Raw genomic sequence first — 278,683 nt, 5'->3', positions numbered from 1 at the left:
AAGGAGCAGAAGGAAATGTTGAGACCTGCTGGAAAATTTGGAGGTGAAGCTCTCGACACCGGCAGCTTGTGCCGCTGTGTTGCAGGAGTGCGGCTGTACGCAGGAGCAGGTCTGCAAGGAAGGCGCTTGAGATGCAAGACTCTAGGAGAGAGGGTCCGGAGAAACCTCTGATCCTCTTGATCCAAAATTACCCATGCAATTCTCTCTTCTGGAATTGTCTGAAAGGCTCCAGCATGGAGGAGGTGAAACCAGGAAAGTTCTCATAAAGAGGATTTTTGTTTTCCCTTTGGCTAAGAATTGTTGCTAGGGGTAGGGCAGCCCTAAAATAACAGATCAGCTCTGCACCAGGGAGCTGGGTGAAGCCCTGAAAAATTATTTGTCTTGCATGGAGGAATCCTCTGAGATCAAGAAATTGGACCGAAAGCCTTTCTCCAGCAGTGGCTTCCTGGGTGCACGCAGGAAGCTGGTCCCGAGGAAAACATCCTCTCTGCTTGCTGGGTGGGCAAAACTTCCACCTGAAACAGAGAAATGCAGAGCACAGTGAATATTTATGGCTCGGGAGCGGGAAGGAGTTATTTTTAGGTTTGTTTTAGATTCCTGTAGCAGCAAATGCTTTCTCAGACAAAAAATATTGTGGATGAAAGTAGGAAAACATCTTTTTTTTGTGAGCGAAATCAGAAAACCAGTGCTTCTCACTAGTCAGAAACAGAAGAAAACTTTTGAACAAAGCAAAAGAGAATTTCTGGCTTCATTTTGGCTTTGCAGCCTGCGGTCCCTGCGGTTCTTGTTTTCTCTTCGCTGATCCCCACACCTGCCACCGGCTTTTGCCGGGTGATTTGTGCTGGGGATTTGCAGCCTCAGCTCCTGGGGTGTGCGAGCTCCCCGAGCCCCCATGGGTACCCACTGCAGGGCCAGGGGCTGCCAGGGGGAGACGCAGATGCCCTGGGGACCGACGCTAGTCCCAGCACAGCCAAACCCCCGGGGACTTCATGGGGGATTTAGCTTGAACTGGGATTTGAGCCCAGGGGAAGAAAGGAGAAACAGGGAGGGGTGGGAGATCCCGGGCGGGGGAATAAGGAGGCAGGGTTAGTACCAAAGCCCCGACTCCGCCACAGCACCTCCAAGCAAAGCTGAAAAGACGGGCTCGGGAGAATAAAAGCCCTCTGCAATGCAAGGGGAAGGTCCAAGCGGTGCTCCCCCCATCTAATCCACTTCCCTACTCCCATCACCCTCCCCTCGCCCCTGGAAAAAACAAAAATATCAAGACCCTCACCCCCTTACACACCCCACCACCCCTTAATCCCCGTGCAGGGGTGGGGGTCTGCGCCACTGCAGCTGTGGAGCAACACCCAAGGGCAGCGTCCCCCCCATTTCGTGCTCAGCCCCTCGTGCCGTGCTGCCCCGCTGCCTGGCGTGGGCACGGGCGTACTGGGGAGCACACCGCAGCCGCCTGTGCTGGCATGTGTGTGCCTGCTTCCCGCGGTTCCCTGCCCCCTCTCCTCCTATTTTTCTCCGCTGAGCAGGCTCAAAAAGCAAAGCTGGTGCCTTTGTAACGCCGCAACATCGTTAGGGCCCTCCTGAAACTGGGCTGGGGAGGGGGGAGAGACCGGCTCATTAGCTGGACTCTTTGAAGTGGGCTCTGTTTGGGGTTCATTTGTATGCCGGCAGAAGGGAAACCTCTGTGTTTCAAGGATGTTTTTCTGGAGGGGCTTCCTGGAAACATAACAAACATGACCCCGAGGAGCGCTCCCCCAGCCCACATAGGCAGCCCAGCCGGGCGGGAGATGGAATGCGGGGCCGTGTTCAGCGCGGCACAAAGACAGCCCGGCCCCGGCAGCAGCCTGGCCAAGTTTCCTTGTAGAAGACCAAAGCTGGTGCCGAGTGAGGCTGTTTGTTGCAGTGGTCCAAGGCATCAGGATCCCGCAGCTCAGCCCCACGTCCTCCTGTCTCGCCTGTTCCCAAAGAGCAGCTGAGAAGCGGGACCCGGCTGTTTGTCCCCAGGGGTCAAACAGAATCACAGAATGTTCGGAGTTGGAAGGGACCTCTGTGGATCACCTAGTCCAACCCTCCTGCCGAAGCAGGGTCACCTACAGCAGGCTGCACAGGACCTCTTCCAGGCGGGTCTTGAATATCTCCAGAGAAGGAGACTCCACAACCTCCCTGGGCAGCCTGGGCCAGTGCTCTGTCACCCTCAGAGGGAAGAAGTTCTTCCTCACGTTCAGACGGAACTTCCTCTGCTTCAGTTTGTGCCCATTGCCCCTTGTCCTGTCGCTGGGCACCACTGGAAAGAGTTTGGCCCCATCCTCCCGACACCCACCTTTGAGATATTTATAAGCATATATTAGGTCCCCTAAACAGGCAGCATGGCAGATCTGATGCCACCATGGCTTCACCAGGGTCTGCCCCACTCTCACCCCATTTGCTGTGGTTGGATGCCAGGAAGCAGAAATCAAAGCATGACTCTATTCAGATCAATATAAAAAGGTGCAAAGTTGGGTTTCCCCTCTGTGCCGCAGCTCTCCGACCTACCAAGCAGTGCCGGCGCTGGTGGGCCTCACTCCTAAAGGGGCCATGACTCCTCCTGCGCCACTGCCTCAAAGTAACTAAAATCCTGAACTTTATGGTGTTTGGAGGGACCTTAAAACACCTCCCCGAGATGCTCTGCCTACTTGTGGCCCTTCTGCTCCTCGCTTTGGGACAAGAAACGGGCACCTCCATCCCTCCCTGGCCAGCAGCTGGGACGTGGCTGGTGGGACTTTCTAGGAAAGGAAGAAGAAACCCTCAACAAATAGAGCCTGGATGGCTCTACCTCCATCACCTTGTCTCTCTCCCCCTTCCCTTCAGCAGTCTCTTTCGCTGCCTGCCTTTCCCTGGTTCCCTCTGACTCTGCCTCCACTTCTCCCCCCATATCTCCCGCAACGCTGCCAGTGACAGGGAACGCTCGGGGAAAGACGAATTGAAATGACACGCGAGCTCCAGCGTGACTGCTGGCGTGATGCATGGGGAGCCGTCACTTGGTGCTCGTCGCGAGTGGTACAGATGAGGGACTGACCTTCTCTGCCAAGGGGTCAAGGACTTTTGAAGGGCACAGCAGCTAGAGCCGGGGGCAGAGCAGGGAGGAAAATAGTCTCTTCTCTTCTGTCCATGCTACTGCCAGCACTCTGGACCACCTCAATGGCATTTTAAAGCAGGTGACTTCCCAGCACTGTTTCTCCATGCAAAGTTTCTCATTTTCTGCCAATGAGAGTGGCAAAGAGTCAGTCCAAATCCCCTGCATCCCACACCGATGTTCCTGAGGGAGTGCTGGAGATGTGACAAGGTGCTGCTAGCACCAGCATCCCAAATCCTGCTTTGTTCCAAGTGGATTTGCATTAGCATCGAAGCAGAGGTGGGACTTACACAGCAGAGCTTTGCAAGTGTCAGGCAAAACCCGGGGCTGACAGTGGTGAAGACGTCTTCCATCATCTGCATCCCTTCTCCCCATCTCAGCCCTGAAGTCCACCTCTGCAACCTTCACCGAGCTGAGGTGTCTCAGGGGCAGCCTTGCAGCAGAACAAGCCCCACCGGAGCTGCTAAATCCCCAGGCTGGAGCAAGTTTGCTGATCCCTACTCAGCCGGGAACCTGGACCTGCTGGGCCATCACAAAGGACCATGCTGGACTTGACCCCGTGGAATCAACTGAACTTGTGGGGAAATATTTTTGTCATTGGCTTACAGGGAGGTGAGCCTGGGAGACGCCTCTGAGGATCACCTACCTTCAGCTGCTCCCAGGCAAACCTGACAGAAGTCTTCAGCTTCGCCTCGGGTTACTCTGTAGCACCATGTTTGTAGGATGAAAGCTAATCCCTCTTGGACATTGTCCTGTCCTTCGGGTTGAAGATCCAGTGGACTCCAGCCTGGAAAAAATTGTTAGGCAAATCCATCATTCTTCAAAATGCCGTCTCAGGGTGGCTGGGAAATTCAACTCAAAGCCACAAATTCCTGACAAATTTGGCAAACCTGCTTGCCTAAATAAACGTGATTCTAACAGAGATATCATGCTGGAAAAGTTGGATCATTTCATATTGATGTTTTTATCTGAAGCAAAACAAATTTGGATGTTTCATTTGCTTTGGTGAAGGAGGAAAAATAGATATTAAATAAATAGTATGAGGTATTTTATTTTTAGCCTAACATTTCAGCTGGCTCAAGAGAAAAAGAAAAAACCCTTTCTGGTGTGGGGAGAAAATTGGTTTAGTCCATTGAGTAAAAACAAAACGAAAATCATCTCCCCAGTAAGCCACCCAACATGAGCCCAGATATGGGAGTCGCTCACGCCAAGGAGTCTCACAGAGAGGGTTTGAAGAGAACCCCAGGAGCTGGGCTGAACCCTCAGCAGGATCACCACCGCATAGCTTGCTTTGCTTCATCAAAATCCCACTGACTTTATTTATTATTTTGGTGAGAGGGATCAGCCAGGAAGGTCCCGTTGCTCCCAAGGGAGCGCAGGAGGGGTAAGAGGGTGACAGCCCCATCTGTGCCGCCCCGGGGCAGGGGATGACAGCCCAGCCATGGCCATAAACCCAAGGCAGTGTGTCGAGCGAGCAGGTTGTCCGAGGCGTCTCTGCCTCCTCCCCAGGCTGTACGCTTGCCAAGAGAAGCGGTTGGAAAAGAGCAAGAAAGAAAAGGCTATCGCAAGGCTGGACAGATGCAGCCAGTTGGCACCAGCCGCTAAATTACCAGCCAATTTCCAGCATACAACCTGGGGACCTGGGCTTTCAGCTGAGCACATTAAGGTTGGTGCCCCTTTTAATTGCTGTAGATCTTGACATGTGTCCCTCAACCTTGGTGTCTCTGACAGCCCGGACAAAGACAGCTCTCGAAGTGGGGAAAATGCTGTTACCTGATTTATTCAGGATCTTGCTGGCATGTTCTGGACTCGGTGCCAGTGCAGTTGGTGTGAGCAGATTCAGGCGCTGGGGCTGATTTCTCTCTTATCCCAGTGCGGAGAGCAGGAAGGAGCACCATCCCTATGATTTCCCACTCTGTAGATGCCAAAAGTTGGCAAGTCAAATGTTGACCGAGGTAGGAGGATGGGGACTGGCGAAGAGGCACAGGGATGCGATGACCCTGCGGACACGTCGCTGGAACTCGATTGCTCTGAGACACAAGACAGGGAGTGGAGAAAGCTGTGAGACCCTTAGCAGGTCCTGTCAGAGTTATTCACACGTTATCAGATGGGGGAAGCCCAAAGGGCTGCAAGGGAGGTAATTAATCTTGGTCTCGAGCAGAAAGGCTCTTGGAGAGGAGGGGGGGAGGTCAAAATGAAGCACTGTCTGAGGAGAGATGGGAACTCTGCAAATGCTCGAATGATTTTTTTTGCCCTTAATGTGAAGCCTACCTCAAACTTAAACACATCTTTGTACTTCCCCCCCAGTTTAATTTGGATTTTTATTTAGGATCATCAGTTTCTCCTCACCATAAAACACATCATCATCACTGTAAAGCACTTTTATGACACCTTTATCCGATTATCTGAAAGCATTTAATCAGCATTAACTCATTAAGCTTCCCATGGCCATAGCGGGAGGAGGCAGGGGTTGGTGCCAGCTTCGAGAGCAGCCCCATGCACGGGGATGGTTTGGGCTGCAGCTGGGGTCAGAGCCATGAGCATCGCCTGGTCCCCAGCTCTGCAAGCGCTGCCATCGGGAACTCACCGCTTTTCCTCTGTGGAGCAAGGCCAAGCTGGATAGACATGAGGTTTTTCTGGTAGGTGGATCCACACCCTCTTTCAGGGGTCAAAGGAAAAGCACCTCGCACAGACTCTCAGCATCCCCAAAGAGGTGCTAGGGCTGCATCACTTAGTCCTTGGGATGGGATTGCTGTGTTTTACCCGCTTGCCACCTGTCATAATACAATATGTGGGGTCTTACAAAATAATACATGGTGTCTCATAACATAATAAGTGGAGTCTTAGCCCACTCTGACTGTGAAGCAGGACAGACTTGTTTAAACCACCTTCCCAACTCAGGTCTTTTATGGCAAAGAAGAACAAGTCCAAATCCCAAAGCTCTCAGCAAAGAACAATTCCCACTGACCGAGATGCGGTGGCTTGCTGAGCCCTGGTAACCCCCAACTGCCTGTCTCCGAGCCTCCGCTCCAAATCTGGCCCTGAGAATAAAGCAAAGAGCAGCCCCGACCCAACGGGCTTGCCGTGTGGCAGCATCGCGCTGCATCCAGCACGGGGGATGGCTGTGCCAGGCAGAGGAAGGGGGGATGCACCTGACCAAGGTGGATGTGGGATGCTGCCGGCTCCCCCTCCGCATGGACGCCCCCAGGGTCTCCTCCAGCAACATGCCGGGACAAGGCGAGACCCCATCCGCAGCGGCAACGCTCCGTTATTCAGGGATGGCCGTTCTCCTGGCTGTGGTGGCAAATTAGACCCCAGGAAAGGGGTGGTAGGCAGGGTTGCCCATCTGCTCCTGTTTTTGTCCATCAATTAGGCCTCATTTCCAGCGTGCTCACTGTGGTTCATTGGTTTCCGCTTCACGTTCCTCGTGCTTTTCAGACACCATCGCAGAACAGCTCTGTGCTGTCTCCGGAGAGCTCTTGCCTTTGGACTCACGCCATTTTGGGTTTTTCCCCTTTTCTTCCCCCTCCTCCATCTTTTTGCCCCCCAAGCTCATTCAAACTGTGCTCACCTGGGCCAGCTCAAAGAGTAGACCCTGGCCAGCCATGCTGGGGCACACACCGGGTGCCAGGGGATGCCCAGAATGGCCACCAGCACCCACCCATCATTTCATCTGCTGGTCTGTCCTCAGACAGTTCAAAACCTCTCTACAGAACTTCCCCTGCCTCCTGTCTCGCTGGAAGAGCGGCTCTGCATCCACACCCCCCAGGGTGGCAAAGCCACACGTCCTCAGCAATATTTCCTCCTGATGTGAATCATTTCTCACTCAGCCTGCTTACCTCCATCAATCCTACCACCTGGGGACGGGGATCGCCAGCGCAGAGCACGTGGAACAGGTCCTTGCCCGTGCACAGGGCTGGTGTCATGGCCGCATGGATCATCACGGTGGTTGAGCTGCCCTGGGGGTCCTTTCCCAGAGCCAGCTCGCTGAAGTCCTCCACCCTTTTGGCCAGAAGAAACTTGATGCTCTGGGCTGTGTAAACATCTCTCTTCAAACCCAGGGCAGCAGGGCTGAGGGGACAACGCTGGTAGGAATGAGACAGAAGGGACCCAGAGCCAAGAGAGGTTAGAGGGTTTGTGCTAAGGAGAAGGGATAAAGTTTAGCTGTTTCTAACACTACTTCAGCACTGTGAGCTGGAGGTGAAAAACTTTCACCTCTGGGCTCGGAAAAGTGGCTGTTTCTTTGACTTTTGGCCAAAAAAAATAGTGCCTAACTGGGTAACATGGGTGGTGTGGGTTTGGGACTGGATTAGAGGTCCGGCTTTCACATCCTGGGTAACCCTCTCTGAGTTTGGGGGGCAAAAACCTGGCGCTAGATGGGGAAAAAACTGATGCTGATGTCGGTGCTGGAGGGACTTGGGGTGCATGGCTGGGACTCCCCTGCCCCCATCCCACCCAAGGGTGTAGGGTGCCAGGTACCCCACTTGCCCCAGGCACCTTGTGTTGGGAACGGCCCCTGGGTGGGCTCAGGGACTAAGTGCAGGGGTCTCCCACACAGCCCCAGCCACCACAGCTGGTGTGGGGCACCCCGGGGCAGGGGCTCAGGAGACTGGTCTGGGGGCTCTGCCCTCCGTGGTTTACTGCCCCTGGGGTCTTAGGTGCCATGTAGGGATCTAGTTACCCGCCACACAAACCTCAGACAGAATCGAAGCATCACTTTGTATTCCCAAATTAAAACAATCAGCAACTCTGGCAAAGAGAAAAATATAAAATAAATGCACAGGAGACCTTGGCATGTGTGTGGGTTAAGTCCGTGTTAGTGTCACCAGGTGACAGAAGCATGGAGACTCCTCCTTCATACCCGAGCCTATCCTGACCTTTCCTTCGCTGTCTGGATGGCGGTGCTGCTGCATCTGATCCATCCATTTTTACCTCCAAAAGATATTATTATTTAATTCCCTTTGCAGCTGCCTGCAGCTCCTGATGGCCAAGCACTTCTTCGGCTGATAAAAAAGTTCAGCATCAGTCAGTAAATCAGTGGCAATAGAAGTGCTGAATCATTAAATCTTCTGCTGTAATCTATTTTCGCTGGGTTTAGGAGCGCGTTGCTGGGAGAGCACACACGCATGCACACGCTGCCATCGGTATTGGAACAGGAATGCCCCCAGGAGGAAGGCAGCATCTCTCTCTGGAGAACCTCAGCACCCTTTTCTCTCCTCCCTCCACCCATTTTTGCAGGCTTTGGCTAGATTTGCACTCAAACTCAACTAAACTGGTAGTGCTAGAGGGCTGTACACCTCGGAGCAGCTCCCCACCTTAGCCCATGTCTGGGTTTGCAGCTTGGGGTTCATTTGGGGGAGGTATCTGTGCTCATGCTCCAGGGCTGCCCAAGTCAGAGAGGGGATCTGAGACCCCGGAGCAGTGAAAGGGATGACCACCCTTCGTTGTCTCTGACACTCTGCTGCCTTATTCCTTCCCCTCCTGCCCAAGACAGAAAAACGCCACCAAATCATCTCCCCAGCAGCCGGAGCTCAGGGTGGCTCTGCCCATCAAAGCCCCTGCTGCTCATGAGACCAGCTTCTAGCCTTGCCAGGCTGGCATGTCCCATGGGAGCACACGTACCTTACTGCATCCCTCCACGTAGATCCAGCATTGTGGATGCAGTCAACAGGCTTTAAAGGCAAAACCAAAATAAAACACCCAAAGCAAAGCAGAGCAATCCCTGATTTTCCTGGTTGTGGCCAAGGTGGCTCCAGCCCATTTCAGTCCCTGTCTGAAGGGAAAAACCCTTTCCCCTGTGAAGAACTGTGTATTTTGACTTTGTCTGGAGTGAAGACTAAAAAAAGAATCCTCATTTTTTGAAAAATGGGGATTTCTACATCAGTGCCAGCTCTGATGGGAATAATGCAAATAATTCAGAGCCGCTTTCTGAGCCCTGGCTGCACCTCAGGGTCAAGCAGGTCTGAGCATGAGCCACCACTTAGTGTAATCCTACTTTGCCAACACGGAGAGATGTAGGTCGGATACCTGGGCTTGGCACAGAGCCTACCTGCAGGCGCTCGTCCTCCCCATCCCATCCCTCTCCCAGTCTCACGTCTCATGAATGGACACCAATGAGGGGGTCTTATCTGGGGAGGGGGGGGAGAGCGAGGGAAAGCTCAGCGCTGGGAAACAGCATCTGCTCTTTCACAATGAACAGGCTGCTTTCTTCCTCCCTCCTTACTAGATGGAGAAATGAGTTTCTAAAAGATGCCAGGCAAAAGATCCCAGAGCCTCGCCCAGAGCAGTTGTAGCCCAGGGAAGCTGCTGGATCCAGGCATCACTATCAGCTATTTGCACTCTTGTTTTAGTATCTCGCCAATCCCGTCTACCCAGCATGGCACCCACAAACCCGTCTGCGTCCCAGCAAACAGGATAGGGGTAAGACAAAAGTGGAGGCAACCCTCAGCAATCTTCAAGGAGATGATGATGCTCTCAGCACCTGAACACCCAGATGCCACATGGCCATGGCCAGAGGCTCTTGTCCCACAGACCAGCCTTCAGGAAGAGGACCTGCAGAGATGCCTTCTCCCCAGAGCAAACCACCCAGCGCAGAGCTGACTGGCTCATCTCAGGGTTCGGACCTCTCCCACCCACTCCCCTTCCCCAGATTTTCCCTTTAGAGTGCCACCTCAAGTGCAGTGAGGCTAAACCCAACCAGGACCTGCTGCTTGTTTTCAGACCAGCCTCACGACGTGCTAGAGGGCCTTCATTGCACCAGCTGCAACACCAGCCTCCCATCCAGCCATTGGAAAGCAGCCTCCCACATGGAAATGCTGCTCCACCAAAGCCACTTTTATCCCAGACCAGATGGTTTCTTGCCCTTCGTGGGTGATTTCTGCTTGCTCTCCAGTGAGGTGACCATTTGCTTCCCTCATTTTTCCTCTTCCTTGTGGGCAGCAGAGTAGAAGAGCAAAGGGCAGAGCCTCACAGAACACAAAGCGTTTGCAACCAGCCCCACACTTGGGGTGGCCAGATCTTGCTGGGCACAGCAGCACAATGAACGCATATCTCCAGCTTCTGCAGGACCCTCTGCCCAGACTTGTTTCCACTGCTGTCACCTTGAGGAGCTGCACAGAACTGTTAGCTGCTACAAGGGATCAGCAGTGAAGGAAAGGTCTCAGTCCTGCCCTGGTACCTCCCAGGGGAGCACAGTGACGTTCAGCCTCTTCCAGTTCAGATCCAACCTCAAACCTGGATAAGGAGGTCTCACTCCTGCAGTAGTTTCTTCACAGCAGTGAGTTTTTATTGACCAAGCCTAATTCTTGAGTTTTTTTGGTGTTTCGGAGAGGGAAAGTACTGGAGGCTCCATGAGATCCTTTGGGCATCTTCCTCCTGTTAAGTACTGCAGATTCTCAAGGACCACACAACTGGGTGTTCGCATCAAACCCTGAAATCAGAGGCACAAGTGGATGAGCAGAGGGACAAATGGGTGTTAGATGGCAGAGAGAAGATAAACAGAGGGATGAAGAGCTGGGTGGGAGGAATGTTAAACAGATACAAACAGGGATGGATGGAGGGATGGAAGGCAGGTAGGGGAACCATGGGATGTCTCTGCAGGCAGACACCTGGCTGAAGGATTCAACAGACAAGAAGAGACACGTCAGTACATTGCTTCCTCCTCTTCCTCCTCCGCGGAGCAGAGGAGAGGATGGCGAGCCCTGGGGACATGCAGGGCTGCCCCAGCACAGCCTGGCAGCAACCAGGGGCATCAGGCAGTGGCAGGGCTCTGTCCCACTGCCCGAGGACAGGCGGGCTGTCAGGGTGCCACCGCTCAGCGGGGTGTCCGTCCGGCCTGAGCGTCTGTTCCCTTTGAAGCTGGTGACTTGCAGAGCCACTGCCGGAGAGGATTTGGCAGGACAGCACTTCTGCTCTGCGGCGGGCCTCATAACAAGAGGATTGGCTTCCCTCCCTCCAGCACATGGCTCTCCCTCCCCTCTGCGCTCCCTGTTGAACCGCAGCCCAGCCGGCAAGCCCCGACAATCTCCCGTCCCCCCCAGCCCAACCTCATTGTCCCTGGGAGATGCCTCCTTCCCCCCTCCCCACCTCTCCCTTCTCTTCCTGGCAAATTCTCCCCCTCCTCCTGGATCCAGCCGCTCTCATAATAGCATCCTTTTCATGGAGACAAATTGTCCAGCCGGGGGCTGCACCTGAGGGCTTTCACCCTTTAACAAATAGCCTTTTAATTTTCTGCCAGAAGGGCATGGAAGGAGGGGGGGGGGGGAAGGGGGGGCTGGAGAGGGGGCTGCACAGAGGAGAGAGAATCAATCAGACATCCATCTTCATCATTGCTGCCAAGGGACCATTTGCACTGGCTGGATGCCCCCGGGGGAAGGTGGGGTGAAAAAGAGAAGGGGTTGGGGTGAGGGGGAGGAAGGAGGCAGTGAGGGGATGGGGGGGGGGGAGGATCTCAGAGCTACGGATGCCCTCCAGCAAAACAGCAAGCCTTGGAGCCCAGGGAGGAGAACAGAGGGTCATTTTCCTGCTCTTACTTTGCTCTCCAAAGAGGCTGGGTCAAATCCAGAAGAGTCAGTAGCCCCAGCACAGGGCAGCGCAGCAGCCCAGCAGAGCCAGGCTGGCTGGGAAGGCTGCAGGAGATCCCCGTCCCTGTCCCTCTGGAAGCAGGGAACTTCCCAGGTGAGACAAAGAACAAAGAAGCACAGGGAGAAAGCCAGCCAGCACCTTCTCCTCCCACGGTGGGGGCATCATGGACATGACACATGGTTTCCACTGCAAGGCAGAGGGGCTAGAAGACCTTGAAATTTTCCTCTTCCTGATACCTGGACAGCAAGGAGGGAGCCGGCAGGTGAAAGAACCAAATCACTTTCCTCCCCTCCCCTCCAGATCCTCTCCTACAAGGGGACACTAAGCCACAGTGCCAGCTTTGGCTGGAATCTGTCGCCTTTCCCAACAAAAAAAAAATAAGCAAAGAGGTTAATTAGATGTTTGCAATCCAATTTACATTTTGTTTGTGAAACCAGCATTTCAGCTGTAACCTAGCCTGGGAGCCCCCGTGCCCTCACTCTTCTGCTAAATTTATTTCACAGCTTCGCAGGACTGGCTCGGCCGGGTCAGAACTCTTCCATTATCATTTTATCGCTGCCTCTTACTCTGTAATTACAAGCTGCTTCCCTCGCCCCCTCCTCCTCTTCTTCCCCAGCCCCCTCCAAGCACAAGGTGGGAGATGCTGGTCTTGCTTTAAGCTTCTTCTACGATTTGTCTCACCCACTGAGGCCGGGAACGTTTTGGCCCTGGTTTGAGCAGATAAGCAAGGGAAGGTGGCCGGGAAAGCGGGAGGGCAAGCTGTTCTCCAACCCCCCTCCCCAGGGATTAAAATATTCAGATGCACTGATGAATAGCAATGAGCTCTGAAAATTAAGGCCTGGAAACTGAGCGTTGAAGCTGTTGGAGTCAACCTGGCTGGAAGGAGAGGAGCTGCAGAGCCTTGGATGTCTATGCCATGGCCCCTCGCATGTCCTGTGCCCTACCTTGACCTGTGCCCAGGCACTGACTGGGGGAGTACTGGTTAGCATGGGCCAAAATTTACACCAGGATACACTCACAGAGGCTGGCAACACTCTTCTGTACCCTGTGGAAGTACACAGGAGGGCTCTGTGAGCCACACTGGCCAATACCCCCAGCAAACTCTGGTGGGAGGGAAGGGTCCTTGGGGCGCGTTTCAGAGCCACACCTCGAAGAGCCAGGGACCAGCATCTCCCTGGGCTGCCAGCACCTCCTCTACTCACAAAGGGCAGAGCCAGTGATGGGGACTCGGGTCCCAGTCTGGCGTTGCAGCCAGAGGACAGTCCCCAGCTGGTGCGGTGGCTCAGTGCTGGGCTCCTCTTGTAGACCCAGGACACGAGGAGCAGCAGCGCTGACCCCCACACCAAGCACCCTCTCTCTCCCAGCCCCAATCTCCTCCACCTCCAGCAGGGAAGGGGCCACATCCTCACCTGGTCCATGTACCGGGGAAGGAGCATGTTCCTCTACCCAAGCTCAGCCTGAAGAACCTTCCCTGGGAACACAAATGGAGAGGAGGTGACAGGTAGAGGAGGTGACAGGTAGAAGGATGCCCACATCTTTGTGGCTCTGTAATATCTTGGCCACAGGGACTCAATAACAGAGTTTGGGGGGAAGTGGCCACTGTTGCTGCCCTGGGAGAAAGAGCTGCTACCTCGCTGGGTGGACAGGGCCTGGATGCAGCTGGAAGAACTTCTTCCCTCTGAGGGTGACGGAGCACTGGAACAGGCTGCCCAGGGAGGTTGTGGAGTCTCCTTCTCTGGAGATATTCAAGACCCGCCTGGACAAGGTCCTGTGCAGCCTGCTGTAGGTAACCCTGCTTCGGCAGGGGGGTTGGACTAGATGACCCACAGAGGTCCCTTCCAACCCCTACTATTCTGTGATTCTGTGACACAGCCAGCAGCACCCTGCTTTGTTGCAAAATTTGGCTTTGTTTCAGTCACCTGTGAGCACGAATCGGACAAGAACTTGCAGGCAGTGTGAATACGCACATACACAGCCAGCTCAATTGCCCATGAGAAGGTTCATATAATTAACAGGCAGCCGTCTTTCATGTGGCAAAGAAAGGAGGGGCAGGGGGTATTTTCTGGGCCCATCCCCTGCGAGGAGGTTTCTGCAGGACAGCTCACAGGAGCAGGGACCACAACATAGCCTGTGAACAGGACCCCAGGGACAAGGAGGGATGGACCAGAGGCCCCTTTGCCCAGCCCTGCTGCCACTCGGTGTGCAAGCTGGGTCCCTTCCCATCCTTGGGGAGAGGGGAAAAAAAAAAAAAAAAAGCTTTTTCCCTGCTAAATCCACAGTGCAGGGAGCCTCTCTTTGCTGGAAATGGTGTCAGGGTGGATCTTGCTGCTCCTTGGGCCGAGCAGCCTGATGCAGGACCTGTGCCGTGCTCTCACCCCCTGCTCTGTGCAACCCCCACCATGTGCTGGGAGCCCCACAATATCACTGGGGACAGCGTTTAATGCTGGTGTCCGTCACGCACCGTGCCATGAGCACTGGAGTACGATCCCCAACCCCAGATCACGCCTGGCTCTGCCTGTCTTGTTCAACCCACACACGCCATGGGCTCTGCAGACACACGTACAGCACCAAGCACAAAGACGCCTTGATCCCTCCCAACAACAAAGATCAAAGCCTCTGCTCCGCACCACGCCGGCTCGGAGCTGAGGATACCACCCGCTCTCTCTGCTGCTGGAGGAACATTAAAACCCCATTAACCTGGGGTTGTTATCAATCATGCAACATTACCCGGTGGGGACAGCCCTGACGTCTGAGTGCCCAGGCTCCCGCCAGCTCCCCCGGCCCGGCTCCAGGTGACACAGGCGCAGAGAAGGTAGGATTCGGTTATAACCGTGCAAGAGCGCCAGCTCCAGATAATGAATTTCCTCCATGAGGCAAAGGAAGAAAGCTTCACCAAGATTGGAAATAATCACCCTGAGGCAAGGCAGGGACCGGACTCCGGACGCCTCTCACCCCTGCGGATGATAATCCCCTTTGCGCCTGGGTTAAGGGCAAGGCGAGGAAACCATGATTCATCATCTGCTTGAACCGCATCCATCCTCTGGAAGATTTCCAGCCGTACCGCAGAGCACACCCAACGAGAGGCAGAGATCCCAGGCTGAAATCAACCCCACAGCTCGGGAAATGTTGGCTTTGGAGGCCTCCTAAGGACACAGAAGGGACATCTTCGGCGTGCGCCAAACAGGTTAATGTCACAAGAGTGAAGCCTCTGCCTGCACGCGTGTAGGCTTAAGCGCCATCAAGCCCTCACAGTTCCGTGATATTAAAGCTTTCCCCTCATGCATAGAAGCAAGCAGGGGGGCTAATTGCTTCTTATGACACTATAATGGTAGGACTATTTACAGTAGATTAAAATCCAATTCATAATGAGGTGTAATAACTTTGCAAATGCCAGGATTCGTCAAAGGGTGAGGAGCACCGCCGAGACACGGAACTGAGCAGCCTTGGACTTGGGGTCTGAGCCTTCAGCGTGGGAGGAAAGGGCCCTGGCAAGAGCCAGGGGGAAGAGGGGGGTTGTTGGATTCTCCCTCTTTGGTTGCTCCTCCCATAGGGTAAGGACAGGGGATGCAGAAAGGAAGTGTGGAGATGGACTGGCACAGCCCTGGAATAGCTTCAGACCCAAGAGGGTGAGAGGACTGCCATGGGAGGAACGGTGCATGAGGAGGGACGCAAAGTGCTTAGAAGGGATTAGCTATGTGTGGCCAAGCAGGTGGACACCTCCACAGAAGTGCCTGGGTTTTACCTGCTGTGCCAGAAACAGACCTCCTTCCCCAGGGGAGTTTTGCCCCAGATGCAAATAGTCATAAATCCTCCGGCCACACTGAAACCCGCTGGGTACCAAAGGTGTTGAGGCAGCATCTGGACCAGGATCCAGCAGAAGAAAATTCTCAAGTATTGGATGTCACACAACATCAGACCCCTCAGAATCCCTTCCTCTCTGCCCAATGACATGGCCCTTTCCTGTACATCCCCAGACTGTCCCATTCAGCCACCCACCAAGGACATGAGTAGAGACAGGCACCCAGCACTGTCATCTCCCCAGGCTCTGGCCCGTGTTTGCTGGGTATTTCTGCGGCAGGGGGGATTTCTGTCCTGCAGAAAATCAAGGGCTGAGATTGGATCCAGTCTGGATTTTCTTCCTGCCTCCATCACATATTTACGGGTGTGACCTTGAAGGAGCCCAGCAACGCATCACTCCTGACTCGTTCAAAGGAAGTATTTATTTATTCCCTGCCAATGACATGGCCTGATGGTGCCCTCTGAATTTCAAATAGGACTCAGGTCTATTTTGATAGTCTGGGTGGCTATGCTAGAAATCAGACAGAGAAGAAAGAGCCCAAAAAGCTGAGAACTGATTTCTTCATTTGGAAAGGGAACATTGCTCCCCACATCCAAGGGCTCTGTGCAATTCCTGGACCCCACTGAGCATGCTCAGCATGGTGCTGGCTCCTCGCACAGGGGCTTAAGCGAAGTACCTCAAATCTCCAGCGATCACCAAGGTCCTCTTCTAAATACCATCACTAGGGGCTGCTCCAAAGGACTTATCACAGGTGGAACCGCAGAAGATAAAGAGGCATCAGGCTAGATGGAGATGTAGGGGATTCTTGGGTTACCGTGAGCCCCGCTGTGCTGACATGGCTCGCTCTCCCAGTGTCACCAGGTTCTTCCCACTGCCTTCCCACATCTCCACACCTGATTATGTTCAAAACCAGATGTCTGCTAGAAAAAAAGCAGATAGCAAACCCTCCAGAAACCTAGTTATTCAGTACATAATGCTGTGAATTTATCACTCATCCTAATGGACACTCGGTGCTCCCAACTTGTGTCTGCTGAGTCCCACACACTAAGGACATAGAAATCATAGAATCATAGAAAGTTATGGGTGGAAGGGACCCCTGGAGGTCATCTAGTCCAACCCCCCTGCAGCGAGCAGGGACACCGCTAACGAGATCAGGTTGCTCAGAGCCCTGTCCACCCTGATCTTGAATGTTTCCAGGGATGGGGCCTCCACTACCTCTCTGGGCAACCCGTTCCAGTGTTTCACCACCCTCATTGTAAAGAATTTCTTCCTTATATCCAGCCTAAACCTACCCTGTGTTAGTTTAAAACCATTACCCCTCGTCCTGTCACTGCTGTCTCTACTATAAAGATTGTCCCCATCTTTCCTATAGGCTCCCTTTAAGCACTGAAAGGCTGCAATCAGGTCTCCCCGCAGCCTTCTCTTCTCCAGGCTTCTCCTTCGCCTTTTCCCTTTCCAGTTTAGTTGGATTTTGAGCTTGTGTTGTGAAGTTGAAGTCGCGCTCCCTCTGTGCTGCACGCGTTGGTGACAGAAGCACCAGAGTAACTGAGCGCTCGTGCCCCATTTTGCCTTTTTTTTTTTTTTTTTTTTTTAGACAAAGAGGCCTAGAAGTAATATTTGATTTCCTAAAGGGTCAAACCCTCTCCTCTGTACAGATGTTGCCTCAATGGGATCACTTAAACAGCTGCCCCACGCAAGGGAACCAAAGGGAAGCGCTGGATTGTAAAAGCAGCAATAACCTGAATGCTCTTTGTGCTTAGAAGAGTATCAGCTGAGCTTCAAATACAGAAAAGATAAACTCAGTTGTGCCAAACTCACGTTCACATCAGCAAAGGGCTCTCCCTGGTGTCTGAGCTGAGGGTGTCCCAATACCAGGGCACAACAAGCCCCATCCCATCCTCTCCAAGCAGGGTGAGCCCTGGGGTGGCAGCCAGGGCCAGCCGAGAGTCCACATCCGCAGCAGCTCTATGGTAACGAGGCAGGTTTGTCATCAAGCTCGAAACACACATCTGGGTCAAGTCCAGCAGCACAGGCCAGTGATCACCAGACAGGGCCATGGTGACAAGATCAGCCCATATCAGAAAGTCAGCCCGTGGGTTGGGGTCTACATCAAGAGGGCCCATAGCCAGGCATGGACAAAGCTGGAGCAGGTACACCTACAGCAAAGCTCAAGAAACAAGCAAAGACCTAGGCCTGAGCTTAAATAGACCTCCCACCATGGGCAGAAGATGTGGGTGGAGGCCCCAGGTGAGGCTGGTCGGGGTCATTAAGGCTTATCAGTGTCCACAGGGCACCCATTGCCCTCAGGGCTGAGAGACTTGTCTCAATGGTATGGGTGCACCAAAGCAGAAACGTTCTTACTTCTTGAACTGGGAGTTTGCCCAGCATCCTAGTGAAATTAAGAAGTGTTATTTGGTGTGAATAAAGGCAGTGGATCTCAGGTGGGCTTCGACCCTTTTGGTGAGATTCAAGCCTGGACAATTTGCCTATGGCAGCTCCTGGCGGTGGCAGAGCCAAGTGAGTTTCAGTAGCCACAGGACTGGCCAAGATACCTCTCTCAGTGGAGGGCATGAACCAGTTGCAAGGTCCGGGGCTCTACAGGTTTACAAGGTGTACAGGGAGAGGATAGAGGAGCATCCCTCAGGCAGGGACATATTTACCTGCTCACCACCACTGTGTAACACAACACTCCCCAGCAGACCCCGCCTAGAGATGGGGCTGTCGGGTTTGAAGGCCAGCACAGTGCCTCCTCGAAGCAGAGCTGCGAGGACCAGCCACGGGCATGCGCTTGGCTTGCAGAGTTTCCTGCTGGCATCCCTGGAGTAGAGGCTGGCACAGCAGCACACCGCAGCCGCCACACCACAGGACTCCTCACACACTTTTACAGGCAAATCCTTCCTAGCGGGAGACAGAAGATGCTCATAAAGTCAACCTTCAGCAGAACACATGTATGTTGGATGAATCAATATGTTCAAGCTGTAAAGAAGGAGACGTCCAGGAGCCCAGCATCTCCAGCACGACAGATGGAACGGGGCCCAGCAACACCTCCGACCGCATGGCACCTCCTAGCATCGCTCCAGGAGGGGACGAGGCTTCTTGGCCGGAGTCTGAACCAATTATCTTCTGGCAAACGTGATGCTCTTCAATTCACTAGCACTGAGAAGAAAAACATGATTTTCCCCTTTTCTATTTTTGTTTGAATGCGAGATGGAGAGCGAGCTGGAGCAGGCGACCGAGCAGAAAGGGATTGAGAGGATGGCATTGCATCCCGATTGGAAAGAGCCAGTGGCCACTGCCCAAGTGAGATTCCAACTTTATGACATAATGGGCTTTTTCTAACCAGCGCTTGCTATTAACTTCGGCACTGGCTTAAACCCCCTGGCCTCAGGCAGAAGCAAAGCAGAGCTCATATACTGTAAATGTTAATACTGCTTTAGCACTGTAATAAGCTAAAAGGTGGATGCAAGATCTGGCACATTAATTCCTTTTTTCGTCTTTTTAGCACATTTCAGGGTAATATGAATAATAAATATTTGAGCTCGTGAAGGTTAACGGGTGGGTAGCCCTGGAGACTGGGACTCTCCGGGTGGGAAGGCAGCAGCTCCCTTCGACATATCAGTGTCTCCAGCAGAGATCCAGGGAACTGGCCGCCTCCAGAGAAGTCAGAGGTGCTTCTTGGCAGGGAAACGTCTGATGCAAAAACCTGTTGCCTGGCATACTTGTTGACACTTCAAATAAGAGCATTTGGGCTGGTGAACAAGTAGAGGTGGATGGTACCAAGCATCACAGGGAAAAGCTATGGACTGAGGAGAGCCTACTCCATCCCAGCATGAGCTCTCAGTCTCCATTGAACAAGAGCCAGGCTTGGTCAGCAATGGTCCTCTGGCCTCAAAGTTCTTTAGGCATCTAATTCCTACTGCAACTAGGTATAGATTCATTGGGACTGAGATGCTTGGTGGTGGAGCAAGGCAGCTGAGCATACACCTCCAGAGTTTTCACCTCCAGTTGACTCTCCTCTCATTGAGGGAATGGTCTAGAGGCAGAAGCACTGGGTGGATCTGACCCAGATGTCTTCAGCAGCCCTGAGGCTCCTGGCCTGGCCTTGTTTTGCAGGTGCTAGGTCTAATTTAAAGGACTTCTGCTGTCTGTCTGTCAGGCTGCACCCAAACTACACCTCAAGGACAACATCTGGGGACGCTAAGCATGGCAAAGGCCTGACTATTGGGAGAGCTGGGTGTAAAACCTTGCTGGAGCTGGCATAGCTCTGTACGTCACCTCTGGACTATGAAAGTACCACCACATGGACAACAGGACTTGGGGAGAAAGTCACACAGCTTTGGCATTCAGTCAGGCTCCACAAGAGAGCCCCAGCTCACCCCAGAACCATGTGGGTTTGCAAGGAAGAAGTCTAGAGGGGATGTGGAAAACCTTCTAATCCAGCCTCCTGCTCTACAGCAAGACAGGGATCCAGACCCCAAACAAGGACCATGCCAGGAGAGAAAAGGTAGTTCTAGGAAAGGATTTGAACCCTGTGCTGGGAGACCAGCCACTGCAGCATGTGGATTCCCATTGCTCGCCTATCGCAGAGATCTGGCAGATCAAATCTTGCCCAGATTTGATCTATCAGACCTTCATGGTGGGCACTTTGTCTTCTCGAGTAGTACGAATGCCCTCCTGTGACTGCCACTTCTGATAAACATGACCCCTTGCTGGGAAATCCCCAATGCTACAGCAGAAGCTGTACTGCCACTCTTCTCCATGGTCCAAGGCTGGTGGACACCAGCGCTGTGGAACACCCAGAGCATGTCCCTTCTCCTGGTAGTCGGTGGTGGGATGGGTGAAGGAGGCATGATCTGCTGTCATGATGTGTCACTGGAGGTTCAGGCGCAGGAGGAAGGTCTTGAGTGTGCAACCAACCTGTGGCAGGGACACAGTCCCCTTCCTGCCCCTGATGGGGTGGTCCAGGAGCTGCAGGGGCTGGTGGGGGCAGAGATGCTGCATTCCCCCCGCAGATGCTCCCATCCTGACCGGTGCTGCAGGAAGCTGGGATAGACAAGGAGCACTGGGCTTGTGCCGCTCCGGGAGGGCAGTCAGGGAGACGGAGCAGTTGTGGGCCTGGCAGGGGACATGGCAAGGGCAGGCTGGAGAAGCACCGCTCATTGGAGCAGGGTGCTCAGCAGGGAGCTACGTACCCAGGGCTGGGTATTGTGGGCCAAGGGATGACCGCTGTGGATCTCCAGGACCCTCAGCAGGGAGCAGCCCCTGCCAGCATACGGCCAGGGAGCACCGGTGGCCGGGAGATTGGGTCCTCCTCACCCAGTGACCATGCCCAACTATGTGTACGCACGCAAGTCGCACACAACGCGCGTTGGCTGCCATCGCCTCCGTACCCTGACTTGGGGAGGGGGCCGAGCTGCCCGCCGCTGTCTGGGGGTGCGTGCCTGGATGCTGCTCAAGGGGAGCGACGCGCCCCTGCACTCCAGCCCCCCGTGTTTGCCGTTCGCTTCGCTCACTCTGCGTGACGGCAGAGCCCCCCTCCTTCCCTGGCAATCCTTGGGGGATATCAAGGGCAAGCAAGAGAAGGGTTACCTGGAGGAAAGGGTTGCTAAGCAACCCCCCCCCCGACCCCCCCCCAAGCACCGCAAACCCAAAACTCGTTCCAGGCCTGCAACCAGATTAGCATATTAATGAGGCTGTAATTTCCCCGGAATTGTCTGCACGTCTATGCCCGCTCACAGCACACTGGCCCAGGAGTTTGCTATGCAAATAAACTGGTTTTACAGGCTGTGGCTTAATTAACTCATCAAGTTCATCTTCCTAACAAAAAAGGCAGACTAACTGCGGATTAATGGACCTGTGTTTGCTCTTCTCTCTCTCTCTCCCTCTCGCCGGCTCCCCAAGGCAATGCCTCCCTCCAGACCCTTCCATCCCCGGCCAGGCCAGCCTCAGCGCTGGGTGGATCCTCCATCCTCGCAAGGAGATAAATCCTGGGAAAACAGATGGGGGGGGGGGGATCTTAATACTGCTTCCAGCAGAGTCTGGGAGGTTTCCTCCTCGACTTCAAGGGGAATAAGATGGATCAGGCCTCAAGGATGGTAATTACGCCTCCAGTTGAAGCTGGCAGGTGACCACTTATGCGGAGGAGGTGGCACATCATGACACTGTCTCTTTAAAATGGCTGGCTCTGTGCAGGGCAGGGGTCGGGGGTTTTGGGGAGGGGGATTAAGGCACCGTTTCTAGGTGAGCTCCGGCAATCCTGCTCCATCCCTAACGCGCAGGGTCAGAGCAGGCCACAGGAATGCTCTCCCTCCTGGGTTAATTAGAAAGGCTCTTCTTGCCTGCATCCCATGCTCAGAAACATTATGTGTTTTGAAAATGACCCCAAAAAAAGCAAGTATAAGGATTTGCAGAGTCACTGGGGGAAAGTTCATACAGCCAAAAGTCTGTATTCAACAGCAATTCCCTGGACGATTGCTTTCTTTGAACACTAACATCGTTAGGAATTTATCTCCCTTTCCCTTCCGTACTTCTTCTGTTCCTCCTTTCCTTCCCTGGGAAGAGGGAAGAAGTTTTCTGTAGGACCTGGATAGCTCTTTGCCAGTATTTGGGTAGAGATGCCCCCCCATTGCCCCCGTGTCGGTGGGGGTTTGGAAGCACAGGGAGCTGGGCAGAGAGCGCCTCAGCCCCGAGGCTGTGTGTAAGGTGACTCTGCTCGGAGATTAAATGTTTGAGCATATCTGTTTTCCTGCTTTTTCCTTCCAGCTGTATTGTTAGTTAATTGTAGCTTGACCTCCAGGAAATTTTTCCACAGCTGGGAAGGTGGCCTAGGATACTGAATCCGGAGCCTAGGGTGGGAATGGTTTATTTGGCGTTCATAGCATGAAATGAGCTGGCCCGACACACAGAGCCTGGAGGAGCTGAGAGCCCAGACAGCCAAAAAGGCAAAGGGAAACTGAGGAATGGAGCTGCTGAGAAGTGCCCAAGGTGGCCCCATGGCCATCCAGCTTGGCCCTCAGCTTCCAAACCGTGCAAGCCACAGCAGATCAGCTGTCCATCACTCCATAGCACCACTACACACAGCCCCATGCTCTCGCACCCCTGGGACCTGCACCATGCAGTGACCCCTGGCTTTGCTGATGGGGAGGGGAAGGGGCTGGCTCGCCAGCCAGCTGAGCTATCAAAGACCACCCGGCATCTCCACAAGCTCAGCTCTGCAATGTCTCCTCAGGAAACCTCGGCAGGGTCCATGCCTCCCTTGGAAGAAAGTTTAGGAGCATTCAAATCACACTCCGCTCAGAATCACCCCTCTGCCAGCTACGGCTGCCTTGGAATGGACTTCAGTTGAAGCTTTCTTGCTAAAGTTGGTTTAGGCTGGGCAAGGTCCTTGAAAAATCTAACCGTACTCAGAAGCTTTTCTGCATTCACAGGGGAATGGACTGGCTGACCTGAAAGGTCTTTTCCATCTCTAATTTCTGTGGTTGTGTGATTCATCCCTCTTCTTTGAAAGCGTTTCCTACATGAAACGTCTAGTAGAAGGAAAAAAATGATACTAAATAATCTTTTTTCATTTCCTCTCATCATTGTCAGAGATTATGAGAGGTGAGGGATATGTCTGCTGTGACATTAGCCGAGCAATGGAACAGAAAAGGCAAGCCAGGATTCAGCTTTGCAGTCAAGAAAGAAGCTATTCACGCAAGGTGGGATAGGAGGAGACATGCTGGAGACATCCTTTCCAGGAAAGCAACTGTTCCTTACTTTCTCTGGTCTTGAGAAAATACCGAGTTGGAGGAAAACAAAACATCTTATAGGAACAGAGGTGTGGCCACATCCCAGCCAAGGAAAGAACCTCGCTCAGACTGCTGTCCCCAGGTGGGACAAGGAGCCATCATCTGGGGAAGAGCAGCAGAGCAGGGCAAGCATATGTAACAGTTCCATGGGATGCTCTTGAGGACCACTAGAGCCAGCTGTGGGTTCAATGTTCTTAGTGTCCTTCAAGGAATTTCTCTCCTAAGAGCTTGTCCAATTTCCTCTTAATCCACTGAGCTCCTGCAGCAAGGAGTTCCACAGATAACTCATTGCAAGTAGTGGGGTTTAACTTAAATCTTGCATCTACCACCTTCACCTGAGGATATGGAAGATTTTTTAGTTTCATGTCAGTCTCCCACTCGTTGTTTCATGTAGGAAATGCCATCAAAGGTGTCACATAGTCTCAGAAAGGAGACAAAAAACTCCCGAGGTCAGCCAAGATGTTCCCCTGGGAATGCAGAGGGGCATCTTTCCATCTTGAAGCAGCCCTGCATGGGGAGGGACTGGGAGTTACCCTGAATGAGGGCACAGGAGAGATCCCTTGGCTTGTAACCACCAGTTCACTTCTCATCTCCCCACGCCAGCTCCCTGTCCCAGTCCCCGAGCTGCTCCCCCAGTCCCCTATGACCCCACGAAAGCTGCCCCACCCCTGCAGGCTCCGTGTCCACCCCTGCATCCCTCCACTCTCCAGACTTCTGAAGCCTCAGTGGTGAGGTTGTCTCTTCTCCCATGGCTGCCAGCTGACTTTGGCTCATAGCGTTAGCATCAACTCAAGACTTCTTACAAGGAACAAACCGAAGATCATCAAATTATGCCTTTTTTCTTGTTGGGTAATGCCTTTCAAACCACCCCATTTGCTAATCCATCCTTTCCCGTATGCTCAGCAGCACAGGCAGGGCGACGTCGCTGGATAAGAGCCCCTTTCATCTAGTTTCTGCTTTGAAAGTTGAGTGTGAGGTCGGACGCATGCTCACCTCCGATAATTTCCAGAAAGGCTGGGGAGCCAAAGCGTTTCAGGGGCAGCTTGCGCAGACAGCCTGGCACCGCACTTGCAGCCACTGATCTGGCGGTGCCAGGACGGAAAGGCAACGGGGCACGGAGCTGCTGTCCCCGAAAAGAAGGGGAAATGGGGAGGGACCAACGGGACAAACCCCTGTAGGAAGGCAAACTCCGCAGCTGATCCCAGGTCATGTACCAGGTCGTGTGTCAGTGATTTGGGGATCAGAGGTGGCTTGAATGAGAATTACCCGTCTTCAGCTGTCACCCAGGAGGTGTTTATTTGAAAAATTTCTGTGACCATTATATAGGACTTTCAGCTCTTTTTATTGCATTGATGGAGTAGATTTTCATTCTCTTTTTTTCTTGCATTTTCTGGGAGCAAGAGAAGTAATATAAACCAAAGCCTCTCTCCAGCATCACTCCTTTGCTGCGAAATGCATTTATACAGATGTTCTTTTTAAACAAAGACTCAAGGTTTGTTATGTGGTTACGGTCAAGTAACAACCCCAAAAGTGAGCACTTGCCAGACACCATTCCCTCCCATAAGAAGCACCAATCCTTTTTCAGATGACATTCCAGGACACAGATTTCTTCTTTTCTTTTCTCCTATGTAGTCACTACGTCAGCAAAAAGGTGAAAGGCATTTTTCTGGTACATGGAGAAGTGGGAGAGAAGGGGGAGCACCCAAGAGGACCAAGCGGTGGAAAGCCGGATCTACGCGAGCAGCGCCTTGAAATTAAAAATCGTCCTTTTATGATTAAAGAGGAGAGCGATGAAAGAAGGGGATAAATTTACGGAGGGAGACAGCAACTCCTCCATCGCCAGCGGTCCCTGAGGCGGCTGCCTTTAGCGGGGGAGGCTGCTGCGTAGCCACAAGTCGTGGGGCAGGACGCAGAAATTACCGGGCGCGTCTCTGTGGCTGGCGCTCCGTGGGAGGTCAGACTGCCTGATCGTCGGGGTCCCTTCTGGCCCTAAAATCTATGAATCTATTGATGCTCTGAGGCTTAAAAAGCAGCAGCTGCTCCTATGCAGCACCTAGTTCTCATAAGCATTTGGAATAATGGATCCATATTGTGCCAATGCATACTAATGTTAATATACATTTTCGGCACACAATGTGATGGCTTTGGAGACACCCAGGTGTCAGATTGAATCAGTGTCAGTGACACACCGTACCAGGACTCCGCGGCAGGTCTCTGTCGGCTGCTCCGGAGGGAAGATTGCGCTTCTTTGAAATTATTGTGTTTATCCCTTATGTTTCTGGAAGGAAAAAAAAAAAAAATGAAAAAAATTGTACCAGGCCCACCGCAGGACTGGTGTCCGCAGTTTGCAGCCAGCCAAAGCCTGGTTTCCACGGGGTTAGAGATGTGGATGCGAGGGAAAACAAAGAAAGATGCTGCACGAGGAGTGACCAAAGAGTGCAGAGGTGCAGCCTTCTGCTCTCTCCGTTAATCTCCTCTCATGCACCAGTGCAAAGAAATTAAGCGCCAGGGCCAGGGGCTGCTCTCAGCTCTGTACATGCTGCCCCTGCTGAAGTCCAGAGAAGTTGCACAAAGCGTTTGTGAGCCAGAGACCTGAGCCTGCCTCTGCCGGATTTAATCCCCCCTGGCTTTCAAGTGCAGAACCAGGCTCAGATTCTGCAAAGAGAAAATGGCCTTTTTAATTGCTGCCTTGGGTGGGGATGGGGGGGGCACAGGAGGAACACGCGCACACCTCCGGCCCCGCTCCCTCTGCACCCATGACCCACCCGTGTGAGCATGCGTGGGCGTGTGCGTGGAGAGAAGCGCCCTGGGCCACGTGAGCAGAGCGTGGGGTGTCGGGGGAAGGTTTGCACCCCGGGCTTGACCTGTGTAGTTTGTGAGGGTGCGGATACATGTGCATACATGTGCAATACCTTCGCATTTATATACACGTATGTAGATACCTTGTCTCTTCATAACGAACAAGCCTGCATCGACCTCGTCTATGTTCTCTGCCTAAATTCACTCGTCAAGCTGCACGAGCCCATATGGGAAGCTGCCCAAAACATCGTTTGTTTACGGTAACACAAGAAAGCAGCACGCTGCCCAGCAAGTCCTCGCTTGTTTGGATGCTCGTTATTCCCTTCGCTAATCCAACGAATCGTCCCCAGTGCCGGGGACCAGGGGGCTTTGTCCCCACCCACACGGGGTGCCTGCCCCTGTGCCGGGACTCACCTGCAGCAAGGCCTGGGTGGATGGAGGGCTCTTCGGGAGCACCTCTGCCCCACAGTGTGTCTTCAGGGCTCGATCCCATGCGCCGTCTGAGGTGAGGAGCCCTTCCGAGGCTGACACTTGTCCATCCCCACCTCCAGCTGTGAGGACTCACTTCCAGTGGGAGAGCTAAACCTATATTCCCCCATGCTGGATTTTTACTTTGCTCAAAAAAAAAAAAAAAAAAAAAAAAAAGATCAGAAGCATTTAAAGAAAAACAGAAAGAAGCCAACAGCTTCCCAAGCCCACAGGGACTCCACTCCACTTTAAACCCCCCACCTCACTTCACAGCCCCACTTGGTACTCTGCTGCCAGATCTTCTCTCCTGGCCCTTGGTCACCTTGGGAAGCCCAAGATACCCAGGTATGGATGGGAGACCCCCCCTGACCAGCGCAGGTGGGGCTGCTTTGTGGTCCTGACCACGGCTGGGTGAGGCAGGTTGGGTATTTCTAGTCTCAGCAGAAGGAAGTGGGGATGGAGGAGAGGGGAAGGCAGGAGAAAAAAAGCAAAGTGGTCATGTGCCCAGGTGACGGTGACAGTCCAAGTATGCTCACTGGAAGTGCAAGTTAGGCAGCTGATGAAGTTAGAGGTCCCATGTGCAGTCTCCCCCTTCCCTGAGGTGATGGAGATGTTTTTCACACCCAGCATGAGGTGCTTCTGCCCTGGCTTCTCACCCAGGTTGTGAGCCAGGCATTGGAGAGGTCTAGGCCAAAGACGCAGCCCCACTCCTGGCCCCAAGGCAACCCCAGGAAGGGCTCTCTGCTCTGGCCCACACAGAGAGAAAAACCTCGTCTCCTGGTGTAAAAAGATGAGGCTGAGGAATAGTGTTGGCTCCACAGAGCCTGCGTATTTCAGAGAAGGCAAGGCCACTGGGATGGGTGTTGCAGGGGGAATGTGGATGTCTGAGGGCTGGTTTCGTGTGTGTGCGAGTGTGTGCTAAGGCAGGCGGGTGGGTGCACATAACATGTCAAAAGGGTGAGCCATGGAGGTGTGGGGAAGAGGGATTGGGTGCTTGCGGGGCAGCGTGTGCGCGTAGGGCACGCGCACACACGTGGACACACATGAAGGAACATGCAGGTTGGGCGACACATTCAGGGAAGGGGTGTGCGTGTGTGCAGGGGAGGACGAGGCAGACCAAGGGCCATGCAGGTGGGCAGGGGCAGACCCCGGGCCCCTCACCGGGGTGTCGGGGAAGCCAGGCGAGCCCCCCTGTCGGGGACTCCAGACCAGTGGTCCCGGGGAGCAGCTGGTGGCCTGGCCGGTTCGCTGTCCCAGGGGCGATGCGGGATGCGTGCATGCAAGGGCAGGAGTGTTCATGCAAGAGGAGAGGTGGGACGTGTCCAAGCATGGCCTCTCCATGATACTCGGGGTTCACCACTTCTTCTCCTCGGCCACCCGGGTCCCCCCGCAGGCGTGGGGCCGAGCCGTGGGGATTCCCCCGCGCTGCTATGTCTCGGGGCGGGCAGGCACCCCCAGTCTGGGTTTTGGATTTAATCACAGCCACTGTAAGAGCAAGAAAATCGCGTTGAGATCGCGCCAGTGCCTGCCCCGGCAGCGGGAACCCGGCTCCAGTGGGATGGAGCAGTCAATGTTTGCACAGTGCTGTGGGGGGGGAGGTTGGCGGGGGTGGAGGGGGGGGGGGGCCTCCGGTGAGTCTCTGCTGATTACATCGTCGTGTTTGCAGAATTTCCAGTCTTTCCGGCAAACGCAGCTTTCTGTGGGAGGAGAGAGAGGAACGGGAAAGGAGAGGAAAAAAGAGAAACAGAGAGATCGGTGTTGAATGTGTGTGGAAGGAGAGGGGGAGACGAGAAATAGTCAGAGGAAAGGGAGAGAGGGAGAAAGAGGGAGGGAGAAAGAGAAAGAAAGTGAGAAAGAGGAGAGAGAGAGAAAAGGAGAGAGACAGGAGGAAAAGAGAGAGAAAGAAAGAGAAAGAATCACAGAATCACAGAATGGTAGGGATTGGAAGGGACCTCTGTGGGTAGAGGGCGAGAAAGAGGGAGAAAGAGGGAGAGGGAGAAAGAGAGAGAGGGAGAAGAGAGAGAGAGGAAGAAAGAAAGAGAGAAAGAGAGAAAGAGAGAGAAAGAGAGAGAGAAAGAGAAAGAGAGAAAGAGAGGGGAAGAGAGAGGAAGAGAGAGGAAGAGAGAGGAAGAGAAACAGAAAGAGAAAAAGAATCTAGTGAGAAAAGGAAAAGGAAAAAAAACCAAAAAAAAAAGAAAAGGAGAAAAACAGAACAGACAGCAAAATAGAAAAATAAAATTAAAAAAAAAAAAAGGTAGAAAACCAGAAAGGAAAAAAAAAAAAAAAGAGAAAAAAAATTAAAAAAAAGAAAAATGAGAAAAACGGAAAGGAGAAGAGCGAGCGAGCGAGGACGAACGGAAAGAAGCAGGAGGGGAAGCGTGGAGGGGGCAGCCGTGCCCGGTGCCCGCGGGGCGAGGCGGGGACGGCGGGAAGGGACGGGACGGGACGAGGCCTTGGGGCCGCGTGGTTCAGCACCCTGGAGAGCTCCGCGCCGCCGGCGGGCGGGACACGGGGCACCGGGGGACACGGGGAGGGGGGACACGGGGGGGACACGGGGCGGGGGGGACGACACTGGGGTGCCAGGGCCAGGCAGGGCTCGGGGGTCCCGGCAGGTCCCGGCAGGACCCGGCGCGGCTCGGGGCCGGGATCCCGGCGGGGTTGCTCCGTCCCCGGGCTCGGCCGAAGGCACCGCTGTCGGACCCGCGCCGGAGGGGGGCTCCGCGCCCACCCGGGACGTGGGAGGAGAGAGCAGCGGCCCTGCAAACCGCCCTCCCCTTACTGACCCCTTGTTCTCTACACGCGTGGTTTTGGGGAGCTCTCAGCCCACCCCGGTGCCCGTTAGCAGGAAGGTGGGGACGCGGTGACCCGGCCCCTCACCCCGCCCGCAGGTGCGGGCAGTGTGCTCCCCCCTCCCTATTTCCCAAGAAAATCCAAGGGGGGGGGGGAAGCACAGCCCTGCGGGGACACCCAGCGCCCCTGCAGCTTCGGGTTCCCCCTGTGCGGGGGATGCTGGAGGTGACCCCCCCGCGCCAGCCCCGTTCCCATCCCCGACCCCCGACGGGAGCACCGGGGCGGGCTCCCTTCCCCTCCCCGCCTTGCAAACAGCACCAAACCCCCAGCTGCAGCCCTACCCCGCCTCATCCCCGTGGGTGTCCCCCCCCCACCCCCGCCCCGCCCCGCTCCGGGGGGGCTCTTGCCCCGCCAAAACGGCCTCCCCACGCACCGGCTCGCTCCGTCCCGCCGCTGCTATACGGAGCTCCGCGGCTGCCGCCGGCTTTTCTCATGCAGATTCCCCCTTTCACACCTCCCAAACAAAGGCAAACGGGGGCATCGCCTCGCCGTGTCAACACACACGCTCATTAGCGGGAAGGCGGGGGGGGGGAGCGGGGGGGAACGGCCCGAGCAGCCCCTCCTGGGGTGAGGGGGAGCGGGGGGGGCGGTCGCATCGACGGGAGGTTGCAGTGGGCCGGGGGAATCACCCGGGGAAAATTTGGAGGGAGTTTTTCCGACTCGCGGAGTTGCCGAAGCTGCCGGGTTTGGCTGACTCCGGTGGCACGGTGCTGGCAGCCGGGCTTTGCCCACCCGTGATTCGGTGTCGCGGGGGGGGGGGGGGGGGCAGCCACAGGCCCCCAGCCCGGGGAGGGAGAGCCGAGGGAGGGGGGGTGCTTAGACCCGGGGAACCGTCGGGGCGATGGGAAAGGGGTCCCGGGAGCGTGCTGGAGCTCGGAGGGGCTCGGGGAAAGGGGGGGGGCAATTAAAGCTTTGCCAATTACCACCGCCCACGGGGAAAAAAAAAAATTAAAAAGAAATTATTAAAGCAAGTGTGGGGAGGGTGGGGGAAGCGATACCGGGGAATCCCGGCCGGGGAAGGGGCGAGGGGAGAAACGGCATCAAAACCGGGCACGGGGAGCCCGGGGGCTCCGGGCCGGGGTCGCCCCGCCGCGGTACCGGGAGGGGGTCGGGGGGCTGCGGGGGGGGCCGCGCTCCGCGCCGGGGCTGGCACCGACGGGCAGCCGAGCTCCGCGGCCCCGCGCCTGAGTTTTTTGTGTTTTCATTTTAATTTGGGATTTTTTTTTTTTGCCCTTTTTTTTTTTTTTGGTGCGTGAGTGTTCTCTTTTTTTTTTTTTCGTTTATTTGTTTTTGTTTATTTTTTTTCTTTCAAGCTGCCTGGGCAGAGCCCGATCCCGCAGTCGTTCCGCCTCTCTGGGGGCTTCACCCCGCCGCCGCCAGCGTTTCGTGCCGCTTCTTCCTCCGAAACCCTGGGCTGGAGCTCGGCGGGAAGGGAACGAGGAATTCGTTAAAAATAAGAAAAGAGGAATAAAAATTTAAAAATAAACAAAACCAAAAAAAAAACCAACGAACAAACCCCAAATATTTCTTCATTTGCATTTGGGCCGCGATGGGGTTGGGGCTTTTTTTTTGTTTTCTTTTTCAACGCCCCCTCCCTTGCCGTTTACAGAAATCCCCGGGGGGGGCAAAGAGCCACCCCGGGCTGAGGCACCCCCCTCTCCCCAGCGCCTGGGGAGGGGGGGACCGAGACCCCGGCCCTTCCTCGGGACCCCCATTGCGGGGAGGGAAGCTAAGGAGCGGCGGGGCGGGGGGCTGCGGGGCGGGGGTACCGCATTGTTTGCCGGCGGGAGGAACACGCACGCTCGCAGAACACCCACCCCACCCACCCCCACGGAAATTTCCACCTCCCCTTTTAACCTTGGTATTAATTTAGGACGGACCTTTTTATGCGGCCTTGTAATGCATTCAGGCGCTGCTGGAGGTTTATCGCTTTTTTTTTTTTCCCTTTTTTTGTACCGTGGGTTATATTTACACCCAAAACAAAATAATTACACTTTTGTTGGGGAGAGAAAGCTGGTGATTAGGCTGGGGCTCTTTGCGGCGAACCCTTTCTCAGTGGTACACCAGGACAATTTTTCACGGCTGGGTGAAATCAGAGGCGGGAGGTAATGAATCCTGCGAGCTATTTAAATTTACAATTTGTAACGCAGTCACTCAGAAACGCCGATGGCCCGGCGAGGAGCCGCTCGCTGGGTTTGTTTAATGTTAAAACCTGCTCCGCGTGTCCCCCCCCCCAGTAAGGGGGGGGGAGGAGAAGCCCCGCCGACCCCCGGCCGCTCTCCCGCCGGCAGCAGCCCCGCGGAGCAGAGCGGAGAGGAGCGGAACCGCCGCTTCCCAGCGCGCCCGGGCTCGGGGAGAGCCGCGGATCCCGGGCTGGGCTCCTCCGCGCCCCTCTGCGCCCCTCCGAGCCCCTCCGCGCTCCTCCCGTTCCCCCCCGAAATAAAAAAGAGTCGGGAACCCGCACCAAGTCGGTTCGGAGCGTCCTCCCCGCGAGCTAATTAATTACAAAGCGCAGGGGGACCCCGCAGACCGCGCGTTACAAATTCTACAGGGCTTAACTGATTGGAAACAGATTATTATCTTGTTTGTCTTTTGTCTGTTTCGCTTATCCCTCTGCCGTCTGCCGCGCTGCGAGCTGATGCTCTTGGTTCTGCGAAGGGGGGATCTCATTTTGTTGTTGTTGTTGTTTTTAATACCGCAAATTCCACCGGCGTCTGGTGCAGGCGCAGGTCTGCCCCGCGCATCGCCCTGCTGAAACACAACCGGTTGATTCGTTACACGCGGGCGGGTATTGCGGTGCCTGGGTTACCGCAAGGGAAATGGGTGGGCTGCTGGGGGGGGGGGGGGGGGTGATTATTCCCTCCCCTTCCCCTCGGCTTTGTTTATTCCTTTACTTTTAAACGAAAAAGGGAGCAGGGACACACACACCCCCCCCGCATCGCCTCCCCGCCCCACAGGGGATAGCGTGGGATGGGGGGGGTCCCGGGTGCGGGGGTGTGCGAGGCCGTGGGAGCGAGGTGCGCAAGCCCGCGGAAGAGGTGTGCGTGGGCGCAGGAAAACGCGTGGGGGCCGCTCCCGCACCATTCGCGGATCACCCGGTGCGGACCAGGTCACCCACGCGAGCCCGCTGCACGCGCAGACACACCGCAACTCCACGCCGCTCCCTGCCCGGCAGCCGCCCGCGTCTCTCCGCGGGAATCCAAAGTGTGCGGGGCGCGGGGCGGGCGGGCAGGGCCGCGGGGCACACGGACACGCGTGTGCGCGCACAGACGTGCGTGTGATTGCCGCGGGTGTACGCCCACGGACCTCCCGCACCGCATCGGGGAGATGACTGCGGGGAGCGGGGCCGGGACTCCGGGGGTGCTGCACCCCCCCACCCCATCCCGTCCTTGCAGCGGGGCCCTGGGTGCGGGGGCTGCTGCGGGAGCCACCGCGCCGCCGGACCGGGCTCCGCACAGCCCCGCACCGCCCCAAAAATCCCCAGAAAAGGCTGAAAAAGCGGGCAGAGCCGCGGGTGAGCGCGGACGAGCCGGCGGCCCGGTCACTCCTCCTCCTCCTTCCTTCGCCTTCCTCGCCCGTTTCTTCCCCTTTATTTTATTCCCCTTTTTATTATTATTATTTCTTTCCTTCTCTCTTCCCGTTCTTTTTTTCCTTCCGTCTTTGTTTTCTTTCTTTTCCCTCCTCTTTCTTGCTCGCCCGCTCCGGCGCTTTCCTTTCACGCTTTCCGTTTCGTTCCCTTTCTTGTCCATTCTCGGAATTATTGCTTTTTATTTCTTTCCTCCGTTCGTTTTTCCTTTTCCCCCTTTTTTCCTTCTTTTTTTTTTCCCCGTCTTCTTCCTTGCCTTCTGTCTTTTCATTTGATTTTTCTTTCGTTCCTTCATACCATCGTTCTTTCCTTCTTTTTTCTTCTCTTCTTTTTTCTTTTTCTTTTGTTTTTCCTTCTGCTTCTCCTTCTTTCCTTCGTTTTTTTCGTTTTCTTCCTTTATTTCGTTTCCCTCAATTTATTTTTCTCACTCTCCCCCCTTTTCTCCGCTTTCTCCCTCTTTTCCTTTTTCCTTCTCTGTTTCTTTTTTTCCTCACGCGCTTTCTCCCTTTCCTCCTGCTTTTTTTTTCTCCTTATGTCCCTTTCCTTCCACTCTCTTTTCCCGTAGTCTCTTCTCCCGATAGTTTTTTTTTATTTCGATTATCGCCCTTTCCACCGTCACCCCTACCCGAGGGCACACAAAACCGCTTCCTCGCCGACCTCCTTGTGCCGCCGCGGGGTTGGGGTTTTTGTGTTTGTTGGGGGTTTTTTTGCCGCTACCGGGAGCGTTTCCGCGCCCCGGTGCGGAGCCGGCGGCGGGATGCTGGGCGGGATCCTGGGAGCGGGCTGCGGCCAAGCCCGGGGAAAAAAAAAAAAAAAAAAAAAAAAAAAAAAAAAAACCAAACAAACAAACAACAAAAACCAAAATTATTAATTTAGTAGAGCTTTTTGGCTGGAGAATCGGCCGGCCTTCACCTGCTCAGCCGCCTTCCTCCTCCTCCCCGTAGGGCCGGACCCCAGGGCCGCCCCGTCCCCTCCCCAAATCCCGGGGAAACGGCAGCGGCCCCCCAGCCCCAGACAGAATAACCCTCCCCCGAACCCCCCTCCCCCGAACGCTCGGTCCCCCCCCAGCACCGCCGGTCGGTTACAGTTCCGCCGCACCTGGAATTAAAGAGAAAAAAACCGTGTCCGAGGGGGCAGCGCCCGCCGCTCCCCCCCGGCCGCCCCCTTTCCCCCCGGGGGTCGTCAGCGCGGAGTGGGGGGCCGGGGGGGCTGGGGGGCCGCACGCCTCCGCGCAGCGCGCTGCCGGGGGGAACTTCCCATCCCGTCAAGACGGAGGAGCCGGCCCCCCCCCAGGCCCCCTCCCAACCCACCCCCCCCCCCCCGCTTGTTGCTCCACCAGACAAAAGCAAAAAAAAACCCAAAACCCAGAAACCAGCCCCAGCGCCAGGTGACGCCCTCCGCCAGCCCAACTCGGGACCCCCCCTCAACCCTCCCCGAGAGCCTCTCGGAGAGAAAGCGGTAAAAATCAAAGGGGAATTAGGGGGGAAACGGGGTTTTTCGGCAGCGTGGCCCCCCCGGCCCCCCAGCCAGGTGCATACTCACTCGGCGGCACAGGTACGAGCCACCCCCAACAATAGAGCCGCGTTGTTTTTTTCCCCTCTGTGCCAAGCGCAAGGCTGGAGCCAATTTAGATATGCTATAAATTAAGAGGTTGCCATGGTTACCGGCCTCCCATTGGCCGCCGCCGGGCCGACGCGACCCCCGACGTCACTAAATCTGAATAAGGATGCGCGAATTACTAAGGCGGGGGACAAAGCTGGCGATGGGGACAGCATGAGAGTGGCGGCGCGGCGGAGCCCAGCGAGGCACCGGGGCTGCCGGCTGCAGGGGGGGGGTTCATGCGCCCCTCCCGCCGCGCCCGCTGCCGCAGAGCCCGCCAGCACCGCGGCCGCCGCTCCGGAGGGACCGGCGGGGGGGACCGGGGGGGGGTTTAGCTCCGAGATCCTGCTTCTTTCTCCAGGGTGGTTTGGGTTTTTTTGGGGTGTTTTTTTTTTGGGGGGGGGGGGGCGGCGGTTTTTTGCCGCTCCCGCCGCCGAGGCTCCGGAGAGAAGAACTTGACAGCTGCCCCGCTCCCCTCCCCTGAATTTTTCGTTATTCCCTCATCGCTTTAATTTGTATCTTGAATTTATATTTTTATTATTATTTTTATTTTTTTTTATTTTTTATTTTTGCTTTTTATTTTTTGTTAGTTTTCATTTTAATTTTTGTTTTTTTCTTTTTTGATTTTTTCTTTTTCTTAATTTTTATTTTTATATTTTTATTTTTATTTCTTTTTCTTTTTCTTTTTTATTTTTATTTTTTTATTTTTTATTTTTATTTTTGCATTTTTATTTTTACTTTTTTTTTACTTTTTGATTTTTACTTTTTTAATTTTTACTTTTAATTTTTTATTTTTATTTTTTCATTATTTTATTTTTCCCTTTTAACTTCTAACTTTCACATTTATATTTTTCCATTTTACACTTTACCTTTCACATTTTTACAATTTGATTTTATTCATATCCCCCCCCCCGCCCCGCGCTTTCGAGCCGCCGCCGCCGCGGGCCGGCGCGGGCCGCCTCCCCCTCCCCGGCGCGTCCCCGTGCCCCGGCGGAGGTGATGATGGTGCATTGCGCGGGCTGCGAGCGGCCGATTTTGGACCGGTTCCTGCTGAACGTCTTGGACAGGGCCTGGCACATCAAATGCGTCCAGTGCTGCGAGTGCAAGTGCAACCTGACCGAGAAATGCTTCTCCAGGGAAGGGAAACTCTACTGCAAAAATGACTTTTTCAGGTGAGTCCCTCTGCCCCCCCTCAGCCAACGGGGACGGGAGGGTGCAGAGGTTCACACCGGTCTCTGGTGCCTCCCCGGGGTCTCCTCCCGGAGCTTTTTTTTGGGGGGGGGGGGAGGGTCCTCTCTTTCTCTCTCACCCCTCTCGCCCGGGCATCGGCACGGAGCCTGCCCCATCGTCCCGGCGGGGATGCAGCCCCCCACCCCGGGGGATCCCCGGGGAGGGGGGGCCCGGTGGCTCCGCTACGGCTGCTGCTGCAGCCCGAGGTGGGGGCGGCGAGGCTGTGCCCCCCCCCCCCCCCCTTTCTCCCGTCCCAGCTCTCCCAGTGACCTTGCACCGGGCCCCGCTCCGGTACCGCCGCCCGCCCCGTCGCGGCGGGGCCGGGTGGGCGTCGAGGCGGCAGCCGTGTGTGTATCCCCCCCGTGTCCAACCCCCCGGGGCCCGGCCTGGCGCTCCTCGCCCCCCCCAGTGACGGCAGGCCCCTGTGAAGCCGATGGCCAACCCCCTACCCCCCCCCGCCGGCGGGGCCCCCCGCTCCGTCGTTGCTTAAATGCCCCTAATGACTGCGATAAGGGGCCGATGAGGAAATTAGGGGCCGGGGGGGTAAGGGGGGGGCGATGACTTATGGCTCCTAATGCCCTCACTACATCAACGTCACGGGGAGCAGCCGCGGAGGCAGAAGTTGTGCCGCGGCCGGAGGGGAAAAAAGGGGGGTACCCCGCGTCCGCACCCCCGGGCCTGGTAGCCCCCGCTCTCGGCTGCTGGGGTTTTTTTTTATGTCTGCGTGTCGTTTTCTGTTTGCTTTATTTTGGGGGGGAGGGGGGGGTTGGTTTTTGTCTTTTTTTTTTTTCTCTTTTTTTGTTTGTTTTGGATTTGCGGGTTTGGGATTTATTTTTTATTTTATTTTCTGTTCTTTTTTTTTTTTCCTTCCTTGGGGAGACCCTTTCCAGCCGATTCGGATTCCCCGTAAAAAAACAAAATCATTTTAAAAAGGGAAAAAAACCCCGCTCTGCCTCCAGCAAAAGGAAGAAAAATCGGAGATTCCTAAAGGGCTGCTTCCAACCGGGAAAAATCCGCTCCCCCCCTCCCCCGGCGCCGGGCTGGGGACCCCCAGAGCTCCCCCCGCCGCCGCCCCTCGTTGTTCCGGGTGCTCGGGGCTCTCCGCACCCGCCGCTCCCTTTTTTTTCCCTCCTTCTGACCCAAATTTTCCCGGTTTCTCCCCGGGATTTTCAGGCCGGCGCCGGGAGGCAGCGGCTGAAACGAAATCCAACCCCCCCCCCCCGCGGAACCCCCGCCGCCCCCCACTCTCCCCCGGCCCAAATCCCGTCGAGGATGCTCCTGTGTGGTGTGTGTCCCCCCCAAAAAAACCCGAGTTCTCTTCGCAGTCCACCCCACCTGCACGGGGATGAAGGCTCTCCTCCTCCTCTCCCCAAAAAGGGGACAGGGGGTGCGAATCGCCTGTTTCCCCCCAAATCTCCCAGCGGGAGATGCTGGAGGCTCCAGCGGTGGGATTTGGGGGAGGGGGGGGTCAGTATAAACGACCCCCCTCCGCAGCCCTGTGCTGCCGGGGCTCCCAGCTGGAGATGCTGGAGGCTCGATCCCCCGCGGTGGGATTTTGGGGAGGGGGGGTCCATACAAACGACCCCCCCCGGATTGCCCATCGCTGCCGGGGCTCCCAGCTGGAGATGCCGGAGGCTTGAGCCCCCGCGGTGGGTTTTTGGGGAGGGGAGATCAGTAGAAAGGTGGCCCCCCAGCTTGCCCACCACTGCCGGGGCTCCCAGCTCTTGCTTTCCCCCCGCACCCCAGGAGGTTTGGAACCAAATGCGCCGGCTGCTCCCAAGGCATCTCCCCCAGCGACCTGGTCCGCAAAGCCCGGAATAAAGTCTTTCACCTGAACTGCTTCACCTGCATGGTCTGCAACAAGCAGCTCTCCACGGGCGAGGAGCTCTACATCATCGACGAGAACAAATTCGTTTGCAAAGAGGATTATCTGAACTCTCCCACGCTGAAGGAAAGCGGCCTCAACTCAGGTACGAGCGGCTCGGCCCGGGGACTCAGCCCTGCCCGCCGGTACTCAGGGAGGGGGCTTCGCTTCCCGGGGTGAGGGGCTGCACCCCGTAGCCAGCCTGAGGCACACCCCCCGCCGTAGGTCTGCGGGGAGAGGGGGGGATTTGGGGTGAAAGGCTTTGGAGAGGGTGGGAGGGTTTGTGACCCCCCCCACCAACGCGTGGGTCGAGAACGCAGCGTTGCTCACTCCCTCCCCGGCCCCTATGGCCGTGGGGATGGGGGGCTGTGGGGAGCAGGGAAACCCACCCCCACCCCCCGGGACTGGCACAGGACCGCGGGCCTGATCCTTCGCCTCCTTTCACCCAGAGGCAAAGCTCCCATTTGACTTCCTTGGAAGCTGTCTCTGCGTCAGGAGAGCAGGATCAGGCCCAGTCCTGCTGTCGCAGCCGTGCCCGGCGCCTCTGCTCACCCCCTTCCGTGGGCTCTCTCTCCGTCCAGCGCCCGGGGCCGGATCCTGCCACGCCAGTCAGTGGGGCCGCTGCTGTGAGCGAGGCGAGTAGAGCTTGGCCTTGGGTGGGGGGGTGCTGGCACCAGGGTCCCCCGGGAAGGGGTGGCTGGAGGGGAGGGGGCTTAGCCAGGCTCAAGGCAGTGACTGGAGACCCCCCCCAGACCTCCTCAGACACCCCCAGATCCCGGCTGCATTTTTTTTCCGCTTTCCCGGTGTGAAAGGCTCGGGGGGAGGGGGGGGGGGGGGAAGAGGGGCAGCGCTGGGGCCTGCGGGGGGCCTGGGGGCTCGCCCCCTCCCCGGCTCCCCTCGGCCGGCGCAACGCGGTGCACGGGGCTGGATCGGGCGACGCTTGCCTGGAGCTCTGCGTGATGTTGGGGGGAAGATGCTTTCGGGGTACAGGGGGGAGAAGGGGGGGCAGAGGCAATCTGCACCCCTCGCTGCTCTCCGTCACCCCCCAACCACTCTCCTGGAAAGCAGCCTGGGCCGGGGAGGGCAAAGGAAAAGGGGGGGGGGTTGATCTGTCCCCTAAGTCACCCGCCGCCCCCCCCCCCCCCTTTCCTCTCTGGGTCTCCTTTACAGTGTCCTCATGTACAGACAGGAGTTTGTCCCCGGATCTCCAGGACCCCATGCAGGACGACACCAAGGAGACAGACAACTCGACCTCCTCGGACAAGGAGACCACCAACAACGAGAACGAGGAGCAGAACTCGGGCACCAAGCGGAGGGGGCCCCGCACCACCATTAAAGCCAAGCAGCTGGAGACCCTCAAAGCTGCCTTCGCCGCCACCCCCAAGCCCACCCGCCACATCCGCGAGCAGCTGGCCCAGGAGACCGGCCTCAACATGAGAGTCATCCAGGTAGGGCAGCCCCGGCTCGCCCCCCACCCCGACCTCGCCGTGGCCCTCCCCACCCCACAGCATGATGTCACGGGACCGGTGGGTGACATCACTCCTATGACAGCAGACCATCGGGGGGGTGATTTCCCCTCGCGGGGAGCGGAGACCAGGGACGGACCCGGTGGGGAGGGAAGGAGCAGGGGTGCTGGGGGGAACCCAGACGCTTCGAGGCCGTGATGGTCTCCTCTGGGTACTGGCGAGGGGCTGGGACACTGAGGCAGAGGAGGAGACAAGGCAGGCAAACCCCATCCTTCCCACGCCAGCGTCACCCCAGGGCCAGCCAGCACCCACCCTACTCTCCCGTGGGTTAGCGGGGACCCCCCTCACCCCATGCCTTAACGCACCGACCCCATGGGAAGAGATGAAAACCAGCCCCAAACCTCGAGCCGGCCGGGCTCCTCCGCGGCCTCGCTGGTGTGGCAGCAGGGTCCCCCGATGTCCCCGGCGAGGGGGACGCTTCGGCCTGGCGAAAGCACGGCGAAGCCCTCGCGTGTCCGCGGGCAGCCTGACGCTTTCCCACCATGCTGCCTGCGTGCGGAAAATCCCTGCGGAAACGTCGGGATTAATGGGCTTTAATAGAGGCATTAATAGGGGAGGACTCTCTGGCTTTGCCGGTAGCCGAGCCGCGAGTCCCAGCGGAGGGGAGCAGGAGAAGTCCCCGGAGGGATGCGACGTCCACGGGGAACACGGGTGGGCACCCGCCACAGCGGGGGGAAGGCACGCAGGGGGGTGAGGCCGTGGAGTTTGGACGAGGCGATGCCCCGTAGAGAGGCAGCCACGTCTTCCTCCCCTTCCATCTCCATCCTCATCCTTCCGACCCCCCACCCGCCGCGGCAGGTGCCCGTCTCCCTGCTCCCCGCTTTCCGCCCACCTCCGCCGCAATCTGGAGTTCCTCCCCCCCCGCCTCCTTTTCCTTCCCTCTTTTCCTCCTTTCTTCCCCCCCCCCCTAAAGGAAATATCTCCCTCCTTGTATTTTCTGGCTGCCCTCTTGCTGGTAGGGACAGACAGGCTGAGGATGCGCATGGCGGGGTGCAGCCAGGATTTTAATCACCCTTATTATTTGGCGTGTGCCCCCCCCCCCCCCCCCAATCCCCTCATGCAACTGTTGGGGTGATCGGCAGCACGCAGCGGGGTTGGTGTTTGCCATTAAAAACCACCCAGCGATGGGAAACCCCTTCCCCTCCCAGGCAGGAGCAAGATTTCCATCCCCTTCCTCACCACCCCCAGACTTTGGGGTGGGGTGGGGGAATTCCAAGCGGGTGGCGGGGGTCCGCGGTGTGTCCGGTGGGTGCTGACATCGGCCCGGCCGTAGGTCTGGTTCCAGAACCGTCGGTCCAAGGAGCGGCGGATGAAGCAGCTGAGCGCGCTGGGGGCCCGCCGGCACGCCTTCTTCCGCAGCCCGCGCAGGATGCGGCCCCTCGGCGGCCGCCTCGACGAGTCCGAGATGCTCGGCTCGACTCCCTACACCTACTACGGAGGTGAGGGACCGTCCGCGGGGACCCTGCCCCTCCACACCCCCCCTTCACCCCCCACCCCCCGTTCCTTCCCCTTCTCCTCCCCGTTCCCTTTGTTCCTCCCCCACGGGTTTTTTCCTTCCCCCGCTCCCTGTCCCCTCCGCGGGAGCGGACCCCCGACGGGACGGGCATCGGGGGAGGGCGGGGGGCGTTGGGGGGGCCCCCTCTCCCTCGAACAAAGCCTCAGCTGCGGGGCTTTTGTTCCAATCCCCGCCCGGGCCCGCAGCATATGGCGGGTCACCGCCGCCCCGACGGGACGGGATGGGCGCAGCGGGGCGGCCCCAACGCCTCGCCCCCCTCCCCCCCCCCCCCCCCCCCCCCGTAAGCTGCATTTTCAAAGACTGAAAATGGCACCCTTCGGTGCCCCGCAGTTTAGTTTCTAGATCCCCTCCAGGCTGCTAAACATATATATAATTTCCCCATTATGTATATATATTTTTCCCTCTATACATATATATTTTTTCCCCATTATATATACACTTTTACCCAATTATATATATATACACTTTTACCCATTTTTATACATATATATACTTTTCCCCAAATGTATACACATGTATACTTTTTCCCCCAATGTATACACATGTATACTTTTCCCCAATATATATATGTATATACTTTTTCCCCAATGTATACAGATATACTTTTCCCCCTAACATATACATATATATACTTTTTCCCCCAATGTATACATATATATACTTTTCCCTCAATGTATACATATATATACTTTCCCCTTCAATATATATATACACTTTTCCCTCAATATATACATATATATACTTTTCCCCCAATATATACATATATATACTTTTCCCCCATATTAGATACTTGTATATACTTTTCCCCATTTTATATACATATTTTTTTTCTCCATTGTATGTATACACTGTTTTTTCCCCATTATACATATCATTTGTCCCCCTTCCCTTTAGATATATAGTTGTCCCCCTTCCTTTTGTATATATAAATTTTCCCCATTCCTCTTCTATATACACCATTTGCCCCCCCCCCCTCCATTAACTAAGAATTAAACTGAGCCCATCCTCCCCCCCCAGCCGCCCCAGCCCCGGGGTCCCTGCCTCCTGCACCCCCTCCTTCCCCCCGGCCAGGCAGGGAGCGAGGTGCTGAGCTCCGCAGCCCTCGGGACAGGCTCCTTTCTCCCTCTGGGCTCAGATTTGCCGCGTTGGGCCGCGCACCCCAGCAGAATATTTCGGAGGGGGGCCACCAGGCTGGGCCAGCAGGGAGGACAAGCCTGGGGTCAGGGCAGGGTGGGATTTTGGAAGGTTTTTGGTCCCGGGGGACCAGCTCCATCCTTTCCTCCCCCCCCCCCGCAGATTACCAAGGTGACTACTACGGACCGGGAGGCAACTATGACTTTTTCCCCCACGGGCCGCCCTCCCCAAGCCCAGTCCCCGGCCGACCCCAGCTACCTTCAGAACTCAGGACCCGGCTCCACGCCCCTGGGACCCTTGGAGCCCCCCCTAAGCGGACACCACTCCTCAGAAAACCAAAGGTACACGGATATGATCTCGCATCCCGACACCCCAGCCCCGAGCCGGGGATGACCGGTTCGCTGCACCCCATCCCGGGGGAGGTCTTCAGCGGGGGCCCAGCCCCCCCTTCTCCATGTCCAGCAATAGCGGCTACAGCGGGGGTCTCTCGCACCCCAATCCGGAGCTCAGCGAGGCGGCGGTGTGGTAGGCCCGGCGCGGGCACGCGTGCGTGTGTGGAGGGGGAAAACACTCCCACATTCCCCCAGCCCACGCGTGTCCCCCCCCCCTCCAACCCCCAGACCGGGGTGCGTCACGTTGCCGGATAAAGACCCCCCCCCTCCGATGCCAAAACGCATCCCCGCATCCTCCACCCCTCCCCATCACTGCAGAACCCCCCCTCTGGGACCTTGGGGCCACCCCGCTACCTCCCCCTCCCGCCACCTTCCCCCCAACACTGGGGTGGGGGCAATGAATGGTGCCCAGCCCCGAAGAACACCCCCCCAGCCGGCGTCGGGACCACTGCCCCTCGGACCAAAGCTGAACTCGCCTGGACGCAGGTCCCACCGCCCTGGCAGTGCCTGGGGAGAGGGGGCTGCAGCAGGGCTCCCCCTTGCTAATTAGCATCCTTTTTAATTATGGGGGGGGGCAGGGAATGGGGAATAGCAGGAATAACACACACACGCCCCCACCCCCGCCTCTAGTTTTTGTTGTTCCCATTTTTCCCCAAGGAGAAGGTGGGTTTGGACCCGGATTTTGGCGCTGGGTAGCGGGGTGGGGTGGGGGGTGGGGGGGCCATGCCCAGGGCTGCCCCAGTGACTGGCTCAGATTGGGCACCCACGCGGCGGAGAAGGCACCGGAAAGAGGCAGAAACAGGAAAAAACATGACAAAAGCCCCCCCCCCAGTAAACAAAAACCCAACCCCCGAACCAAACCACGGCGACGGCAGAAACTCACCTCGCGCCTCGACGCCGAGTCCCACCCCGACGCTCCGCCGAGTTAAGGATGTATTATAGTTTTTGCTTCTAGTTTCTTTATTTTGTATAAAGGAGAAACAAATAAAGTATGTTTTTGTGTTTACTGATTATTTATTGTACTTTAGTCATCGGAGGCTCCGAATTTTTCTATTTTGAAGGCGGGGAACGGGGCAGCGCCGGGGACGGGGGTGAGAGGATTGGGGGGGGGGGGGGGGGAAAGGAGGGAAGGAAGGAGAATGGAAAAGGAAAGAAATAAAGTTGTTTTCTGAAAGCGTCGTGGGTTTCCTGTCCCGCTGCCTCTTGCGGAGGCTGTTAGTGTGAATGGCTCTTGTTGTTCAATGTGAATAAAAAACCTTTTAGCTACCTACTGTTCCTCACCTGGTCCCTTTCATTTTATTTTTTTTAATATATATATATATATATTTTATTTTTTTTAAGACAAGACTATGAGAGTTGCTGGGGGGACTGCCCTGCTCCCCGCTGTCCCCCGCCCCTGCGTGGGGTCTGGAGGAGCAGTCCCCTCGGTCCCCTGGGTGGGTGGGAGCCGCAGCCCCTGCGCCAGACAATGCTGCTGCATCCCCCACCTGGTACCCCAGGCCCCCCCCCCCCATCACCCTGGCTCTCCAGCGCTGAGGGGGCACATTAGCCTGCTCAGCACCTTCCCCACACCCAGCAGACAGCCCAGAGCATCACCTCTTCCTACGGGGCGGGGGGGGAATATTGTGTGTGTATCCCAAGATATCCCCCCCCCCAGCCCTGCTGGCAGAGCATCCCCATGGGGCAGCCACGGGAGGGGGCAGCAGGGCTGCTGGGCGGGTGTCCGTGAACACCATCAGCAGCTTTTGCCCCATCTGCCCCAGGGGGGGACCGAGGGCAGGCAGGAGCGGGGTAACGCCCTGAGCACCCCAGCCCACCCCCTCCTCTCTCCTGCTTTCCCTCTCTTGTTTTGTGAGGTACAAAAATAAATAAAGTCCCAGGCAGGCTGCAGCTCTGAGCTAATATTTAAAATGCAAAATCATGGCAGAGGTTTTTTTCTCCCCCCCCAGTCTTGCAGTAAAAAGATATAAACAGAATAAATTACCTTCCCTCGCCAGCTTACGAGAGTCCCTCTCTCCTGACCTGAATTTTAAGTCCTGGCTTGGTTGTAGCACGGAGCACCGATGATTTATGAAAAGCCAACCACTTCTCTGCATATTTTCTCTGTTCAGCCAAGTGGTGGAATTTATCCTTCCTATACCATTACCAGCATTAATAACAGGGTGGCAAACGAGCCAGGCCAGACCCCAAGGGACCCTCAGCCGGGAGCTGGGGCCATCACAAAGACGATGGGCTCTCGCCACCCACCGAGCAAAGCACCTTCTCCCCTTCCAACAGGTAGGGAAACTGAGGCAGGAGGGCAGCCCGCCACTCCACCTCTCCCAGGCCATTTGGGTTATCAGGTAACGAGTGCTGCTCATAAGGGCAGGGTGATGTGTTGTTAAACAACTCCCTCCTGGCATTGCTTTGAGCATTAGAAAATGGAGCACAAGGTCATTTTGCTAGGTGAATGCCGGCTGCTATCTTCATTATTATTATTATCAGTATTTTTATTATTACTATCAGTGTTATGATAACTGAACCCAAGGCGTACGTAGCCTGAGGGCTGCTTGCAGGCTGCTGGGGCACCCTGTCCCCAGGGTGGGACAGGCTGCAGGAGGTGTTCTGGATGGTGCTGGGGTGCTCTGAGCTGCCAGCTCCCATGCGGGGGCCGGGGGGCTCAGTGGGAGCAGCTGTCCCAGCAGGGACACCCCCCCCAGTACGGAGGAGCTTTACCGGTTGGGCCCCGCCGCTCGGAGCGGAGTGCGGAGCCAAATGTCCCCCCGGGACACCGGCTGGGGGCTGCTGCCACGCTGGGCTTGCCCATCCCAGTGAAGGGCAGCAGGGACCTGATGGCTGGGGGGGTCACAGCGGCCGGATCCTGGGGGACGCAGAGCCGGCCTGGCAGGGAGCAGCTGGGATCAGCCCGCTGGGTATCCCAGCCCCCGACCGCAGCCAGGTGTGGGGTCCCCATTGCAACCAGGGTCGGGGTCCCCATCACAACCAGGGTCGGGGTACAGCGTCCCAGTTGAGATCGGGGTCCCCACCGCAGCTGAGGTGAGGTCCCTGTCACCCCATCCATCCCAGGAAGGCGCTGGCACGAGGGTTCCTGCCTGCCTCCAGCCACAGGGCAACCGCAGGTGACCCCCACCAGCCGGGGTGTCCCCCAGGTAACCTGCACCCCCTTTGCCAGGGACAACCCAAACCCCAATCCCCCCCCAGCCGGCACCCAAAGCCCAAGCGCTCCCTCACCCAGGCAAGGAGGGGGCAAAGCTCCCCTTGGGGGGCTCAGGGAGTCACCTCAAGCCCCCCATGCCACCCCCAGCAATAACCCCTGCGGGACCATGCTGGGGGAACTCCACTGCGAGCTCCCGGCCCCCCCGAGCCCTGGTAGAGCAGCTTCTGTCCTGGGAACAAACTTCTTTCCCAAAGCCGCTGGACAAACAATGCTACATTTTATTTTTTTTCCTGACCTTTTTCCCTTTTTTTTTCCAGAAGGGGAAGGTCTGCAGAAGGTGGAAAATAATCAGGTTTTGGACCTGGCATAAAAAATTGCTGGAGTAGGTTGGGCTGACTCCTTATAATTAATAGTGTGCCTCGTAATAGGATTCTCCAGCCTTCGGTGCTCCCTGGAAACACCTTTTTACATAAGATATTGCCCGCGACGGAGCGGCAGGGTTGTGATTTATGGGGTTTTGGTCTCCAAGCAGCACCCGGGGATTCTGGCCTGGCCGGTGGGACATACTGGGGGAGAGGGGGAAAGGGCCGCGGGCAGGGAGGGTGCTTCTGCGGGGCTGGCAGCCGGGTCGCGCGGCAGGCGCCCGGCCAGGGGAAGGGGCTTCGTGGGGGCAGCCAGCGATCCGGGGGCTGAGCTGGTCCTGGGGCTGAGCGCCCTCTGCTCCGAAGGGGAGGAGGAGGAGGCTGAGGAAGGTTTTGGGACGGGAAAGGGTTTGTCTCCCTGCCCGATGTCACTGGGTGATGCTTGGGGCACGGGCTCAGCTGGGGAACCAGGGAGCAGTCGGGGCTGGGGTGCCCCAGTGGGAGCAAGACCCCCCCCATTGCCAGGCGATGGGAGGAAGGAGGGGGGAGAAGCGACTTTGGGGGGGGACACGAAGAACCCCAGGAGGTGCGACAGCAAAGGGCTAAAAGCAAACGCAGCACTCGAGAGTGGGAACGAGGAGAGCAGGAAAGCCTGGAGGAAAAGGGAGAATGGGAAAAAGAGTGGGAAGGGGGGGCGAAAGGGGATTGGGGGGCTGCGGAAGGGGGTATGTGCTCACAGGCGCGTGAGTCGGCGCGCCTCGGAGCCCGTGGGTGTCAAACACGGCCGCGGAGCTCCACCAATAAATCAGCGTAACCAGCGGGCCCGTCTGTGTCGTTCCCTTCCGACCGCAGACAGCGCGGCAGGAACGGGAGAAGACTGTAATAATTAATAATCATTAGAATAATAACGCATAAAGACAGCAGCAAAGTAATTAGTCAGCGAGGGAGCGCTCGCTAATCGAGGCGGGGAGCCGTGGTCCGAACAGCCCGGGGAGGAGCACGTGAGGGGACACCGAGGGTGGGGTGCCGCGGAGGAGGGTGCCCGTCCCATCCAGGGAGCGGAGCGGGGTCCCCCCAGCCCTGCCACGGGGTGGGCAGGGGAGGCACAGGCGGGACCCCGGCTCCGTCACTGCCTGCGGCGCGAGCCCCCATCTCGTCCGCCCCGCGTGCCTCAGTTTCCCCATCCCTACGTAGGGGCTGCGGGGCGAGGCCGGCACCGCGCCCGCCAGGCAGCGCAGCTTCATTTCGGTTATTTCGGAGGGAAAGCGAGCCGAGGGTGCTGGCAGGGCCCCGCGGGTCCCCTCCTCGGGGTGGGTGTCACTCCAGCCCCAGCTGGCTCTTCAGGGCCTGCAGCTGGGCTGCCTGCATGCTGCCCCCCCCGCAGACCACCACCACGACGGAGCCCAGGGGGGTCCGCAGCTGCCCCTCGCCCTGCAGCCGCCGCAGCCGCCCCGAGTAGAGCATGGCCAAGGCGGCCCCGCACGCCGGCTGCACCAGCATCCGCTCGTCATCTGCGGGGACGAGAGCGGGGGGACAGCAGCTCAGCAGCCCACCCCACCCCATCCCCACCGGCCCCCCGATGCCGGCTCGACCCGGCGGTGGTCCTGCCACCCCCGCCATGCCCGGCTCACCCAGGAACCGCTCCACGGCTCGCACAGCCTCCGCGTCCTCCACCACCTGGGAGATGACCTGGCACTCCCGGGCACACTCCAGCGCCCGCGCCGACACCGTCTTGGCTCCCAGGCACTTGGCCACGCTGGGACAGGAGGGGACGAACGTGGTTGGGGTGGTCCCAGGATGCTTCGGCGAGCCCGGCTGAGACCCGCCAACTCGTTGCACGCATGGGCGCTCCGGCAAAGCCCAGCTCACCTGGTGATGTCGGGCAGTGAGACGAGCTGGCCGGCCGCCAGCGCTGCGTGGAAGCTGTGAGCCCCCCGGGTCTCGGCGGCGATGATGGGGACATCCTGCCAGCCCACCCGGCGCAGGCCTGCCACGACGCCCGCCAGCAGCCCCCCCCCACCCACCGCCAGCAGGACGGCGTCCGGTTTGGTCTCCAGCGAGTCCTTCAGCTCCAGGACCAGGCTGGCGTGACCCTCCCTGTGAGACGAGGGGGGACGGGGCGGGGGGTGCCTCCCAGGGGCACCCCGAGCCAGCCCGGACCCCGGGGGGCAGGAGCTGAGCCCTGGCAGCACTCACCACACCAAGGGGTGGTCGAAGGGGTGGATGCTGACCCAGCCCTCGGTCTCCGCCAGCTCCAGGGCTCTCCCGTTGGCTTCATCCCACACCTGGGAGTGGGCAGCAGGGGCTCAGCAGGGGCCACATCCAGCCGTCGCGCCCCACAGATGGGTCCCTCGTCACTGCGGGGGACACCAGGAACCCCCCGGGGCACGGGGCTGAAGCGGGGGTCCCCGGGGCAACCCTGCCGCAATGCCGGGTGCAGGTGATGCAAGAGGGGGGACATTTCGGGATGGAGTTTGCCACAGACATCCCCGGCATCGCAGAGCGGGCTGAGCTCCAGCTCAGCACCCCCCCCCTCCCCTGGTCCCCCCCCAGACCCCAGTTTTAGCGGGGTGCCGTGGGGGTACCTGGCCAAAGACCTCCACCTCCGCGCCCAGCTCCTCCAGCTTGCGCACGGTGCTGGGGCCGGTGGTGCTGGGGACCACGACGGTGACCGGCACCCCCAGTTTCTTGGCCGCGTACGCCGCTGCCAGACCTGCGTTCCCCCCTGCGGAAAATGGGGTTCAGCCAGGGCTTGGCCCCCTCCGGACCCCCCCATATTACTCACCAGCATCCCCCCTAGCTCAGCCCCATCCCAGCTTGGGACCCAATTACCTGAGGAGCAAACGAAGTGCCGGCAGCCCTTCTTGGCAGCCTGAAAGGCAGGAGGGGAGGAGGGAGGGAGACGACTGCGTCCCCGCGCCGTGCCCCCCGTCAGGGCACAGGCAGCCCCCTGCCCGCGCTCACCTCCTGGCAGAGGTGGCCGATGCCGCGGATCTTGAAGGAGCCTGTGGGCTGGACGTTCTCCAGCTTCATGTAGACCTTGGTGCCCGCTGCCCTGGACAGGGCCAGGCTCTCCAGGACGGGCGAGGAGATGTGGAAGGGCTTCTGGTCCTTGCCGGGCTGGGCTGCCATGGCCCCGGTGACGGATGCTCTGCCAACGAGAGGCGGGGGGGACACGAAGAACCCCAGGAGGTGCGACAGCAAAGGGCTAAAAGCAAAGGCAGCACTCGAGAGTGGGAACGGGGGAGAGCAGGAAAGCCTGGAGGAAAAGGGAGAATGGGAAAAAGAGTGAGGAGGGGGGAAAAATGGGGATCAAGGGGTCCCCCCCGCAGCCCCGCTGCCCACCCCAGGCTTGGTACTGGGCACCAGGCTGTCCCCAGTGTACCCTCCCAGCTCCGGGATGCAGCAGCGCTGAGCCCCGACGCGCAGCGATGGGTCATCCCTCCCAGAGCCCCAAGACAAGCTGGGCCACCTCCTCGGCCACCCTCCCGGTCCCCAAGCCCCTCCGTGTCCCCAGCCGTTGCCTGCACAGGGCCACCCCACGATGGGGTTACCTGGTGTCCCGCAGGCCCTCGCCGCCTGTCCCCAGCTCCTTGCCCACAGCCAAGTTGGGGGGACAGAGGAGGGACAGGTGACCTCGGAGGGGCCGTGCCGGTGTCCCCACGTCCCCGTGTCCGGCAGTGCAGCGGGGCGAGGGACAGCGGTTAAACATTGCCCTGTCCCCAACTGTTTGCTCAGCACTGGGTGGGTTTTGCCAACCACGGGGTTGGATCTGTGCCGAAATCGCCCAGGCACGGTGCCGGGTGTCCCACGGGGACAGCCACGTGTGGCCCCAGCAGCCAAACCACGGGGGCCTTCGCGTGCCCAGGGAACGGGACGTGGGCGCCCAGGAGACAAGGAGGAGCAGTGGCAGCTCCCAGGTGACTTTTGGGGGTCCCCAAGGGTTTTCCCCCGCCAGCTGGGCACAAGCACCAAGGGGTCCAGCCAGAAACAGGTCCCAGCAGACCACAGGACTTTGCCCATTTGACCTGCACCTGTGCCCCCCAAACCCCGGTGGGCAGCTGAGACCCCCCCAAACGAGCCATCGCACCCCGATGCCCGCCCTGCCAAGCCCCCTGCCCTGCAGCAGCCCTGCACCCCTCTCCGAACCGCATGTCCCCGGGGGGTGTCAGCCCTCCCAGATGGGTAAGCCCCCGGGACGAGCCCCCCCCCAGCTCCCGGCTGGGCACCCCAGAGGGGTCTGGGTGGGGGGGACGGACCCCGCACCGCTGCACCCCACGAGCATCCCTTGGAGATGGGGCTGCCCCAAGGGACCCAGAGCCCGGCTGAGCCCCGAGGTCCAGCAGCACCTGAGCCCCCTCCTTCCTCCAGGACACCCCAAAGCTCCTTCTTGTCACCCAGCCCCAGTGACACACCGCAGGGTTGGGGTCCCCCTGGCACGTGCCCTATCTCTGCGCAGAGGGGCCGGCTCCGTCCTGGGCAGGCGAGGAGAAGGATGGTGGGAGCTGGAGGAAGGCTTGGCCCTGGCTCCGCGCCCCGCGGCCGCAGAGGATTTCTCCCTGCCAGTGTCTCGAAGCAGAGCCCACTTTGGCACAAGGTCCCTCCCGTCCCCTTCCGTGGCGGCTTCACGGGGTCCCGAGGGGGGGCTGCCACGCACACAGGACACAGCCACCACACCACCAAAAGGGGTGCACTGGCAACCCCCCCCCCAATCCCCCCAAGTGAAACGGGCCTCAGAATACCAGATTTCAGTCCCCTGCCCCAAACAGTGCTGCAAAGCCCCCCCGAGAGCATGACTGGTGACAGGCATAGAGCAGGGCACGAGCTCCAAGATGGAGCTGGCCATTGGTGGCGATGAATTAACTAACCCCCTGGTGCTCACACCATCATTAGGCTTCAGAGTGAACAGCACATACAGCGCAGAGCTGCTGCCTGAAGCGAGCAGGGTTCTCTGCACCGAGCCACGGTGCTCTTGGGAGACGGCGGACTGGAAACGCGGGCGATGGGGAGAATTTCTTGAATGGGGGCACCAAGGGCGGGGGGCCCATGGCGTGATCCCCCCATCCCACAGCAGGCAGAGGGGCTGGAAGTGCTCCCCTGGGGACAGGTGCTGGGGAATGGGTGCAAGGAGCCCCCCCAACTCACAGGGAAGAGGCCGGGGAACCCCTCGGTGAGGGCACCATGCTTCGGCTCAGCCCCGGGGTGCTCCGGGGTCCTTTCCCACCCCGCGACCCCCTTGGCTCCATCCCTGCACTGGGGAGGGCGATGCCAGGCTGGCACCTGGTGACACCCCCCAGCCAGGGCCCCTGGGGACACGGCCTCCCACCGGGGAAACTGAGGCACGGGGACCCCCCCGAGCAGCACCCCCGGAGCCCCCACACCATGGGGACATGGGGGGACGCAGGCACAGGCTCTGCCACCCACCCACCTTACCTGAAACCCCCTCGCCCCCCCCCAGCACAGCGGGTTTTGGACACCCTTCCCTGCCCAGGTCACCCACCCCAGCAGCTTTTGGGGTGCCAGCACCCCGACAGCCCTGAGCTGCTCCAAGCCAGCCCCACGCAGCCCCCCGGGAGCTGCAGGGCCCCCCAGCAGCCCCCAGCCCCGGTGGGAACCTGCCGCCTTCAAAGCGCTGCCGGGACCAGCTCATTAATCCCCCAGTAATGACCTCGTTATTCCTAACGAGGCGGAGCGGATCAAGGGAGCTGCAGTAAGAGGATTTTGCAACGGGGGTTTCAGGGCTGGGAGGGGGGGACACAGGTGGCAGAGGAGGGGAAGACAAAAGGGACGAGGACGGTCACCCCATCCTGGGGGGCCACCAGCGGGTCCCCCCCCTGCCAGCCCACAGCCCAGGCTCCCCCATTTCAGCAGCTCTGCCCCACAGCAGGTACCCAGCCTGAGGCAGCAGTAGAGAAACCTCAGCAGCCCGCGCCCCAAAAGAGCCCAGCCTGGCCGGCTTCTCACCCTCCCGCTGGGGCCGGGAGAGGGGGGAGAAGCAGGGAGCACCCCCCTCAATTTGGGGGGAGCGGACCACTGTGTAAGCCCAATCCTTCTACAAGACACCAGAGAATCTCGGCGCAGCGCAAAGCCTCGGCCGCACGCAGATCGCTTTATTCCTCACAGCCGAACCAGCTTCCTCCCCATGGGCGAGCCCCAGCCTCCGAGCCCCCCCCTTTTCTGTGAAGAGCCCCCCCAGAGCAGGGGCTGGAGCCCCTCGGCGCAGGGGGACGCGGCAGCGAGAGGCAGAAAGAGCCCGGGGGGGCAGGGGACCCCCGCCTTGCACCCACAGCCAGTCCCCTGGGGAGAGTGGGTAGCTCTGCCCCCCCCCGAAGGGGTCCCCGCGCAGGACGGACAGACGGACAGGCTCAGTCCCAGCGGACCTTGACAGGGGGGAAGGTCCAGAGGTCGGGGTGGCCCATGTGGAGCAGGCCCGCGCAGGGTGATGTGCTCCAGTGGAAGGGGGGGACGTCCCCCCAGACGGGGCCGCTGGCGGCCACCAGCCCCATGGCAGGGGCCATCGCCGACGAGGTGACCTGCCGCCGCGGGGGGAGAGAAACAGGGCAGTGAGTCAACGCGGGGTGTGGGGGGGTGCACCCCCAAAGAGGGGACCCCCCCGACCCCCCACCTTCATGTCGGTGCCGCCGTGGCAGCGCTGGCGCAGGGCCGGGAAGGGGTAGGTGCCGTTGGCAGGGTTGAGGTCGGAACGGGCGGAGACGGCGTTCTCGGCGTTCTGGGGGGGGTCGCAGCCCCCGCACCGCGACAGCGGGTCCCGCAGGTAGTCGTTGGACCTGCAAAGCGGCCAAGGCCGGGGGGGGAAATACAGATAAATTCATAGCAATAAAAAATCATCCCCAAAGGTTGCAAACCAGCAGGCTGTGCTGCCATTCAGCGAGACCTGGACAGGCTGAGAGCTGGGCAGAGGACCCTGATGAGGTTCAACCAGGGCAAGGGCAGGGTCCTGCACCTGGGGAGGAACAACCCCAGGCACCAGTGCAGGCTGGGGCGGACCTGCTGGAGAGCAGCTCTGTGGAGAGGGACTGGGAGTGCTGGGGGACGACAGGGTGACCATGAGCCAGCAGCGTGCCCTGGCTGCCAAGAAAGCCAATGGGATCCTGGGGTGCATGAGGAGGAGTGTGAGCAGCAGGGCGAGGGAGGTTCTCCTCCCCCTCTACACTGCCCTAGTGAGGCCCCAACTGGAGTCCTCTGTCCAGTTCTGGGCTCCCCAGTTCAAGAAAGATGAGGAGCTACTGGAGAGAGTCCAGCGGAGGGCTACGAGGATGAGGAGGGGACTGGAGCATCTCTCCTACGAGGTAAGGCTGAGGCAGCTGGGCTTGTTCAGCCTGGAGAAGAGAAGGCTGCGAGGGGACCTTAGAAATGCCTCTAAATATCTGCAGGGTGGGGGTCAGGAGGACGGGGCCAGACTCTTTCCAGTGGTGCCCAGCGACAGGACAAGGGGCAATGGGCACAAACTGAGGCACAGGAAGTTTCGTCTGAACATGAGGAAGAACTTCTTCCCTCTGAGGGTGACGGAGCCCTGGCCCAGGCTGCCCAGGGAGGCTGTGGAGTCTCCATCTCTGGAGATATTCATGCCCCGCCTGGACGCGGTGCTGTGCAGCCTGCTCTGGGTGACCCTGCTTGGGCAGGGGGTTGGGCTGGGTGACCCACAGAGGTCCCTGCCAACCCCCACCATTCTGTGATTCTGTGAATCCCCGAGGGGGTGGACACCCATAGCCCGGTCTCGGGGGTGTCCCCAGCACCCACCGCATCAGGCGGACCATGGAGTCCAGGTCACGGACCAGCGTCTGGTCCCGGCGGAAGATGCGGGCGCGCGGGTTCTTGTCGTAGGTGAACCAGTCACCGTATTTCTTCACCAGCTCCGGGATCCCACTGGCGTTGAAGATCTCCTCGAAGTACCTGGGGCGGAGGGGAGGAACTCAATGAGTCTGCACCCAACGTGGGGGTTGGTTGCCCCCCTTTGTGGGGCATCACTGGGGCAGGATGGAGCTCACGGAAGGTTGTAGCTGGCCCAGTAGCCCTGCTGGTACAGCAGCTCCGTCCGATCGGCCGCCATCACCAGGCCCCTGCGGCGGGAGGAAGAGCGTTGGTCAGAGCAGGCAGTGAAATCGAGCCGGGATGAGGGGTGGTCGTGCTGGGAAGGGGGGTGGCCCTGCTGGAGGTCCTGCTGGGCACCCACCACCCGCATACGAGCACCCCTGGAGCTCGGCTGCTCCTCCCTGCGCTTGCGTCCCCAGCGCCCAACTCCCACCCGTCACACCGGGGCAGACAGGACCCTCCCGGATCCGTGGGGAGGGGTAGACAGGACCCTTCTGGATCCGTGGGGAGGGGCAGACGGGACCCTCCCAAATCCGTGGGGAGGGGCAGACGGGACCCTCCCGAATCCGTTGGGCTGGGGCAGACGGGACCCTCCCAGATCTGTGGGGAGGGGCAGACGGGACCCTCCTGAATCCGTGGGGAGGGGTAGACAGGACCCTCCTGAATCCGTGGGGAGGGGCAGACGGGACCCTCACAGATCCGTGGGGAGGGGCAGACAGGACCCTCCTGAATCCATGGGGAGGGGTAGACGGGACCCTCCCCGGATCTGTGGGGAGGGACAGACGGGACCCTCCCGGATCCGTGGGGAGGGTGCTGCAGGGGCAACGCTTCCACCGCAGCTCAGTGAGGCTGGGAACTCACGGGATCTGCTCCAGCACGGTCAGCACGCCTGGCGGTGGGCGCGCGCTCCCCGGCGTGAAGGCCTTGTAGTCCACCACCATCCACTGGTTGTTGTAACTGGGACGGAGAAGTGGAAAGCATCCCTCCGGCAGCCGGTCCCCGGGCGGACGCCCCCCCTGAGCACCCCTCCGTCCGCTCCCCGCGTCCCACAAGGAGGGGGGGGTGTTCTCACGTGCCGCTGTTGAAGCGTCGGAAGACGGCCGCCCACTCGGGCCCGCTGCGGGCCAGGCGGTTGGCCACCACGTTGCGCAGCCACTCCAGGACGCTGCCCCGCGGGGCCAGGTACTTCCACCGCGCCGGGTCGTTGTTCCCGATGGTGGTCTCCAGCGCTACCTGCGGGGGGGGGGAAAGGTGGGGAGGGCAGCGGGGCTTGGGGAGGGGTCCCCCAGGACCCAGAACCCCCCCCCTTACTCACCAAGCCGCTGCTGAGGATGTAGAAGTCATCCCCGGAGAAGATGGTGCCGGGGTAGGAGGAAAACACCTGGATGCTGCCAGGGATCGGAGAACTGCCTGGAGGGGGGGATGGAAAAGCAGGGGAGCGTCAGGAGTGGGGGGCCAGGCGCAGCCCCCCCCCCAGCCCAGCCCACGCACCGCCGGCCGAGGTGCGGAAGGGCAGCGTGTACTTCTTGATGACGCGCAGCATGGACTGGTAGGAGGTCCAGGTGTCGTGGGCCACCAGCAGATCCTGCCGGCCCGGCAGCAGCTTGAGGAGGGCAGAGCAGGAGCCCGAGCCCAGGACACGCCGGGGGGACGAGCGGTTCAGGGCGGACTCCAGGTCCTCCAGGTCACCCCCCAACTGCAGCAAGCTGGGGGGACGCGCGACACGGGGTATCAGGAGCTGAGCTGTCCGTCTGTCCGGACCAGAGGGTGTTTCTCTGCTCCACCCCGGCGCAGGCACGAGCACCCCAGGGAGGAAAGGGTGAGCTGGGCGGTGGGGAAACTGAGGCAGGGGTCTGCAGCGGGCCTGGGGAGGGACCCAGCACCCAGCCCGTGGCACCGGTGAGGAGGAGAACCCACCGTGGCTCCATCCTGCCGCAGCAGCAGAAGGCAAGCACCCAGTGAAGGTGGGCGAGGGGGACCGGGAGCAGCACCAGCTGTCCCTGGACACCCAGGAACCGTCCCCACGCCCCGCCCCCCACCCAGCAGGACCCCAAGGAGCTTACAGGAAGCCAAAGGGTGCCAGGGTGAAGCTGCCCCGGGGGAAGTCCAGGCGCCCGTTGTAGCTGTCCTCCAGCCCCTTCAGCTGCAGCAGGGCCAGGCGCACCTGCGGGGACGGGGCACAGGGCTGGCACCCATGGGGCGAGGGGTTTTGGGGTGACGGGCACCCCACTCCCCCCCGGGGGACACAGTGGAGGTGGTGGGCCCCACGCTGCTGCAGAGGCAAGAGGAGGCACAGGGGGGAAGCGTCGCCGCGGCCATGACTTGGCACCGGTGGCCAGGGGGGGTCCCACCCACCCGTGCACCCCGACAGCGGCGGGGAGAAGCTCACCTCCGCAGAGGAAGAACCACGGTGGCCAGATCCGCAGACCCCCACCACCCGCTCACTCCCCTCCTCTTGATTAAAGCCCCAATTAGCCCAAGGGGTGTCGGGGGGGGGTTGACCCCGGGTGGGGGGTACCCCGTCCTCACCTGGTGCCAGTACTCGGGGTCCTCGCCCCTGCTCATCTGCTCCTCCATCCAGGCCAGGTTGGCCTCCAGGTAGCTCCGCAGCTTCTCGCAGTACTCGCTCTCGTACTTGAAGGGGCCGCAGTAGCCCACCATGGTGTTCATCCAGTGCATGTACATCAGCTGCGGGGGGGGGATGGCGGCGGGGCTGTCACCGGCGGGGGACAGCCCGCGGACCACCCCCGTCTTTGGGGGGGGGGGGGGGGGGGTGTCAGCCCTTACCTGCTCGGAGACGGCGGCCTCAGCCAGCCCAGCAGCGTAGGCCTGCAGGCTGTCGCTGTACGAGGCGTTGGTGGTCACCTCCAGAAAGGCCCAGCTGGGGGGACACAGGGGGGGTGGGGGTCACCTCTAGGAAGGCCCAGCTGGGGGGACACGGGGGGGACACACGGCGGGCCCCACACGCCACGGCTCCTCCGAGGCCGCCCCCGCCGCCCCAACCCCGCTCGACTCCGCGGAAGCCCCCGGCCCCCCCCAGCCCCCCTCCCTCACCCGACGGCAGAGATGCGGTCGTCGAGGCTGGCCCAGGCGACGGCGGCGGAGCGGCGCCCGGGCAGGACGCGGAGCCGCCCGGAGCCGGGCTCCAGCAGCACGGAGACGTTGCGGGGCGGCGGGGGGGCGGCGACGGGGCCGAGTGGGGGGGCGGCGGCCCGGGCCATGGCGGCGGCCAGAGCGACCCCAAGCAGGACCCGCAGCGCCGCCATGGCGGGGGGCGGGGGCGGGGCCTCCATGGCGGGGGCGGGGCCTCGGCGGCGGCGGACAGAGGCGGGGGCGGGGTTAAGGGCGGGGCGCGTAGAGGGACACGCCCCCCTGCACCGCCCGCCTGCCTGCACCGCGGGGTTTTGGGGGGGGGGGGGGGGGCGCAGGGTCCCACCGGGGTTCCGGGCCGGGGGGGGGGGGTGACACGCGAGGCGGTGGTCCCCAACCCACGGGGCCTCCCCCAACTCACGGGGCCCCGGCGCTGCCTCAGCCTCAGCCTTGCGCAATCCCGCCCGGCGCCTGTTTACTGCCCTCCCCGCCCCTCCCGCGGGCAAAGTCCCCGAAAGGCGTGGGGTGTCCCGGTGGGGGGGGGTCCACAGGGCTCGGAGCCCCCCACCCGCGGTGGCGAGACCACCGTGGGAGTGCGTAAAGCCCCCGTCGCCTGGCCCTGCGGAGCCCCCAAGCACCCTGATCGGTGGGGCTGGGGGCCCCGGGCCGGCTGCCGGCGGCGCTTCGCGGGGCCGGGGCTTGCGGACAGCGGGTGCCGCCGGCCTTTGGGTGCCGGGCCGGACGGGGGTCCTGTTAGAGACCCCCCAAGCTGGGCCTCGCCTTTGGGTGTTGGTTTTCCTTCCTTTCCCCTCTCCCCGGCCACCCGAGGGAAGCCGCTGCGGTGAGCAAGCGGCCGGGGTGGGAAGCGGACCCCCTAATGCAGTTTGGCTGTTTGGCGCTGAGTCACGTTGTCGTCCCCCCCAAAAAAACCCCCAGCGTGGGGGCTTCTCTGGGGTGGGGCGGGGGTCCTGGAGCAAGGGCGCGGGGGTCTGTGGCAGGACCCTCACCCGTGCCTGTGATGAGCTCGCCCGGTCTCAGAGGGTGACCCCAAAGCGGGGCTGGGTGGGCGCAGCACCCAGGGCGGGGGTCCATCCTCTGCACCGCCGCGGGCACCGGGGATGCGGCCGGACCTGGCAGAGTGGGGGGATGGTGCGGGAGGGGGGGTCGCGGGGCAGAGACCCCCCCCACCACCACCCCAGGCGAAGACCCTGAAGCCACGTGTGAAAAAGCGGCGCTGTCGCTTTAAGAGCGGAGGGTGGCGGCCCCTTTAAGACGGGGGGGGAGGGGGGGGAATCAGCTGCCCGCGCACAGCAGCGGGGCCGCGTCGGCTCGGTGGGTCCGCGGGGCGGGTGGGGTCCCCCGGGTGTCCCCCCCCTCCCAACACCCACCGCGGGGTCCCCCTCCCCTCCCGCATCGGGGGTCTCCCGGCTTGGGGGGCGCCCCGCGTGTCCCCCGGTCCCGCGTGGGCTGGCGGGGTGTCCCCCCCCCCTTCCCCCCCCCTTTGCTCCCCAGGTTTGGGAGCGGCACCGGGGGCTGAGCCCCGCGGCGTGGGCGCGGGGTTTTCACCCTGACCCCCGCCTTTTGGCGTCACTTTTATTATTGGTTTTATTTTTAATGATTTATTTTTAATCCCCCCCTACCCCTGGGAGGCTGGGGAGCTGCGGAATGGGGGTCCAGGAGCTGCCCCCCCTCCCCGGGGGCTGCCGCCAGCATTAGGTTCCCCCCCGGGTCTGCCCCCCCAACCCCTGCCATGGGGCTGGGTGCGGTGGGGCCGGCCGGGACCCTCAGCCTGGCCGGGGTGCTCAGCCTGGCCGGGGTGCTAGCGGGGGACAGCGGGGCACAGCCGGCAGGGACCCCGCTGGAGCTGGGGCGCACGGACCCCCTCGGGGGGAACGCTCTGAGTCACGGCCGGGGCCTGGACGTGAGTGCGGGGGGGACTGCGGTGGGGTGCGGCGGGAGGGCTTGGGGTGCTGGGGTCCCGTCCGTGCTCCGTGGGACAGCACTTCGCCAGGATTTCCTCCGCAGGTGGTTTTCTCCTGCTAAAATCTCACCACTGTCCCACAGCCGGGGTGGGTGGGTGGGGGGTGGCGGGGGTCCCCATGCTGCCGGGGAGAAGGGCTCGCAGCCCCGCTCGTCCTAGCGCAGCCCTTGCCCCACGCACACGTAGTGCAGGTGGGGAAACTGAGGCAGGGGCGACAGTGACCTCCCGACAGTGTCCTGGGGGTGTGGGGTGCCTGACGGCAGCCCGAGCTGGTGGGTGCTCGGGGTGGGGATGGGACTTGGGGTGCCCGACCGAGCCCCCCCGCTCTCTGTCCCGCAGTGCCGGGAGGTGCGGAAACGCAACGGCTCCGAGTGGTGCCGCTTCATCCGGAGCAACCCCGACTGCCGGCTGGACGGCGGCTTCCTCGACTACCTCGAGGGGGTCTTCTGCGTCTTCCCCCCCCGGCTGCTCCCCCTGGCCGTCACCCTCTACGTAAGGATGGCAGCCCTGGTCTGGGGGGGTGCTCAGCTTTGGGGCGTGGGGTGGGGACCCCGCCGACCCCTCTCTCTGCCGCCGCTGGCCTTGCAGGCTCTCTGGCTCCTGTACCTGTTCGTCATCCTCGGTGTGACAGCGGAGAAGTTGTGAGTAGCCCCGCCGAAGAGGGGGGACAGTCCCCGAGGGGAGCCCCGTGGTCCCATCGCGGCCCCGTCGCCCCTCTCCACCTCCTCCTCTGCCCTTCCAGCTTCTGCCCCAACTTATCGGCCATCTCCACCAACCTGAAGCTGTCTCACAACGTGGCAGTATCCTTGGTGGGTCGCAGGGGACCTGGGACGGGATGCGGGGACCGGGCAGAGGGAGGTGGCACCGTGCTGGGGGGAACCGATCTGGAGTGAGAACTGGAGATGGTGGTGGGGTGTCGGCGCCGGGAGGGGGTCCTGTGAGGAGGAGGCCACCGCCAGGTCTTTTCCTTGACGTTCCCCTCTCCATGGTGTCACCTTCTTGGCCTTTGGCAACGGGGCACCGGATGTCTTCAGCGCCGTGGTGGCCTTCTCTGACCCACGGACGGCGGGGCTGGCCATCGGGGCCCTCTTTGGTAAGGAGACCCCCACCGCCAGCTCCCGCCTGGGGAGGAGGGGGACGCATCGCGGGGCCAGGGGATGATGTCCCCCCCGTCTGAGAGGAACCCGTCGTGTCGGCAGGCGCTGGCGTGTTCGTGACGACGGTGGTGGCCGGGGGCATCGCCCTGGTCAAGCCCTTCACGGCAGCCTCCAGGCCCTTCCTCAGGGATGTCATCTTCTACATGGTGGCCGTCTTCCTCACCTTCGTGGTCCTCTACTTCGGCAGGATCACGCTGGGGGAGGCTCTGGGTGAGCGCTGCGGGGTGCTGGGGCTGGGGGGGGTGGTGGGCACAGCCTGGGGATGCTGTAACCTCCCCGTTGCCCCCCCATCCCAGGCTACCTGGGGTTGTACGTCTTCTACGTCTTCACCGTGGTGCTCTGCACCTGGATTCACCGGCGACAGCGGAGGGAAGGGCTGGCCACCCCCGGACCCTGGGAACCAGGTAAGGGCCGATGGGCTGCACCAACGGGACCCCCCGGCGTGGTGGGGTCTCCCTCCGCCGCCCCCCTCCTCTCCTCTCCCCCCCCAGAGATGCCTACGGATGCCGAAGAGCCAGAGTCCTCAGGCACAAACAGCGGGGACTACGGTACGTCATTCCGGTGGGCTGGGGGCTGGCTCTGCTCTATCCTTGGGGGTCCCAGGGACCCCAGGGTGCTGCACGGGTGACTGGGCGCTGCCGGGACAGGGGGATCTCCCTAGGGTCATGCTGGAAGGACGTGGGGGGTCGGGGGGGGAAGTGGGGACCCCCCACTCCGCTCAGCCACCATGGCCCCTCTCAGCTGAGGAGTACCGGCCGCTGCTCCCCTCCCGGGAGACCTCCCTGCGCATCCTCACCGCTGCCCTCAGCCCCTTGGACTACGGCAAGTGGAGGAGGAAGCCCTGGTACTGGCGGCTCTTCAAAGTCTTGAAGGTGATTGGGGGGGACACAAGCCGGGAGGACCCCCTGCACGGGGTGTCCCCCTCCCCGCTGGCCCCTGGGGCTGCGTCACCCCTGGGCTTTGCGATGGGGACGGTGGGAGGGGGAAGGGTGGTGGGGCTCCCTTCTTGGGGGGTCTCCCGTCCCTGCTTACGGCCGTTCCTCCCAGGTGCCCGTGGAGCTGGCGCTGCTGCTCACCGTCCCCGTCGTGGACCCCGACAAGGATGACTTGAACTGGAAGAGACCCCTCAACTGCCTGCACGTCCTCACCAGCCCCCTGCTCTGTGTCCTCACCCTCAAGTCGGGCGCCTGTAAGAGCCCGGGGCAGTCCTGGGCACCTGGGAGGGGATGGGACCGAGATGGTCACCAAAGCCCTGGGGAGGGGAGGACGGCCCACCCAAGAGCCAAGCTTGGGGGCTGGGGGTGGGGGTTTGGGCCCCCCAGCATCCCGATCCTGGGGGGAAAATGGGGCAGGCCTGGCCTGCCTGGGGAAACTGAGGCATGGAGGGGAGCAGCCCCACGAGGGCTGAGGGTAGAGGTGGCTTCACCTCGTACCAGGACCTTGATGGGACCCTCGCCCAGCCCACGGGTTCCTGCGGGGCTGCTCTGATGCCCCCCCTCTCTCTGCCCCGCGCAGATGGGCTGTACCAGATCCAGGGCGTCTTCCCCGTCTGGGGACTGGTCACGCTAGTTGGCTCTGTCCTGGCCATCATCATCTTCATCACCACAAGCAACGAGGAGCCCCCAAAGTACCACTGCGTAAGGTGCCCCCTGGCCCTGAACACCCACCGGGGACCACCGCAGCCTGCTCCAGACTGGGCTGAGGGTCCTGGGAGCAGAGCAGCACCCCCCTCCTCGGTCTCCAGTGCCCCCAGGAGGGACACAGCCGGCTGGAGATGTCCAGGGCCCTGCACGATGCGCCCAGGGACCGGCTTACCCCTCTGCCTGGCAGGTATTTGCCTTCCTCGGCTTTTTGGCCAGTGCCATGTGGATCAACGCGGCGGCCACGGAGCTGGTGAACATCCTCCGGACCCTGGGCATCATCTTCCAGCTGAGCAACACCGTGCTGGGCTTGACGCTGCTGGCCTGGGGCAACAGCATCGGTGGTGAGGGCTCTGCTGCGTCCCGGTGCCGCCCGGGGACCCCCCCGTCCTGCTGGCATCCCCCAAGGTCTCCTCTTCTCCCTCTGCAGACACCTTCTCTGACCTCACCATGGCACGGCAGGGCTACCCCCGCATGGCCTTCTCTGCCTGCTTCGGGGGCATCATCTTCAGTATCCTTTGGGTGCCGGGGAGAGGGGCTGGTGGTACTTGGGACAGGGACCCCCGGGAAGGAGCTGGGCAGGATCCAGCCCAGAGGCTCTGGGACCTTGGCGGGGGGTCTGGCATTGGTGTTTATGAACCAGAGGGATGGAGCCAGCAGCATCCCCCCATCCCCACCGCTGTCCCAGCCCCAGCGGGCTCAGGGGCTTGGGCTGGGGTCTGGCAGATTCGGGATCTGCTGAAGGGAAGGAGGGGAAGAGGCTGTGCCACCCTCCGGGAGGCTTTGCGTGGTCCCCAGAGCAGGCTGCAGCATCTCCTCCTCGACTGCTCCAGGCTCTGTTCGCCCCGAACATGCAACGCTTGGGGCCACCGACGGCCACGGGGCACAGGCAGGGTGGAGGGGGGCCGATGCTGTCCCCGTCCCTGGGGTGGGAGGGACACCCAAGGTCCCCGGCGCTGCATGTCCATCCTGAACGTGCCCCAGACATCCTGGTGGGCGTGGGGCTGGGCTGCCTGCTGCAGATGACCAGCAGCCAGCTGGTGGTGAAGGTAAGGCTGCCGCGGCGTGGTGGCACGGGTCAGGCCGGCAGCAGGACCCTGGCGTCACCCCACGTTGCTCCCCATCTCTCCGGCAGCTGGAGCCTGACAGCCTCCTGGTCTGGATCCTCGCCGGAGCGCTGGGTCTGAGCTTGGTCTTCTCCTTCGTGTCGGTGCCCGCGCAGTGCTTCCAGCTGGGCAAGGCATACGGTGTCTGCCTCCTGCTCTACTACCTGGCTTTCCTCTGCGTGGCTCTGCTGACCGAGTTCAGGGTGATCCGTCTCCCGGTCCTCTGACGCATGCGCCCACCCCGGGGCCTCGCCGTCCCCTCTCCCCGTCCCTGCCAGGGGACCGAGGGCACCTCGACCCCAACCGTGCTGCCGCCACCGTGGGCGAGGGACACCGCGTGCCAGTCCGGCCCTTGACCTTCGCTTTCCGGAGCGGGGTGGGCTGGTTGTGCTTTGGGAAAGGGAGCTGTTAGTCATTAGCTACGTCCTCTCCCCGCTCTAATTAGCAAGGCGGCTCGGAGCAGCAGTGAGGTTAAGACCTCAGCTTCCTCCAGTCCCCGTGGCAGGGGCGGAGGAGAGGGCAGCTCCAGCCCAGGGTCACAACAGGAGAGGTTTCACCTCTCCAACCGCTTGACTTTGCCCTCCCTGTCTCTATCCTGGGTGCTCTGGGCCAGGGCAGTCCCGCTGCCCGGGGTAACGCTGTAAGGGTCTGAGCCCAAGTTTGTGGTTCCAAAGGCCGTGACGTGTTCGCACCATGGGTGTGAAAGAGCAGCCGAGAGGGAGCGAGACAGGGTTACGGTGAGACAGAGCTCCAGGGCAGTGCTCGGTTTTTAATGCCAGCAAAGCTGGAGGAATAAAGAAGCCAGCGACCCCAGGGAGGCTGGCTTCCCCTGCTTTTTTAAGCTATGTTTTTCAATCTGAGTTTCAGATCCTACTTTTCTCCTCCTCCTGGGGTGGACAGAGCTGGGGGAAAGGACATGGAGGTTTCCACACACAGTGTTAGCCTCGGGCAAGACTAGGTTTAGGCACTGTAAGAAAAAAGGCAATAAAAAAAAACCCCGCAAACCCAACCTCAACTTGTTTGCTGTGAGCGTAACGCAACCTTTCCCCAGCACGGGGAGGGGACAGGGAACTCCCGGAGCTGAGCCAGCAGCCCAAGAGCGGCCGGCGGAGCCGTTTTCCCCAGCGGCTCGGCGCGGGGAAGTGGTTTCCTCCGGCTTCGCCAGCGGTTGGTTTCCCAACAGCGGTCACACGCGCCTGACTCGGCCATTTCGGTCACACGGGCAGGAAGGGCAGCGTGGCGGTGGGGTCAGCACGGGCTGTGAGGGCCGTGGCTGGGCTTCCTGGGCTGGGGACGCCGGCCGGGCAGCCTGGGGGACACGGAGCGGGTGGGCTGGCGCGTCTGCTCGCGGTTGGAGGGTCCGCAGGGAAGCAAGCTGCCGTTACAGAGGGAAGGACCCCGCTTCTGCTCCGCGGGGAGAGGGGGACTGTTGTGCAAGGAGCACGACTGCTGGGTCTGGTTGCTGGCGTTATCCGGGGAGACAAGTCCCGCTTCCCTACACCCAGCAGGGCTAACGCAAGCCAAACCACGGCCGACAGAGCAATGCAGACATACAGGGTCCAAAAAACCCCCTTCTAACCTTAAACATTGCACTGGGGTAGCTTTAAAAACCATAAGTTTGAAAGCACTCTTCTACTGTTTAGGGGAAAAACCTGGCAGTGGGGAGGGCCGAAGGGAAGCTGGGCTTTGCCACGTCCAGGAACAAGAATGCAGAGCAGCTCGGCAGGGCACGCGTGCAAAATCGTGCCAGTTGCCAGTGGAGAGGGAGGGCGGGCACCGCTCCTCTTGAAATGCTGCCAAAGCCCTGCTTCTGGAATAACCCGGGAAGGAGGAAAGGAAGCTGCTGCCTTTACAAAGCTGAGGATGCTTTTTATTAGTGTGCTTGGAAAAAAAAAAAAAAAAATCCAGAGAACATCTTTACAGACATGTCCATAAAACCATTTTATAAACAAAACGCCAGCATACAAAATCCTGCCGCGCTTCCTCCCTCGCTCCCTACGCAATGATTGTCTCTGTCATTGGTCTGCATGTCAGGCGGGGGAGAGGAGGATAAATAGAAGGGGATGCCCCGTACTCAAACTCTGTCTCCTTCCACAGTCCTATGGAAGACGTAAACTTCTGCGACCCTCCTTGGTTTACACAGAAATAATTAATACAGCTGTATGCGGGGGCAGATCAACACCTCAGCACGAAACCGCGGAGCAGCACCCACGCCCTGACCCCCAGCCCGAGCGCTCCCGGCTCCGTGACGCGTGAGCCCTGTTATTGCGTGGCGAGCAGGTCAGTGCCCCCCTCAACACAGCTTAAAGCCACGGCTCCTTCCGCCCCCCCAGAAAACACCCGAAAGAACGAGTTACTGACAGCCCTGCACAGAGAAACAGGCTGTAGGGGAACGCGGAGTTTAAACGCAGCCACCTTTGTTTTTTTTCTCCCCCTAACCTTCACGATGCTCGTTCATCCTGCCCCCAGCTTACACCGGAACAGACAACACCTCCTCCAGCCCCAGGCCTAATCCGGATAAATCTCTCAGGCTGCGACTCCACGCAGAGCAACTGCAAGAGCAACAACTGCACTGCTCATTAATTTGTGGTCGAATTTATGGTTTGGAAAACAGCCCTTTAAGGTCCTTCACGGTTCAGCTCCGAAGTAGTTTCATACCTGCAGTACCCAGAAAGGAAACAAAGAGTTGCCCGGAGGCACCTGGGGAATTTGGCAAGGGTTGAGAGCAGGCGCTGGTGCGCGCGCTGCCCGGAAAGCTGCTCACCCGCTCCTTCCATCCCACAGCCCCAGTGCTCCCGCCATGCTGCGCGGGGGCAGATTTTCAGAAGCATCTCTCTCTTGGCCACTATTTTGAAAGTCTCATCCACCCAGGAAACGTTCCCGAGCTGCCCGGGTAGAATCAGTCCTCTCCCCTTGTCCTTGTGCCACCTGGTGAGGCGACCACGGCAGAAACAGGTAGGTGGGACGAAGGGAGCGGGCACGCAGATCTCCCACTGCCTGGTTGATCTGGAGGAAGGAGAAAGCCTCCCCAGCAAGCTCTAGTCTGGCCCTGAGAAAAGATCAAACAGCAAGAGGCGAGGGGAGCCTCCCAGCCGACACATAACTTCTAGCCCTCAGCACTTTCTTTGCTGACAGGGGAAAATAGGGGACTTACAGAGACAGGCTCTCACATTGCAGGCAATGAAACGCGAGCGATGACACAACCTGCCACGATCACGGAATAAACGTGGCAGAGCTGGGAAGGGACCCCTTTCCCCCCTTCCTTCCCATCCCTCAGCTACCACGTCTGGCAGCCTCCTCGCCAACTGCAGAAAAGCAGGCAGGCGAGAAGAATCCTCGTCTTCCACGTTCCTCCTGCATCCAAAAATCAGGGGAACAGTGAAGCTCTTCAGCGGATCTTCCTAGGATCCAACTCAGTCAGCGTTTGCCAGGCTGAGGAATGTTTCCGCGAGGGTGACAGCGAGAGCGGAGCAGCACTGCTGCACTGGGACGCGGGCACCTGTATGAACAAAACAACGACCTGGCTGAGGACTGACCGGCTGTGCTGTCTGATGCCTGTAAGCTCTCCTCAACCCAGCACCAGGCAGAAATAAGTCAGACTTGGAGCTGCAAAACCTTCCCTTTCTTCCTCCTAGTCATCTGTCTGAGCTAAGGACCAGACGGAGATTCGCCATCTACAGAGCAGGTGGCCAAGCGGCAGAGGTCCACAGCCCCCGCCACCCTGCAGAATTCCCCCTCTCCCTGGACAGAGAGAGGAGCTTTGGGGTTTACAAAGGCCCTCCCGATCCCAGGCAGCGCCACGGGCAGAACGGACCAGCGGCGAGGCAGATCTTGGATAGCTACAGCAGAGACAGGGTTCGTCTCCCCAAACTCCCATCCCACCGACGGTCGTAACACGCTGAGATGCTGGCCCTCAGTTTTGCCTCCAGCTGCCACAGAACCGCTCGGGGACAGCTAAATTCAACCACCAGAGCTGGAGCTACTGCAGGGAGTGCATCTAGGTGTGCCAAAAAGGAGGGGAAAGGCAGACTGCTCTTCCAAAAGTGCTGAAGTTTCACACCACCTCCCCTTTCTTTGCATAAGGAAGGTGGGGAAGAAACAAAAACTCACTCCCTGATCTTTTACTCCTAGGTTAAATGGTACCCTTTAAGCAAAACAGATCTTTAAAAAGGGCAAAAGTTTTAATATGAAGCAGGTGGCTTCAGCGCATTTCCTGCTGTTAATGGATTACACGTCCCCTTCCCCAAGGTCTGTTAGTGGTAAGACAAACAGCCAGCTCGAGCCCAGGAAGCGGCTCGGAGGGAGAAGGTCTCTGTTCGGTCCGAGATGCTCACTCTGTGCTGAGCACGGGCTTCATGCTCAATCTGTGTGTAGCAGCTTTACACAGAGTCCCCGGGGCCTCTGTTTTTTCAGCAATTCGCTGCCTAGGGGAAGAGATTTAAGCCCTAAAGCCGAACAGTACACCGGATCTATGTACATCATCCCAATATATACGCTGTGAAGTAATACTCTAGGTTATTGCATAGAAGGCGGCTTGCGTTAGCTAGGCCTAAATGACAGTGTGGGAGCGTTGTCGGAGGCTCAGGGGCTTCAGAGAGCTGTTGGAAGCAGATGCAGGCTCTTGCGACGGCACCTGAGATTCCTCTTTTCTGGAATGCTCCTCATACCACTCCTGCAACAGCAGAACAAACACACCGAGGTCAGGCTCTGCCCCACACTGGCCTCGCAGCCCCCCAGCAGGACCCCCACGGACAGAGCCCTCAGCTGCTCTGCCATGCGAGGACACATTTGCTCAGGCACAGAGGGGCTCTTTCCAAAGCCCTGGATGCAGCCTAAGCTCCGGGAACTTGCCTGCTCTAGGTGACCCTGCTTCGGCAGGAGGGTTGGACTAGATGACCCACAGAGGTCCCTTCCAACCCCTAACGTTCTGTGATTCTGTGTGAATGACTGGCTAACTGCAGCACGCTGCGACGGATGCACCGAGACCTTGCCACGCACAGTCCGAGCAAGAAGTTACCAGCTATGGCCCAGCTACAGTTGGCTGAACTGACAAACCTGGCCAAGGAAGCATCCCTCGCTCAGGATGTCCCTCCTGAATTTCTAGGACTCCAGTACTGATGTCCCCATGGTGTCTGGGATTTGCAGAGCTGCTCGCAGTCCTGGGCAGTGCCCAGGGAGTTACAGGATGTTACATCCCTGAATCAAGCGACCAAGCGGAACAGGCGGGGAGCTTCTCTGCAGTTTTCCACCCAGCTCCATGGCAAATATGTCTATTTTTGTTAGGGGGACTGAAGACTCGTCCCCTGGGCAGCTAGCTTGGGGATAAAGAATGGAATTCAAATGGTTACGAGATTAATTCTTTCAGTACTAATCATTACATTAGCCCGTGACCTTCAACCTGGAGGTGAGTGTCTGGCAGGCACTACAGTGCATAAAGCTCCTGACCACGCAGGGCACTAGCAGGAAAGCTCTAAAAAAAAAAAATATCCAGAGAATCAGCTGATTTAAGGCTTTCCCATCTTAGCCTGCTATTCTGAAGCAAAACCAGGCAGCGTTGCTCGCACCAAGCAGCACAGCCTGGGAGAACACTTGGTTTGTGTCGGACAGATACGCCCAAGCTCAAACACCATCACATTGCAGTGGCTTAACAAACCGGCGCTCAGCAGCCCAGCCCCAGGAACGCACCACGCCTGCGCGGATCACCCCAGCAAACACGTCCAACCTCGGTGAGCGCCGGTAAGCTCAGCCAAGCCGGAGTGCTGAGGCACTCACCGAGCGTGGTTGCTGTCACCCGGCTGACACATGCCGGCACAGCTGGGCACCGGACCCACTGGGGAGGCTCTGACCCGCCCTGTGCTTTAAGAAAGTCCCCGAGTGCAAGAAGGCACCAATCTAAAGCACGCTCTGGCTGCTGCCCGCCCGTCTCGCAGAGCACACAGCGCCTGGGTCTCGGAGGAAAAAGGCCTCCAGTGTTTAAAAGGACAGTTTGTTATTGTAGGCAACATTCTGCTCACCACAGACGCTTGCTGGTATTTCCAACTCCAGCCCACATACCTGTATCTCCTCCTCGTACATCTTCATACTCAAATCACTCTTGGTCCTCGATCTGCGTCCCAGAAACAGTGTTGACATTTGCTGAGGAGTGAGGGGAAGGAAGAGGAAAAAACAAGACAGACATTCGTCAGTCACTGAACAGCTCATAGGATCAGTCCCTGGAACTTCAGTCATCCTTCATGCAGACACCCATCATCCACTGCTGAGCTCAGGCTGTCCCGGGCTCCTTCTCTTGTCATGGGAAAACCGCATTTTAGGGTGCACGTCACCTAAACAAATGCAGGCATCTACTGCAGGCTGAGACAAATCCCGCGGAGCAGATCCCCAAAGGCTACAGAAGGAGCCGTAGCTCGGACGGGCGCGTCTGTCAGCGGTGCTCAGTTTAGTCAGCGGAACATAACATCAGTGCCTGGAACAAGGCTCAAACCCAAACTTCCAGATAAGATCTCATCTAAGAACAATTTCAGGTCTGGCTTGTCCAGACCACACCATTTACTCCACGGGCCTGGACTTCTTAACTTGTGTAAGCAGAGAGCTGAAGCCTGAATTACTCTCTGACCACATGAGTTATATGAACAGGACCGAGAAGCAAAAAAACCTCAGATCTGACATCATCATTCTGCACTCCACTGCAAGGCTGAGGGCAGCATCCTCCTTTGGTTTATTATCTTGAAAACTGCTTCTGATCAGTATCATCATCGCTATTCTGAATTTTGTCTGCATGAACAAGAGCTCAGCCTTTAACTGCCAAGCCAATCAAAGCACATAAAGGTCGCCTAAGAGACTGTAGCGCCTGCACTTTGTAGTGGTGATACAAGAATATAATGGCTATTACTAAAACAACCACTTAAGCTCTTCCCAGATGCATGAGACAACAGTTCTGAGACAAGAGCAGTCACCCAGGTCAGCTCATTTTCCCAACTGTCCATCCTGCTTTAGAATGAAAATTTAAGCAGTGCCATGGAGAACGGGAGCCTGGTGTTTGGAATCGATGCCATCATATTGCTGCATAATGTTTCAGGACTGTCCAAGCCTAAGGGTACGACGGCACAGAGGGAGAGGCAGGAGAATTAGAAGACAGTGGCTTCCTCAGAGAAAAATAAATATGCTTTTTTCCAGTCAGTACTGGGCCAGCACCGCTCTAAGCAAGGTTTGCAGGCAATAGTACCGAGCCTTCGCCACGACAATTCAGAGTGCAGGGGAAATTCAGCTGCTACTTTCCTAGAGCAGCAAAACTTGGTGCCGATGCTGCAGCGTCCCTCCAGTAGCTCAGCTCTCAACACTGCAGACACACACACAGCTTCTCTCTTAAGAGAGCAAAAAGGCATTTGCAGCCCCGGCACGCCTTCCTCCCCTGCAGCTGAGAACTTGCAGTAAGCGTTTCCTCTTACCCCATATTTGTCCATCTGCAAAACGATCTTCTGCAGCTGAGCTGTTTCAGTGGCAGCTGAACTCCGCCTGTACAGCTCGATTATGCCAACCACTTCCTCCTTGGAGATCTCCTTCTCCAGCACAATGCCATTGTCTTCTGGAGAGGCAAGAAAAAAAAGAAAGAGGGGGGGAAAAAAAGAGTCTCCAAGATGAACATTGCTTCATCAGCTGCTGCAACAACCCTGGAAGGCAAACAGCACACAGCACCCAGCCAGATGTTGGGCAGTCTGTACCTACTTTTGCAACTAGAATATGCATGTCCTTGTCCCCCAACAAGGCAGGGAAGAAGTTAACCAGCGTGTAGAGCCAGCAAGCATCTCAGCTTTTCAAAACATCAGGCTCCTCAGTATCTTAAAACAAATATTGCGGCTTTTTGCTTGCCCGTAAATGAACCAGCAAAGCAAATAATCACACAGGACTTGCTGCCTTTTGACCTTCCACTGCCTAACACAGCTCAGGAGTTCGGTGCCTTTCGCTGCACCCTTCAGACTGGGTGCAGGAGGGATCATGATGAAAAGCGTTTCTGTAACTAACAGCGCCTGGCTCCTACGAGCCTGCACCACACAAATTTGATCTTCTGGCACTTCAGGAAAATGAGGGGCTGATCAACACTACTCCCGTGGCTGGGGCCTTCATCACATTTCTGCGGGGAAGAGTCTCTGGTATTAAATGTACGAGTGCAGTAGTATCTCTCCTTTCTGCAGAAAAGTGTAAAGAATTATTAAGATTAGTCTGCACAGAGAATGAATGGAAAAGCCTGGGTGTAGATCACCTGAAGGAATCACAAGAGAAGGGCTGTAAGAGATTAATGTCTTTATGGCACCCAAATCAGCAGGTCATGAAGTTACACGCAGCTTCAGATGCCCAGCTCAGGAGACAAAGGACAGTGAGTAAAACTCGTGCTGACTCACAGGGGCGAGGGGATGGACAGACCAGTCCCTGTCAGTTGCTAAAGGGTACAGAAAGGCATGTCCAAAACCAGCACGTAGTCACCAGTCCAAGTACAACTGGGAGATGTGGAAAGAACTGGACAGGCAGCGTCCGTTGGTTTCCACGTCATGGCAAAGAGTGCTGGCAAACCACCTGGATCCAGCGTTCTGGTGCCTGAATGCTGGACAAGCCACTTGGAGACACATTCTGGTGCCAGTGAGCGTATTCCTGAGGAAGGGAAATTGGTTTAAAAAGAAAAATCACCTTCCCCTCCTGTAAGGTCTCCTGTTCAGCTTTGCTACACCGTTGCTGTAACGTTTCCTAGATGTCTTTCATGAAATGCATGAGGACTTCCTATCTTCAGATAATTTGGCTGAAACGGCTCAAGTAGCTGAAGTTTATAGGGGGGGGGGTGTGTGTGTGTGTGTGTGCGCGCATGCGTGTGTGTGTGTGTGTGTAAAACCCCACATAAATACATAGACACATACATTGTGGGGAGTGCTGGGGGAGAGATGAGGGGCAGAGCAGAAAGGCCAAGTAGAAATATCATGCAAAAATGTAAGAATGAACTTAGGAAGTCAGGCTAGAAAAAAAAATCTGGTCTTTGCTGGCCAACCCTGTTCTCTCCTACAGACATCAGACACCAGGGAGAGAAGACACAACGTTGTAGGTCAACCAGTCCTCAGTTCTGACCTTCTGAATCTTGGTTCTTCCGAGTGTAGTTCATGCGGAAGACGAAAGCATCCAGAATAAAAGCCACGATGATTGTCATCACCACCTGGGAGAGGACAGGAACAGAAGAGCTCAGGAGGCTGCTGCTGGAGGATTCTTCCAGCCCAATTCAACAGGCTGCTGAGCATTTGGTCTGCATTTCAACCCTATTCTCCCCAGTTGCTCCACGGCCGAGGGGATGCACATGTCACTCATCCACTTGCGAGTAAGCTGCTAGCAGTCAGCCACAACCGGGACGGAACAAAACTCTTGTGCTGCCCTTGTCCTGACCCCAGGTCCACATTCGTGCAGCACCAGCTTTGTCAATGCCCATAAATTCAACTTTCTGCAAGTGATGTGGACTCACACCTGTTTCTGGAAGACACTTATGTAGCAGAGCAAAGTTGTTCTCATTCAGGGATGGAAGCTCCCTCTGGAACACAGTAAAAGCTGTCTCCCCTCGTCATTCCCACTATTTGATGCACGAAGCATGTCCAGAAACCTACCATGGTCACAATATAGAAGATCATGAAGTAAAGACGGCTCCAGTGAGTGGTTTGGGATGTCACCCCTTCCTAAAGAGGAGAGGGAAGAAGTCAGCAGTGCAGAAAAGAAGGGAGCGTCTGCCATTAACTGCTTGCCAACAGACATAAAGCAGCATAAACACTATCTATCTCCTATTCCTGGCTCCACAGTTTGCCCCAGGGACTGCCTACACAATGCTCAATGCCCCAGCTGGTCCCTGCAGCTAATCTGCCTCTCAGGCTAAAATGAGAGGTTCCTACATGCAAACACACAGAACATTTAAAGCTTGTGGCTCTAAAAGCCATTGCTGTTATGAGAACACAGCTTGGACAGCAGGGTGACAAGCTGGAACACAGACTGATTTCATTTGTCCAGATTGTGAAACCTGGCCTGAAGGCTGGTCAAGATGCATAAGAAAACATGCCCAGCAGCACGCCAGAGGTCAAATGCCACCCAACGATCAGGACCAAAAGATGCCTGGCAGCAACAAGTGACAATGCTGGGCCCATTTCCAACCACCACGGGAAGAAAGAAGTGGTGCTGTGGAAGATCTAGCTCAACTGGCAAAGAGTCTGTGCTGTCTAGACACACAAGGTAGCTGAGGTTTACTCACCATGATGATGTACCAGTCATTGACGACCGTCAGCTCAAACAGCGTGACTGTATATAAGCGGGAGAATAAACAGACAATTGCTTTATCCATCCTGACCTACTTTACGGTGAGTCTTATCTCCAACAAAGTATTTGACAGGGAAGACTGACACAAGACACCAAAGTTCCGATACAGCCAGCAAATCCAGAGACAGAACGCAGACCCTCATCACTGCAATTACTCCAGACAAAGGGGGTCAGACCCACAGAGCCAGGAGCATGGCTGAATCTATATTTCTTAAAAGAATCAGAAACGGACCTGACTCTTCCCACTAGAGAGCATGGAGACCTCTGACATCTCCAGGAGATAAGCGTCTCTGCTCACACATTAAGAAAAATCATGGAGAGTATCAACACATTCAAATTCTTCTTCCTCAGTGGGTTTAAAGAAATGTATTAGCATCACTATTGGTTCTTGAGAAGGGTAGTGACTTAAAGCCCTCCTTAAACACTTTTGGAAGTCTGGTCTGATTACCAGTCAGAACAGATCTGCTGGCTTCACACTGGCTTTTAAGAGACCTCTGCTTACCTTGCAGAGCAGTCATGGCACAGTTAGCCAGCTGGAGTTCCCTGGACAGAACAAGCAGGACGCTGAGCGTTTGAGGTGCATTAGTAGGACTCTCTGGGGGAGTCCCCCGCTTACAGGAGCACTACAGTCCTGCCATCCCGCTCTGCGGGAACACAGATGCTCTAAGAAATAGTCTTTGCTACAGACAAAACTGCCCTTACCAAAGCTGTTCAAAATGTTGTCAAAGTTGTTGAGATAGTAATAACCTTCTTCCACAACCGTCTTGTTGCCAACTGTGTGATTCACCCAGCGGTAGGAATCTGCGACCGTGCTTGTGCTGGTTGGAGAAACCAGGACAAAGAATGAGAAGAGAACTGGAAAAGCAAGGAAAATCTCAAGGGTTATAAATACCAGAACACTTAGAAGGTGGTGAGCAGGGTGGCAGTTTCTACCTCTTGGCCAACCCTCACCTTTTTCTCTGAAAGAAAGCCTCTCTCCTTCATAGCCCAGCACAAGCCCGGGGAGCACGTGGAGTCTTTCTAATCATTCAGCAAATATTATACCAGAGAAACTGAGTGTTTGAGTTAGACTCCTTAGCTCGGACCCCTAAAGCCTGGCATTTCCAAGTGGTCCGCCATCATTTAAGATGAAAAGGGCACAGGACAGCTTAGCTTCCGTGACCAGGTGAATTTATCTTGGTACAAAGTGAGGCCTAAACAAGTAACACATCTGGCCAAGCAACTCTGGCATCACCAAAGTAAAAATCTGAACGTTGCTCTAGAGCAGATGTTACAAGAGTTTCCAGCCACGGTACCATGAAGAAGCCCTCCCAGTGCAGCTACCTGAGGCAAGTTATAGAGCTCACTAAAACTGGCCAGCCCTACCACAGAAACCTCTCCCTTTCCAAACGCAGTGCAAAAGCCATTTCATCCAGCCTTACCTAGAGACACGAATTGTATCATAGGCTTTTGCAGCCTGTTGCCTTCGCTGCAAACCCCCGTTCAGACCCATCCTCTGGCCCCTTCTCTGCAGGGAGATAGAGCTGCCACAGCTCACTGCTACTGGCTGCGCACCGAAACCGCTGCAGAGGGGCATGGATTTGCGGTACTCACTTGCAGCAGTTCGGGTAGACCACACCAGCAAAGAACTCCATGCCAACAATGGCAAAGCAATAGTAGAAGATCAGCAGGGTTAAACCCAGGCTGCAGGCAAAAACAGAGAGAATACTGTGCTACTGAAGGGTTGCTAAGGCAGGGAAACACCAAGTCACAGGCTGGTTGCTCTGGCAGGAATGTCGGATGGATGGGAAGCAGCACTGAAAACCCCAGACCACCCACCCCGCCGCTGCAGCTCTGCAGTTCTTTGCCTGCTCTCGTTCAAGAGGTCCTTGGACAAGGATCTTGCTGCTTGCTGAAGAGAGAAACTAAAGAGCAGCCTGGATTCGCTCCCAGTCTGCCTTTTTCTGGTAAACAAACGTCTCTCCACAGTTTCTTTAATAAAGAACACCACACACTGCTTCTGCCCTCTCCATGTCCTGGGACGCAGGGACTGTGCCAAGAGCAGGGTTCTCTGCTCCTTCAAGGGAGTAAAGTCTGAGGATGTCCCACTCAAACCCCAAGCTCCTTCTGCCCCACCATTTCGCAATAACGCTCTCAAGTGGCTGTACTAAGGACAGGGAAGCATCTGGGGCTGAGTACATTCACGCCAAAGTTCCTGCCAAATGGGCCTCCCCTCTCATCAGAAGCTGGGATGGGGGAGAAAACTTAAACGACTCTTAGTTCTCCTCCTAACGCAAAAGTAGGAGGTGGCCCAGGGTGCTGGAGTGTTGCTTATCGCACACTGCTCTAAGAATTTGGAAGATTAACAACCCACGGCAGCACACTGCAGAATCAGTAACAATCTGTTGACAGATCAGAGCATAAACAGCTATAGCAGGTCTGACAGGTCCCCAGCCTGACCCCAGTCCCAGACACTAAACCTCCACTCCGCTCTCCTCACCATCACCCAAGGAGAAGCACAGTTAGTACCTGGCCATCCGGGGGAACAACTCAAACATGGTGTCCAGGACATTTCTGTAGCGTTTCTTCAATTTAAATAGCCTGAAAGGAGAAGCCAGTAGTTACCCATGTGCTGCAACTTTCCCGGTGTTGCTGGAAGTAGTTAAAGAGGGCACCACAGTTCTCTGGACCTCCCAGGTCAATGAGCAGCAAGGTTTCCCGACACCATGCTCACAGGATCTGCTCTTGCTCAAGCGGTCTCTGCTCACCTAACAACATCCCGCTGTCCCATCTGAATGTTTATGACACATTCAGCTAAGTGTTCACAGGACTGAGGAATCTCAATGAAAAGTCTACATCGTTCTACAGAGCGTGAAGCAGAGATAGCTATTTAAAAAAAAATAAAAATCATAAGCCCTGTGTACAGGGTAAGGATTCATTACCCCTTTCCTCAGGCACAGGCGTTTCTGTGTTTCTCCCATGACTCAATAAAAATTGATGGAAGAAAACTACATTGTGCCTGCTAATTTAAGATTTGGCAACTCCATCAGCCTTTACAGAGAAAACACAGCTGCCAAACACAGGCTTTGGCAGGGGAGCAACAGAGAAAACATTATTTTTTTTTTCCCCCCTTGAGTGTCACAAAGTGTTCTTTAAATCCTCATTGAAGAGCTAAATTACATTAGCTTGTTTTTCACAAAACAACATTTTGCCTCCAATGCCTGCCTTCCCCTGTGGCTCTCAACACCTCCTGCGAAGGTGGATGTACCTCCATCACAGCCTTGAAACGAGAGGGTTAATCCAACGCATCTGACTGAGCTGCAGAGAGGTTACAGGCCGCAGCCCTGCTCAAAATGGGAGACGCAGTTAGAGCAGGGCTGTGCTTCACCCTAGAAAGCAGCAGCCTTTGAAAACTGTAATTTCTGGTAATTCAATGGAAATTATTAAACTGGCTCAGACTCTCTCACCCTGACAGAAGAGCTTTTCTCTGAACAGCATCAGACAATTTAGAGGAGGTGTAAGAACCCCACGAAGGCAGACAAAGGATAATCTGCCCCCGGTAAATCCCTTGATCTCTATTAGAGATCAGCTTAAGCTCCAAAGCACGGGGTTTCACATCCCATCCCAAGTTTTTGTTATCATTCATTTTGATAACTCGGGCTAATCTCATTACCCCACGCGATTCCTGTTTGCCGTGGTCACGTACCCACAGAGCAATCCTTGCCCTCTCCTGGTAAGGAGCTCGGTCCCCGACGGGACTGATGGATAACAAGCCTGGCTGTTTCCTTCCCCACCTTCCCGGCTCACCTCAGGAGCTGAAGGGGTCGCAAGACCACAATGAAGTAGAATGGCTCCATGTTAAATGCCAGTGCCATGAGCCCCAAAAATGCAAACAGGGTCACTGAGAAGTCAAAGCTGGAAAGAAAAAACAAAAAAAGATATAAGCAATGATTTATCACCAGTGCTTCAGCAGAGAAGATGTACTTGGTGCTGCTCCAGCTGAACAAGATACACAAGGCCAAGGGCAGACAAATAGCCTGCTGATGGCCTTGTCTACAGGCCTAAAAACTCAGCAGTTGGTCTTTCTAACCCAACAATTTTCACCATATCTCTCAAAACCATCAGTGCACACTTACAGATTCCAGCCTGAGGACAGGTACTTGACGGGCCCCAGTCCAGTGGTCTTCAGGAGTAGCTCCACACCATAGACTGTAAAACAAGATGACAGCTACGGTCAGAAATAAGCAGCATCACGAGGACAGCTTATGCAAAGGCTTGCCCTCAAAGATGTGTGCTGCTTCAAGTACAGGAGTTCTGAACACAGGTTTAACAGCCCCCCACCCGTCCTCCCTATTCTTGGTCAGATGCCAAAGAAAGATTTTTCCCTCCAAATCAACACATATTCTTGTATTCATGGTGACTTCTCTCCAGAGCAGTCTACAAAATAATTTGTTGACTACCAAGCTATAAATGTTGAGGCACAAGCTCCTGCAGGAAAGGTCAGGGAGTGGTTCAGGGAATTCAGTCCTGCTGGTTTCTTTCCTTCTGTCTCAGGGGAACGTATCCACATCCCACAGCCCAGCCTTGACCTGCAGGGAGAGATCCTTTCAAAGGGGAGCCATCCACTTTCACCCTCTGTCCTGGCAGCAATCTGTGAGCCTGTACGTTAAAGAACACCATAATAACATGATGATGCCCTGCTTGTCATCCCCAAATCCTTCTTCCCAGGTTCCAAGGAGGGGCAGTGGGGGAGAAGCGAAGAGCTGGATGACAACATCCTCGTGAAAAGAAGTGCTGCAGAGTGCCTCTGCCTTCAAACTTTCGTGACAAGTGTTTTGCAGACTAATGGCCAGGGAAGCACTAGAGCTACCCAGCAGCCAAACAACAGGTTAGCAACCTCTCCCAGGTTCTCCAGAGAACCTCCTGCTGCAGTTTTACACACTATTTTGATTCATTGGAGCTATACTTTGCTTATTCTTGAGCAAGAGACACTGGCAGGAGAAGGGAAGTGAATTCACATCACTGGAGAGTTCCGTGGCAGTGCAATGAACCAGCTCATGAAGATGCAATTGCTTACACTTGGGGTGAAAAGGAAGACTAAGGTACACGTTCAGTGAGGAAACTCAGCCCGTCAGCTAGTTCATCTAGTCCTTTCAGTCTTCTCCTCAGCATGCCCCTGCGCTCTGTACTGCACCAAGACTGCCTCGCTTCATGTGGCCGACAGCCAGCCCGCAGCTGCAATCAGATCAGAGCTGGTAATGCCTCCTGGAATAGCCAGCGCAGATCAACACGAGCAGCCCCACACAGAGCCATCACGAATCTGGAGGAGCTTATCACTCTGCACGCTGTGCCGAACAAACGAGGCCATTCTGCTCCCAGGGCTGAAGCCAGCTTTAAGGGCGATACAGCCACTTTTTCAGACTGTTGTGCCAGAGGCGAGAGGCTCTCCAGACTGCAGCGGCACAGGGAGCTGTGTAACAGCAGCAGTGTTCACACAGGTCTGTGTGGATGCTGACAACCCCGGCCAGGCACAGCATTGTTCTAGATGGAGTCTGTACACCCCTGCCTAAGTTTTAACTTCAGACTGACTACTCTTCTGGGAACAGAGCTGTCTATTGCCCTTCCGACTCCTTATGAAATGACACAGCTCTGTTGGGAGGCATCCACTTACTTGTGAGGAAGACTATGTAGCTCCATGGGACGTTTCTGGAGAAGAAATTCCCTCCTGCAAGACACAAGAAGAACTTTTTCTAGCCTTCCCTTTCTTCAGTCTCCCAGCACCATAGTCAAGAAACAAGCTGCGATGTTTCCTACCTTGCAGCATGAAGGTTTCAACAAGAATCCAAATTCCATTCACAGCCACCACGGTATCTGGAAAACAAAGCAAAAACCCATAGCAAAACCACTCCCGGAGCAGAGGACATCCATTTCCCAGGCTAACAAAAAGAGCACAATACAGCACAAGTGGTAGGGCCATTATTTCCAATTCAAACAAACAAACTGAACTCGTTACTTGGCAGTGTCTTCTACCCTGACTTTTCCCAGGCCTTTAACAAATGCAGTACCTTTATCTTGAGAAGGAAACAAAACTAAAACAAAAAAATGGTCTGCATCATGCTGGATCATTTTTACTTGCAATTGTCTTATGTTCTGCCATGTTATTACCTGCGTATTCCAGCTTCCCCCTAGTTCTGGAGAACCACTGGGGCCCCAACAGTGCAGGGCAAAGCCCCGTCACCTTGGATCTATCGCTGTTCCCCAGCATTCAAATCCTGAGAACTGAAGGTGCAGGACTTCTACTTTTCACTCAGATCTCCTCTCTCCACCCCAGCCAACCCTCTTTAATTTAGCAGCCCAATTTACAAACAGCTTCTCCTCCAACAGTCAGAAAACCCCAAGATTTCTGAGTAGGAACACAACATTTAGAACACAGCAAGTAGCACCAAGAGTAAGCACTCTTTCTCCTCTAGAGGAGAGGAGCACAGATTCACTCTCGCAGTTGCCAAGCAATCCCTCCAGCAGCGAGGATGCTTGCACCTTCTCAAGTGCAGACAGAAGAAGGTGGTTGACTGTCAAGGCAGTTCCTTACCCAGCATCCTTCAGCTGCAAGATAAACACCTCAAGGCTTGTGAAAGCTAACCACCGACCTACCGAAACGCAACAAGCTGGTTCCTACAGAATCAGAGCCACGAAGCAAGGAACCAGTGAGCCTCTCCAGAAGACTCGACACAGCGAGAGCTGCAAGTCCAGGCCGCAGTGGTGGTCGGTACGCATTCCCTCCCTCTGCCAAAACTCCAGAATTTGTACACGATCCACAGCTCAGGCCAAAGACCAGGCCCCACCACTGCCTGGGAGGGGTGGCAGACACAGCGTACCAGACCCAGGGGACCAAGGGAGCCTAGCAGAGAGACGGCTCGCTCCTTCTACTTACACATGGTGTATTGGAACACGCGGGACTTCACAAGGATGTTGATGCCTGCATGAAGGAGAGTATGACAAAACAAATGTTTACGCGATCCTCCATACCTCACTCACAGATTCCTCTGTCTTCTCCTTAGAGACATTTTTCATACCAATCCTCAGCACAGAAGCTAAACAGATTAGCAGATTATTAACTTTTACTTCTCGGGACCAAGTCCAAAATCCCTCTAGAATTTTAGCAGCAATGAACTCACTATCCTTAACCCCTGAGAGGCCTTTTTTCTTTTTTTCCCCTCTATGTACTAGTTCTGTGGTGTGGATATAAGTAAAATGCAGCTGCTGAAGCACTGCCTGTGTTTGGGACAACACACAAGCTGTCAAGGAGGGCTGGGTCCATCGGCAGAGGTATGCGTAGGACTCCTGTGGCAGCTGTGTGTTTGGATCAAGATGGTGTTAACTGTTTCCCACTAGCATACAACACTGCAAAAGAATGGCAGATAAGTTCCTATTTCTGAATGGCTACATGCAGTCGGGAAACTTGGGAGATGGGAGATAAAATGCGTTTGCAAGACTGATTACACTGATGGGTATTTCAGACCTCTTCCCCCTTCCCAAGCCGCTGCACTTGACCCGTACAAGCCCTACAACCACATCTTGGGACTAGGAAGCCTAGCAGCTTTAGTGAAAGCACAAATCCCACGCCACACTTGCCGCCTGGGATATGGAGAAACTCCATAAACTCCACTAGATTCAGCAATCATAAACTCTCACCTAACCTCTCTGCTGAAAAAGGAATAGCCCCCCATGATCTCAGGGTCTGGTTCACTACAAAGCTTCTGCCAAGAAGTCTCTTATTTTAAGGAAGCCAAGGTTTGGGTCAGAGCACGGGGAATATTTACATGACAGAAGTCTTCCTTGGAGACTCCGAGGGCTCTGGCCTTGGAGGCTCTGAATATGCAGTGAGTTTGTTCATAGGCCTTCCCTCAGCTGCTTACCAGGGACATAAGCGAAGGTCCCTTCAGAGGGCCCTGTCTTTGTAAAGGAGCGTTCCTTCTGTTAGTCAAACACATGCCGTCACGAAAACACAGCAGATACCTTTGAAAATAAGGAATGCCGTCCGTGGAAGGTCATCAAACCAGTGCTCGCGATTTCGTTTTGCCTGGAAGCGGAACAGCCACGATCAGAAGTAGCCAATGCCACATCCCTACAAAAACGTGCAGTGATGGAGACCCGCCTTATCCCCATCATCCGCTTCTTTTAGATTGCCTTTGTTTCTTGCTCACCCTCTCTTTAATCACTGGCCTCCTTTGCTCCCCCTCCCACACATCCTTCCCCTCTTCTCCACCCAATAAATACGCACCTTCCATTTTAAGCCAACAACTTCATAGAAATTGTAAAAATCCTTTAGACTGCAAAACAGAAAGAAGCATCCGATCAGAGCCTTGGAGTTGATTAGCTCCTTAATTGTCCTTGTCAGGCATCATCAGCAGAGAGTCCCTGGAAGTTATTAACTCCTTATTAGAACCACAACCACAGCTGATGTAACTCAGCACTGACCTGTTCCCAGCCTGGCAAAGCCTACCTTCTTTCTGTAATGCTACAGCCCTTAGAGGAGACTCTGACTCTTCTGAACTCCAGAATTTTACCACTGAGAGGAAAGACCTGAGGCTTAGACAGCAAACTCCAAGGCAGAGAGATTGTACTACTCTTCATGAAGAAGTCTTGGACTGTCTTAATTACTCGTACAGTCCTTTTCTAATGTCTTTGCACATCTTCTTTTGAAGGTAACAATGAAATCTGAAACAGGACACAAAAGCAAAGAAACTCATACAACACGAGTGCCTGTCTAGCTGCTCAGGGTCAGGCCTAGAACAGCTTTTAGCTGTCTGAAAGCGAAGATGCTGAACTTCTCAGACTCTTACTGGTGTCACTAGGTGCCTAAATTTCAGAACTCAGTCTTTCTCCCTTTGCCATTTTCAATACTTCTCTGTGGCACTTGACTCTGAGCAGAAGCAGCAGCACCAGTTTCATCGGAGATTCACTCTGAGCCTGCCTGTGGCCAGAACAAAGGAAAAAGGAAGGAAGGCCTCCTGCTCTGATTCCCTCTACTGCCATGCTGGCTGGAGTTAGCCGCACCCACCCGCCAGAATGGCAATTCTCTGCCTCATAACACAGAGGATGACAGTCCTGAAACCACCAGCAGAACCAGATTTTAATTAACAAAACCCTGGGGGACACAGCCAGCTGCTGGAAAAAAACAAAAAACTTGTTAAGCTGCGAGGCCGCGCTGTGTGAAGAAATGCTCCTTGCAGGCTCTAACGCCGTTCCTCAATTTCTCGCTCCTGAGTTCTGGCAGGGGAGGTGGAAGCAGAGGCTGCCTGGTGACTGCCAGCAGCTGTATCCACAAGAGGGCACGCAGAACTCCATCACCTCCACAGGAAAACCTCAGCTCTCAGGGTATCCACCCCGCCAAGCTCCCTGCTTCCCACACAGATCCTTTCCATCGCATAACTCTATTCCCACACCCCAGACAAGCTTCCTTCTGTAAACCCAGCCATCCTCTCTCGAGTACAGCCTAGCTTCAGAGAGCAAAGCAACCTCCCTGCTCTGGGCGCAGCAGTAAGACCATCCATCCTACCTGACTAAAGGAGTATTGCTTTGATTCAGTGCTTTGAAAGTGAGATATCGCTCTCTGGCACACATCCGAGGCTTGTAAAACCGCAACAGCCCTTCAAAGTGCTTGAAGGAAATTCCAGACGGCCTCTAGAAACAAGGGAATGTTGTCATAAGCAGCGACATCAGGCAAAAGCACACAGAAGCTAGCGCATTTAATTCTCGCTGTGGATTTGTTTTAAGCAGAATTTCTACATTATCGTAAGATGTCATTATAACTGAGCCCCACAAGTACCCTAAGCTATTACTTTAACGTACTGAGCTTATCCCAGAGCCAGAGCACAGAGATCAGAAAGCTCTCCCAGCAGTTGGTCCCTCCAGCAAATGCAGAGCTGTTTCCCTGTTGCCCTGTCATGTGAAAATTGTCCAGCCAGGCACCCCAAGTGACGGAGTTCAGCCACTCCTCCTGGGAAATTAGTAGACCACCTAACAGATCCCATTACTGGTGCTTTTTTAAGACTATCAGCTATTCCTCAGGACCTGTTCCTATAACGGATGTGCCCTAAACATGAACTCACCTATTAGAAGTGGGTTAGTTATTTTGGGCCTTATTTCTCATTCGGCTCCACAAGTTAAGCAAGAAATCAACACTCTCTCCCAGTGCTCTGTCCCCGTAAAGAGTTATTTGTAGGCAAATTACTCCTGTTTCTGCACTATTTACTCATGCGGTACGCAGCAATGGTACTGTACCTCCACACGTATAATCCACCCCTCCTCTAAGTACTGGTGTTTGAGAAGCAAGTCCTCAAGTGACCCACACTGAACCAGAGAGAAACCAATGATTGCATGCTGTCCAACAAACTTCACTCATTTTACTAAGACACTTCCATAACATTGCACGGCACTGAAATTCAGACTACTTTGGTTTTCCTCCAGAAACAGATACAAACAAGTTACACAAATGAAAAAAAAACCAAAACACATAGTCCTTGGTCAGCATGATTACAATCAACAGACACAAATCATCTTTTCTGCAACACGCTCTTTAAACGCTCCAGACCACTGGTGTTCTCAGAACATGGCTGCCCTCCCCTCCTGCCGCACCCCAGGCTGTTCGGAGCCTCCCTGCAGGGCCCCATACCTGTCTGGTGATCAGCAAGCGGTAGGCGTGCTGGATGGCCGTGCGCTTGTGCAGCAGCAAGGACTTAAACTTCCTCTTCTCGATGTCATTGAAGGTGTCGAACACAACAGCGAGAAGCTGCAGAGAGAAGACAGGAGACACCCTTACACTCTGCGGCTACCTGAGCCAGTGCTTCTCGAACAGGCAGGAACATCGAGACGCCAGGAGAGGCGTCGGCTGCAGGAGGGATTTATTAAGCGCTACGTGGACTGAGGCAGAACGGAGTCAGCGAGGGCCTGTTGGCCATAAGGGATCCCACAAAGGGGTCACCAAGCACACCACACGCACACTGTTCCACTTTTTGGAAGAGGTCCAGGTGTTTCTGGCCTCCTGACACTCACTAGTGGTTTTAAGAGCTAAGGCTAAACCCCACACATGCCAACAGAAAACAGTACCAAAAGCTTTGTTAAAATGCCCTAATCTCTTCCTGGAAAGCAGGTTTTGAGGGCTGCTTTCTGGATTCACCCTTCCATGGGAGCTTTGGCAAACACGTATTAAAACTAACCCTCCATCTAGGACAGCAGTGGTAAAATCCAAGCCCACTACAAGCATCAGATCACTCACCTTGGGCTGCAGAACTCCTCATGTCCTTTGACAATCCCTTTTCCACTCCTCACACCCTCACCTGAGCTGGCCTTGGCCCTGCCCTAGATGCTGCAAGAAGCAGAGCCAGCACAGCAGCCATGCTCTCACACTGCAGTTATCAGCACTCTTCAAGTCCTGCCATACTTGGTAATTCCATCCCCTTCAAACTGATTTACAAAGTATTTTAGGCAAGCCCAGATAATAAAATGCCATTTTATGAGAAATAATTAAGACAGACAAGGACAATAAATTGCATGCAACTGAGTAGGTCACTCCAAGCCTGATATTAATGTGAGAGAAGTTGAAAGATACTCATATCATTCTGTTCCCTGTGATTTAGTTCAACTCTTTGTGGTTAAACATTAAAAGACTCCTATGTGTAGCAACGCTGCCATTTCTAGAAGTATTCTGCCAAAAGATTATTACAGAGGACTCTTGGGAACGGGCAAGACTCCGCTGGGCAATGAACTCCAAAGTCAGGCAGAGAGGAGTCAAGTGCTTCAACAGGGGACTCACCAAGTTCATGATGAAGTACAGCTCAATGGAGAGATACACTATGAAGAAGACACAGGACCAGGGGTTCCGGGCGTAAGATGGCATCATCACATCAGGGAAACTGCACCCGAAAAAGACACAAGTTTAAGCACCAAACAGCTCATGCTACAGTTCCCACTACAAAGGCAAGAGCACAGGACACCGGGGAGGGGTGTGTAAACCCACTTCCATAGATCTGCACATTTCTGCAAATCACGTGGCTGCTCATGACACAGAAGTTTGCACCCAGCAACGAGCAGCAAGAACATGGGGGCATGGTGAACAAAATAAATGTGAAAAGCACATGCCTTGGACATCCCGAAAACCAAATGGGCAAAGGGGATTTGTAATGTGGCTAAGGGTTGTGCTTGCATACTTAGCAACGACAGCAATACAGCCTTGGTGCTAGAGTGTTACAACCTAAGATTTATTCCATCCTTTGCTAATTTCCTAATCCTCAGAGCTCTCCCTGACAGCAGATCAATATTTACCCACTGTTGTTATCCCCCTTTCAGAGCAGATAGGTGAACCAAAGCAGAGGAATAGGAAGTTACTTCACAACAGCAAACTGTTGGCTGACAAAGGAGCACAAACAGAAACTTTCCCTTCTTGGACCAAGGCCTAATAAGGCCGTTTCCCCCCTTATTGCCCTCACAGTGATGAAGTGGTCTGAGTTGCTTAGAGATAACTCTGCATCTGAGGTCACAGTGCCCTAAAACAAAACGAAATACCAGTTCTTCCCATGCAGGCTGACCCAGGAAACCTCTCTCACACGCAGAGGAAAGGGGTCACATTTGAAGACAGAGCATTTCTGCAAATGAACTCTGGGCTCTGCTAGACTTCTCTGGGGACAAAGCGAAAGACTGAGCTAGCAAAGCATGAACTTACTTAGAAGTGGTCAAAAGCACGAAGAGATTCACGAGGCTGTTCTCTAAGGTATTGAAGTACTGAAAGAAAAAACTCCCATGACAAAATGCAAGCAGAATTTCATCATGACGTTTCACTCAGAAAACAACCACCCAACCCACCCACCCACGTAAATACGGGCACTTCTATAATTCCCTGATGCCTCCCCCATAGGGAAAGGTCCTTTCTAAAGGTCCCTGAGAGATGGCGTGTGAAGAGATACAACGATTAAAAGCTCATCTACACATTTTTGCAGTAGCTACTCCCAGCAAGCCACAGACTGGCAGCAGCAGGAACTGGTGGCTGCTGGACTCCGACAGGCACAGCGAGAGGCGGACGAGCTCTCACCCAGACCCCTTCCTCCCCTGGGGACAGTGGCAGGTGGCTCGTTTGACAGAACTAAGACATCAAGAACAAGAAACAATGCCACGAACGTTCCCTTTGGGACATCCTGTCTCTGAGGAAGTTCTCTGCGCTGTCTTCTTTCCAAGCAGGGGGTAAACCAGGGTAACACTGCCAAGGAGCCGCTGACCAGCGAGCATCTGGCCTCCCAGGCCACCACACAGGAATAAGCTGCGTCTACACTGTGAAGTTTGATTCTTAAGCATGTCAAAATGTAACCTTCAGTTGAAAGCATCAGTGATACTCACCGGATCCGAGTGGTTAGGAGAAAACAAGTAAAATCCTAGAGAAGCAGCAGAGAAGGCGGAGTAGGAGAGAAGAAAGGGGGAAAGAACAAACAAAAATAAAGCCTGGTTAATGTTAAGCAGCGGAGTGGTAAGTCTCTCTTCCCAAAGAGAAGGGCACACCGAGAGTAAGCCTTCTCTGACACCATGAAGAGGAGAGTATCCGAAAGGCCTCCTCCATACAGATTTCCCAAGACACATCACTGGCATTTCACCGGTCCTTTCGGAAAACAAACCTTCTGGGGATGGCTTGAGTATCGGACTGTAGGAGGTACACTACAGACACATGCATTCATGGGAACGTAGACTAAAGGAAGACTTTGCAAGACTTGCAAGACTGAGGAATCGTTGGTGGAAACAGAACTTGGAAATCGCAAACACACACACACACGACATACTATTCTCTGGAAGAGGTCAGAAGGACCTTTGTCTCAAAATTGAATACCCAGCTTCTAGATTTTTTAGATCTTTAATTCTGCCCTCCAGATGACTGCAGATAAAGTGGGATAAATTGCAGATCCTGGTAGAACTCTGAATCTGATCAGCTTTATACTCATCCAGGCTGTTTGTGTTGCTTTTGGACATTAACTGGTTAAGAGCATCACTTCATCTTCAATAAATACAACTCACCCAGGATGGCAAAAATCACCATGAAGAAAAGCAGGAGGAGAAGAATGTCAATAAATGGTGGGAGGGACTGGAAGATCTGTCGCAGATTTCTGAAAAATAAGAAAACATTAATAAGCTAAAACTTTAATGTTTTCTCCTCTGGGTTGGCACGAAAAAAAAAACTCAACACCACACCATACTTGAGGACTTTCTTCCCACTCCCTCCAAGGACTAAAAATAGAAAGCTAGGTAAATTAAGATCACAGAATCACAGCATGGTTGGGGTTGGAAGGGACCTCTGTGGGTCATCTAGTCCAACCCCCTGCCCAAGCAGGGTCACCCAGAGCAGGCTGCACAGCACCGTGTCCAGGTGGGTCTGGAATATCTCCAGAGAAGGAGACTCCACAGCCTCCCTGGGCAGCCTGGGCCAGGGCTCCGTCACCCTCAGAGGGAAGGAGTTCTTCCTCAGGTTCAGCTGGAGCTTCCTCTGCTTCAGTTTGTGCCCGTTGCCCCTCGTCCTGTCGCTGGGCACCACTGAAAAGAGTCTGGCCCTGTCCTCCTGACACCCACCCTTAAGATATTTATTGGAATTTATCAGGTCCCCTCTCAGCCTTCTCTTCTTCAGGCTAAACAATCCCAGCTCCCTCAGCCTTTTCTTGTAGGAAAGATCGTTTCCAAGCTACCTATCTGTCCTTTGCAGTTAGCCCTTAGGTGCTGCAAACAATACTAATGTCACCCTGTCAAGGTTCCTTCTCCAGACTAAAGACTAGCTCTGTGATTCATTGTGCAGTTTACAGGCAAACCTAGGAGCCAGAAACAATACAGCCACGTTCACGTGTTGTGCTCTCCGAGGCAGTTGATACAGCTGAGGACAGCACACATAAGCACCGTGTACTGTGAGCACATCCAAAGCTGCTGCCTATGAAGCTTCCCCACACAGGCAAGACTGCTTCAGTCGCAGTTACAAAACACCCCCGAGATCTGAAATGCTCACGAATGACGCTTACTTTCCTGAGATGCCCGCAGGATCAGAGCGCTTTTACTCCACCCCAGTGCCAGGCACGACCGCAGAGCACGCAGCCAGCTGACTGCTCACCTTCTGACAGCACCACAGTAACGGCAGTCCACCAGGAAGATACAGCGCAGGGCTCTTGTTATCCGGACATGCGAGGTCTGCCGCACCAACACCACGATGGCCTCTATGAACTGTACAAACAGCACGCAAGTCTGCAAAAAAGGGGTTTAATGAGAGGCACAGCTGCAGTCTCCTTTTTGGAAAGGCAATGCTTTCACTGACCACCCATTTATCTGGACATTTTAAGGATGGGAGGTGTCTCCGAAAGCTTAGAGATCTCTCATGAATCATTTGGCAGCTGGGACACATGGCTAGGTCATCCCTGCTGTGTTACAAGCCAGCATTTAATCTGGTTCTTCGGTTCCCGAAGAGGCTGAAGGAGGAACACTGACAACCGGACAGACAACTTACCTTCACCATAGTCCTCTTGTGCCTGATAAAGGTTTGGAAGCCCAGCCACCTCATCTTCATCGAGAGTTCAAAGACTACCACAATTAACGCAAACAGCTCCAGGGTTGCATGGACCTGTTACAATACAGCAAAGCTTAAACCAGTGCTTCCGATTACAAGCAGCAGCACATCAGAGGCGACGTTTCTGCCCTTCCTTTTTCAAGAAGCCCATGGGTTTGACAACCGTCCAAGCACAGCTCTGTGACACGCAGGAAAACCCAAGGCCACTCTTACAGCTAGTGCAGCGCTCTGTTTTTCAAAGTTTTTATATTTATTGCTTTGCACTTTTATTAAAGCCCGTAGAATTTACCTCTATTCAGTATCAGCCCTGAATTTCCTGGAAATCCACATCCCTTTTGGACTTGAACAACACATCAAAAAAATGTATTGATACATTTGAAACAAAAGGGCAAGACACCAGCAACTGGAGCAAAAACCTTTTAAAAAAAAAGTTTGAGACTGCAATTTTTTTTAGTGAAACACTGGAAGAAAAGCTGCCGGGCAGCGAGAATTTACACAGAGAAGGGTTTTCTCTTGAAATAAATGTTCTGCCCAACCACAGCCAGGGTCCTGATCAAGCTCTGGAACAGAACGCAGCTCCTGGAAGCGCTGATGGACCCCTCCTCTGCTGGCAGATGCAAAACGCACCACAAAGACGATGACAGGATTTTCTTACGACCTCAGCTTTAGTCACAGCCCTGGCTCATTCTGAGGAACGCTTTGACCCCAAGGTTGTCATGGCTGTTCTACACCCCTGGCACGGTCCTAGGGTGCCATTAACAGCTCCAAAAGCAGATGCAGGTTCTCCCACCAGTAACAGCAGCTCCTAGCGCCGTGCCTGACAGCGGTACCTCTCGAACTGGCCATGGACTGCCAACAGTACACACCAGTTTGTGCATCCCTTCACCCACAAGGTTAGACATAAAAGCTCGAGTCCCTCAAACACATGCACGCATTAAAAAAGACTCCTCACAGCACTGGGGGGAGAGGACAGGAGCAGGTTTAGCAGCCTGTCCCAAGCTGAGATCTGTTTGTGTTCTAGGAACCAGTGATGGTGCTGGGGTAACGGCACCAAGCTGACGATGACTTTAAAACCACCCCGCCAAAGCACACAGATTCTTAGGTTATCTCAAGAAAAAGCAAAAACCACACGCTTCTCAAACAGTTACAAAATTTAAGAACTGCACAAATTGATAATATGAAGTACATGTCACTTTCACCATGATCTAGGCACCTCAGATGAAAAAAGAATGTTTTGCTGGTTGACATATCTGCTGTCGATCAATTTACAGAACAAACCAGGTGTTTTTTTCCTCCTACTGCTACCTTCTTCCTCAACATTTAGCCTTCTTTTTCCTCTTATCCACCCCTGCAAAACAGGCCGAGTTCTTCATTTCGTCCGCAAGTACTTACAAAGATGCCAAGACGGAGCATAGGGACAGCTGGCGCCTCGCAGAGAGACAGCAACAGGAGAAGCAGTGCCGTGCTCAGCTCCATTAGGTAGAAAAGGTGGTTGTGTGCAAAGAGGTAGGCAGAAAGTGCTTTGGCATTTTTGGGGTGAGTGAAGAACTTATCATTATTTTCTCCTTCCTAAGGCAGCAGGAATAAAGAAGAGAACAGCATTAGTGACTCCTGGTACTATAACAGAGCTTTCCACGTGCAGAACGTGGACTTTTATAGGGATTAGATACAATTCCCAACAGACTATTCCCGCTTCGCAGCCTGACATTGATCTGTTGATGGAGAAGTGAACCCTACACACACGGGACGTCCCCTTCTGCTCATAGGCACATTTCAGTAATGAAACTCATTCCCACGCACAAACCCCTGCTTCAGGAACCTTCGAGCCTTTTGAAAATGAGTTTATAAAGGTCAGCAAAGAAACTTTTGTCAACATCCCAACCTAAACACAACACTTCATCTACTTGCAACCACTTCCACATGTTTACAGGCTTATTTGACTCAACTTCTCCAGGAGAGAATACGAAAACACACAGATAAGCTCCAGGGCACCTGGCTGACAGTTGCTCCTCCTTATCTTGGCCATGCAAAACGTCTGGGAGAAAACACTGGAGCACACGCAGTGTTTTCTGCTTCAGGAATGTGAGAAGATAGATTCCATGAAAAATTAACAAGTCTCTATGCTGATTTGTCATTCCCTCTTAACTAGAAAGCTTAATTAACATTAAAAGGTCAGCTACTCCATCTTAACAGTTTGCCTTACAATTGATTTTTAAACAGCCACATCATTAGTATTTTCCCCTCTAGGACAAAACTTAGTTTGGGGAGAATTTAGAGGTTTTTCATGTAGAACCACCTAACAGCTTCTTCCCTTTTTTGACTCACTGGTTTAAGTAAGGGAGCTTTAGTCACTCACGGGAAACTTGCTGCCTCTTGGAAACTGCCATACGAGATCACTTTTCCCTAGCTGAGACACACAGATGCACAAGAAGCTTTTTTTTGTTTATTTTGTTGTTGTTTGTTTTTTGGTTTGTTTTTTGTTTGTTTGTTTGTTTTTTGAAATTAACATCTTCCCAGGTAGGCAATTACTGTAAGGACAGTAAGCTATTAGTGTCGAAGCGGAATCACTGTGATTGCAAATGGGTAACAAGGTCAGGGAACAGGATCTCCTTTAAGAAGTGAAGCATTCTTGAGACTAATTCAGAAGAGGGTTTCAGATGTTTCTCACTTACTCATCTTTCAGGCAAACTCACATTCTATTTAAGAACAAACACACACACACTGCTGGGTCAGCGACCCAGATCGCGAGCAGGACAAAACCCAGCAGCAAGCTCCATCAAACGCAACCCCCTCCTCAAAGAGAGCGCTGGCTTAGATCAGCAGGGCATTCTTATTCACGCCTGACAAAACACACGCGCAGAATGAAAAATAGTCTAAATTCTGCCTCTTGGTAGCCAAGCAATTCAGAACGGTGCTGGACAGCAAAGTCCTCTTACTCAGATAAGACACCCTTGCCTGCAGCTACTGGCTCGAACAAGCAATATGCATGCTCTTTAAGTTATGCCTACTTCATTTCAAGGACGTTGTGGTCATGAGCATTGGTCAAGGCAGCAGCAAGAATAATCTGCATCTGAAGGGCCAAGCCTGCTGCGTACATTAGCATCAGACACTGCAGCAACTCAATGACCCTTTGCAGAGCATCTTCAATAATCAGGAGTTTAAACAAAAGCCCAGGAGGGGTTGGAGCTACCATTATATTGCTAGCTCTGTTCTAGCACACGATGAAGCTGAAGTATTACCAAGGTCCAAGCCCACCCGGTTTTAAAATGTCAGAGAAGCAATACTTCTCAGTCTGGTGGGGTAGGAGCTGGGAGGAACAAATGGTTTCAATCACCTTGCAGTGGCTTAAGCAAAAAACCTAACGGGGTCTGAAGCATCTCAAACTGCAGTGCAGAGCCTTTGAAAGGGAACGAGGAGAAGGAGGAAGGAAGGACAGTAAGGGAACCAGCAACAATATCAGACTGGCCAGCTCTGGGAGAAGCTCAGTTCTGGTAGCTAATTCATCACACCAGACTGTGCAGCGATCTTAAAAATATTACACTTTCGTTGATTTTACGATGGTGTTTCCTGTAACTGGAGCATGGGTGGGGTTGGTTTGTTTGTCTCTGTTGCTTTTTCTTTTTAAATAGGATAAATTTCACTCCTAGGCTGATCTGAATCTCAGCATGCTTTCTTCCACTAGAAATCAAGACCTCTATCTTCTTTCATGTCTTACTTGACCTGCAGGGCTTGACTGATGCTACACGAACATCCCAGGGCCACCCACCAAATGTGCAGCCAAGGCTGGACTAGGACCTGCACCTCCAGCACATGAGACGCCTCCAGGAGAGCGCTGACCATTCCCCCTGGAGCGACTGGAGAGGGAGAACAACGATCTGTGACAAGTACAGAAATCTCCACGGCGAGGCGGCAGAACTGAACGCGTGCTAAATCCCTCAACTAGTACAGGGCTTGGCACTGAGGAAAAGATGGGAGAGGATGGGCAGCTTGTTCAGTTGCTCCCAAATGACTTGCCATAGCTCATCATGAAGCAACCTTCAGGTACTTCCAGCATCCCCCCACTCTTCAAGCAGATTCCTTTGCAAAGCACCAAACTTTTAACCTCAAAATGGAAGCTCGGTGTTTCCTATAACCAAGAACTAGCACAGTTTCAGCAGTCCACTTTCCACACAACACCGCAAAGAGCAGGGCTCACCTGGAGATAGATGGCTGCCTCTTGGTAGTTCATTTCCCAGTTGTGTCGGGCAGAGCCTTGCTGCACACAGCAGTCCCCCGCCGCAGGGCTGGATGCGTCGCTAATAACGTCATAGCTACCTCCATCTGCACCAGTACAACAAGAGAAACACTGATTTACAATTAAGTGAGCTGAGATTGATCAGGAGGCACGCAAACCAGCCAGGCACTGGGACGAGCATCAAGAGGTGGCAGAGCACCCAGGAAACCGGCAGCTTGCACGCAGACAAACGTACTGCTCCCACCTTCTAGCTCCCACCAGAGCTAGAAGTCTCTGAGGATGTCCAACCCACAAAACAAAAGTGGGCTTGCTAAAGGAACACCGCCTGTTTGCATTTAATGGGAGGAGAAACCACGGAAGAATAGAGTACAGGACAACCACAGGCAAGGGAAACCAGTTTGAGCATAGAAGCTGTACAGTACACTAATAGCAGCAGTCAGTATTTTTAGTAGAAAGCCTCATTTTTCAGAGCTCTACAGACTCATCAAACAACGCAACTTTGCCACACTCTTTTTGGCGCAGAGAAGTGCCAATACTCCTCTGACGAAAACAAACAGCAAGAACAATTTTCTGTTCATATCCCATAAACTGATTTTGAAACTTTTAAGTGCACCTCTCTCATCAGTAAAGCCCTACAAAGAAATGAACATTTGTACCAGATCACATAACTAAACATTTCATTTAAAAAATGACAATTCCATTGCCAAATGCCCAGCATAGCTACACATGGAGAGCTATGCAGGGCACTTGCATAAACTCCAGAACACTTGCCATTTTTTGCATTCTACAGCCTCAGTGTTACTCAGACACATGAAAAACATGCACAAAGACAATTACTATTCAAAAAGGGAATGTCACTCGGTGTCTTCTTCCGGGACTGGGATTTTCATTTTGCACCTCTGACAAAGAACAGTGAGCAGAGACCCCACAGAAGCGAGACCTGCTTATGGCCACGCGTGAAACCCGTGGTGGAGCTGGCCACGCACTTGGCTCTCCGGAGTCTCAGTCGTTACCCAAACCACTGTCTGTGCTCTCAGCAGAGCCCTCCCTCTTCCAGTGCCTCCTGTTCCCAAAGAGCGTACACGCAAAATCGATCTCGCCAGGGCAAAAGTGCCAATCTCCCCCTTTTCACGGGCACAGCAGCTGTGATGAGGTAGTTTGTTCTCTCTGTGTTACAAGAAGCTATCTGGGAGTGGGGAAAAAATACAGTGAGGTTCTTTTCCTTTCTCATGACAGCATGCTGAAGATTTGCTTCATCTCTTTGCTACGACAAAATAATCCTCAGTGAATTACTGATTCAGTCTTCCTAGAGCACTCTCTGGAGTGGAGAAAGAGTCCCCACCAAAAACTCTGCACCCACCAAGAGAAACAGCACCACGGGCTTCTGGCAGAAAGGCAGGGAGTGGGAAGAAATGCGAAACCCCCTCAGCGCAGGGCCATAGCTGCCTTTTCCACCCTCAAATCAAATTAAGGTAACATTTATCTGGGATGTGTGAAGACTTTCCAGATTGCATACTCCAATCCCTGAGAAACCTGCAGCATTTAAGCCTATTTATCACCCTTGCTTCCCCCATACCCTTAAAATACCACTCAAAATCTGGATGAATGTTTGAATGAGGCTGATTCCTCCCCACACCTTTTTTACACCTTGAATGAGCGCAGTTCTTGGAGAGAAGAGGAAAAAAAAAAAAAAAAAAATAGCGCTTTTTATTTATCCACAGAACTGGAATGGCAGTGTTCTGGGTTTGCGTGTTTTTTAAATAAAAGATGACAGCAATGTGCAAAAATCAGAAGCGTTAACATTGTGAGCTCTAAAAAGTTCTTCAATGTTCTTATTTATGAAGCTTTTACCGTGTATGCGTTTCAAAGAGACAGACTCCCTCAAACTGCAGCCTGACAGCAAAACCTTATTGCAGCCAATACTTCACAGAGTTGCAGAAGGAGCACATCTCCATCGGAACCTGGACTCGCTGCTGAAGATCTTTACTGCCCAGAAGACAAATATTCTCCACTTCTCACTCCCATCCTAACCGACTGACGAACCACCCTGCAGTTGCGCCCTGCCTGCCTTCCCCTCCACAGGACCCTACCCCGGGTCACAGCAGAGGCAGAGCACAACGTGGCCTCCAGACCCAAGCCTCAAAGACCTCAAGCGTTGCCATAAACAGGCGCAGAGCTATCAAACCTCCCCCAAACCTTGCCGAGGCGCACAAGCAACCGGTATGTCAGAGCAGAGGGGGCAAGCTCTTCCTATCCCGCACACCCTGCGGTCTGAAGGCGCCCAGAGCCACGCGTGCCATCGTGATGCTACCTGGGTGGCTCTGCCGCACGTCGCCTGCAGCTCCTTCGTTATCTGGTGGCTGGGGCGAGGCTGAAGGATGCCTTGCTCTGACCAGCAAAGGTGCTGACAGGAGCCAGAGTTTCAGGCCTTTCCATAGCTCGCCTTCAAAACACAGCAAGCGTTCAGAGAAAATCCGAGCCCAACTCCTCTCGCACGGTTCAGGGGATATTGAAAAAACACAGAATCAACACCTTGGCTTCACTAGCTCTTTTGGGGAAGAGGGACACATTCAGCAGACTGCTTAAAATATTACCATGTTACTGGAGCATTACACTACAGATAAAATTTAAGAACATCAAAACATACTGCGGTCAAATCAGCAAAGGTTTGTAGCATTAAACAAACCACCAAAACTCCATAACCTATCAAAAGATGCCAAGGCTACTTTGAACCCTGAAGCAGCTCTTTCGCAAAGACTAAGCTCTCTTTGCAAAAGGCTCAACACTAGGGAAAGACACAGCGCAACAAAAACCCAGAGCCCTCTCTGCCTGGCACACCGAGGGCTCGCAGCTGAAACAGAAGAGATGGCCCAGTGAGATCGAGGTTGCAAAAACAACACGGCACCCAAAGGTGCAAATCAGAAACAAAAAAATAACTTGAGAAACCAAGATGTTTTCCTCCTGTCTGAACCAGATATCATCCTTCTAGGCATGGACAACAGAAAATGTACTGGGGAAGTGTTCCGGTGGGGAGCTGCGTTTTGTGGATCAGCTCCTTCCCCATCAGGTACCAGAAGGTTGATCTAGCATCCTGAGGCAACAGCATCATCTGGGTAATAAATAATAATAAAAATAATAATAAATTTGAAAAGCAACCCTCTGACTGTTTGTTTGGCAGCCCTCCAGCTAGCTAATTTCCTCAGCTGCTCCCATGATAACAATGACACAGACTAATGCAACCTCCGCTCCGCTCGTGCTGCACAACATCCCCGACGGCATTTACCATTAGTATCGAGCTCAATGAGATAGGAGGATCTCTCCACAGGACTCCCGTAATCCTCGAAGTAGATGGCAGGCGGCTCTCTCCACCGCATGGCAGCCGCTGCGCCGGGAAACGGCCGTGCTTGTGCTCGGTGTTGGGGAGAGGGAGATAAGTCAGAGCTGAAGTTCCTCCCTCCCTCCCCTCCGAAAGCCGATCCTCAATTTCGCAGCTTCCTCAAGGGAAAGCCACGCACAAAAGATTTGCCTCTGCTCTCTGCAGAACTCAATGTGTTCTCCCCTCCCCTCTGAGGAAGGTAGCTCAGACTTCAGTCAAATCGTTCCCCTATCGCTCTCTTAGCGGCGGGGTGTTTCTAAGTGCGAGCTGTTGGAAGGCTCAGCTGTGGGACAAAGAGCTTTTAAGCACGAGCGTGGTGGTAAGGCAAGGCTTCGTGTGCCACGCTCTCTTCTTTGGGCACGCAGCAGAATTTGCTCACCAGCCAACACGAACAACTAACGGGAAAGGAGTCAAAGTGCTGACGAGTCACGGCAAGGAGTCTTCCCCCCCTCCCAGCAAAAAAAGAAACCCGGTGTTTGTGAAGTTCACAGTACAAGGGGCACGGCAAAGCAAACGAACTGAGCTGTTCACAGATGGCAATGCTTCCTTCCACACTTGTGTAACTTCTCCCAGACGTTCCCTGAAAAGGGAGAGAGGGAGGGGGGAAAAAAAGAAAAGAGAAAAAAAGAAAAAGCAAAACCAGCTGGCTGCTTACACAAGGCATCCGGAACGATACAGCCGGGACTCCAACATTTCCATTCAGTGCAGCAGAGCATGCTCCTGTGTAAATAGTTTCCATATGTCATCATTACAATAAAACACAAAAAAACAAAAAAGAAAGAAAGAGAAGGAGCATAAACTTTCCAGAGCCCAAACCTCTCCCTGTGCAAAACAAATTCCCTGCTCAGGGGAAGGAAAAACTCTCCACTGGCGGAGAGTGCAAACAAACTCCTCTCGTTTGGAGGAGCTCAGGCGGCCGCGGGGGATCTCGAGGGCAGAGCCGAGAGGGGAATGAGGGACAGAAACCATCCCCAGGAACCAGCGACCGATCACCCTTCACAGCCAGGCTCTTCTGTGTCAAACTGAAGTCAATTCAGACTTTCGCCGTTTGATCTTTGGTGTCTGCATTTGGTTTAATAACAATTTTAGAAATCCAACAAATTAGTAACCTCCTACGAATTCAAAGAGCTATAAACAAACCCTACAGGGTAGCGCTCACGTTCGCCTCGGAGCTCCCCCCACCTGGCTCTCATCAGCCTCTCCGCCAGATGTTCTGCTTTCTAGATAGCACTCGCTTCTTATGGTGTTACACAGACCGAGATGCCTCTAATTAGCTCCTCGACTGACTCCAAAGCCTTTACCAGACTTACCAGGGCTTTCTCCTAAAAGACTAAGGAAGGTCTTGACGGAGCTGCTCATTGCCATCCTGTCCATGTAACGCTATTTTAGCAAGTATACCCGTGAGGACAGACCTCTGCAAACTGTGTGGAAGGCAGGGCAAGCGACATAATTCAGCAAAAACATTCTTATAGTCAAATCTGTCATTCATAGGGTTTACATAACACGTGTGTACCCAGTGTAAAACGACAACATGTAAGTTACTCGTCTAATGAGTTGCAGGTGCAACTACTATTCCTCTTGATAGGCAAAAAAGGAAATGTCAAGGAGACACGACTCCGGAGACAGGACACGTCTTCGTTCACATTGCCTTACAAGGTTTCTGCAAGCGGATGCATCAAATAGAGCAGCGAGAGAGAAAAGTCAGCGAGGCGTTACCTCCCGCCGTCGGGAAAGGTCGAGCTGTCCAGGGCTGGGCTCCGGGCAGCCCCGGTAACCGTCTCGGACAACCGGGGATGTGCCTGCTGATAAAACACTCCACAGCGCACCGGCCACCGGGCCGCAGAGGAGGACAGGCAAAGAGAAGGCCAAATTGTCAGTTAGCTGTCAGATTCCTTCTTAATTAAATTTAATCTGGTACCAACTTCATCCCTTCTTTCCTTTTTGCAACCCTGTTTGTCAGAACTGTCGCCTTGCATTTACCCCTACCCTACAGTCATTATTTCTTCTTCGGAAGCAGGCACGAATGCTGTTAGGGAACACACTTGCCAGCTATCTTTTTTCACGGAAGCAGTGCCTTTTTCTGCTGGCGCTGGACACAGTTCCAGGCCTGTGGGCTGCCCAAGGCCAATGTGACTTTCCTTCCAGGCTTTGCATTCTTCACTGCCACACGACCTCCATTTCTTACACCATCCATCTTGACGGTATTGAATTATCCAAACTCAGCTAGTCACAGAGCGCAAGCTTTCAGTTTGAGAGAAACACAACCAGGCATCCAGCAACACAGAAGACGAGCCCATGGAAGAAGGCAGATCCCAGCAGCATCAAAGATGCTCTTGGGGTCCGTGGACCTCCTGACCGCACACACAAGGCCTGTCCCAGTGCAGGATCCCCACGCTGGCTAAAGCTGCCGGCTCCCTCGGCGACTCCGCTGCCCGAGGCTGCCGTGGGGATGAACCAGGCTGCAGAAGGAGGACAGCATTTATCCGTCACAGACAACCAGCAGCACTCCCCTCTCCTGGAAGCCCTCATCAGCTGAACCGCATGGAGCACCCACTGCAGAAGATGCAAACCCATGCAAAAACATGGAAATGAAGTAGATGTCTACCCTTCCCCAACACAAGCTGTACAGGCACCTTCAGCCAAGATTTTACTCAAGTACGCTGGCATTGTACCAGCACCAACAATGGCATTTTCCCTTCCAAGTGGTTACGTGCCACGTAGCTTCACCTCCAGAGGATTTATCTTCCCTCCCCGCTCCAATGCGGTTGATAAGAAACCGCTCCTTTTCAAGGGCCGAGGCATGAACACGCGTGCACGTCTCTTCAAGGCCAGGCTCACCTACCCGGGAGGAAAAAAAGCTGGAAGCCGCCTGGAAAGCACAGCTGGTTTGGCTCTTGGCCACACATCTGAGAGGTGAGGGAGACAGAGGGTGAAATCACTGCCGTTAGTGCTGGCTGCCAGTTCAGCCCCGTGCCCACTGGAGCATCGCAGGACTGATCTCTGCAGCCCAGAATATCCTAGCGCCCGTCCTGTTTGCAGGGGATGTTACGGGAAGGAATTTAACAGCCACGGGGAAGTCTAAACAATTTACTATCAGTTTGTTGCCTAGGAAAAACAGGGCATCTCCAACCGAGTGCAGTGCCAAGCCCTTCTGCTGCAAGAGAAACAATACACTTCTGAATATTTCAAGTCGGCGTAACTGAGTCATGCTCGTCCTTAGAGACGACAGCGCAGCAGAAACATATGCAAAGGCCTCGGGGCTCTTTGTCTTGCTATATTCTCACGGCACTCGCTCGCTGCAAAGCTCAGCAGACAAAGTCACTTCAGCTTCCTACTTAACACGGAGAAGTTTTTAAAAAAATATGGATGTTGCCACTTCCTCGTAGTGGTACGAGGCGACTGAAGCCTACTGTCCTCGCCTTTGTTCGCGAATCCAGCGAGTTCCTACGGCATCAACACGAGCTCGCTTCGTGCTATCATCCACCACGCTACAGGGAGCTGAATCCACATGAAAGACGAGCAGATGTCCCTCAGCATGGTAAGCCACTTTTTATACATTATTGCCTCTCCTCAGTTGTGCTGCCTATCTTCTTATATGGAAGACAACTTAAGCCCCATATTGTTCAATTAGAGGACCACTGTACCCTCGCTAACATCTGCACTGCACACATGTAAAAACCCCGACGCACGAGCTAAACACAACAACAGAAGAGCTAAAGCACGGTAGGAGATTGTTTTGTCTCAGCAGAAGCCGTGCCTCCAGCTAGCTCTTTCTCCGAGCGGGTCAGAGCAGTACTTAGTTAACTGGTTGCTCTGCGGCTCACTACCCGCTCGAAACGGGTGATGAGCTAGGACGCTTCACTCGGACATTTACCTCCTGTACCACCCTGCTGGGGACAAAAAGTGACATTTGTAAGGAAGAAGGAAAAAAATAAAAAATGTAAAAGGCTTCCAAGAAAACAAGAATGAGGATAATTTGACCTCTCTACACTAGCCACAATAGGTTGGTTGGAGATCCTCATCTGTGCAGCTTACTGCCTCGTCTCTTCAGGGCACCTGCACACCCCCAAGTCACTCTGGGACCTGATTTTTTTCCTCTTGCAATGTTATGTGGGAAGTTCTGACCAGAAAATGCTTGATTGCTGGACAATTTTCATTCCTGAATACACAGCAGCCGGAGGCGGAGTGACAGATTCCTCCCTTTCGGGATGTTTCAGATGTGGCGAGAGGCTTCAGTGGCTGAAGACCAACTGATGGATGCTTTGTCACCCTCAGAGAAGCTGCTTCGCCCTGAGCCCTAAAAGCCCCCCCAGCTCACCAGTACGGCAGGCTGCACAGCTCCAAAGCCCCGCCAGCAGCCCACAGTGAAACAGAGGAGGATCACTCCTCGACTCGGGGAGCTGCATCCTGTAGGAATAACGCTACCTGCCCCACCGGCTCTTGCTCCTAAGCTGCATCGCCTTCCGGGAGCCCACGCAAACGACCGTGTGCAGAAGCCCTCTTCCACAGAGCTGCTGCTGATAGATGCGTGACTGAATCCTCCTGCATGAGCAAGTCCATAAAATACCATAAGGGGAGCCAGAACCAGGCACTCGCACAATCTGAGAGCGTGTAACACAGGAGTACCTGCTTCTTGACGTAGCTGCAAAGTCAAAACCAAAGCATTTTTAATCAGTAAAACTCACATAAAAGAAAGGTTGCTAGGAAAATATAATTAAGCATCTCACTTGTGTGCTAAGCCAAACTGCTGCTGGCTTCATATCCTTTATTTCTGATCTTCACAAATGAACCTCCACACCACAACAGGGAGAACTCAAAGCCACAATGGAAGGATCATCTACACCCTTGTTACCCATCCTCGTAGCAACTAATATGCTCTATACTCTTGTCAGTTTGATCACATTACAGCAACAAAGGTTTACAGATGCAGAGATAAAATTATTCTGTCACTGGAAGTAAATATCTAAGCCATTGAGGGGCTCTATGAAACAAATCATTCTGAATGGAAAAAACAATTGGAAATAACAAAGTTTTTGCTGCAGCCAACCAAAAAAAATAAGATCAAGCTCTGCCTAAGGCTATGGCTCATGAGAGAGGCCAGACATGAGATACACACTCCCACAACATTTATACTTCATAATTTTTGAGGAAGTAACAGAAAGGGAAAGAGACGGCAGCAGAATCCCTCTCGAACACTTCTCGAACACATCCTGCTACACGAAGGAATTTCCTCTTTTTGTTCCAAAAGGGGAAACCGATGCCTCATGGTTTTAACATGTCAAAGCTCTGCTTTAGCGTCGGTAGCAACACAGTGTCAGCATTTTAAGTGCACGTTCCTCATTTCAATTCTCCAAAGCAGAGCCTTTGGATTTTCCTGCTGCAGTTTGGAAAGATGTTTGATTAAGCTGCAATCTGGCCTTTTTAACAAAAGCAGCGTGCTGCCAGGTCCGGCTGCCAGTTCCAGCCACCAGCAGCTCTCTGGGGAAGTCGCAAAGTTAGCGGGAGGAAGCCGTGAGGAAGAGCTGCCCTTCTGTGCCAGACCAGGACTAGTGTCGGCAACAAAACCTCCCGCATGGCCACACAGCTGGAGCAGGACTCGAACGGAGTAAGCATTAATCGGGTATGTGCCACGCTGACCTTTCTGCCCTAAAGAGAGAAGGATAGCAAGTGAATGAGATTAATTAAATAACAGTATCATGACAAAACTCTAATGCCTTACCACGACAGGCTGAGACCAAGGGAAGTTATTTATTGTGGGACAGTAGCGAGGGGTATGTAACTGCATCTTCTGGGGTTAGAACAAGACTCCGCCGCACCGGTTCTTTTGAAATACAACACTACCACGTCTCCTCTGCCTCTTCACTGCGTCTCAGCCAGGAAGGATGAGCTGCCAACTTCAGAGGAAGACGCACACAAAGGAATGGGAAAACCCCAGCCTCTAGCGCTGTGTAACTGCCCTCCATTAAGAAAAAAAAAAAAGACTTCTGCACATCTGGTGGAAACCGCTGCCGGCAGGAACTGAAGAGGTTACATGTAACAGCTGGAGAGGAAGGAGTTAAACCGTTAGTTTGACATCTGTACACCAGCTCTTTCCCTCAGCTGGTCCCTACTTCAAGTCCTACAGTCCTCACACAGAACCTTATCTTCAGAAAATGGGAAATTTCAACTTCAGAGGTCTTCCAGCACTGCAGAACCCTCTCCGACTCTTACAAAGCAGTTCCAAATGTTAACCTTGCTGTCAAACACGTGCCGTATTCTCTGTCTGCATTTCCCCAGCTTCAACCAACAGACACAATTCCACTGTCACCCAGTCACCAAAGCCACCTTCAAGCCTCTTGGCTCGGCTGGAGCAAGGGCACTAGACACGCACCAAGCACGAACACATTGCTTACCCCAGCGCCAGCACGGTCGGCACCGTCATCCACCCACCCAAATCACAGCTCTTTTGTGAAAGAGTGAGGAACACGCTCGCTGTCTCACCGGGCAAATATCGCACACGCTCAGTTTTGGCTCATGTGCCCGGGAAGGGAGCTCAGCCCAGCCCCTCCGCTCGCCGAGGCAGCCCTCTCCAACGCGCGGCCTGACGGCTGGTCTCAGCACCACGCACACAGCTTGCCTACACCTGTCTTACCAAGCAGGCTGCACCACTTCGCCCCCCTCGTACTGTGCCCTCAGCCTATGACATCTCCTAACTTGATCAGAAGCTACTTTCCCCCCCGCCCTTCCAGATCAAATAGAAAGGTTGCATCTGGCACAGGGACAAAATCTGTCCCCTGTGACAGCCTCACGCTGATACCACACCTATTCCCTAACCAGCCCCAAATAACCAGCCAGATTTGGAGAGCCGTCCGTCAGCCAGTTCACGGAGCCATTAGCTGCACAGTGTCGATGCGTATTGTTCCTTTCCTCAAGCAAATGCTGCAGGAGTGCCAAAACAAATTCCCTTCTCAAAACACTATCAGTCTGTCTTGTAACCTCTCAAAGTAAGCCAACGCATGAGTTCGGGTTCATACGACACTCGCTTTTTCATAAATCCACACTGACTGACACTAAAAACTGTCCTTTAAATTCAGATTTAGAAGAGCTGCTGCTGGTTTCCCATTGTTTTGCCTGGAAACCTTGTTTGGCTGGCTGGCCTGCAACCTCCCGCCTGGTGCAAAATGCCTTTTAGGGTGGAAGAGAGTCACTACCACAGCAATATCCAGTCTGCCTCAGCTGCAGCCTTAGTGCAGAATAAGAAGTCATCTGCTGATTTTTAAACGCCTGCCTTTAGAATCAGCTGTTTAATCTCTACTTCATTTACTGTGGGAATGGAAGAATAGTTCACACGATGACCAGATTATCTGGCTTATTTAACAAATACAGAATACCTACGGAATTTCTTGAGCTTCCCCGTTGCTTCCCTGTACTGACCAGTGTTCAACCCTGAATTCCTAATGGGCCGGTATTGCTTAACGCATCTTTTTATTTCTTAAGTCCTTTAGAGCACCTTTAACCACTGACCACATTTCTCTCGGTCATTTTCTTCCACTCCCAGTCGCCATGTCTTCGTTTGCTATAATGCGCTGCTGCTGCTTTCACGTTACCCAGCACGGGCATGGCTGTACCGTGACTTTTTGCTGTCTCTCCAACAGCTTCAGAGCTCCCATTAGCGTTCTCGTCTTGTACGCATTTGTGCTCTCTCAAAGCATATGAACAATTTTCCATGTTTTGAAGCCTTCCCCTTTGCAACCACTAGACATAGGGTCCTGCCACCAGCCTTGTATTTGAAAGGAAGGGGCTCTGTCTTGGTCACTTCCCCCCCCCCCTCAACCTCGACGCCAAAATCTTCCTGAGTGAAGTGGCTGGTGAGCATTTACTTAACACAGGTAGGACCAAAGCGGTCGCTCGTTTGCACTTGCCCACAGCTCAGAAAAAAGCAGAACATTTAATACTACTTGCAGGTAGCAAGGCAGAGCCACAGAGCAAACCAGTCTCAGCAAGCATTCCTCTCTCCCACCGCACTTCCAGTGCTGCTGGGCTGCTCAGCACCTGCAGAAACAACACTCCGCTCTGCACAGTGAAAACAAGGGACCGGGCACCAATGAGCAGCCTTTTCCTATTTCTGCAGTGACTCACCACCACCAAGCTAACTAAACGACCGGCTGGACATCGCTGTGCTGTGTCACAGGAACACTGCGTCTGCAAGACGGATCACACTACAGCCCTCGTGCCTCGCACCAGGCGTGGATCCTCTCCCGCCAGGGCGACCGGGCCACAGGAAAGAGGGGACAGAGGACGGAAATATCACACTAGTGAAAACTTCTGCCCTTACGCTCTTCCTTTGGAGCCCCACGCCTACAGCGGCAGCCGCAAAAGCATGAGCTGTAGAGGATGGCATCCCTTCCTTCCCCCTCCCACATCTGATTACCCTCCAAATGACACGGCCAACTCGCCAGCACAATTTGACCCTGGGGAGGTTTTAGTGCTCCTACTTGCAGGATTGATCACTTAGTCTTAATTCTACAGGCATTTCTTCATTTAGTTAACGAAGAGGGGGAACATATTTGTGCATTCTCGTGAAATCCTTTACCAGGCCACATTACTTTGGTACAATAAACTCTCCCAAATCCACTGACGATAGTGAAAGTGTTCTCAGAAAAGCAGTTATAGTTGGCATAAAACACCGATGATCAGCCACTCCTTCCCAGATTGCAATACACGCAAACACACGTGTGCTAGGTAATCATACAGGAAATGTGCAGTGCAGCTAAGGTGTCCAGCCCCATGGAACCAGAGGGTTTAACGTGGCTGTGCAGACAGATACATCCTAAATTTTATTCCCCAACATAAGCAGGAAAAGAAAAGCCTTTTGTTCCAAACAGGCACCACCAGGTCGTGGCTATAAACGCAGCACTGGATACAAGCTTCAATCTGCCCCCCCACCGCGATTCAGATGACAGCAGTCTCCCCTCGCCGTCCCCGGGAGCTTTCCCCAACCGCTCCGTGCTGCGGCGGGTCGACACAAACACCCTTCCCGCCTGCCTCTCTCCCAGGCGCAAAGACCAGCAGCGCAGGAGCATGGGCTTCGTGCTGCACCGCTCCCTGGAAGCAGATGGATGAATTCCTGAAGCTGCTCCTGCAGCTCTCTGTAAAGAAAGCAGACACGTAAACATCAGGCATCTTCTCAACACGCAAAAACCGATTACGCTAAAGACATGGGGAGAGCCCTGCAAGGTCTGGATCAAAAGCCAGAGACATTGGAGGCAAGAGAAAGGCCTATCAAATTCACCGCACTTTTCCCAGCTTAAGGATCAGAAACGGAGCGTTCTGGCTCATAAATTCTACTTCCAGCAAATTCAAGCTCAAATCCCCTGAAGGCAATAAGGAAAAGGCAATCAACAACAACTCTAACCACTTCACAGATGCTCCTGTTTAGTTTATACAGCACTTCTTACAGCATTCAAATGGGTAAAATGGGATTTCAACGCAGGGGGGCTGACGGCAGCAGGCAGGATTCCTCGGTGAAGACACCAAGGGCAAAGGAAGTTCTGAGCAGCATCATATTGGTTATGATGAGTGAACTCAGCGTGCTCAGCCTTTGCTCATTTTAATCTGCCAGTAAGCAATCCTGGCTAAACTGAACATCCTGCATCTACAGGGCCTTAAAAATCCACAGGAATCACAAAAATGAGGGGAAAAACGAACAAACTGATGCGTTCCCTGGGAAGCCATGAAAAAACTAACAGCTATTTGTTTCCAACTGTTGTTCTGCTTCCCGAGCCAAATGTTCCCAAGTCAGCTGCAGTGGCTGAGGAGTGACCGGTTAGAGCTGGAAAGCTGTTGATTTAAAATTGCAGCTTGAACACTTTCACACTCCTTAACATCTTTTATAGTTCCAGGACCACCTGCTCGAAAAGCGGAGCCCTCCGATGCCATAGCACGTGCCCTTACCCCCGCATCTTCCAACTGCGGCAATCACTGTGGGGACAAAACACTTGGCCTAGCCCCTTCTTCTGCTCTCTCATCAAAAAGATGCGAGCTGGGAACCAGAGAGGAGACGCAGGAAGGGAACGGGCCCCCTCCCTCAAAGCGCCAAGGTCATTGCTCCCATCTTCACCAAAAGAGCGAGAAGAAGCTTCCAGACTCCTCGACCCCCTCTGCAGCACCCTCCCTAATTTCCATGCGTGTTTACTGTAAGACGATATCCATCCCTACTGCTCCGGGAGATGACAAAGGAGAAAGAACCATTTGACTCCAGGATAATGGAACACTAACCCAAGTCTTCTTTACCTTGTATACGCTTTGACTCGCTCAGATTTGAACAGCATGGGGCATTCAAGACGAAATCACTAGGATTTTTTCCTTTTTTTTTTTTTTTTACACTGCGTGAAAGAGTCAACAGTGCAGAGATTCTGTTTGACAAAGCATCCTACTGTGAAACACACAATGTGTGCATTGTGCAAACCCATCTCCTGCCGGGCTAAGAAAACAAGGCAGGCTCAGGGGGGAAAAAAAAACGCACAAGATAACTGCAACCCGCAATACCTCCTGGTACTTTACTCTGCTCGTGGTTTTTCTTCTATAGGTACCACATTTACAGAGTCACGTCGAGAACGTCTCAATACAAAATGCTTTTGTGAGTTCTGGACAACACAGTGCTGCTTCTCTTCAATCAAAGGTACCACCTCTACCCTCTCAGCACGGCAAGTATTTAAGCACAGCCGAGGCAGTTGGTCCTGCCTTAAAACCTGAATTCTCAGGATAAATGAGATTCCAGAGGATGACGCATTTGGAACTTCAAAGCAGAAACACATTTTCCACTATTTCTAACATCGTATCAAAAGATACCCAACATCTCCTAAAAAGCAGCATTTACCTCCTTCCTCTGAATTTGCAGAGCTCATCACGCAGGGAAACGAACTGTACTGAAGGAGAAAACAATAATCTCCTTATGTCTTGGGTGTTCATTTCCCTTTCCAAGATTTTCGCCCCTCACTCATCTCAGAGGCAGTTTTGCTCCGCTTTGCTTGCTTAAAATATTTATTACAAGTCATCTAGGCCAGGAAAGGATTAGAGAAGCACTGGCAGAAGTTGCAAAATGCAGGGCTGTTAGGTTGGAGAAATGAGACTTTCAGAGGCATGAACAGCAATCCAGCACCCAACTACCACTCGTGCTTCACGGCTACGACTTGGTCGCCATCACAGAAACGTGGTGGGACAGCTCACATGACTGGCAGGCTGTCATAGATGGCTACAGACTCTTTAGGAAAGACAGACCAACAAGGAGAGGTGGGGGAGTTGCTCTATATGTGAGGGAGCAACGGGAATGCATTGAGCTTGGCCCGGGGGCAAATGAGGAACGAGTTGAAAGCTTGTGGGTTAGAATTAAGGGACAGGCTCACACGGGTGACATTACGGTGGGTGTATACTACAGGCCACCTGACCAGGAGGAGGAGGCTGATGAGGCCTTCTACAGGCAGCTGCAAGCAGCCTCACAGTCACAGGCCCTGGTTCTCATGGGGGACTTCAACCACCCTGACATCAGCTGGGAAGACCATACAGCTAGGCAGGTGCAATCCAGGAGGTTCCTACAGAGCATTGATGATAACTTTCTGATGCAAGTGGTGGAGGAACCAACAAGGAAAGGCGCGCTGCTGGACCTCGTGTTAACAAACAAGGACGGACTGGTGGAGGATGTGAAGGTTGGAGGTAGACTCGGCTGCAGTGACCATGAAATGGTCGAGTTCAGGATCCTGCGTGGAGGAAGCAGGGCGATAAGCAGGATCAAAACCCTGGACCTCAGGAGGGCTGACTTTGCCCTCTTCAAGGAGCTACTGGGAGGAATCCCATGGGCCAGGGCTCTCGAAGGCAGGGGGGTCCATGAGTGCTGGTCGCTCTTTAAACAACACTTCTTCCATGCACAGGAGCAATGCATCCCCCTGAGAAAGAAATTTAGCAAAGGAGGCAGGAGACCTGCATGGTTAAACAAGGAGCTTCTAGCGGAGATCAGGCAGAAGAGAAAGGTCCATGGAATGTGGAAAGAGGGACAGGCCACTTGGGAAGAGTACAGAAACGTGGTGAGAGCATGCAGAGATGCGACGAGGAAGGCCAAGGCTCACCTGGAATTGAAGCTGGCAAGGGATGTCAAAAACAACAAGAAGGGCTTCTTCAACTACATCAGCAGCAAAAGGAAGGCTAGGGACAACGTGGGGCCGCTGCTGAATGAGGCGGGTGTCCTGGTGACGGAGGATGCGGAGAAGGCAGAGCTACTGAATGCCTTCTTTGCTTCAGTCTCCAGTGCTAAGGCAGGCCCTCAGGAATCCCAGGCCCCGGAGGTAAGAGAAGAAGCCTACAAAGAGGACTACTTTCCCTTGGTCGAGGAGGACTGTGTGAGGGATCGCTTAAGTGATCTGGATGTCCACAAATCCATGGGCCCCGATGGAATGCACCCACGAGTGCTGAGGGAGCTGGCGGATGTCATTGCTGAGCCACTCTCCATCATCTTTGAGAGGTCCTGGAGGACAGGAGAGGTGCCCGAGGACTGGAGAAAGGCCAATGTCACTCCAATCTTCAAAAAGGGCAAGAAGGAGGACCCAGGGAACTACAGGTCGGTCAGGCTCACCTCCATCCCGGGAAAGGTGATGGAGCAGCTTATCCTGGAGGCCATCATGAAGCAAGTGGAAGAAAAGAAGGTTATCAGGAGTAGTCAGCATGGATTCACCAAGGGGAAATCATGCCTGACCAATCTGATAGCTTTCTACGATGACATGACTGGCTGGGTAGACGAAGGGAGAGCCGTGGATGTTGTCTACCTTGACTTCAGCAAGGCTTTCGACACAGTCTCCCATGATATCCTCCTAGGGAAGCTGAGGAAGCGTGGGCTGGATGAGTGGTCGGTGAAGTGGATAGAGAACTGGCTGAATGGCAGAACTCAGAGGGTTGTCATCAGCGGCGCTGAGTCTAGTTGGAGGCTGGTGACAAGTGGTGTCCCTCAGGGGTCAGTACTGGGCCCAGTCTTGTTTAACTTCTTCATCAACGACCTGGATGAAGAGTTAGAGCGTACCCTCAGCAAGTTTGCTGACGACACCAAACTGGGAGGTGTGGTAGATACACCAGAAGGCTGTGCTGCCATTCAGCGTGACCTGGATAGGCTGGAAAGCTGGGCAGAGAGGAACCTGATAAGGTTCAACAAGGGCAAGTGCAGGGTCCTGCACCTGGGGAGGAACAACCTCATGCACCAGTACAGGTTTGGGGTGGACCTGCTGGAGACCAGCTCTGCGGAGAGGGACCTGGGTGTTCTGGTGGACGACAGGTTAACCATGAGCCAGCAGTGTGCCCTGGCTGCCAAGAAAGCCAATGGGATCCTGGGGTGCATCAAGAAGAGTGTGGCCAGCAGGACGAGGGAGGTTCTCCTTCCCCTCTACACTGCCCTGGTGAGGCCTCATCTGGAGTACTGTGTCCAGTTCTGGGCTCCCCAGTTCAAGAAAGATGAAGAGCTACTGGAGAGAGTCCAGCGGAGGGCTACAAGGATGGTGAGGGGACTGGAGCATCTCCCCTACGAGGAGAGGTTGAGGGAACTGGGCTTGTTCAGCCTGAAGAAGAGAAGGCTGCGAGGGGACCTTATAAATGCCTACAAATATCTGAAGGGTGGGTGTCAGGAGGATGGGGCCAAGCTCTTTTCAGTGGTGCCCAGTGACAGGACAAGGGGCAATGGGCACAAACTGAAGCAGAGGAAGTTCCAGCTGAACATGAGGAAGAACTTCTTCCCTCTGAGGGTGACGGAGCCCTGGAACAGGCTGCCCAGGGAGGTTGTGGAGTCTCCTTCTCTGGAGATATTCAAGACCCGCCTGGACAAGATCCTGTGCAGCCTGCTGTAGGTGACCCTGCTTCGGCAGGGGGGTTGGACTAGATGACCCACAGAGGTCCCTTCCAACCCCTACTATTCTGTGATTCTGTGATTCTGTGATTCAGCAAAAAACTCCCCTCTATATAAATTTGAAGCAGGTACTTACTAAGAAAAGCAAATCACGGACAGCAATGCCAAACAGCACCTCTTCATAGCAAAGTGATGAAGCCCACCCGTCCGTTTCCACGAAAGGTGTGACCTGCACTTTCCAGATGCGAGGTGTTAGCCACGGACTTGCCCCAGGTACAAGGAGAAAGAGGCTCCAACAGCAGAACTAGATCGCTTCCGAACATGAGCTCCCAGTCCTGCGCCCTGGCCATGCCTCACCTCTACATGCAGTAGCGGAAGCACTGCTACTGGAACTAGTTAAAGGCAAATTGGTAGAACTAGGAGCCACAATGCGAGAAAATAACCCCGCGTAGCATCCAAGAAAGTCGCCAGATAACCCAAAAGGCTGTTTAAGAGCCTTGCTGTCGGAGGTCTCGGGATCTTCTGGGTCTATTGCAAGCATTTGCTTGTTCCCTCATCCCCTATGTCCTCACACCAGTCAGCTACGGTGTTTCCTAACTACTGCTCAATTTCAAATCACCATCTTTGAAACACTTACTTTCACACAAGGATCAAAAACTACAGATCCTGAAGGATTTATTAAATCTACTAGATGGCTGATACTTCAAACGCCTATTGTCCTTCAAAGGTAGCAAAGCCAGAATGCTTTCACAGCAACCAAATTGGTTCCTAAAGCAGCACAGCTCCTAGGAGGTTGTGAGGTCGCAGCATCTCCCCAAAGATCAGGTATTTGTTCTCCATTTGTTCCCTCAGTCCCCCAGAAAACGTGTACTCGTTCTACACCTGGAAATCTCTCTCATCCATGGACGGGCCCGCGGGAAGCGGCGGTCGGACGCAGGCAGCAGAGATGTCTGGAGAGCAGGGACTCCTTGACCAGATGAGCTGAGGCTGTGGACTACGCAGACAGACCTTTCCCTCACTGCGGATACAAACACGTTCTGCAACCAGATCCAGCACAGAAGAGAGCTGCCTCACTTCAGGTTCCAGCGGTTACCAAACACGTCAAAACCCAGGCAGCTCATACGTCTCAAAAGAGCAACACTAACTGCCCCCAACCCTGGGCCACCCCCAACAGCGCATGTCTACCTGTGGATCAGTAAATGGATTTTTTTTTTTAAAAAAAGATGAGTTTGTTGTATACAACATATGTTAACGCTGTAATCGGGCGCTGTGTTTGGAAACATCACATGGGCTTCCACCAGCCAACTGTGAAAAGAGCTTTGGTGAGTGCCTCTCTGTAGGTCCCACCGAGGCGCTGGGCCGGCGCGCAGAGGCAAGGCAGGGGATGCTGTCCTCCTTCCAGCAGCTCCGGCCAGCACGGAGCACAGCACGCACCGATTCCCAGGCACAGCCAACAGCCTCGGCGGCAGCCAGGCCCTTCCTTACCCACGGCCACGCTCCGCGCCAAGCATACCATGGGCAGTCCCTCCAGCTTCACCGCCAGCGCAATGCCCTCTTCTTCACACGTTTCGGGCCGCCTGCTCCTTCACAGCAGCGCACTGGCACGGGGGCACAGGCATCAACCATTCCTCCCCTTCCCAAAAGGCCAGGCTGGCTCCAGTTTTCCTGACAATTTAGTCTTCAGGCAGCAGAAACCGGGATTGCAAAGGCTCAGCTGAAACCTCAACATTCAAAGTTACAACTTCCCATTTTCCAACAAGCCTTCCAGAAAACATCGCACTGCGCTGTTGCAGTTGCTCCCCCCACCTTCCCCCCCTCAATTCATTTTTACCTCAATAGCTGATGCAGTTGCTTTCTTGTAAAAACCCAGAGTTTAAAGATGACTTCTTCCACTTGCCGTAATCCATTGTGTGGGAGAAACAGACATACAATATCATATTGTTCCCTTTACAACACTTGGAGCTGTACTTTCTGCTCTGAACACACTGAAACTCCACTTGAGGCTACAGCAATTTCCATGCAGGAGGCAAAGGAGAATCTTGTATCTGATCTAATACAGGATAAATCAATGTGCACTCATTTGTTGCTTATAGTTCCCATCAGCTCAAGGAGAGACACTGTCCTAGAGTTTCAAGGCTATCCATGCTGCCTTTGTATGCGGAAAACATACCTCGCACTCGGAGATGTTCTTAGAACCCCGTTCGAACGCTTCCCAGGAGTTCGGGTGAGGGATGGGAAATCACGAAAGCCCGGCTGCTTCACACCGTTTTCAGCACGCGGTTCTGGGAAAGGTCACGCAAGGATGGCAGCCCCATTTTCACCTCCTCCAGAAATTCAGTTCATATTAGTCATTCACCTCAGACAGGTGCTGGGAAGCTTAACGAGAGCGCGTACAGCGCTCAAAGATTCTCAGACAAGAGGTACCAGGGAAGGGCAGCGTGGTATCAATTAGCGTGGATTCAAGTGACGAAAGCACTTCCCTGCCTCCTTCAGCTGCAGGAGCTCGAAACAAAACTTACCCAGCACTACGGTCCCTCGTGTTGTAGTCAGAGCAGCGTCAGCACCGGAGGGACCGCGTTTTTCTGGATGTGGTCGAATTCCTGTCAACTTTGCAGAATTCCGAGCTCGCGTTGCAGCCATAAACGGGAGTTCCCTGGAAGATGTGTATCCCAGCACAGGCCAAGGAAGGTAGAGTTTTAATATTCCTCCCCATGCAAGTATTTTCTCCCATTAAGTGCTTAAGAGCTGTGCAATCAGGGAGATTAATTTTTGCAGCTGGACATTTTCTTTACGAAGGTAATTTTCCACACAGTTTTCTCATTTAGCTTTCTTTTATTCGAACCCCAAGGCATTCACCTACCCACAAGAGGACTATTCTGCAAGGCTCGGGAAGGAACACACTCATGCACTTTGGTCCTTTCTTCTTACATTTGCAACAGGCTTGCTCTCAGAAACCCTGTTACTACTTGTTTCAACCCAGTAACTTGTCTGCGTTTCCGGACAATCAACACCAAGAGCCACAAATTCATTTGTCCAGGGACCTGCTTGTACCAAAGCCGCAGCATGGATCAAGTCTTTTTTTAAAAAAAAGTGCAAAAAGTTCCTTAAACTGGGAGCTGATGTACTGAAACCGCACAGATACACAGCGCTTGGCGAGAGACAGCAGTGAGGGTGGAATATAGATTACAATTTAGAGAGGTTCACGACATAGCAACGCAGAACTAGAGTGCAACTTAATTACGCTCAATCTCTGATGCACTAGCTTATGCTCACAGGCGGTTACACCCACGCTGGCTTTCCCTCAGCATCACCTGGGAAGAGGACGATGGGCCCTTCACTGCACCCAGGCCCAGCCGGTATCTGGGGACACACCTGAATAAAAGCTTTGTGTTTAACCGACACCGAATCCCTAGGAGTCGATGGCCAGGCACAGTAACAAGTGGCGTTTTCCTCAAAATTCTGGCTGAGTATTCTGGTATGAGAGTCTAAGCATAAGGAAGACAAAAACCAGAAGCAAGAGCCTCCTGACCTTCCCTGTCCCTATGCCTTCATCGCCACCCTTGCAGGCCCTCCCTCTAACGAAAATGACTTTTCACATACTATTCTTCCCTGAAAAAGACAAGCCTCTGAATAAAATCGTGAAATTACACAGTTCTGTTAACATCATTTCAGTCCTCAGCAGAGAAGTGGAGGCAGAGAGGAAACATTTGAATTCCTCACAGCCTCCGCGAGACACAACTTTTTTTCTGCATTTCACAGTCGATTTTCTTCGCAGGCACAGAGGAAAGCTGGACTACATGTTCTGTTTTTTAAACAAGCTTACTTTTGCAAGTGATGGCGTTTGTCTGCTCACTCACTAATTTAAGCTTCCCGCTTCTCAGAGATAAATGTGCCTTTCAAGTTGTTTACGCCAGCCTTCCTCTCCTAATCTTTCATCCCACTCTCGCAGCACCCACTGACTTCAGAGGGCTCCGTATCATTCAGCATCACTTGCACAGAATAAGGTCTCCATTTTTTCCAGCAAATTCAACTTTAACAGTGATTAAAACATATAGCCAAAATAACGCTTCTTCTCTGCTAAGAGACACGACGTTCGAAGAATTCCAGGAAACGAATTCTCAAGAACCACACAGCGATCTTTTAAGCAGCACTAAATTGGTCCCTAAACAATTTCCCTGTATTTCAAGGGAAGCAGATTATGGAATAGTTTTATTTATTAATACATTCATTCTCATAGTCGTGCTTTAACACATCTGTGTTGGCTTTAACCAAACGATAAAGCCCATACAACTTCTTTAAAGGGATAGGAGGTGATTGGAAGAAAAAGATGAGAGAAGGGCGATTAAAATTAGTCACAAGAAAGCCTATAAATACGCCACCGGACAGAGGAAGCATTCTCTCTTCTATTAAACTTAAAAATAGAGCGCTAAACTTTAAAAGACAAACTGATGCGATAGAGCACACGTGATGGAGCAGCAATGCAGCAGAACTTAGAGAACATCAACCGGGCAATTTAGCCAGGGATGTGTGCTGCAGGGCTAGGAGAGGAACAGAAGAAGGGAGGAGGAAGAGGAGGAGGGAGGAGGAATCTCGGTTGTCAGAAAGTCACTGCTGGCTCAGGAAGTCAGAGAAGGAGGAAATTAAGGGAACCTATATGACTGCAAGAGAGACGTCCAGTCACAGAGGTGCAATAGAATAGAGGTGTAACATAGGAAAGCGAGATGCCAGGCCAGGAAACCATTTATTCGTTACAGACATTCAGCTGGAGGCAGCAAGAGCTCGAAGGGGCTCACACGATCCGTGCGTGTACCTGCAACATCAAGCGGCAGTCAGAGAGGCGCGCTGAGCAAAACTCCTTAAACACATTCAGCGAGGAATAACGTGAAACAAAAACTCACTGAACACGCTCAAACACATCTACTGTTCCCTTCTCACCCACTGCAGGGCGACGGTTTTAACGAAGGTGCACTGAGGAGAAAGCACCGCTCCTCAGACAGCAGCTTTTGTTTCCCCCTCTCCCAAATGAGTACCTGGCACAACAGGAGTATGGAAAGTACTCCAAGTTCTTTGATGAGAATACAATAAAGATGTTAACGGGATTTATCAACACATATCGCTTTCCTTATTGCAAAAATCGGTGTGAACTAGAAATAGGCAAAACAAGAGCTGCAAAGGACAGATGCTTTATGGCGCCAGGAAAACACGACACAGCTGCAGCTGCTGCACCCGACAGCGCAGGACCGTGGCACGGCATGGCGGGTCACTGTCAGGAAAAGGAGACGCTCTGGGCCAACACAGAGGAAAGCAGAGCTGAGCTGAAGGACGAGGAGGGCACAGGTTATCACACAGAAACCACAAAGGACACGGGTTAGAAATGGCATCAGTAGGACCCGTGCATCCAGCGTCCTCTGCCCTCCTTGGTGTAACACGGGTGCTGTGAGTAAACAAGCAACGCAACAAGCAGCTTCCTGATCCGATTTTCTCAGGCAGCCGCCAGGACGCTGAACGACAGCTCCAAAGGTCTCAGGTTCCGGCAAGCGCAAGAAAGAGCGGCCACCACAAAGAGAAAAAACAAGCGAGGCCGTCACAGCGGGCAGGAAACAACGACAAAGCGGTCTTACTTTCGTTAGGCAGCTCCTCCCGCTCCAGGTCATCAAGAGGGGCTGAGGCGCTGCTTCCAGTGTCGTCCAGGGTGAGGATGAGGGGGACGTCATCATCCATGCTCACGGCCATCCTGCCCCTTCAGAGGCTCTGGCTCCAGGAACTTTAATAAATAACGCCTTCTTCAGTTCCACTTGTAAAACTTTTATGTCAAAAACTCTCCCCAGGAAGCCTCCCATCAGGGGTGTCTTCTAGACATGAGAATATAAAGGTACGTGTGCCCATCTCTAGAGACCGCAGCTCAAAGCAGGATCTACTTATCTGCCTTCGAAAAGCAGCGCAGGACGCTAGACACAACTGCAGGAATTCTGCGCAAGCCAAGTTCAAAAAGCCAGGTCCGGGCTGCCTATTCTGGCCAGCGCAGGGCTCACGGCACGGCGCGGAAGCCACAGAAAGTGCCGCTCGGCAAACTCCCGACGGCTCGGCAGCAGAAAGCGGGCGGGGGGGACGCATCCGGAGCCGGCACGCTGCGAAGCGTCGCCGTCACACGTGGCTCTGCCCCCTGTCTCGACGACACACCTGGATATCGGGTGGGGAGGGGAAAGGGGGAGACAGAGAGGCCAGTCTGGGTCTGCTCGTTCCCGCAGGCTTTTTTACTGGGCCGTGTCACCGCCACAAAGCCGCGGGTTTCTCCCCGAGGACAGGAGGAGCACGCAGGCCCCGGACACCGCCACCGGGCCACTCCGCAGCCGGTGCCGCCACGCAGCCGCCCCTCTCCTCGTGGGCCGCAGTCACGACGGAGGCCGCATCTCCCCCAGCGACAGGCCCGACCGCGCCGCCGCTGAGCCGGGGGCTGGCACCCCCGGGACCGGGCTCCTCCCGCGGCCTAGGAGAGGGACACCGCGACTGGGCGGTCACCGCGCTGCGGAGGCCCCTGACCCCTCCCCGGGCGGCCCCGGAGGTGCGCCCGCCCCCCGCCAGCCCCTCACGGTCCCGGGGATCCCCCTCCGCCGCCGGCCCCCGCACACGGCCCGGCCCCGCCGAACCGGCGCCTGCCGCCGCTGCGACGCTTCTCCTCAGCGCCCGGCCCCGCCCCGCCGTCTCTCATTGGCCGCGGCGGCGCGGGCCTCCGCCGGAGAGGCCGAGCCTTTCTCTCGCCCGCCAATCCGCGCTCCGTGGCCGCTCCGCCCCGCCCACCGCCGGCCCTCAGCCCCTGCGGACCGTCTGTATTATTCCCGCCTCCTCCTCCTCCTCCCGCCCGTACTTTGCCTCATCATTGGGTAGCGCCGCTGCCTCTCTGGCCAGACGGGGATGCTGATTGGCCCGGCGTCGTGGTGGGCTAATAATATCACGCCTCAACCGCGGGAAGGAAAGGGCGGGCTCTCAGGGAGAGGAGCGCGGGCTATCATTGGCTGCGTTGTGGCCCCGCCCGTGGGGTCAGAGGTGAGAGGAGCGGTCACCTAGCAACGGCGAGACGCGGGCGGGAGATCCGGGCCCACCGAGGCCTACCCCGAGGGGAGCCCCCGGCCCCAAGAGGCAGCGGGCACAGCGGGCACCATGGAGAGCCCAGGGCCCCGCTGGTGAACCGCGGCGCTCCTGAGCCCCCGGGGATGATGTCGGTCTCAGGCGAGGTGAGGCCCGCCACGCTGGAGGCGAGCGGCCTGGCATGTGACGAACAGATGTGCTTTGCTAGTTGCGGTGAGCGTTCCTCTCGCAGGCATCCCACGGAGCCAGGCCCCCAGGACAGCCCCTCGGAGCGTGATCCGGCCCGGTAAAGCCACTGGGCAGAGCCCAGATCTGCCGGCGGGACGCCTGTCAGCATTACGAACGGGGAGGTGAGGCCTCTGTCCAGCTGCAGCATCCCCGCCTGCCCGAGCAGAGGTGTCCGGTCTTCAACCGCCACCATCTTTGCAGACGAGCCTTTCTTCTGCCTCGCCAAACCCTCCCCTTCTCTGTGGTGTTTCACAGCATGGTGGGGGTTGGCAGGGACCTCTGTGGGTCACCCAGTCCAACCCCCCCTGCCGAAGCAGGGTCACCCAGAGCAGGCTGCACAGCACCGCGTCCAGGCGGGTCTTGAATATCTCCAGAGAAGGAGACTCCACAGCCTCCCTGGGCAGCCTGGGCCAGGGCTCCGTCACCCTCAGAGGGAAGAAGTTCTTCCTCGGGTTCAGCTGGAGCTTCCTCTGCTTCAGTTTGTGCCCGTTGCCCCTTGTCCTGTCGCTGGGCACCACTGGAAAGAGTCTGGCCCCGTCCTCCTGACACCCACCCTGAAGAAATTCATAGGCATTTATAAGGTCCCCTCTCAGCCTTCTTCAGGTTAAACAAGCCCAGCTCCTTCAGCCTTTACTCACAGAAGAGACACTCCAGTCCCCTCATCATCATTTCCTTCCTTGCATCATCCTCCAGGGCTGGATTCATAAGGACAATGTGATGAGAGAGCTCAAAACAGCTCGCAAGAGCTGGCCGAAAGACTTTGAGATCCACGTCCTGGAGATCAGGAAAAGCAGGACCAGGGAAGCAGTGAGAAAGCAGAAACAGGAGCTGCGGGCTTCCCCAGATGAGCGTGCCAAGCTACAGTGGGACGCTTGACACCTGAGGACACGGCTTAATACCAGAGCACTGAGAATGGGCACTGGCTCTCAGAAAGGTTCTGCAGGAGGAGATGAAAGCTGTCGGCTGCCGGCTTCAGGTAATGACCCAGGTCCTGCCAGCTCCCGGCAGGACGCACACGCTGTTTTTCAGAGTGTACCTGCTCCGTCACAATGCTCTGCTGATTTCAGGGGAAAGCAGCCCTGTAGCAACACAGCTGGAACCACCAAGCAAGTAGCTTAGTCACAGGACCGCCTTTTCTCCCCACGCACTGACTCAGCTCTGACACCTCCTCTGCAAAGCGCTGTGCCAGTTTGGAGAGGCCAAGCCAGAACGCAGAGCAGCGAGGCTGCCGCAGACGGGGCGAGGCGTGCGTTGAGAAACAAGGGAGCTGGTAAGGGCTAAGCAGCGCAAACATAACACCGCCCACACATGAAGCCATCTTTTATAGTTGGTTGTAGCACGCAGGGCTGGGCGCAGCCGACTTTGGAAGGGAAGCAGGTCCCAGATTGGCTCGTACTTCATCGAGAAACACAAGGAGTCAGGGTTGGCTTGAAGGTAGAGAGGGTGTGATTGATCGCAGTGCCGAGCAGACAGGAAAGTTAGAAGTAAGAGGATCAGCACGGCAGGAGTCCCAGCTGTGATTCAGGCCTCTGTATCAACAACTCTGGCCTGAGCCAAGCATCAGTGACACTGGCCAGGTGAACACTTCCCCCATCTCATTTTGCTCAGACTGGGTGTTTGCTCCGGACAAGCAGCAGCCTCCTACGGGCAGGGCAGCCCACAGCAGCAACGCAGCGTCTGCTGCTCTCGCGCTGGGCTGCACAGCTCTGGCAGAACACGAGGGCAGGGCGGCAGTGAAGCATCCAGCGCGAGTGAGAGCCGCAGTACGAAATCCAAGCAACCCCTTTATACTTTAACCACCGTTGTTCTTGTGGTGTAAATAGTGAGGAAATGCCAGTTCTGACCTCCCGACGGCCTGGAAGCCCTGGGTGACAGCCTGGGCCAGCGTGGGACAGGAAAGCACGTGGCTGCTGCGATGGGCTCTGGCTTCCCCTATTGCTTCCCTGGAGCCTGGACACAGCAGCGGGGCCAAACTGGCCAGCCCTGGCCATACGAGCCACCGGCAACTTGTTTTTCAGATAAAATCCCTCTTTGTTTTAAGAGGCTTCATCTCTCAAGCACTCTGGCAGTCCAGTATCGCACTTCGTGGCCTGCCTTTGGGTTCAGCAGCTCTCTGCTGCTTAGGTTTGGGGGCAGCTACCCCCGTTTGCGGATGGCTCGCCTGGCTGGATCTGACTTGCCCACCTCTGCTAGGGAACCGGGGGCTCGCTCTCCTGTCAATCCTTCACCCTCTTGTCTCCATCTAGTGTCCAAACCACACTTTGGTTTCCCTCCCAGCCCACTCGAGACACCTGGGGGCTGAACGGCTTGCCTGTGTCACCCTGCCAACACCCAAATTAAGCTGAACAGGCTCAGATTGACATCAGCACCCCAACACCTCCTCCGAGAAGGCCCCAATTGCTTTCATGTCCCTACAGCTTTTACCCAGAAGAGCTGCTAAATTGCCGCAGTGCAAAGTGTACGAAGGGGCCCCAAAGCTTGGTGCTCATCGTCAGGAGCCTCACCTTCACGGGTTTTTAATAACGTCAGGTTATTTTTGCTTCCTCTCTGCCAGGGTGGCTGGAGCACCAAGCCCGGGACTGCCGGCTCCCCTAACCCTCCTCGTCCGCTCTCTGGTGCGTTGGGCGAGGAATAAACCGCTGCCGAGTGCCACCCAAACTGCCTGGCCCTGCCCTCCTGTAGGCCGACACGGCCTGGCTCTTCCCACCCTCCCAACAGCTCGCAGCGTGGTAGCTGGGTTACAGCACCACGGATACAACCCGCTTCTCAGCAAAGCTCTCGGCTCAGGCTCGGCCCCATCCAAACCGCACGGATGTGGCCTCTTCTTCAGAGCGGTGGCAGAGCAGGCTCTGACCTCCACATGCCGTACTTGGTCAGAGTCTCCATCAGAGGATGGAGGCTGGCTGCGGTGTAGGGAAGCTGGGGGGGAGGTTCAAAGGAGTATTTGGACCCGGCACCTCCAGGAAAGTCCCATTCAGGCACATTACCTTTTTTTTGTCCCTCTGGGAAGGCTCAGTTCAGCAGCCGGGGACAGTTCTGCCCGGATTTGGGACCGGTAAAAGGATCCCTCCATAGGGATGTGCAGGGAAAACCTGCTGAAGGCCCTCAAGCCTGCTGTAACTGGTGTCTGCTGTCTTGCCAGGCTGAGCGAGAGGCACCCCATGCTGTCTGCACCAAGGAAAAAGCTTGGCCCCGACGGAGAAACCCACTGCGCTCAGCTACTGTCCCCGCACTGAGGAGCGGCGCTGGACGCGGCAGGAGAACGGGCAGGACCTGAGGGAGCCGACCACGACCTGTGCTGCCACCCGCGCCCAGAAAAGCTGCTTGTTCCAGACGTTCCCCGAGAGGACAAGAAGGCCAAGAAATAAGCACAAAGCCCATCCTCTGTCCTCCATTCTTTCCCCCCAGCATGGCTGCTTGCTCCCCTGGGGCTCAGCTCTCCCAGATTACAAGCATTAACTGAGCTAGCGCTTGCCCAGGGCTGGCTGTCACTGGCAGAGGACATCAGAGCAGCGGTGTGACAACACGTCTCGCCGTTTTAGGTTATTCAAAGCAAGAATAACCTTTCTTGCCAACGGGACTGGGCTTGGAGTGTCCCTCCTGGCTGGCCTTCCTAGCTTTGGTGCCCTTCACGTGCTTGTGTGGGTCAAGGCCCAATCCTGCTATCCTGCTGCTGCTCGAGGTGGCAATAAAGTAATTTCTGGGGGCAGAACAGTGCCCTGAACCTGGCTGAGTTTGTTCCAGAGTGAACCTGAGAGACTGCGTCCCTCGGCGTGGGAGGGAGTCACCGGGCTCCCGGTGCCTGCCCCGAGCTCCCCGACCTCCGCAGCTCGCCCCTGCAGCCCCCCTTCCCAGGGCAGCTGGCTGCAGACCCCAAGGCACCCGGCCCATGCCCTTTATCTGCCTCCTTACCTGCATTCCCACCGAGCGAGCTGCTCTTCCCCACCTTGGGAAGGGAAATCGAGGAGGAGCCAGTTCGCTCAGGCTTCGGAGACGCTGGCTGTGCCGCGCTCATGCGGCAGCATCCCGCCGACCAAACGCGAGGCCCCAGCAGATTTGCCTTGGATCGTTTATTTGGCGACGAGCGCGGCGTTGCGGCGAGAGCACCTCACCACCCTCAGCACAACCCACGCGATCACGCGTCCCCCCGGCACGTCCTCGTCACCAGAAGCTGCCAGATGCAGCAGGACGCAGGGCGATGCCGTTCCTCACCTCTCCGCTCGTCCTCCCTCCTCCTTCCTTGCCAGGGCAGATCATTAAAGCGTTGATGAAGTGGAGCAAGTCGAGCAGAGAGCCACCGAGACGGTCGGGGCTGGAGCACGCGTCCCACACGCAGGGGCCGAGGGAACGGGGCTCGTTCAGCCTGGAGAAGGAAAGGTTTCGGGGGGACTCGGAGCAGCCTTGGAGGACCTGCAAAGAGGAGGTGACCACGAGGGTTGAGCCAAGCTTCGTGCTCAGGCGCAGAGCAGGATGAGAAAGCAGAAAAAACGAAACAAGAAGGGCTCCAACCAGATATAAAGGGAAACTTTTCCACCCCGAGGACACTCAAGCATGGGAGGGGGTGCCAGAGAGGTTGTGCAGCCTCTGTCCTCCAGCGTTCCCACCACCCGACTGGACGAAGTCCCAAGTGGCCTTGCCCGAGCCCGCAGCTCCCTGGCCAGGAGGTTGGGCTGGAGACCTTCTGCAGTCTGGTGGACCCCGAGCCACCCCGTGACCGTACGCGACGAAGCAGGACTCCTCACCCCACAACCGGTGAGCGGAGGTCCCCGTCAGTGCCCTCAGACCATACCCACCCTGGCCAGCCTCGCCCAGGACCCCCACCCCGGTGGCACCCTCTGCTCCACGTCTGGGAGCTCCACCTGAGCTCGGTCCCCGCCATGGGTCGTACCTGCGCCCGGTCCTTCTCCTGGGCAGCCAGTCCTATCTCCCGCCGTTCCGGCTTCCCGGCTGGACTTCTGGGCAGAAGGAATACCGCACTCCCACGACCACCGCACAGTCGATGGAAGCTGCTGTCGTCACCAGCGTGGTCACCCTCGGCTCCTGGCTTGTCCTCCCACATGAAGCAGTGTCCCCCTCCATTGTCCGCAGCCATGGGAGGTCCCAGGGTCCCGGCAGGACTCACCGGGCGGTCCCAGGGTCCCACCTTGGCCAGATGAAAGCTCCAGAGGGACGTCTGGTTTCACCTCCAGGGAGGCCTGGGGCTGCAGCCACCCGCTGCCAAGGGTCTCCAGGCAGGAGGAGCTCCGGACACGCTTTTCGACCGACCCCTCATCAGAGGGCCTCGGGGGGCAGCGGGGGCTGGCTGGGGGCTCTGCTTTTTCCACTTCTCTGTTTTGGGGGTGCCTGGAGCCATGGGCAACCCATCCAAAGGGGTCTTCAGCCGGCTGAGAGACCGGGAGCGTGCCGGGACGGGATGACCCCGGCCCACCGAGCCCACACCGCTCCCGGGGCGCTCGGGCCGGCTCTCGGAGCCAGCAGCTGCCGGGGCTGGCGGGTGGATGGCTTGCAGGGGCCTGTCCCGGGAGCGGGGCTCAGAGCTCCGGGAACCGGGCGATGGGCTCCAGAGCAGGGCGCGGAGCTTGGCCACGTCCGCCGCCCTCGGGCCCGCGGACTGGGCCCCGAACAGGGCCTCGTCGCAGAAAGAGGGAGCGGGTCTCGGCAGCCTGCGGGGGGAACGGGAACGGGAGAGGGGCGCGGGCTCAGCACGGCGGGCCCCGGGGCTGAGCTTCGCCCCCGGGGTCGGGGGGGGGGCAACGCCGGGCTGACCGGGGCTCCGCCGCTCACCTGCGCTGAGTCCTCGGCCGGGAGCCGCCGCCGCCCCCGGGAGCCGCCGCCCAGGGAGTGGGGAAAGCGGGCGGCGGCGGGCGGGCCCCCGCGGGGCTGCCGAAGAGCGACTCGTCCACGAAGGACGGCCGCGCCCGGCGGGGACCCCGGCCCCGGGCCCCCCGCGGCGCAGCGCGAACCGAGCCGCCGCCCGGGGCCGGGTCCACCGCCCACATGTCCGCGCGGGGGCGGGGCCACCTGGCGCCACGCCCCTTCCGACACCGCCCCGCCCCTTCCGACACCGCCCGCATGGCCGGGCGGGGCGGGGCCACCTGGCGCCACGCCCCTTCCGACACCGCCCCGCCCCTTCCGACACCGCCCGCATGGCCGGGCGGGGCGGGGCCACCTGGCGCCACGCCCCTTCCGACTCCACCACGCCCCTTCCGACTCCACACGCCACTTCCGACCCCGCCCACCGCCGCGTGCTTCCGCCGCCGCCGCCGCTGCCGCCGCCGCTTCTGAGATGGCGCCGCCGCGCGCCCGCCGCCAGCCCCGGGGAGCGCCGGTAGGGACCGGGGGGGGAGGGGCGGGGCTCCAGGGCGGCGTCACGGTACCGGCGTGCCGCGACCGCGCGTGCTGCTGTGCCCGGTACCGGTGTCCCCAGCGCCGGCGGCCGCGGTACCGGTATCGCCACGTGCCGGTGGCCCCAGTACGTGTAATCCCCAGTGCCGGTGTCCCCTGTACCGGTGTCGCTGGTACCAGAGTCCCCGTGTGCTGGTACTGTATCCCCAGTACCAGTGTTCCCAGTACTGGCATCCCCATGTGCTGGTGTCCCCCATACCAGTGTCCCCAGTATCGGTGTCCCTGGTACCAGTATCTCCATGTGCTGGTGTCTGCAGTACCAGTGTCCCCAGTACCAGTATTCCCATGTACCAGTGTCCCCAGTACTGGTATCCCCAGTGCCGGTGTCCCCAGTATCAGTGTCCCCATGTGCTGGTGTCCCCAGTGCTGGTGTCCCCAGTATCAGCGTCCCCAGTACCAGTATCCCCCATACCAGTGTCCCCCACACCAGTATCCCCAGTACCAGTGTCCCCTGTACTGGTGTCCCCAGTGCCGGTGTCCCCAGTATCAGCGTCCCCAGTACCAGTATCCCCCATACCAGTGTCCCCCACACCAGTATCCCCAGTACCAGTATCCCCCATACCAGTGTCCCCCGCACCGCTGTCCTCCCCCGTGCCGCCGCAGCCGTGTCCCCCGCCCCAGGTCCCCGCACCCCCGCTGCCGGCCTTCCCCGCCGCCGAGGAGGAGGAGGAGGAGGAGGGCGCCGTGCTGCCGGCCCGGAACCAGAAGAAGAAGAAGTCCGGGGGGTTCCAGTCCATGGGTGCGTGCGGGGGGGGGGGGGGGGTCAGGCGTCCCCCGTCCCCGGGAGGGGACCGTCCCTGACCGCCCCCGCCCCGCAGGCCTCAGCTACCCCGTCTTCAGGGGCGTCATGAAGAAGGGCTACAAGGTGCCCACCCCCATCCAGAGGAAGGTGAGCGCGGGGCGGGGGGTGCGGCGGGGACCCCCTGGCGACGGCGGCGGTGACACGGTGTCGCGCAGGCCATCCCTGCCATCCTGCGCGGGCGCGACGTGGTGGCCATGGCGCGGACGGGCAGCGGGAAGACGGCCTGCTTCCTCCTGCCCATGTTCGAGCGGCTGAAGGCGCCCAGCCCCGCCGGGGCCCGCGCCCTCGTCCTCTCACCCACCCGCGAGCTGGCCCTGCAGACCCTTAGGTTCACCAAGGAGGTGCGGGGACACGGGGGACAGCGGGGACACGGGGGACAGCGGGACGAGTGGGGATGATGGGACAAATGGGGACAGTGGGGACAGCAGGCACACTGGGGACAGCGGGATGAGTGGGGATGATGGGACAAATGGGGACAGTGGGACAAATGGGGACAGCGGGATGAGTACGGACAGCGGGATGAGTGGGAATGATGGGACAAATGGGGACAGCGATGACACTGGGGACAGCGGGATGAGTGGGGACAACGGGGTGAGTGGGGACAGTGGAGCAAGTGGGGACAACGAGACGAGTGGGGACAATGGGACCAGTGGGGACAGCAGGGTGAGTGGGGACAGCGGGGCAAGTGGGGAAAACACCGTGAGTGGGGACAGTGCAGCATGTGGGGACAATGGGGTGAATGGGGACAACGGGATGAGTGGTGGCACCGGGGTGAGTGGGGACAGCAGGGTGAGTGGGGACAATGGGGTGAATGGAGACAGCGGAGGCAAGTGGGGACAAAAGGGGGTGAGTGGGGACAACAGGGGTGAGTGGTGGCAGTGGGGTGAGTGGGGACAGTGGAGGCAATTGGTGACAATAAGACAAGTGGGGACAGCGGGATGAGTGGGGACAACGAGGGCAAGTGAGGACAACAGGGGTGAGTGGGGACAATGGGGTGAATGGGGACAGCAGGATGAGTGGTAGCACCAGGGTGAGTGGTGGCACCGGGGTGATTGGGGACGGCAGAGGCAAGTGGGGGCAATGGGGCGTGTGGGGACAGCGGGGTGAGTGGGGACAGCAGTGCGAGTGGGGACAATGGGGTGTATGGGGACAATGGAGGTGAATGGGGACAACGGGGTAAATGGGGACAACGGGATGAATGGGGACAGTGGCATGAATGGGGACAGCAGGGTGAGTGGTGGCAACAGGGTGAGTGGGGACAGTGGAGGGAATTGGGGACAATGAGATGAGTGGGGACAGCGGGGGCACGGCACCTGGCTTTAACACCACCCCCCCCCCGTCTCCTTCCCAACCCGCAGCTGGGCCGGTTCACGGGCCTGAGGACAGCCCTGATCCTGGGAGGTGACAAGTAAGCTGTCCCCACGTCCCCACCGCCCCCCGCTTCCCCGCGGCCTCCCCGACACCTGGGGGGGGCCGAGCCGCCCCACGCCCCCCAGCCTCTCCCCTCCCCCGCAGGATGGAGGACCAGTTCGCCGCCCTGCACGAGAACCCCGACATGTGAGTGGGGAGGGGGCCGGGTGGCAGTGTGTCCCCCCCACCCTCCCCGGGTGCTGTCACCCTCTGTGTCCCCGCAGAATCATCGCCACGCCCGGGCGCCTGGTGCATGTGGCGGTGGAGATGAAGCTGAAGCTGCACGCCGTGGAGTACGTGGTGTTCGACGAGGCCGACAGGTCGGCGGCGGGAGGTCCCCTGGGGTCCCAGTGTCACCGCACGGGGGGTGCCCTGGGCAGGGGGGGCGGGTGGAGGGACCGAGCGGGCGCTGCCACGTCCCGTGTCCCCTCCCCGGCAGGCTCTTTGAGATGGGCTTCGCCGAGCAGCTCCAGGAGATCATCGCCCGCCTCCCCGACTGCCACCAGACCGTCCTCTTCTCCGCCACGCTGCCCAAGCTGCTCGTCGAGTTCGCCCGTGCCGGTGAGGAGCGGGGGGGTCGGGGGGTGGGGACCCCGGCGACGGGGTGTCCCTGTGCCAGGCGGTGGGGCTGGTGCCAGTGGCGCGTCCCGCGTCGCGCAGGTCTCACCGAGCCGATGCTGATCCGTCTGGACGTGGAGTCCAAGCTCAGCGAGCAGCTCAAGGTGAGGGGGGCCGGGGCGGGGGGAGCTCAAGAGGGGGACCCTGCGGTGGCTGCGGGCTGGCGAGGGTCGGGGTCAGGGGGACACAGTGCCTGAGCTCTGCCCGTCCCTTTGTCCCTCCGCAGCTGGCCTTCTTCCACGTGCGCGGGGACGACAAAGCGGCCGTGCTGCTCCACCTGCTCCGCAGCGTGGCGAAGCCCCAGGACCAGACGGTCGTCTTCGTGGCCACCAAGCACCACACGGAGTATCTCAAGGAGGCAAGTGGCGTTTGGGGGTGCCCGGCACGTACCCAAAAAAAGGGCAAGCTGCTGGGGGGGGGCTAGGACCCCTTTCCGGACCCACGTGGGGTCAGCGTCCGCGGGCACATCCCCGCTGGAGTCCCTGCCTTCGTTTCGCTGGGTTGAAGACGAAATCCGGTGGCGGAGGTGCTGCATCCGCCGACCCCTCGGAGAGAGGGGGGAGCGCGGTGGGATTTAGGGGTCCAGGCGGGCACCCGGGGGTCTCAGGTCTTGGCTGAGGGCGCGTGCCCGGGCAGGAGCCGATCTCTCTTCTCCCCTCCGCAGCTGCTGACGGCGCAGGGCGTGCACTGCACACACATCTACAGCTCGCTGGACCAGACCGCCCGCAAGATCAACATCGCCAGGTTCGCCCAGGGCAAGTGCCCGGTGCTGCTGGTCACCGACGTGGCCGCCCGCGGGCTCGACCTCCCCATGCTGGACAACGTCGTCAACTACAGCTTCCCCGCCAAGGCCAAGCTGTTCCTGCATCGCGTCGGTGGGTGCCGGCCGCCGGGCAGGGGTCCTGGCACCCAGGGGGGTGACAGGGAGGGTGTGAGTGGGCTGTCCCTCGGCTCCGGTTTTTCCCAGCCCCCGCTGGGCTGGCGCTGATGCCCTGGACTTGGTGGCGATGCCTTTGGGGCGGGAGGTGGCCGCGTTGCGACGTCAGGAGATGGGCTGGGGACAAAGCAGGGGAAGGGATGTCCCCGAGCTCCCAGCTGGACCTCAGGGGCTCTTCGGGGTGACACTGTGGCGGGCTCCCCTTTGCCCCCATCTCCAGCAACCCGCAGCCCCTCGCCAGCCGTGCCCGCCTGGTGAATGCCACGTGCGTGGGCTCCCAGGGACACCGGCGGGTCCCTGCCCAGGCGACGGCAGGCTGGGCTGGCGCTGGGTCTGGGTTCCCACTCTCCTCCTTCCCTCGCCAGGCCGGGTGGCCCGAGCTGGCCGGAGCGGCACTGCCTACTCGCTGGTGGCTCCCGACGAGATGCCCTACGTCTTCGACCTCCACCTCTTCCTGGGGCGCCCGCTGGTCCTCGCCGGTGCCCAGGAGATGCCCGCTGGTAAGGCAAACCCGGCTGCAGGCATCGGGGGCGGCCGCGTGGCCGGGCCGCGGGGCCACTGGGCTTTGCTCTGTGGCCAGCGCTGGAGTTCGCGGTCTCGCGCTTGGCGTTTGCGCGGAGAGCGGCGAAGCTCTCACTGCAGGGGTGCGGCTGGGGAAAACGGGGTGTGGGGGGGCTCCGACGCAGCGCGTGCGTCGGGGATGCTGCTGTCACGCCGGCCAGGCTCCCCGCGGCTGTCGGCTCTGCTTTGTTTCATCCTGGATTGCCGGGTGCCAGCGCAGCGTCATGGTGTCCCCTGGGCCGCAGATGCCGGCGGGGTGCTGGGCCGCGTCCCGCAGAGCCTGGTGGACGACGAGGAGAGCCTGCTGCTGACGGACCACGACGGCTCGCTGGAGCTGCGCAGCCTGCGCCGCGTCGCCGACAACGCCCACAAGCAGTACCTGCGCTCCCGGCCCGGCCCCTCGCCCGAGTCCATCAGGAGGGCGAAGGACCTGGACGTGGCGCAGCTGGGCATCCACCCGCTCTTCAGTGAGTGCCGGGGGGGGACGCCGAGGGAGGGGACCCCCCCCCGCCCCTCGCCCCGCACCCGGGCGCTGAGCGCTCCCCGTGCCCGCCGTCCCCAGGAGCTCGCTTCGAAGATGCCGAGCTGGAGAGGCTGAAGCTGGTGGACAGCATCAAAACCTACAAGTCCAAGGCGGTGAGCTGCGACCCGTCCTGGGGCGTGAGGTGGCTGGGTTGGGGGTGCGAGGGGGGGAAGGTCTGCGCGGCCGGCCGTGCCGCTCAGCGCCGCTCGTGCTCCTGCCGCTGGAGCAGACCATCTTCGAGATCAACGCCACGGCCCGGACGCTGGGCAGCACCGTGATGCGGTCGAAGCGACGCCACGACCGTGCCCTCATCGAGAAGTACCAGCGCGGGCAGCAGGAGAAGCGGGCGGCAGTGCTCAAAGGGCAGGGGCAGTGCCCGGCCACCCCCAGGCCCGAGGAGGGAGGAGGAGGAGGAGAGGAGGAAGACCTCCAGGTAACAGGGCAGGGACGAGGAGCTTGCCGTGGCCACCGGAGCTGCTGCGCGGTGGCCTGGGCTGGGTGCTGGCAGCACCGGGGCTGTGCCAAGGCCTGGGGGCCAGTGCAGGGACGGGGGACACACACACGGCTCCCCTGACCCGTCCGCCGTCCCCTCCCAGGACGTGTTCTCCACCGTGGTGGGCCAGAAGCGAAAGCGGGGCCGAGGGGGAGAAGACGGTGCCAGGAAAAAGCCGCAGCCGCCGGCGCAACGGGACGAGGACTTCTACATCCCGTACCGGCCCAAGGACTTCGAGAGCGAGCGGGGGTGAGCGCGGGGAGGCTCCCGCTGCGGCCCACGCCGGGGGGGCCCCGCTCTCATCGCCCACCCTTGGCAGGCTGAGCGTGGGTGGCGAGGGCAGCGCCTTCGAGCAGCAGGCGGCCGGAGCCGTCCTGGATCTCATGGGCGACGAAAACCACAACCTCAACAAGAGCAAGCAGCTGCTGAAGTGGTGAGCGGGGTCTGTCCGCGGGCTTGGGGGGGGGAAATCAGGGCTGGGGGTCCCAGCGCCCAGTCCCACCGCCCTCCCCTCTCTCGCAGGGACCGCAAGAAGAAGCGGTTTGTGGGGCAGACAGGCCAGGAAGAGAAGAAGAAGAAGGTGCGGACGGAGAGCGGGCGCTACATCAGCAGCTCCTACAAGAACAACCTGTATCCCGCCTGCGCCGCGGCGAGGGGGAGCGGGGCGGGGGGTCCTGGGCAGGGAGCGCGGTCGCACCGCAGCGGGTTGAGCGATGGGGAGTCACCGTGCGTTCCCTTAACCCGCCCTGACCCAGCTATGAGAAATGGAAGCAGAAGTACAAGGTCGACGAGCGGGACGACGAGGAGGACGTCAAGCAAGGCCGGGAGCAGTTCGGAGGGAAGCAGTGGCGCGGGCGCGGTGAGTACCTGGAGCAGGTGACAGAGCCCCACATGTCCCCCCCGGCCCCCGAGCTGAGCGGGGCCGTGTCCCCGGTGCAGGGCCCGCGCAGCCGGCGGCCCGGGGCAGGGTGCGCTCGGAGCTGAGGAACAAGCAGCAGATCCTGAAGCAGCGCAAGAAGGCGGCCAAGCAGCGGTTCCTGCAGAGCGGGGGGCTCAAGCGCCTGAAGGCCAGGAACCGGCAGCGGGTGCAGGAGCTGCAGCAGATGGCTTTCGGGCGCCGAGTGGGCACCGCCAAGAAGGGGAAGCTGCGGAAGAAGGTGTAGGGGAGGGGGCCATGCCCCAGCAGTGTTCCCCACGCCGGGGCTGGGTGCCGGGCAAGGAGACATTAAATACTGGGCAGGTTCTGCACCTTGGCTCCTCTTCATCCTTGCTACCAGCGTGGTGCTTGGGTGATTCCTCCCCCCTTGGGCCACCCCCAGGCGCAGTCCTGAACCAAGGAGGTGCTGCAGGTTCATGGCGGGGTTGTATTTTCACCGGAGATGTCTCCAGAGGGACCAACCCCCTCCCTCCGCGCCGGCCGGGACCCCCTGCCGGGGAAGCCCCTTGCAGGAGGGTACCCGAGGGGAGCACGGCCCCCTGCCCCGGGAGCGGGTGGTTGTCCCCGGGGGGCTGCTCCTGGCTTGGGGGGACCCCCGCGTCGCAGTGGGCGCATGCGGGCAGCTGCAGGCGAACGCGGGGGACACGGCGCCGGGTCCCCGGGGCGCAGCTCGGTGCAGACTGCGGCCAGGTCCTGCATGCAGAGCAGCACCTGCGGAGACGGGAGCCTGGTGCCATGGCCGTCCAGGGACACGGCTGTCCCCATGCGTCCCCTGGGGCAGAGGGCTGCGCTGACTGCGTCCAGCTGGGCCTCGGTGTCCTCCAAGGCTACGTTCGCGGGGACCTTGAGCCACGCAGTGGCGAGCTGGAAGAGGTTCAGCACCGTCAGCTTGATCTGCCCCAGCAGCAGGGTCTTCTGGGTGGCTGTGTGCTGGATGTGGGCCCAGTGGGACTCCTGGGGACAGAGTGACAGAGAGCCCCCCCCCCCCACCCTCCCCAGCCACTGCTCCGTGTCCCCTGCACGGCTGGGACAGGGAGAACGGGGAGTCCTGGCTGTGTCCCCCCGCCCACCACACACGGTTGCTGGAGATGCTTTCCGGGCATGTGGGGACCCCCAGCACAGCTGGGAGGGTGCACCCAGCTTCCCCCCACCCCCGTGCTGGACATCTCCCCTCTGCAGCACGCACGGGGTCCGTACTGCTGCTCCCTTCGCTGGGGAGGGGTCCCTGCGCACCCCGCGTCTCCCCCTTACCCCCTGCAGCACATCACGGCGGGCGGCCTCCAGGCGCGCTCGGAGCTGGCTCAGCTCGGCGCTGGTGCGCTGAACCTCGCTGCCGGCTTCGTCCCGGTACCGCTGGAGCCGTGCCCGGCCCTGCGCCAGCTGCTCCCGCCCAGCTGCTGCCCGCCGCGCCAGGGCTGCCCGCGCCCCCGCCAGCGCCCCGAAATGCGCCAGCATGGCCGGGACGTCCTGGAACTGGGCAGTGGGAGGGGGCTCAGCGGCTGCGGGGATGGGGAAAGGGGGGGGGTTCGGTCCCCATGAGGGTTTTGGGGACGCAGGACGGGGATCCCCGTGCTCACCTGCCCGGACCTGGCCAGCACGCCCTGCAGGTACTCGCTGAAGACGCGGAGGGTCCGCAGGCGTCGAGCCAGGCTCTCCCTGCGCCGCAGCAGCCCCTCGAGCTCCCGGCGCAGGCAGGCGGCCTCGGCATCCTGCTCCGCCGCCCGCGCCCGCTCGCTGTCCTCCCGCTCCCGCCTCGCCGCCGAAGCCTGCGGTGTGGGGATGGGGTCAGTGGGGTCCCGACGGCCTGCCTGGCCGCAGCCCCCCGCCTCGGCACCTTGAAGAAGGCGTTGAATTTGAGGGCGATGTCCCGGAGCTCCTCTTCCCGCCGGCCAAGCCGCTGCCGGCGCTGCTCCAGGCGCTCCATCCGCTGCCGAAACTCCTGCGGGACCACCGGGCGCTGGGAGCCAGGCCCGCAGCCCCCGGGGAGGGGGCAACGGGGGGGGCTGGGGGCTGCCCTGACCTCCCGCTGGCTCTGCAGCGCCCGCTCCACCTCAGCCACCTCCTGCCTCTTCAGCAGCAAGCGCGTGGAGGGCAGCAGGGCGGCGGGACCCCACGCTGGCACCGTCACGCCGTGGGTCGCGGGGAGCTCGCCGTGCCTGCGTGGGGAGAGCACGGGCAGCAGCACCGTGGCGTGGCTGGGACCCTCACCCACCGGACCCCCGCCAGCTGCTGGCCAGATGTCCCAGATGGGGTGCAGGCAGAGACGGCGCGCAGGTGCTTAGCAGGGTGCCCTCTCCAACTTGGGTGCCCCAGCTGGGGACACGCCACAGCCCCCCAGCTGGCGACCTGGCACCCCCCCAGTGACACCCACCCTGGGGATGCCGCGATGGGGACGCGCTGGCCCCGTCGCCGAGCCCTGGCTCGCCTCCAGCCAGCCGCGCTCCCGCGGGGAGGACAGGGGGGGTCTCACTCACTGCAGCCGCAGTGCGTCGCGGAACGCCGCGCCCCAACACTCCCCCGGGTTGAAGGCCATCTCGCCGTCGCCTCCTCCTCCTCCTCGCCGAGCGACCGGTGCGGAGGAGCCGGAGCGCGGGGCAACCGACATGGCGGCAACACAACACTGTTGCCAGGGGCAGCAGGAGGCTCCCGGGGATTTTCCCGGCACAGTTCCGAGCATCGCCCGCCAAGGAGGCTGCTGGGAGCAGGGGCAGCGCGAAGGCTCCTGGGGAAGGCTTGCAGGCTGCTCCCCCCTGCACCCCCGGCCCTCGAACCCCTGCTCCCCACCCCTCCATGCACCGCCAGACCCTGTGTGGACGCTCACGGGCCCCCGGTACCCTCCGCACGCTCTCCCATGACCCCCACGCCGCTCACTCCTCTGCTCCCCCCCTTGCAGAGCCCTCCGCTCCTCCCCCGTGCTACGCCTTCCCAGTCCTCCCCTTCACCCCCGCAGGGGCCCCTCGCCCCTTCCCGCACACTCCGGCCCCTCCGTTGCCCACCCTGCGGTTCCCCTCTCCGCGCAGATCCTCCTTCCTCCTCGTCCCCTCCCTGGAGAAGCTCCCTCCGTGCTTCCCACCGCGGGCAGGCATCCCCCTCAAAGGCACCCCACCAGGCTTCGACACGGAGCAACATTTCAGAAGGTCTCAGGGGGAAAAATATTTATAATAAAAACAATAAAGTCTCCCTAGAGTCGGTCTCGCCCACGTCCTGCCCACGCACCCGTTGTTTCTCCCGTCATCCCGGGCCCGCTGTGGCCCCGCGGTGACCTTCTCCATCACGCTCCCCGCAACCCCAGGACTGTGACAGTGACCGAGCCAGGATCCCGCACCGGTATCCGCACCCATCACCGCGGGCTGCTGGGACCCACTCCCAAAGCTCTGCCTGCGCTGGGTGCCGCCTTGTTACAAAGGACACCCGAGACACAGAGGAACGCGGGAAGGGGGGAGGAGAAATGGAGGAGCAAGGCTGGGCAAGGACGGGGTGAAAGGTGGGGAAGGGGTGAGCGGAGAAGGGAGTGGGGGTGCTCGGAGCAAACCCGCCCGCTGCCGGACACCGACGGCCTGTGCTCAGCCGCGCGGCAGCGAGGACGCGCTCGGCGCTGGGCATCCGGCCGGAGCTCGGCGTGCCTCCGAACGCAGGGATGGACGCTACGTCCCTCGCGTGTCTTCTCCCCTCATTTCCCGTGAAGAGACCCCGCCGTGCTGCTCCCCGTCGTCACCTGCGCGGGGCACAGAGCGGCAGCATCTCAACTCCGTCTGAACACGAGGAAGAACTTCTTCCCTCTGAGGGTGACGGAGCCCTGGCCCAGGCTGCCCAGGGAGGCTGTGGAGTCTCCTTCTCTGGAGATATTCCAGACCCGCCTGGACGCGGTGCTGTGCAGCCTGCTCTGGGTGACCCTGCTTGGGCAGGGGGTTGGGCTGGGGGACCCACAGAGGTCCCTTCCAACCCCTGCCATGCTGGGATTCTGTGAACTCAAGCCAAGGAGCCAGACGAGCGCAATCCCTCCCTCCCCAGACCCAGAGCCCGGCAGGGCAGGCGGCTCCCACCCCAAGCTTGGGCGCCGAGGCTCACCTTCCACGGGGCAGCCGAGGTCAGCAGCCTGGACGCCGTTCCCGTTGACCAGCACCATCGGCTCGCGCTTGGCGGAGCTGCCCATGGGCTCCTCTTCCCCATTTCCCTCCTCATCGTCGTCTTCCGAGTCCACCAGCACCAAGATGTCGCCCGAGCCTTGATTCCTGTGAGCAGCAGAGGGGCTGCAGGGCCGGGGACAGCCTGTCGTGACGCGGCCCTCCAGCCCATCCCTCCCCGCCTTCGCCAACGCTCCACACCAGTTGCGACGGACTCTCTCTGTCCTGCGCCAGCCGTGTCCAAGGCAGAGCTGGCCTCAGACCCCGCTGGCAGCAACACCCCCACCGGTGTTCAGCACCGTTCCCCATTCCTCTGCCAAAGTCCTCCAACCATTCCACAAATGTCCACACGCTAAACCACGCGAGCCCCCCTGAGTGGAGCTGTTCTCCCCTCCCGGACCGACGGGGAAAGGCGGGCCCTGAGAAAAGTCTGCCCAGGCCGCAGCAAGACAGCGGTGGGAGCAGAGCCGACAGCGGCAAAGGCAGGGAGCGGGGCCAGGAGAGGGGCGAGCGGGACGTGGGGAAGGAACCCGCTGTGCCCGAAGCCCGGCAGGCCCTTGTCCACGTGCAGGTGTCAGAGATCCCCCCGGAGCGGGGAAGGACACGGGCCAGCGCCCGCACGGAGCGGCAGCAGATCCCCGTTTCTATTTACGCCCCAAATCCCCGGGCTCTCCGGCGCCGGGGAGCAGCTCTCCTGCGCAGCCTCCTCCCTCACACCCGGCGCCTTGCCGGCACCGTCCCCGCGCGACCCCGAAGCGATGCCGCTCCCGCTCCGATGCCAAGCGCTCCCCTCGCTCCCACGCCTTGCCCGGCCCCGCCATCCCCTTCCCGGGGGAAGCGCGGCTCCCAGGCAGGAACAGCTTCGCTCCGGGGACGGCTCCCGCCGCCGAGGTGGGCTCCCTGCCCGACGGGGAGATGGCCTCTGCCGGGAGACGGCCTGGTGAGCCACGCGGGGCTGTGCTGAGGGAACCCAGCACTCACCTGAACGCAGCACCTGAGCGGGAGAGAAGGGAAGGGAAAGACAGCGTTACAAACAGGCCCCGGAGCAGCCCCCCGGGCTGGTTTTACTGTACGAGCCCCGCCAATCCCGCCTGCAGCAGGGTGGTCTCCACAGCCACGCGTAGAGACACGGGCACGAAGGTCACACGGGGAGGGGAGAGGGCCCAGCACAGTGCAGCTCCCTGGAGAGGGCAAGGGGAAGGTGCCCGAAGCGCTCAGCCAGGGAACGGCCTTGTGTTTCCACCCCGTCTGCCCCCAGGGCTTTGACCGGGAGCAGGATGAGACCCGAGGGCTGGGGTGATGGTCACTGCACCCCAGAAAGGACAAGGTGGTTGGGGATAAAACCAGGCCACCCCAGGAAGGAGAGCTCCCACCTCTCAGGCACAAGAGGGGACTGTAGTACAAGATGACCCCGGTGACGGTGAGCACGGCCAGCAGGGACAGGACCACCACGGCGCCCACGACCCCAACAATGTTCACCGGCTCTGCAGAGAGAAGAGGGGAGGCAGGAGGCCAGCTTGGCACCGGGACATGGATGGACGAGGAAATCTCAGCGCGAGCGGTAACGCAGGTCCCAGTGCCGTCTCGGCTCCCGTTTCCCACCACTGCAGCCGTCCCACCAGCACAGCAGTCGAGGGTCTCAGGCCCTTGTGCTTCACTGGTACAGCAACCACCCCAGCAAGGCCCCTGTTTTTGTGCCCATGTGCATTTAGCAAATCAACCCCTGCCTGCTGCACCTCGAGCAGCCCAGACCACAGAGGTGCTCCTCCGTGCTCACAACCCGCAGGAGGGACCAAGGGCGCTCCTCTCTCAGGCCCACCATGCCGAGGCGAGGGGAATCAGGGGTTTTCACCCCGAGACAAAGGGAGCCAGTCCTGCGTCTACAGTCGCCGCAGGAGTCCAGAAAGCATTGTTGGATATTAGGAAAAATGTCTTTACTGAGAGAGTGGTCAGGCATTGGACCAGGCTGCCCAGGGCAGCGGTGGAGTCCCCATTCCTGGAGGGGTTCAAAAACTGTGTGGATGTGGCACTTTAGGACATGGCTTAGCAGGCATGGTGTGCTGGGGTGATGGTTGGACTTCATGATCTTAGAGGTCTTTTCCAACCCATGATTCTATGATATGATTCTATGACAAGCAAAGAGGGCTCTCGGTGGTAAACGGAGCCCTTTGGGGCTCACCAGTGGCCCCTCGTGAACTGCGTCCCCAACTTCACCTCCATCCCTGCCGCGGCAACCCCGGGCAGCCCCACTCACGCTTCACCGTCAGGCAGACGAGCAGCTCCCTCAGCCCCACGGGGTTCTGCGCCTTGCAGACGTAACAGCCGCTGTCGGTGCCCTGCGAGCAGTTCTGGATGGTCAGCCGGGACACGTTGCCCTCCTGGGCGATGAGGAACCTCCCGCCGGGCTGGATCTCCAGCTCCGGCTGGGCGATGCCCCGCAGCCAGGTGAGCCTCGCCGCCGGCGTGCTCTCGGTCACACGGCACGTCAGGGTCACACTGTCACCCACGAAGCAGGTCTCCGGGGGCTCCGATTCCAGCGAAGGGATTTCTGAACAGCCCAAGGGGGAAAACAAAAAATAAAAAGGAAAGAGTCAAGGAGGGAACAGAGGTGTTCAACATAACAAGCAATCAGCCATCTGACTGATTAATAACCATTAACAGGAGGAAGTCCCAGACAGAAGTCTGGGACTTGAGCACCGTGGGTTTGGCGCTCAGCTCGCTCACAAGACTTCAGTCACCCTCCAAGGAGCGATCCGGGCAACTTGACGTTGCTCAGTCCTTTTTTTGACACTTGTCTTGATATCCCCAAGGAAAAACGGTTGAGGGGGAGCCAGCAGGAAGACGGCAGAGAGGAGAAAGGCAGCCCAGGAATTTTCCTTGGGATCAGCAGAGCTCTTCTGTAGCTCTGACAACACTTGTCTGATAAATACAGTTTTAAATACAGAAGCTGTTTAACTTCTTCATCAATGACCTGGATGAAGAGTTAGAGTGCACCCTCAGCAAGTTTGCTGATGACACCAAACTGGGAGGAGTGGTGCATACACCAGCAGACTGTGCTGCCATTCAGCGAGACCTGGACAGGCTGAGAGCTGGGCAGAGGAACCTGATGAGGTTCAACCAGGGCAAGGGCAGGGTCCTGCACCTGGGGAGGAACAACCCCAGGCACCAGTGCAGGCTGGGGCGGACCTGCTGGAGAGCAGCTCTGCAGAGAGGGACCTGGGTGTGCTGGGGGACGACAGGGTGACCATGAGCCAGCAGCGTGCTCTGGCTGCCAAGAAAGCCAATAGGATCCTGGGGTGCATCCAGAGGAGCATGAGCAGCAGGGCGAGGGAGGTTCTCCTTCCCCTCTGCACTGCCCTAGTGAGGCCCCATCTGCAGTGCTGTGTCCAGTTCTGGGCTCCTCAGTTCAAGAGAGATGAGGAGCTACTGGAGAGAGTCCAGCGGAGGGCTACGAGGATGAGGAGGGGACTGTAGCATCTCTCCTAGGAGGAGAGGCTGAGGGAGCTGGGCTTGTTCAGCCTGGAGAAGAGAAGGCTGAGAGGGGACTTTATAAATGCTTATAAATATCTGCAGGGTGGGTGTCAGGAGGACGGGGCCAGACTCTTTCCAGTGGTGCCCAGCGACAGGACAAGGGGCAACGGGCACAAACTGAGGCACAGGAAGTTCCGTCTGAACATGAGGAAGAACTTCTTCCCTCTGAGGGTGACGGAGCCCTGGCCCAGGCTGCCCAGGGAGGCTGTGGAGTCTCCTTCTCTGGAGATATTCAAGACCCGACTGGACGCGGTGCTGTGCAGCCTGCTCTGGGTGACCCTGCTTGGGCAGGGGGGGTTGGACTGGGTGACCCACAGAGGGCCCTTCCAACCCCGACCATTCTGTGATTCTGTGAATACAGCTCAGGTTTTCAAAAGCCGCTTTAGTCAGATTCATTAGATGCTTGAAGTGGGTCTGGGGGCATGCAAGACCCTTCTACAAACCCAGCCCTACCAAACTCCACCTCAAGCTGAACAGGGCACTAAAACCACCGCTCACTTTCACACAGGCACGAATGCTTACACAGGTGAGAAGCTCAGCGTGGGGAGACTTGTCGGCCCCTGAAGATGTACCCAAAACGCAACTCGCCCGCAAGTATGCTGTGATGGACCACAGCCGCAGGAATTCTGTGCCCTGCACAGGCCAAGCCCTGCCACGCTGCCTCATTAGTGTCTCCCGCCATGGCAAGCACCCGCAGTGACCAGGGTACCCGTCTGCCCCACCGTTAGCAGGCTCATTAACAGTTAATAAGCTGGACGAGTCAACTCACTTATCTCCACAGTGCAGGCAGGCTCCTCCGGCTCGACGACGTGGCTCCCGACGCACTTGAACACTTTGCGGTGGGAGAGGCGGGAGCTGTTGAGTGTTTCCACATGGGTGTCCGAGGAGCTCGTGGAGCTGATGACCCAGCTAGAGTTGTCCAGATCGCGGCCCTCTTCTCTCCAGTGCAGGGTGGGGTGGGGGTACCCCCCTGGCCAGCTGCAAAACAGCTGCAGCGTCAGCCCCGACGAGGTCTCAGCCCAGCACTTGGGGGTTGAGTGCGGTGGATCTATCAGCAAGAACAGCACGTGGTTAGAAACACCTCCAAGTCACAGCTCTCAGCATCTCAGGGCTGGAAGCCCCGCAAGCTTTTTCCATCAGCCCCCCTGGAAGTCTTCGTGGCTTCCCTGCATGTCTCGCTCCCCGCCCTGCGTCCCACAGCCCCAGGGAAGCACAGCTCCGAGCGACAGTCAGCAGGGACAGGCAGGAGGCTGTCCTGCCAAAGCCGGACTAATTAATGCACAGGGAGGAAAAAAATTATTGCCACGGCAAGAGAAGCACCTAAAAACGCAGCAGCAGCAGAACGCAATCTCCGTGCTGCCCTCGGCAACTTGTCACAGCACAGGTCCTCGGACCTCAGGTACAAGGGGGTGACACCGATTTGCGCTCCTTGAGAACAAGGCTCTGCCCGTCCACGGCGCCGATGTGAGCGCTTGGACTTCCCAAGAGAACACGGAAAGCGTCAGGGCTCCTGCCAAGGGACAAGTTAGCAGCTTCTCAGAGCCACCGGCTCGAAGCCGGGGCACTCCCCCAGCAAGCCCAGCACGTTGCTGGAGCCCAGCATGTTGCTCCCCAGTTCAAGAAAGATGAGGAGCTACTGGAGAGAGTCCAGCGGAGGGCTACGAGGATGGTGAGGGGACTGGAGCATCTCTCCTACGAGGAGAGGCTGAGGGAGCTGGGCTTGTTCAGTCTGGAGAAGAGAAGGCTGAGAGGGGACCTTAGAAATGCCTGTAAATATCTGCAGGGTGGGTGTCAGGAGGACGGGGCCAGACTCTTTTCAGTGGTGCCCAGCGACAGGACAAGGGGCAATGGGCACAAACTGAAGCAGAGGAAGTTCCAGCTGAACCTGAGGAAGAACTTCTTCCCTCTGAGGGTGACGGAGCCCTGGCCCAGGCTGCCCAGAGGGGTTGTGGAGTCTGATGCCAAGCCACGCGTGTTCTGCTCCATCCCAGCCCTGCCGTCGCTGCCGCGCTGGGCCGGATAGCGTTACCCAGCCACGCACCGTGCTCTGCATACGCACCATGCCGCAGCAGCGGGGACAAACTCCAGCAGAGAGCACAGGCAGGGTAAGGCACCGATGGCCTTGTGCCAGAGCCATCGCTTGGTAACCACCACGACTATGTTTGTTATTTAAGTACAGAAACAACTCCACGATAGCAGGCACGGGTCAGAAGCCAAGAGGAACCCAAGAGCAATCCCTGAGGGCAGCGCGGGGCTCACATTCTGTGCAGTGTGAGCCCCCGCCTCTCCCCCATCAGCTGGTTTCACACCCCCCCTGCACAGACGCACAAACGCGTTCATTTAACACCCACGGGGATTCTGGATCCTGACCCAGGCAGAATTCACACACCGTGCCGCTGCAGCTGGCTCGCCTCATCCGACGCTGAACTGAGAGATCAGACGCTGCCAAAGCAAGCCCCACACTTGCCTTGTGGTGTCAGAGGGACGTCTGATTGTTTTGCAGAGCATTTATTCAAATGTCATTTCAAATGACATCAGTTTGAAATAAAAAAACCAAAACATCATGGCAAAACCCCACGCCAGCTGCAAGAATATACCTTCTTGGGGCTTGGCTTCGCAGGAGCCATACACCCGCGCTTCGTATGATCTTTGAAACCATCCAGCTCTGGCAAGAAAGTTCTCCACGCCACGTCCTCCGTCCCAGCTCAGTCTCGTAGCTGATCCCAGGCCCTGGCTGCGGTTAGGAAGAGTGACCTGGCAGCCCAAACCACCACAAACTGCCTTGCGGTGGGCACAGCCCTCCCAGGGTGTCCGGCCCTGGTGCCGCGCTTCTTGTCCTGGTCCTGGCAACTCGCCTCCTGCAGCCACCGGCGGGACAGCCCGCCCTCCCCCAGGCTCTCCAGTACAACTCTTCTGGCTACAGAGATCTGTTCCCAACATGTTAGCCAACCAAAAACCTAAAAACCGCCAACCCCATCCCCCCAGCCAAAAAGACCTCACAAAACACCAGCAAAAAGGACCTCATGCCCGCAGCGGAGCCAGTGGCAGCTGGCGCGAAACCAACACCCCAAGGGATCCCTCGGAGGTGGGCGACGGCACGTTTCCTTCACGCCGCTTGCTTCCAGTCCAACCCAAACAGGGAACCGCAGCTCAGGGCTGGGCTGCACCCTCGTCGCGTTGCCAGGACGCTTCCTCCACTGCTTGGAGGTTCTTTAAATGCAGTTTTAAGCAAAAAGTGAACTTTTTGGTACAAGTCACAAGACTGGTTGAAGATCGTCAGCTGTCAGCTCCCACACGGAGCCCACAGACCCTGGGTGTCTCCTGCGCAGCGGTGCTGGGTCTGCATCCGAGGGGTTTGCTCCCGCCCCGGCGAAGCTGCCCCAGCACCAGTGACCGTGACAAAGCAGGGCCGGGCCTCCAGCCTGAGGCTCTTCAGCTTCTGGCCTGGGCTGATGCTTCGATCTAAAGTGCCCCACCAGAAATATCTCTCTTGCCTATTTCAGGGCACGCCACTGGCCCACATCACCTTCGTAACCTTTGGAAATTAATCAACACATTAATCCCACGTCAATAAATGAAGTTCAGAGTGCAGCACCAACACTCGGCATGCCACAGATATCTCCTGATCATGAGCGTTTCGCACCAATGCTCCAGATTTAAGGCTCCCCCTCCTAAGCCTCACACCTCATACATATTCTCTGAAGCAGCCTGGGGTTTCGACTCCTTCACCCCAGCCCTTCGTGACCCTCCAAACCCCAGCTACAGGTTCCTCACCCCAGAAAGGCAATTTTCACTCCTGTGAATTTACGAGATTTAATCTGTACGGAACAGGTACGACTTTTACGACACGCGCCCTTCACCAAACACCGAGGAGGGAGGAACACCCTGAAGGCAAACAGAGAATGGGTCTCACGCACGGCGGGCGTTGACGGAAAGACCAGCAAGAAAGGAAGGGGCCAGCAGAACACCGAACAAGGCAAACTGAGAGCCACCTTTCCTTCTTCGCAAGCCTGTGACACAGGCTTGGCTGGCGTGAAGGACAGCAGGTCACCGCCGATCAGAGCCCACGCCACAGCTGATCAGAGCTGGCGAAGGGGCCGAGAGCAGCATCAGCCCAGGACTGTGCTCCCTGCTAGTCTGGAGGGGGCTTTTTCCCCAGGAGGGATGGGATGTCCGGGCAGGATCACGATTCCCCAGCAGCAGCAGGAAGGACCTGCACCAGCAGTCTGCAAAGGCATCAGCTCGAGCGCTCTCCTCCCAGCCTCATCCTCCATCCGTGCCGCGAAGATCGCCGAGAGGATGGATGAAAATAGGGATGGAAATGGGAGCAAGCGCCAAAAGACGCAACAGGGGAAAAAAAAGGCTGAAAGAACAGCCCGTGCTGGTGACAACGGGGACGCTCCCAGGACAGAGCTCCCAGCTGTGAATTGGAGGAGCGTGGCGTCTCCATCAAAATCTGAAGGCTGCGCCGTGAGGCTCAGCACAACTCCTACCCCCTCGCACCACGACGGCAACGAGGAACGGCACAGCACATCCATTTACACGCAGATTGCAGCCGAGGGGGAACACGGCGGGGAGCAGCAGCCCCCTTCCGCAAGGTCTGCGAAGGCTCAGGTCTTTCTGCAGCAAACGGCCGCTCCGGAACAGCCACAGGGTCTGAAAGACCTGCTCAAAAACCAGTTAATCGTCACCAGCGAAGAAGGAGGGGACACAGCGAGGACTTGGCAGCTGGCTTGCCATCCTCCGCATCGCACACCACCGATCCTCGCCGGAGCGTTTGGACACACGCTTGCGAGCGAAGGCGTCAGCGAGCAGCATCGCCCCGCTCGCAGGTCTCGCGCCACGAGGCCACCTCGCGCCGTTTCACACCGTTTGTCCTCCAGCGCCAGATGAGTCCGGGGACCTGGGAGACTCGAGGGAGGAGATCCGCAGGAGCGGGACACACTTACTGGCCACCCGGAGCTGGACGCGGTGCTGGTGGTCCGTCCGGTTCAGCACCTCCTTGCAAGTGTAGTTGCCTTCGTCCTGCATGCGCAGCCCTGCGATGCGCAGCGAGCTGCCGCCAACCAGGGAGAAACGGGCGTCCGGGGGGAAGGCGACGCTTGAGGAGAAGAGCGGGGGGAAAGAGCGCGGATCCCCTTGGAACCAGACCACCTCGGCCGCTTCTCTGGAGACATTCCGGCACGGGAGGAGCACGGTTCCTCCGACTTTTCCAAAAACCACTTCCTCTGTTCCTGCGAAAAGGGAGGGACGGCGTTAGGGATTTCAGGAACGGGCAAGACCTCGACACGCGATGTCGATCAACGCTTCGGGGTGTGGAATTATTAGTAAAATTAAGGTTTTACATCTAAAATTAAAGTTTATATGAAAAAACGTAGCATTGTTCACCCACTGAGGAAAAGCATAAGATCCAAAGGAGCTCTGAGGATGGGACGCAGCTGCAGCAGGCATGTGAGGAATCCGCTCACACAGCAACTCCCTGCAACACGCCATAGAGGATGGAGCTGGGTGGAGACTCCGTGGCCATGCTCCGTGATGATAAAGCAGGAAGAGATGCTCCTCTAGAAGTGAGAAGCAGCTCAGCTGGCCCTCTGAGCCAACAGGTTCTTGAAACCTTGCCAAAGTGCTATCCTCTCGTGAACTTTGCTCGTTTTGATATCATTTTAATTCCAAAGCACACCTCCATGCCAAAGGCTACCCGCCTCCGAGGTGCGACCACCCCTCTTCGAGTCTGCGCCCTCGATTTTTCGTAAACTGTACCTTTAAACGTGAAGCCAGAGAATTTTACACCAATCGTGATAAAAGGTGTGTATGACTACAGTCACTCAAACTCCACCTTGAATGGAGAAAGGATGTAAAAATAGCCAGGGAAATAGGGGATTTGAGGAGGAGAAGACAACACTGTGGATTTTTGGGAGGAGAAGACAACACCATGGATTTTGGGAGGAGAAGACAACACCGTGGATTTTGGGAGGAGAAGACAACACCGTGGATTTTGGGAGGAGAAGACAACACCGTGGATTTTGGGAGGAGAAGACAACACCATGGATTTTGGGAGGAGAAGACAACACCGTGGATTTTGGGAGGAGAAGACAACACCGTGGATTTTGGGAGGAGAAGACAACACCGTGGATTTTGGGAGGAGAAGACAACACCGTGGATTTTGGGAGGAGAAGACAACACCGTGGATTTTGGGAGGAGAAGACAACACCATGGATTTTGGGAGGAGAAGACAACACCATGGATTTTCGGAGAAGAAGAAGATAACATCGTGAGCAAGTCAAGGGAAACTCCACCTCAGGCGGCCTCCGACAGCCGGGATCGGCCGACGGGCTGAGCCCCACTTCCCCCTCCCTTGGGAAGCCTTGGGTGAGACTTCAGCTAAGCGCTTCTCTCGGGAATCTTAGAAATCTCTCTAGAGAGTTACTCCCTAACGTTTATAGCCAGGCTGTATTATTTATAACCTTTCCATGCGTTTTATATTTGCACGTGCTTTCTTGCAGACAGTCGCTATCACCGGCAATTCAAAAAACTCATATACCTGCTGCACAAATCAAACTGCGCTGTTTAAGCAGCCAGCTGTCCCAGTTTCGCACCGAACGCGACCAAACGCGGCCGTGCTGGCTCCTGAGCCCGACTGGACGGAAGGAGCAGACCGCTATCCAGAATGGTGGTAGTTTAATAGACATATTAAACGCGACTGGATTGGTAGTGGCAAATTGGACGTCACTCAGAATTTAAACCTAGCCGTACCCAGCCTCTCACTACATTGAGGAGAGTTAGGATGCAAGGAGCTTCATTTTCTGCCAAATTAACGCGACACGGGGTGCTTGCTGCGGGGCCTGGAGACGCCCTTGGCAGCCACCCTGCTTTACAGAATCACAGAACCACAGCATGGCAAGGGTTGGAAGGGACCTCTGTGGGTCACCCAGTCCAACCCCCTGCCCAAGCAGGGTCACCCAGAGCAGGCTGCACAGCACCGCGTCCAGGCGGGTCTGGAATATCTCCAGAGAAGGAGACTCCACAGCCTCCCTGGGCAGCCTGGGCCAGGGCTCCGTCACCCTCAGAGGGAAGAAGTTCTTCCTCATGTTCAGCTGGAGCTTCCTCCGCTTCAGTTTGTGCCCGTTGCCCCTTGTTCTGTCGCTGGGCACCACTGAAAAGAGCTTGGCCCCATCCTCCTGACACCCACCCTGCAGATATTTGTAGTCATTTCTAAGGTCCCCTCTCAGCCTTCTCTTCTCCAGGCTGAACAAGCCCAGCTCCCTCAGCCTCTCTTTGTAGCAGAGATGTTCCAGTCCCCTCATCATCCTCGTAGCCCTCCGCTGGACTCTCTCCAGTAGCTCCTCATCTTTCTTGAACTGGGGAGCCCAGAACTGGACCCAGTACTCCAGATGGGGCCTCACCAGGGCAGAGCAAAGGGGAAGGAGAACCTCCCTCGCCCTGCTGCCCACACTCCTCCTCATGCACCCCAGGATCCCATCGCTTTCTTGGCACCCAGGGCACGCTGCAGACGCAGCGCGGGGAAGATGGAGAAACCCAGCGCTGGGGGAGCTCCCCTGAGAGGCTCCGAGGGACGGCTCTACCCCACGCACTCGCCGCTCGCCTCCCCTCAGCCCTCCCCGGCTACCTGCGGCGTCCCGGCGCGGCACCAGCCTCCAGACGCAGAGGGCGAGGAAGAAGCGGGCTGGCGGCGTCCCGCCGGGGAGCCGCATCGCCGTGTGCTGCCAGCAGAGCCTCCCGGCTCGGGGAGGCGGTGCTGGGCAGCCTCCGCCCATCCGGGCCTGCCCGCCCTTCCCTGCCCGCTCGCCGTGCCCCGCGGAGGGGGGTCGCGCCCGCTGCCTCAGACCGCCATCTTGGGCGGCCGCCATCTTGGCCGCCCCCTGGCCCCGCCTGCCATCTTGGGCAGCCCCCCCCTCCCCTCAGAGCGGCCCGAAGACGGTTCGTCTGCCTCTCGGGTTCGGTGCGGGGAAGCGGGAGCGTTTAACGCCAGGAGGATAGCGTTTCCAGAGGGCAAAACTAAAGGTAGTAAGGAAACTCCTCGCCGCCCAGAGGGTCTTCTTCAGCCCAGCCCCTCAGAGACACCCCAAAAGCAGTGGGAGCGAGCAGCGATAAATGACTGTAGAGACAGCGACGAATATTTTCAGTTTCTTTAAATGTGTCCCTCAGATTCTGGGTGGATGTAACAAAGCCAGAGCGCTGTTAAATTTCAGCAGCGGATACATTAGGAGAAATTGTCTTGGTGATAGGTTGTTTTTTTGCTGACTGATGCCAAGCGAACCCACAGAATCACAGAATGTTCGGTGTTGGCAGAGACCTCTGTGGGTCACCCAGTCGAACCCCCTGCCGAAGCAGGGTCACCCAGAGCAGGCTGCACAGCACCGCGGCCAGGTAGGGCTGGAATATCTCCAGAGAAGGAGACTCCACAATGCCCCCACATCATCCACCACTGCGGACAGCAACCCCCAGGCTGGTTCGTTATACATAGCAATACGTAGGTTACTTCTCTGTGTACGCCACAACAAGCGCTGTGAAGCATGCAGGTATCCTCAGGTTGCTCCAGGACATCTTCCCGCGTGGGGAAGGCTCGACACGGCCAGCTCACCAGCAGCCGTCGCACACTGGGCTCAGGCACATAAATTATAACCTAATTAGCGGCAGGGCCAAGGCCGTTAAGCAAGGGCAGCGGTGCTGCTTTAGGTAATCTCTCTGCCGGTGCACGGCCTCTCCCGGCGCCGCGGCCCCCCGGTTGGGGGCGCCCCAACAGCTGAAGCCGGGGAAAGGCTTGCGGCGCGCCTTCGCCAATGGGAGAGGGGCGTGGCGGCGCCTCCGCCAATGGGAGCAGGGGGCGGGCCGGGCGCGGCTGCGGTGGGGCGCAGTGCGCAGAGCGGAGCGGGAGTCATGCCGGTGGACCTGGGGCTGTGGAGCGGGCCGCTGAGCCTCACCGAGGTGGAGCAGAAGCCGGCGCACCCGCTGAGGGTCAAGTACGGCTCCGTGGAGATAGACGAGCTGGGCAAGGTGCTGACGCCCACTCAGGTGAGCAGGGCTCGGCCCCGCGCCCGGGGCTGCGTCGCAGGGGGGCGCGGCAAAATGGCGGGAGGCGGCCGGGCCTCCTCGGGCAGCCCCCGCCGGAGCCTCCCCGGGCACCGGGTCCTGCTTTGCCGTGGACTCCTGTGGGGGTCAGGCCCGGCTCCGTGCTGTGGGAGGGACCCCGGTGGCTCTGGTGGGCTGGGTGCGAGCTGGCGCGCACGGCCTTGAGCTCCTGGACATGCGTGGGGGGGGCTGCGGGGGGGGGGAGCAGGGCTGGCTGCCAACGCTGTCATCCCTCCAGGTCCAGCATCGCCCCACCAGCCTTGAGTGGGATGGCTGCGATCCTCAGAAGCTCTACACCCTGGTTCTCACGGACCCGGATGCTCCCAGTAGAAAGGACCCGAAGTTCAGGTGATGGGGTGGGCAGCTCCCTACCTTGCCTGGGGAGCATGGAGCATCCCTCTTGGTCTGAGCAGAGGCTTAGAAGGAGATTGGAAATGTGCTCTGCCGAAGGCGTAGCAGTGAGTCTGTGGCTTGGAATAGAAACAGAGCCCTCGCATCTGTCCTTGAGACAGGGACAGCGTGTGGAGGAGCAGCCACTTTTAGGGGTGTTGGGAGGTCTGCTGTGGCTTGGAGGAGCGCAGCATCTGCTGCTTGCTCTAATTGGGCACGTGTGTGAGTTGGAATTAGGTCTGGCTGTGCTAGCCGCAGAGCACAGCTTACACCTGGGACCAGCTCGCCTTTCTCAAATCGGGCTCAGAAGCAGGGGGAGTACCCACTCTCAGGGGTCCGGAGCCACGAGGCGGGGTGCCGGAGCTGCTCTCGACAGGCTCGGCATCCTGGCAGATGGAGGGAGTGCCTGCTGCGGAACTGGCCCTCTTCGCGTTCGGCAAACCAGGAGCAGCAGCTTCGGCTGCGCTGTGCCGACAGCCGCACGGAAAAGCAGCGGCTGGGAGCGACGAGGGGCCTTGGCCAGGGCTGTGACGCAGGCCGATGGGTTTTTGCCGTCTCCTTTCAGGGAATGGCATCACTTCCTGGTGACCAACATGAAAGGCAACGATGTGGGGAGCGGGACCGTGCTGTCGGACTACGTCGGCTCCGGGCCTCCCAAAGGAACAGGTCGGTCCCTGGCTGCGGCAGTCCCCACGCTGCGAGCACGGCTTTGCTGCGCTGATCAGATGGGTGCGCAGGGGAGGGCGGGGAGGCCCGCAGAGACCTGCCTGCGCGCTTGGCATCTGCTGCATGGCTGGGCAACCGCTGTGCCATGGGAACAGCCCACGCAGGGCTGCCCGCAGCTGCGTGTGGCTACGGCTGGCGTGCACACAAGCCGTCGCTCTGGTGACGGGTCCGTGCTGTTCTGCCCGCAGCTGGCGGGGGGAGCACGAGCCCAGGCAGGACGCGGGCTGTTTGAGCGCATCCACCTTCTCTAAGCTCCTTTAGCTCCGTCACACGTAGGCTTCTGATCCCGGAGAGTGCGGACTTCTGTTTCCCTGGGCTGCTGGGTCACTTCAGAGCCAACCTTACCCCCGGGCGCCTGTGACGCTGTCTCCTCCCCGCAGGGCTGCACCGCTACGTGTGGCTGGTGTACGAGCAGCCGAAGCGGCTGGCCTGCAACGAGCCCGTCCTCTCCAACCGCTCTGGTGACAAACGAGGGAAGTTCAAGGTGGCCTCTTTTCGCAGCAAGTATGAGCTGGGGGTGCCGGTGGCAGGCACTTGCTACCAGGCGGAGTGGGATGATTACGTGCCGAAGCTGTACGAGCAGCTGTCGGGGAAGTAGGGCAAGGGCAGCTGAGGAAGCACTGTGCAGCACCCCCACGCCGCTGGAGCCCAGCCGCTCAGAGCACGGCGCCGTAGTTTTGTTTGATTAGCGAGTTGAACCCAGCTACTCCCGCGCTGACCGCTGGAACTGTAACCCCAACCCTGTCGCCGTCCTTGGCCCGAGCCTGCTTCTGTGTCGGTGTGCTCTGGACCCGTGCCGTGCTCCAGCTGACTCCTGCAGGTTGCTGGCTGGACGAGCTGCTGACAAGGGGTCCCCCGAAGGGCTGACCTGCCTGAGGGAGGCCGAAGCCTTTGTGAGTGAATGTCGCTTCGGAGCGTGTCCGCTGTGCTGAAGTGGTGTTGTGGTGTGGGTACGGAACCGCTGCGGGGTGGTGCTGGCTGTGTCATCGCCTCTTTCCAGGAGAGGAGATGGCAGGCAAAGGGAATCGCTGCCCCTGTTGGTTTTTTTTTTCTTAGTTTTATTTTTACCCTCAAGTATTTGGTCAGTGCCTCTGCTTCAGTGAACCACTAAAATCGAGAAGGGATAGCAGGGAAGCTGGTGGATAGCGCTGCCTTCTGCTCTCTGTTGCAACTCAAAGCTGAGAGACCACTGCACTTTGTTCCAGTTCTGTCATGCCTTGACGTTAATTTGCTGTTTGCTCACAGTGCAATTAAAAACTTAACCAAGGTGGATGGTGTGGTTGTCTTCCTGGGGGGGTGAGGGCAGTGCTCCCAGGAGCAGCTTGGTGTCCTTGGCTTCCTTTGCTCCTCCTGAGGTGCAGAGCTGAAGCCTCTGCTGGGAGCTGCGCCGTGGGGTAGCGCTGCCGAAGCGTGGGGCAGCCGGGGGATGGCAGCTGTCTCGCCACTCTGAAGCTGCTCCCCAAAACCCCGTCGGCAGCGCGCTGTCCCCTGGGCTGCATCCCCAGTAGCGTGGGCATGGGGTGAGGGAGGGGATTCTGCCCCTCTGCCCTGCTTTGCTGAGACCTCCCCGGGAGTCCTGCATCCAGCTCTGGAGCCCTCAGCACGGGACAGAACTGGAGCTGTTGGAGCGGGGCCAGGGGAGGCCCCAGCAATGATCCGAGGGCTGGAACCCCTCTGCTGGGAGGAGAGGTTGGGAGAGCTGGGGCTTGGCAGCCTGGAGAGGAGAAGGCTCCGAGGAGACCTCATTGCAGCTTTCCAGTACTTAAAGGGGGGTTGTAAGAAAGCCGGGGACAGACTTTTTAGCCGGGCCTGTTGTGACAGGACAAGGGGTGATGGTTTTAACCTTAAAGAGGGAAGATTTAGACTGGATATAAGGAAGAAGTTTTTTACACTGAGGGTGGTGAAACCCTGGCCCAGGTTGCCCAGATGGGTGGTTGATGCCCCCATCCCTGGAACCATCCCAGGCCAGGCTGGATGGGGCTCTTAGCACCCTGATCCAGTTGAAGATGTCCCTGCTCATGGCAGAAGGGTTGGACTAGATGGCCTCTGAAGGTCCCTTCTGGCCCGAAGCATTCTGTGGTCCCACGCAACGCTTGTCCCTGCTGTGGGCAGGCGGTGGCCCGAGGCGTGTGGGTTGCTGGAGTTGGTGGTCAGGGCGCTGCCGGAGAGTGCCCCGGTCGCTGGCCAGCAGCAGGCAGGGCGCAAGCCCCTGTCAGGGCCGTTCAGCAAAGAGCTGGTGTGCAGAAAGGGCCCGTGGCAGATGGCAGGCTGGCTGGAGCACTTCAGAGGCCGCTTCTCTTCTCCAGGGGGTTTCTGAAGCTGCTATCACTTGTCATCAGCAGGGTAATTCATCCCCTGAACCCTCTGTCACCAACCGTGACGCTCCTCGCGGCTCAGCGCTCCCTGGTCCATCCCATGCCGTGCGTCGGCAGCGGGCACGGAGCCCCCTCACCCAGCAAGCTGCCGGGCAGGACCCAGCTGCGGGTTCCAGCTCCCGTGAGCAGCGCTGCCGGCGTTACCACCCTAAGCTGCTTCCCTGCCACGCCGCAGGGTCCCGCTCGCTCGCCTGATGCTCGCAGTGAGGCCGGGTGGCAGCTCCTGAGCGCTCGAAACAGAAAATGAACCTTCGGTCCAGTCTGACATCTTTCAAAGGTTAAAAAAGATGACGGCAGCATAATTCTACTTCATGGAACGAGCAGCCGGCCCCCTTTTCTCGGCTGCTGCCTTTCTCCGGGGTCTGCAGCCCAGTGGGCCGAGAACCAGGTACCAAAAACCCAACGCGCTGCAGCGAGGCCCTGGAGAACTCAGCATGCTGCCGTCACTGCGGAAGGGGGTTTCACCCCGGCCATGACAACACTGAAACCTCAAACCAGGACCGATGGCTTTCCAGGAAACAGCCCCAGCGCTCCAGCCCCCAGGACCAAGCGTACTGGGCGGGTACGGGCTGCTCCGTCAGCGCAGGACCCCAGAAACCCACCACAGCCCACGAGTCTCCGCTCTCAGGACCGGGGTCCGGCGCAAAGCCGCGGGGCTCCGTCCGTGCCGCCGGGACGGGCTGGAGGGAGCGGGTGACCCCTACTCCCACCTCCCGCCGCCCTTCCCCCAATGAGACAGCCAGGCGTTGTGATGAACACTTTTATTTACAAATATAATTAAAAGCTCTGACAGGTATTCATGCTCTTCCTTGGAACCTGAAAAATGTTTCTGTTGTGTCGTTGGTTTGTTTTTGTCGGGTTTTTTTTTTTGCCTTTTTTTTTTTAAAGTGCATGCAAAAGAAGTAAAGCCTTTTTTTTTCATCTTTTTATTGTAAGAAAATACACAGTTTGAAAGTGTGAATAATGCAATATTTATGACCAAGATCATGGGGTTGGGGGTGGACTCGGGGGAGGAACAAAAGAAAACAAAACAAAACAAGGAAGAAAAGAAAAGCAACAGGGGCTGGGGATGGTCTGACAGACAGCGTAGAACTCCACATACTGAACCGGAGAGGGGGCGGGGGGCTGGGAGCAGGAGGGAAGGGGGGAAAGAAGTAAAAAAATTTTTTTGATCAGAGAAACAGTTAAAATACAATATGAAAATAAGTAAAAGCTCTCCTTAAATTCCTTCTATACACAAAATACACGATTTGACAAAGCCCAATTTGTGCTACCGGGATCCTGTGGGCTCGTTTAAGTGTATTCACATTCTCTGCGACAGCAGAAAATGATTTATGATACAATCAAGAATATGCCGAGGGCCGAGGTCTCATCCCCGCCTCGCCTGGCATGGTTCTTCTAAAAATCACCGGATTTTTGCCCCGCCCCGCCCCACCCCCAAAAAAGTAATAATATGTCACCACGGATATGTACATCACAATTAAGTTTTTTTTTTTCCTGTAAAATGTATCAAATTTTTTTCAATCTTTAATAAAATTTTTATTATTTAATTATTCCTGATGAATAAATACCAAAAAAATAAAAATAAAATAAAATTATGCAGCAGCTAGTTAAGGTAAGGCTGCGGATTTCGTCTCTCTCCCCCTGGGTTCGTATCTAGCATTGGATTATTAGGTGGTTTTTTTTTGCTTGTACTTTTGTTGATTGGTGGTAAAATGAGTGATTGCTCCAAAGCAACATACATCCACTTTTTTTTTTTTTGTTTTTTCTTTTTTTCTCCATTAAAATCGTCTCCAAAGTTTTCACTGAAACATTTTTAATCATTGCACAGAGACATCGATACTGTGACATACTATGGAAAAGACCGCCAGGAGCCGTCCCGCACCGGGACTGCCGCGGGGGAAAGGGGCCCCTGATGGAGTAAGAATATACAGGCACTAGTCCGACACGATGTCAGTAAGAGAGACAGAAAGAGAGAGAGCACGCCCGTTAACATGGGGAATGTTGGGTTTGCAAGTTTTGTTTGCTTTTTGTCTTGGTTTTGTTTTTAAATGGCAAAGAAATTTAAATCTCATCTATAGTCCTCCTTGGGATATTCTAACGTGACCAAATTCCCAAAGCCCATTCGCAAGCTCTCCATGTCAAACGTCTCGAGCTCTCGCTCCTGCCTTTCCAACAGAAACTTTATCCGCTCACTGCGTTCCTTCTGGAGGGCGGCGAGCTCCTCTTCGATCTGGAAGAAGCACAGTCAGCACGCCGGCCCCGCGCCCCAGGCCGGGCCCAGCCACGCGGCCAGCAGCCCACCCCAACCCTACCTTTTGCTCCAGGTGCGCCCGGCGCAGCGACACGCGTTGCTCCAGCTTCTGGAGTTCCCTTTCATGCTGTGCTTCCGTCTGCATCTTGATTTTGCTCTGGTACGCGTTGAGCAGCTCCATCTCCTGCTGGAGTTGCAGTCTCAGGGCTTGGCATTCCGCTTCTTGGGCCTCGTCGAGCCGTAGCTGTAAGGTCATCGGGGAAAAAAACAACGTTCAAACCTCCACTAGCGATGTCTCTGCTCCGACGGTAGCGACGCACCGCTCCTTCTCCTCCTCCAAGAGCCTCTGCTGCCGGCGGCAGAACAAGGAAGCACGAAAGGCTTCGTACGCTGCTGCTTCCCCACTCACACGGAGCCAGAAGCCCCGGGGAAGATCCAATTCGAAAAGCCCGGCATGCGAGGGGCGGCAGGGAGAGAGGGAGCGTGTTCTGCGCGATGCCTGTTACGGCAGGGACGGCGCCACCTGATGCGCGACTCAAAACAGTGGTCACAAACACAACCGCACCGACGGCCATCCGGCAGCTAGGACAGCGGGAACGCAGCGTGCTGCAAGGACAATGAGGGGACTGGAGCATCTCTGCTATGGGGAGAGGCTGAGGGAGCTGGGCTTGTTCAGCCTGGAGAAGAGAAGGCTGCGAGGGGACCTTAGAAATGCTTATAAATATCTGCAGTGGGGGGGTCAGGAGGACGGGGCCAGACTCTTTCCAGTGGTGCCCAGCGACAGGACAAGGGGCAACGGGCACAAACTGAAGCAGAGGAAGCTCCAGCTGAACATGAGGAAGAACTTCTTCCCTCTGAGGGTGATGGAGCCCTGGCCCAGGCTGCCCAGGGAGGCTGTGGAGTCTCCTTCTCTGGAGATATTCCAGACCCGCCTGGACGCGGTGCTGTGCAGCCTGCTCTGGGTGACCCTGCTTCGGCAGGGGGTTGGGCTGGGTGACCACAGAGGTCCCTTCCAACACCTGCCATGCTGGGATTCTGTGACCAATGTGCTGGGGGAACCCCCGCTCCCTGCACCTTGGCCAGGGACCCCCCGCCCATGGGGAGACAAGCACCTACCGCTTGCGAAGCCATCATCTCGTTGATGCTCTGCTCATACTGCTCTGCCAGGATGGCGAGCTTCCTCGTCTGCTCATCCTTCAGGCTCTTCAGAATTGTCTTGTGCTCACTCTTTGGAGTTACTTCCAGCTGGTGATTCTTCAGTGCTTTGTACTGCTTAGTTTGCACTTTGCATGTGTCCTGGAACTGCTTTTTGATCTGCATTTCCATCGCCTGCCAAGGAAGGAATAATGTGAGGAGCACAAAGAGCTCTGGGAAGGAAGAGGTTCCAGCACATCCCCTGGGGGGGTTGGTGAGAGACAGCCATGGTTCCCTGTGCTCTGCGCTGTCTCCTGCCCCTGCGCCGGCCCAGAAGCCGCTCTGTGCGCACAGCGACCGAGCAAGCGGCGTCAGCTCGGGCCCTGTTTCAGCACAGGCCAGAAACGGGACCAGGACCCACCAAGCCCTTCTCAGCCCACGGCATCTCCGTCTCCCACCACTGCTTCCCGCAGGTCGCCCAGCCTGTCGCCCTGCACAGATGTTCAGAGGAGGAACGGGATCTCCCACAGCAGCTCAGAGGTTTCTAATCAACCTGCAGCCCAGCTGGGACGGAGCGCAGTGCTCAGCACGCCCAGGTTCTCTCCCTCTGCTGCCTTTCAAAGCGAGGAACCATCACCCAACCCCTTTCCATACGGAGGTTTATAGGCTGACACCAGCCAGGGCCTGAAGAAAGCACAGCTCATCAGAAACAAGCTCTGCAATGCTTCGCTGAGGACTCGCCCATTTTTACCCAGCAGCCTCAATCAGTACAGCACTTAAAAAATCCTCAGTGAGCCCTTTGCTATACGAGCCTGCAACTTTATAAGAAAAGAGAAATTTAAAGAAATACTGGAGCGGCCCTGTGCAGAGGGAAGGGACACAAGGGAGAGCACACCGCGCTGGTGCAGCACGGCGTGGATGCTGCGCAGAGGCGGCAGCAGGCACCCAGACCAGCCTGCCTGGCAGGACAGAGCCTGAGAGAGGAGGACAGAAAGCTTCCAGCACCTTCAGGTTCTTTGGTTGCTGCCGGAGCTCCATGAAATGCTTCCTGTGCAGCTCCCGCTCTCGACGCTTGTTGTATTCCAGCTGGTTCTCGAGCTCAGTCTGGTGCTGCAGCCGGATCAGGTCCATCCGCAGCTTCTGCAGCGTGTGCAGCTGCCTGTACTCCAGCTCGCGCGTCGACTCGTCGTGCCGGATCAGCATAGCATGCTCCATTTCCTTCTGGGTCCGCTTCTTGTTTAACTCCTGCACAAGAGGACAGCAGAGCGCAAGGCAGCAGCTGAGGAGCGGTTCTATCTGCCCCGAGACGCAGTAAATTCAGTGTTCCCGGTCACTCCTCCAGACAGCACCAAGGACTTCCACGAGCCAGAGGGAAACGCAAACCCAGCAGCAGGATGGGAACGCTGACAAGCGGCATCCATCCATCCATCCATCCATCCATCCATCCATCCATCCATCCATCCATCCATCCATCCATCCCTCCCTCCCTCCCCCTCAGAACCTGCTCCTCTGGCAGCTCGGGATCACCCGGGCAGTCTCCAGCAGGTGGCACTGGGACCCCACGCCAGCCCTCCGCGACTGCTGAGAACCGCTGACATTTTTAATAAATACATCCCGGGGTGCTCGGAGCTGGGGGGTCTGGGCTGGGGCGACTGCCAGAATCGGGGGCTCTCATCCGTCTGCTTTGTATGACCCTGAGCCCCTGCTGGACCCCGGGAGATGAGGCTCCTCATGTATCACTGATGCTGGCACGGCCAAAGCAGAGGTGAACAGCTCCAACACATCACATCAGGTCAGAAAAAGAACTTCATCTACCACTGTGCACGGGTGGATTTCGGTCCCAGATGCAGCATGTCATGTGAAACACAGCCCAAGCCCCACAGGATTTTGCAGCGTGCACCTAAGAGCTCCTGCACATGGGGCTCTGCAGTGCAGGAAATCCTTCACCGAGTTACAAACCAAGGAAGAGGGAGAAGCCGGATTCTCTCCCTGATTATTGCTAATATTTCTGTCTCAAGGGATCAGCCACAGCCTGCGGAGCGTGGAGCTGCACCCGGCTCAGTCAAGCCGTGATTACAGCTGCACCCCTTGCTTGTATCTGGTGACCGTCCCAGACAGCCTGCTGGTACGTCTCCGTTTGAGGAGCTACTGGAGAGTCCAGCGCAGGGCTACAAGGATGATGAGGGGACTGGAGCATCTCTGCTACAAGGAGAGGCTGAGGGAGCTGGGCTTGTTCAGCCTGGAGAAGAGAAGGCTGAGAGGGGACCTTAGAAATGACTACAAATATCTGAAGGGTGTGGGTCAGGAGGATGGGGCCAAACTCTTTTCAGTGGTGCCCAGCGACAGGACAAGGGGCAACGGGCACAAACTGAAGCAGAAGAAGTTCCAGCTGAACATGAGGAAGAACTTCTTCCCTCTGAGGGTGACGGAGCCCTGGCCCAGGCTGCCCAGGGAGGCTGTGGAGTCTCCTTCTCTGGAGATATTCCAGCCCCGCCTGGACACGGTGCTGTGCAGCCTGCTCTGGGTGACCCTGCTTGGGCAGGGGGTTGGACTGGGTGACCACAGAGGTCCCTGCCAAACCCGACCATGCTGTGATTCTGTTTCAGCTCTCGGGTTGGCGAACTCATCGCTGCGCTTCGTGCCAGGCTAAGACAGGCACAGCAGGAGCTGCCTCACGCATGCACAGCACCCAGCGCAGGGAGCGCCCGGCTTTGGCTCAGTCTAACCTGTTGCTGCAGCAGGAGCAAAAAAACCCTCGTTATTCTGAGTTGTTGCTTGCATGTTGTAATCCTGTAGTAACTCCCAACCTCAGCACCTGCCAACAGGCACTGCAGCCCCTTGGGCTGTTACAGCTGGGACAGGTCTAAGCCAGGAGGACGTGGAGGGAAACAGGACCAGGCCTTCTCTCTACGGTCTTGGCCATAAGGATGTTGCACACGTTTACGTTTAAGCAAAACTTGCACCTTTGACAGCCAAGATCAAAAATTCGATGTCCTGGTGTGCCGAAATGACTCCCCACAGGCGCAGAGACAGCCAGCCAGCCTCCCCCGTGCCCCTTCCCCACCTGACTTCAGCCGAGGCAGCACAGAGGCACTGCGCTTCTCACAAACGCTTCCCCATCTGTGCGAAAAGAACCTCTGTGGCTACTTAGAAAGCCAAGAAAAAAGATTCTTGAAGCGTTACTTCAGCTGTCTCATCCAGTGAATCTGAACTAGCTGGTAGGGATGCTATTTTCAGGAAATAAACACTTAGATCACGCTGAAAATTAGGTCTCTTCTAAGAGCTTAAATGCAGGAGCTCAGAGGAACATTTCCCGGTTAAAATTCCACGCTAGGTAACTGTGTTCTGTTCTCGTCCCTGCTGCAGAGCTGTGACAAGGGTGCCCAGATCTGATTTTTCAGGCATTCCTTTTCAGGGTGTCCTAGCTGAGATGGCTGGGTGTGAGCTGCAGCGCGGTGGCAGCCCCAGGCGCACCCAAAGTCAAGGGCAGCACAGATCTGAGCAGGTAAAATACAGGGCAACGTCACGTGTGCTGAGAGAAACGTCATCTCATCATCTGAAGACAACCAGAAAGCAGACCCACGAGAGGGCTGCACGTTGGTATTTCTCACATTCGTAGCATTTCGTTCTGCAACCTTAGTGTTGTTCTTTTAAGGTTCTTACTGGTTTATCTCACATCCTTCAACTCTGAGCTTTCTTTAGCCAATGAGCAGAACTGCTCACGTGACGCTTTCAGCCACCCCCCAGCCCTCCTGCAAGCGGCCCCGGCGCTCGATGCGGCACCAGCTGCCCCGTGCCGTGCCAGCAGCCCAGCGGGACCCCTCGATATCTGATGCCCCGGAGCTCAGGTGAAGCATCTGACCCAGAGCGGGTGGCCCACGTCATGTTTCGGTCTGCAAGGCAACCATGCCACCCCTCCCCAGTGAATAAAAGCGGCCACATCTGTGTGGGAAACTCTTTCCTAAAACACATCTCCATTTTTCTCAGTTCTGTTTAGCAACTGGAAACATGAAGATCTAATGCCAGTCAGCAAACTGCTTTACAAACATGAAGCTGAAACAATTACAGAAATGCTTGGGAAAGGAAGTGAAGAGTGCCATACTTCCCGAATGTTCTGCTGCTCCATCTCGTGCCTCTTGATCATCGTTTTCCTCTTGAAGAAACGGCAGTTTTTGTCGTAGTAGAGTCTCTGCTGGCTGAGAAGGTGGGCCTCCTCTTCAGCCTGGGTGTGCTGCAGGTTCTCTTTATGTTTGGATATTCTTTCTTGCTTCTCTTTCTTGGGCGTGCTGTGGTCCTCGTTCATCTCCTGCGTGCATACAGGGTCAAAACAAGACTGCCCTTAGGATCACAGTGCCACAGGACTTGGAGGACCCTCGGCCACTGGCTGCTCCCTTCCCAGCTCCGCACCGCTTTCACAAAGGACTCCAGCTCGGGCTTAAGTTTTATTGCAGCAGGACCCGTGCTCAATTCTCTATCAAATCGGACACCTAACAGGGCTCCCTTACTATTCATTTTCTCACCTCTACATTCTTAACAGCAAATGAGTGATTTTTGCGATGTGGTGGGGATGCTGTACTTCAGCAACGCCATTTGGGACAGATCAGCTATATACTAAGTTATTGCTTTTTCTAATTCATATAAGCGATCACAAGGCTTTTAAGTCAAGCAACACCTATAGGGCTGCTCTGCTTAAAGCTGGAGGAAGAGATGAGGAAAAGGGGGGAGATGAATTCTCCCTGAAGTCGCACTTCCCCTCATCACCCTTGGTTTCAAAGATTCTGCTCTACAGCTAACGTGAAGGCTCTGCTAGCATCCTTACAGATTACTCTAGAAATGCTGCCAGATGCTCACAGTTCCCAAAAGTTTATTTGTTGGGAATCTAAATTTGCTTCCAGGAATGGCACTATCCCTTAAACCCCTGGGCTGGCCCAGGTTTATCAAAACGAAAGTCTAGTTCATGTTCCACACCCCTTCAGCCCTGAAAATGATGGTTTCTTGCCTCTTTAATTTTTTCCTTGCAAAGCTTGTATTGTTTCTTCTGACTTTCTAAAAAGGTCGCCAGGTCTTTCTTTTGCTGAGCCAAAATCTGTTGCTGGAATTTCTTTTCATCTGCTGCAGCTGCCTTTGCCTGCAAGGCACAGAGAAGGGGGGGGGGGGGGGGGGCGGGTAAAGAAAGGAGAAAAAAGAAAAGGTGAAGGAGGGAGCAGACACTGAATCCAGCACAAATCAGTCTTCTGTCATGTGTTTTGTGGTCTGTCATTCTCCCACCCCTGTGCTAGACAAAGCCATGGCTATTCAGCCAAACGAAAGCTGCTTGCACAAGCAGCCCATCATGCCCCCACACGTTGAAGAGTTGCCTCACGCTTCTTACCTTTCCGCCAAAACCACCCCAGAGGGTAAAACCCCACTGGTTCACCACTGGATTAACACGCTGATTTTCAAACACACTGAGTAACAGCAGCGGGTTTTGTCACTCCCTCAGCCCGCCCCAAGGTCTCCCCAGAGCCTGCTGGTCTCTCTCAGCCAGCTGCCAGTAGCCATGGCACTGGTTGACGCCAACGGAGTGCCCATCATCCAGAAGGCTGCCTTGTAGCGTGAAGCTGTTTCACAAAACTGGCCAGGGCAGCTCCGGACCACAACCACACAGCGCCCATAAGAACATGGATTTTAAGCAGTGTTGCCACAGCCTTCTCCTAGAGATCTGGTACACCCCTCTCCCTCCACTCTTCCTGTACAGCTAGGGAGCCCGTAACTCTACTCACCTCTTTCTCCATCACAGCCACTTGCTTCTTGGCCAGCTTCTCCAGCTCGATGGACGAGTTGTTGGCATGCGTCTCCACCTCCTTCTGCAGCTTGAGGCGGTGCTCGTCCATCTCGGCCTTCAACTTGTTTTCCAGGGCGATCAGCTGCTTCTGGTGCTGGCGCCGCATCCGCTTATATCCTGACATCTGTTCCCGCAACTCGTTCTCCTGCTCATGCTCATGGATCTGTCTTGTAACCTGATGTCAGGAAAAGGGGAAGAGGTGCTACACGGCCTTCTTCACAGGCGCGCTGTCTCCGTATGAGCTGCTTACCTGTAAGCCAGACCCTGCTTTGCTGTAGTCCTAGAAACCAACTTTCAGGGAATGCTGTTCCCGGTTTCAGAGGGTGCTATTGTTTAATATCACGAACCAGGCCATAAGGTTTCTCTCTCTTGATTTCTACCCCCTCATCTTTAATGAGAATTTTATGTGTGTTTTCAGTAACACAGCAGAAAAAAAGTCATGTTACGAATAAAGCAAGCAGCAGGTTACCAATCACTCCAGGAAACACCAGAGGAGATCTGGAAACAAAGGTGGCTGCTGGACGACCTTCTTCAGACACAGGACTCAAATCTTGAGGGTGGCACGGATTTACAAGCTGGCATCCATTTTGAGACACTCCCCACACACACCTCACCCATTCTTTCCTTCCTCCTCAAATCACCACAGTGCCAATTCAGCCCCTCAACACCTATCTCCTGCGACGAGTAGCCTCCTTCAAAATTTTTTCTTAAAATTCAAGAGGATGACAGACTGAGCTCATTCCCTACCAGAATTGAAAGTTTTCTAACATGGGAACACTGTTCTGGAACTATGTGCTCTTAACGAGATTGATCAGATGGTCTAAGCAGATTTCAAACCCCGCTCAGCTGAAACAAACTCACAAGTTCCACATTCATTTCCATGCCTAAGTGCATTCATGCGAAAGGAGGAAAAAAACACCAGTAAGGTGTGCCAAAAATCTTCAGAAGAAAACACAAATGGTAATGCTTCCATTTCGAAAGAAAAAAGTGTCCAAGGTTGATTTTTTTTAAAAATACAGTCCCAGGAACTTCACACATAAAGATCTGCTGATATTTTGTATGATAACCCTGCCCTGGCCGAACCCAGGACATAGTCCTGGGAGCAAAACGCTGGAGCCCTTAGTACATGCACAGGGCTGCAGCCCTTCATTCCATACGAGGGGACCTCTCCCTTTCACACTGAACAAGTATGAAGCAAAGAGCTCAGCCCTTTGAAGGTGATCATCCAAGCTTCAGGAACCAACAGTCCTTCCTGCGGTCTGCAAGAGCCCAGCCTTCCCGACGAATTTCTTCCATAGCGGCCAAGAGAAAGAATGGGCACCTACTACAGCACTGCTGTCACTCGAAGGCTATTTCTCAGAGATCTTCAAAGTAAGTTCAGATGTAGGACGGGATGCACCTACAGCCCTGAGAAGGCTCCAGTTGAAGAGCGGAAGAGCAGCTGCTGTACCGAGCAGCAAGCCAAGCCCACTGGCTGGCAGCCCTGGGCTTCAGGACCGGTAGCTGATAGGAAGCAGCGATCAAGTCAGAGCTCGAAACTCAACAAGCGAGTTTAACACCACAACCGATATGTCTCCCAAGGCAGACAGCATGCGGCCACCTGCCTCAGCTCAACTGACTACCAACGCTTGGGAGGGGTGTGAAGAGGAGGCTGGGAAGAGCCTTGCACAGCCTTCACCTTGAAACAGATCACAGAATCACAGAATGGTCGGGGTTGGAAGGGACCTCTGTGGGTCATCTAGTTCAACCCCCTGCCGAAGCAGGGTCGCCTACAGCAGGCTGCACAGGACCTCACAGTAAACAGTTACCAGCCAAGAAAATGATAGCCAGAGTCCCAGAGCAGAAACGAGACATGAAAGGATGATGCTACTGAAGTGGACAGCCTCTGTTTCCCGCCCGACCCTTCCAAACACAAGCTCAGAGAGAAAAGGCAACATCTGATTGCAAAGAACACCAAGAACTGGGCTGCCTACCATGCTGCGGCAGGCCCCATCACCCAGGAAGGAGTGACGGTGGGTTCACAGTGTTAGAGAAGGCAAACATCACCTACAAGGTAAGTGATGATGCGTTAGGCACATCCTCCTTGTACAGGGACTTCTGGGGTGTTATTTTGGAGCTGACTGGATTGAATATACACTTAGACCTCAGCAACCGGTGTAACACTGAGCCTTCGAATGCTTGAGACTAGGTAACAACACAGACCTAGGCCAGCTACCAGGAATACGTGAGCTTGTGGAAATGACGAAAGAAACACAAACACAGTATGAGCCCGGTGTATTGCTACAGCGCAAGAAGCCTTTTCTTCAGTGTAACGATGACAGCCATGCTTTGTGGAAGTTGGTGAGCATTTGTGGGAACTTGCACATTTCGGTGAAGTTCAGCAAGCATCAGATCGCTGACAGAAGCTTCCAGGTAATGAAAGTTCCTCTGAGGAGTCATCCAAGTTCATTATAAAAGACAGACGTCAGGTAAGACAGGGAACCCCCCAGCATTTCACATATGCCATTTACTGCGTTAAATGACACATGACTTGGGGAGAACAGACTTGGTCAGGGAATTGCGGCGACGCGGTAACCACCCCGCAGCAGCACGAGGTCTTCCTGGAGGGGCTGTGTTTGAGGCCCGACCCTTTTGTGAACAGTGGGACGTTCTGCACGGCACGCTCCCTTCCAAGAGGTTGGCAGAACAAAGCAAACAGCATAAGAAAAAAATGAATCCAAGAATCTACTAGCAACTTTGCCAGTCGCCCCTTTGGTCTAATCTCTAAAGAGATTTAGAATGTGCACTTCTTTTATTTACAGCAAAAATCATCAAACTTTTATCCTTTTTTTTTTTTTTGCTGCCTCTGTGCACCCCACTTCCAATTTTGCTCAGCTTGTCTCTCTCAAGACAAGAGTTCCATCTTTGAAAGATTTCACATTAGGTCTGGGATATTTCTCCCCAACAATAGGATGCAACTAGTAATTGTAACATTGGCTGGTCCAGCCTTCCAGTCACCGCAGAAAGCGAGACGTTAAAAAGTCAGAGGAAAACAATAGAAGCGTTCCATTCCTGAGGACGAGAGAAGAAGAATGGTAGACTTGGTGAACATTTTGTAGGTTTAATGTCTGCGTGCTTGTGTTAAAGACCTAATTTATCACTATGATCTCTAATTGTGACCGACACTCTTCAGAACTCTGGCTCCAAAGACAAGGTCTCCGAATGGTGATCTCAGAGCACGTATGGAATGATGTTGAGAAGAAGAGGCCCCATCTGGAGTACGGTGTCCAGTTCTGGGCTCCCCAGTTCAAGAAAGATGAGGAACTACTGGAGAGAGTCCAGCAGAGGGCTACAAGGATGATGAGGGGACTGGAGCATCTCTCCTACAAGGAGAGGCTGAGGGAGCTGGGCTTGTTCAGCCTGGAGAAGAGAAGGCTGAGAGGGGACCTTAGAAATGACTACAAATATCTGCAGGGTGGGTGTCAGGAGGATGGGGCCAGACTCTTTCCAGTGGTGCCCAGCGACAGGACAAGGGGCAACGGGCACAAACTGAGGCACAGGAAGTTCCAGCTGAACATGAGGAAGAACTTCTTCCCTCTGAGGGTGACGGAGCCCTGGCCCAGGCTGCCCAGGGAGGCTGTGGAGTCTCCTTCTCTGGAGATATTCCAGACCCGCCTGGACGCGGTGCTGTGCAGCCTGCTCTGGGTGACCCTGCTTCGGCAGGGGGTTGGACTGGGTGACCCACAGAGGGCCCTTCCAACCCTGAACATTCTGTGATTAGTTACTGAGTATGATCAGTTCAGTACCAGAGAAGTACTTCAGACTAAGCATGTCAACACACGAATGAATGAAGGATTATGGTTTTAAAGATGAAGCCCCTAATGAATGAACAGCTTGGGCGACCATTTTAAAAAGAAAATTTGGGGAAATTCCAGTAATCACCCTTCTGGTGCTCTTGGACAAAGGCACTTAGAACTTTACAAAGTATTTCATAAACATAATCCCATAGATAATAATGGGAAAAAAGATCACAACTGAATTCCTCATTGCAAAATTTGTTCTCCACACAACCAGAAAACATCAGGCTCCTTTAAAGCAGAAAACTGCAGTTTCCTGAAGCTCTATCTGCAGCATGCAACAATCGACCAGGTCACCAGCAGAACCAAAAAAACTGTACAAAACAGAACAGCTTTTATTAAGGTATGGCATTTTCTCAGTTTCTTATCTCTCTGTATCTTTGGCATGCAGAGCTGAGAAGAGAGATGTCCTTTCCAACCTGCTCCCACAGGCAGTTCACTTGCCATAAAATCCAAACTTTCTCTCTTTCACCCCTCCAAGATCTTTGCTTTTGTGTAAGGAAGTTGGGCTCACAACTTCTCCAAACCATCAGCTCTCTAGAGTTCCTTTTTCTGCATTGTTTACCCAAAATACCGAACACCCTCCTAAATCAGGACAGTCATTCTCACCTCTCAGTAAGCAAACGAAATAATGAGCTCCACTGGACAAGGCAGAGTACGGAGCAAGACACTGCCAGCACCCTCTCACAGCAAGAGAAGAACTTGGAGATGAGAAAGAACAAGCTCAGAATTTTTTGAGCAAAGATCTACGAAGGCAGTGGCCAGATGAGTCCGTCAGGAGAAACTCAACCACCTGGAATAAAATGTCATTGCTTCAGCAGAAGAGGAGAACAGCCACCACGGGAGCGTACCTGGGCTGCGTGTCAGACTGCCCTGGCGTCATTTTCACGGCCACATCCAGAGAACCCCGCTCACACGCACCTAGACATTTGGCTTTGCAGACCCTGGATGAGATCATGTAATTCTTTTGCTGGCATTTGGATTTCAAAGAGAATGCCAAGGCCTTCCATAGAGTCCATGCTGTCTGACCTTTCTACGAAATTTTAACTATTGGATCATTTCATTTAAAAACCGTAAAAGCAGCTATCAAGGAAATGCATGAGGTGGTGGGGAGTTAAGGGGTCAAGCACGAAAGGTATCCAGAAATGCAGCTTGATGTATCTCTGCACATATTTAAAAAACACCTTTCGCTTGAAAAGGTTGATAGGTGTAGTCTGATCAACATGCAGAAAGTCCACCCTTCTTTATGAACAACAGCTTTCTAAGCTTCAAGACTTAGATTTCTAGTTGTAACTTTTAATTTATGGATCACTGATAGTCTGTAAAATAATATGGAGATGTGGTAGGCACCTGATCTCCATATCAGATAGTAACTTTCACTGCAACAGCCTATTTTCCACCGCTGTTCCAAGCGAGTGATGCTTACTGTTGCTACAAGTGTCATGTAAAAAAAAAAAAAAAAAAGAGGAAGGAGGTTGGTCTACACAATGACCAAAAAAGAAACATGGTCCAGGAAAGAGTGACTATTACAACTGTAGCTTGACCTTGAATTATGACTAAAGGTAAGCTCCTTCAGCTTTCTAACCACATTTGCTCATTTTTTCCATTTTATTTTTTAACCTGAGTAATACCAAAGCACTGCTGAAAGGCTAGAAAGGTGAATATTCACAGCCGGTTTCTTTGTGGACAGCTCATCTCGCTGTTCTATCTGGAAGTCTGTCCAGCTTCCTTCCGATTCACCTGATGCTTTTGCAGAGCAACAGGGCAGGGGAATCCTGCTTAAAATCACTAGGACGTCTGGGGCGCAGAGCTACCTAATGCAGTTCTCACGTGTGACCCCGACACTCGCGCTGGAACTACTTGAGCTTGTTTTTGGAAAGGGATCCAACTTCCAAGTTGAGAGCATCCTTTGAGAAACGCCAGTCTCTCCTCCCTTGGTAATATCCTGACCTAAAGGTGAGTAACAAGGGCTGGAGGGCCCAAGCCCCTGGGCTCCAGCAGCAGGAACAGCTCTGCAGCAAGCTGCACAGCCCCCAGACTCGGCGCTTCTCCTCTGTAACGATGCCTTCTTTTCGTGTTGGGGCGTGCTGCTCAGCAAATCCCACAAGCAGAAGTTTTTCCACCCAAATATCATCCCGTACTACTGAATTTGGGGTCAGAACTCCCGTTTTCTGACTCTCTGTGATGCAGGCCACCTGACTCTTCCTACCGCACGACCCTTCTGCGCCCAGGACGCAATACCCAGCTGCTGAGAAACCAACTGCTGGTCAGCAGCAGCCATGGAGGGAACCACGAAAGCATGCTGGCTTCCTTAGCTTTTAACCCTGTGGGATCTGAGCGCCCATTCATGAGGGAATGATTTTTTCAAGATGCTGTTGAAAGAGTAAACTAACACGGAGAAGTGAATAAAGTCTGAATTTCTGGTTTCACACTACGGATTTCAGACACGTTTAGGTCATTGTCCCCACACCAGCTCTGTGGCTGAGCTTGCCCTCCCCACAGATATTTAAGCAGCAGACAAGGGGGCAGGCACGCGAGAAGTTTCCCCTCGGCCAGAAGAGCAGCAGCATTCAGCACCACCACCCACTGAGATCACCCAGCCGCCGAGCCGCGACCGAACACATGGTGATAAAAAAGGGTGCTGGCAGCCACGCCGGCACTTCAAACCCCAGCACGCTGGCACGCCTCATGTTCTGTGGAACAGGCTACAAGTGAGCTTTCTTTTTTTGGGTCTAGATTTACATTTTGGAACATGAAGAGGTGGGAACGAAAGATTATTAAAGGGAAAGCCCATCACAAGATGAACTGCAATGAAAGAGGTATTTCTGTTGTGAACAGAGGGAAGCGTCTCCCTCACCGCGCAGCCTCAGAGCCCAAGGACAGAGCAACACCTCCCGTAGGTAGCACCAAGGTGGTGCTCTGGGAACCTCCCTCTCTACTGGGAAAAGGATATGTGTGCATATGATGGGGACAACAAAGCTTTGGCAAGACACATACTACCACGTGCTTTTCCAAAGGCCTGCTGGCTAGCATCGCGAGCTAACAGGTAGGACCTCCCTCTCCTCCAAAAGACGCGGTGCTGTGCATGTACTGCTCACCCTAAGCACTCCCTGTACGAGCCCAGTCACACTCCAGAGCAGAGCATGTTTCACAGAAAACCAAAACCAGAAAAGTTCTCCAAAAAGCCTACCATCTTCCCCACCCGGTATTCATTTCATCTTTATCATCATTTGGTCACTGAAGCAGAGAAATGTAGCAAATCCAAGTGACTGAGGAACCGAGGCAGACACAGTCCCAGCCCCACGGGAGGCTGCTGGGGGGATTCAGGAGTGACCTTGGGACATTAGCTGTCTTCCCCAGAGCTTAGAGGTCTGGGAAGACCTCACAGACCCTACCTTCACAGCACCATCTTCCACCAGCTCCTAAGGGGCCATGCCATGCAACACCTTCAAGCCACCCCAGCAGCCCAGGGATGTTCAAGTAAGACTGGAGTTATGGACTCTGCTGCTGAAGGCAGGACAGAAGGTGCAGCAGCTTTCCACAGGGAGTAAAAGAATATGTTGACTATATTCAACACACATACCTATTTCTCAATCAAATTGTATGTATGTTTGGAGTATGGTACTCGAGTCATTTCTTCCCTGCAGCCAACCTAACTGCATCCTGCTTTCATCTGCTCAGCGCAGGCAACAGCGCTGGCACTACACTGGGTGCACACACACACATGCAAAAGAGGAAAATTCACTAGGCAGAGGGGCTCAGGAGACCAGAGACCCTGCCTGTGCCTGGTGTGCTGCATGAAGTCCTCCAATGCACACATTTCTAGGTCACTCCTTACATCGGGGAGGAGGAGGAGGGAGGGAAGGGGGAGCAGGGGACACTGGCCTGAGGAGTGCTCCGGGTACGGCTACCCAGAAGTACACCTGCAGAAGATGGAACTCAGATGCTCCCCCGAAGCATCAGCCCACAAGTCTGAATGCCACAGCATCATTTCAGATTTTTAACAGCAGCAACCACACAGAGGAATTTTGGTTACCGGCACTGCTGCTGCTTTTTCCCTCCACTCACAACCTTCAGCTGTGGTCACACACACACACTGTCTGTCTTGTGCAAGCAGAAATCTGAAGTGATTCAGGGGATCAAGAAATGGTGGTATAGAAGGAAAAAACACCCCACCGTTCAGGCAGGGTAAGGCAAGAAGGGGAGGGCTCGCTGGTGTCATTTTGGGGTTGGTCTAGGATGATGTCATAGCTCTGAACGAGTGCCATGGCCAGGCGGTGGGGACTTTCTAACGCTCCCGTCCATCTGACCTCTAATGCCGTCGGGCTGAAATATTGAAGATCACATTTATTTTAGCTTTCAAAGGCCATTTTTCACTCCTTGCCCTCAAAAAGGCTGCTACGGCCGGCAGCCCGTGCGGACGCGCGGTGGGGGAGGCGGCACAACTAACTCTTCCGGCACACACCCCTCTCCCTACTACAAAGGCATCCACAGCAGTCACATTTGCAATAGTACAAATCTCGCTGGATTCACCCCATCCCCCTCTTGTCTTTGTGAGCCCGCAGCCCGCCGTGAGCCCCCTCCGCTATCGCAGCCCAGCAATCCTGCTGAGGGATCGGGCTGGAAAATGCAGTCACGGTACAGTTGCTCGAGATAAATGAATGAATGAGAAAACAGCCGGCAGCTCGGCCGGGAAGCAGCAGCCTTATTGTTTCAAAACCCGTCTGCATCTTGATAGCATTTCGGCATATTTCACACGAGCACATATACAGACACTTTATGCACATGCAAATAAATATATTAACAAAAGAGATAGGTGGGAAAAGGGGGAGGGGGGGAAACCTGAGATTATAATAACTTCATCCAGGAAAGTGGCTTATTTCACATCTACTGGAAATACACATAGAAATTAAATATATTTTACATCTCACACACACAGAGCTAAAATACCTTTCAGTGCAATATCTAGTTGCTATGCCAACCAAAAAAAAAAAAAAGAAAAAAAAAAAATTAGGAGAGAGAACAACAATGTCCTGAGCCCTTTGCAGAGGGAGAGGGGAGAGGGGAGGTGGGGTGGCTGCTTACCAAAGACGCTGATTTGATTGTGGCAAAGCGCTCTCGGTTCCGGTAGTGGAGGGCCTGATTCTGCACCGACTGGGTAGGCCGCACCTCAGGCCTGCGATCCCTGTGGCCCACCTCATCCCTTATAAATACATGATCCTGCAGAAACGGATAAAAAGAAGGAGAACGTCCGGCTGAGCTCGTCCCGCGGCGGCCGCCTGCCTCTCAGCCCTCTGTCTGCACAGGCGCCGCTGTTGGAGAGGCATAGTTCAGCTCTCTGCTAGCCCCGGCAGCTCCCACCGTGCAAAATGAATAAGCAACACATTGCAGGCTCGGCTTCGGCGCGTCAGCTGATCGCTAGCAGGATGCCTGCTGAATCCTTGGCTAGGGTTGGGGTTTTTTTTTTTTTTTCCTTAAACCTCCAGTATTACATATGTGCAAAAAAAAAAAAAAAAAAGACTCTAAAGCCTAAAGCGATGCGGAGCGATCGGACTCTTCGGAAAGGTCGGGTTCAAGCACTGCAACCCAGCAATCCTGGTGCAAACGTGATTTCCATGTCTAGCAAAGCAGCTGCTGTTTCCTCCTAACACCAGAGCAACATTTTGCCTCATTCCCCTCGCCGAGTGGTCTGTCCTCGATCGGGTTTCTTTGTCTCCCGTTCGCTATCTGCCGTGGAGGACGAGCATCCCGGCTAGAACCACGGCAGGCTGGCGAGGACCAGGAGAGCCTCCGTGACCACTCGGGGATCCTGCTTTCCAGTCATGATCCTGCACAGTTCTAGCACTTTCTCTCCACAGCCCACAAAGGATTTTTTTTGTAATTTTTTTTTTTTTTTTTTTTTTTTTTTTTTTTTTCCCTTTTAAAGCAACAGCTCACAGGTTTGAGCACGAATGGTTCCCGGCACAGCCTCCGTCTTGCTCACCAGAAAGGCTTCGTGAGGAGCATCTGTGCATGTGCAAAACGGCGCATGCAAGTTGCTCAACGGAACAAAGCTCTCATCAAGCCTACAGAGGAGGGACCTGACCAGAAAGGTTGGTGAAAAATGCCACCACAATCTCGCTAATCAAAACGGTGATTGCCAAAAGTCGGCGCGGCCGCAGGCTGCGCCTTGGGGACGGAGCAGCCTTTGGGCACCGGGCTCCACATCTGCCACGCTGCCATCTCCCACAGCTTCGCGACTCCCGTCCTCAAGCTCCAGCTCTGAAAAACTCGAAGGAAAACTGAGACTATTCCTAAATTAAATCAGGTTTCCAACTGTCAGGGGTGCAACATAAAGGCTGCAAGCATCTACGCCACAAGGCAAATAGAAGACGGCAGCCCTCGCAGAGCAGGGCTGTCTCTGCGCACCAGGCACATGCAGGTGAGCAGAAGCAGCTTTGCCACCCCACCACGCTGGAGCAGACACCAGAGAGGTCAGAGAACCCCGCAGTGAGAAACCAGCCGATGTGGAGTAGCATCTCCACCATGACACTGCCATCGTACCGACGACGCTCCTTCCCCGCTCTGCAGACACTTGTTTCCCTCTGCTGTCCTCAGCTTCTAGCCCGGACCCACACACGTTCAGCTGCTTTCAACACGATTCTGGAAATGACTTCAAGCAAAGGCCAAACAGGTACGGAAGTGCTGATACAAAGAGCTGAACGACCTGTACATTTAAAGTGCTTTAAACCCAATACCTTTTCTCACACCCTTCATTTTGAGCGTTTCCATTCCACGCCCCCCTTTCACCTGCCTTTGCACGGAGAAAGCACGATGGCCATCACAGAGCCAAGCCTGCACCAGCTCCTCCGCACCCACCCGAGGGAGACAGAACAAGCTAAAGCAGTTAATCGGGACAGTCCTCCACAGAAGCAGCAGGACTACAGAGTGAAATAAAAAGTTGCAGTTTCTTTTTACATTGGTCATCCTTATATTGGGCTTTTTGTTGCACCGTCTTAACAGAGGAAGGCGGTGTTACAGAAAGGCAATTACTGGCCATTGGGCTCATCTGAGATTTTCAACTTGTGCACACTCGTATGACGGGCAGGGCTCTCCGACTTGCACGCTTTCCTGAGAAAGGTACGTCTTAGGCTCCAGAACAGTCACACCAAAAAAATCTTGATTAAACATATAAAGCTCAACAATATTACTCAGTTCAATTGGACTCATGGCTTCACTGGAAGAACATCAATCCCAAGTCTTGCACAGCTTTGCAGCACTCTCTCCTACCAAGCAGGTGCAAGAAGGACCCTGTGAAGCACTATCGGGGCTACCACAGATAGCCCAAAGCAGACAGGCTGGCTACTAACATCATCTTTTAGTGTGGTATTTGCACCGAGGTGTTTCAGAGCCTTCCAGCACAACGGCCCCCTTGCCAGGCAAGGGGCCATGCTAGAAGCAACGCTGACCTTGGGCTCTCACTCTCCAACAAGCAGCTCTGCAGAGATCAGCCTGGCTCTTTGGGGCCCAGGCAAACACAGCCTCGTGCGAACACACTGGTACGAGGCAAGCTGGAGCACAGGGAAGGGAGTCAGCAACTGCAAAAGAGACCTAGAGCACCTCGTATACAAAATAAAGCTGAATAAAGGTGTCCTGTAGTAAAGATCTATATAAGACTTACCCATCTGAACCATGGAAGAGCTATTATTCCTCTACTGTAGCTATGAAATTAGAGTGGAGACAGGACAAATATTACCCATGGTCACACACAAAGCCTGCAGCAGTGCATGTGAACGTACTAGCAATACCCCAGGTTCCCTCTCTCCATTACATTAGTATGCCAGGGTGAATGCGAAATATTAAAACCAGAGAAGTAGCAAATCACTGGGGAAAAAAAAAAAAAAAGACTTCTAAAATGGGCATTCAGATTTTTCAGAATGCTCCAACACACCACCTAAAATTGCAAGTTGAAATTACTACTTATACGGGAAAATTGATCTATGGGTTACTTTCTGTTATCCAAGAGGTGGATTCTTAGAGGGCAAGGTGTCATCCTGGTCTTGTTTTATGGGACTTCTAGATACTCCAGTGCACATGTGAAGCTCACAGCAAAGTCTAATGGCCCTTCAGGAATGTGAATTAATTGCATTCTCCATCTGAGATTGAGCTGGGCAAGGAACGGGAAAATTCCTTTGCAACTGAGCAAGCAAAAGAGCCAATTTCAAGTGGACAAAACACTCAGCGGTTGTCCTTGGCATCCCTTAATCTGGGATCTGAGGCTTCTGCACCGGACAGGCAACCACAATTAACTCTCAGCTAAGCTCACGGAACCTTAACAGGCAAAACATTTTTCAGAAAAGCTATCACATTACCAGGAATAAAATCACTTGACATGAACTTACCAAATCTAGCAAGTTACACTACACCTGAGGCTGCTGGTGAACAGAGACCTGCAATATAACTAATCCTAAGAGTAGCCATGTCTCCACCAGCTTCCTCAGACAGTGGGACCGATGGCTACTATGACAAACATCTACCAACAAACCCAGAGAACAGATTTCTGCTCTTTTCATTTTATTTTCTTCTCCCAAAAGCTTGCCAACAGACGCTGCAACCAGATCTCCTTTCAGGTGTTGGCACAAGTCAGGAAATTTTGTTTCAGACTTTTAGCTCCACATTTATGGGAAACAAAGATCCAAAACCGACACCTCAGCTCAAGGTACTCGGGAAGTAAAATCTGATCGAAAGCACCCCAGAAACTCCTCAAGCTTGGCTCAGGGTATCTCTCAGACCTAAGTCTGCCATTCAAACATGGGTTTATTTTTAAAGTAACGCATCTTCCCTGTATGTTCCACTTTCTATCTGTTTTCTGTGTTTATTGCAATATTTGCCTCATGAATACAACTTCAGGCACGCTCAGATCACATCTCACATTGAACCATTAAAATCCTTCGATTTAGGGTGAACAACCTAGAATCTTCAACTTCTGACTAAAGAAATAATTTGTTCTTCTGACTGCACTGTCTGCGACAGAAAGAGCTTTCAGCCTGATCACAACAAATGGGGGTATTTGGCCGGCTGTTGGCTTTGACATCGTGGTCATATTTGCCATGACGAAAACTCTCAAACATTTCTACAGTATTATCTGCTCAGAGAGCTGGTGGAGCTTCCAGTTACTTCAGCGATGCTGAAGAGCAAATCTCTCAAAAAGAATGAAAAAAACCAAAAGGCAGGACTCCTACAGACATTAGGGATTAATAAGTAACCCCCTCCCACCCCGCCCCCCCAAAAAATTAAAAAAAATTCTTCTTGTGGAAGCTGATCTCTGGATAAACAGAAATACAGAGCAGCAGTCAGAACATTTGTTCAGACACCTCTTGACTCCAGCAGGTTCCCAGCTGGGTACCTACATGGCTACCACCAGTGTAGTGTCCGAGCAGCTTACAACGCTCATGGGTTTCGGCTCAAACCCGTGAGTCTTGCCCAAGGTCACCCTCCACAGTAAGAACCTGAATTCTGCTCTCTAGAGTCCCATGCCAGTTCTACCACACACTGTCTTTTAGTCCTCCTCGCTGAAAAAAAGGGCTTTACCATCCCCTGCCCCCTACACCAGCACAACATTTCAGGAATATCTGTTTAACACCGTTGCCACGCAATCTTAAGAGCAATTCTAACAGCACGTTGCTACCAGTATCATCTTTTTATGGTGAAGATATTCCGACTAGACTCCTTCCTGATAACACTTAATAATTACACTGACCAGATAATTTTTTGTTTTGTTTTTTTAGAGAAAGATGTAGCTTGTTCCAAGAAATACTAGGGAAAAAACCCCACACAAACACACTGCTGCAGCAAAACTTCCCTGCTGAATAAAATACCTGCTCAGCAGACAACTGGGACAAGCAAGCTGTAGAAACAAACAGAAAACAACTCAGTAGGTAGGCAGGAGTTGATTTTCTTCCTACAGAAAAATCAATGAGAATTTTGCCTCAGATTTTAATCACAGCAAAACTGGGCAGACAGATCTATACATGGCATTTGATATTTACATTTTTTCAGTATACAACATTGTCACATGGCTGAAGCAACCCTTGTACGGACAAAGCATCAAGCACGAGAGGAGTCCCATCGTCTTCCGCAGCCAATTCAGAACCTGACATACAGCCCAACCGCAAACTGCTCACACCGGACTAGCCTAAAGCTGCAACACCCAGACTCTCACCTCAAAAGAAGGTTCACGTGCATTCCTTGTCATGCACAGCAAACCAACCCCTCCACACACACTGTTTACACAGGAGGATTCCCTCACTGCAAAGGGCTGCCAGTCTCCTAGACAAATAGGAAAGGCAGCTTCTGAGCCACAGTAAGGACTTCAATGGAACTGCAGCAAATCCTTTCCTTCTAGGAATTTAAAGAGCAAGGAAAACAAGTGTGTCCTCGTTCATTCTCATACATCGCACTAAAGCCTCGACAATCTACAGAGACGTTTACGTTATCGAGAGCCTTCCAAGAAAAGGCTTCATGTCACCAGGTGGCTTGACGTGATTCCAGAAGGCACGCGAGGGGTCATCACTGCCGGCACACGCAAGCCAAAACTCAGCAAGTCATTACCTAAATATCCTTCACATCTCATAAAAACAACATCTTTTCCAAGCATGAATCATAAATCTTGATATGTAGGAAAACGCCCCCAGCTTCTCCTCGACTGCAACTCGGGCAGAACCGCCCTGCCAGAGCGCTCTCCAGCCACAGAACCCGGCACGGACACTGCGCGCTCATCACGGCGGGGATGGGCGACGCATACGGGTTAATTTAATGCGTACGGAAAGGCACTCAGGTTGCAACAGTTATTACAGAAGTATGTTTTTATTACAGGCACTGGGCAAAAAATTGTGATGATCAACTAAGAACATTCTCTTTTCATCCTTCTGTTAGAAACTAGATTTTAATCAGAGGACTTCCCTGACATTTTATTGCCCAAGCTGCATCTTTGTAAGTACTGCTGGTTTTAAGGTTGAAGTAACAGCAACCACTCGGTATTGCAGTTGAACAAAACAATACTGTACTAGCTGCTTGTTTAAAGAGAACAACCTTTTTTACTATTATTAAGTTTTATGGCAATAAAATAATACCATGTGGGAGCATTCTAAATCCTACCACTTGGCATATTCATTTAGGACAACAAAATGGTATTTCTGGGAAGCCACCTGTGCACGCACTGACATGTACAGCAGCGGAACGAAGCAGATGACAAACTACCTACAATGTATCAATGGACGCCTGTATTCTCTGGAAGCCAAAATCTTCATCCTCATTTTCAAGATGAATTAACCGACACCTATCTGCTTTTAAAATCTAGGTTATGTGTGTTTGAAGCACAGGGTATTTCGAGTTTAACTCCCTGCCACATTTTGTCTTTTTTTTTTTTTTTTTTTCTTTTTTTTTCTTTTTTTGCGCTCTCAGATGCAGTTGAGTTTGTATTAGAGCTGTCACTCTCCAGTTCTCCACCTGTGCAGCTGAACAACTGAACTGGCTCCCAACAGGAGACGGACACGAGAATGTGTATCCATAGGTAAGACGAACCTTGGATGGAGCAGCACTTAACTGCCTTCAAAAGAGAGACATCAGAAAATCAGACCTCTTACACTGGCCATATCGTGACCCACATGAGGGAGGTCACCAACCTGAAACCTGCAAAGGGGCAAGGAAAAGCTCCCAGCAGGACAACTCATCCAAACTGGAGACCTGTAAAGGATTTGCTGGTGATGAAGGCATCCTCCGGAGCAAGCAGTCTCTGACCCTAAGGATGGACCAAGACCCCAGGAAGGGAGGACGCAGGCCTCCCGCCTGAGTAGCAGACATTATTGCAATTTTCTTCCTCCCAGAAGTTTAGGACACAGCTATAAACGAAGTTATATTAAAAGTGGCACATTCAATTAGGGCTTTTTATTACTATTATTTCCTTCATGTCCAGTGATTTTTCTTCCATCCTACTAGTTTTACTCTGCTGACAGGAGGCAGTCGCCTTTGTTCTAAGCACAAGTTCAGAAACATGGAGCTCTGCTGCTGTCCCAAAGCGTCTGTACAGTGGAAGGAGCGAGGCTGCGCCTGCTGTTCACGGAGGATTTATCACGAATGCTATTCTGCCAGGCAAAACCCAAGCATCTTGGCTATCATGAACTGGTATAGACAGTGAAAGTAAAGTAGATCAGAAGCAGGTCATTTCACTTACTCCACGACCATAAAACATCTTTGGAAGTTACATCCAGGCAGCAGCTGTTAAAAAATAAATAAATTAAAAAATACTGTTTACAAATGCTTTTACTACATCAGCCTGTTTCTTAGGCTTTGCCTCTGTCTCTGAGTAGCTGGTCACAGTATAGATGCTCAGAGGTGGGGATGCTCGAAGCTTCTCCCAGCCTCGCAGGCGATGTAGTGAGAGCCGGAGGCCTGCTCCTGAATTCCACCAAGTAAAGGCCACCCCAGACCGGCTCTTCACACTGAGCAGTGGTCTGAAGCACTGCAGGCTGCAAACTATTTCACACATGACCACAGACTTTGTCATTCTACATTTTGCAATGCATATAACATTCTGAGGCTGTGGTCCAAAGAAATCCAAAGGCCTCTGACACTTACAACCTTAGAAATTATCAACAGTCTAGGCAATTTTGCCATCCTGGTCACTTTACACAGTCTGGTACATCCAGAGGTTGTTAATTAACACATTTGTGCAATACCATAATTTTACACAACAGTTTGATTTGACCCGTGTCAAAACAATCTCATATGTGACCCTACGCCTGCATAATGGAGACAGCTGGCTAATTATGTTCATCAGTATTTTCTTTTGAGCCTTTCAAGGCTGATTAAATGCGAAAGAAAAGTTTAAATTAAACTTGAACCCCAGGTTCTTTGCATTTTGTTTATGATTAGGCCCCAGAGTGTTACTGAACTCAGCACTCCTGATTTGTCACCTGCTAGGAGAAAACCAGTTGTGTGGATCAGCTTCATCGCAGTTTACACAGCTAAAGCAAGCACAAACTGAAGTATTTTCAGAATAAGGAACTTTACCTTGAAAACAGAGTGGGATGTATGTGTATATAACCCCCCTGAAATGACCTGTTCCAATTTTAGTCTTTTCACATGTATTAATACATACATAATATACACATGAAGTAGTTTTCCATTTAAAATTGCATTCCCCAAAGCAGCAGACAATAAAAAAATCATGTACTAAATTAAACCTATGTATTTGCAGACTGGAATCTGTCCTGCTACACAGTCCAAATTTACCTTATGCGTACACACAGCAGAGACGCTGTTTTCCCAAACCAGATAACAAATCTTTGGTTATGCCTTCTACTCAACTGAATGTCTTAATCTCCAGAAAACAACACCTATGCAGAGGTCTAAGAGGACTGAACCCACAGCCTCAGAAATCTTCCTGTATTTGTACTTTAGAAGTGTCATACAATCACTGTAAAATGAAATACTCTTCTTAAAACAAGCAGGAACTCCTTTCACAAATGCAATTTATGTCTGAGGGGAGTGGCTCATATTTTGTTTTCAGCAACTGTAATAACACTGATCAGTCAGTGATATTATAATGTATGACTTGTGTAAATCAATTCCTCAAGCTTCTATTTCAATGCATACGTAAATATAACCACTTAACAATGTGAAATCAAAATTAATACACATTTCTGAAGCCTACAGAAAATGAGGAAAAGCTCCAACTACAACCACCCAGAACATGTGATCTGTTGTGCCGCTCGTCATTCAGGATGGTTCCTCGGGCTGGCATTTTGCACCTAACACTTTTTTTGAGACGGGTTTGTCTCAAAAGGTGCTGCTGCCAATGTGTTTGAGAAAGATGCAAACCGCTGAAACCTCTGCAACTTATCTGCCAGTACCTTTAAACACGCAAGGCAATCTTTTGTTGAAGACAAAACTTGAGAGCTCCCTTTTATAAGGGCTTTGATATTCATTTACACACACACTGTATTTCAGGGGGGAAAACTGCTTACAAATAGTTAATTAGTTAGAACTAGGCTTTGCTGTAACCCTACAAATGAGAAATTCATACTTGTCATGCTGCTGTAACATTTTAGCTTCTCTGGCAAAAAGCATACGCACACTTTGAAGCTCTTTGCAAATGCAGTCACACCAACAACCTACATTTTACTACCCACTAGCAAGTGACGCCGCTAAGGCCAAGTCAAAACTACTTTAGTCATACAGTCTTAGATTAGATGCTGACTTACAGCTAGACAACTGTAGCTTGATATCTAGCACCAAGAAAACAAAAAAAGGCAACAGATCACAACACGCAGCAAAGAGCAGAAAAGCATCGAGTGGAACTTGACTCAGAACATACCTCGTGGGAAGGGTCCAAAGCTCTGCACACTTCCGCTTCTCATGGGGGAAATCCAAGTGCAAGCAGATTTTAATCACACACTGTGACTGGTAAACGGTTAGCTTAGCTGCTGTGACCGCTTGGCACCACGCTACATAACACAGTACAATCACTCACAAGGAAACAAGGCTGGATGCTACAAGCGGAGACGGAGAAGTGCACATGCGGGGCTGGGTAAGGAAGCATGCAGTAAGTCTGCGTGAACCCTGCCTAGACACTGACAGCGCTACCTTTCATTAGCGGCCGTTTTTTATTTTCAGAGTTTATTTAAATGCAGTTTAGCTTCTACAGAAAAAAACCCACAGAGCAGGCAAGCTTGGCACCAGCTCCTGCTCTCAGCAGACGGCTCCGCACAAGACCACAGCAAGCCGACTGCTGGGCCCTACGCGGGTGGTGAGCCAACGTGAGCAATAGCAGGGGCTGCAGGAAGCTATGGAGAGCACCAGAGAACATACCTTCTTATGGATAACGGAGGAAGTGGAATTAATTGTGCTCTCGTCACTATGCATCACGACCAGTTCGGGGCTGCTCTCATCGAGGACCTCCTGCATGCTGCTCACGCTGCTGCTCTGACTGCCTGTGCTCACAGACATGCTTGGGATGGAATGGTTGCTGCCCAGACTGTCCATCTTCCTACTCAGGTTTGATCCATGCTCACTGTCCTATAAAACAAGGGGCATCAGTTACAAATACTGCAGGGGATCGCCTGCCCAGAATGTGCCTGCAGTGCCCAAAGTTTGTTTTAAAGGCGACTCTGCAGAGTTAGAGGTTCTTTGCTCATTACTTTGGCAATTGCGTTTCTCAGGGCTGACTGGGTTACAAAATACTCCATATGGAGCAGTTAGCTTTTGCATTTTCCCCTGCAACCTTACTACATCAGGCTTCAAGCCAGTTTTTTTCCACATATCAGTAAATCTGGGCATGGCTCTTGGACTGAATAGGAGACATCCAGTAATACTGGATGGCTGGTGGAAGGAGTCTCATAATTAAAAGGAGCGATCTAAGTCTGTATCAAAGCGATGTTTCAGGCCAGGATATGCTATGACACATTTTGTGAATCAGAAAAAAAGGAAGTCAATGAACTCATTTGTTTATTATTCAATAAATATCACATGGTGCTTAATAGGTGTAGAGGTTTTAACCTCCATGTTCCAAGCAGGCAGCAATTACATTTTGTCAAACTAAAAACCCCTTTAACCTTCTGTTTTCAGCCAAGATAAATTCTTCATTCACCTTTAAGCAGCTGACTCAGAAGAGCCTGCATTATTACAGTTATTAAAACTGTTGTAATCTACTTAGACATACATAAATAAATATTCCTCTTATAGGACACAGTTTTGATTCTACTGACAAATACCAGAAGTTAGCAGCGTTTTTTCTTGTTGCATACTCACACAAACACAGTAATCCCAGAGTATGCGCTTAATCTGGACTGATTTGGAGAATTTATGGAGTCCTTTGTAATTAACTAGTGGCACTGAGGAGGCTTGCAAGGAGATCACAGTGAGGACCGAGAACTCTGAATATCCTTCAGCCCTTGATCCAAAATAGCCTTGATCCATCAAAATGCATGGCTTGCTACTGCACCCAGTTTATCCTGGCCTCCAAAGTGAGCACGGGGAGAATAACATTACGCATCAATTAACCGGGTACTCATTTTGTTGGAAACCAACAGAAAGATAAAACTGATAGACTTGACAGATTTGTGTTTGATTGTGTGATTATTTTTTAAGCAATTAGCATATGATTCAGGGCCTGTGTAAGAATACTTAAAATCCAAAATAATTCTATTTTACAGAGAACATGTGCACAAGTGAATGAAAATATTTCCAGGATGCTTATATAAAGTTACAGAAGGAATAACATAAGGAAGCACCTGAGATGAGGCTATGGCTATGTAATTAATGAATGTATGTGCACAAAGGACTGAGATGAGATTGCAATATGCAATCTTAACACTGACTTCCTGACTTGAATACTTTTCAAACGACCTTAACTTTCTTGCAAGAGCTCTGAGAAAAGCATTAGTAGTCTTTTGAGTGTCAGAGATTTGTAACGCTCCTTTTCCACCTTAGAAAGTCTAGGGTCTTGTGGCATCTACAGCTGAGCAGCTTCTGTTAACCAGTTTGGTAGTAACTAAAGCAAGCGCTATGTTTTCCTGTCACTGCTAAATTAGTGATACACACGAGCACATAACCCTCTTCCAGGGTACACAAGCTCAGTAGTAAATGCAGTGCAGAGCATGCTGTGCACATGCAGAGTGTGAGATTCATTAGAGTGTTAATTCCTAGTGATACAGTCTCTTTTCTTCCCCCTTTTTTGAGAGGTGGGAACAGGAGGAACAGAAGATATGTCTTGGAGTCAACTGCTACCACACGTATCCCACTTAGCTGTTGGGCTTGGATCTGCTGAACAGGCAGGTGGGAAACACGCTCCCTTGCGTTTTCCTACCCTGTCACTCTCCTCACAGCTTTTCACATATAGGTAGACAAAACTTGCAGGATTCAGTGCAAAAATCTGACAAATCCCCCCTTCTCCCTGCCCCAACAACTAAGCTCGAGGCTTTGAAGTTGGCTAGCTGGAGGGTTAGAACAGAAACACTTCGTAGCCTTAATCACAGCGGTTGCTGTTCTTGCTCCAGTGCATCTCCTTCAACGGCAAGGACAGTGCCAAGTCCACTCCTCCTGTATGCTCTCCTACCCAACACCCAGGCTCGCCTGCTTCTTAAACCAGAGCTCTAGTTTAGCCTTAAAGGAACATTTGATATACACAAACCTCAAAACCAAGTCCCCAGATATATGCTGAGCTTGGGCATCTCACTGCATACTATCTTCCTGTACCGCAGCAAAAAGGAATACAAGCATCAATTTGCCTGTCTCTTTTCATTGTTGAGAACCAGTCATGGATTTATTTATCCGATGTCCCTCTACCAAATGACATTCATTTCCACCTAATCTCATCAATTGAAAAACGACTGGTTTCCTTCTCTAAGCCACAGCTAGCGTCAATTATCATACACTGATTAAGTGGGTTGTTTATTATAAGGTTTAAACTGAAGTGGAATTTTAGGTCTTAAATCTTTTTTTCTTTAATATTGAAGAATTTAGAAAAATAAATCTTACTAATTTGGTGATTTGCTTTTCAGCTCACGACAGGTCAGTTACTTTACAACAAAGTTATGGTAATTGAAAAAAATATTAACATTAATCAAGTGGTCTTGACTGCGCTGCTGAGACTGAAAAGCTTGGATTGCCAACAAACCCTCCTTCATACAGGCTTTGAGCCACTTTCTTCTCACAGAGAATCTCCTTCCAAAAGGGTTTCTTCCCTAAAGCTTTCAGAGGAAAGGCCACCCCTGAAACAACCCAAAGTTTTAAAAGTGCGAACAAATGCACATCTAACACCAAGTAAAGGCTATCGTCACTCATTATCCTACCCTGCACCTCTGCTGATCAAGGCGAAATTCCAGCAACACAGATCACATCCTCACCTAGGCTGTGTTTGTTCTGCACATCTCACTTCCCCTAAAATTGTTTGTAACTCTGCAAATGAGGTAACAAAATAAAAGTACCTCCTCCTCTTCTTGAGACTCGGTCAGTGGGCCATTCCGTGTCTCTTGGAAAAGGATTTTCTTCATTTTCCGGTACTGAAGGTTATCCAGTTCACGTACTGCATCTTTTGTCCGTTGTATGAGATCTATTAGTACCCTTGGTGGTCGGTCTCGGCGAACAAAATCGTGCTAAATCAAAGGAAATAAAACACAGGGTTTCAGACATGACACTCATATGTTTGATGTCAAAACAGGGACACTGTGACTTTTCTGAGACACCTGAAATGACAGTTCCTACTCAGTAATTGGTCTGTTCACACTCAACAATTAGTAATGCCCATTATGAGAGACTCCAAACACACTCCGCACTGAGTACGCTGACTGCGCCCACCACTGCATCAAACAACCAAACCGATCGCGCTCTGCGCTATGGCTTGTGAAGCGCAGGCTGCAGAAGGTTTTGTTCAGAAGTCAGAAGATCTGCTTAAGCACCGAATATGACCAAATGCAGAGTACAGAGCAGTGAGGCAAAGCCACTTCGCTACGTCAACTGCTGTGCGTGTGTACGCGCGCGCCCAGGCACATCAGCAGCAGGAGAAGCTGGGTGGTGGATGGAGAGGGCTGAGCCTCGGGCTGACCCTTCGCAAGCTCTCTTTAGCCCTCACTCCCCGACTCACTTCTCTGAAATGAAATGGTTTGGACCAGGGTCAGGTTTTTCGAGTTCTCCAGGCAACACAGCTGATTTGTCCCTTCCTAAGCTCATTCACTTGAAGCATCCCAGGTACAAGACGGTGCCACTTCAAACCTCACAAAGGCACAGGACTTCAGGACGAAAATGCATAAAGGACAAAGAAGAATCGATCTTGAACATGCAAGACCACCTGCCTAAGCTACATGCAAGGATTCACCCTGCGTCTATCTATTCCATTTCATGCATAAAACCAGTAAGTAGACTGCAAGGTTTGGGGTTGTTTTGTTTTTTTTACACTCAAAACATTTGTAGCTAGAGTTAAAGTAAAACCATGTTCTCCTCCTGCTAAGGAGGTACTACAAGCGCAGGTTTTAAGTGCAGGCTTCACAATAAATTCTTCAATGGAATTTAAGCCTGTGATCCAAAGCTTTCCTCTGACTTAACAGATACATGCTCCTGAACTGGACGAGCACGAAAGCCTTGCAGCCTTCCCATTTAACTTCTGGCTGAAGTGGACAGCCTGGCTATGCACTTGCCAATATTCTACATGGTATCACTACAGCTGAGTATGTTGCTTAGGATGTACCGCGGGAGATGGCCTGAAGGCACAAGCATCTTCTACACCCTTCTAGAAACATTAACAATGAAAGACAGAAACAGGAGAAAGTTACTCGCTGCCTTGTACTGCAAATGCCATGACGGCCTTTAGTTAAGAGACCCTCAACAGCTGGACCCCCCATGCAAAGAAATCCTCCAGAGGGTCAGGTCTGTCTCCACTTGCCCTCGCAGCTCTTTCCACACCGGCGAGCTCAGGGAACAGCATCTCTACCACAGATGTGTTGCCATTCCTCAAGCTCAGGAACCAACAGACTGTAGCTGAAGTAACCGGTACAGGAAACCCAGTCCTCCTCACAACAAGAGTCTCACCCACAGAAAAGCTGAAAGGATGAGCTGATCTTCTTTCACTGATTTGTAAATAAACACAGATAGTACCATGCCACAGGCTTATTTCTTGCTTTGAATTGAATTCAAACTGTTGTGCATTTATGTTTTGCTAATGGGGATGGCTAGTCATTTCACTATCAATTTTTTGCTAGTAGTGATGGTGTCTGTTTTTGAATTATAGCTAAAAGTTCTAAACATCATTTCACACAGAAGCAAAACAAATAATTTCTGCTCCTCAACGCAAGTAACCACCATTTATTTCTCTGTAAACAGCAACAATCTCCAGCTTATCTATGATTAGAAAAAAAGTAGCCATTTTTATCTCATTGTAGATAACTTCTAGAAAGCAGGAATGCATTTGGAAAAACGATCCTGAACTTAAATCCACCCTGTATGCCCAGCATCTACCTGTTTATGTATATTCTTCAGCAGTGCCAATACTCCTTTCACTGGCAAGACTATGTGCTTCATATTCAAGCACTACTCAAATATCAGAATGCGACCACATGGAATCTGTAGGGCAGACGCACAAAAGTGGAAACTAAAGGCCTCTTCCATAACAAGAACGCAGTTCTGGCTGCTCACTTGCATTATCTAATTGTCTAAATTGCACATAAAAGATGTAGGCACCCCTCTGCTGGTACTGTGCTACTCAAAGACTTCATTTCATAGAATCACAGAATACCGGGTTGGAAGGGAACTCAGCAATCACCTGGTCCAACCTTTCTTGGCAACGATTTGTCTACTTTCTCCAAATTGCCAGAAAAAAAACAAACAACAACAAGCAAACAACAAAACCAAAACGGACTCAAGAGGAAGGAAGAGGATAGTCTAAAGGCATGTATCAAGCTGGCTGGAAGAGCGACCAACAGAACTCAAGTCTCCTGGAAATGTCATGCAAGCTGAGAAAAATACGGGAAAAGTGTTTAACACAAATTTTATAATTACTGTTAATTTTAAAAGTGAAAAATAGGAGTGAAATAGTTTTGGGGTTTGGAATTTGACTTTTATTTAATTTTCAACTGTATTTTAACATCACTACAGTAATTTGACTATTTTCATCTGCACTAGCGAATGGAAACTAAATTCATTCTCAAATACCTCATTTAACATTCAGTTCTCTAAGAAAATGTGGCCACAAAAGATTTGCTCTATCCCTGTTTACCATACACAACTGAAAAACCCTCAAAAGACAAAAAGATCTTCAATCTTACAATCTAACAAGCTTTAGGGAGAGCTAACGCAGGAGGGAACACCTAGGGTACTGTTCTGAAAGTCTAAAACCAAATAAAAAGACTGAAAACACACGATTTACGAATAAGATCTCAGCTCCAATTGTTTGCACAGACTCCAACCTAAGGTACTTCTGAAATCATATCCTTCAATGAACTTACGCCATTCCTAGAGAGCAGAAAGGCTGCCAATCCACATGAATGAATCATGCTGAAACCCACAACATAAACCTATTAGCTGGCCAAAGGACTGTCAGGGTGCTGCAAGCAGAACCGGAGAACAAAACGCTGGTTATATGCCACAGCACAAATGTATCACAGGAAAAAAACAATATACCAGGCACCGAAGAGAGAGTGCAAACAAGCTCGTTCATCAGCCTTTACCTGAAGAGCAAAGGCATGAAAGTTAAATATTCTATATGGTCCAGGCTTAAAGCAAGGACAGCCGCGAGCGCAAAGCTAGCTGCTCAGTAAAGAGCGCAGGGTTTCGATTTCTCTCTTCAAGAACCAAGAGGCTCAGAAACATCCATGAAAATGCATTTTACTGAGCTGAAAGAGGAACAAGAGAAGCCATAAAACAAAGGCTGAATGGTAGCCTTAGAACAAAAATCAGCATGAAAAGGCTGTCAGGTAGACACAGAGCAGCAATCTAACCTACTGTGGAAATTAAGCAAAACACTCAATGGAGCTAGCAATTCCTCTACTCAAATATTTAAGGAAAAACTGAGTCTTGTTTACCTGGTGTGGAACAGCAGCATGCCATGCAATTCTCACCAGCAGCTATGTACTGCAACCAGAGGAATAGCACGGCCACTAATCAATTTTAAAGAAACGAAATACTTAAAAGCAAAAAAAGAAAGCCTGGTGGAAAAGGGGCTGGACAGGGTTTCACATATCCTTACCTTCTACCCGAAGGCTGCTCTTGAATTTCCCAAACACAAAGCCCTTGGGTTATAAGCAGTTCCTCCACTTCTCAGGTAAACCAAAACCCAACCACTTCAACTGGCACCGATTTCTGATTCACTGACAAAACTTTGGCACACTCTGCACACATCACTCCCGGCACAGGCTCCCCTCCTACAAGCTGCTGGCAATCATGAACCCATACAAGGCACTTTCCAAAACAATACAGTTATTTCCAAAACAAGTTCTAATTAATTGGGTTCAGTATAGGAACTATGAAAGGGATGTAAAAAACTTTTGGTTTTGGTGGTTTGGTTAGGGGAAGAAGTTAACCTAGGCCTATCCTGTTAGTGCTATATTTAACAACTAAGTATGATGCATGGATACAGAAATGAAGAAAATATAAGATGCTAATGAATATAGAAAAATTGCTCAAACCCCTTCTAGGACAAAGAAATTACTGGAAAATTAACATCAGAAACACAGATAGAAATATAATATTGCATGACTAGAGAGAGAAGTTGGAAAAAAAGTAATGTCTGGAAATACACAATAAAACCAACAGATGCAAAGTATGTTTGGAAGCAATAGTATAAGGAGGGATCTACAGTTGGCACTAATCAGTAAATTGGTCAGGACTTCTGCACCAGACAGCAGTCAAAAGAACCCAGCATCAAAACCTTCCACCATAACACCACAGAGCAGAGCAGAGCCAGCCCTTCCCAGCTCCAACATAACCACACCTGGAGTAACATTTCATGATACGTACATCAGTGCCAGAAACGCCTGTCCAGCCAGAAGAACTTCAGACAAAAAAAAAACCCAAAACGTGGATCAGAAAGGCCCAAACGAATGATTTCACTGGATAAACAACTGCCTAAATGGCCGCACACAGAGAGTGGTGGTGAATGGAGTTAAATCCAGCTGGCAGCTGGTCATGAGTGGCGTCCCCCAGGGCTCAGTCTTGTTTAACATCTTTATCAATGATCTGGATGAGGGGATTGAGTGCTCCCTCAATCAGTTTGCAGATGACACCAAGCTGGGTGGGAGCGTTGATCTGCTTGAGGGTAGAAAGGCTCTGCAGAGGGATCTGGACAGACTGGATCGATGGGCTGAGGCCAACTGTATGAGTTTCAACAAGGCCAAACGCTGGGTCCCACCCTTTGGTCACAACAACCCCATGCAACGCTACAGGTTTGGGAAGGAGTGGCTGGAACGCTGCCTGGTGGAAAAGGACCTGGGGGTGCTGGTCAACAGCCGGCTGACCATGAGCCAGCAGGGTGCCCAGGTAGCCAAGAGGGCCAGCGGCATCCTGGCTTGTATCGGGAATAGTGTGGCCAGCAGGAGCAGGGAGGTGATTGTGCCCCTGTGCTGGCACTGGTGAGGCCACACCTCGTGTGCTGTGTTCAGCTTTGGGCCCCTCACTACAAGAAGGACATTGAGGGGCTGGAGTGTGTCCAGAGAAGGGCAACGAGGCAGGTGAAGGGTCTGGAGAACAAGTCTTATGAGGAACGGCTGAGGGAGCTGGGGCTGTTTAGTCTGGAGAAGAGAAGGTTGAGGGGAGACCTTATTGCTGTCTACAACTACCTGAAAGGAGGTTGTAGTGAGGCGGGTGTTGGTCTCTTCTCCCAAGTAACCAGCGATAGGACGAGAGGCAATGGCCTCAAGTTGTGTCAGGGGAGGTTTAGATTGGATATCAGGAAAAATTTCTTTACTGAAAGAGTGGTCAGACACTGGACCAGGCTGCCCAGGGAGGTAGTGGAGTCACCATCCCTGGAGGTGTTCAAAAAATGTGTAGATGTGGCACTTCGGGACGTGGTTTAGTAGGCATGGTGGTGTTGGGGTGACGGTTGGACTTGATGATCTTAGAGATCTTTTCCAACCTAAGACTCTGTGATTTACAAGAACAGAGCAAAAACAAGAGCTGAACTGAGATCAGGCAGAAAGATCATGAAAAGATACGTAGGCAAGAGGTATGAACAGATAAAGAATTAATCACGCACACAGTAGTATTACTAGACAAAAAAAGTCGAGATAACCTTTCTGAACTTCATCTGCGTCACCCAAAAAAAATGACAAACCACGGCAGTTCAGAGCACCCCACACAGAACAATCCTGCTCTGGCCAGGAGATAAACATAGGTCATCCATTCTCTTGTCATCTCTAATACCCATGTTCCTTTAAATAATCAGCCACTATCTAAATCTTTATTAAGACCTCAATCCTCTGATCATGTGGAGTATAATTCTCAAAGTATTACCAGCTCTGCAAAAGACTTGCTATTGCCTACGCATCTTATGAAGTCTGGTTAAGTATTTCTATCACTTCCCCAGAGAAAGCCTGTAGTAAATCTTACTGAAACTGCATATAAGCTTGGTAGCAAGTATTGCCTGCTACACAACAGAAAAGTGACATTTTTCCTTACTGGAGTAGATAAGCAGAGGAAAAAAAAAAAAAAAAAAAAAAAAGAAGGAGCACCAGCAAACTAACAGTTACATTACTTTACACAAGAGTCACGACTCAGGGCATCCCACTGACAAGCACAGTATAGCAGAGAGGCTGGTGAAAACTCTTTCTTCACCAAACACTCCCAAGTCCTGCCTACACAGAAAATCATTGGTTGTGATTCACTTCTGCAGCACAGATCGAACTAACCCAGCTCTGGATCTGTTTGTCCTTAACAGTACTTTCAGTTAAAGTATGTACAGAATTGTCTTGGAAAACAAAATTATTAAAACAAATAAAAATCAAGATGAAATCCTTCTACCTTCCTCCTGGCGAGAGGACGTTCCTTCACCTAAAAGCCCCATTACTCACACTGCTGTCCCACGAGGCTTGCAAGTTCTCTAACACAAACGTAACCCTTGCAGAGCTCTGGGCTGCAAGAGGAGCAGGGTGCTGGCTGCTCCCCCAAGTAACTCCTCCTCAGCAGTCTAACTGTCTGACCACACAGCCTACCTCTACTTTTCTGCAGTAGTTCGACTTTTGAGCATCATGTTATAAAGCGAATTGTGACTGACGTAACAGGCAAGGTCAGGAAACAAAGTTCAAAGTTCAACAGCCTAAAATACTCCTTAGAAGACCCCAAAACTCTATCGATTCAGACAACAGCAAAATCAACTCTTTTCTTTTTTTTTGAAGGGCAAGTATTTGTTCACCATCTTTAAAATTATTTTGATAGACAAACAGATTTTTCCCAGATTTCTGGAAAAGATTTGAAAAATTACCCGTAAGAGATCTGTTGATGATGGCCTTTCCTGAGGTATTTTCTGTAAGCAGTAATCAACAAATCCCCTAAAGGAATCTGACCTGTAAATGAAGAAAAAAAAAAAAAGGTTCTAAATAAAAAAGAAGCCTAGAATCTAGAATATATGCAAATTTATTAGTGAAGAGCAGAAGAAAAACCTTGACTAATTTGTTCTTAAGTTCCAGGGCAGAGATAGTAACTGGACTTTTCCAAATTCTAAGTTGATCCCATCAGTTCTTTCAACAGTTAAAAGACTGCTGAAACAAACATGGACCACATTTATCCCCAACCACAACCTGAAAACCAAGCAAGACTATGTGTCCCAGTCACTCTTTCCAGTTTCCAGACATGCGCTTGTTAAGTTGGCTGACGAAATGGCTCTCTATTCCCGAGAAGCTTCCCACCATTTGTAACACTGACTCAGTAAAGTGCCTTGATACAATCGCTCAGATCAACAAAACTTCACGCTACCTATGAGCTTTTATCAGAACTGGAAGCAAGAAAACTGACCACCTGGGTACCGCTGAACTCGAAAGCGGCGTAAAAGGCACCTGGCTTACTCCCTGCGTTCTCAAAGCCCCAGAGCGCAAGCAGGTGACTCAAACTGCCTGCAATCAGCAACACCGATTCTCCTACGGTATTCACAAGTTGTCTCTGCTCTGCGTTGCAAGTTCTGCACAGAAGAACATGGGTATCGGTGTGCAGATCTAAGAGCAAGTTCCTCGAATCTTGGAAAATGGACAAACCAGAGACGATGAAATAAGGAAATTCCAGTGGAGTGTTTTTGATAAAATGATCAGTGCTACTTAAATGTCTAACAGTGTAACCGGGAGAATTTTGGACCTCTCCAGGAGCTGTTGTTTGAAGCCATCTGAAGACTCTGCCAAGCATTACTCGATGGCTACATTCCGCTCTCAAGTACAGAGAAGAGAAAACGGGGTAACCCCTTTGCTCCCACAGAATAACAAAGCATTCTTGCATCAAAGCTCGGATTCTGGAATCGGCGTGTCACATGGGGACCGCTTATGGGCCACAGAGCTCTGCTGACTTTTAAATCACTCACTAGGGGAAAAAAAATAAAAAAAATCTAATCACCTCTATACTCTGTGTACCTCCCCTCTCCCTTTATCCACATTTCAGCTGCACTACAACGCTAAAAGTTCTTCTGTCAGGGTTCTTTTGCAGCTGGAAACTTGGCTGATGCTGAGCTATGCCTGGTTTAACACATCCAAGAATATTTTAATTCTTACAGCACCTACAGCCCCATAATTAACACCTCCACACTTTTAGATTGTAGCACAGCCAGTGACAGAAGGTCAAAATGGAGCCTGCCTACACAAGAGCATTATTTGAGAAAGCAGTCAAATCACTACAGCGCAACAAACACTTTTCTTGTCAGACTTCAGCCATGCAGAAGAGTGTCACACTGCATTTTCACTGTAATAAATTAAAAAAAGATCTTGTCATAGCTCTCTTACCATTCATTTGACTGTAACGTAGGAGAATCATTCTGGGCTATGTGATATAAGGCACTCATTGCATTCATGTTGAAAAGCGGAGGCTTCCTTTCAGCTGGAAAGAGAAGAGAAAGGTGTGATAAGGCTGTCTGGAAAGAAAAGGAGAAAGATACGGAAGTATGAGCAGGGTATCACTGCTAAATCAATAGCTCATTACTGTCGTCATCACATTTAAGCTAATTATTTTAATATTCTAGGTTAGACCAGGACAACCACTCAAGGAAAGTGGCTATTTACTTGAAGAGGGGATGACAAAATCCAAAGAGAACAGGATGCAGGAAAAGTTTCAGGTAAATTTTACCTTAACTGCAACATTTCACACCTGACCTGCTGTAGTGAAATCAAGAGAAGCTGACTAAAACGGAGGTTAGACACACAGCATGTCAGAGCTAGCAAATGCATGTATCAATCCTGACAGATCTCTGATGCACTGCTGTAGCATCTGTGTCAAGGGGAAAGGGTGGCTGCCTGCTTCCTTTGTCACTGGCGGTCGCCTGTACACGGGACAGTTTGCCATATTCACTTGCCAGATGTGCTGTTAACTCCCCCTAACTAAAATTCTCCCCCGTCCTTGCACCAAGAGGACACCTACCTACCAGTCCCTGGCACGTCAGGAGGGCAGCAAATCTTGCACAGAGATCGAGAAAAGCTACTTCTCACCACCATCTCGGGTCAGTCATGCCAACCAGCCCATGCTGCCAGGATTTTTAAGTTCATTTCAGGTCAGCACAATCACTTGTCCTTGACATGCAGCATGCATGCAAATCACTGCATTTTCTTTTCTTTAAACATTATTTACTTTCAGCTACACAAGAAATTAAGACATCAGCATTCAAACAAAGCCAAGCAGTGCTCTACAAGAGATTTCCTCCCACTGCTACTTGACCCCATGTTCAGGTCAGGAATCATGCAAAGGCAAAGCTCAAAGTTTAAAAAAAAGTTTACTATTTCTTAAAAGTGTAATATTAAAACAGCAAACCCATCAACTACGTAAAATGGCTTTGAGGTTCTCAACTGAAAAGCTCCATAGAAAATGTAGCATCAAGGCTAAGTGCCTGCATAGGGTAGTGTAATACCTGTTCCTACTCCTGCAGAGGCCATAACTATACTCCACATGCACAAAACAGGAAAAAAAACCAGTGGCCACATGGAAGAACAGAAGTCTAGAACTTCTGATTTTTGCATTCTTTATATCAAAATGCAGACTGTTTCAGCAGGGTGTTAGCGCTGGCACATGAAAGACAACATCGGAAGCTGCTAGCCACTGACACCATTACCGTCTCCAGTGGACATTTCTTCCCATTCTGTACGTCCCCTTTGTTATCTCATACCTATTTCTGCTCATTAAACATTTATAAATCAGTGACCTTGCCCTCACAATAAGTTCTTGATGTACTGCTGTTAAGTATAATCTGTATCAAGAATATCTTTGAAAATAATCTGCTCAGCACATGCAATGTCAATATTCAAACTTCCAGTGCACACGTCTGCTCTGTATACCTGCTATCACATTTACATCTGCTGCAGGTTGTGTGGATGGGTATCATTTGCCCTTTGCAGTGCAAACCCTTTTCTTCTCATGTAAAGAACCTGTCCACGGTGATTCATGACACAAACTTTCGGCTGAGATTGAAGATTTTTGTTTCAGAGAGTAGGGAAGTAAGAAGAATTGAAAATAAAACATAGGGCCCTTCTGACACGCAATCCTCAGGACACCAGTTCCCTTGACATAATAGCTGGAACAACTTTCTCAAAACCCAGCTTGAAAAATACAGACCAGAAACCATAGTTTCTTGTCATAAAAGTCTAGAATTGTCTAGTTATTAAGGGAATAAATGAGCACACCAGATTAACATTAAAGCATAGCAGCGTTAGTGGCTTGCTCTTGATTTGCCAGTGAGTGAAAGATCTAACTGTCAGTGCTTTCCAAATCAAGTTTTTTAAAGCAGGGAAAAAAACAACCCCAAAACTTACAAGGAACAAAAATATTCCATTTATTCAGGACTTCCTAATAAATATTGCAGTTAATTATTCATCTCAGCTGCTAAGTATTTACTCACCTAACTCAATACACGTGATCCCAAGAGACCAAACATCCACCTTTCCATCATACTGTCCCTCGTCCATAGCAAGGATCACCTCCGGTGCCATCCTACCAACCACAGTGGAAAACGTGCAGGTTAGGAGATACAAATTGCGACTCCCAGCACACGGCTTAAAATGAGGCGGCTTCGTTATCTTCAGCAGTGCAGTGGACCAGGACTTACAGAGCCAGCATGGAGCCGAGTAAAGCCACGCTGAAAGGAAACAACGCTTGCCTGCACTAGCAACTCTTCCAAGAGGCAGTTTAAGAAAGGAAAGTAAGCCAGAGGCCAACCTGATCACCTTGCTGTTCGTGCAAGATGCTGGCACATGGGAGACCCTCACCAATCTCACCTGCAGGCAGACAGCAAGGGCTGGGAGAGTCCTAAAGGCATCACTTTCACTCTCACCAGAGACGGTGGGTTTTCCAGTGGCACGCCAGGAGAATTTTCCAGCAGATATATGCAGCCTGTGAGTGTAGCTATGAAAGGAACATGGAAATCCAGAACAGTGGGCAAATACGGTGGTCCATGATAAACGGTTGAGTGGGAGGGCAAAAAGAAGCAGCAGGCACAGTCTGCAAAAACTCAGCCTCTTTAACTTCTGTTCTTCAAAGATGAAGCAGGCTTCCTGCCATACGGACCTGATCAGGGTTGGGCGACAGGTGAGCGCCCATCAACGCCTGGGGTGTCTGCCACAAAACAAGCGGAGCATACAGCTATGCTGGTCCACTACGTAAGCAGTGCCAAGCAACTCAAGTGACCCTTAAGCAAGCTTCTTCAAAACAGGATTTAAGTAGCTGCGTGACTTCCAGTCTGCACAGCCAGATTAACAGGATTCCCTTTCTCCACGTGGTTGTTTTAGTTTCATTACCTATGGCAAGTGTTCGCAATTTGTAAGCCAATGGCATCACAACAGTCGCAACATTAACTGGTGCCATTTCGAAGTGCTGCACAGCCTACCTCTACTGATGGGCACTGAGAAAGAACACATTTCCTGAAGAGCTGGACAGAGGGATTTGAAGAAAACTGCTTGGTTAATAAAGCTTTTATGACAGATATTCTTTTCAGATTGTGAAACACTGGAAACGGAAGAGAGCAGTCTTACAAAGGACTAAGGTATTGCAGGCTTTACTCACCAGTAAGGCGTTCCCACAAAAGAATTGGCAGGGGAGATTATAGATGCAGACCCAAAATCAGCTAGTTTCACTTGACCTGGTTCTGTTAGAAGAATATTTCCAGCTTTAATATCCCTTTTAACGAAAAAAAGAAAAGTATACTCCTGGTTACATTAGAATAACTTTCAAAGATTCACAAACGCACCCAAGTCTACTAACTTTTTCTCAATTAAATATTCATAAAAACCTGAGAATATTTAGAAGTCTAGTATTGCAGAAAGCTAGAGAAGTCAGATACGCGGGTTTTTTGGGAATGGAAACCTGGCTGTACCCAGAAAGAGCAAAGGGTGAGGGAAGACAAGAAGAGATGAGCCATGCTTGCAAGGTTAAAGCCCCAAACTGAGATCCAGGAGAGATGTATCCTAACATCCAGCTGTGACACCTTAAATGATACCAGACATGTTATTTTCATCTTTCAAATGCCCTAGGCTGATCCTTCCTACAGCTCTCACATAATTCGCACATTTAAGAGATTAACAATAATGACACTACTGAAATGCAAAAGGCACAAGATATATTCAACACCTTTGGCACCATAAGTTTCTAAATTCCAGCTGTAAGTGGGATAATTTAAAATTAACCACCCATGAAATGCTGAGAAAGGTTAACTCAATTTGCATACCTTCCAAGACACTTGGCAACGACCCTGTTCAAAGTTTGAGACAGACTTGTCGGCTATATCCAAAATATTTTTTTCTTCCACCCATCTGACATAAGAGAAGGACAGCTTTAAGAATTTCAAGTCTACTTACACATTGCCAGCTGAAAACCATAATATAGTGAAAGCTCCCTAAAACCCCGATACCGCACTGCACAGGGAAAATTGCACACCAGGTATGCCACAGGTGCCTTCACACGGGCAAAGCTACTCGCTGTTGCAAAAGCGGACGCTCAAAATAAATGGAGTATGTGTAAGGGATCCCTGTCAGCCAGGCTGCATACATGATACCATCTGGGATGTCTCTGTCATCTCTTCAAAAAATACCATACAAAAAGTGCATCAAGAAAAACATCGGCTTTTCTGATCTGGTGTTCAACTGTAAGTCCTTAACCAGCCACTTCTCAGCAGTGGTAGACCTCCAACACAAACAAGTCACTGTGTATTGCCAAACATACTCGGTACTGTGACCCCGTGAAGACCGAGCTAATTAGATAAATGCGAAGGGCAACAAAGCTTTCTTGTGTTTGCTGCAGAGGAAGAGCAGACACTGAATTATCATAAAACAATTAAAACATAACGATTTGTGTATCAAATACAAATCCAGGATCACTGTAGACCTAGAGAGCAGGCAAGCTGAAAGATCCTTTAAATCTAGCGTGATACAAACACCGGTGAGCTGCCTTTGTCTCCACGGAGCAGCACACAGGCCAGGCAAAGCTGCGATGGAGAGAGCCACAGAGACAGGAATTTACCTACAGTAGTTCAGCAACAGAGCTGGAGCCAGAACCTCTATTCCCCCATTCCCAGGACACTTCAAAACTAGTATTATGGAATTTTTTTGCACACATGTGCTCCTCAGAAACACATCCTGACATGTCTTCATGCTTTGGGTCTATGCATCTGTCACTTCTGCTGGAGGACAAGTGCTGGAGACGGCTGTATGTGCAAGAACGCACACCTCAAAAGCACAGAAGAGACAGCACAGGCTGTCCTCTTTGCTGCCATCTCCACTGCCACCTTCACTGTACCACAACCAGCAGAGGACTTGGCAGCCACGTTAGGTGCTGGCAAACGTACCTGCTAACTTAGGTGTGTCTTGTGCTTGCCATTAAACAGAAAATAATCCCAGATGTGAGTGGCAGCAGAACTGCCCAGGGAGCCCAGGAGGCGAGATGGGAGCCCTGCTCCGTGCTGCGTCCCCACAAGGTGTCCTTCCATCCCAGGCCACGCTCGGTCCCGTCCTCGCTGCGGGCAGGGAAACCATCCCGCCAGCCTGGGCCCCTTCTCCCCCAGCCTTAATTCGCTTTTCTCGCTGCTGCTGCTGGCACCTGCCACAGCAGAGACAAGCTTGGCACCTTGCTCCAGAGGGGCAGCTCCCCTGGAGCTGTGCACACCAGCACAGCACTCCTCACTGCCCAGCCACGACACGGCACTCCCTCGCCTCGCCGTTACAAGACGCAACATCTATCAGAAAACTAGAAATCTCTTGATAGCCCTCTTGTCTGAAAGAGAAGCCCTGCCTCCCCGTCTCAAAGTCAGAATACGCCTTGGAAGAACACCAGCCAGACAGGCAAGGGACAGGGAAGACCCGCATGGCCCTTCGAGCAGTAGCTTTCCTTACGGCTGCTCTCGGCACGCTGCAACAGCAAAGGAACTTCTTCCAGTTTGAAAGAGAAACAACCAGCTTTGCTGTTGATACACGACAAGCGTGCTAACGGGAAGTTCACAGAGAGTAGCTAGTATCCAGTATGTGAAGCTGCTGAATTTACAACACATTAATTGCACCATGTCGTAAGTCCTAATGAGTATCGAGAAAAACTACTTCTCAATGGCATCCATACAGGGTGTCCTTCACCATCAATAAGAATTCAGTGCACTTTGAAAGCACGTAAAATATTTCAGAATAGGTATTTTTACGCTCAAATAAGGGCATACATGCAAAAGGCTGATAAAAAATAATCTTATTTTAATTTCGTAAGCTGGCATTCATGTTTAAATTAATATTTCACTTAAATATTATTTAATAACCCTGTGTAGACATGCTCCAAATAGTTATTCTAACAAGTGACAAATAATGCCTGTCTCTGCAAAAATCCCTCACTCTCTCAGCCTCAGATATACCGATTTTCTGCCTCAAGCTTGCCAGCAGACTACAGGGGCTTTTAGCCCCATAAATTAGTCTCCAGCTGCCTCATTCTGATGACTCCCCACTCATTACACTGATCTAGTTCTCACCCATTTCACAAGTCCCTGACATACCAGCAGTACCCCAAATTAGACAAAAAAAACCATAAAACGAGAACATGTAACATTGTTGACAAATAAGTCAAAAAAATCCAAACTCCTCAAAAATACCACATGATGAAAGACCGATCTAGAGCTGCATCCACAAGCAGCCCGTTAGAAGATCTTCCTCTGCCTGTGTGCTCTGATTTCTCCTAACGTAGTTTTACCCTTGACTTACGCCTTGATCAAATGATTTCTGCAACCATAAAGTTTTACTTACTCATATGTAAAAAATTCTCACAATGTCTAGTCTTAAAAATAATCTAGCTCTATCACGCCACTTTATTTGGCAAATTTAGGGTGATATTTTCCTGTCGGAGTTTACTCCTAACATTCAGGTGTATTCTTCCCTACCAGCTTCTGCACAGAAAACCTGCTAACATGGAAGTAAATTCAGCACAGGATGTAGCCACATTAAATTATTTCAACCCCCAAAAATGCACTCCTTCAAAGCCAACAGCTTTTATTTATATATCTGCCCTGGCATTATGAGTACTGATGTGTCCATTAGAGAAAATTTTGATGGAATAACCTTTACCCAAGTTGTTTAAGGACAGAGAAGCAACTTGCAGACTCCAGAGAGCGGCAGACGGACTGATGTCTAGCAGCACGGAGCTCTAGCCTTACCTATGAATCTTAGAGTGAGAGTGCAGGTAGGCCAGCCCCTGCAAGGCACCGTGGGTGATGGCAGCAATCTCCACTTCCTGAAGTGGTTTCTTATGAACTACGGAAAAACAAAACAAAACCATAAGAAGGCAAGTGTGACCTTTTCCTGAGAAAGTGTTTTTCAAGAGAAGGAACCCCACCAATTTTGCCAGCTATGAGATGAACATCGTCTCTGTCGTACTAGCTTCCTCTGGCCTGATGGCCATTAGCAGCTCTGAGCGTACGTGCAGCCTGTGCGTGTATTCCACGTCACAGGAAACCATGTTTTTCTTCACTTTCTTGCTAGGGCCAACAATTACTGTTAGCACCAGGAGATATGTCTGAGTGCAGCTTGCCAAATGTATTTCAAGTACTCATTTGGTCCTTAGCAAGGCAAACTTGCCACTTTTCCCCTCAATAGACAAAAAACAGGAAAATGAGGAATACCAACTACAAAGAGACGCCGCAAGGCACCTCCCATATCCCTAAATATGCCCAGCACGTGCCTTTGGCTGACCATATCTTAGACAGAAAAGATACGGCCCACTAAGACTACTAGTTTTTGCAAGCTTCAGCTTAGATCCCCTATTCCTCCAGGTGCCGTTGGTTCTAGTTTTGAGGTCACAGCAGTCTCTTGTTCTAGCAAACCATCCGTAATTATTTCCCCAAACTGCAAGACAAGGGCAAAGGTGATCTCTGCAGGTTTTTGTTATGGATATTCAGAAAATAGGCCGTCTGCTTCAGTCACCAAGAAGGCGCAAATTACAGGAACATAGCTGCATACATTTCTACCTTTGTTTTATAACACATGAATGTGCATGCCAGCTATGTGTAGCACTGGCCTCCTGGGAAAGTCTTGGCTTACCTTTGGTATCACAAACACAGTTACAGAATCGAGTCATATAGACGGACCGTCTCTACCACCTGCAAAACACCAGCCTCCCACTACACTCAGAAGGGGCACTAGCAAAAACAAAATCAAAGACGATGTAAAACTTACCCTCTAGTAAATCAGAAGCTGATCCTAAACAGTACTCCATAACCAACTGCAAGACAAAAGCATGCTTTTAAATCGTACGGTAGACACTCCCCCACAAACAGTTTCTACTTGCATGGCTGAGAAACAGTACAAGAAAATAACATCTTAAGTTGCAAGAAATGCAGTAACTGATGAAAAAAATAAAATGCTCCAAACATTCCAGCAATGTCAAGACACCTTTCACTGTTGTAAAGCAGGTTTAGGCACTAAGAAGTTTGCGGGGAGGTATTATAGAGCATGTTCCATAATAATTATTTAATCTGCACGAACAGAGGCCTGCCTTTGAGAAGCAGGGGTTTGTTCCAATATTCTAAATATCTATTCCCTTCAAATTACCTGGAAGCTTCTTCAGGTGAAAGGGACTACAGACATTGCATGTACTGAATATTTGACTGCTGTACTGTACATTTTTTGCTCATGAAGACCTCTCCATGCCACACCACTCACTCACCCATGCCGTATGCTCTTTCAGGTAACAGCCCTTATACTCTATGGTGTTGGGGTGCTTCAGCTGTTGTAGAAACTTGACTTCTTTTATGATATCCTGCCATTTCTAACAAATAAAAAGTAAAAAGGTATAAATATATTTCTCTGCTTAACCTCCACATACTCTCATACACTACATACTGTAGTACGGTCTGAAAAAGCAACCAGAAAACTATTTTACAAGGTGAAGATGGTAAGAGTCATAGTAGCAAAATCACAACTGTACACCAGCTGTCTGGATCCCTATTGCACTAAGAGACCCTCCCCTGACATACTTAAACAGCTCGAGGATTGCAAAAATATTGTTTTTCCTCATTTTAGCTGCAGTACATTTTACTTAGAACATTGCTACTGGTTTTGCATATTGAACTGTTCAGTGGTCTCAAACTTAGTCACAAACCCACCCGCCCCGAGAGACACCACCACCTATACTCTGGGTAGAGAGAGCAGCAGTTCGCCGCTCGCTTCCTTCTGCAACGCAGCACAAAGCCACTGACATTTGGAAGATCTCAGCACATGGGGGAGACCAACAGGTAAGCAAAGAAAAAAGAGTTTAAAACATCCCTGTTTGGTCTTAACAGACACACACATTCTCCACCGCACATCAATGCACCAACCCAAATGAACAGAGTCAATCCCAGCTCAAAGCACCGCAACACAAAAGAGGAGCGACTAACAAGCAACAACAGCAGTGAGACTGACATTCTGAACACAAGCTCTATGCAATTTTAGACTACAGATCCTGAAAAGTGTTGCAAGTCAGCTATACATTTCAGTTGACACCTCAAAGAGTTGTGGTTATGGCTCCAGTAGCCAGTGTGCTCTTAATGCACCTATTACTAAAATTATTACTGAAATAACCACCATGCAAGCCTTCTGAATTCCCACTCACTTCCTTAAACTGAACTATTTGTCAAAATTTGCATAAACTCATTTTCCCTCCACAAACCTCCATGCTTCCTATGGAAGTGAGTAACAACTACCGAATTAAAAAGCGGGTCTGCTAGTGTCAAATTAAATACACAGCTAATTTCACTGTTCACATTTACATTATGGTTGCACCAGCTTCTGCATGCAGAACTGGCTTTATTCATCTTACCTCGTTCGTTTGCTTTCCACTATAGGACATTTTCTTGACTGCCACCACCTCATTAGTGTGGGAATTTGTAGCCTGGAGCAGGGAGAAAGAAATAGATTGAAAAAAGTTTCATTTTTTTTCCCCTCCCCATGGAGTAAGCTGTGCCATTAGCAAATGTGGGCTTTTTTCCTGCTATATCACATCCTTGCAAGCTCCTACGCCTCAGAGACATCTTCCTTGCGGTAAGATTTACCAGACAACTATTATGACACTTCTTCCTGACTTTATCTGTCCATAGTCCATATCCACTGTTCCTCCCTTGGCCCTTACCGCACTTGTTACCTCTCTATTAACCCAGGCCCAATACTGGACCTACTGAGAACATGCAAAATACAGTTTTGTTGGAATTGCAGTAAAACCTTTGGAAAAGGTTTTCCAAATAAACAAATAACGAGGTGTATCAAAATCTCCATAATTTCATCCAAAACCCCCATACAATGCTGACATTCTTGAACAGCTATTTCAATTTCCATTTTCATGTAGATGCTTCATTCTGGAATTTACCTCAATTAAAAAAAGGCAACCTTCTTTTCACTGCACCAGACCTCAGTTTTGCAATGAATATTATTCAGTCATCAAAATTCTACTTTTCCACAGCTTGTGTGATACAGTGACGGCAAGGCTGAAAACTCAGTTTTAGAAAGAGCTCTACTTGCCTGCATTGGCACTGCCCTCATTTCTCCCTGTTAAGAAAACTTGAACATTTTAGTCTTAAAAGAGCTGTCGAAATCCCAGTACCTCAAACCACTTACCATTTTTGGGACAAAAAAAAAAAAAAGACACTTAAAAGCTTAGAATACAATAGAAGCTAAATGTGGTAAATCCTTCTTTCAACTGCTTGAGTACTATACTCGCAAGTAATGTATTAATGAAAGACATTTCACAATGCATACAGTGACTTCAAAGAAAAATGACATTGGGTGAACCAACAGAGCACAGGAATTACCACAGGGAGTTGACACATGTGGCTGCTTCACAGCACACACTCCTCCTCAAGCCAGTTAGAGGAAGCTGAAAACAAGTAACTTCTGCGTAGCGCAAAACCCTTCCTAACCACTCACCGTCCTGATTGAGCACGTAAAAGATCAGGAGTATTTTACTCAAATAGATTGATTAATTCTGGTGTTCTAAAGAAGTTTCCAAGTATTTCTGTCTGTTACATTAATTCCAAATATCTTCATGTGAGCGTGGCATCTCTCGTTTCAGCTGCCATTTGGTGCCAAATGGCGTGCTGCCGTGTTCTCACAGTTGCGGGTGAAGTTCTCTGTACCGAACACTTGGGATCCTCCTGGCTGAAATAATTTAAAGGGCTGTACAAGCACACTTGACAGAAATACCTACTTGCCGAAGTAGTTTTGGCCATACTTGTAGCTCTTTAGTGAAAAACCTGGCAGAAAACAAGCACATTTTGCTTGCAAAACCTCCTTTACATTGCCCTCATCTGCTTTAGCACTTCTCCGCATTTCCAACATGGATATAAGTAGGTGGTTGTTCATGAAAACTATTTTTCTGAAGTGTGAAATCAACTTAGCTGATTTCAAGTCAAGTTAGCAGTAACTTTAAAGCCTTGTGCGAAGTGACATATTTTTTCATAGCCTTCCAATATATGAAGTATCATTTCTTTCAAACAAGAAAAGGAATTTACAAATTATCTCACCAAGCCATGGCAATGGTATACTGAAAAACAAAACAGCTCACAAAAGTTGAGGCTACCTTGCAGTTTTTACTAGAATAATCATATTAATCCACAACAACAACAGTGACAAGCTACAGATCAATGTATTTGCTATTTGTAGTAGTGTCAGTACCAATTTAAACAAAAAGGTCAAAGAGATGCACCAACAGCATAACAACTCATGCCCTGTCGCTTTTTATGTAGCTGAAGTCGCTTCCCCATTCTTCTGAATGATTTAGAAAGCCTTGTTCCTTCAAAGCTTTTTTTGACCTGTTCTCCTCTTTTGATACCAAGAACGTCAGCATCCCTGGAATCTTGCCACAGCGATCCAAGATCTTCTCCTTGGCCCCTGTCTTACTCCAAGATGCGTAAGAATAAAGAATGAAGGTGAACAGAGAGATCCCAGGCTATTGTGCACGAAAACTGCAAACAGGCGAGGTGAGGTCCTGCTTGTGACTTACGTACGCAGCAGGACAGGGCAAAGACTCCAAAGAACAGTTTACTAGATGCCAAGTGCTTCATGCAATGGGAATGAAAGCTTATGTTTCAAACAGGGGCAAAGAAGTGCGGATGTATCGCAGAAAAGCAGTGATGCATCTAATTACTACATTACTACAGCAATATTACTACAGGCATGACTGCAATCATCATCAAGTTTGGAGGATGCAACTGCTGCCACGATATCGCAAGAAACTGCAGTCTGGCTAAACTCTCCAGAGTTTTTAAAGCACCGACCAGTCAAATAAAGCATCCAGGGAAAGGAGGAGGAGAAGCACTGGGGAATCGCAAATCTTTTACCTAACAATAGTGACATCTCAGTTGCAAGCCTGCTTGGCAGACTGGATCTCTAACACTCCTCACGCTCTTCTCCTGGAAGTATGAGGAATTTCCGAACACCAGAGCTGAGTGATAAAGGTGGCACCTTCACCACTTCATCTAAAGCATACCGTGCATCCTTTCCCTTTAGTTTTGAAATACACTGGGTAGGACCTCCCTAATTCCATCTAAAAACATGCTTGCTCTTCTTATGGGATGGATCAACATGTATTGTAACTTTTACAGCCTCATCCTCTTACATGTGTAGCACATTTAACATTATACTCTGACTGACCTGTCACTTACTCCACATCTCAAAGTGCCTGTCCCACTGCCGACAGTCCCCATGGCAGAAATCCCCCCGTCTCGCTCCTAACAGATTATACATGGAGGATTTATATCATTATCCCTCAAAACACACATGCGCTGCTTATCTGACACAAAACATCAGGCTCCTCTCCTGTTGTAACAACAGTTCCACCAACACCTCCATCGCTATACATAACTATAAACAGTGAATTGGAGTGCCTGCAAATAATTCTTGCTAGCTGCTGCCAGATTCTGGAGTTACAGGTGCAAGGGTACTTATCTAAACATTTTCATGTCTGATATTCAGAAATCTCAGTTCTAGTGAACTTGATCTTCTGGAGTGGCAGGTCACGCTGCCGAGCAGCTTTAATTTGTCTTTGACTGATTTTTTCGTAGTGAATTCTATTTTAGTTTCACCGCTAGCAATTGGATTATAATTATTTCCAAATCCAGAATTTTGGATTTGGCTTTGTTTGATACTAATTGTAAAAGCAATATTCTCCTCACTTTCCAGATTAACTTTTCTTGACTGTATTGATTAACACAATATATCCTTCCTGCCTGAATTCTCATTCCTCTCCGGATTTTCTTTTCTTTTGCCATGTAAACATTTGCTATTGAAGATAGCATGTTATGAGAGGAACACGGGGACAAGGAGGATGGCAAAACAAAACGGTATTCCAAAGATATATCTAACCCCTAAATGATCAGAGCAGCAGAGAAATCATTCAGAAGCCTGAATGCAATTTGATGTGACTTCCACAGTATCTTTACCCAAGCAGCCACAATATCAATTCATTAACAAAAGCAGCTTTTAACTCCAAACACATTTTGAATCATGAATTCACTAGATCTATTAATTTGCAATGACTCACAAGCATATGAGCACCAAGTAGAGTATCTTGAAATTCCAGTCTGGTAAATTCATTTCCAACTGTTTAAATTCAACTTTCAGCATCAGACAGCACAAGATACCATACACCTAACCTGAATGGTTTGATGCACCACTAAGACTCTAGTCAACTGCTGCTATAAATACAGCTGCAACAGTAAAGAGCTCAGGAACGCTCTGGAAACATTTATTTTTGAGATGTGTTATGAGAAAGCTAATACACACAAAGCACTAACTGCTCAAAAGAAGCTCCCTTTTACAAATGCCGAAAAGCTCTAGAACATCACTTAAAGTGATTGTGTTTCCCAAAAAGGAGGTAAAGATCTATACTTACAAAGTAAACTGCTCCAAAACTTCCATGTCCAATTTCATGTAAACCCACAAATATTTCTTCAGGATCATCTTTGTAGAACAGGTCAGCTATTTCTGGGTCCTTTGGCACCCCTTTGCGCATGTTGAACAATATTATGAACTTGTTCGCCCTTTCAATTCCCAATCAACTTCTTCCTTCATTGACAAAGTAGTTTGTAGGCAGCATTCAGCACCTGGTGAAAAAGTTCATCTTTAATCTGCTTCCCTTACACACGTTTCTGTTCTCACTCCTCTAGCAGCAAAATAAGAGGAAACACTTTCAGAAGTAATAGACTTCACTATCGTTTCCTTCAGCTAATTCTTTTTAATTGTTAGTCCAATTTAGATATAGAGATTAAAATGCATTCAGAATACAACAGCTCTTTATCTCACACAGGAAGCAAGGGCTGCAGTTACACTAGAGTCCACTTGAAGACAAGAGCCCTGTTGCTATGCAAAACATCCTGTGATAGGAGTTTGTTATTCTTCAGGCTGGTCTCCTAATGTGTCTGTTTTTAGACTATCATCATAGTTCCTCCTCCTTTTCTCTGCTGTTTGTTTGCTTTGTTTCTCTACTCCCACTAGCCAGCTGGTACTAGTAGAAAAGTTAGCTTCTGTTCTACAGAAACACTTCACAATCATATGATTAGTTGATTTATTTATTTATTTTTCAGAGCTATAAGACAGCTAGTGCTGTTGGATTGTAATGGCCCCCAGATCACAGAGGTGCTTTTGAAAGGTCTTAGGCTCCATCAGGTAAGGCAGATCTTTACCTCCGTAACACCTTTCTTTAGCAGAAGCATATAATTAGCACAGAACTGAGCGGCACGTAAATGAAGATTTGAAATATTCATCCTCAAAATTTTACTGGGGAGGAAGAAACATCAGGAATTTTCATATTTCCTATCAAAACATCTTGAAAAAATTACACTGGTTCATTAGCCACTGGTCTACAAAGCAATGAGAGATGCCTCTACCCATCTGCTTTCGACCTCTGCAACCCAGCAGATTATCTGCAGGTGAGTCAACTGGAGCAGTCTCTAACAGTCTGCAGCAAGTCTCAAAACTACTTCCAGATATGTAGTGCAGCACCTCATTTATTGAGACCACACCTTTTCTGTGCATAAAAGACTTCTGAAAACATACACTAAAAACTCCAGCCCACCTCATGATACAAACCAGGGTAACATTTAAAGAGAGACCAGGTGAAATTCAGCAATCGGATAAAATTAAAACTAAAACACATATAAAAGGCTTTAGAAGTTTTCAGGCTACAAGCGCCATCCGGATGGAAGGATGAAAGCAAAGCATAATTCTGGTCTGGGGCTGAGAAAGTCTCCTTGGCTCAGGATGATCAGTAACGGAGCAACAAGCACAAGAAACGGCATTTCAGTAGAGGTGCCCAAAGCACTCTGCTGGAGCCTACCTGGGTAACTGTGGCACAACGCATGCTCCGTGGCTCAGATTCTTTTCAGCAGCATTGTCCCGTGCTTTCGTCCCCCAAGACTCTGTGCACTCTCTTATTCTGCAAAGAAAAAGACATATCAACATTCAGGAAAAGGACTTGAAGTTTTACACCTTGTTCTCATATACAAAAATACTCCATCTAGGCAAGACCACCGACTGTCAAGGCGTTGCTGGAAAGCACAGTTCACAGGAGTAGTGGCTGTGAATGCTAACTGTGTCTCTTTAGGTGAAGGTATGCACTTCCTCAGTTCTGTAGCCCTTGGGCTTCCTAGATATTGTTATAAGATAGGAAACCAGGAAAAGAGGTTAAATGCCAAGTTCTTTGACTTTTATAGAGACTCTTAAGCTTGCTGGGGCATAGGAGGAGCACAGAAGTTTGCTCTCAGACTACACTTCTTCGATTGCCTATAAAAAGGAGAAAGCTCGCATAGCTGAGTCTATTATTTAGCTCAGTATGTTGTACCTGATGACATATAAGGCTTCAAAGAAAGTCCTAGGCATTAATAAGTCAAACATTGCTGCATTCCGTGGAGTAGAGAATGAGCAATGGAAAGATGAAAAAGGAGGGCAACCAGTTAGACCTATCAGCTGAAATCAGGCCTAGATTGCTCACGGTTAAGGATGCAACTCACCGCAGTCACCGTTCCCACTGGTGCAGCAACAGCCCGAAACAGCCACAGCATCCTCTCAGGGGAGGCAAACACACCCAGAGCTTGGAATATGCTTGCCCTCACAGAAACAGTTATCATGTAGCCACATCCACAGTAGGAAGGCTTCCAAGTAAAGCACACTGCAACAGTTACATTGCCAAAGTCTGAATTAATCTACTCCTGAATGAATAACAAACAAGCTAACTCATCTTCTCATTTATTAGGAAAAAATATAGGAGCAGAAGTCTTCCTGCTAGTAACTAACATTACCAAAAAAATGGTATTTTTGCCTACTGTTCTCAACACAGGGAAATACTATCGAGCTGTTAAAAAGCTATTTGAAGAGCTCCAAAATAAGATCTGCAATGTTTAGTTAAAAAAACAAAACAAAACAAAACAAAATCTCAAGTATAAACTGATGACAAAAGCCAGATGAATGAAATGATTATTCATCCTCAGCTGACTGGCCTCACCCAAAGGTGCTATATTTACTACATGCCTGCAGACAGGGGCAAAGAATGCAGTATTTCAGGTCTGGCATTCTTCAGCCAAGTGAAAAATCCATTTGGCTTTAGAACAATAAAGACAAACTGAGAAGATCTCTAGTCAAATGAACTTCTCTGCCATAAACAAAGTCTGTGCAGCTCTAATATTCAAGGATAAATTAGTATTTCAAATGGGAAACTAAATGTCAATACTTAAAGTTAAGCAATAATGTCATTCTCCAGTTGGGAGAGACACACATCGCGAGGCCATAGAGTAACTAACTCTTCTCAGCAGATCCATTATTTCCCAGTAATGATTATTAGAAAAACATGGAATGGAAAACATATCAAGAGTAACTCGAGTCCTGTTGATCTGAACGCGATCGCCGCCTGCTCCACTCGACTGCCTGGTGCCAGCAGCGCCTCTTGGTGCAACCACCGAGACTCCTCTGCCTGACCATGTGCGATTCGGGCACGGGACAGGATAAGGCAGAGAAGGTACAAATCACACCGCTGCGAGGTAAGCTGGCAAGGTCACCAATTCTTAATACTACAGTTCTCTTCTAGCCACATGAAGACTGAAATAAAGACAGTTTAAAGAATGGCAGAGCATTATTGGAGTTGAAAGCCACTAGCAGAAAAACTCCAGGTCAAGGTATGGTCAGTTTAAGCAAGTTCTTTCAGTTATCCAGCTACTGAAATAACACATCAAGAAATAATTTCTACCAGAAGCCCGATTTCTTCTCTTCATCCCTCAGCAAGCGCACCTAAAGCAGCGTCTGAGACTGCGTGTTCTGAAGACCTCAAATGGAAACAGCATTAATCACACTGGTGGCGACTTACAGAAGTGACAATCGACTCCAGATTTTCAGAGTCTGCGAGCTCAGCGTTTTGTTCAGATAAGGCGACCTGGAGACGCCCCGAACCGCCTAACTAGAAATCAAAGCTCTCAATCAACAATTACTAGTGAAAATCCCTGCCTTGAAGGAGAAACTGCTTGTGCCCCATTTCTGAAATTCTGTAAAGGGCTAGAAAGATAGGATGAACTCTTCAGAGTAAATTCAGCATCAGAAATGATAGTAAGAAAAGTATTTAAAAGATTCTCTAAGAAAAAATTACCTAATGATGATTACAGAACGTATTATGAAAACTGGAGGGAAAATTGTTTTTTCGAGGCCTACAACTATTCCAGCTACAACCGGGAAACCAGTGTTACGTTGGACACACCTGTATGGCAACGTCTGTTTCCCAGCAATGCCACAAGCAGACAAAAGCAAAATCACTAGTTACGTTCCAATCCAGCTCCTTACGGCCTGCCCAGCACCGACGTGCCCCCAGCCAGAGCGAAATGCTGAAGAACCGAACTGAAAAAACGACAAGGGCAAGACAATTATGTTCTTAAACCAACAAAGCAATTCTGCTCAGAGCAGTTTGCTGGACCACCGCCCTCCTCTCCCACCCTCTGAACACAACTCAGGAACACAGTCCAGCCAAAGCGAACCCCTCCGACCGAGCGGGCAGTTATTGCTGTAGTTCTGGCCCACTGTCGTCTTATCGTATCAATCCTTTCAAGGATTCTCCACTCCTCATTCACGCTAAACAACACAAAACCCTGGTGCTTTTAGTGGCTGGGGCAAGACGGCAGCAGGTGTCATCACAGAGTCTCACCAGAAAATGATGGCAGAGAGCACGGAACAGCCAGGCCAGGCAGCAGAGAGCAGCGCGCTTCTGCCCGCGAATGAGCACCGATGAACGGCGATGCGTCCTGCAGCCGGCTCTGAGGCTGGACCCCGGGTAATGCTGTAACCAGGCTCACTACTACAGCAGACAAGTGCGTTTTTCCTCAACAGTTCAAAAAAACCCAAAGTTTCCTCAACCATAAGCAACCCTCACATGTAAAAAGCATGCATTGCTGCTTTTGCTATGTACGTTTGCGCAAAAATTCTCTTGCTACCAGTTATGACCTCCGGCTGCTGTATCAATAGCAACAGAAAAGACCTTGACCTGAATGCAAAGGAAGCAACAACACGTAACCGGAAGAGGTAAACTACCCACATTTCCAAATATTCCATGGTTCTAAAGCTATGGCCATGTATAAGAAGATGGTTATACCTGACAACTCCAACTCTGTAACTGCTAAAGAGAGGTCTTCACAGAGCATAGTATGAGAAGAGTTAAGATATTTACTTCTTTCTTTGTCAAGTTCACTAAACAGCCAGCACCCTGCCCAGCACCCTCAGCTCGGAGCACAGCCACCACGCGCAGCACGGCTTCCACGCCCTCCAAGCATCTCGGCTTCACTCCTATAAAGCCCAAGTGTGTGGCGTGTAAAACACAGCTTGAATCGTGTCTCACAACCCTACAGGCCTGTTTCAAACCTGAGCAGCAATATAGAAAATTAATTTTAGTTCCTAACTACACCACGGTACTTCCCAAAACAAGGGCAAAGTTTTCCACTTCAAGCAGAAAAACAAACTGCAGGAAACAGGGTGGATCAGCAGCAGATTCCACTCGTAGGAGGAGCAACGTGACACAGCTCTTGCATTCATTTTTAGATGAGTATTTTGAGGGGAATAATTTTACGTTTTCCAAGAGTGACAAACCCATAGAGTCCCCTTTCTTCATTTCAGTCTCTACAAAATCTCCAAAGATCTGGCAGATAACATTAAGAAGGATTTATCGGCTGAATTTGTCTGAGAATAACTGTCCTGAATAAGAAAACTTTTCAGCTCAGACTAGGCACATGCTCAAGCTCCACTGCGGTCCTCACATAAACTTACATTGTTTTGTTTGGTTTTGGGGAGTTTTGTTGTTTTTAGTTTTTTTTCTAAGAAGTAGGAGCTTTTCTTCTTCCCCTTAATCGCTGCATACAGCCAGTTAGCAAGGCCGCAGACAAACACTGCATCCAGTGCTTTCGCCGCCAATTCCCTCACCTGCAGACCATGACCCAGGACGAACTGCCCGTGACTTTGCAGAAGCAGGTACTTTGGCTTTTTGCGAACCCTCATAACCTAAGCTTTTCAGTGTCATTTCTTTGATTGTTAAGAATTACTTTTCCAGCTAACACTGTGTAACTGGAAGCGACATACGTGGTTTTTCCTAGTATATTAGCACTTTATTTTAATGTGTAAAACAGTGCAATACAGGCATCTGGTATGTAAATTCAAGCTACTTACAAGTTTGCGGACAGCGTATACAAAAAGCAACTCTACTACAGTCTTTGTTTGCTTAATTAATCACTGATTCCAATATACTCAGAAGAGATTTCACTTGGGTCTAGAAGCAACAAGTCCTCTCATGTCCCTTCTGCGAATTTCTAAGCAGCAAAATGATCCGAACTGTACGCAGCAGAAACAGAACGTACCCAGTGACCTTCAGCAGGAAAGAAAGGTATTTTTGAGCATTTGAAAACGCTCTGCGGATATCAGGATAGTGCTCCCTGAGGGTGCGTGGCGGGGGGACCAGGTTCAGGAATCAGGACAGAGTCTGCTAGGAAAGTTGGGTAATGTAACCAGCACATAAGCACAAAAGGTGCCAAGCCATAGTCAGCAGCCAAGACGTACGCTAGTTCCTCAAGCACTACCTTTTTTGCTCTGCTTTTCAAAGAAATAACTTCCCAGAACACTCACACCAACCACACACACCGTTTTTATGAATGTTTAGCATAATATTTGAATGCAATCACAGCTATTCACTACCTACAACTTGTAAAAAGAACTAGAAGAATTGCTCCTTACCCGGTATCCAGCTCAGCAATCCACTTCGAACATCACCATGACACACACACCCGTTGATTCAGGGCTCTCCAGTGCCCACGCGTGCACCAGGTCATTTAGAGTTAACAAGATTACTCATGCTAATAAAACCCCCTGAATCAGAACTTTACTAAGGTGATCGCTGTGCACAGTGCCCCTGGGATACGAAATTTAACTAATAACTCACAGGTCTTATTGTGGATACATACCTTAATTGAAGCAACTTTTTTTTCCTGATTAGGAGCAGTAGTTTTAAAGAAAGCGTTCCATTTGCAACTCCTCTATCACGAGTACGTACGTGTCAAGAATAAGACAATAAACTTATTTAAAAAAACCACAACACCACCAAACATAAAACCAGTGGGCTTAAAGTCAAGAAACAATTAGTTTTAGTCATAGGGAACCTGATTTCAAAGAGCATGAAGTCGAGCAATATGCCAGCAACTGCACCAGTCACGTTCACTGGAAATCCTCCTGGCAAAGACACACCAGCTACCGCAGAAGTTTATGGCTATTATAAGACGTGACAGAATGCAAATGCATCAAAAACCATTAACACATTTTCTTGCTCCTTGCTTTCCAGAAAGACTTTCTGGCTGATGTATTAAGCTTCAGTAATTGCAGGATGATGATCAGGCACTGACGTGGGGAACGAGTGGCACCTACGGCACTCATCTATCCTGACCCGCAGCCTGATAGTAACTATAAACCCCCACCCCCCCTATTAATTTATATTCTTGTTTATGAACATCCTATGGAAAATCATGATATACAAGCTAAAAATTACACTGATCCTCTAATTTTCCTAGAAGTAACATTACTTGCTGTGGAGATACCCTGGGAGCTAAACCCAACAAGCAGGAAGCCAGGGATCACAGGACAAATGCAGGCAGCAGCGTGCACCATCAGCAGTGGCAACCACCGACACGTCAAATTCTGTGCTGATGTTCCTGCAAGTTTAGCCATCCTTTCTGGATATTAAACCGTATCACAGGTTAGCAGAAAATGCAGGTAACAGCCATTCTGAAAGCAACATCCTTTTCCAAATCTACTGTCCAAAGGCAAAGTGCCATCTATTCTCCACACCTAATCCACAACTCAGGACTTCATGAACATTTCCATAAAGACCAGCACTACCAGTACTACTCCAGTTTGCTATACGAAACTCCATGGAAACAGCATGCAAAATAGCATGCTTAATTTTAGTTTTGCTTTTTAAATTTTCATCCAATGGTTGTTTAAAAAAGCAGGAAAAGAATGAGGAGGCAAACATCTGAGCTACTTCTGATACACTCATTTAGGTCAACACAAACATAGTCCTTAATCTCACATCTAAGGTTGAGCACTGTGTAGTCCTTCTGAAGTACTAAACCCAACTTAAGCAAGGTATCTGCAATTTTTGTCTGTACTAACCACCCCTTCATACCCGCAAACCTCTGTGAAAGCAGGTGAAGACTACCAAGTGTTCTTCCCCAAGAACATGTTCCTACAGACCATTTTCATAGAATTGTTTAGGTTGGAAAAGACCTTTAAGATCTCTGAGTTCAACTACAAACCTAACACTACCAAGGCCACCACTAAACCATGTCCCGAAGGGCCACGTCTACATGTCTCTCAAACACCTCCAGGGACAGTGACTCCACCACTTCCCTGGGTAGCCTGGTTTCCTCCCCCCCGGATGCGTAACAAAGAACACCACTTCTTTACTAAGGAATTTATACAACTCTACTATTTTCATTACATATGAACCAGAAACATTTACAACATTATCTGCTATGTTCACAGTACGGGAACAGCACAAACAGAAGGAAATCTGGTCTCGGATAGTATTCCAGCTCAAAACTCAGGTGCCTCTTTTTTAGACAGGTTCCCCAAGAGAGCCTCAAAACTACTGCCAGGAATAGCCCTGCCTTGCTACTGTGGATCAAGAAAAAGTTGAGGGTTTGGGGTTTTTGTTTTGGGTTTGGTTTTTTTCCCCTTCAAGGAACATCTGTAATAACAAAGTTCCTATCAGGCAGCCTTTCCCTAACACCCACATAGCTCAAAATGCAGCAAGTTATTTTAAAAGACATATGCTTTTGACTATCCTGCTGCAGATGATTTTGTGTTTTGAAAATTTTGCAGCTGTCAAAAAAAAAAAAAAATCACATGATGTTTTAATGACAAAATTGGGAGGAAGCTATGAATGAGTTAAACTCAGGTGATCAGGCTAATTGGGAGAGTCATCAAAAGCAGCAAATGAGCTGGTGGCTCCCAAGTCTTGTCTGCAAGTGGCATTCTGAGAATGAACTGAAATCAAAGGTATGGCAGAGTTTCTCAGTAGCTGGACACGTGTCTCTTGCAGGCAAGAGGCAAGCCCTTTACAGTCTCTGTTTTGCTAAATCTGTATAATTGTAGTTATCCAAGATCATGAGGCAGAAAATATAAAAAAAAACCCTTGAAAACATATGATACCATACAAATAACGAAAAAAACTCCTTTAAAATCAAATGAAAAACCTGAGGTTTATTTAAAAAAAAAACAAACAAAAAAAACCCAAAACCAAACAGCATCCTTCTGCACAATAAGCATACAATGAAAAAGTAGAACTTCACAGCAAGAGACATTGGGTGATGCTTCCCAATAATTTTCCAGTTAAATTTAAAAGAATGTGATGAAAATATGTATGCCCTTACTTTCTATAAAGATAACTAACACTATTACATTTCTTCAGCCAGAACTTGTATTTTATCATAAAATCTAGAGTGCATTATTAGGGTTTTGCAGGTTTATTTTATAAGATTAAAAACTTTCAGCCATGAAATAAACCTTGTATAGTTAAAAAAAAAAAGGAAAGAAAAATACTTCTTGCTCTGAACAACATTTCATAGTATTTCATCATGGTACCCTTGAAGTAATTCCGGAGTACATCTGGAAGGGATAAAAGACACATGAATCATTTTAAATCCTGATGTACGTAAGCCCAAATAGCGTTATACAGAGAAGTCTAAATTTCATCAGATCTTCTCATCGAAACATCTCCAAAGCATCACATATGGAGCGTGAAATTGAAGAAACTGCACCCCTGTTTTCATCAGATTTTTTTTCACGTTGCTTAGAAGACAGTGAACTCTGGGCAATTATAAACTCATGAGTATTACACTGAGTGCTACTCAGAGGCAAAAATAAGTCATCGAATTTGTGTATGAAAGTCCGAAGAGACACCCGCACACTCAGAGTTTCCTACCTATTAATGTAACGGCTTCCAAAGAGCTGTATCCATTTTGCGGTTAAAGCTATTTTTAGATATTTTTAAAGAGTTTACATTCTGACCATCACATAATCAAACAAAAAAAAGACAGCAACCACATAAACCCATTCCCTCCGCTCTCCAGCGGCCAGGATGATGCTGTAGCGAGAGCCGCCCCGCGCCAACTCACCGGCGTTACCATTCCAAACTGCCGGATCACCACGGCCGACGCGGAAGCAATCGCAGCAGCCACCAGATCTACATTTAAACAGTAAACGCGTAACGAGGCTGCAAGCCTATCTCCATCTGCATTTCAAGCACGGCTATTCTGAATTGTAGGAAGTGACTATCATAATAATTTCGAACACTAAAATTTTTTATGAGTTTTAAAATTCATTTGCATATTGTTAGCTTAGATGGCGTGACTTCGATTTGTCCCTTAGTCTAAGTCAGAAACAGATTTAACTGATTGAGGTTAACATGTAATTATGCTACTGAACAGTTACTTTGTTCTATAGCAGGAAAAGGTGCGTTTTAGTGGAGGGACATGTATATATTTACATATAAAAAGCCTGTGATATCATTTGGGGAAAAAAGCGATTTTATTATTTAAATGTAAGATAATGAGTAAGATCCTCTAGTGTAACAGTGTGCAAGTGTAGCTATGTAGCTTTTGCATAACACTAGCTGACTTTGAAAAAATAGGTTTCTATTTTAAAAATTGTTTATTCTCCTTTTGCAAAAAAATGTAACTCAGATACTCATTTTCTGGAAGCTATACCACAGGAAAACTGGCCAAGAAGAGAGTCATGCAGGAGGTCCTTAACAAAAAGTAAGAAAACAGATGCAGATTGCACTCAAGGGGGGGGGGGGGGGGGGGGAACATTCTCTGGTCATGGAGGGTCAGAGTACCTCTCACATTAAACCAAAATGCGGTATTTTTTTTCCTTCTGTTTGATGAGACAGAGGAAGGTAAGCATGAAGTACGTTCTTCATCATTCTAAGAAAACCCATGGATCTTCACTAGGAGCTTACTATTAATAAAAACCTCAAACCTCTTATTCTAAGGAAAGAGTCGCACAGTGCAGCACATGTTGTTCAGCCTCTCCACTGACAATGTTTGGAGAGCAAGGCTTCTGAATTCTGGTTTAAGCAGCGGCAGAGAAAGCCCCATCACTCCCCAGTATTTCCCCCAAGCCACCTCCTCTTTGCTGGGTTGCACTCCCCTCTCACCCCGCCTTGCTCTGCCCCATCAATCTCTCCCTGTCACACACTTCTCCTTTTATAGCTCTCCTTCCTGCCTGCCTCCTCTGTGCCAGCCAGAGATAACACTTTCGGAAATGGCCTTTCGGACTCCTTCAGTCTATCAGCTCAGCTCGGTCCGCCCTCGGTGACCGACTCCAGCGCATCCAGCTCTCCTCCTGACCTATTTACAGGCACGACTGCAAGCATTAACATATATAACAGGATTTTGTTCCACACTCGTATCATTAAAAATTGCTACATCTGTTTCATTCAGGTGTTCAAAGTCTGCTTCTGGTGTGGATTTCAACATAAAAAAGCTTCTTTGGGAAAATCCACAAAAATTCAATTTCATGTGGGAATACTGTTATTAAAAGCAGACAAACTTAATCTAGCACGTACCAGCCAAGACAGAATCAGTCATCAATATTACACGACCTACACGCTGGCTTTCTAAGTTTATTCTTTTCTAGCACATTCATTTTTTTTATGGCTAGTAATAAAAGACATACACAGAAGTGAAATATGGATGTCTAATGGCCAAAACATCATTATTATCTAATAATTGTGTACAAGAAGAAAGTGTTTATCCTCTACAAAAAGAGCACTGGATGGCTGAAAATCTGGCAAGTAAAACGGCCAGCGTGCTGGTTTTATTCAATACCCAGCAAGAACTGAAAGTTTGCTGTATCAACCATCACATGTGCTTATGAGATGGCCCTCTTGGGGATACTTCTTCTCCAGGGCCATTTTAACATCCTTACGACAATTACAGCAATTATTTACATGCAGCAGCTATCGCAGAATCGCAGAAGTACCAAATATATTTTTTTATCTGCCGTAATATAGTACACCACCCCTAAACACCACCCCACACCACGAGAGCACCCAGCTTCAGACAGCACAGAATGAAACGGTCCGACAGCCTGGTTTGCAACCGTAGGCATTTCATTTCCCGGGCAGCCCGGGCAAAGCAGGCGGCTCCTCGGTGCCCAGGGCAGGGATACAGCTCCGCAGGGCAGGCGGGTGCAGCTGGGGGGACCACACAGTGGGGGTTCTGCCACTGCCTGGAACCCTCTGTGGGTGTCCGTGTGCTTTGACTCTCAGAGGTTTTGAGGCCAGTCGTGCCCACACTTGATAAAACACAGCAGCTGATAAAATGAGAAACAAAACCCGCTCAACATCGCCCAAAGAATACAGCAACTACAAACGTAACCAAGGTTTCCAGATTAGAAAGAGCTGGGGCGGTAACCTCGCTGGGTTATTGTCTTTTTTTTTTATTTTGGCTGATTTACCTACCACTCACAGTGACATAGGAAGCTGATTTTCTGGCCGACTGAACATTTATAAAATACATCACCCAAGATCTCTTAAAAGATCTGAATAAAAGCAAATAAGTGGATGAAATTTATAAATATATGCAACCTTCCCAAGGTACTCATTTCTGAGTGCCTCACCACTACAAGGAGGAGCGGCTCCGTCCCCGCTGAGCATCCTCCGACTCAAACACTGCCGAAGCAACTCCTCCACCTTCCCAGCACTTTCTCAGCCACTCTCTAGCAGGGCTCTCCAAGACCAGTGTGGCACTAAGCTCTCAGGAACGGACTGCACACGCAAGAAAAAGCCTCACTGCTCACCGAAGCCCTCTCCTATCTCAGAGAGTTAAAAACTAATTGCTAAGCGATGTAAGTAAAAATGCTTGGTCATACAAACTTAAAAATAAAGTATTTCATCAGGCGTTTACTTCTCTACCTGCCCAGTGCCCAAGCCCTTGCTGTGCCCGAGGGCACAGGACCTGAACTACGGCACTCCCAGCAAAAGCCGCTGGGTACCCCTCCGTTACTGCTGCTCCAGTTTTAATTTGGGAAGTTAGTTCCGTGACGGTTCCAGATCTCCAGGGACTTTTTTCATAGCATTGACTATTTCAGGAACAAATCCACAGATACAAGCTTCCTCCATCTTCTCACAAGTTCACTTAAGGAAAAGCACAAATACTGCTCTTATCTCACAGCTATGTTTTACGGAGAGCTGGGCCACAAATACTGCAAATACACTTGGAGAAACATTTAGTGTCACATCCATATTTGCATCTCTACTGGCATCTCCAGCAGCTCTTTTCTGCATGTAGTTTAATACAGGGAAAAAAACCCACATTCCATTTAAAAATACACATACACAAATTTACTTGTTCAAACAAAAAAGAAGAATCATAGCATTTGAGGAAAGGTTAAAGAGGATTTCATTTGATTCAGCCCCTCCCTCAACACCGCCATTAATAAAAGGCACACAGATGATTTAGGGTTTCGATATCCGAAGGCAGGGTATGTTGTTCTGCTTTTGCTGTTGTTTACTCCCAGAAAAGCATGCATTTCTTCCATCACTTGAAAAGGTTCAGGACAGGCTTCATATTTGTCTTATGTTCTTTGACAAGCAGCCATCAGGGTATCACCTCAGAAAAGAAACAAATAACACGTCTAATGATCTGATAATTATTAGTTTAAGACATACATTTTAACATTAAGTAAATTCACTATATACAGCCTGCTTCAGCTAGAGTATCTTGCTACTCCTTGAAAATCAAGCATTGTGCACAGATCATTTCAAGAAGGGACAGGAATAAAATGTAATAGTGACAGGATGAAGAGAGAAACAGCATAGATGCTGTCATGGGTGCAGGATGCTCTGCTGATGTCCTTCAACTCTTTTTCAGGTCTTTAAGACACTACAGAAGCTGTTTCCACTGCCATTTCATTATGCAATGAGTGTGCTAATACGCATATTAATCCACACTGGAGGCATCCTGCATCACTAATGAGTGTTTCTGACCCCCACGTCCCCGCTCTCCGCTGCTTCAGACCTCCTGCAAAGCCCATCACTGCATCGGCCTACTCTGGTGTTTTGCAGTAAGATTTCGGTACAGCCCCAGGAGCTTTCCTGTGTTCACACTCCCCAAACTCAGCTTTGGGATTCTGAAGCACCTAAAGCAGTTTTGGCTAATTCAGGTAAAACTTAACTTATAACCTAACCGCATTACACATCCATCCTTGTCTATGCTGCTTTGGGTAACTCCATCTGAACTTAGCAAGGCACAAACAACTTCCAGGACTTCAAGAGGCAAAATGTCCATCTGCATTTCATGACATGCTCTCAGCAGCAGCCTCCCTCTCCATCACGCCAGCACAGACACTTGTACAGCCCCACAACCACCTGACCAAGAAGCTGACCCAGACAACTCAGAACCCAGCAAAACCAGTTTGTCTTCTGACCAGCTCCGCTCCCCAGCCCACTCCACATCTACCCATGCAAACAGGAACAACCAGCCAGGGGCAGGAACTGCTCATGCCTGCGCTGCCAAAAACCCTCAGACCAGGCTATCGGAACATCTCCGTTGGAGTTCCAGTCACTGAGACTTTCAAGAAAAGTGGTAATTTCACGCCACCCATTTATGAAAATATAACAAATTCAATACCTCATCCTGAAGCTACACATGCTCACCTGCTCTCCATGAGGAGGTTCCTGGGTGGTTATCAAGACCCTGACAGCTCACCGGTGGAGTGTTCCACTCACCTCTTCAGGAGACAGCTATATTTTCCTATACTTACTGTTAACTTACTGCACTTGACAAGTAAGCTAATAAAATAATTAAGTTGCTAATATGGTAGTGTCCAAGACACCAGGATACGGTAATTGTCTCAAAGACAACACTGAAGTCGGAAATCCTGTATTCTCAACTCTGTCATCTGGAGGATTACAAAGACACACACGACAATGCTGAACTGAAACAACTACTTTGCTTTAGCAGACAAAAGAATTCTAAGTTAAGGCTGAAATTACATCTCACCATGCCATCATCCCCATTATACAAGAACATGCAGCACTCAAAGACTCTTCCAAAAACTGGACAATAGAGAGGGGTCCAGATCTGTGATTTCAGCCTTAAGTCTTATTTTGTTGGGATTTATCAGGTCAGAACAGGCCCTTAGTGTTGCTTTACTGCAGATTTTTAGCAGCTTTAACTGAAAAAAAAAAAAAAAGTTTTAAACTAGAACTGGAGGATGAAAAAAGTTTGCTTCACTGGACACCGGAATCAGCCGTCAAAGATAAACTCGGCTCGTGCAGAGCCAGCATGCACGGTCAGCTCGGAGCCTTCTTCAGACAAGCACAGCTTTGGGTCCAGCTGAAGGGAGATCAGCAGAAGCAGGCAGCAAAGAAGAGAAATAGCCACCTAGGTTAGGATATCCAAACTGGCAAGTACCTGTCCCCTCAGCACACTCTCTCTTTTTGTTGAATGAGCATTGCAGTCACGAAGAATCAATATACAATTTTAACTGACGTTAACTCTCATTTTAAGTAATCTAAGCTTAAATTTCATTTTCCCACTTGAAATTCAAAGTGCAACATTCAGTACTGCATCCTTATGTACAGGCATATCCTCAGATGAGTTTTAAAGTACTAAGATTTAATATTTCAGAACGTTAAACCCAGAGAGAAAAAATTATCAGTAAACAAAACATACTTCATGTCCTCAAGAAAACAAGATAGAAATAAGGGTAAAATAACGGATGGGACTAATCTTCTCATAGGCAAAGAAGTAGACTTGGTCTCCCAGGACCTAGCGGGTCCTTTTAGGAAAAGGGGAAGGTAGATCACCATGGCAACAGAGAATTTTATGAGATACTTTAGCAGTGCAATATGCTATCCTATGAACATAATAGATAAAGGCGAGAAGCAGTCCTCTTCCAACCAAACAGAAAAGGTTTTAGCAAAAAACATGGAGTGTGTTTCTGTTTTCTGTGACTTTCAATAACGAAAACCTGATGTTGTGGAAGACACCATGGATATCGGTAACAGAAATTATTAACAAAGCTTAAATTAAATTCTCTGGTTGCTGGGCTACCTGATGAAAATATCTAAAGACTTGCACAGTCAATGAAAGCAAGCTATTACAAGGTGAGGGTCAAACTTACTAACTGCTGGCCCAACTTCTATGCAAACTACCTAAATCACACCAGATCATTGCACACTTGCACAAACACAGAACGTGACAGAATTTGGGAGGGTGGCTGCTGGGACAAAGGGGTGTGCGATAAAGGTCTCGTCTGGGGGTGGCAGCGGCAGACATTTCCACTGGCATTTGGGGGCAGGAGGGAACAGACAAGAGCAATTCAGACTGGAGGCATCACTAAAACAAGAAAATATAACAATAAGGATATCAAAGAAAATGAAAGAAGACCATATGCTCAAGAATAATTTAGAAATATCTGTATTTCTGTACAGGCAGCAGCCAAGGAGCTGGCAGTTGGGTGTTGGAACGTGTCTGTTCAATGGCTACGAAGCAACGAACACCAGGCTTACTGGGAAACACTGCATAGGAAGAAGAGACATTTAGAGACTGCTGTAAGATATGACCGAGTTTTATTTTTGCTCTAATGATAATTTACTGTTTTGAATCATCACCAAGATACCTATTTAGCTGCTCGCTATTTTTGAGAAGGCATCTAGAGTAATGGCACAGATTTGTATATATTAAGTTTAACAACACCGAATAGGTTTCAGTCAGTTACTTTGTAGATAACAGTCATTCATAGCAGAGGTGATGAAATCTTTGGTTAAAAACAAACACAGCCACGTCCAACTTGAGTGGCTCAGACCCGAGAGAAGTCAGAAGCAGAACAGTGGTTGATGAAACGCATTTGTTACAAAAGTAGGGTAGCATACAGTAGTAGTAATATTTTCAGCTACTCACACACACTGCTGAATTTAAAATTAATTGTAACCACAGAGGAGAAGGACCTGGGGGTTGCTGCAGACAGCTCTCTGAAAACATCTGCTCAGTGCACAGAGGCAGTCAAAAAGGCAAATGGAGTGTTGGGATGCGTAAATACAATGTCAGAAAGCCATGTCAAAAGTTCTAATGTCACAACAGAAATTAAGGATCAAAGATATCATATTACCCAAATACAATATCCCGCATCATATACACGAGAAAGGCAGCAGAAATTAAGCAGAAAAATAAATACAAGCATTAGATGTAGGGGAAGACATCAACATGAAGGGAAACTGAACATCAAGCCAGCTTACACAGGGGACAAATAGAAGGGGTAATCATGCATTAAACAAAGTGGGAAACAGAGCACATGACAAGGCTGTCCTCTCTTCTTCCCTCTGAGAAGAGGTAGAGCGAGGAATGTAGCCAAAAAGTAACAAGTTTCAGCTTAAAAATACAACAGCTAATTCAGACAGGTGGATATAAAAATACTATGTGTTTCTGTATTGAATATAGAAACAAAACCTTCTGAACAAATGAATCCACGGGTTTGTAATACTGAATGCAAAGCTTAGAACTAAAAGCTCAGATAATTGCAGTGGAAAACGGAGAACACTTCCACCTCGGTCAGAGGACAACCGTGGACTGCCTGAGACCAGCAGCAAAGCAAAAACCCACTGCCTCTACAGGGAGATTATTTATCTTTGCCCGCTCAATGGGCTTTTGTTCCCAGCTCCGAGACTGAGTCCAGCACCCTTCACAATACGACACAAGTTCATCACACATGGAGTCCCTTTGCTACTAGCACCCGCATGCTAGAACCATCTCCCTACAGATTCATTCCAGTTCTCTTTTCTTGATCCAGAGTTTGACAATAAATCCCTGCCAGACTCCCACTGCAATCCAGCACATTTACTCCTTCTCTCATCTTTGCCGTTCACTCTTTTCTTTCCTTGAAAAAACACACCTGCTCGTACCATCCGACTCCAAACTTGTTGTTAACCTGACTAGTAATTAAAACTGTTTTAATCCACATCTATTGTTCCTGATAAGAAATTATCCTTGCCAGGTATTATAGTTCTATGTGATATGTTGCTTCAGGGTATTCTAACAACATTGAATAATAGCTGAAGACAGGAAATAGATCAAGAGTCTTTTTCTTCATTATTTCTGCGGCAAATTTCTGGGCCAACAGCTTTTACATACACAAGGAAAGGAAAAAGTCACTTGTTCCTTCCGGAGATTTGTTTTCATCTAACAGACGAATTCCAGTTACACAGTTTAAAGCTCCTTGGAGCTGTCAAACTTATTCCAAGGATGTTCTGGGAATATGAGCTATTATTTGAAGCTTGGTTGCTATGGATAATACACTAATCAAAATATCAAGCAAAAGCGTAACACACAAGCCAGCATTCCACAGACCCCAACACCTATAAGGCTGCCGCTCAGTACTGGTCCTTACTTACTGGTCCCCACTGGCAAGCAGTTACATGAGGCTATCACCAAGGCCAAAGCAACAAAACCCTTGCCATTTAGCATCGCAGTGCTCCAGGATTTCCTAGTTTGATTCACACAACATTCTTCCGAGCAACTCCTGCTCTGGAGCAGACAAGCGGAGCTGCAGCATGGCACTGATGGTGAGCAGCTGCCCCCGGCCAGGACGGGTCCACCCTGAAGCACCCCACTTCTCCACACCCTCCAGCACCAGCCTGGCTCCACCAAGAGCAGGCATGCTGCAAGGTGCCCCCGCATGCAAACCAAACAGATCTAGCTCTACCCTTCTTCTGGATTAAACCACTGCCGCTTGAGCGGCTAAGGCCTGGTAATTTCAAGAGACAGATGTTTCAGCATCACCTGACCACTTAAAGCTTTGTTTATTCGGACAGATATTGAGATACAATAGCTACGAGCTACATTACTGTGGGAGCAAGGCCTCAGTCACACAATTGCTTATTTATATCCTCTGCTGCAGCAAGGCTGTCTTTTGGAGGCAGGGGGGAAGAGATCAAGACCACTAGATATGGCTGGGCATCCTTAATTTTAACGCTACACTACAGAGCTTGATTTTTCACAGAAAATCCCCGTTTTCGATTAAAATCATCCACTACATTTTTCTGCAAACCTTGCCATGGCAGCAACAGTAAACAAAGCAGTCTTTGAAGACTGTAGCAGAATTTCAGGATCACAAAATAATCTTAAATCTCATGCAATTAAGCTGTTAAACTTTTCTAACAGAAACCAAAGCAGTCCTTCTGCTGAATAAAACATCTAAAGTTCATTCACTGATATGATCTTGATGCCCTACTTGTTACCTTTTTAACCAGTCAAAAAAAAAAAAAAAAAAAGCCTGAATGGAGATTAAATAATACATGAGGTTTTTATCTAAAGACAACTAAGCATAACTGCTACAGTAAAGCTCTCCTCATTAGTAACCTCTTTGCCAAGAGTATTTTCCCCCACAGGCTGTCCAATGTTGTTGGACTTAAATCAGGAAAAGTCAGTCATTTATGTCAGGCTATTCCAGTTCTGCTTTCTATTAAGACAGACCGAAGTCCTTTTCCCATCGCAAGCACTAGCTTCAGCATCTGCTTTCCCACACTCCATTCTCCTCTCCGTTCACGCCAGACCTTCACCTGTATGGGTATGGATACTCAGCTACATTTCCTTTAAGAAATGTGTTTATGTGAGATACAGGGATCTAAGACAACTACAAAAATACACCCTTCACAGTATTAAGGCAAATTCTTCAGAAATAAACCCATCTTTTTTGTGCAGGTACATTTTAACAAACATCTCTGCTACCATTCCTATCTTGTAATTACAGTTTCTTTTCCACTTAGTATTTTACTGTTAATAATTCAGACTTTGCGGAAGTATGTGTTGAGGAGGAAGAGCACAGAAACAAGTGAGGAATTTTTGATAGATTTGTTAAGCAAGTTTTCAACACATGAAAACAACCTTCTGCTGATAAAGAACATCACGCAACTACTACAGCAGCAGCAGCACTGAACATGCCCACAGGATAAAAGTTTTCTGCTACTTGATAACATTCTGCATTGCACTGAAGGCATTTGTGCGGGAAAATGTCCATGTTCACGAGAAAATACTCATTTTAGGATCCATAACAGGTTTATGCACAAGAAAAAGATGCTCAGTTTCCCAGCAAAAGGGTCCCCACACTTGACCCCTGAGAGAATATAAATGCTATTTTGTTTTGCAGGTGGGAGAAATGTAAATGTTTTGCCTGACTGTGAACATTTTCATGACCATTTTATCAGGCTTAGCCATGCTCACACCACAGAAAAGCAGCTTTTTTTTCTCCGAGGGGTACATACTTTTAACAAGACCATGCTATTTTTTTTTATATTAGAATTGCCTTTAGATACTTAAAAGAGAAGGATTCTGCCCACACACCTGCCAGTTCAACGCACCAAGTAACAGTAATTCTCTAAAAAACACAAACAGGATATTTTTAAGTGAGAGAATAGACACAAACTTCTTTCACTCTGATGCTGGTACGTCCTTTGCCTTCCCGTTCCCCGAAGCAAACCTCCTGCCTGCCTCCCTATGCTCCCTCAGAAAAGCTTCCCTTTTCATGACATGTTCTGTTCAAGAGTCTTAAACATTAATTAAGCCCAACAGTCTTCAGAGATGTTAGCACAGCTATAAAAAGGCTTCTGAATCTAGTGGCTACTGAAGGAACTGGCATCTGATAAAATTTTCAAGACTTATGCTCCCTGCTTTATGAATAAATCAAGGCATTATCGGTTTTTTGAAAGTCTCCAGCACTATTTTAGCTCCTGGTGCCTCACGTACATATTAACAGCCCTATTTTACGGATTCAGCATCTAAGGCATAATGAACCTAAGGGGATACTGGTAGCAAAACTATGAAAGAATCCAACCCCGTACCTTAGCCACTAGATTACGGTTCTTCCTTTTAATTTTTTTTACTATATATATTTGTATATTTGGCAAGAAATTAAAACCTGACTGAAATACAAAAAGATAATTCCATATTTTCGACACACTACAGTGTCTAAGCAATGAATGTTTTTCCATCGGGAGCAGCTTCTCAATCGCAGGTTAACCTGGAAGACCCATTATTTTGTTCTGCTTAATTTTAAGCACAGCTTTCTGAGACGCTCTATGAATGAAGCACAATTTTCTGCAGACTGGGGTATATTGCCACTAATTAAAAGAATGAAAAATTCTAGCATTAACTAATAACATCATGATAGTTCTATATCTTACTGTACGGCCACGACAGCCCAGCTCATAAAGGAGCCCAGGGGACTTCAGCAAGCCAATGGCACCAGGGTCACCACTGTACAGGAGCATCCAACTTGCTCCTCCTGCTAGAAGAGGGGACTCTTGGCAGGAAGACTGGAGCAGAACTCCTTTCTGGGTCTTCCTAAGTAATGTATACATAATATAAATGCCTAGCTAAATCTAATAGGACAAGAATGAAGGCCTTATAAGTATTACCATAACTACCATGAATTTTTCACAGGTATCTTACAATCTTTAAGGCAGTTGCCTCCAAGCAGAGAAACCCTCTAGGGGAAGGTTGCGCTGAACTCTTCTGATCAGCCCTTTTGCATCAAATAACCACACAGTTCTGTGATTTTCTCTTCATAATATTCCTAATACTGAAAAAAAAAAAATCACCGTTTTCAGAAATGTAACTACAGGAAAAAAACACCAAATATCTGCGTACAAGCACCATACATCACAGCTGAACATTTCTAACCTAGCCAAATTTCGGTATCCTGCGACTGAGGGGAGGGATTTCAGTGGAAGAAAAAAAAATCCCACTGCAATCAATAACCACAGAAGCTGGCTTGCAAACTTGAACACAAGAAGCTTCAAACCACTTGAAATTATGCTGCATGCAGATACTGTTGAAAAAACACAACTACATCTTTCCTTGGCCAGAAAGGAACTTTGCAGACAATATGAGAGAGTATGAAGAGTCTACAGAGCAGACCTATGCTGTGGTTAAACTCTCTGCTAAACATACACGAAGCCAGACAGAGGAACTGCCTTCTCCTGATCTTGCTCTGCTAAGGAAGTGCAACGCAGCAGCGAGGTTCAGCTCCAGGCTTCCCCTTTTCCACGGCACAGCCGGGACGCAGCACCCCTCCCTGCTCCACTCACCACAGCGATAATGGGCCAGGAACGGCCCATTGTGCCTAGCTCTGCAAAATCAGCTTCTTGTTACAAATACAACACTGCAGTTTTCCACTGAGAACTGCTGCTTGCTCACTCTACCGTAACTACAGGAAAAGCCCATTTCTGCAACCTGGAGAAGGCACCAGTCAGCATGATCGGTAGTAGGAAAAGCACTTAAAGGACTTGCCCTTTTCCCATGCAAACCTCAAGTAACAAACGCAATTCCATCCTTCCTTAGATATTTCCGTGTGCCCAAGAAGGTAAGGTACGCCGTGCTCATTTAGTGTTATTAAACAAACGAGCTGCCCTCCTAACAGCATCGCACCTAGCATCAGTGACTAGAAAGCCCACCTGGCATTCTTCTGTCCACTTCTGTATTAGCTACCAACACCAGGATGGGCAGCCTTCCCAACCCGACAAGCCCCACATTAAAATACATTCGTAAGACACAGCAGGAAGACAAAAACTACACGTCCTGGACAACTAAGGGAGCAAATTCAGGGAATGTTTCCCAAGCATGAGATGACCACGTCTCCAGGCATTACAGCTTCTGCTACACAAAGGAGCTGGGTAGGGCATCACCACAGAGCCCTGCAGCCCAAGAGCCCGGCTGCCTGCCATTCAGCTGCTCCCCAAAGCTTTACACTTCACCCCCAGCAAGCCGACCCTCACTTAGCCGTGGAACAAGGTAAGCCTCATGGCTCTCCTGGATTTGAAAGTGGGTCTGGACATGCCAGCACCCCACTGACACTCTGGGGCTTCTCCAGAGCCCTTCGTGTGCCTCCAGGCAAGATCTCTCCCTGCGTGGGAATCCAGACCTCCACACTGGAAGCAGCAGGCACGTCGGCTTCTGAAGCAGTAGGCTGGTTTCACTTGGACAATGCTGGAACAAGAACTGATTCTTACACTCTGCAAGCCAGAGCTCTGTATCTCGCACGTTCAGCTTGCAGGAGAGCCACTCCCTTGCATACCCCTTCCAAACCGTCTCTGTCCTCTCCTCCTCAACTGTCCTCTCTCACTCTGCCTCTTCAGATGGCAGAACAGGGGGAGCTGTGTTCCAGGGCAGGCATCCCGATCACCTCCAGCCCGAGCAGCATCTTGTCTCTTCAATTCCCAGTTTGCAGAGAAATGCCAGTTACAGGTGGACGTCTCAGCTGGGCATGGTTCCATGCCATCTTCAACTCCATCCTCCTTGTGCTGCTGCACACCCTAAAACGTGACCACACTAAACGTAAAGCTACACTGTGACATCCTCCTCAGCCCTTCAGAGGCACTTCAGTTGTGAGTCTCTGGTGATAGCGCAACGCTTGCAGACCGACTTCTGTAGCTGAGATTTGCAGCTGTGCAGAAACTCCACAGCAGCACAGACCCATTGCCAGTGACATGATCTACTTCTGATAAGGACTTGTGCTTGAATTGCTTCTGAGTGGCATAGGGCTCAAGAGTCACTTTAACCTCTGGGGTTAAAGAGTGAGAAGGAAAAAAAAAAAAAAGAGAAGATGGGGAAGGTTTCTCAGACCTATTTAGTACTAAAACTAGAGCCCTTCCCTGGTACACAGAAAGTGAAAAAGAAATTCAACATGGAAACACCTTTTCACAGTAGTGCTACAGAACAGAAATGGACGAAAGCACACTTTATAAAGTTTTCACTTAAGTGTTCTCATTAAAAAGGGAAAAACAGGAGCAGTGTATAATCATTAAGGTCATCCAATATATTTTTGGGTCCTCAACACTCACATTTACTGAGACTCCAGAAACTACCGTAGAATCTGCTACTTCTAAGATGAGTCGCAGTAGGAAAGTCCCCTATATTTTCTAGGAACCAGTAAGGCAGCCAATGATTGAAGCGGTCATCTATATATGCACCCACACGAATGAGAAGAAATGACTTCTATCAATAAATGCACCTTATATTTAACATACTGACTGCAGATTCCAGATAAGAGACTGTAAGTAGAAAAAAATATTTTGGGACAACATTCCCCAGTTTAATTTGAATGCAACACAAGTTTTGTCAAGATACATTAAAGGACAAAAGAGACTGGAAGAAACAGAAACTAATTTAAACAAAATAAATGAATTTAAGGATCTTTTGAAGGAGGAAAGTAAATACACAACGGAACTTCAACACCCCATAGCACTTGCTTGCATTTTCAAGTGCTGCATCATTAACTGTATAATCTCTCACCACATCTGTGCCTCCCAAAACTTTATTTAATCTCAGCTCCCTGCCCCCAGCTTCTGTCTGATCTAAAACTATGAAGGACCAAACTGCCTCTCACCTTCCGATTTCTCTCCACTCCAAAACACCGCACTGGAAACGCCTCCTTTCCAGCAGGCATACTACTTCCCCTCGTCGCCAGCCACCCGCTATCGTGGAGACACTTCACATTTACTCCGCTGACAGCTAGCTCCTTCACACTGCAGAGCCGGCTCATTCCGTTCCTCCTCTCGGACGCCCGGCAGCCCCACGCAAAGCTCTCAGCAGACACATCTGCAGCAGCAGCCGCCTCTAGACTGGCCTCAGGAGTAAACCCCAATCTGTTCTGGACTTGCAAGCATCCTGGCTATGTTCACCTCTCTTACTTTCCAAACAGTCTGCAAGTACCTTCTATTAGAGAAGGAGGGCAACACGCAAAATCTAAATTCACCCGAGTTCTAGGTTTGAGGCGGGTCAGTCAGAACAATACTGATTTTAAAAGTCCAATCAGATTACCAGATGACCTTCTAATGAAGGAATGCAACTTCACCGACAACGTAGAATTGGTTTTCGTGTTAGTAGGTACTGAAGAGATAAGCCTTTTGCTAGGCACAAATTCAAGAGTCAAGCCAAACTTTTATGAAGTTGTTTTATATTGTTTTGACCAATTTCAACATTTTTACTCCATGGTCAATACAGCTGCAAGGAAACTAGGAGGATACAGGATTTCTATGAAAATTCACACAGTCTTCCAGCACTGGTCATCTACTTCAAGTTATGATACATTTTTGACTTCTGATCTGACAGTAAGAGCTCAAACATTCGTGTGCAAGTAGCAAACTAGTAACACTTCCAGATAAGCCCTCAGGCTCCTAGAATTACTGAATAGCAGGAGTCTCACCTTCAGAGAGTACAAGGTGGCCTTCTTGAATTACCGGGACTCTTGATAAAAATCCAGCAGGACGAAAGAGAAATTCCACCTCACTTTTGAATACCTCAAAGTTACATCCTCATCTATCCATGGAGTGAACTTAAAACAGATCCGCCACAAGCCAGCAACACCCTATCCCATGAGGCTGAATTACTTGGAAGAACCGCTGCTTGCACAAGACCAGTGACACAAACTAAGATTCACTCATGAAAGCAACTGCAAGGAGAGTTACAAGCCCTAGCATTTGAGTGCAGAACACTATTTGCCATCCCAATAACAGTCCATAACAGAGAGTTCGGTCTTACTGAGCATGAGGTCCCGGACTCACCCAGGCTCCCTGTACAACCACAGACCAGTCACTAGCTCTCTTTAGACACTTCCTGTAAAATGGCACGCCACCCCATTTATCTGCAATATTTACACTGACAATGGATTTCTCCAAGCATGAACTTAAATACATATTCCTACATAGCTTAGCTAAACGTGACACTACATCTGAATAGTCTTTACTGCTATTGTAATAAATTAGTAGTACGCCAACAAGGACAAAGATAACTACTAATACTTCATACCTGGCTGTTGACAGGCGCTTGATTCCCACAGCAGCATTGTAAGAAGTGTCAGAGTAAGCTCAAAGATGCAACGGGAAACCTTCCAGCCACTATAAAGTTGCCTATTCTGAAATCAGTGGCATACGCAAGTCTCCTGTATCAGGTTGTAAAGCTGGCTGTAACAACACACAGGAGTTTTCCCCAGCACTCGCAGAACCCCCTCACCAACATCAGACATAGCCTAAGATGATTTTTTTTTTTTCCCAGCCATTGAGTTTTCTTTCAGAAAAGATCCCTGTTCTGGGGATTTTCAGGTATCACCTGATGTAAAGTAGCTGGAAATCTTTGCAAGTATTTACAATAAATTAAAGGTTTGTGCCAAAGCACCAGATCACTACAGTTGGTAGCAAGAAACTAAGGCACAGACCTGCACTGCAGCAATCTATAGTTGGTTTTAGATCTGAAGGAGAGTATCAATTTTATCAGTATTTCTTCTATTTTCAGACCTCATATGGCCTGTAACTGCAAAGCAGCATTTATTCAATCCCAAAGCAGAATCGAAAAATGTCAACACAATCATATTAATATATCCAGTATCTTGTTTCTCGCTGCAATCAGTGCTACATAGATAAGATGAAGATACAAAATCTGAATATTATAACCAAAACTTCTATCTGTGTAAATCCACTCAAATCCCACTTCCCTCCTGCTTTCCAAAAAACGCAAACCCAAATTCCCTGAAGCAACAGGAAAGTGTATTAAATTGGGAGGTCTATGCATGCAATGGCAAAAATCTGCCCTAACATATTTTAAACTACACTACGGGGAGCACTACTGAAACATAAAACAAAACAAATTTGTCAAACAGATCTCTGGGAGTCTGAAGAAAAATCTCACAGGTAGCTGTTCCAGGAAACCCGCTCAGTAAAATGGCTATCGCACATCTGTCACGTTTTACCTTTCTAGTAAAGCGTCAACCTTATGCGTAAGCGTTTTTATTAAGCACAAGAAGTGTGTATAATATAAGCATGTATATTATATAAGGTGTGCTTGCACCACTCTGCCTTATTTCCCTCTCCATAAAGAATGTCTGAACATGAGGAAGAACTTCTTCCCTCTGAGGGTGACGGAGCCCTGGCCCAGGCTGCCCAGGGAGGCTGTGGAGTCTCCTTCTCTGGAGATATTCCAGCCCCGCCTGGACGCGGTGCTGTGCAGCCTGCTCTGGGTGACCCTGCTTGGGCAGGCGGTTGGGCTGGGTGACCCACAGAGGTCCCTTCCAACCCCGAACATTGTGATTCTGTGATTCTCTAAAACTATGGCTCCCAAGTAGCATAACTGTTTGATGGAGAAAAGTACACCACCACCGCTCCCCTAACCCACAAGAACTACATGAACAGGTTTTCCAGAACCAAGAAGGTTTACAGTTTGGCAGTACCTCCAAACAGCGAGGACTGCTGGGCACATGGTGTCAGGCATCACCAAGCAGTGCCACTTGAAGAACATCTGCAGAATCCGTGGTTGTACCAATTTAATTTTCAGTTGACAGTGAAAAACAAAGCACAGCATCCCTGAGACGCCCTTAAGGGATGCAGAAACACCTTAGCGTTAAACTGTTTTAAATACAATGCTGCACACCCATAAGTTTAGGCTAAATTACACTAAAAGGCATCAGAAATCTCACACTGCAGCTCTGCATTCACCTAGTCTGGACGAAGGAAGGATCCAAATATTGTACCTGTGCTAGTACTGGATCAGCCAGTAGATATAAACTGGCCTTCTCCAGCGGATGATTCAGCTACCCTACTATACACACACACATCGTGTACAGCTTCAAAATGCTTCTTAGAAACAACTCTGAAGTACATTTGCACAACTTCTTCAATTTAAAGACCACCAACTCTCCGCATTGCATCATTCGTACCTCTGGTCAACAGCTGAATGTGAGCATTGGCATTTTCAAAGTGTGTTTTGAAAAAACATTTCATGTACATTACTGCTATACGAGTGTTCGCCCGGCAAACAGAACCATTTCCACAGCTTGTTAAGAATTACACAGCAGGTAATCATCCCACAGCTTCCTATGCATGTATTTATTAACCAACCACTACACTGTAAATATGACCAGTGATGTTTATGTCTTCAGACTGTAAAATAGTTTCCAAACCCACAACTGAAAGCTCAGTATCAAGCTTAAAAATTAATATATGAGTTGAGCAGAGGAAGCCCCACCACTACGCAAGAGCAGAACTATCAGAGTATTTTGTCACCAGAGACGGGCCAACACCCTAGCAGCACTAAGGGAAGTACAGGCAGCAAGGCCACTTCACATCTGAATGGTTAAGACATTTAGCCATTTATTTCACTTCTATCATCACGTTAATTTTACAGCCCTTTCAATCACACATTCAAGACTAAGGGTAAAAGAATCCAAGTGTGCAGCACTCCAAACACAGGCTCCGAGGGCATCCTCACGCTCCCAGCCCATTGCCAGCTGCCAGAAGAGACTGGACTTACTGAGAAAGGGAGATAAATTAACAGCCAAAACAAACACAAAATGCTCTGTAAATCTCAAAGACAAATGCTAAACAAACCTGGTAGATATTAAAGGCCACACAGAAACCAAAGTGTCCTTCAAAGGCTGTACTATCTTCCAAAACAGGGCCAGACAGAGCACAAGCACTTTAAGGATGAGGAACAAGATGACCAGCACAAAGAGAAGTGCATCAAATTCATCTGAAGCACATTTTTGACAGCCAATCAAAATCTATCATAACTGAAATTAATTACAGGCTAACAAATCTTCTAATGCTCAGAAGCTAGTCAAACACATTCCACAGCAAAATTTCCTTTTTTTTCTGGTATGCATTTATCCCCGGTAGTTTTGGGGGCTGGGAATTTGGGTTTAGGTCAGCCCCAACCCAGACAGCAGTGCTTCCTAACTACCTGCGAGAAGTTACACACTTCAGCAGGCAGATTCAGCAGCCTTACATATGGATTCAACACTTCCATCTGAACCACCAGAGGTTTCTTGATTCAATTCAGTAAATGCATCATTTGGTATGTAATTTAGCAGGGAGGATAAAATTTTAAAGCTGCTTCTGAAAACAGTGCAATATGCTCAGATTACTATATAAAGATTCTGGAAAAGCTACAGGGAATTTAGCTACTGTTACATATACTGCTGCCTCTGTTGGCTTGGAAATGCCTCCTAGCCCTGTACTTCCTTCCAGAGCTGGTTTATGCAAACAGTAATTGAAAGCATTCACCATCAAGCCTTTCTTATTTAATATCAGACACTGTAGATTTCAGTGCAGCTTCTTAAGCAGAAAATGTGAAAGAGCCACCACAAACATGTTCACAAAGGTAGACAGAGCCTAACAGGAGTTTGGTGAATGAGCTGGTCTTTGGGGAAAGACAAAGGCAGCGAGAGCAGCAGATCTTTCAAGATCAACATGAAAAGAGATGGTTTGGTCAGAGAGGAAAAAAATCATCTCTAGAATACACCTGTTCTGCTGACAGAGAAAACCTTGCTCTAGATTAGAAGCCTTCAGACTTTCATGGCCAAACTGAGTCAGCATCAGACAGTTTAAAGCAGTATAAAAATAATTTCAAAAAACATTGTCTAAGACTAAATGAGGACAGGAACTATATTCCCTGGTACCCCAATATGGCAGCATTTCACTGTCATGTCAGTGCCACACAGTTTATTAAAGGTTACCATGAGCTGTACCTATCTCCGCTCTTTCACTCCTGAAATTACGGCAGGGTACCTTCCCCTGCACACAGAAAGCTTTTTCTGCCTTCTGGTCATTGCCGCTTTAAGAGCTGCTGTGACACTGTTTGCGCAGCTGGCAGTCTGACCAAAGACCAGGAGACAACTCGGCATCCCCAGGCTCTCCCTAGGTGCCAGAGGCTGCAGGACACTACCTGGGGACGAAAAAACATGCGTGCACCACTGCTGCTGGCATGGTACTTACTGTGGCAAGCAGAGGCCTTCCATCTATGAAAAACTTCCACAATTTTCTTTAAGCAAGCCTGGAATAAAGACTATTAAAGCTGCAGCAAATGCACATGGCTATGCACTTGACTTGGACATTGCTGAGTTTTGGTAGCTTTTAATGGCATCTAATACAGGGGGAAGAGGCAGGGAAGCCAGGAAAACATTGCCGTATGCGTTTAGAGAAACTTGTTATTTTTAACAGTGCATTTTAAGACCAGCAACCCTGAAGCAAAATGGTTAGAACATTTTCTTCCATCAGTGTTCCGATAGCATACCAAGAGCTTTCAGAGGGTGGATATTTTAGGCCAGTGCAGCAAAACAGACTGATCCCAGGACGGAAAGCTCACCCACTGTGGCAAAAACCAACATAGGAAGGGTAAGTTTATTCATCCATTCTGCTGAAGAGCTTAAAATGGAAACATTCTATATGTCTCTCTTCAGGCCAGGATGAACAACTGAACAAAAATGAATCACTACTACAGCAAGTGACTGGAAAACACACTGATGGAAACTGATGGTATCTTTTGCATCTCCCTCCTACCCACGAAATAGTCCTTATGACCACATCGTTGCAAGTTTTTGCAAGTAGGGAGCAAAAACCAAATCCTTTGGGTTTATTTTCTTCCTTTAACAAAGCTTCTGTGTTTCTCCAGCTACAGAGGCTGATCTGTCAGGTCTCACCTTTCCTTGCAATCTCTACTCTGCATATATTCTTAGCTATGGACGCACAACTGCAAACGTCAACGGCAGACAGAGATACTTGCGAAATACATCACACCCAGTCCTGCAGCTTTGGGGGCTGAAAAAGACTTGAAAGTTTTAATGAATAAAATTGGGGTGAAGAAGTCATCTACTTTTAGTGCATTTCAGTATGAAAAAATTTTTTCAAAATGGTAACTGACAGCTTCATTTACCAAACATTCAGATTAAAAAGAACAAAAAAAGAAAAAGATTCACATTCACAATGAGATAGTTAGAAGCTAAAAATAACCGGCCAGCTGCAATTCCCACCTTATGTGGTTAGGCAGAAGTGCTTTCTTCTCCCCCTCCCCAAGCACACACACACACACTCACTTCCTTCTTCATTGCAACATCAGAAGCTGAACTTGATGCTAACAGGCCACAAAGTCCTGCCCAGAATTTAAAGTCACGCCCCAGTAATTACATAAAATAAGCTCTTAGCACAAGTGGTTCAAAAAAAAAAATCAATTTACTCAACCTCAATTTTGCTTTTAATTCCAAAATATTTTGAATGATCATAAAATAGAAAAGCAATTTTCATTTTTGAGGTTTGCTCCCTCTCACCCAGATGTCTCCTTAAAAAACCATTTTTTTAAACCTCACTGCGCAACATCAGCATGTTCATTTATCTCGCTGCTATGCCAATACAGGGATCAAACCCCCCTGAACATGCAACCTTTTAAGGAGAACGTTTTCAGTATATCTGACCTTTATTTTTTGTACATAAAACATAAACAAGGATAGTGATAGTGGGTGAAGGAGAAAAAACAAAGGAAACCTAGGATAATGTAAAACTCAACTGTGCAGATGTCCCACTCAAAAGGTGGTCACAGACCTCACAGTAACACACAAAAGCAGCAAAGCCCCTCCAAAATCTTTGCAAGCTTCCAGTAAGAAGGCAACGTGCTCTCCTCTGACCTGCCCTCTCTAACAAAGAGGCAGCACACACAAATTCATGAGCAGAAAAACCCCTCTACACTGCACACAGTTTTTCCCCTGAGAAGAGAGAACAAATCACATGACAGTTATTAAAAAAATTTTGTGCTCTACTGGTACCCTGACAGTAAAAAGACCAATTAAAACCCCACTTCATGGAGGAAATGGCGCCAGTAACCAACATCTTCCCTACTGCACAGAAATGCAGCTCCCTGGCCACCAGTTACCCACCAAAGCTCAAAAGCCTGTTTCTAAACACCCTGGTTTTTAAAAAACAAACCCAACCAACCACCGCAGCTGGTCCCAGCCGCTTGACCCCACCAGGACAGACCCAAGGACAGCCATCCGTTTCATTAAGTCACTCCGAGCTTTGCAACAGTTTTCTTCAATCAGTCCTCAGCTGGGGGAGGTAGACCCCACCCCACATCCCCCTTCTACTAACAGTTGTAGCAGCACTTGTGGTTCCACGAGGTTAGCAGCCAGCAGTAGGAAGTTCTCTCGCCAGGCGCCCACGATGCGAGCAGTAACTCTTCACATCCGCAACCTGCCCATCGCCTACACAGCTTCCAAGCTGCAGGAATACCACGGCACAGGACGCAGAGGGACTTCCAGCCAGACACTCAGCGTTCCTCCGAACTTCACAAGAGTTCCTCACTTATGAATGATGACACAAATTAAGCTGTCCTTGTGGTTTAAGGCAACCGGGAAGACAGAGAGCATAAATATGAAAGTTCTTTGACTTCCTCTCTGTACACCCTTGAGACTCTTACCCGCAACTTCACTGACAACAGCTGCAAATGCTCTCTGGACAGGAGAGAGGCCCTGCCACTGGGGCCGAACGTTCTTTACCGGGGATGTTTTATTCTTTACACATTCACCACAAATTCCCTGGATGGCTTTGGAAGGCAGGTGTACTTAGCAGAGCTCAAAGATTTCTGTTGTGCTGGCCTGCTTACCTAAACTAAAGCTCTCCCTCAAGAAAAAAAGCAAACAAACCGAAGCTTTCCACATTTGTATTAATGAAACAAACAGCCTGTTTGAAGAAAATTAGTACGTATTGGTGCTTCCTCTTCCAATTTTTGGCTCTTGCTTATATACTGCAAGTATTTCTCAGACTTCAAGAACACATAAGACTTAAGAAATCACTTTTCACCTTCACATGATTCCTGTCATAAGGTGCCATGACCTGACATTTTAAAAAGCCACTGTATACCTGAAGAATGAAGTAAAACTTTGGCAGTACGTGTTTGCTTACGCGTCATCCTCTTCCAGTCAATATTCCTAGTGCCCAGAAGACAAGCATTCTGCCTGGGGCTTTCCCCTGCTTAAGACAGGGATATTCTTCTATGTAGGCTATAAAATACTGAACAACTAACATGCAGCAAAATATGTCAGCCTTTCAAAAAAGCCTTTCTTTCTTTCTATTACATATGTGAACACAACCCCCTTTTTGGAAAAAAAAAAAAAAAAAAAAAGAAGCAGGTGCAAGTAATATAAAGCACCAAATTTAGGTTTCCCAAAAAACACTTCAGAAACACAGCAAAATACAGTGAAAGGAGGGTATGTTCATTCCAATTCAAGTCTTCCGCTGCAGTTTGCAGCCCAAGACAACACAAATGCTGCTAGACCCAGCTAATTCTCAAGAAACAGAAAGTGAAACTCCCTAATTTACTCATTAGCTTAAACTCAACAGTGGTACAGGGGGTTTTGGTTGGTGTATTTTTTTTTTCTACAGAAATTTAGTATAATTTAGCAGTACTACCCGTACTTCACTAGAGGGAATTTCCTACCTTCCAGCCCCATCCTCATTCCCCATCTGTTCATTCCTACCCCCGGACCACTGCCTTTGCTACCCACGGTTATTCTGCAGCTGGATCACACTCCGGTAGAACCAAGGTTTGTGCCAACACAACTCAGGCAACCAAGGAGAGGACAGAGCAAGAGCTGGTTTTAATTCAGCAGTAACATCAACTTAAAATTCATGTTAATTTACAGACTCATGGTTTAAAATTCACAATCAATTTCATGCTCCCAGACCCCTGATCCCTACCTCCTCAAGCTCTGTGTTTCAATAGGAATCTGAGTTTGTATTTTTCTTTCAGTCAATACATTTCAACTCTGTCAAGAGACAGAAAACAGCTTACATATATAATCATAGAGATGAAACTCCGAAGACAAATAAAAATATCTGGATTTAGTCCTCAGTTGTCAAGGCTGTATCTTGATTTTCAGGTACATGAGTATGGCACTGGTGAATTTGAAGTTATTAAAGTTTAATAAGGTACCACTGCTAATGACTGACAAGATTATTAAGTTTTGGAAAAACACCCTGATACCCAGTCTTTCTTAAAATGGGTTTTCTCCTTTTCTTGCATAGTTGCTTATTATAATGCTGACCAGAAGGGGTAAAACTGACAGATATTTTACGGACACACTATCAAATGAATTTTTAAAAACTACAGAATGAGCATTCACACAAAAGTTTCACAGGTTGTCTAAAGATAACCCGAGCTTGAAGATTGCCAAATCTTAAGAGGCTTTTAATATTTGGTTTCTACGCCTTTTAATACTAACCTTTCTGTTGCCTAATAATTTTTTATATGTTTTGTTCAATTTACAAAGTGAAAACATGGCAGATTAAAAGTTAGGCAGATACACAGGAAAAATTCAGCTGAATATATAGTATTTCTTTTGGCAAGAAGGTGCTAAGGGCTCCATAGTGGCAGAATAAGTAATCATCACGATGCTAAACTGGCAAAATTCACTTAGGCTACGGCATGACCTGCATGCAAAACCAGCCGTGAAACAGAAATGAAGCGCTCAAGGCAGACTCCAACGTTTGTGCATCTGCTTTAGCTCTATTCCAGACCACTGCAGCGCCCCAGCATTGCAGCCATCTGTATCTACCCTGGGTAATTGAAGGTGGAGCCAGAACAGCTACCACCATAGCTTCAGCTATTAAGACTCCTTAATGAATGGTCTAACAATAAGCCAGGCTTAACCAGTTCTCTCACTGCGAGGGCCTTAACCATAATAAGCCTCTTGAACATTCCTATAGTGTTTTCCGGACATCTTGCAGCATGAGGCTACTAACTGTGCTCTCACAGCCTTGTGAGGCAGGTATTAGTCAACCTTTTTTTTTTCTTGTTCATTTAAATACAGATAAAAAAACTGAGGCAGAAAGCTAGCAAATTACTTCCCTGTGGATACACAGCTGACTAGTGGCATACAGAATCCAGATCTTCCAGATTCCAGCCCTGTCATCAGCCAAAAGGCCATCATTATGAAGAAAGAAATTAGTCTGGTCTTATAAATAGCATTTGAATATAAGTCCTCCTAAAATATTTGCAAGGAGTTGACCTTAAACTTCAGCGGAGCTGCAGTGGTAGCCTGGGGCTCCAGTCTGCAGCTTGCATGGCAGCAGACCCGGGTGCTTGTGCCTCTGCCTCTCCGGATATCTCCGGAGCCTGGATCCAACACAAACTGCGCAACACAACAGACCACAATCTCATTTGACCACCTCTGGCTGGTGTGGGCTCAGCTATCAGGAAAGGACAAGACTTCTCAAAAACAGAAACAATGTTCTTCCAAAACACTCAGGTGGCCAAGGAAAAAGAAACTAAACAACCAGCCTTAGTCAGCAAGTTTCTACTGCTTTATTCTAAGGCACTAAGCTATCCTTGTCAGGCTGGCAGAAAGCTCACTGTAACGTACCGCTGGAAACCTGAAATGTAGGAAAGGTCCCCAACACACCTGAAATTTGGAGCACTTGTTCAAGCGAATACTCAGCCAGCCTTTCGGATCTGAACTGCTCCTACTGTATATCACACATCTACTTGCAATTTCTGCAGCTCTTTATGCATATTAGGTATCTTTTGATTTACATCATGTTCATATTGTGACTGCATCTTCTGCAGCAGAATACTAAGCCCAATGCTGATTTTGTACCAAAAATCCTCTACTATCTGCTTCCGTAAGAGGACGACTTCACTTGAAACTACATACTTTTTGGTAAAGCAACCCTAAAATACAAAGTTGAATATTGCAAAAGCAGAGTTGAAGTAAACAAAGCAAAAATAAGGCTTTGTGTAGCAAAAAAAAAAAAAGTAAGTCCAGTAGTTACTGATATATTCTGCTTTTAGATACCTGCATTACTACCTCCTGCCCACCTGGGCCATCAAGTGCTGAACACCACCTTTACAACCCTAACAGGAGCTTTTCCTCTGTGGAAAGAGCCAAAAATGGAAAGGTTGTTACCTTCCGTGGGGATCCTCTGCAGAGAAAAGAGATCACGCAGAAATGTGCACAAGCGACCCAGAGGAACAACTGCCTGAGTGGAACAACAAGGTGGAACGTTTTTTTATTTCTAATCCTCACTTTAGAAGCACAGTGTGGTTACAGGCAGGAGAGCCATAAAGTCCTCCCATTTTGGGCTGTCTGCTTCCCAAATGAATGTCAGACTCCTGACTCTGAGAACACGAGCCTCTAACACTCCAGCGAAAGCTTCACGTCTCTTAATGCCAAAGCAGCAGCAGAGTCAAAACTCACTGCGTTCTCCAGAGGTTGACAAACTCACTGTGCTGGTACGCATTAAAGCACCTCCGGACTGTGGCAAAGCAGATGAGACCTGACTCTTAACAGAGGCTGTTTCCATCCCAGCTCACATTTAGGTCTCAATTATCTTATCTGCTCTGCCACTTGCATACTTTCCAGATAAGAAATATTTTTCCTCTCTTCTGAAAGAAGTTTAGAGTTAAAACTGAAACCACAACCAATGTTAAGATTAAAAATGGTATAAATGAAAATTCATTTGAGACTAATACTTTTTAAGAAATATTCTATGTACAGGTTAAAACTGGGAACTAGAGTTAATCAACATGCTAAGTTGTACAACACTAGTACACTCTGCAAGTGGAAAGGGAGTATTTTCTTGACTTCAGTTTCTTCACGTGGTTTAGGTCAACGATCAGTTCATCTGAAGTTGAGAAACTGCGTAAGAGTTGGGAGGGGGGAACAAGCCTGTTTTCCAATCTATGACTAACAACGAGGCAAGCGCAGGGAGGATCTAACATCCTGAAGGCGATGGTAACAAGAGGTCATTAGCTAATTCCCTCAACGATACTACTTCCTTTTATTAAATAACATCAGGTTTTAATGATGTCAAATCGTTTTTTTCCTCCTTAAGTATACAGCATACTTAAACTTTACCTGAACCAGTCAAAATAAGCAGAAACACACAAGAAACCCTGAACTGAACAGCAGATTATCATAAGCCAAGTAAGAAGTAAGTAAGCCTCATCTGATTTTTATGCAAAAAAAATACAAATTTGAGAGAGCGTATATATTCTCTCTCACAGCTATTATGTATCTTTGACCTAACAAAAGCAGTACCAAATTTGGCTTAAAGTCTGTTTTAACCAGCACTTTAACGTTTACAAATAAATAGAGCCAAGTTTTTCATCAGAAAAAGAGACAAACACAAACACCATTCTAAGGCTGAAATGAAGGTTCCACTTATTGCTTAAATCATTTTTGAAAAAGCTTAATCAATGTACTCTCACGACCAGCTATTTATGATCTATATTACTACAGCACCTGCGAGCTTCAGTTATGCTGCAGTAAGACCTACAAAACCACAGCAGAAGTGATGCCTGCTCTGAAGAGATTACAATCATCTAAAAGATGAATAGTTAAGAAACACAGCAGAGCACAAGGAAACAGTCGATTGGAATTTATGTTCTCTGTAACTGCACTTTAGTACACTTTCTCTTGTGCACTGAAAGGATCAAGGTGCACATTTTCTTCCTCCACCCGCCTCACCAAAAAAAACCCCTCCAGAAGTCACACGAAGACAAAAAAAACCCCAATACACAGAAGGAAGATGTTTTGGCCAGTAAGACTGGAAGAAAACTATATATTTACACATTCTTAATACCTCTACTTCCCATAAAGACAGAAGGGATTTCAGTTTTTAAGTTGGCATCCCATAGAGTGAGACTGAACCGCAAGAAAATCAGCATCCTTCTGGAGGGCGAAGAGGCTGGGCAGACTCAGGACAGAGCTGCTCAGACAATAGATTCAAAGCTGTTTCAGTGGGTTGTTAACAAAAACCAACAACCCCATCTCCTTTAACAAAACATCCAGGAAGCTCATGAATTCGCTCCAGCGCGACGGGTGCATGCACAGCTTTTGGAAGAATGCTGTTTTCATTTATAGGAATTCTTTGAAAATTTACCACTACATCACAGCAGTGCATCCAATGCAAACCAGCAGCCAGAAATGTTTATAAAGCTTTCTGCTTAGCGTTAGACTAAAAATCCAAACTCTTTTTGCTGTGTAATAAATCAGTGCTCTGCGTTTAACAATTTTCAGCGGTACCATATGCTACGTACTCCCATATGTTCCATTACAAGGGAGAAAAACATCATCTCAAAGTGAATCACCAGTGACTATATTCTTGTAAATCTGCCTTAAACACTCACAGCGTTCAAGGGCAACCCTAAATAAATCTGCTCGATTTTATGCCAGATTCTGTGCAACAGAAGAGCAGATCACTTCTTTAAAATCAAGGAAAAAAAGAGTTTTAATGCAGGAAGTGAGCACGCGATTTGCATCTCTCCAGAAGCAGACTCATTATGCAGAAAACCTGGCACACATTCATCAATCCCAATCTAATAAAGACATCGTGCTCATAAAATGATGATAGTATCTGGTAGTCATAACACCTTTCATCCTAAACTGCTTCCCGCATGTGAAAATACGCACGCTACATACAAGATTCATTGCTCTCAGTACTGAAAAGCAGTTACTCTGGAACATGGCACCTGCCACATTCTGCGCCACAGTAACTCCGGAGAGCGGTTTGGGAGAAAAGTTAAAACCCAAACCAAAGCCATGGACACATTTCAGGCTACAGAGCAACGCGGTAGGTTGTGCAGTTTCCTAGACAGGAATTTATCCAGGACTTTGGGGTTAACATCTCCACTCAAAGTGACAATTTCTTAGATTAAGTACAATCAGCTTTCCCTCTCTGCCCAAAGACAGCACAACCTGAACGTAAAAGCTGCTTCTATCGAAGCAAAGGCACGAAGGCCTGGAAACGCGGCACACCGAGGCCACCATTTGCCCTTCTTTTGAGGAATTAGTTGGTCTCTCAGGTAAGCCAACATTAACAGAGTGACAGCAGAAGGGGTTGCAAACGGGGGGGAATTCACTAGCCCAAAATTTTAAAGGCAGCCTTACGAAGATGAGTTCACCTGAATGAGCTGTGCTCTCCAGCTTTGCCCAATCAACCCCCGTGGCCCAACCATGCCTAATTATGCTAATACCCAGAAAGACAGACTGAAATTAATACGTCGAACAAACTGTGAAAATGCCCTTATTTGAAAGCCTTTTGTAGCTAAGTAGGAAGGCATGCAACTGCACGTTCCCACATAACTATTGGTTTCATTAAATTCAAAATAAACCAGAGTCCATTTTGACCTAATATTCAGGGTGGGGAAAAAAATAATAATTACATCAACATCAAGCTATTACCTGTTCAAGGCCATAAGTGCTTGCTTCATTAACAACTCGGACAAACTTGTTTTGTAAGCTCCCTATATTAAATTTGAAATTTCCCTTCCCTTACAAATTAAACTATCAATTTCTTACACAAAGGGAAAGTCCAGTAAGACAACACAAACACAAGGCGGAGCACATAAACAAGAAAACTTCCAGACTGCTCAAATCACATGCATTCTTTGCCATCCTCAATAAGAACAAGCCTACCCAAGCAACCTAGACAATCTAATATCAACAATTTCTTCGAATTCACTTAAACAACTTTTTTAAAAAAAAAAAAAACAAACTAGCAGTACTCCAGGTTTCTTCTATCTGAGAACAAAACCTACTGATCTTTGCATATATTTTTCACATTTCCAACCGAAAGTAAAAATGAAATACCCACGATACAGTTCTACAGAATAAGGACAACTTGCCACTTTAAAAGCATTGCTCTTTAATACTGTGAAGTGGGGCTTTATAAAGACTCAACAGAAGTTGCCACAGTATCATAAATACTTAGGAGGGCACTGTGATTTCCACCACCCTTCAGTAGCTCAGGAGATGGATGACCACACCCAATTAATTTAGTTTAATTTCCATTTCAACTTTCCTCCTCATTAATTAGGAGCTGAGGTTCACATAGATTACAGTTCCTGGTATGCAATATCAATGTTAAGTGGCGCACGCTGTACGATCACGCTTTGCGTGCTGCAATACAGCCAGCAGATCAAAATGAAAAGTCAGAATGTGCGCTACCTACATAAAAATAGGAAGACAGCTTTCCTTCTCTTTAGTCAAAATATCTAAGGAACCCTAGCTTTATCAGATCAACACTTTCTAAAATATGTTTCCCAATATATTAAAACAAACCTAACACGGTGATTTCGGACAGCGATAACAAGACAGTGTCAGGAAAACTCACTGAGCTTCCCTTGACAGCACTAACGAACAAGCAGGCGCAATGCAATTGCATAATGTTTATTACACAGCGCTAAGCCAAAAGCAATCAAATCATTCAGCTTTAATCAATGGCCTTCAGATAAGGAAGTAGTTTGAAAATAATAAGCATAAAACACTCTTTTGGGTTTACTACTTTGAATTTTTTTTACTGTTGCATGAAAGCACATCTATTAAAAAAGCTGAGCATGTGCTGAGACTTGATTTTATGGAAGTCTACTTCTTTAATATCTTTGATACCAAAATCGCACTTTCATTCAAACTCAGTTTGCTGTAAATGCTGTCACTAAACCATAGAGAGGTTCCATTAAAAGAACCTGAACTCTATCTTAAAACAAAAGGACTGTTTTCTATTTAAAAACATTAAGGACAGTAAGAACTTTTTTTCCCAGTAAAATGAACAAATCAGTAAAATTGAAAGTGTTTTGTGAACACCTCCTCCCTCGCCACTTCCCACAACCTGAATGCTGCAGCATTTCAGCAGGCTGCAGAACAACCTGGAACAAAAACCTGCAAATGGAGAAAACAACTCTGTGTTCCTGCTCCAACCTTGCTGACCCCACCCTTGGTGCAGCCAACTTCACAGACACTGCTACCCCTCTGCTCCCCAGCCACAGGGTTTCCTGAAGAGCCCGTGTCAGCCCAGCAAACTCCAGGCCAGCTGCGTACAAACAGGGTTTTTTCTCTCACAGGCAAGACAGCTGATTAGTCAGAAAGGACAGAGCCCAGTTCTGTTGAAAGATCATCCTGTCCTGCAACACATTACAAAAAATACATTTAACAGCAAAAGCCTGCTGATACGAGATCCATCTTTAGAATGCTCACAAGTAGAAATACCTCATCTTTAAAAGTTATGACTTGCAAGGTTCCTTTTTAACTGATAATGAACTTAACAAAGCAAAAGCAAAGCACGCACAGAGAATCACTGTAAGTAATACATATACAGAAGAAGCAGTCTGCAGTCTGAAAACCCTCATACTGGGAAGGGAAGATGGAAACAATCTAGCTCAAGTTCTCCTCAGATCAGATGCCAGAGGAAGTTATATGATGAGTTACAGGGTAAATAAGAAATCTTGATTTGACAAAACCTGAAAAGAACTACACATTAATGCAGATAAGAACGGTTTGCAGCCTCACTGTGAGTGCATAAAAGATATAAGTTGTCAGATATTTGTGTTTATTTCAATGTTAAAAGAGAGTTTGTGAACAGATGTTCACATTGAAAGCACACTCTGTATTGTTACATCACCCCCTGAGAACTCAGAATTAGCTGGCTACCAGAAGTGACACAGTTTTCAAGACATAAGACAGAGAGGAACAAGCATTGCGTATTCTTTCTCTCCACAAACAATCCATTACCAATATAGAAATACTGACACATGTACTCTAATAGATCTAGTATAAGACACAATAAAGTAATGACCACTAGCAGAATAAGCAACACGACCCTAAGCATTGTAGCATTCTCAACATTTGTTGAAAACATATAAGCAGACCTTAAAGAACAGATTGGAGCTCACTTCTCCTCGCCCAAAGACGAGCACCATAAACTTCTCATCACCTTGTGCACCGCAGAATACCTTCCGCAGGAGAGGAGAGGCGAGGAACGTGCCCCGTCGATTCACAACCCTGAACTGCTTTCATCCTCCTGTTCAGATCACTGTCCCGTAAGGTGGGCAATGTGATCTGAAATCCTCCTGGACAGAAAGCAGAACAGAGCACAGCTCACCCACTACCTGGGCACATCCTCCCGCTCGGAGGCTTCGGCACAGCCGGGAGGCCGTACCAGCAACACCTGTTCTGCTGTTTTTAAACAGACATGGGAGCAGCCATGACCGGGTGCTGAGCCCGAGGACTCCACACACCTGGAGATCAGCGTTCAGCTGCTGGAGCACAACCCTGAGGAGAACACCCTGGCTGCGGACGGCAAACCCGGCACCGAGCTGCTCAGCTCTGCCCAGGCTGCGTACATGACCAGGGAAAATCTGGATGCTACCACGGCTACTGAGTAGCTACCAAATTTTAGAAATACCATAGTTATAAGATTAGGGAATTAATTCTGCTTACGTTCGTGGGAGAAAGGAAAAAAAAAAAAGACACAAGGAGATAGATATGAAAGAAAATTCTAAGGGCTCAGTACTTGCCTAGTGTCCTCCTTCTCTCTCCTTCCCATGCAAATATGAGTACTGCTAGATGACATTCAGCACCTACAGTAAATCATTTCTTGATGTCATTAAAAGGACAGATACATCTGCTAAAACCAGACCTACGTAATTACTTCCAACTCAGTCTAAGCAAGTGGACAGTAACCAAGCTCCCCTTTTCACCCGAATTTCACTAGGCCAATACTAACGCCGTGGAAACGACGTGTTCACAAACCGATCCGGGCACCCGCTGTTTGTCCGAGCTCAGACAGTGTCCCCAGCTTGCAGGTGAAGGAAACGCGGCCGCTCTCCCTCCTCTCCCCCCCACCGAGACATTTCCCCCTCCCCACAGCCGACAACGCGAACGAACGCGCTGTAGCTGCTGTCCCGGCCGTGCAACTCCTCCACGCCGGCCGGGCTCCCCGCCCCGAGGGGCTGCGCGGCGGCAGCGCTCCCCAAAGCACCCCGGCTGCTGGGCCCCCGCACCCCAGCCGGCCGCAGAACGAGGGCAGCGGGCCCAGGGGGGGCTCGCCCACCCGCCGGGACCCAACCCCCCCCCCCAAAGCTCAAAGCCCCGAGGCCGCTACGCCGGGTCCCGAGCAGCTCCGACGGAGCGGGCGGGCCCGGCCGCACCCCTGAGGCGCTTCCCCGTGAGGTGCCCCGGGACACCCGCTCCCCCTCCACCCCCCCCCCCCCCCCCCGACAGACAGCGACCGCCGGGGCAGCCAGAAAGTGCTTTTTTTAGCCCCAAAATCGCCGCCGAGCCCGGCCGCTGCCCCTGCTCCGCCGCCCCGGCGGGACCCGCCTGTCAGAGGCGAAGCCGCCGCGCGCGCCCCCTCAGCCGGTGCCCGCGGCTCCCCCCCGCCCCCCGCCCCTCACCTGGTGCCGGCCGGCGGCGCCCGGGAGGGAGGCGGCAGGAGGGCGGCAGGGTGTCCGCCGGCCCGGCCCCGTGCCCCGTGCCCCGTCCCCGCCGCTTCCTGCCACGGCCCCGCCGCCGCCCGAGGTGCGGCTCCCCCGCCAGGCGCGGCTAATCGCGCGGCCGCTCGGCGATCGGCTCCACGGCCTGCCCGCCGTGGGCGGGAGGGAGGGACAGAGGGAGTGGGCATCGGCGCTCGGCTACCCAGCCCGGTGGCTCAGGCCAGGCAGCGGAGCGCCACCGCCTCATCGATAGCACCTCCTCGAGCATCGGCGCTCGATTCGGCCGCCTGCGCGGTCCCGCTGGGAGCGGAGGCCCCGGGGCAGGCCCAGCCGTTAACAGCAGCCGCCCCTCGCACCCGGGGGGGCTCCTCAGGGCCGCGGGTAGGCGGTGTGGGGGCCCACAGCGGCCTCAGGTGTGTGAGGGGCCGCGCCCGGGCCTGGGCCTGTAGTGGCCGCCGCCGTGTGAGGGAACTGTGTCCGGGCCCAGTGAAAAGGCAGCTCTGAGCCTTTAAGTGCCTGCTGTCAGGGCTGGGGGAGCCGGAGCAACGGCTGCGTGTCTTGTGGCCGGGCACATCGGGCAGGGATTCCCAGTAACAGGAAAAAAAAGCGAAGCTTTGCCTTAATAGTGCTGTGCCTGCAGGAGGAAAGGACTCCCAAGAAGAAGAAGGAGCTTTAGCAGTGGTTAAGAGGTCTGGGGTAGGAAGAGCTGAGAGTAGAGAGGCAGGGTAAGGTGATACAGCGTTCTTGCTGCACTTTGTGGTTCCCTGCAGCCTCCCAATCTAAAGGCAAGTGCTCCTTCCTTTATCGCTATAGAGCCCCACAGTGCCTTATCCTTTGATAGTTTTTGAGTACTTTCCTGCTAAGCAAACCTGAAGGAGCAGAGCTTTGTCTTCTTCCTTGTGCAACCTCATTCTACACTTGTGTTCCTGATAGCCGTTTTTCTCCTGGGCTTTCTTCTAGGACCATCAGCCCTTTGAAACTAAAGGCACAGAAACCTGAAAGCCGTGTGTAAGGGTGTTGGTGTGCGTTCTGTTCTTCAAAGGCCGAGGTACCATATTACAGGCTTTTTGTTACAGTCACCTAATTCATCCAATAAATGGATTGCTGTAATCTCTGTTTATAAACTGAGATTCTTAACCTTATTTTTTTTCCCCTCTATTCCTTACAAAGGGAAAGAAAAGCACAGCAAGCATGTTTTCTGTGTCAGCTACTATGTGAATAGCTGATGCTGACAAAGCAGGAGGCAGAAATGTTGCTTCAAACTGAGTGAATGTATGTAAACCAATAAATGAGTCGTGATGAGAAAAACAGTTTTGGTGAAAACATGAGCCAAGAACAACAGCTCGACAGAGAAGTTCAAACTGTCCCTGATAGCTCGCAGGGGCGTAGACAGTTAAGTTTCTGCATTTGCAAGGGAAACATGGCATTCCTTAAAGCTGAACCTCCTCCCTTGGGTTCCCGCTGAATGCCTGAGAGATGACAGCAGAGGGTGTCTCCAGAAGGCTAATATTAAACAGGAGGAATTAGGAAGGAGCAACAGCAAGTGAGATTCCAGTTTTGACCACAGAGTGAGCAAAAAAATTTTGCATCAGCAGCTGCCTGCAGTTTCTTCCAGGCTGCACACAGGTCCTCCTGTTCAAAGCGTTTTGGTGTGCTCTCGTGTTGGGAAATGCCCCTGCCCTGTGTGTGATGTGCGGAGGACGGGCTGCTCCGAAGGAATACATCGGGTCAGACAAACAGAAAGGGCTGAGGCAATGCAACACAGGATGAATTGACCCTGGAAGGGCAGCCTTGGTTCAGACGTGCTTGCAACTCATTTGCTGCCCACAGCAACATGAACAAGGCTTGCAGGAGAGCTGGAAGGCTGGACGTGGGCACAGATGGAAGAGATGCAGACAGGAGATGGGGAAGAAAGGGGGGGGGAAATAGCTTTCTAAAGCTGCGAGGGGGCTCTGGTTTGTTCCGACAAAGGGCTTTAGCCAGTCCCATCTCTGTTTTTAACTCTGCGATTGCATGACTTTGGGAAAGTGATTTGACCAGTTCAAGCCAGGTGTGTATCTGCGGGGAGCGGCCAAACCCCTGGGTGCAGCGTGGGCACCCCGTGCCCTATCCTGCGGCCCCAGGCAGCCCTGCCAGGCACCGCGGCCCGGCACAGGGAGCAGGGCGGGAGGATTGCTTCCCGAGATGCCAATAACCCCTGGCACCCGGCACTGCCTGGCCACGGAGAGCTGGCGAGCAGCTCTGGCGTTGTGTCTCTCTCGCACCGAGTCGGATGCCCTCGAATGGGACATCGAGCTCTGGGAGCCGCTCTCATTAGCGTTGACTTTTAGCTCTGTCTCAGCCTCATCTCCTGAAAAAGGTAATATTTGCTACGTAGAAAGGTGTCGGGCATACTTTGCGTGGGTGTTCCGCGTTAAAAATTGTCGGTCAGGGCAAATGGATCTTTGGGATGAGCCACAGGAAAGCAACGTGTGTACGCTGCGTTCGTACAGTTCTTTTCAGAACAAAGAGCGTGACCTGCTGCTCCTCTCGGCTGCTGGGTGCCCGGTTCGGCGAGTTCGGAACGGCGCCGCAGTGTTTGCGAGCTCAGGCCTCCTGGAGATAAAACCCATTTCCTTTCCCTTGGTTAGGTGTTCGTGGTGTCTCGGTGAGTCAACACGTTGTTCGCTTGAGGAATGCAGCACACAGCTGCTAAGGGAAGCATTTAGTGTGGCTCTGCTGGAGGCAATGAGACTAATTAGTTTTTCCCAGGTGACGCAGAGGTGCAGCAAGTGGCCAAGTGAGATATTTAGCCTGAAATGTCAATGGGAAGCATCTTCCTGTGGAGTGGGAAGTTGTATTTAATGGTTATAAATTATTATTTATATTTATTATTATAAATGTCTATAAATATCTGCAGGGTGGGTGTCAGGAGGACGGGGCCAGACCCTTTTCAGTGGTGCCCAGCAACAGGACAAGGGGCAATGGGCACAAACTGAAGCAGAGGAAGCTCCAGCTGAAGATGAGGAAGAACTTCTTCCCTCTGAGGGTGATGGAGCCCTGGCCCAGGCTGCCCAGGGAGGTTGTGGAGTCTCCTTCTCTGGAGACATTCAAGACCCACCTGGACGCGGTCCTGTGCAGCCTGCTCTGGGTGACCCTGCTTGGGCAGGGTGTTGGGCTGGGTGACCCACAGAGGTCCCTTCCAACCCCTACCATGCTGTGATTTTCTTCCTGCCTGTGAATCTCGCTGCAGGATCTAGATTGTGGTCCTTAATTTTGCAGCAGCATCCAGTCAGAAGAGGATAACCTGTGGCTGGCAGGAGCGGGGCATTCGCTGTGGATTTGGGTGCTTGTTGTGTGGGAGCTGGTATTTACTGGTGTGAAGCGACTGCTTCGCCTGGGTGAGCGTGAGATCACGGTACCGTGGTGGTGCTTTGCTGAGAGTATGGAGGAACAAGGAATTCATTTCTGTATCAAAAAAAAAAAAAAAAAATGCAGAGAGTAGTGTGAGCATCGAGACCAGTCCACTCCTCACCTGGGTGCTGCTGTGCCTGTGTGCCCTGCCGTCCAGCCGCTTCGTGGCAGGTGGGCTCATCCTGGTGGCAAACAAGGAGAATGCGGGTCTCTGGAGGTCCCGGCAAAGCCCCCCGTCCCCCCATAACTCCCCTGAACAGTGAGGCCTGGCACAGAAAGCCCGATGCGCGGTATCACCCTGTCGCGCGCTGCCGGCGGGGCCGGGACTCGAACCCGCAGCCACTCTCCTCCCCCAAGGACCGCCCCCTTTAGGTGCCCGCCGCGTTCGCCGGGCCGGGGCCCTCCGGCAGCGAGGCGGCTTCCCGGAAGCGGAAGCGGCTGCGCGGGTCCTGGCGCCGTTGCCGAGCGCCGGGCGGAGGCGCGGGCCCGCGGCGGTGGCGGAGGCCGTGTCCCGTCGCTATGAGCGCGGCCGGGCTGGTGTCTGCCACGCCGCCGGCCCCCGCCCCGCCTGGGGCACCCGCCGCCGCCGCCATGCCCCCCGGCCCCGAGTACTACGAGGAGGAGGAGCTGGAGAGCGCCGAGGAGGAGGACGGCGACCGGAGCGCCCGGGCCCGCGACTCCGATGAAGGTTGGTAGGGTGGCGGGTTGGGGTGTGGGGGGTGGGGCGCTGCCCCAGGAGGGGGGGAGCGGGGGCGGTGGGGGGCTGAGGAAGGGGACTGCTCCGTGTGGGTGCGCTGGGGAGGGGGAGGAGGGTGTTTGGGGAAGGACGGCTTGGGTCGGGTCTGGTGGAGAAGCGGTCTGGGGCATCAGGAAAATGGGAAGGAAACAAGGTCCGTTGGGTTGCTTGGGTTCCCTGTAGAAGGGGGAAGCCGGTGGAGAGCTGGGATTGGAGTGGTTTCCCAGGTGAAGAGGCGGCAGTGAGAGAGGGGAGAGTGCTGAGAAGGTGGGATGGGGTGCATGGGACAGAGGAGTAAGAGCAGCAGAGAAATCTGGTGTGAGGAACTTGGTTATGGAGGAACCTGGACGGGCTGGAGAGGTGGGCCTGTGCAGACCTCATCAAGTTCAACAAGGCCAAGTGCGAGGTCCTGCATTGGGGTCGGGGCAATCCCAAGCACAAATACAGGCTGGGTGCAGAATGGATTGAGAGCAGCCTTGGGGAGAAGGACTTGCGGGTACTGGTGAATGAAAACCTGGACGTGTCCTGGCAATGTGCGCTGGCAGCCTGGCAGGCCAGCAGTGCCCTGGGCTGCATCCCCAGCAGCGTGGGCTGCTCCCAGGGTGAGGGAGGGGATTCTGCCCCTCTGCCCCGCTCTGCTGAGACCCCGCAGGAGTCCTGCGTCCAGCTCTGGAGCCCTCGGCACAGGACAGAGCTGGAGCTGTGGGAGCGGGGCCAGAGGAGGCCCCAGCAATGATCCGAGGGCTGGAACCCCTCTGCTGGGAGGAAAGGCTGGGAGAGCTGGGGCTGTGCACCCTGGAGAGGAGAAGGCTCCAGGGAGACCTTAGAGCAGCTGCCAGTGCCTGGAGGTGCCTACAAGACAGCTGGAGAAGAACTTTGTACAAGGACATGGGGCGATAGGACAAGGGGTAATGGTGTTAAACTGAAAGAGGGGAGATTTAAGTTAGATACAAGGAAGAAACTCTTTGATCTGAGGATGGTGAGGCCCTGGCCCAGGCTGCCCTGAGAAGCTGTGGCTGCCCCCTCCCTGGCAGTGTCCAAGGCTGGATTGGACAGGGCTGGGAGCACCCTGGGTTGGTGTGAGGGGTTCCTGCCCCTGGCAGGGGGGTTGAAATGAGATGATCTACAAGGTCCCTTCCAACCCAAAGCATTCTGTGATTCTGTGTTATATTTCTGTGGTGTGAAGGGGCAAGGGGGAAGCAGGAAGTTAAGGCGGAAGAAAGTTCAGATAGAAGTTAGAGCGTGCAATAGGATGTTGGAGGAAAGAGGGCTTTTATAGAAGGACCAGGAAAGCAGTGGAGAAGAGGAAATGGAAGTAATTCCCAGAGTATTCTGATAGAGTGTAGGATCCGTAAAGGAGCAGATCAGGGAGGGGAAGAATGACCCTTCGACAGTGCCTGTTGCTCGTTCAGCCAGAGTCCTCCGTCATGTCTGGTACGTTCGTGAATGAGGCGCCGGAGCCAGACCTGCAGATCCTACGAAGGCTGACAGTGCGCTGGTCGGTGTGGGGCTCTCCGTGGCTGCACACAAGTAAACGGAGTATGGGAGTCCTTTATGGTGACACAGGTGTCAAAGTGTTTCTCTTCCAGTTAAAACTTTTTGTTTTAACTTTGGTGTGTTGAATTTTATCTTAATACATTTAAACTTAAAGCAGTTGTTCATAGTTTAAGGAGAATCTGAGAAAGGTTTGATCTGAGGCACTGGTGCCCCCCTTCCTTCCAGAATGCAGCTGTAGTTTGGGCTTTGCCTGCCACAACTCTGGCCCCAGGCACTGGTCTCTCCCTGAGGGGGGGAATCTAATTAACTCTTGGCTACCTGTGTCTTATAAATAGAAGCATGAAAAGGCATAGCAGAAAACTAGCAATCCCACACTGGTTGGATTTGTTTGTAGTTAATATTGTCTGTTCGTAAAATTGGTGCTGTCCGTATGGTAGCGTCCGTCTTCATGGTGTCTGAATGTTGAAGTACTTCTGTGCGATGTGCAGCTGGGAAGTCCACTTCAGATCCCCGCAAGTAGCGTTGCTCTCTTCAGCGAGACCTGTGTGGTCAACCCTGACAGCACCTAGTCATAGTATTTTTGGAGTGTTTCAGGTCAAGATGCAGAATCAGTTACAGCTGTTTCAGCCGTTGTCTTCAGTATGTTATGTCATGGGTGAGACTGTAGGAAGAAGTCTGAAACGTTTTTCAGAGTCTTTAGACTGTTTCTGTCTCGCCTCAGTATAAGTGAGCATTAATGTAGAACCTTCCCGCTCTTAAACTGGGAAGAAATTACCAGAGTATCTGAAGAAGTTGTTTAGACTTGATGGAAGGTTCACTGCAAAACTGCCAGAGGATTTATGAAGGTTAACTTGCAGCCGCAGGAAAGAGGTGAGATGACTCTTTTCACTTCTGAATTCATCTCTCCAGAGGCCTGTCTGGTTGTGTGTTTGAGGTTAAATTGCCTGAAGTTTGGGTATTTGTTTGTTTGTTTTCAAATAATTGACTACTTTGTGGGATTTTCTAAGAACTGCTTTAGTTTTTGCAAGTCGTTCTTTACCTCCTTTAGACACTGAGGATGCCAGCGAAACTGACCTGGCGAAACACGAGGAAGAGGACTTTGTAGAAATGAAAGAACAGTAAGTAACCCATTCTAATAAGAAATAAGGTCATGTTATTTGGTGGGGTGGTTTTTTGCATAAAACCTTACAATGTTTTGGGCCAAGATTGGGGTTTTTAAGTGCCTGGCCCAATGTAATAGCTAATGAGTCCATATACCTGTATTTCCTCTCTCTGTTCCTTCACTGTTCTCTATGTGTTCAAGAAACTAAGTGCTGCCTCTGTTTTGAACAAAGAAATAGGTATAGCTTTCTGGGAGCAGCTGAGTTTTGCTGGAAATGAATCCTGCTGCAGGCAGGTCCTTTACATAAAATAAAGGATCTACTTTATATAAGCCAAGCAAAAAGCAAGCTGTTTATTAAAAACCTTAAACAATAGGATGCTGATCTTGTCCAAGAAGACAGGCTTTTTGGAGACTTGAAATAGTTTCCCTTGGTGTTTAGGTGTATTTGCAGTATTTTGTGTTCTTGCTTACTGGCAGAGACATGGTTTTTATACAGGTCGGGAAGACTTGGCCTGTGTTAAACTGCAGATATGTGAGAAAGGAAATGCATGTTTGCAACAGCATCAGGAATAGACTTTGGGGTTTTTTTACCATGTCAAGATCTATGTGAGGAAATGCCTTCTCTTATAGAAGTAGGGAACTAATACATGAATATTAAGACTTGACAAAGTGGCAGAATGATTCTGTTGTAAAGTTTCTGGCATCTGTAGATCTAAATGTCATTTTCGATTTCAATGTTAAAAAAAAAACACCCAACCCTTTTTTACCCTGAACTGTTCCCAAAATAATTAGCTTGGGAGCACTGTGAAACAAGTGGGGTGGCAGGGTTTTTAGGCAGTGATGACCTTTCATTTGAATAATATTCTTTTAGGTGTTGTTTGTTTCTTTCCTGAAGTTCTTCTGAAATGTTTTTAATTCTGTGTAAACACGCTGTAACCTAAACAGATGTTGAAATAAATGATATGTGTCTGTTTTTCAAAGTAAAGTTGTGTGCTCTCTGTGTTTGTAGAATGTATCAAGACAAACTGGCATCTCTGAAGAGGCAATTACAGCAATTGCAGGAAGGTAAGCTCTGAAGGGGCTAGCTTTTTTCTTCTAAGCGATTTTCAGCACTTCTCAAAGGTCAGAGAAGGATGAGGGTTTTGAAAGATCTAAGCAGCATCCTTCACGGAATGTTGGCTCTCAGTCATGCTGCTGAGTGAAAAATGTCAGCCACTTTCCATCCCTGTTTCCTCCAAACACTTGTAGTTAAGCCTCTGTGTACTGAAGCGTTTCTGAAAAGGGGCAGTTGGCTTTCTGAAAAAACGGGGAACGTGCTTATCAAAATAAGCAAACTAGAATTGTAGTTTTCTGATTTCAGATATTAGTATTTGTGTTTCAAGTGTTGTATGGCTCCTTGAGAAAACTTCATACTTGGAAAAAATAAATTTCCAATGGGGATCCACAATTTATTTCCACTAGGTACTCTTCAGGAATATCAGAAGAGAATGAAAAAGTTGGACCAGCAGTACAAAGAAAGGATACGAAATGCAGGTAGGCTTAATTTCTTTCTAAGATGCTGCAGACAAATTCAGTTAATGATTTTTCTAACACCTGAAGAAAAATAATGGTAACTCTGTCTTTTAAAGACAAGGAACTTGCTGGAGCAAAGGGTGCTTCTGCTTCCAAGGGTATAGCGTAGATTTTTTTGAGAGTGCACAAAGCGTCATGGGATCTATCTTGATGTTTTTGTGTTTTTTTTTTTTTTCCCATTATCAACATTGTTTGCTGACTGTTTACTAAACATCAATAAAGAGTTTTAGTCCTCATTTGTGCAAGGCACCACAAGTAGCATAATTATTTCAATTTTATCTGACACCATGCCTAACCTGCAGTCTCCTGCTTTGCCTTGTTCTTCTGTGCAACTTGTCTGAAACCTTCAGGTGCGCTGTTTATCTCTGTAGGAATGGCAAGTTAGGACTACGTGCTTTCCTGAAGATCTCTTTTGTGCCCTGGAACAATGAGTACAGAGGGTTTGCTGCTGAAACTGTCATTCTGTGTAGCTGTGACATGGCATGGGCTGCCTGTACTCTGTGTTCTGGGACTCTGTTTCAGGAGCAAAGGCCCAAGTTAATTTTTAAAGTGCCTAGCTCTCAGCACATGCAGGTATCCTTTATTGCGTTCCTGCAGAGAGATGGGTTGGAAAGCAGATCCATTTATCTTGGATACTGAAGCAGGCCCTTTTATAGAAGCTGTTAGGTGGAAACAGGAAATGTAGCTGTTCTTCCTTTAGAAAAGTTGGATGAGCCCTGTAATGCCTGGCCGTTACTGTGGGGAATATGACAGAGAGGCAGTGATGGTTGTATGATGGCTGGCGTACTCCACCCTTTGAATAGTATGAAGTGCGTCTCTCTAAAAGTGCTTGGGATGGTAAAGTGTTTGCTTGAGGAATTTAAGTGAATTAAACTACGTCTTGTTAATTGGAATCTGCTTTCTGAGATGAATGTCGTGTGCGTTAGAGCTGCGTTCTAGCAGTACAGGGTTCTTCTGGTAAAATGAAGACTGATTGCAAACTTTTATTTCTGGCTGGCGAAGACCAGTGCTGCAGCAACATGTTTCTTCCACAGGAGGGCAGATGGTGATAACTTTCAATTTTGTGATCAAAAAAATCCAACTGCCTAGTACTACAGGAAGAATGGTCTTTTACACTTATCCTCCTCATATTGAGGTTTTGGGTTTTTTTTTGAGAATTCACAGATATTAAAGCAACAGTTTAGATTTACCAGTATTTGGTTACCCCTCCATAACACTGCTTCCATGCTCAATCAGTAGAGCCCTTTGCAAACAAAAATTTTTTTTTTTTTATTGGGCCCTTAGCACCTTTGGTTTTTATTTTGTTAGTTTTTAAATTTATTTTTGAAAAAGGCACAGTAGTACAGTGTTGCTACTACAGTCTTCTTTGAAACATATTTGAAACCTGTGATCTTTACGGAATTTATTTGAAGTATTGCCAAAGCTTAATATGCTGGTGAAATATGGTGACTTGAGGACTGATCAGGTGCCTTCATTTTCTTTTCTTGCCACTACCTTGAGTAAAAACTTCGTTTTGGACATTATGTCCTCCAGGAAATGCAAGAAGGCTACCATCCTGCTTAATTTCAAGTCGTTAGGAATTGCACAAATGTCAGTAGTGGGACTGTTTGACACCCAGAAATCCATTCGCCTCATCCCCAGGTCTGACTTGAACTAATCATTGCTGTGTGTTAGAGCTTAACCTGCAATGATACCTAACAATTTCCTTGCTTGTTTTCTCAGGCGTAAGCAGCCTGAAATCAGACACATGTGAGATGAATCTTCTAACAGCTGCAGAATTATTTCAGTCACTGCTGAAATTCATGAAATTGGCTTGAACTATGCATTTTTGCCAGCCATACATTCAGCCAGAGGTTTCAAGCTTCTATGTGGGAAGTTTGTGTCTAGTATCAATTGATTGTAGGTAAACTGGAAGGATGGACTACGTGCTTAGTACTGCTTGGAACAGTAGCTGAACTGAATAGTATGGAATACAATAGTGTAAGCTTTGCAAATCTGCTTGACAACCTGTAGAAAACTTCAAATAACAATGTATTTTTGTGGCATTTTTTCATACTTACTTTATTTTCAGCATTTAATTGCAAAGTGAGAGTTGAGGTTGGATGAGGGTGTACACTGTTACAGTTCTCTGCCTCTCTTGGCTCCAATATTCAATGCCATATAATGTTAGGGAAGTAATTTTGTGCATCCTTGAAGATAATAAATTAAGTATTTCTTGTCTTTCAGAACTGTTCCTCCAGCTGGAAGTAAGTACTTTTAATTTATCAAAATATATGTTAACTAGAAGGAAGAAGTATAAATCTCTTGTTTCAACAACTAGTACTTGTGCTTGTTTTCCTAGAAGGTTTAAAGAAATTTTCTTCCTTTAGCTAGCATTATTGAACTTGAGACGTAGTACAGCCTGCTGTTGGTGTTACTTCAAGTAGCTTCTGGACTTTGTCATTAAAACAGAATTAAAAGAATTATTTGCTCTTGGGCTGCTGTATGCTTGTTGTGCATTTGGTTTCTTTAAAAAGCTTGTTTAAGATGGTAAATGATAGCGCTGTTTACAAATCTGAAGAGCCCTCTGCTAGAGACTTGATGTGTTATGCAACATTAAAACTTATTTTGAAAAATAATTCTTTTCTGAATACAGTACTGCTTACTTAATAATTTTTAGATGGTTTTCTGTTGCTTATGAATATTGATAATCTTTAGAACTGGCTACAGTTTTGAACTGAACAGCTAATCAATACAACAGCTGAAAGAAGCTTTTGTGATACCATTAACTTGTCATTGGTTCCTTAGTTAACCTTTTTGTTCTTTTTGGTTTGCATTAGACAGATCAGGTGGAGAAGAATTACGTCAAGGAAAAGAAAGCAGCAGCAAAGGAGTTTGAAGATAAGAAAATTGAGCTTAAGGAAAACTTGATTGCAGAGTTGGAAGAGAAAAAGAAGATGATTGAGAATGAAAAGCTAACCATGGAATTAACAGGAGGTAAAACAAGATAGGCATCTGTCATTTGTGGTATCCACTCTGCTACTGCTAAGGAAAAAAGATACAAAGGCAGCGATGTGGCTATATACAGACAGCTAGCGTGAAGGCTTTAAAGCTTTTCAAATGCCAACAGATGCAGAACACTCGGTGGTCTTTTAATGGAGAAGGCAGTTCATAATAAAATTCAGTGACCTGAGTTACTGAGAGGGGAACTCAGAATAGTGCCAGTAAGGCAGCAGAGTGGATAGGCTTTCTCATACGGAGGACAAGGGGCTGCTGCAGTTCCTGTGATCTGGCAATAAAGCTATTGAGATAATCCACGATACTGACCTAACCAGCAGTGCCAGGTTGTAAACTGTGTCCTTTTTTTCTCTAGTAATAGGTGGTCAAGAAATTGAAGAAAGGCAAACAATAAAGGTTGAAATAGGCTACTTCAAGCCAGAAGAATAGATTTGTGAGCTACATTTGTGCCCAGACTCTGGAAAATGGACATTAAATGGACAGGGACAGATTTCTTTCATGAGACCAGTTGGTATCCTTGGTGCCTTGGCAATGCTCTTTGCAGTAGTTGACACAGTGGAGCTAAGTAGAGGGGTAATTAGTCTCCTTCACAAATTGTTGCTGTGATACTGAGCCAAAAATCTGATTTGATTCTCTTTTTAAGAGCAACTCCTTCACTTTATGGACAGATAATGTTGGTTGTGCTGCTGAGGCATGTCCATGACTTAGACCTTTTATATCTTTCTTGCATAGTATCAGCAGAAGTTATGTAAGCTAATAATTTGATTAGCGTTCAGAAGCAAAAATTAAAACCCGTTTGGACACACTCAGGAGTGCTCTTGGCTTTGTCCAAACTGTTAGGGCTAATCTGGTCTGGAAAACAGATTGAGCTATGCTGTTTGCCTGATCTCTTTCAAACTGTGCCTTAACCTTAACTTTCCTGTTGTTATCCTATGCCTGTTCACTACCAAGTGAGGATGCAGCACTGATCTTGTAAGCAGATTTTCATTAGTGGGTTAGGACCCAACTAGATCTTACCTTTGGAAATCTGCATACCAACGTTCTAGGAGTCTGAAGGAATCCAGCTTCTCTGTCAGTGAGACAGCTGTTAGCAGCAGGATTTGGATTTGCAGAGTTCAAGGCAGAGTGAGGAGGGGTAAAAAGAAGCGTTTAGTAGTCTGATTTGGGGACCAGATTAATCCTCTTCAGGGCAGTGTGTCCCCCCCATTGCTGCATGTCCTGAAGAGATGAGCTGTTTCATCAAATATAGCTCTAGGAAAAGGCATGTAGTAACTCCGGACAAGAGATCCATTCTGTGTCGGTGTGTTAGCCCTCCCGTATCTCCTTCCTTCCAGACTAACAGAAGTGCAATGTGATTTCTTTAGAAGTAACAGATTTTGTTGTGAACGAGCGCTGGAGGCTAAGAAGCAAGAATACTGGAACTGATGTGGACTCAATGGTTTTTAAAACCTGTGGAAGTTCAGCGTGTACGAGGATGCAAGTTAGCAGGCCTATCAGTAGGCTGGTCTGGGAGTGCTGGGAGTTTCGTTAGTGGCGGTTTCGTTAGGTTGCAGTAGTTGCCTCCTGTTCTGGAGCGTGGTATAAAGTGGTTCTTAATAGTTAAGCCTCATGGAAAACTGGGTTTCAGGTTAAATCTGTTGGTGCTTTAGCAGCTCTTCTAAACTTTCCATATAAAGTTTTCACGAATCTCTCAAATCTTAAAAGTTCTTCAAGTGTTTCACAGTAAATGTAAGACTCTTAAACTCTGGTGGGTTTTTTTAAAACTTGTTTGGTGCTGACATTCAGCTGACTTGGCACAATTTTGAGATACAGGATGCTAAGATAGAGAGAGAGGAAAATTGATCTCTTTGCCTTATTCACATTTTAAGCAATACAGATAACTGTGGCAATTCATTTGAGACTAATTTTTAAAAAGGAGAAAAAGTCTTTTTGACTTGGCTACATATCGCCTTCAGTAAGTGCTTCAAACCCCTCTTCTGAGGTTTTTGTAAATTGGTCTTATCAAATGAGAAGAATAGCTTACGTTCAACCCAGTAAGTTATTTTTTTTAGCTTCTTCAGGGCTATTAATATTCTGTGTTTTTCAAGATCAGCTTGGAATCCTAGAGATAAGGTTTCCTTTGGCATACACTCAGTCAGTGGCACTTCATTTTTTTTTTTTATTTTTTTTTAGAGCTTTTATCATAGTATTTGTTTGCTTGATGCACACCGTGGTCATCCTTGTTTATCCTTGAGATAGAAAGAAAAATAATTTGGTGTATTTTGAACATGCATAGCTGCTCAAGGTCTTTACATGTAGAGGGAGCCAAAGAGGCTTCACAGGCTGAAGTGCAAGCTAGGGTGTGATTCAGGTCTGCTTAAAGATGAGCAAATAATTCTCGGCACGTAGAAGGAGAGGTGAGATGATGTGTTTACCATTTAAGAAGTCGTCTTTTGCTTGCCAGTTCAAGATATCTTCATAAATTAAGGAATGATTTGTAACAGTTTGAATAAAGTAGTTCAGTTAAGACTACCTGTAGACATTTGGACAAACTATAATTGAAGATAATTACTTGGTGACGAGACTTGTGTTTCAATTGTAAGCAGACTTTTTTCTTTCCCCCCAATGCATATGCTACAGTTTATTTCCTGACAACTGCTGCTCTGCATGTTATTAATTAGGTTCATTTCATTAATCATAATTTCAAACATTTTTAGATCATCTGAATTTAAATGCTATTTATGTTTAAAATTACTCCAACAGATGTATCAGTCTTGAATGCAGTAGTTATCTGTATTCCTTTGACAAAGTGATTTTTCCAGCTTGAAGACAAGAAAAAGACAGCAATTGATTTGTGGCTGATGTTTTACGTGCTATTAACTATCCAAGTTTTGTTAGCAGAGAACTCCATAAACTTTGCCTTTTAAATGATCTGTTCAAAAGCAGATAGCATTAGCATTAATTTGCCCTGAATCCTTGTAGCATCATTGTGCTTGTTATCTATACCTGAAAGAGCCGTAAAATGCCCCCAAAACCAACTGTGCCACTTCCAGCCAACGAGAGCTGTAACCATGGCATCACAATGCTGTCACTGAATGGTGACCTGGTATGAAAGAGAACTTGTATTCGCTGTCAGCAGCTCCAGCTTGGATGCTGGAAGCCATCAAAAAAAAAAAATAAAAAAATCCAATTTTCTTTATGAAAGAGGAAAGATTATTTTCCTTGTGCCCTATGTAGAAAGCTGCTCCTTCTTACGCCTTTCCCTCTGGTCTTATCAGCTCTCCGACTTCATTACTCTGCAGATTCAATGGAAGTGAAGCCTATTATGACAAGGAAACTGAGGCGACGACCAAATGATCCAGTTCCTATCCCAGACAAGAGGAGGAAACCTGCCCCTGATATCCTTTTACAGAGTCCTTGGAGGCCTGTGGTATTTTAAGCCATCATGCTACCTGCATCTATGTTGTTTTGTACAGGAAGGAAAATTAAATGAGGTGCTAGGATCAGACTTTAGGGAATAGTGAAGCACAATTTGTCATGTATAATGTGTGATAAACTAATAGAATACACCCAGTCTTCGGAGGTCCATCCATATCCTAACTTAAACTTCACAATATTGTGAGATAACTCGTGGTTTTATTTTGTCAGTGAGAATAGCAATGTTTTTTTCACAAAAGAAAAAAAAACTTTAAAAGAACATTATATATAAATGCTGAGGTAGTTGATTCCATAGGTAGTAAATGGCTTTTTACATGAGCCAAAGCTTTGCTCATTTCAAGATGTGACAAAACATTTACCAGAAAGATCGTATTTGTCATATCAAACTAGTTTTTCCATTTCTGATAAAGGCTTCAGATCTCTAATCCAGAGATGCATAGCAAAAGCAAGGAGTGCTAGATTTGTTCTTTGAATAAAAAAAAAGCTGAAAATCCATCTTGTTTTTATATATCATGAGAGAGAGAAAAACATGTACATGTAATCCTTCTCTTCTGCTTTGTTGCATGTTTCTTATAATTAAAATGTTCCTTGGCTTCTGGAAATATTTTTGTAGCTCCTCTGTGATGATAGGCACTTTTTCTTTTTTTATATTAAATTTACCTGGGGAGGAGGGCAGTGATATTTGCTTTGCAGAGGCTTATTATTAGATTCCAAACTTGTATGGTTTAAATCAGATTTAAAAACCCCTCATCTTACAACTTCAGTGAGTCACATTTTCTGAAGGCAGTATCAAACCTTGAACTTCTAGGGTTCATGCAGGATGGTCACCAGCATCTCCAGTTTTAATTAACCTCTTTCAGGTTGGAGATTCTGCTCTTTCAGGAAAAAAAAAACCCACCTATTTATTAATGCCCCTAGCTGATCCAAAATAAATGAGTTTCACAAGTGAATGTGACCTACTAATTGAGCATGATACAGCAGCCACAGTATGAAATTCTACCTGCTTTTCCTCACTGGGGAGGGGATTAAAGTCCGTCAGAACGAAAATCCTTCAAACGCAGCCTAGCAATTGTTGACTTTAGTGTAATACTTCAAATACTTGTGACTTAACAGCTGTTTTGAAGAAGCACTGTAGATTAAAGCTGGAGAGAGGGTCCACTGCTTTGTCTGGGTGTTGTTTTCCTTCTCTGTACTTAGGTTTTTTTTTTGTGTGGAAGTGAGAGGAGCAGTAGAAGAGAGAAGCGGGAAGATGCGATTATGAAACTGCACAAAATGAGAGCGGAGCTCTCGTAAGGCCATAATACAGCACCTTCTGTGTTCTGAGATGTGGGGGTTCTTTTGAGGTGAATGGTAGGCTCTTGTTTATCCTCATCCACACAAGGCTGTGTTTTGTACCTCTGGCTTTATTTTCCGGTTCTTTTTTGGAGTTGTTTTTGTGGGGCTTTCCCCTCTTCTCTCTGTCTCTATTCCTGCTCACTGAGTTGCAAAACAATGAGTTTCTTTTCCTAGGTTTGGGTGGGACTCAGCTTCTGAAGTGAGGCGGTTGTGTTTCAGCTCCCAGATTGTTCTCTACAGAAACGCAAGATGAAAAACACCGAAAATGCTAGTGATTGATGCCTCCGTGCAGTAAATGTCAATGCGTGAAAGGTTTTTCATTGACGGTTATGTCTGAATAGGTTAAAGGGATTTTGCACTCTATTTGCTGCTAAGTGTGAGGCTCTGTGGAGATGGACCTGCGTTAATTCGTATGATAAAAAAAGCTCAAGTATGACGCTTATTAAAATCTCATGCAACTTTACAGAAACAACGTCTTGGTTTACGTTTAGTCAAATGAAATGTCACTGCCCTTTAATTTTTAGCCTTGCTTGTCAAGAGCTTATGGGACCCTTAATTCTGTGAACCTCAGCTAAATTACTTGTTGACTGATGAGCAGATAATGGAGGACCTGAGAACGCTGAATAAGGTAGGGATTATTGCTTGACTTGTATTTGTTTTAAAGAGAAAGCTAATGCTCTCCCCGGAAGAGAACAGGGCTCCGTTTTATGTTGCTTTTTGAGATATGGGACTATTTCATCTCAACAGGCTTTCTGAGGTAACACAATAAAAGATTTAGCAAGATGGTATTTTAATAGGTTTAATTAACCTAATTAAAATGACTGTCACCTAAAAATGTTACCTTTTGTCTGAACCAAGTGATGAGCTATCTTAAGCAGTTCCTTTCTTCTTCCGCATGGCTGAACAGATGCTGACACGTCTTTCTGTGGGATCGCAGGCTGCCTCTGGGTTAAGCCTCAGTGTGGGGTAGTGGGTTTAATTTTTTTTTTTCTCCCCACTGTTGCAATACTTCAGCAACCTGGATATGGTGCAGTGTGTATGTTTATAGTTTTTCTAGATTTGGTTAACCTATTGCTTTCTAGCTAGACGCTTTAAGGCTTACCAAATTTCTTAAAATAGGGGCTGCTCATTAAGGCTTTTGAGGCTGGTAGTGGAGCATACTTTCTGTGCCAGCTGTTGAGATGTCTCCAGTGATTTATCTCCTGTATTTTATGTACCCTGAGAAATATTCAAGGAGTATAACGTGTTAGATGGGTTTGGTTTTGACTTGTTTTAGTGGGTTATCTGAATGCTCTGAAGAAATTCAGTTTGAAGACCTTTTGTGTTGTGATATTGATGACCTTTGGCTGTTTACAGCATGCTATTCTGGTTATGTGTTAATGCTATTTAACACTACATTTTAAAAAAGAACCGTTTAGAGTATGGAAATTTAGGCTATCTGGAATTATTACTGCAGACTTCTATAGCTCATGTCAGATCTCTAACGCTTCTTTGCTCTCTTTCCATGTAGCTTAAATCACCCAAGAGACCAGGTGAGTTAACAGTTGCGTTGGAACCAGTCCGCAGTCATGCTGTTCTGAACAGAGAATTATACTGTAGGCTTTTGACTGTGTAATTGCTGACTGTGTAATTTGACTGGATAATTGTTTTGACTGCGTAATTGCTGTTCTTTGTGTAGCTATTGTGCAAATGGATGCTGTGTGCAGTCTTTTCACCTGTTCGGAAACTGGTCAGGGATGGGAAGGGAGGCATATGCATCCTTGGTGGCTGAAACATTTGAGCATGAGACAGTCAAACTGTGTAAAGAGGTTTCTCCATTATGTTTGGATGCATCTGGGCAGCTTGCCCGCTTTTCAGGTGGACAGTGGGATTGAGAGCTTATGGTTTTATGCCTTCAGCTCTCCAGATGAGTCTGTATGCTTTATATCAAGACAGAGCAGTAATAACTTGCCTAAGTAATTCTGACCCTAGTTAACTACTTTACTGTGGATTAGAATTAAAACAAAATAAAGGACATTGTGTGTCACCTACCTATCAACATTTTTTCAGATAAACATTGTATTTCAGTGAATATTATCATTTGTATATTCAAGGCAGAGGCTGAATTATTTGTCTTGATAGCAAATATTTTTCTGATGGAAATTTGTGTTTGTAGCTTTCTGTGCTTATTATTTCTGCTTAATATAGCCTAATTAATTGCACTTCTGCAGTCACATGTGCTACTGTGTGGTGGACACATGCTGATCTTAAACACAGTCTCCCTCCTGTTCTCAGCCTCTCCCTCCTCTCCCGAACACCTCCCAGCTACACCAGCAGAATCTCCAGCACAGCGGTTTGAAGCCCGGATAGAAGACGGAAAACTCTACTATGATAAGAGATGGTAAGTCCTGGTAAATTTCTGTTTTAATCAGTTTGAGTGTTGTGTAGTGAGGAGACAAAGACTGCAGAGAGAAACTGCTTTGATAAAAGAATTTGAGGACAAGATGTTTTTGGGCGGAGGTTAGCTGCTTTCTCCAAGGGCTAATCATTGCGACTTCGGTAAACCAGAAGTGATAATGGAGTGCTTAGACCTTGTAGAATTTCAGGAGTAACTACTGCCTCAAATAAAAGGAGACTTCAGTCTTTTCTGTGGAGTCAGTGGTGCACACTGTGACACTTGGAAACATTTTTGTCAAAGCAAATGCTAAGTAAGAGAGCCACAAGCAGACACGGTGTGATGTAGCTGTGTAGCTGGTTAGCTAGGATCACAGAATAGTTTGGGTTGGAAGGGAGGACCTTTAAAGGTCATCTAATCCAACACCCCTGCAATGAGCAGGGACATCTCCCTGTCCAGCCTGACCTCATTGTAAAACCTCACTACCCTCGTTGTAAAATATTTCTTCTTTGTATCTAGTCTAAATCTACCTGCTTTTAGTTTAAAACAAATACCGCTTGTGCTATTGCGACAGGCCCTGCTAAAAAGCCTGTCCCCATCTTTCTCGTAGACTCCATTTAAGTACTGGAAGGCTGCAATGAGGTCTCCTCAGAGCCTTCTCTTCCCCAGGCTGAACAGCCCCAGCTCCCTCAGCCTGTCCTCCCAGCAGAGGGGTTGCAGCCCTCGGATCACTGCTGTGGCCTCCTCTGGCCCCGCTCCCACAGCTCCAGCTCTGTCCTGTGCCGAGGGCTTCAGAGCTGGACGCAGGACTCCTGGGGGGAGTCCCTCCTGCAAAGCAGGGCAGAGGGGCAGAATCCCCTCCCTCGCCCTGCTGCCCACGCTGCTGGGGATGCAGCCCAGGGCACGGTTGGCCTGCCGGGCTGCCAGCGCATATTGGTGGCTCACGTCCAGGTTTTCATCTGCCAGCACCCCCCAGTCCTTCTCCTCAGGGCTGCTCTCAATCCCTTCATCCACCAGCCTGTATTGCTGCAGGGGGTTGCCCTGACCCATGTGCAGGTCCCTGCCCTTGGCCTTGTTGAACTTGATGAGGTTCACATGGGCCCACTTCTTGAGCTTGTCCGGGTCCCTGTGGTGGCAGAGCTCGGACGCAGATACTCTGCGACTGCAGGTGCAGTGGCATGAGCAGTATTTGTTCAGCTCGGTAGCACACAAGCCTGCAGTTCCACAAGGTGGCAGATGAAATGTTGTGCACCAGATGAGCAGAATGAAAAATGGTTCTAATAAATCCAAATAACCTTTAAAGATCAAACCCACATGGGAGAAGCAACTTCAGAATTGCTGATGGGATTTAGCTCTGTTAAGTTTTATGGGCATGTAGCTGTGCAAGCCTCGCAAAACACAAGGAAAATGTTAAATTTTGCAGACAAATCTTGGCAGGTCTTAAACTTAATCCACGAGACATGCGAAACTGGATAATCAAGGCAGCAATCTAGTACTCATTGAGCAGAAAGCAATTTGCAAGTCATATGCTTATTTGTAGCCTACTTTGGTGTTCTGGTGGCTCAAAACAACAAGTGACGAGGTTGTAATTTTATCACAGAAAGTGATAGGTATGAAGCTTGTTTTCTACACAACAGCCATCTTGTACAGTTGCTCAGCTTTTCCTTCTGCTACTCTTCTGACAGTGAAGTTTCGTTGAGGGTTCAGTATATACAACTCTGATAAAAGGTGCTGCATGGAGCTTTAGCTTGTGTGAAGTGTAAAGCAGACGTGAACCGAACAGGCTACTTGTCACTTCACAAATTCATGAAGTTCTTTTTTTGCTTTCGTAATTTCTTTTTTTGTGTGAAGTGGCCATCCTCTATGATATATTTGGACGAATAAACTGTTCTTCGGATTTTTTAAGCATGTGGAGTACTGTAAGGTGTTGCATAAATGAAGAAAAAAAAAAAGGAGGAAAGACGGAATCTGGAGTAATCTGTCAGTAAAGCTCCCAAGCTCCTACTGGATTTAAACCTGGGAGAGCTTCAATGAGCCCAGATGAATGTCAGAAGCACCAGCTCTCTCTGAAAGGTATCTAATTGGGATACAACACATTAACAGATATTTTCATTGTGCTGAATTCGGTTGTCATGGGGGTCTCACTGTCAGGAATTCCAGCTGTTGCCTTTCCTGTTTTCCTTGGTCTTAAGCTATTTTAAGAGAAGTATTTTGCATTTTTTGGCTGTAATAATCCTGCTTAGATTTTTTGATTAATAGTAATAGTACTTGTGCAAAGTAGCTGGTATTTTAAAATTATGAAGTAACTCTTGATAGTGGGAGGGTAATTTTTTCTAAGGTGTATTCAGGCTGTAGCTGCTGGCATGCACCAGAAATAATAAAATTGACAGCTCAGGAGCGACTACTACTCTTTCCTGACAGCAGACGTGAAGGACCATTATCTCAAAATAGCGAATGTTTAAGGCTAGTAATGGATTCCCTAAGGTCTTGCAGAGGCATTCACAAACGTATCTCCAAAGTGGAGACTTTGTATAGGGAGTTGGAGATGGATGGGGAATTTGACTTCAGTCATTTTTCTCCAAGCTACCCCATCAGATCCTAAAATACAGTTCGCTGTAAAACAGCCATCTTCTTGCTTTTAGCTTTGTCTGTATACAGTAATGCAGAGTGATTTTCTTTCAATCTTCTGATGGAGATGCCGTTGAAAATCTTGGCCTTTCAGCAAAATATTTTGTAGCAGAAAGTGGAATTATTTCTGCTTGCTTCACTTGTCAGTATTGCGGTGTGTTTACCTACTGCAAAAGCAAGAGTTGTTTGGCACTTTCCTTCTCATGAAAGCCAACTTAAATTCCATTGTGGTTTTCATCTGGAGTGGTTTCCTCAGTTCTACCGCTCTGTTCCCCTGTGAGTATATAAACTTCGCAAAAGGCTGAGACACAAATGTGTAACTGAGGTGTACCAGGCTCCTTCTGTGCCTTCAGGTGACCTAGCCCTCTGCGTACATGGAGCATGAGACAGTTCAGACAACTCTGCAATGAAAACGTGCTGAACTCACTTGTTCCTTTGCCTTTTCTGTGCACAGTTAACATAGGTTTACTGATGGATGGTAACTTGTGGTGTGCAATCCAGGTGCTGAAGCCAGCTTTGTGTGTGTCATTAACTTTGGAATTCACTGATAATCAAAAATCGTAAGAAACAGCTTTGAGTGGAAAAAATATTTCATTATCTGTGCAGACACAGCTATCGCTGGAGAGTTGTCATTTGCAGCGGTATCTTCTGCACTCAGAAGCTTGTGCACCAATTGTATCAAGATCATTCATTCTCACAGAATCACAGAATGGTAGGGATTGGAAGGGACCTCTGTGGGTCACCCAGTCCAAACCCCTGCCGAAGCAGGGTCACCCAGAGCAGGCTGCACAGGACCTTGTCCAGGCTGGTCTTGAATATCTCCAGAGAAGGAGACTCCACAGCCTCCCTGGGCAGCCTGGGCCAGAGCTCCGTCACCCTCAGAGGGAAGAAGTTCTTCCTCATGTTCAGCTGGAACTTCCTCTGCTTCAGTTTGTGCCCATTGCCCCTTGTCCTGTCACTGGGCACCACTGAAAAGAGCTTGGCCTCATCCTCCTGACACCCACCCTGAAGATATTTGTAAGTATATATTAGGTCCCTTCTCAGTCTTCTCTTCTCCAGGCTGAACAAGCCCAGTTCCCTCAGCCTCTCCTCGTAGGAGAGATGCTCCAGCCCCCTCCTCATCCTCTTAGCCCTCTGCTGGACTCTCTCCAGTAGCTCCTCATCTTTCCTGAACTGGGGAGCCCAGAACTGGACAGAGTACTCCAGATGAGGCCTCACTAGGGCAGTGTAGAGGGGAAGGATGCATTCTCCTTGCTTAAGCAGTCACAGCATGGCGTGGTAGGACACTGCCAGACTGAGATTTTCATGTCTTAGCGAGGTCTGGTTTGTAGCAGCTTATACTGTTCCTTTGTAGCAATTAATGATCATCTGGGCGCAGTAAACTGGAATTTTTGGCTCGGATCATTGCTGCTGTTGCATTGCCCTCGAACCCGCTGAAATCCTTTCTGTTAAAGTGAGAGGGAAAGAGTAATGGTTGGGCACAAGTGTCTAAAGGTTTTGGGATTTGGGTGGGTTTTTCTATTACCTTGCCCAGCCTATTCATAATTCGTCCATTTAGAAAGCTGACACTATCATTCTTATTACTGGCAAGCAGTGTGAAAATTGGGAGTATGTGAGCAGGTAGGAAGAAATGGTGGAATAAACTATTGGAGAACTTCCATATTTACAGTATGGTTATTGTAGAAATAACTGTAAAGAGTATGGAAAGCCCTGCGTTTTGCGAAGTGGCTGTCAGCCAGTCAGGGCGCAGGGAGTTGCATCCCAGGTCGTTGCTGCAGGAAGCTCTGTGCAGTGATTCTGCAGCTTGGATTGCCCAGTTAAATCTGAAGCACATCATGATTAAGGTCAAGGTGGAAGTATAGTTCTGCTTTTATAACTATAAAGCATTTTGGTGTTCTCTTGATTAAGATTACTTAATTACAAGTAATCTGTTGCAGTATGATTAGTTCTGGCTATGGCACTCTCCTAGGCAGAACGAACAGAAACAGGGAGTTTTGTCTAGCATGCTTTGCAGCGCTTACCAGAAACGCGGTCTGCGAAGAAGGTGAGACCATGAAATCCAGCAATTCAGAGTTAGGAATTTCGAAGTCTTTACTTTGTTTTATACAAAATGCACTAAGAAAAATACATAGCATGACTAAAATGTGATCTAAAAGGTGAAAAAATGGATATGCTTAGACATGGTCTCATCATGGCAGGTATATACAGCTTCTTACAGAGTCAGTTACCTGTCACTTACCATTTTGGATATTTTCACAAAAGAAGACAGTATTGGAAATGTGAGGTCTCTGTTTAAACAATATATAGACTGCACTGATTGAGTACAATTCACTTTGGTGGCGGTGCGCTAGTAATTTTGTATTGGGGAATGTGAATAACTTTAGAGTATCTGTGATTTGCTCTGTCACATTTTATCAGGCATAATATGGAGTTGCCTGCTAAAATCCGTCCTGTGTTTGAAATCTGAAAGGCTGGTTCGATTAACTCCTGAAACACGGGCTTATTGTCAGTCAGTGTTCTCCTGCCTTGTGGCTTGGTGCTCTGCCTCTCCCTCTTTCAGGTGTGAAATCTGTTTTCAGTAGTCTGTGTGCAGAATTGAATGTGAATTGAGAGAGTTTCATGCATTCTGAAGCGGCGTTTAAATGCAAAGAGTGTGTGTGTGTAAAATCAGACCACCCGCTACATGGGTGAAGATGGGGAAAGCGGTGTGGAAAGAGAGACTGGCTTCATATTTACTCTGTCCAAATGCTTGTAGACTTTATCAGTCTTATCGCTGGTTCTTTTCTCAGTCTCTGGTTTCATGTGTTCCCTTTCTCTAATATTTTTTTAATTTTATTTTTGCAGGTACCACAAGAGCCAGGCTATTTACCTGGAGTCTAAAGAGAACACTAAGATCAGCTGTGTGATCAGCTCTGTGGGCGCCAACGAGGTACTGGGCTGCTTTGTTTCTCAGGGGAGTGGGCAAAGCTGTGGGTCAGCACAGGCAGGTAGGCGGCTGTCTAGTAAGGGCTAAGAGATAATCAGTATTACTTTCAGAGAAGATCTAGTTGTCTGGTGTCTAAAGAAGCTGAATCCAAGACAAAACTGAGTTGAGAGATCTCTGCTTGAGATAGATCGGAGATGGGAAGACACCAAAGAAGGATCCTGCATTTTGCAAGCAGTAGTTTGGCGGGCAGGAAAATGAGGAGAACTGACGTGTTGCATCTCATTGGCACCACACTCGTAAGGTCCACTTCCATTATTTCGGGAACATACATACAGGTATTATTAATGCAAAATTAAAAAAAAAAAAAAAAAAAATCCCATTGGGAATCCAGAAGAGGATGAGGAAAAATCTTTGTCACCAAATGTAGCTGTTTTAAGGGGAGAGAATTCTTCCTGCTAACCGGAGTACATGTGTTGTAAAGTGAGGTGGCAGCATTCGTCACCTGCTTGGGAGAGAGGGCAGGCGAGTCATTTGTCTGAGACAATTTTCTTGTGGCTAGTGATTAAGGCTTAGAGAAGCAGGTGAAGAGAGGTGTGTGCCTAAGATTGATGTGAATCTCGCAAGAAAAGCTTAGTGCTTGTGCGGTGCATCAGTTGGGCAAAGGGAGCAGTTGGTTCTTTGCTTGCAGATAGCAGACGCTTCAAGGAAAGAAACGATAGACTTGAATGCACTTCTTTTCAGTCAGCCCATAAAGTAACTTTAATTTGTTTTGGCAGCTCGGGGAAAATATTTTCTTTTCAACAAAATGAGTTGCATATGGGATATGCTTTGTATCACAACTGTTTTCCTTGCAACAACAGTTGTTATGCTCAACGGTTGGTTGTTTAGATAAAGTAGTAGTAGCATGCTAGCAGATGCGTTAAAAACATAGATCTGATTGTAGCTATTACTGTTAACGTAAAACATTAAAACTCAGTATTTTGGGAGCATCTTACCTGAAACCCGAAGGAGGTGCAATCTGTTAATTATAAATGCATGAATTCCCCTTTGAAAAGAGACAGTAGGTTTTGTTTTGGTTTTGTGGGGCTGTTTTGAGAGGGGCTGGGAAGGAGGCATGGCGGTTGTTTGCCCTGGGAGGGTTCGTTGCAACAGTATAAAGCCAAAGGAGATAAATACCAAGCAGAACACTGAAATGAGAAGGTGTCCTTTTAGGAGTACAGTGTGCGCTTCTGATTTCATCACGCATTCGGAAGCATGGTTGCCAAACTATGATCTTACTGGGTCCTGCTTGAATTTAGAAGTTGGAAGGCAGATCTAGATTTGAGGTCTCTAATTGTAGGCTGGAGTCAAAAGTTGAGAGCATTTCTGAAGGAAATGAAGTCATTCAGAGGAGCTTTACTGCCAATATTTGCACAGAGTGTCTCCCCACCAGCGTTTCCATTAATGCTTAGAGTGAAAAGACCTAACTAAGAAACACTGGAGATATTACGGCATGCAGTTGCCTTCTTGTGGCTGGGGAAGTAGTGAACAGCGTATCAGAGGTATCTTTGTTCATACGAAGGTCTAAATCCATTTTGTTAAACTGGATTTGAATTTCACAATTGGCTGTGGGCCTCTCCGACACAGTCTGGGCTATGATGATCCCCCTTAAAAAAACAATCCAAAAATAACTTCCCAGGCCCAAATTCTTTAAAACTTGGTGATGTTTTTAGATCTAAAGGGAATCTATTACTTTTGATGTGATTTCCTTGGAAACTGTGAATCAGCTGCTGCATTGGTGCAAATCGTTGGCCAAGTGCATGGAACCAGTTCAGTCATTTACCTTTTGACAACAGTAAGCTTTTTAGTACATGTGGGAAAGTTTGGGATTTTTTTATTCCCATGACTTTATTCAGCAAGCTCAGTTTGTTGGAAGTTGAAAAAAGGAGGAAGTTTATTTTTCCTTCACAGTCTAGGAATAAAATTAATTCAGAGATGGATTTGGTTGTTTCTATTCACCATCTCCTTCAGTTCTTTAGAATTAAGAGATGTTGTCTTCTGATTGCAAAATACATTGTAGGTCTAAAACAGCAGTTTGAAGTTCATGTGTGTCTTGATGCTTTTATTTTTCTGAACTGTGTGGCATGTTTTAGTGTTAATAAGTAATTTCACTGTTGTGGTCACTTAAAACTGAATTTTAATTTTTCTCCAAATGGAACTTAACAAAGTGATTTAGCAAAACAAACCTACCATTCTATCGTATTGTGATAGAACGTAAAGCCGTACATGTTTGTTCTGTACAGTTGCTCAGAGTTTGTAGATTTAAGATTTCTTTTGCTTAGTGAAACATACCAAATGCTTGGAAATGTTGCAGTAGAGATGGGTATCAACAAAGGTGGATTCTAATTTCTCTAGAGAAATAACTGAAGTACAAATGAAGGCAAATATTAAATTTATTTTATGTTGAGAGCTTCTGCTAGTGAAGTCAATTTGTAATTAAAACAATAGGGTTAAATCAATCTGCTCTGCCAGGTCTGTAGCTAATATGGTATCTAAAAAGAAAAGTTTTGGATAAATTGCATGCCAACGCTGACTTTGTATTCCTTTGCAGTAGGCAATATTGGACTGGTGTCCTAAAATATTCTAGTAGTAAGAGGTGGATAACTCTTAATTTTCCATGCATTTGTTTAACTGTGTTTAAATGCGTTACAGTGATAAAATGCAGAGAAGTTTTGCTCAGATTTTATTTTTAAAGTACAGGCATTTGGGTCTAAACTTCTCGAAAGTGATTTTTATTTTTTAAAAATTCTGAGTGGCTGCTCCATGGAAGCAATTTGTCCTGTGAAACATTCTGTATATCGGCAAGTTATGTCAGTACTTCCATGCAGGTGTTTAAAAAGGAGGCCCTTTTATCTGCAGATACAATTTATTTAATACATTGCGGGAAATGCTTCACTGAACAAAATCAGAATAAGCTTTTCATTTAACTAATAGTTACTTGTCTGGGCAAATCCCAGGACAGATAACTTTATGATCTGTGGATCTAGACAGACTTATTCTTGATTAGGTAAAGCTTAACACCAGAGTTCTGCTGCGAACTGTGGCAGAAGGAGACTTGCTTTCCTGACGATACTTAGAAAGAGCAATTTTTCTTGGTGACTGTTTTGAGCAGGAAGTTAAGGCAGTGAAGTTAGAAGCCGTATTTCGTTTTCTACTCAGGTTGCAAATGCCTAATGTGGGGAGGGAGAAGGGCTTAAGCTGGACCTGTGCACCCGGAGTAGCAGAGATGTTCAGATCTGGCAATAAGAATTCCTGGATTTATTTGTCTGTGTATTGATTCCTGGGGGTTTTCTCCTCAATATATCTCCATGCCCCTTTCTTTTTTCTTTCATGCAGATCTGGGTGAGGAAAACCAGTGACAGCACAAAGATGAGAATCTATCTGGGACAGCTGCAGCGAGGTGTTTTTGTGATTCGTCGACGATCAGCTGCATGACTGTATGCTCTTCCTTGGTCCTTTTTTTTTTTTTTTTTTTTTTTTTTAAATCTGATAGACAGACCTCTAATTGGGGAATGGCAATCTGTTTACTCATCCTAGCAGCAGAGAACTCTGTCATGACCTCTTTTGAGACAGTTTGTGGCTGGCCACATAATCCCCAGCAGTCCTTAAATCTTCAGTGATATCCAAGCACTGCCCTGGACTATTTCTGGATTTTGCGTCAAGCTTCTGTTGCTTTCTTTGTTTTGGGTGACTATTTAAGAAGACTTTGCATCATACTTTTTCCATCATTTCATGGTGCATAAATGGGACTTGTGTTGAAAACAACGTTACATTTATGCTTTGAATCAGACCAGTGGAAGAAGCTTTGCTTGTGAAGACCGAAGGTGGTTCATTCTTTTTGGTTGTATTTTCCTGCAAGGCTTGGGATGTTGTGCAAAAGGAGATAAATCTTGCCAGCTTTCAGCTGCACCTGAGATGCATCTGTAATACCTGGTGTACAACATCAGCTTCACTGGATGAACCACTTAGACTTGAGCGCTGAGCCTTTTTTTTCGGGAATTGTGAACAGCTTAGAAACTGCTGAAAATCCAGTTGATTTTAATGTAGTTCAGCAGTCACGCGTCGTTAATCAGAAGCTTCCATTTCTCTTCACATTAAAAAACCTTCAATGAACAAGCCAAGAGTATGTCTATTTGCTGAAGTCGATTTCCTGAAATAGGTGGAGGAGTATAAACCAAAGGATTAGTTAACTGGACTTTGGCAGATAGCGAGACGATGCGAATGATATGTCTGAGTATAACCACTCATATGTGTAGAGAGACAAAAGGTAAATGCCGGTTTCTTTACCCAAGCTTAGAGTAAGAGGTCATGCTGGAATCCTGCTGACAGAAGATACTGGGTCTGTTGTATCTTCCGGAGAAGCCTGTACAGAGTAGAAAGCGGCGTTGACATGCTCTTAGTGTACATCTGAAACCTTTGTTCCCTGCAATGTCGTACAAAGGTTTCCCTTTGAAGGGTATTTTAATTACTGGAGATAACACTGGGTTCCTACACTTGCTGTCCAATAGCACAAGTGACAATGCTCGGGTAATGATATTAATGTACTCCCTTCCAAGATGTTTAAAGATCTGACTCTGGCGTTCCTTTGTTATTCCCAGTCTTTTCCTGATGGCTGAAACCACCAACACCACGTGTGATTGCACTGGCAGTGCTGTCGGATCTTTGCCTTCTGTGCAAAAGAACTTTGTGCTCCTTTTGAGTACTGGACAAAATCTTGTGATTTCTGCCTTTATCAATATCTGTCACTTTGAGACATCTTTTGTGTTTGCTTTTGAACTGCCTTCTTGTTCAGCATCGGTCTAGCCTTGCTTTCATATCTGGATAAATGGAATATTTTAAATGACTGTTTCCATTTCTTTTACTTGCTGCAGTTGGGTGGCAGTCACATCCCAATAACTGATGTTCGTACGTGGATGTGGAGTGGAGTGTTATGGCCGAGCTGCTGATGCGTTGCCGTTGTGGCCGAGACACCTTACCTATTTTTACTGTGTTTAGAGTTTCAACTGGATCTGGAGCCTTGGCGAGGAAAGGAGAGGGTGTCTGTTTCCTACCCCTTGAAAATGTGCCATCTCTGCTGCAGCGTTAGTCAGGTGGAAAGCTGAAAGCTGTATTTTGTCAAGTTAACAGCATACTTAATATAACTTAACATTCTCTGCACGTGTGGCAGGCTTTTAATAAGGTGATGATGTACCAAACAGGATTTGTCACTGAGCCGTAAAACGAACATCAGTTCTTAAAATAAAAAGTGCTAAGTAAATAGCAGGATTTATTTCCTACCTATATCATTTTATCAATATATATGTTTGTGGAAAGAGCTGGGAACTTGGTTTCACTTTTGGGGAGACACCTTGCCAACCTGCTAACAGCAGGTGGTCTCTCTGCTGCTGTGATGTTACTGGTTTAGGGTGACTTTAAAGGTATTGGTAGAGGCGTGGAAGTGCAGCAGCTCTCAGAGCCAGGTGTGGTATAGGTGTGCATTGTGTAAGCTTAATTATACAGCTTCAACACTGCATCTTAATCTGAATCAACAGCATCTGCTCACCATCCCTATTCCTTGGCAGAAGGGGGGAAAGCATAGCTGCTCTCGCAGCCAGAAGCCTATCTTGCTGTCAGCTGTGGTCTTACATTGCAGGGGATGAGGGGGGTGTGATGGAAGGGGACGCAGGTTTCTAGTTCATACCATCATCAGAGTTTGCACAGTCTTCTGGAAAATACCTGCGGGGCTGCTGCTCCGTTTCCCTCTTCTGTAACCCCGCTGTGGACACTCGGCTGCGCTGAGAAAATTGCTGTTGTCATCGGGAGTCGTCGTGTGTTGCTGCAGGAAATCAAGGAGTTTAGCCTTGGTGAAAAACAAAGAACGGGGACAGTGAGCCGTTGGGGTGGGAGGCAAGAAATTTAAGTGTACTGTGGTACTGACTGGGGAAACGGGTTGGGTAAACTGACCCTGACTGAGGGCAGGGCTTCCGCGTGGAAGATGTCAAAACTTGATCTCGGACTCTTACTCTACAATTTCACACCCATCGTGGATCTCCAGGAAGGACGTATGAGGTTTGCAGAACTCCCTTCTGTCAGAGTTCTTTGCCCACTGCCAGTTTCCCCGGTGCCCTGGATCAACCCTTTACCTGCAAATTCTGCTTTTGGCAGTCCTGAGCGTGGGCGCGTAGCCCTCTGCTCAAATTTACTACACTGAAGGTATTTTGCTTTAAGCCTCCTTCATCCTTAGTTTCGTATTTTAATGAAATGAAATAATTTCTTTCCTTAGTTGATCACCGTAAGTAGTAGATCTCTCTCCTCTAACAAAGCACAAATCCTATATCCGTTTTTTCCACGCAGGCTGTTCTGTACTGGCCTGTGCCATTTACAAGGCTGGAAATGATAAAAACGCGGTGCCTTATTGTGCGCTCAGGGAAGCAGGAGATTTTTTTATTCCTAGAAGGATGCTCAAAATGTGTTGTGGCGAGGATGAGGCATGCGAAGATCAAGAGTGCAGACATAGCTGTAGAAATGAAGATTTCCTGCCACCGGCTGGAAAAATAGAGACAAGTTACTGAAAGAGATGGACAAGGTCGTGCTTAAATTCTAAGAGAAAATTGGCTTTTCTCTCTGCTATTTGCCTGTCTACCATCGGTCTTTTGAAGAGTTCAAACCCAGAGTGAACTGACGTGGCTTTGCTACAGGTATGAAAAGATGTAATTCTCATGATGAGCAGCATTTAAAGTAAATTTAAGAATTGGGTTTAATGCCTGATTTTTAGTTTCTTTTAAGGAAAGGTAAAGGTTCTGCCAAAATTAGGCTCTTATTGAGGGTTCAATTGTAGTTGGCTGTTGACTCATTAAGCATTTTTCTTCATTGCCTTGAGAAATGAACTGTGATGTTGATCAAGCGCAAAACAGAGAAGATTCTCCCCCCACCCGTTAGATGTTCGAATGGACAGGAAGGCAGACCAGGGAACCAACCTTCAGCGGCTTTTTGACATCGCAGTCACTGAAAGGTTCCAAAAGAGGCTTTTTCCTAGGATAAATGCTAATAAAAGAAATTGTCTTTTTTAGCTTATGTGCTTTGTCTGGAGTTTTGTAAAGAGGCAAAGTGATCTAACAGCAGAAGTCTTGATTGTTCATAATTTTTCATACATTCCTGGGCCACTTATGAAAATAAAGCGTAAAAGAACAAGAAATTGCTGTGACCCTCGTGACTGAGGTCCTTCCTCTTTCAGAAAAAGAAAAATTAAAATGCCTTTTTGGTTCTTGTTCCTCGGAAGTAAATGGCAAATGCTAAATGATTAAGAAAGTACGAATGGGTGCCTAAGGTTTGCAGTTACCAGTTTTAGTTTGTCCAATTCTAAAACTAAAAATTTAGTATATTTTAAAGTATTTAGAAAACACAAGAATGAGTATTTCCATTTTTCTATGATTTATTGAAAATCCGTTGTCGCTGGAACTTCGCATTTCATTCAGTTAAAGAATTCCACTATTTTAATGTTACGCTGAGTTTGGGAAACACCCGGAACATCGGCTCAAATTGGGAATGCCGAAGTATCTTGTAATACATGCAGTACCTGCCTCTTTACAGTGGAGTCGAGGCTGGTGTTTAGATTCTTCCTTTTATGCATGAACGCTTTTCTCTAAAATATGCTTGATTTCAGTTTGTTAATAAATGTGCGTGAAGAACTGTTTGGGTTTATATTGCTTCCCCGAGAGCCAAAAAAACCCACAAAAAGCTTTGGGTTTTTTTCCCCTCTGGTCAGATATTAAGAAATAGGTGGAAGAGGGAGGGGCTCAGAGAAGCCTTGTACCCTGGGACCAGCATTTAAATAACATTTACGTGACAAAAGACATAAATGCAAAATATTTTCAGTGGTGTAGATCTAAGCAGGATGGGTGTCTGAACTCCCTGCGTATCAACGAGATGCTGAGCAGCAATAGAGGAAGAGTTACTTAAGCCTTTGTTTCCAAATTAGTGATGCTTTGAGCAGAAGGCTCTGGAACAGAGATATTTTTTTAGGGCTTCGGAACCAAGGGATCTAACCCCACAGGAACAGCTACTGATTTATTTAATGGGTGTTAAATCTGAAACCTATCGGTTGTGCTGTGTGCCTAAGGTAACTTCGCATTTTTCATTTAGTTCTAATTTGCATCCGCGGGTTCTGGAGAGGGGAAAAAAAGTCAGAATGGGAAGTGGTGAAACCTGCATTTTTCATTTCACTTTATTAATGTTTCTTATTTTTATGGAGTTAGGATTCTTCTGACAGCGGCGATTGCCTGCAGATGTCTGCTATTTTAATGGCTATCCCAGTTAGCGAAAGCTAATGACTTTAATGAAAGTAAATAGAGATCAAGGTTAAAATCGGTGTCTTAAATCAAGGTTTCTGCTTGATGGTTTAAATCCTGCTTGGAGCCAGTGACTGAAAGGTGTCAAAGTGAGCAGACTGATTGCACTGATGAGCGCAGGGAGCAGTTGGCTCGGGGCATGTGGATGTAGCTCCATGTCTGCTTGTGCCATTAAATAAGGAGCTAGCTGGAGTGTTTTGGTTTTTTTCAAGGAAGTAATAAATGTCTGATAAACAGTTGATTTCTGTTGAAACAAATAGTTGAAGGTGGCTGCTGGTCATGTCAAGTTCCTGTTAATACCGAAGAATTATTCATTATGGGGAAGGAAAACCCTTTTGCCCATGAACTGAATTTTAGTAACAGTGTGCAATAGTCACGTCTTTTGTTTTCTATGTGATTACGA

General features: G+C 51.2%; 12 protein-coding genes across 21 annotated transcripts; 5 read left to right on the top strand and 7 right to left on the bottom strand.

The window, feature by feature from the left end:
* The first annotated feature begins 35,582 nt into the window (after positions 1 to 35,582).
* Positions 35,583 to 42,379, top strand: LHX5 (LIM homeobox 5). Its single transcript, XM_075434816.1, is given in 8 exon segments — positions 35,583 to 35,752; positions 37,557 to 37,780; positions 38,845 to 39,122; positions 40,474 to 40,639; positions 42,013 to 42,076; positions 42,078 to 42,214; positions 42,217 to 42,281; positions 42,284 to 42,379. Coding segments are annotated over 8 exon segments (1,200 nt in total).
* A 1,361-nt stretch (positions 42,380 to 43,740) lies between these two features.
* Positions 43,741 to 49,451, bottom strand: SDSL (serine dehydratase like). 2 transcript variants are annotated; one of them, XM_075434885.1, is made up of 8 exons: positions 49,316 to 49,451; positions 48,726 to 49,020; positions 48,594 to 48,633; positions 48,347 to 48,486; positions 47,958 to 48,046; positions 47,631 to 47,858; positions 47,393 to 47,517; positions 43,741 to 46,638 (listed from the first exon to the last, which is right to left on the bottom strand). In XM_075434885.1, exons 2-8 carry the CDS (start codon positions 48,891 to 48,893, stop codon positions 46,364 to 46,366), a joined length of 1,065 nt encoding a protein of 354 aa, XP_075291000.1. In that variant the 5' UTR covers positions 48,894 to 49,020; positions 49,316 to 49,451; the 3' UTR covers positions 43,741 to 46,363. The 2 variants fall into 2 exon arrangements, with proteins under 2 accessions (XP_075291000.1, XP_075291002.1); XM_075434887.1 differs by having other exon boundaries at positions 46,547 to 47,272.
* A 2,384-nt stretch (positions 49,452 to 51,835) lies between these two features.
* PLBD2 (phospholipase B domain containing 2) lies at positions 51,836 to 56,873 on the bottom strand. Its single transcript, XM_075434472.1, has 12 exons — positions 56,649 to 56,873; positions 56,382 to 56,475; positions 56,124 to 56,282; positions 55,658 to 55,758; positions 55,086 to 55,300; positions 54,910 to 55,004; positions 54,667 to 54,827; positions 54,456 to 54,551; positions 53,771 to 53,842; positions 53,523 to 53,675; positions 52,387 to 52,549; positions 51,836 to 52,294 (listed from the first exon to the last, which is right to left on the bottom strand). The coding sequence occupies exons 1-12, from the start codon at positions 56,858 to 56,860 to the stop codon at positions 52,127 to 52,129; spliced, it is 1,689 nt and encodes a 562-aa protein (XP_075290587.1). The 5' UTR covers positions 56,861 to 56,873; the 3' UTR covers positions 51,836 to 52,126.
* A 1,100-nt stretch (positions 56,874 to 57,973) lies between these two features.
* SLC8B1 (solute carrier family 8 member B1) lies at positions 57,974 to 63,343 on the top strand. Its single transcript, XM_075434471.1, has 15 exons — positions 57,974 to 58,605; positions 59,005 to 59,157; positions 59,254 to 59,306; positions 59,408 to 59,466; positions 59,654 to 59,758; positions 59,865 to 60,032; positions 60,119 to 60,226; positions 60,314 to 60,370; positions 60,564 to 60,694; positions 60,870 to 61,011; positions 61,338 to 61,459; positions 61,653 to 61,806; positions 61,893 to 61,973; positions 62,447 to 62,511; positions 62,598 to 63,343. Exons 1-15 carry the CDS (start codon positions 58,435 to 58,437, stop codon positions 62,793 to 62,795), a joined length of 1,767 nt encoding a protein of 588 aa, XP_075290586.1. The 5' UTR covers positions 57,974 to 58,434; the 3' UTR covers positions 62,796 to 63,343.
* Positions 63,344 to 64,432: 1,089 nt separating this feature from the next.
* On the bottom strand, positions 64,433 to 116,589 carry TPCN1 (two pore segment channel 1). 2 transcript variants are annotated; one of them, XM_075434464.1, is made up of 28 exons: positions 116,572 to 116,589; positions 115,546 to 116,104; positions 92,652 to 92,776; positions 89,849 to 90,025; positions 88,397 to 88,510; positions 88,007 to 88,137; positions 86,932 to 87,020; positions 86,266 to 86,300; positions 85,598 to 85,656; positions 84,692 to 84,791; positions 83,552 to 83,668; positions 82,436 to 82,560; positions 81,158 to 81,206; positions 80,893 to 80,956; positions 79,808 to 79,852; positions 78,691 to 78,747; positions 78,548 to 78,601; positions 77,013 to 77,085; positions 76,684 to 76,791; positions 75,406 to 75,477; positions 74,491 to 74,580; positions 73,600 to 73,715; positions 72,833 to 72,879; positions 72,201 to 72,269; positions 71,677 to 71,761; positions 70,014 to 70,150; positions 68,623 to 68,703; positions 64,433 to 67,240 (listed from the first exon to the last, which is right to left on the bottom strand). In XM_075434464.1, exons 2-28 carry the CDS (start codon positions 115,655 to 115,657, stop codon positions 67,118 to 67,120), a joined length of 2,454 nt encoding a protein of 817 aa, XP_075290579.1. In that variant the 5' UTR covers positions 115,658 to 116,104; positions 116,572 to 116,589; the 3' UTR covers positions 64,433 to 67,117. The 2 variants fall into 2 exon arrangements, with proteins under 2 accessions (XP_075290579.1, XP_075290578.1); XM_075434463.1 differs by lacking the exon at positions 116,572 to 116,589 and having other exon boundaries at positions 115,546 to 116,474.
* A 4,704-nt stretch (positions 116,590 to 121,293) lies between these two features.
* RITA1 (RBPJ interacting and tubulin associated 1) lies at positions 121,294 to 123,237 on the bottom strand. The gene is made up of 3 exons (XM_075434434.1): positions 123,023 to 123,237; positions 122,127 to 122,901; positions 121,294 to 121,648 (listed from the first exon to the last, which is right to left on the bottom strand). Exons 1-2 carry the CDS (start codon positions 123,235 to 123,237, stop codon positions 122,418 to 122,420), a joined length of 699 nt encoding a protein of 232 aa, XP_075290549.1. The 3' UTR covers positions 121,294 to 121,648; positions 122,127 to 122,417.
* Positions 123,238 to 123,478: 241 nt separating this feature from the next.
* Positions 123,479 to 130,235, top strand: DDX54 (DEAD-box helicase 54). Its single transcript, XM_075434465.1, has 20 exons — positions 123,479 to 123,566; positions 124,265 to 124,382; positions 124,462 to 124,532; positions 124,601 to 124,786; positions 125,804 to 125,853; positions 125,961 to 126,002; positions 126,080 to 126,175; positions 126,295 to 126,416; positions 126,516 to 126,577; positions 126,700 to 126,831; positions 127,138 to 127,348; positions 127,776 to 127,910; positions 128,217 to 128,438; positions 128,534 to 128,607; positions 128,724 to 128,927; positions 129,091 to 129,236; positions 129,307 to 129,420; positions 129,510 to 129,617; positions 129,743 to 129,846; positions 129,927 to 130,235. Exons 1-20 carry the CDS (start codon positions 123,525 to 123,527, stop codon positions 130,148 to 130,150), a joined length of 2,463 nt encoding a protein of 820 aa, XP_075290580.1. The 5' UTR covers positions 123,479 to 123,524; the 3' UTR covers positions 130,151 to 130,235.
* Positions 130,236 to 130,337: 102 nt separating this feature from the next.
* CFAP73 (cilia and flagella associated protein 73) lies at positions 130,338 to 133,010 on the bottom strand. Of its 5 annotated transcripts, none has more exons than XM_075434475.1 (8): positions 132,921 to 133,010; positions 132,399 to 132,616; positions 131,945 to 132,080; positions 131,759 to 131,863; positions 131,502 to 131,690; positions 131,176 to 131,397; positions 130,720 to 130,878; positions 130,338 to 130,635 (listed from the first exon to the last, which is right to left on the bottom strand). In XM_075434475.1, the coding sequence occupies exons 1-8, from the start codon at positions 133,008 to 133,010 to the stop codon at positions 130,339 to 130,341; spliced, it is 1,416 nt and encodes a 471-aa protein (XP_075290590.1). In that variant the 3' UTR covers position 130,338. The 5 variants fall into 5 exon arrangements, with proteins under 5 accessions (XP_075290590.1, XP_075290592.1, XP_075290588.1 ...); XM_075434477.1 differs by having other exon boundaries at positions 130,768 to 130,878; XM_075434473.1 differs by having other exon boundaries at positions 130,338 to 130,878.
* A 42-nt stretch (positions 133,011 to 133,052) lies between these two features.
* VSIG10 (V-set and immunoglobulin domain containing 10) lies at positions 133,053 to 145,447 on the bottom strand. Its single transcript, XM_075434478.1, has 8 exons — positions 145,207 to 145,447; positions 142,529 to 142,813; positions 138,349 to 138,627; positions 136,303 to 136,596; positions 135,422 to 135,532; positions 135,030 to 135,042; positions 133,993 to 134,156; positions 133,053 to 133,639 (listed from the first exon to the last, which is right to left on the bottom strand). Exons 1-8 carry the CDS (start codon positions 145,445 to 145,447, stop codon positions 133,569 to 133,571), a joined length of 1,458 nt encoding a protein of 485 aa, XP_075290593.1. The 3' UTR covers positions 133,053 to 133,568.
* A 978-nt stretch (positions 145,448 to 146,425) lies between these two features.
* PEBP1 (phosphatidylethanolamine binding protein 1) lies at positions 146,426 to 149,052 on the top strand. The gene is made up of 4 exons (XM_075434485.1): positions 146,426 to 146,612; positions 146,908 to 147,017; positions 147,625 to 147,725; positions 148,166 to 149,052. Exons 1-4 carry the CDS (start codon positions 146,478 to 146,480, stop codon positions 148,381 to 148,383), a joined length of 564 nt encoding a protein of 187 aa, XP_075290600.1. The 5' UTR covers positions 146,426 to 146,477; the 3' UTR covers positions 148,384 to 149,052.
* A 2,068-nt stretch (positions 149,053 to 151,120) lies between these two features.
* TAOK3 (TAO kinase 3) lies at positions 151,121 to 246,005 on the bottom strand. Of its 4 annotated transcripts, XM_075434458.1 has the most exons (22): positions 245,899 to 246,002; positions 245,020 to 245,082; positions 204,672 to 204,770; positions 203,229 to 203,439; positions 199,164 to 199,235; positions 198,030 to 198,131; positions 197,540 to 197,585; positions 196,522 to 196,618; positions 192,909 to 193,022; positions 191,749 to 191,840; positions 189,650 to 189,743; positions 188,152 to 188,233; positions 181,175 to 181,342; positions 178,059 to 178,265; positions 168,294 to 168,428; positions 159,311 to 159,547; positions 158,548 to 158,676; positions 157,651 to 157,854; positions 154,554 to 154,793; positions 153,531 to 153,743; positions 152,476 to 152,658; positions 151,121 to 152,393 (listed from the first exon to the last, which is right to left on the bottom strand). In XM_075434458.1, exons 4-22 carry the CDS (start codon positions 203,346 to 203,348, stop codon positions 152,232 to 152,234), a joined length of 2,697 nt encoding a protein of 898 aa, XP_075290573.1. In that variant the 5' UTR covers positions 203,349 to 203,439; positions 204,672 to 204,770; positions 245,020 to 245,082; positions 245,899 to 246,002; the 3' UTR covers positions 151,121 to 152,231. The 4 variants fall into 4 exon arrangements, with proteins under 4 accessions (XP_075290573.1, XP_075290574.1, XP_075290576.1 ...); XM_075434459.1 differs by lacking the exon at positions 245,020 to 245,082 and having other exon boundaries at positions 245,899 to 246,005; XM_075434461.1 differs by lacking the exon at positions 178,059 to 178,265.
* Positions 246,006 to 249,804: 3,799 nt separating this feature from the next.
* Positions 249,805 to 274,069, top strand: SUDS3 (SIN3A corepressor complex component SDS3). The gene is made up of 12 exons (XM_075434479.1): positions 249,805 to 250,018; positions 252,612 to 252,681; positions 253,675 to 253,730; positions 254,127 to 254,198; positions 256,464 to 256,483; positions 257,057 to 257,213; positions 260,516 to 260,611; positions 262,553 to 262,614; positions 263,497 to 263,518; positions 264,261 to 264,366; positions 269,833 to 269,917; positions 273,290 to 274,069. The coding sequence occupies exons 1-12, from the start codon at positions 249,850 to 249,852 to the stop codon at positions 273,386 to 273,388; spliced, it is 1,014 nt and encodes a 337-aa protein (XP_075290594.1). The 5' UTR covers positions 249,805 to 249,849; the 3' UTR covers positions 273,389 to 274,069.
* Positions 274,070 to 278,683: the final 4,614 nt, after the last annotated feature.

The sequence above is a fragment of the Opisthocomus hoazin genome, chromosome 13 (assembly GCF_030867145.1).
Source record: "Opisthocomus hoazin isolate bOpiHoa1 chromosome 13, bOpiHoa1.hap1, whole genome shotgun sequence".
Lineage (NCBI taxonomy): Eukaryota > Metazoa > Chordata > Aves > Opisthocomiformes > Opisthocomidae > Opisthocomus > Opisthocomus hoazin.
This window is presented reverse-complemented; position numbering and strand designations above follow the sequence as displayed.

What these genes read in the sequence shown, in the direction of transcription:
- SDSL (XM_075434885.1), bottom strand. Translation starts at nt 48,893, where the DNA reads ATGGCAGCCCAGCCCGGCAAGGACCAGAAGCCCTTCCACATCTCCTCG. An exon ending in AGGTGGAGGTCTTTGGCCAG is followed by an intron (nt 48,047 to 48,346) that starts GTACCCCCACGG and finishes GCCCACTCCCAG; the next exon opens with GTGTGGGATGAAGCCAACGG. An exon ending in TTCGACCACCCCTTGGTGTG is followed by an intron (nt 47,859 to 47,957) that starts GTGAGTGCTGCC and finishes CTCGTCTCACAG; the next exon opens with GGAGGGTCACGCCAGCCTGG.
- PLBD2 (XM_075434472.1), bottom strand. Translation starts at nt 56,860, where the DNA reads ATGGCGGCGCTGCGGGTCCTGCTTGGGGTCGCTCTGGCCGCCGCCATG. An exon ending in TGGGCCAGCTACAACCTTCC is followed by an intron (nt 53,676 to 53,770) that starts GTGAGCTCCATC and finishes CCTCCGCCCCAG; the next exon opens with GTACTTCGAGGAGATCTTCA. An exon ending in TCCATGGTCCGCCTGATGCG is followed by an intron (nt 52,550 to 53,522) that starts GTGGGTGCTGGG and finishes GCCGCTTTGCAG; the next exon opens with GTCCAACGACTACCTGCGGG.
- SLC8B1 (XM_075434471.1), top strand. Translation starts at nt 58,435, where the DNA reads ATGGGGCTGGGTGCGGTGGGGCCGGCCGGGACCCTCAGCCTGGCCGGG. An exon ending in CCCCGGACCCTGGGAACCAG is followed by an intron (nt 60,227 to 60,313) that starts GTAAGGGCCGAT and finishes CTCCCCCCCCAG; the next exon opens with AGATGCCTACGGATGCCGAA. An exon ending in CTGGGGCAACAGCATCGGTG is followed by an intron (nt 61,807 to 61,892) that starts GTGAGGGCTCTG and finishes CTCCCTCTGCAG; the next exon opens with ACACCTTCTCTGACCTCACC.
- TPCN1 (XM_075434464.1), bottom strand. Translation starts at nt 115,657, where the DNA reads ATGGCCGTGAGCATGGATGATGACGTCCCCCTCATCCTCACCCTGGAC. An exon ending in CTACATAGTCTTCCTCACAA is followed by an intron (nt 77,086 to 78,547) that starts GTAAGTGGATGC and finishes CTTGTTTTACAG; the next exon opens with TCTATGGTGTGGAGCTACTC. An exon ending in CTGTCCTCAGGCTGGAATCT is followed by an intron (nt 76,792 to 77,012) that starts GTAAGTGTGCAC and finishes TTTTCTTTCCAG; the next exon opens with CTTTGACTTCTCAGTGACCC.
- RITA1 (XM_075434434.1), bottom strand. Translation starts at nt 123,237, where the DNA reads ATGTGGGCGGTGGACCCGGCCCCGGGCGGCGGCTCGGTTCGCGCTGCG. An exon ending in CGGCCGAGGACTCAGCGCAG is followed by an intron (nt 122,902 to 123,022) that starts GTGAGCGGCGGA and finishes TTCCCCCCGCAG; the next exon opens with GCTGCCGAGACCCGCTCCCT.
- DDX54 (XM_075434465.1), top strand. Translation starts at nt 123,525, where the DNA reads ATGGCGCCGCCGCGCGCCCGCCGCCAGCCCCGGGGAGCGCCG. An exon ending in CCCTTAGGTTCACCAAGGAG is followed by an intron (nt 124,787 to 125,803) that starts GTGCGGGGACAC and finishes CCCAACCCGCAG; the next exon opens with CTGGGCCGGTTCACGGGCCT. An exon ending in CTGCACGAGAACCCCGACAT is followed by an intron (nt 126,003 to 126,079) that starts GTGAGTGGGGAG and finishes GTGTCCCCGCAG; the next exon opens with AATCATCGCCACGCCCGGGC.
- CFAP73 (XM_075434473.1), bottom strand. Translation starts at nt 133,010, where the DNA reads ATGCCTGCCCGCGGTGGGAAGCACGGAGGGAGCTTCTCCAGGGAGGGG. An exon ending in CGCTGCAGAGCCAGCGGGAG is followed by an intron (nt 131,864 to 131,944) that starts GTCAGGGCAGCC and finishes GTGGTCCCGCAG; the next exon opens with GAGTTTCGGCAGCGGATGGA. An exon ending in GCCGTGATGTGCTGCAGGGG is followed by an intron (nt 130,879 to 131,175) that starts GTAAGGGGGAGA and finishes CTCTGTCCCCAG; the next exon opens with GAGTCCCACTGGGCCCACAT.
- VSIG10 (XM_075434478.1), bottom strand. Translation starts at nt 145,447, where the DNA reads ATGGCGGCCGCCCAAGATGGCGGTCTGAGGCAGCGGGCGCGACCCCCC. An exon ending in GCCGCGCCGGGACGCCGCAG is followed by an intron (nt 142,814 to 145,206) that starts GTAGCCGGGGAG and finishes CCCTTTTCGCAG; the next exon opens with GAACAGAGGAAGTGGTTTTT. An exon ending in CCTCGGCTGCCCCGTGGAAG is followed by an intron (nt 133,640 to 133,992) that starts GTGAGCCTCGGC and finishes TGCCCCGCGCAG; the next exon opens with GTGACGACGGGGAGCAGCAC.
- PEBP1 (XM_075434485.1), top strand. Translation starts at nt 146,478, where the DNA reads ATGCCGGTGGACCTGGGGCTGTGGAGCGGGCCGCTGAGCCTCACCGAG. An exon ending in AGGTGCTGACGCCCACTCAG is followed by an intron (nt 146,613 to 146,907) that starts GTGAGCAGGGCT and finishes TCATCCCTCCAG; the next exon opens with GTCCAGCATCGCCCCACCAG. An exon ending in CGGGCCTCCCAAAGGAACAG is followed by an intron (nt 147,726 to 148,165) that starts GTCGGTCCCTGG and finishes TCCTCCCCGCAG; the next exon opens with GGCTGCACCGCTACGTGTGG.
- TAOK3 (XM_075434459.1), bottom strand. Translation starts at nt 203,348, where the DNA reads ATGCGCAAAGGGGTGCCAAAGGACCCAGAAATAGCTGACCTGTTCTAC. An exon ending in TTTGTGGGAACGCCTTACTG is followed by an intron (nt 191,841 to 192,908) that starts GTGAGTAAAGCC and finishes TGTGGTTGGTAG; the next exon opens with GATGGCACCGGAGGTGATCC. An exon ending in CATCAACAGATCTCTTACGG is followed by an intron (nt 181,343 to 188,151) that starts GTAATTTTTCAA and finishes CCTTTGATTTAG; the next exon opens with CACGATTTTGTTCGCCGAGA.
- SUDS3 (XM_075434479.1), top strand. Translation starts at nt 249,850, where the DNA reads ATGAGCGCGGCCGGGCTGGTGTCTGCCACGCCGCCGGCCCCCGCCCCG. An exon ending in AACTGTTCCTCCAGCTGGAA is followed by an intron (nt 256,484 to 257,056) that starts GTAAGTACTTTT and finishes GGTTTGCATTAG; the next exon opens with ACAGATCAGGTGGAGAAGAA. An exon ending in GCTCTGTGGGCGCCAACGAG is followed by an intron (nt 269,918 to 273,289) that starts GTACTGGGCTGC and finishes TCTTTCATGCAG; the next exon opens with ATCTGGGTGAGGAAAACCAG.